Source organism: Taudactylus pleione, unplaced genomic scaffold (genome assembly GCF_031769625.1).
Source record: "Taudactylus pleione unplaced genomic scaffold, aTauple2 ptg001052l, whole genome shotgun sequence".
Classification (NCBI taxonomy): Eukaryota; Metazoa; Chordata; class Amphibia; order Anura; family Myobatrachidae; genus Taudactylus; species Taudactylus pleione.
In genome coordinates, this window is record NW_028285453.1 from 909,663 (window position 1) to 1,198,020 (window position 288,358).

Sequence of the window (288,358 nt, forward strand, 5' to 3'; positions counted from 1 at the left end):
TGACTTCTGCGCATGCGCTAAACTTGGCAGCATTGGTGTAAGCACTTATTCAAGTGTCTAGTTCTCTCTGTAAATATATATATATTATTATTATAATTATTCCTGCCCTTTGCCACAGGCGTATAAAATCAAGCACCTAGCCATGCAGTCTCCATTTGCAAACATTTGTGATAGAAAATGGGTCGTTCTGAAGAGCTCAGTGTCTTCAAGCGTGGTAATGTGATAGGATGCCATCTTTGCAATAAGACGGTTTGTGAAATTACATCTCTTCTGAATAGTTATGAAGCAGACCATGTAAAATCACAGAGTGGTGTCAACGACTGCTAAGGCGCCTAGTAAAAGTTGCGTAAAAGTTGCCAACGCTCTGCTGATTCTATAGCTGAAGAGTTCCAAACCTCCACTGGAATAAATGTAAGCACAAAAACTGTGTGGCGGGAGCTTAATGGAATGGGTTTCCATGGCTGAGAAGCTGCATGCAAGCCTCACATCACCAAGTCCAATGCCCAGCGTTGGATGAAGTGGTGTAAAGCACACAGACACTGGACAGTGGAAATGTATTCTGTGGAGTGAAGAATCATGCTTCTCTGTTTGGCAGTCAGATGGGTAAGTCTGGGTTTGGCAGATGCCGGGAGAACGTTACCTGTCTGAATGCATTGTGCCAACTGTGAAGTTTGATGGAGGAGGGATGATGGTATGGGATTGCTTTTCAGGGTTTGGGCTAGGCCCATTATCTCCAGTGAAGGGCAGTCTTAATGCCTCAGCATACCAAGACATTTTGGACAATGTAATGCTTCCTACATTGTGGCAACAGTTTGGGGAAGGCCCCTTTTTATTCCAACATGACTGTGCCCCAGTGCACAAAGCAAGGACTAAGACATGGTTTGATGAGTTCAGTGTGGAAGAACTTGACTGGCCCGCACAGAGCCCTGACCTCAACCCCATCAAGTACCTTTGGGATGAACTGGAATGGAGATTGTGAGCCAGGCCTTCTCATCCAACAGCAGTGCCTGACCTCATAACTGCTTTACAGAATGAATGGGCACAAATTCCCACAGAAACCCTCCAAAATCTTGTGGAAAGCCTTCCAAGAAGTTGTTATAGCTGCAAAAGGGGGACTACATTAAAGTATATGTATTTGAATACAATGTCATTACAGTCCCTGTTGGTGTAATGGTCAGGCATCCGAATACTTTTGTCCATATAGTGTGTGTGTATATTCCATAGCCAAAAAACCTTACGGTTTCACATGTCCCATTAAGGCTTCTTAGACATGATCTGAAATTTCACAAAACCTACTGCATTTCTGCCACTCAAACTTAAAAATGCTATGAAATTCGGATCATTAAAGCTCACTCCTTAACGGACGTGTTCCTTGCACAATACAGATATACTCAAGAAAAGAAGAAATACCTGCACCAAACAGTCATATAATCAATAATGATTATTTTTTACATAGTATATACCAGTGTTGGCTAACCTTGACCCTCCAGCTGTTATGGACCTACATAATCCAGCATGCACTGCTACAGTTTTGCTATTAGGGCATGCTAAAACTGTGGCAGGGCATGCTGGGATATATAGTTCCACAACAGCTGGAGTGTCAAGGTTAGCCAACACTGGTATATACCAACATTACTAAAGGGTTTAGGGTGGAACAATACCAAGTTGTATATATTTTTGTTGTTGGTGGTGCTCCCCAGGGCTTGTGTTTATAGAGTGTATGGGTAGGTTTTGACAAGTGAGCAAAAGAAACAAAAAAAAAAAAAACTCTTTTTGGGGGCACGCTTAAATAATTTGAATTTAAAATAATTATATTTATTAGTTATGATTTAAAAATTTATACATGAACACATAGAAAACACATGGAAAAAAACCACAGAAAAAACTTTTTGTTGTCCTCCTTAAATGGACAATAGGATAATTACTTCTTATATAATGATAATAGGTAAATGTCCCAGAAGAATAATCCTTTATAATTGGGCAAAAATATTTATTAACACCACTGCTCCGATGCAGGTGTTGACAATTATGGTAGTTAAGGCGCGAATAATTAAATTATTGAGTTTAAAATACAGCATAATACTCACAGGTAACCAAAAAAGAGACGTATACCCAGAAACCTGGGTGAGACACAAATAACCTTAATCTGGTAACGCAGTGTTGTCAGATATTACTTCTCCCCTAGGCATATAATATGGATGGCAAATACAAATATCAATCATATAGGCAATTATATATACATAGTTCCAGGGATATAGGAAACATGCAAATTCGGAACGATAAGAACCTGCCTGTGTGCTTTTTTGATTAGTCTGCCACTATATCCTCAATCTTTTAATCTCCTGGAGAATTCCTCGCCCATTTTTCTGTAGGTGTTGTCATCGGAGCAATTTATCCTCAGTCGGAGGATATAGTGGCAGACTAATCAAAAAAGCAAGATCAGAAGTGGATAAAAAACCACGAGACTCCCTAATCTTTAAAGCAGATAAAGAAGAAAATAAGAATACAATAAATGAGATTTGATTCGTGGGAAATTTCTGCACAGAGTGGAAAGAGATTAGATCAATCATACAGAGACACTGGTCCATATTATTAATGGATCCTGACCTCTCCGAAAAGCTAAAAGAAATAGTCTCAATGAGCTGGAGAAGGTCCCCCAACTTACGAGATGAACTAGTACAGAGCCATTATACTAGAACATTACCAAAGAAACCGTTGAGAACAAGGACATATCCCTGTGGAGAATGCAAAGCCTGCAAACACATTCTTAAGACGAACACTGTCATGGATAAATATGGAAATTCAATTAAAATCAAATAAGTTATCAACTGCAAGGCAATCAATGTAGTGTATTGTATAACATGCTCATGTAATATTAAATATTTCAGTATGCCATCAAGAATGTTGAAACAAAGAACTCTGGAACACATAGGCTCAATTCGCAATGCAGCAAAGGATCTCCAAAAATGTAAGCAATTAACAACAGTCGCTAAACACTTCCATTTTGAACACAAAGACACCTACGAAGATCTACGTATCTTTGGTTTGGAAAATACATCTGGGAACAAGAGGTGGGGACATCATGAAAGAACTCCTGAAAAAAGAGAGTATGTGGACTTTCAAATTATCAGCATTATCCCCAGGAGGACTTAACGAACACATAAATTATAGTGTCCTTTTACCAAACTAATTTTACCTGACCTACTCTTCTATATCTAAGAACTCTTGAAATTTATATTAATTTATTTTCATTAGCTAAGGGCATTCTTCATGGTCTTCTGTTATGATTTATACACTATTAAAGCTTTTTTTTGTATGTGTGTATACGTGCACGTATGTGTGTGCATGTGTGGGCGTACGTGCCTGGATACATATGTGTACACGATAATTACATGTAAATACGCGCGTGTACATATGTGCGTGTTCATATATACATATGTATACTCTATTCCCTTACAAAATTGAGCACTTCACATCCTCCCACACACACATCAACACTTACTAAAGGACACCGGTTATTTTTAACCCCATCATGATACTATTAATCCACATAATTGTTACAGTATCTTTCCACACCTCATTACACATTCACTATCTCTCCACCCAACTTTTGTATACTCACTTCACATTATATTCATATCTACATTATATTCTATATATAATTTTTCTTTTGTAGCTCACATAATCACACTAAACATGCACATATATTAATAAATAATTTTAAGATGTATTTATATTTCTATAATTATAAAATTTTTTTATATATATATATATATATATATATATATCTTTTAATCTATGAATTTAATAATTTATATTATATCACATTATTTTTATCACCTACATGACATATGTGCTCACTGCTGATAATATAATATATTTCTGAACACATATCAGATATGATATACAATCACAAATATTGACATGTGTAGGATGGTTACATAATAATTTTTATTATTTTAATACTTTTTTATATTTTTTTCAGATAAACGAGATGATATTACCTGTTTGAAGACTGTGATAATCATGGCCCATGTGCATATGTGTGCAGGTGTGTATATGTGTATATGCATACATGTATACACATATACATGTCATGTATAAGATGTCTTTTACAAAAAACTTGCAATATGCATGCGCTATCTATGATAGTTTAAAATTAATATCAATTTAATTTAGTAATAGTGCAAAACATACGAATCAGAATTCTCTCTTTACCTACTGGAAGACTATGACACTTCCTGATTGGAGATTGAAACTGACAATCATGAGATCTTTTACATGATAGGCTTAGGACAGCTGGATTATATGATTGGAACTATGAGCTGTCAATCAGGTTTGTGCAGCCTGCGATTGGTTGCACGCTATAATATAACCTAGGATCTAGGCAATGCACAAGAGGCTGTATGTGATCAAGCCCAGCAGAGGGCGAAATGCGCATCATATGTCACTTCCGGGTACTCGTGGTGTGCACACGAGTCCCGGCATCAGGCACATGTTACCGCAGGAACCAGGCTAGAGATCAGCCCACCGCAGCACCACGGTCCTATGCAGGTACATACTCTTTTTTTCAACGCTCTCTCATCGGGTTGCACACCTCCCTTACCTCCCTGCAATGTCTTTGAACACCAGGGTGGTGGGTGGTAGCAGGTCCTGACAGCAGAAGCGTCTTATACTTTACCTCTGTCTGCCCTACCAGCTGCTCTCTCACCTCCCGTTCCCTGGACTAGTATCCACACTGGATAGCAGCAGAAGTAGCTGGATCATAGGTACCAGACACCCCTTCTTACCAACACTCATACTATACCAGATACCTAGGAGACCATTAAGAGTGTTATTAATATGTATAGACCCTGCATTCAAATGTACAGTGATTATTGACACTGCTAAGACCAGAAAACCTGGTACGGCTACAACTGCAGACTTATAAAATCTGAGACACAGCTTGCCATCATAGACAATCTGATTAAAATAAACATACCAGTAAAGCATCACACTGTCAAAATTGTATGAAACACAGATATATGCTGAATAAAGAACTAGCACAGTTAGGAGGCCACACAGCTTTAGGGATTGGGGAAGATAGAGCACAATGGAGGGGCAGATAGTGTACATGCATAGACAGAGTATGATAGTTTTAGAAATTAGGGAGCTGAATGTATATTCTGAATGAGATGGCTGTATGGAGTGAGAAGGATGTTGGAACCCAGTGGGATTGTTGTGGTGAACAAATGTGAAGATTGTGGGCACTGAGTGGGATGTGTGTGCGCCACATAACTGCACAGATCTCAGTTGCATAGACTGCATGTGTGTATTCCAATGAGAACACAATTCTGTGAATTAGCAGCTCCACCATTTTGTGAGTGACAGCAATTTCACTCTGTGAGAGTGCTGAATCTGCATTTAACCACAGGGCGTGATGGCATACCATATCTGTATTGTGGAAGGAACACGTCCAATGAGGCGTCAGCCTTAATGATGATCAGAATTTCATAGCTTTTTTAAGTTTGAGTGGCAGAAATTCAGTAGGTTTTGTGAAATTTCAGATCATGTACAAGAAGCCTTAATCGGACATGTGAAACAATAAGGTTTTTTGTCTATGGAAATTCATTGCTTTTTATAATTTATTAACCATCAGGGATGGAAGCAGCAAACCGGGCAACCCTCAGTGGAGAAGGGCAACAAAATGGTACACTAGCGCTGGTAGTGGAGGGGACAGCACACAGGAGGTGTTTTGGGGGTGCAGAGGGAGAGACAGCTGACGGGGCAGGCTGCAGGAATGCGGGGCAGTGGCAGCAGTGGGGCAGTGCACAGGGGCAGCAGCGGGGGTGCGGAGCAGTGGCAGCACCGGGGCAGTGCACAGGTTCAGCAGCGGGGGACAGAAAGACTCACTGGCGCTCATTGTCCCAACCCCAAACTGCTTCTTAAGGCCCCTACCCACAGAACGATGTGCTCACGATGCGATATCATGAACGATTTCCCTTGAACACTCTCCGGCACCCCGGGACACGATATGGTGCTTAAACAACACATTTTGACATAAGAACTATCGTGCAAGATCTAAAGATAGCTGACTGCATACATGGATCAGTGAGATCTGTAATGCAGGCATCTGTGTAAAATAAATCATTCAGAGATGCATGCACGGATCAGTGTGCTTGCATCTGTGTTAAAAAAAATTAAAAGTATGTATATATATATTTATATATATATTGTGACACAGGTTAGGGGGTCCCTCTCCTGAGTAGAGGACTCATTCCTTACACACACACACAGCAGCAGGGAAGCAGCGCACCAGTCTGGATGCAAGTACAAGCTGGTCGGCGCCAGTCTTTATTGTACAATGTCAGAAATAACATAAAGAAAACATAAACATATATCCTAGCCCTGTCGGGGCACTAACTTCACAGGTAGTTCCCTCACTACCAGAACCTGGCAGGGCCTAATGCCCTCACCAGCAACAAAAGCACAGCACAACACTTACAGATAGGTTTTCAAGTGTCTCTGAGCAAACTCCCTGCCTGCTCTCCCAGGTGAGACAATCAGCCCTAAACACACTAGTCTTATATTGGCCACCCTCAGGTGGGAACCCAATCAAGCCTGTTACCAGGCTGCGAGAACCAAAACCTGGAGTGGCCGTGAGTGGAGCCCTCCCTCTCCTCTCACCCACAACCCCCAGGTCCCAAACCGGCTTTTCAAAAAGCCGAGACTCAAGCCTGCTACACTGCAGACTTTCTCCTGGGGGTTTAAAACACATAAGACAGGAATCTGGGACAAATGTACCTGCCACAGACCACTTTACCAGTGATCCTATGACATATCCCCCCCCTTTGTTTCGACCTATGGGGCGGAACAACTGAAGCCCCCAAACAATGAATGCGTGACAACGCATCTGCATTAAACAACAGGTCCCCTGGCCTGTGTTCCACTGAAAATTTAAAAGTTTGTAACGCCAAGAACCATCTCGTAATTCTCGCATTACTGTCCTTATTTTCGAACATCCACTTCAAAGGGGCATGATCAGTGATCAATTTGAACTTTCTTCCAACCAAGTAGTACCTGAGAGCCTCTAACGCCCACTTTATGGCCAACGCCTCCTTCTCCACTGTGGCATCGGGTAGGCATCGAATTTTGAAACACTGTTCAACTTTCAGAAGTCATTGCAGAAATGCACACTCCCGTCGGGCTTTGGAATCAACACAATGGGACTTAACCATTCACTATGTGATTCTTCAATAACCCCTAACTCTAGCATATTTTTAATTTCTTTCGACACCGATTCTCTTTGTGCTACTGGTAACCTATAGGGCATTAGATTTACTGGAGGGGCTCGGTCGGCCGACAGTACCGTTCTATCTTTCGAGGGCTTTAACAGATTTTTATGGTATATCTGTTCCGGCTTTCTTTCCCCAGCTGGTAAACTTTGTAATTGACGTGTCCCACTCTTTCTAAGATTTCAAAGGGGCCTTGCCATTTAGCCAAAAGTTTATTTTCCACAGTGGGAACCAACACTAACACTCTGTCCCCAGGAGCAAAGCTGCGTAACTGAGCATTGCGGTTGTATACCCTCTGCTGTGCCTGTTGAGCCTGTTCCAGGTGCTCTCTCACTATCGGCACCTCTATAATAGGCAATGGAACTAGTGGACCCTTAAAATGTGGTCTGGGAGCATGATACTGACACTCAGGGCAGGATGCGCAGAAGTCAGATACCTCTTTATGAAGCCTGGGCAAGAAAAACCTCTGCATTATTCGCTCAGTGGTTTTCTCTACCCCTAGATGGCCTGCCGTTATATGACCATGGGCCAGATCCAACACTGTTCTTCTGTAGGCTTTGGGAAGTATTAGTTGTTCCACAACATCTTCCCCCTTCTTAGTCACCTGATATAACAAATCCTGACACATTGCCATGTGGGGATAGGACAAAGTACTATCAGGGTCTATAGGTTTACCATCAACTACTTTTACATTCTCCCTGGCTTTTACCAAAGTAGGGTCATTCAACTGCTCCACGGCAAAGACCTCTCTTCTGACCTCTAAATCAGGCAGACGATTCACTGGCCCAACAACACTTCCCACCTCAATGGGAGGCACATCAGTTGGCGGGCCACCGTCACGCTCCGCATTCTCTAGTTCGCCAACCATAGTAGGAAAAGGGAATAACTCTGACTCAGAAGAAACTCCCTCCTCCACTATATCGACAACCTTCTCAAGTGGACCGGGGTTGTTCACTTCTGGAACAAAACGGCTTTCCCACAATTTCCAGAAGTGAGCAAAGTCTCTCCCCAATATTGCATCGTACATCAGACCAGGCACCAAACCCACAGAAACTATAGCAGAGCCACATGGTGTCTCGATGTTCACCTCGGCAGTAACATAATATCGATTATCCCCATGTATGCAGGTCACACCAACAGTTTTCCCCTTATGCCTCAAGGGGTTCACCAGCTCAGCTTTTATAAGTGTCACCAAGCTACCAGAGTCTAACAGTGCCTCTATTCGGTTGCCATCTACAGTGAGTACACACATGTGCTTATCAGTCTCAGCCTGCCGGTCAGCCGTACAGGCTGTCTGTGCAAAGAAAGACCCCCTGCAGTAGACATGAGCAGTATCACATTGCATAGATTCAGTTGTAAGTGAACAATTAGCGGAAATATGGCCGAAGTCACCACACCGGAAACACTGAATCATATTAATGTCTAGTCGTTTATGGGGCAAGAACCCTCCTGGCCTGGCAGGCCTGTCTCCAGGTTCTACACCCTCAGTCTTAGGTACATCCCACCGCCCAGCACCCTTCTCCCCTGGAACAGTCTTACCAGTGTCGCTGGGAGTTCGCCGGGGCGCCATCGGGGCTTGGTGGGGCATACTCCTCAGCTCCTCAGCTGCCACGTACCTCTCCACTAGCTCGACCAACTGGTCCGCGGTCTTAGGGTCTGCATGGCTCACCCACTTGCGCAGAGTCGCGGGTAATGATTGCAGGTACCGGTCCATCACGACCCTTTCCACGATCTGTGGTCCCGTCAGCGTCTCGGCCTGTAGCCATTTTGAGGACAGATGGACGAGGTCATGCATCTGTGAACGTGGAGGCTTGTCCATATGGAACTCCCAGCGGTGGACCCGTTGGGCACGAACAAAGGTGGTGACTCCCAAGCGAGTTAGGATCTCCTGTTTTAGTTTTTTATAGTCCTTGGCATCAGCCAGGCATAAGTCGAAATATGCTTTTTGTGGCTCCCCAGACAAAAAAGGTGCCACCAGACTTGCCCACTGCTCCTGGGGTCAACTCTCCCTTTCGGCCGTTCTTTCAAATGCGGCGAGATAGGCCTCCACATCATCACCCGAAGTCATCTTTTGGAGGAAGTGACTGGCTCGTACGGAGTGAGTGGTGGTGGGAGGACCAGTATTAACATCTCTGGGCCGGGCGACCAGGTGCTGTACCACCTCTTTTATGGCCTGGCTGTTTTCCGCTAAGGCCTGGCGGTTTTTCGCTAAGGCCTGGCAGGTTTCCTAAATGGCGACCTATTGAAGTCTGTTAGATTCCTGCTGAATTTTGTTTGTCTCCTGCTGAGCTGCTGTAGCTTGAAGCAAGGCCTTAATAATGTCCTCCATTTTGTCCTGGGGTGTAGGTTGGAAGCTGAACCTTGCCTCTCTGAGCATTGGCTGACGCCTCCTCTATGGGACTCCAAGGACACAGTGTTATTTCCACACTCACAAATTGGGTGTCTGTCCCTTTAATTTTTAAACGGAAAGTTTTCCTCTCGCTGCAGCTTCAGTGTGTGTGGATGCCCGCATTCTCCACCATATTGTGACACAGTTAGGTTAGGGGGTCCCTCTCCTGGGTAGAGGACTCCTTCCTTGCACACACACACAGCAGCAGGGAAGCAGCACACCAGTCTGGATGCAAGTACAAGCTGGTCGGCGCCAGTCTTTATTGTACAATGTCAGAAATAACATAAAGAAAACATAAACATAAATCCTAGCCCTGTCGGGGCACTAACTTCACAGGTAGTTCCCTCACTACCCGAACCTGGCAGGGCCTAATGCCCTCACCAGCAACAAAAGCACAGCACAACACTTACAGATAGGTTTTCAAGTGTCTCTGAGCAAACTCCCTGCCTGCTCTCCCAGGTGAGACAATCAGCCCTCAACACACTAGGCTTATATTGGCCACCCTCAGGTGGGAACCCAATCAAGCCTGTTACCAGGCTGCGAGAACCAAAACCTGGAGTGGCCGTGGGTGGAGCCCTCCCTCTCCTCTCACCCATAACCCCCAGGTCCCAAACCGGCTTTTCAAAAAGCCGAGACTCAAGCCTGCTACACTGCAGACTTTCTCCTGGGGATTTAAAACACATAAGACAGGAATCTGGGATAAATGTCCCTGTCACAGACCACTTTACCAGTGATCCTATCACATAATATATATATATATATATATATATATATATATATATATATAAAAAGTGTGCCCCCCCAAAGGAACAACCAGCCCCGGGCGCTCTGGAGACACAGTACTGGTTGTGCTAAATACAGAGGACAAATGACGTAGGGGTCCCTTGTATTAAGTGCAACCAGCACTGGGCTCTGAGCCGGTCCTGGTCCTGTAAATACAGGGAAAAAAATGCGTAGGGTTCCCCTTTAAATTCCAGGACCAGCTCCAAACTTTTTCTAGTGGGGGGGCGCAATGCCACAGCCAGAGGAGCCCATTCACCCGGTCCCCCAGCCGAAGCATCACCCCTGACAACTAGTCAGCCAAGGCCGGGGATCCCTGGGGAGTTGAGGACCCCCCCATAAAGGGGTCCCCCTCTCCAGGGCACCCAAGAACTGGACTGATAGCCCGGAGCTATCCCTGGCACCCCTGGCCGGTGGGTGCCAGGTTGATAGTGTAGTGTGGTGTATATGAAAGTTAAAATATTGTCTTGCAGTAGGACTACAGGTCCCAGCAAGCCTCCCCCGCATTCTGATACTTGGTGAACCACAAGTACCAGCAAGCGGGGGATTAAAGGCCCGCTGGTTCCTGTAGTACTCCTGTAAAAGAAATATTAAAATAAAACAAGAACACAGATTGTTGTAATAGTTTATTTTCCTGCACCTTCACCTGGGGTGTGGCAGCTTTTAAGTTCTTTTACATGGCTGCCACCTCCCCCAGGACTTCCATGGCATCTTCACCTGGAGGGCATCCACCCAGCCCGGCATCTTCTTTCTTTGGCAGCTCTTCTCTGCTGCCTCCCCACTGTCGGACTGTCATGCCGTTGCCTCGCGCTGGCTTATATAAGCCAGCCGAGGGGGTGAGGCAATGTCGTTGCAAGCTGTGATTGATACGCAGCGGCCATCTTTAAATTTAAAAAAATGACACTGAGGTGCCATTTTTGAAATCGGCACTGAAGTAACCTAAAGTTACTTTTGCGGTTCTCACTATTGAAGTCAATGGTGGGAACAGTTCATTGGCTGAGAGGCGATTTCTGTAGTGAAATACCACTGCGGAGCCGTAATTTGGGTAGTTCTGTCCTTAGAGGGCAGTACTAAGGGCCTGATTCAGAGCTGGACGCTATTTGTGAACGGTCGTTCAGAAAAAGGGGCCGGCTATTTAAATTGAGCGCTCGCTCTTTGCGGTCTGTTGACGCCTCTATGTCCGAGCGAGCGAATGAAACATGCGCTCGCTATTTTGTAAAGACGCCCTCTGGCCGTTCGCATCATACGTCATCTCCGCTATTTATTAGATTAATCGAGTACATCGAAAGGCATCTGAACTGCTCGCAGTGCTTGTGGTAGGTTTTACTTCCCGCAATCACTGCGAACAGTTCAGGCTAAAAGACAACCAAGTGACGTGGTAGATGACGCTGCTTTGTTAATTATGCACACCCATTAAATGCCCGTTTTGACCGTTTGGCACGTCTGCGTTCGGATCTCCACTCCCCGTTTTCAAGCACCTTCCCCTGTTACCACCCACAAACACCTCATTCTGTCACTCAAATTAGCAGGCCCTCGCTGTTTTGCGAGCGCACGATTTCCGACCGCAATGACTGGTTGGCACATGCGCATTCCGACCCAAATGCATGCGCAGATGTGCGAACATCGCTCGGAGCGAGCGAGCAGCCGCTCACCAGCGGCTCTGAATCAGGCCCTAAGTTCGTTGGTCATGGTATTTGCATTTTTTTTTGCCAAGCTTGGAGATGCTACATGGAACGAAGAGGACGTGATCCACGCATAGGAGGAGATGAGTATGGATTTTTTATTACAGGTACCCTATGGATTATCTACTTGATTGGCTTCAGGTATACATAGGTGAGTAAGTGAGATAGTGTGTGCATGTGTGTGTGTACATGTGTGTTTTAAGAATATTTTACTTTCAACGGTGTGTGTGTCGTGTTTATTTTAATATTTATTTTGCTGTGGAACTACAGGTACCAGCGGACACGTAATGCGCTGCATGCTAGTACTTGTGGTTTTCAAAGTACCAGCATGCGGGGGATGTTTGCTGGGTCCTGCAGTTCCACAGCAAAAGATAATACAGGGGAACCCTACACATTTTTCCCCTGTATTTCCAGAACCAGTGCTGGTTGCGCTTAATACAGGGAACCCCTACGTCGTTTGTCCACTGTATTTTGGCAACCAGGACTGGTTGTGCTTCATACGGGGGACCCCTTTGTCGTTTGTCCCCTGTATTTAGCACAACCAGTACTGGGGCTCCAAAGCCAGCGGCTGGTTGTTCTTTTGGGACGGGGGGGAGGGGGCTTGCGTTTTTTTTTACACAGGTTTTAATTTTTTTTAAACACAGAAGTACAAACGGATCTCACTGATCCTATCCGTGATTCTGTGTTTTATTTGTAAACAGATGCAGGCATAACAGATCTTCCTTATCCGAGCCTGCATCTGTCTGCTGCTAACTCCCGCTTCCTCCATGGGTCCTGCAGCCCACACCACTGCTAACGCCTGCACCGCTAACGCTCGCTACCTACCCCGAGTCCTGCAGCTTGCACCGCTGCAGCTAACGCCTGCTACTTTCCCCGGGTCTCGGCCGCAGCTAACACCCGCTTCCTTCCCCCGAGTCCCACCACCGCTACCAACTGCAAAGGACAGCCATCTTGGTGCACCCAAGTGAAGCCACTTTGAGTACACCCCCCTGCTGGAGGCACCTACTGAGGCTGTGCAGCAAGTTGAAGCTTCCTATTTGCATAATGGCACAATTGTGAGGTAATAATTAAAAAACTAACTTTCTCTTTCATCCACTAGGGGACACTGGAGGTGCTTACGCTGGGGTATAGAGGTGTGGATAACTGGAGCTGGCACTTTACAATAATCTAGAAGTGTGAAGCTCCTCCCCCTCTATGCCCCATCAGCCCTCAGTTTAGAAAATGTGCCTCATGGAGCTGGTCACATTATGCTGTGCTCCAGCAAAGACATTTATTTTATTTTATTTATTTTTTTTAAAAGCATCTTTTACACTCCTATAGGTACCCTTCGCCACCTATCTAAAAGGTGGGGTCCGGGTACCTGGCGCCCTGGTGTTTTAGCAAACACCAGGAAGGAGTGCACAGGGCTCATTACAAGAGCTTCTGACAGCTCCTTATCACCATAGCTAAGTCTTCACACAAGAAGAGAAGACTGCTGACCTGCCAGAGAGAGACTACAGGGGACACGCAGTGAGTAACAAGCTGCGCATCCCCTGCCCCGCTGCCCAGCGCTAACACAGCATGCTGCGCTGTGTTAGTGTGTGCATAGCACAGTTAAACAGCGCTACACCTGTGCGCTGTGTAAGGGAAGCCTGCTGTCGGCGCTGCCCTGCGCTGTCTAAGGGAAGCTGTGTGTACACAGCGCTACACGCGCGGCTCCCTGCTTCTCCCCTCTCCCCGCTGATACATGTGGGTAGCGCTGAGGGGAGGGGGGGATGGACCACATAGCAGCCATAATGGAGCCCTTAGGGCATGAAGAAGGGGGCAGAGCCTAAGCAGCGCCGGCTGTCTCTCCACTATATGCGGCAAGTGGCTGTAGTAACAGCGTGGCTGCCGTTTGTTAACTGTTTCATGCCTGTATCTCTCCCTTATCCAGGAAGAGTGCAGCAGAACTGAAGGCTGGATTCTTTTGCTCCCCATTCCTGGCTACAAAGCTACAAGTTAAGCACAGAAGGCTCTGGTACAGAGGCTGTGCATAATACACTGGGGGTGCAGAGTATCTGATCTGTGGGAAGGGAGTGGTGTGTATCTCCTCCTGTGTCCCAAGCCAGCCTTCTGTTTTTCTTTACTTCTGTATATACTCTGTCCCTCTGTGTGTGGTGACTGTGTGTATCCATGTCAAACAGAACAAAGGCATCTCAAAGGATGTTTGTTTGTTCTAGGTGTAACAATAAACTAACCAGCCGCATGCTGCTGGGTCCACGTTATGTGATGCTTGTATAGCAATTGATCCACCTATGGCTTTTATTGCCTCACCTGCGCCTCCATGGGCCGCTGACATGGTAGGAGTAATGACGGATTTAACGCCTGAGTTAGCTGAGGCATGTAAGTCTCAGCCTCCCTGGTTTGCTGGGCTAACCAAGTCTCTTGACACCCTGGTACAGGTTATGGGTACAGCTGTGTCCGCACCCTTCACTTCCTTACAAGGACCGACACAAAAGCGTCCTTTATCGACTGTTCTCCCGTCAGAAGAGTCTGACGAGGAATTCCTCGCTACGGAAGAGGAAGGTAATTGGAGGAAGCGTTACAGGACGATACCCCTCTTGAGTTAGAGTCCACCTCTCCCGGGGTGGAATCTCTAATTTTGGCGGTCAGAAAAATCCTTAAATTACCTGAAGATGTTATTCCTGCATCCCAGGAGTGTGAATTATTTCATAAACAACCAAATCGGCATTTTTTCCGTTCTCACTGCATCTTCAACAGCAGCTCTCAGTGGCCTGGAAACAACCGGATAAACGGTTCCAAATTCCGCGCCGGTTTCCTTCTAGCTACCCTTTTCCATCATCCATGATGGAGAAGTGGGAAACGCTCCCTCCAGTTGATGCGTCCGTCTCCCGTCTCTCTAAGGCACTCCCAGTACCGGGAGCCACAGTACTAAAAGATCCTTTGGATCGTAAATTGGAGACAACGCTAAGAACTATTTATACTGCAGTGGGTGCTCAGCTTAGGCCCACCCTTGTTACTGCTTGGGTTAACAAGGCTGTGGTTTGCTGGGCTGACCAGTTGATTACAGGTTTGGACTCTGGTACTTCCAGAGCAGGTTACGCATACTAGCAGAACACATCCGTGAGTCTGCAGTTTTCCTGGGAAAAGCGTCAAAAGATATTAGTCAGATTAGTGCTCGCATATCTGCTTCTGCTATTTCGGGCCGCAGAGCCCTCTGGTTGTAGAGGCCGCCCACACACGGTTGCATGTAGACAGGAGCCTAAGCGAGCTGAGAAACAGGTGGCATAACGGTCTTCCGTCCCACCTGGGACCACCTACAGTGGGAGCCCACCTGCAAAGATTTCAACAAGTTTGGAATCAGACGTCTCCAGAACCGTGGATCCGCAGACTAATTTCCCTGGGGTACCGAATAGACTTCGAGGTCCCCCCTCCACCTCGGTTCTTCACTACAAGTCTGCCAATACCTGCAGACAAGGCCAGGGTTCTACAGGAGGCTATCCAGTCTCTAGTAGTATCATCTGTGCTTGTTCCGGTTCCAGAACATCAACGAGGTATGGGGTTTTACTCTAACCTGTTTGCAGTACCCAAACCGGATGGATCGGTCAGGCCCATCTTGAACCTCAAGTCATTGAACCTGTATCTGAAGATGTATCGGTTCCAAATGGAGTCTCTGCAGTCAGTTATTGCGAGCTTGGAACCAGGAGAGTTCCTATGATCCCTGGATATCACGGATGCCTATCTCCACGTTCCCATCTGGGAACCACATTCCAACACGGTTGGATAATAAACTTCAAGAAATCAAATCTCTATCCGTCCCAGAAGCTCCTGTTTCTGGGCATGATCTTAGATACGGCATCACAGAGGATCTTCCTTCCAATAGACAAAGCCCGGGATATCCGGTGGTTGGTTCAGCTGCTCCTCAGACCAAAGAAGGTGTCCCTCCTTCTTTGTCTGCGTCTCCTGGGGAAGATGGTAGTGGCCTTCGAGGCACTACAGTTCGGGCGATTCCACTCCAGGGTGTTTCAGCTGGACCTACTAACACAGGGGTCAGGGTCTCATCTGCTTCTACATTGACAGATCCATCTGAGCCCAGCTACCAGAGTGACCCTTCTCTGGTGGACACAATCCAACAATCTTTTAGCAGGCCGGAGATTCAGAGTGTGGGACTGGATCATCGTAACAACGGATGCCAGCCTTCGAGGATGGGGAGCAGTAGTCCTCGATTATCACTTTCAGGGTCGATGGTCCCCTCTAGAACAAAAGTGGCCCATAAATGTGTTGGAACTCAGAGCGATTTACAATGCTCTGATAGAAGCAACAGTGTTTCTAAGAACTCGTCCGGTAAGAGTTCAGTCCGACAATGCGACGGCCGTCGCGTACATCAACCGCCAAGGAGGGACTCGGAGTCGCAGGGCCATGTGAGAAGTAACTCAGGTTCTCAGGTGGGCCGAGAGCCAGTCAGTAATCTTGTCGGCGGTATTCATCCCGGGTGTGGACAACTGGGAAGCAGATTACCTAAGCCGCCAGGATATCCATTCCGGGGAATGGAAGTTTCATCCAGATGTGTTCAACGCGCTGATACGTCGATGGGGATGTCCTCAGGTGGACTTCATGGCATCACGATTGAATCGTCAGCTCCCGGTATACGTGTCAAGAACTTGAGATCCGCAGGCAGAGGCAGTAGACGCTCTGACAGTTCCGTGGATCTAAGACTTCGTTGACCTTTTTCCCTCCGATTCCACTTCTTCCTCGACTGCTAAAAAGGATAAAACACGAGTCAGCCTCTGTCATTCTCGTGGCTCCGCACTGGCCTTGGAGAAGTTGGTTCTCGGACCTTCGGTCCCTATTGGCAGACAATCCGTGGCCCCTTCCTCTGCGCCCGGATCTGCTGCAGCAGGGTCCTTTCATACACTCCAACCTAGCGCAACTGCGTTTAACGGGGTGGCTCTTGAAACCGATGACCTAAGATAAAGAGGAATCTCAGACTCTGTTATTCCCACCATGCTACGTGCCAGGAAACCAGTTTAGCTGCGCATTATCATCGCCTCTGGCGTTCTTATATCTCGTGGTGTTCCAGTTGGGATCTTCCCTCTTTTCGGTGTCTCGGTTTCTGTTTTTTTTTTCTTCAGACTGGTCTGGATTCTGGCCTTCGTCTTGGAACTTTAAAGGTGCAGGTTTCTGCCCTTTCCATTTTCTTTCAATGGAAATTGGCCCTCATTCCTGTGGTGCAGACGTTTCTTCAGGGAGTTTTGCGTTTGCAGCCTCCTTTTTTGTACCTCCGATAGCTCCCTGGGTCTTGAACTTGGTGCTTCTGTTTCTTCAGGCGTCCATGTTTGAACCTTTGGAAGAGGTTGATATTCAATACTTGTCTTGGAAGACGGTCCTCCTCCTGGCTCTAGCATCGGCTCGTAGAGTTTCTGAATTGAGTGTTCTGTCGTATAAGCCACCTTACCTTCTGTTTCATGCTGATAGGGTGGAACTCCGGACGGTAGCCACCTTCCTTCCGAAGGTAGTGTCGGCTTTTCATATTAATCAGCCTATTGTGGTACCATCTTGGGTGGAGGACTCTGGTGGTTCTTCTACCTTGGATGTGGTTGAAGCTCTCCGCATCTATGTTGACAGGACTGCTTCCCTCCGTAAGTCTGAGTCATTTTTTGTCCTCTATGATGCGGTTCGGAGGGGTTGGCCAGTGTCTAAGCAGACTTTGGCACGTTGATCCGGCTGACATTCATCAGGCTTAGGTTAATGCCGACCGCCGGCCTCCTTCGTCCATTTCGGCTCATCCCACACGTTCTGTGGGTGCATCATGGGCGGCCGGTAGGGGAGCCTCTACGTCACAATTGTGCCGTTCGGCCACTTGGTCTTCGGTTCACACGTTTGTCAAGTTTTACAAATTTGATACATTCGCTGTTTCGGCATACCGTTTTGGCCGCCTAGTTCTGCAGGTGCCGCAGAGCGCTCCCGCCCGTGGGGAAAACTTTGGGACGTCCCCAGCATAAGCACCTCCAGTGTCCCCTAGTGGATGAAAGAGAAAATGGGATTTTGGTACCTACCGGTAAATCCTTTTCTCTGATTCCACAGGGGACACTGGACGCCCACCTCAGCGCTCTTCGCCTGCCTGTTCGGTTGGTTCCGTATGTTGTATATTTTGATTATTGTGTGTTCTTCTCTCCCTTTTACTCCGCTTGTTCTCCATCTCCTCTCGGTCTTCATTTTCTAAACTGAGGGCTGATGGGGCATAGAGGGGGAGGAGCTTCACACTTCTAGATTATTTTAAAGTGCCAGCTCCAGTTATCCACACCTCTATACCCCAGCGTAAGCACCTCCAGTGTCCCCTGTGGCATCAGAGAAAAGGATTTACCGGTAGGTACCAAAATCCCATTTTCTCAATTACCTGAACCCCAAAAGGCCCTGCCGTGGAACAAGAGCTACCTAATAAAACAAACCCCAAGTCTAAATTTGCCCCCTAACCTGACTTATGCCGTCCCAAAAAGCCCCCTTAGACTACAGCAGAAAAGTTGTCCTAACTGAGGGTGTCAGAAAAAACTGACAGTTGGAACTTTAGATTACTCCCAAATTCTCATTTTTTTATTTGCTTTCCCCTGAAATTTGGCATAGTTTTACCCATCCATGCCTTAATATATATATCTATTAGAGATGTGCGCTGACCCCCGTGTTTTGGTTTTGGATCTGTATCTCCTTAGGTTTTGGATCTGGATTAGTTTTGCCAAAACCGCCCTTCCATGTATTGTTTTTGGTTTTGGATCTGTATTTTTTCTAAAAAAATCATAAAAACAGCTAAAATCACATAATTTGGGCCTGTTTTTGTTCCAACGGTATTATTAACTTCAATAATATTTATTTCCACTAGTTTCCAGTCAATTTTGACCACCTTACAGCTCACAATATTGTTTTCATCCAGTTTAGGCCCAGAATTTGCACCAACATCAGGAAACAAATGTTTTTATTATTCAAGAGGCCTGAGGGAGTAGGAGTATGTATGTAGTTGAAGGCAAGGATAGGATGGGTTGATTGGTAGTAAATTTAATTTCATTTTTTGATTCCGAAGTAAATTTATGAGGGAGAAGGGGAAGGGAGGCATTTACAAAAAAAATATTTTACTCATTCACATCAGTACTTGCCCCAGAAGAAACCTTGAGTACCATGCCTGCTACTGGGAGTGGATTTTCATCCCAAAAGGGGACCAGGAAGACTACTAGTAGTGCTTTCCAAAACAATTGACTGTTAAATAATGCAAAGATTCCACTTGAAAAGCATTTCCCAACCTTTATTTTGCCGGCGTCGGCGGAATCTACTTTCCGCCTACAACGCGTGTTTTGGATGCGGAAACTTATCGGGCGCCCCCCCGCTCTTCACCCTATTCAATTCCAAAGGATGCGAAAACTGGATCTGGCGAAACGCAAACAGACGAAAAGTGCTGTCAGATTTGGGGAAAACAGCCTGACACCCCCTAAAAGATGCACTAACATTGGGGATCAATGTAGTTGCCCCCGAATAGCCCTACTGAAGCTATTTTGGGTACTTAAATGCTCTCAATAGCTGCTGATTAATGTCTTTGCACAAGTAGTGAAGAATAGCATTTAGCAGTTTTTTTGTAGAAAATAACTAGTCCCAGCAAATTTGGGGTACATGAAAATGAGTGCAAGCATGGTTAAAAATTGCAAAAGTGATGTTTTAAAAAATTGGAAAAACGCACCTTCAGCAAGCACGTGCAATCAAAAAAACTCCCCCCAAAAGCTTATTTCACTAATTTTTAAGTTTGTACCCCAACTTTGTACTTTTTCGGCCCCTTTTTCAAAGTCATTCTTTGGGGTGTTCCTTTTTTTTTTTTTATGCAGTTATACTTTGGGGGGCTGTCCCAAGGGTGCAGAGTGGTTTCCCGACATTTGCTCCCCAAAACCGCAATTCTGCATTTTTTTTCACCACCTATTCATAGGCGAATCTTTTTCGCCTATTACATTGCATTGCGTTTTCGCATACGTGAAAACTATTTGGGATTGAATACGGCGCTACTTTTCTGCCTGGCGAAATTACCTCACCCACGATACTGTTCCATGGAAAACGGCTTTTTGCGTCTGATTGAATACGGCCCTTAGAGGGCACCTACGTCATGGAAGGAATATTGTCCCCGATTTTCATGTTTCTAGGTCCAGGGGTTTGGGCTGGGCGTTGATGAGTTAGTCAGTCAGGACATTTGATATATATATATATATATATATATATATATATATATATATTGTGATATATCTGGGGTAATTAGCTCAGTAGAGAGTAGGTGCATAATAAAGGTCCACATGCAGCTTTTCAGGTTTAAATTAAAATAAATGGTGCTTTACTGTCAGCATTCATGAACAAAAAATAACAAACACCTAAACCCCAGTTAGGACACTAGCTCACTTTTTGAACCCTGACTATCATGAGCAGCTAGTCTGCAAATGTAATACATGTGTTTATTTAGTAAGCAGTGTTAGGAGACAGAGTGAAAAGTGATAAGGTGCCAGCCAATCAGCTCCCAACTGTCATTTTTCAAACACAGCCTGTAAGATGGCAGTTAGAAGCTGATTGGCTGGCACCTTATCACTTTTCACTCTGTCTCCTAACACTGCTTAGTAAATAGACACCACAGTCTTGTAGTCCCAGTCCTGTCTCTTACAGGTATAAACATGGCCTCCTGGCCTTCACACGAAGTCTCTCTTGTGGTCCTCCCTGCCTGGCTTGGAGGTCTGGAAACTGGTGTCCTGGCTTGACTTTCACAATGTCACACAAACAGTCCCAGAGATTTGTTGTCCTCCCTGTCTGACTGCAGGTCTGGACACCTGCCAAGCCTGGCCTCCAGGCACATTGGGCTCTGTAGCTGCCACAGCCCCACTCGGACTGTCTCCTCTAGCAGCCTGACTGGTCTGCCTCGTTAGCCCTCATCTAGGGTCTTTCCACAGGTGTGGCCACACTTTGGCCCAGATTCAGACCTGCTCGCTGCTGGAGCCAGCTCGCAGGTCTGAAGGTTTTTTTTTCGATTTGTCCAGCCTTCTGGCCGCTCGCTAAGCTGTGGGTGACCACCCACAGCTTTAGCGAGCGGCCAGATGATGGTCGCGAGCATCGGGCTTGCGATGAGACCCTTGTGGTAGGGTCTCGTCTGCCGCAAGCCCCAGTGAGCTTCCGGCCCTACTAGATGGTGATGTCAGTAGGGCCGTCCACAAACAGCAGGCGTTCCACCTACAAAACTGGGCGAGCTGTCCATCAACGTCAACAGCTGTCCCGTTTGTAGCGAGCCCTGGAGCGAGTGAATTTCTCACTCGCTCTGGGGCTTGCGCAGTGCGCATGCGGCACGTGCAAACTTCCCGGCCATTGACCCGCTTGCGAGCGCCATGCGCTTGTGAGCGGGTCTGAATCAGGCCCTTAGTTTTTCTACCCTGTGTGGGTGGATCCCTCCAGCACCACAGAATCCATGGCTCACTATTGCCACCTAGCGTGATATTGCCACTAAATATATATCTATTCTACAGCTAATTAATTTCAATACAACCAAAGATTTGTCAATATCTCTGTAAAGGATGAATTTTATACTTTTGTTTTTCACAGAAATTAGGCCACCTCCTGTGACTCGCGGGTGTGGCATTCCCTGCAAAGCCACACCTGCTAAATGCGAGGCTATCCCCCCAATTTTGGGTGCAAAGGTCCCTCTTTTTTGATGTAAAGTTAGGGGTATGCTAACAGCCAGATAATGTCTGATCCCTGAAATCCTCGTGAAGTGGGGACCCAAAAAATAAATTGAGGTCCCCCCTCCCGAGGATCTACCTCTTCCCTGCACCCATGGAGGCAGTGGGTGTGGGTAGTAATGTGTAAATAATTTAATATTGTTATTTACAGTCGAACTACACGTCCCAGCAAACCTGCCCTGACATGCTGGCACATGGAGAACCACAAGTTCCAGCATGCCTGGACTTTAAGGCATGTTGGCACCTATAGCCCCACTGTAAAATAAATATTACAAAAAATTACAGAACACACAACAAATGTTAACAATGTCAACATCATAACATTGTATTTGTCGACACTCTGACTACATCCCGTGGGAGCAGGTACAGAGATCCAGATGCATCTAAACATTGTTCCGGAAAACATGGACTGGCAGAGGAACTGCGGTGAGCCAGTCCTACTCTGAGTTTCTACACATGTAAGCTACAATATTGACTTTATCTGAGGTTTCTTGGTTTAACATCTTCTATCAAGGAAATCTGAAGAAGTGTCATGGTATCAGAATGCTCACAAAATTACTTGTGAATTGTACAAGTCTGTCATGGATGAGACCACAATTTATTGCGCTCCTATGCTGCACATACGGTAGCCCCTAAATCGCTTATTTTAATTTGTCCCTCTATTTGGTTGTGAAGAAAAATGCATATTTTAGGGCAAATTTGCAACAGCACAGTGTCTGGAATTCAATCCTAACTGAATTATTCCCTTTATGTTCTAGCAATAGGTTGCTTCCATGTTATGGGCCTGATTCAGAGATGGACAGAACTGCAGAGCCGTACACTAGTGGCTGTTCAATTCTGTCCATCTCAAATGTAAATGTAGCAGAAGGTAACTGTAATGTTCTGGTTTAGTTGTGGACCAAGGTTGGTGACAGGAGCAGATACAGAAGCGGATTTAAATAAAAAGGTAGAATCTTTAATGAGTGACTTAGCAGACATGGGAATGGGAAAAGCAAAAGTCCAGGTTTAGCACTAAAGTGCACTTGAAAACTGTAGTGAGGATAATGGGAGAATGTCCAGATTGTGGCAGATAAGAACAGTCCAGTATGCAGGTTAGTGAGCAGAAAAAACACAGGCAGAGCTGATGAGCACAGCTGGGAGTGAAATGGAGGCAAGGTGCAGGGTGTCAGCAGGCTCAGGCACTCAGGCAAGGGAAAAGATAGTGGAGGATGCAGGATAGTCCAGCGGGTTTTTGGAGCTGACAAGCAGGCTGGCAGGTAGCGTTTTCACAGGTAACAAGAGGTGAGCACAGAGAATTCCCTCTCAGCTAGGCTGAGATACACGTTGCACTGGCAATGAAGGAAGGCTCTGAACCTTCCTAAATACCCCATGCCGCGCTATGACTGGCTGAAGAGAGCACATGACTCACCAAGATTGGGCAGTTGAATCACATGGTCATAAAGCAAAATGGCGGCACCGATGCCAAACGGAACGGAAATACCGCCAGGCCCTACCAGCCCTGAGTGAGAATGTGCCCGCACAGAAAACACGCGCAGCCAATGCCCCTCGCCAAACACCAGCGCCACTGCTAGACACCCCCCGCCATAGTGACCTCACAGGTAATACCCGACGACCACCATGCCGAGAAACCCTGGCCGTGACAGTAACCTCCCCCTTTTTGGGTGGCCTCAGGACACTCACCAGGCTTCTCCGGATGAGCAGAATGGAACTTCCTGATGAGTGCAGGAGCATGGACATCTCGGGCATCGGTCCAACAGCGCTCCTCCGGACCGTAACCCCTCCAATCCAGCAGGTATTGCAAACAACCTTTGCGAAGATGGGAATACAGGACCTGGGAGACCTCAAATTCGACTCCTCTTTCCGTCTGGACTTGCGGAGAAGCAGGCAGAACTCTGTGGAATTTGTTCAGCACTAGGGGTTTGAATAAGGAAATGTGAAAGAAATTGGGAATTTTCAGATATGGGGGCAACTGTAGGCAATAAGCCACGGGATTAATGACTTCAATGATGGTGAAGGGACCGATAAAGCGTGGGGCAAACTTCATAGATGGTACTCGAAGATGAAGGTTCCGGGAGGATGCCTTCACCAAGTCAGCACGCACCTGAGTCCAGATGGCAGCAAAATCCAGCACTGTATCTTCTACGGCTGGGACATCTAAGGCAGGCTTTGAAATTCCCGAACGCGGGGGTGAAGACCGTAAATGATCTGAAATGGAGTTTGATTTGTTGAAGAGTGATAGGAGGCATTATGTGCGAACTCGGCCCATGGCAGCAATGCAGCACAATTATCTTGAGACGATGTCATAAAAATCCTCAGGAAGGTCTCTAGGTCTTGATTAACCCTCTCAGAGGAGCCATTGCTTTGCGAGTGGTAAGCCGTGGAAAAATTTAATTTCACCTGAAGAACAGAACATAAGGCTCTCTAAAACTTTGCAGTAAACTGAACACCACGGTCAGAGACTATCTCAACAGGAAGACCATGGAGACGGAATATGTGTTGAATGAACAGGTGAGCCAAGTCAGGGGCAGTAGGCAGCTTCTTTAGGGGTATGTAATGGACCATCTTTGAGAATCGATCTACTACGACCCAGATATAAGTGAACTCTTGTGAGTTTGGCAGATCTGTGACGAAGTCCATGGAGAGATGCGTCCATGGACGTGATGGAGTGGGTAGTGGCAACAATTCACCAGCCGGGGCCTGTCGAGATGATTTATGCTTGGCACAGGAGGAGCATGAAGAAATGAATTCTAATCCGTCCGTTTTTATGGATGGCCACCAATAGTTTCTCTTTAAAAACTCCAAGGTCTTCTGGGTGCCAGAATACCCTGCGAAGCGAGAGGAATGTGCCCAAGTGAGGAGCTGCTTCCTTAACTCCGGGGCCATGAACAATTTCCCAGTAGGTGGCTGGACCTGTAAGGTGGCGAACACTCTTGACTCCAAAACAGGGGTATTGTGTTGATTCTCTAGTTTGTCGTCACAGAGGAGGGATCTAGATAGAGCATCTGCCTTTTGATTGAGTAACCCAGACCGGAAGGTCAGAGTGAACTGGAACCTGGCAAAAAATGTTGCCCATCGGGCCAGACGAGGACTTACACATTGAAGATTCTTGAGGAAAAGAAGATTTTTATGGTTAGTAAACACAGTGAATGGAAACTTTGCTCCTTCCAGCAGATATCTCCATTCTTTTAATGCCAACTTCACTGCCAGGAGTTCTTGTTCGCCTATGGTGTAATTTCTTTCGGCAGGCGAGAATTTCTTGGAGAAAAACCCACAGGGAAGAACTTGATTGTCCTCATAATGCTGGGATAGGACTGCTCCCACAGCTTCCGATGATGCGTCCACTTCCAATAGGAAAGGCCTATCCAGATCTGGCTGTCGAAGGACTGGAGCAGAAATGAAGGTTTGTTTTAGGAGCTGGAAGGCAGATTCTGCTTCAGGTGACCATAGGGCAGGATTGGCACCTTTATGGGTCAGAGCTGTAATGGGAGCCAGTAATGACGAGAATCCCTTGATGAAGCGCCTGTAGTAGTTGGCGAACCCTAACAATCTCTGGATGGCTTTCAAAGTCAGAGGTCGGGTCCAATCCAAAATCGCCTGTACCTTCTTGGGATCCATTTCCAGACTGGAGCCAGAGATGACATAGCCAAGGAAAGGCACACTGGGTACACTGAAGACACATTTCTCCAACTTGCAGTAAAGGTGATTCTTTCTGAGAGAAGTTAAAACTTCCTTCACATGTTCATGATGTTTCACTACAGAAGACAAAAAAATTAGTTTATCGTCCAGGTAGACATCAACTGAGATGTATAACAGGTCCCAAAAAATCTCATTAACAAAACTCTGAAAAATAGCAGGAGCGTTACATAATCCAAAGGACATCACCAAGTATTCGAAATGTCCATCCCTGGTATTAAAGGCGGTCTTCCATTCATCGCCAGCCCAAATACGGATGAGATTATAAGCCCCACTTAGATCAAGCTTTGAAAATATGATGGAGCCCTTGACCCTGTCAAACAACTCTGTAATCAGGGCAAGTGGGTAACGATTCTTTACTGTTATGTCATTGAGACCCCGGTAATCTATACAAGGTCTCAGGCCACCATCCTTCTTGCCAACGAAAAAAAACCCAGCTCCAGCAGGTGAGGTGGAAGGTCGAATAAAACCCTTTTCCAGGTTGTCCCGGATGTATTCGGACATGCCTTGCGTCTCAGGCAAGGATAACGGATAGGTACGACCACGGGGTGGCATCTTGTCAGGCAGCAGCTCGATAGGACAGTCCCATTCTCTGTGGGGAGGTAAGACATTTTCTTGTTGCTTAGAAAACACATCAGCAAACATCTGGTATTCCTTAGGAATGGCAGGTGATATTAATGGAGCTGTCTTCCTTACAGGTCGTATTTTGGGAAGACAGGATTTCTGACAGTCTGAATCCCAAGAAAGAATCTGCATGGAACACCAGTCTATCCTGGGATTATGCTGGTGTAACCAGGGTAGACCTAGGATGATTTCTTGAGAAGCCTCTGGTATCACTAAGAACCTTAAAAACTCAGAATGAAGTGCTCCAATTCGGACTAGAACTGGTTGAGTCTCATGGTGACTATTCCATTAGTTAGAGGACGTCCATCTACAGAGGTCAGAGAAATAGTTTATTGAGAGGTGTAGATGGAATCTGTAATTTATCGATCAAGCTTTCCGGCTGCTCCAGAGTCAAGAAGAGCAGTAACAAAGACAGGTTTAGGTTTGAGATCTAAAGCTAAAGTAATTTTAAAATCTTTAGTATTTGAGGGCGGGCTCATAACTCCTAACTTGATGTCCCCGGGGTCAGTTAGGATTTGGCATTTCCCGGTTTACAGGGGCAAGAGACTACCAGGTGACCTGACTCTCCACAGTACAGACAGAGGTTTTTTTGTAATCTTCTCAGGCATTCCTTTTTGGAGAGGTGGGTATGATTCACCTGCATTGGCTCTTCATCTGTAGGGGAAGGAATAGGATGGGTAGGAAAGGAAGGGGTGAATGACCTTTGCTGGTCAGTTCAGTGCTTTTCCGCCTGACGTTCTCTGAAGCGCAGGTTAATTTTATTACAAAGTGAAATCATGTTGTTTAAGTTAGTAGGAAGCTCCTGGGTGACCAGGTTCTGATGCCAAAATTTGAAACTGCACGGCATATTGGCTGACGGGACGGATTCCTTGTCTCAGTGTCATGATGCTAGACGATGCTGATACAGTACGTCTAGGTTAATCAAAAATCCTCCTAAATGATGACACAAAACCTGCGTAGTTATCCAGTAACGGATCTGAACGCTACCAGAGTAGTGAAGCCCAATCCAAGGTCGGGCCTGACAGTAGAGAGACGATGTAAGCCACTTTGGTTTTTGCAGTTAAAAAGTTATCAGGCTGTAGAGTGAAGTGTACTCCCCCTCAGTCACCCAGCCCTTACCCTCTTTATATCTGTCCCTTAGTGTCCCAGCTCCCACCCTCCCTATACCCACCTCAGTGTCCCAGCCCCCACCTTTCCTGTATCTCTCCATCAGTGTCCCTGCCCTCTCCCTCACTCCCTTCAGTGTCCCCATCATCACCCTCCCTTTAACCCTCAGTGCCCCAGCCCCCACCCACCCTTTAACCCCCCCTCAGTATCCCAGCCAGCCCTCAGCCCCTCTGTAACCCCCCCTCAGTGTCCCAGCCCCACCCTCCATACACCCCCCCTCAGTGTCCTTGCCCTCACCTTCTCTATAACCTCCCCCCTCAGTGTCCCAGCCCCCACCCTCCCTGTAACCCCAATCAGTGTCCCAGCCCCCACCTTTCCTGTATCTCTCCCTCAGTGTCCCAGCCTCCACCCTCCCTTTAAACCCTAAAATCAGTATCCCAGCCAGCCCTCACCCACTCTGTAACCCCCCCTCAGTGTCCCAGCCCCAACCCTCCCTATACCCCCCTCAGTGTCCTTGCCCCCACCTTCCCTGTAACCCCTCTTCAGTGTCTCAGCCATCACCCTCCCTATAACCCCCAGTGTCCCAACCCCCACCCTTCCTGTAACCCCCAATCTATGTCCCAGCCCCCACCCTCCCTTTAATCCCCCCTCAGTGTTCCAGCCCTCAGCCCCTCTGTAACCCCCCCTCAGTGTCCCAGCCCCACCCTCCATACACCTCCCCTCAGTGTCCTTGCCCTCACCTTCTCTATAACCTCCCCCCTCAGTGTCCCAGCCCCCACCCTCCCTGTAACCCCAATCAGTGTCCCAGCCCCCACCTTTCCTGTATCTCTCCCTCAGTGTCCCAGCCTCCACCCTCCCTTTAAACCCTAAAATCAGTATCCCAGCCAGCCCTCACCCACTCTGTAACCCCCCCTCAGTGTCCCAGCCCCAACCCTCCCTATACCCCCCTCAGTGTCCTTGCCCCCACCTTCCCTGTAACCCCTCTTCAGTGTCTCAGCCATCACCCTCCCTATAACCCCCAGTGTCCCAACCCCCACCCTTCCTGTAACCCCCAATCTATGTCCCAGCCCCCACCCTCCCTTTAATCCCCTTCAGTGTCCCAGTCCTCACCCTCACTGTAACCCCCCTCAGTGTCCCAGCCCCCACCCTCCCTTTAATCCCCCCTCAGTGTTCCATCCCTCACCCTCACTGTAACCCCCCTCAGTGTCCCAGCCCCCACCCTCCCTTTAATCCCCCTCAGTGTCCCAGCCCTCACCTTTCCTGTATCTCCCCCTCAGTGTCCCTGCCCTCACTCCGCCCTGTGTCACAGCCCTCACCCTCCCTGTATCTCTCAATCAGTGTCCCAGCCCCAACCCTCCCTATACCTCCCTCAGTGTCCTTGCCCCCACCTTCCCTGTAACCCCTCCTCAGTGTCTCAGCCATCACCCTCCCTATAACCCTCAGTGTCCCAACCCCCACCCTTCCTGTAGCCCCCAATCAGTGTCCCAGCCCCCACCCTCCCTTTAATCCCCCCTCAGTGTTCCAGCCCTCACCCTCACTGTAACCCCCCTCAGTGTCCCAGCCCCCACCCTCCCTTTAATCCCCTTCAGTGTCCCAGCCCTCACTGTAACCCCCCTCAGTGTCCCAGCCCCCACCCTCCCTTTAATCCCCCCTCAGTGTTCCATCCCTCACCCTCACTGTAACCCCCCTCAGTGTCCCAGCCCCCACCCTCCCTTTAATCCCCCTCAGTGTCCCAGCCCTCACCTTTCCTGTATCTCCCCCTCAGTGTTCCTGCCCTCACTCCCCCCTGTGTCACAGCCCTCACCCTCCCTGTATCTCCCAATCAGTGTCCCAGCCCTCACCCTCCCTGTAAACCCCCCTCAGTGTCTCAGCCGTCACCCTCCTTGTAACCCCCAATCAGTGTCCCAGCCCCCTGTAAATCCCCATAAGTGTCCCTTCCCTCCCCCTCCCTGTAACCCCAAATCACTGACCCAGCCCTCACCCCCCTGTAACGCCCCCTCAGTGTCACAGCCCCCACCCTCCATGTATCTCCCCCTCAGTGTTCCTGCCCTCACCCTCACTGTAACTCCCTTCAGTGTCCCCGTCATCACCCTCCCTTTAACCCCCAGTGTCCCACCCCTCACCCTCCCTGTATCTCCCCCTCAGTGTCCCCGTCCTCCCTGTAACTCACCTCAGTGTCCCCGTCCTCACCCTCCCTTTAACCCCCAATCAGCAGTGATCACAAATACGCGCTATAGCGCGTATTTTACCCTAAATTGAGGACTGGGGACTCACTTTTACAAAGTGTGTACGTCCCCGGGGACGCGCTCTTTTGCAGCCAATCCTGTGGCTTATGTCTTACTGCCGGCGCCTCTGATGTCTCCTGGGTTCTGCTAAGAGAAATATAATATTTTGTGGAGGGGCCAGCCTCCCGTTGGTGCCTTCACTTCTGGAATGAGGCCGCGGTACCCAGTGGAGTGAAGAAGGCGGCTCCATCGGCAAAGAGAGAGCGGCGTATACGGCTACGAGGAGCCATGCCCGGTGACAGGGGGTACAAAGGATACCTCCGTCCCGGGCCCCAAGGTTCAAGGGCACAATACGGGACTACAGTGCCACCGGCCAGGGTAACCCTCCGCGTGACACCTCCCTTGGCTGCCCTTGTCACCTTGTGATCTCCTCTCCATGATCTCAGACTGGGAAATAGGGCAACCCAATGCGGCACAACTTCAGCTGCCGACATCACACAGTTACAAGTAGCGTGTGCTCTGTCCATTGAGCTGCTGCACAGCAAAGAGTAGCTGGGAACCAAGGCTGTCTAACCGCTATCACTGCTGACCAGGGCACCGGGAAACATCCTAACAAGAGACAGGTAACATACTGTACGTGATGAGCAGCACCCCCAACACGTGCAGTTTATTCACCTACTGCCATTTAGTGCTGCTACAAGGTTTGCCTGTGGAACTGCATCACTAACTGCTTGGTTCTCCACCCAACCACCACACCCCAGTAGTGTTCACTCTAGCTCCGGTGGCAGGCAGCGTCTGAAAAAGGGGCGTGGCCATGAAAAGGGGGCGTGTCTATAAGACACGTCCCCTTTTCGTCATACTTGGGGGCATGCCCGGCACTTACGGACACGCCGGGCAGCCCCCAAGCGCTGCAGACAGTGAGAATAGATGCCGGGCGCATGCGCCCGGCGCCTAATCTCCAGCGGTAACCGGGTCACCGCACATTTCTCCACCCGTGGGACACTGCATCCTGCGGGTGAAGACGACACCCGCAGGCTGTGAGGGCAGGGCGCTTTTTGCCCTCCTTCTGGAGGGCAGGGTGCTTTTTGCCCTCCAGAAGGAGGGTAGGGCGCCGTGCCCCACTAAAACAGCCTAGCGGGAACGCTACCCCAGTATTTAACCCAGTATTTCCATACTAGCTATCTTCCATCACTTACTATTAACCCGGCTGGTATTTTGTTGCTTGAAGTAATTGGTGTGTTTATTCCTTGACAGACTTGCTCCAATATTGGTTTATACCTGTAACACTGCTGTCTGAGTCACTTTCTAGACCTTTATCAGGATGTTTATATGCAGCATACCTCACTATTTTCTTTTAAATACTTCAGAATTGTTCTTGATGGATATATAATTTTATAAAAAAAAAAAAAAAAGTTATATTGTGATTTGTATATTTTCTGGCTGCTTATTAAATAACTTAACTTTGTCCAGTGCTCTCTCCCATTTCTACCTTTTTTTCCACTGTGTTGTGTGAGGTACCTGCTGACAATGATTATGCAAATGGGGACACTGGGCCTGATTCATACCTGCTCGCGAGCGCTATGCGCTCACAAGCGGGTCGATGGAGACCCAGTGTGCATGCGTACGATGGAGCTGACTCCGTCGTGCGTATGCGCAAGACCCGGATAGCGACGGGCAAATTGTCACTCCGGGTCTCGAACCAAAGGGGGCGTGTTGTCGATGTTGAGTGACAGCACGCCCCCTTTGGTGGGCGGGCCGGGGGCGTGGCTGCCCAGACGGAGACGTTCCCATGGGAACGACTACCGTCTGGGGCCAGCCCCACTGACATCACAAGTGATGTCAGTGGGAGTGCTTTCAGCTCTGTTAGAGCTGAAAGCACTCTTGGGCTTGCGGCAACGAGACTCTACCATAAGGATCTCGTTGCAAGCCCGATGGTCTTGACCATCGTGACTATCTTCCTGGCCGCTCGCTATAGCTGTGGGTGGTCACCCACAGCTATGCAAGCGGCCAGGAGACCGTTCTGAAAAACCAAAGGGCCGGCCCTGATTCAGAGCGAGCGCTCAGTCAGAGCGTCCGGCTCTGAATCAGGCCCACTGTTCAAATGAGAAAATGGTGTATGTTGTGAGCTGGCAGTGCTGCAAAACAGGCCAATGCAGGTGGAGGAAGCTGCTAAATAAGAAATCTGCTAATCTCCCTTACCCCTTCTTATCTCCAGTACTGCCTGCCCCTTAAACCCCTCTTTCCCCCAGTACTGTCCCAAATGCTATCTACCCCCTCCCTGTCCCAACTGCTGCCTGCCCTTATCCCTCCCCTAAACCTAGTACTGCCCCTGTCACACGCCGGCCTGGAGACCCCAGAATCAGACCCCGTCGCTTACCTGTGCGGGCGCTGACCCGCGCTGTCTTCCGGCTCCCGCGCTGTACGCTGCTGTCCTCTGGAGGGTCCCGCTGCTGTGCTGCTCCCACGCCGGCTCCAGCTCACCGCTGGTCCCCGCTGACTACCTCCAGGAAGCGCTGTCCTCCGGTCCATGGGTGCGGCCATCTTGGATTGCCCATGTGACCCCACTTCCACCAATGAGGAGCCTTCTCCTTCTCTCTCAGCCTGTCAGCTCCCAGTGTCCACTATAAAAGGATCCCCAATGCTCACACAAGTTGCCAGTGCAACTAGTTTCTTAGTTTAGCTAAGTAGCCTTCCCACTGCGCTCCAGCCGCTCCACGTAGCCACTCAGCTACCAATGTCTACCCACGGCTATCCAGCCGCTCCACGTAGCCACTCAGCTACCAACGTCTACCCACGGCTATCCAGCCGCTCCACGTAGCCACTCAGCTACCAACGTCTACCCACGGCTATCCAGCCGCTCCACGTAGCCGCTCAGCTACCAACGTCTACCCACAGCTATCCAGCCGCTCCACGTAGCCGCTCAGCTACCAACGTCTACCCACGGCTATCCAGCCGCTCCACGTAGCCGCTCAGCTACCAACGTCTACCCACGGCTATCCAGCCGCTCCATGTAGCCACTCAGCTGCCAACGTCTACCCACGGCTATCCAGCCGCTCCACGTAGCCACTCAGCTGCCAACGTCTACCCACGGCTATCCAGCCGCTCCACATAGCCTCTCAGCTACCAACGTCTACCCACGGCTATCCAGCCGCTCCACGTAGCCACTCAGCTACCAACGTCTACCCACGGCTATCCAGCCGCTCTACGTAGCCACTCAGCTACCTACGTCTACCCACTGCTATCCAGCCGCTCCACATAGCCACTCAGCTACCAACGTCTACCCTAGGCTATCCAGACGCTCCACGCAGCTTCCTAGCTATCTCGTTACTGCCGCATTCCTCAAACCCGTCAGTCCGCTGCACCCTCTCATGCGGAGAAACTTCATTAAGCCAAGCCTCCTCCAGCGAGCGTCTGCGCCAAATAATACAGATCCAAGGCCCAGTCCGGGAACACAGCTCCTAAATTCCACGCTTGTGACAGTTTGCACTGGCCAGATGGACTCGGCAAGTGGTCAAGGATCTGGGATAGAAGCCTCGCAGGATGTACTATCCCGTCTGGAAAGACAGGAGACCTCTCAGGCTCAGCTGATCCAATTTATCCAAGATATGTCGTCACGCCTGGACAACATCCAGTCCTTACTGGCTCATCCAGCTCCCGCTGGCTCCCAAGCCGCCTCTCCTCCTGTGGTGTCACCTGCTCCTCCGGTTCTACCTCCTGCTCGTCTTCAGCTCTCCCCTCTGAGCAAGTTCGATGGCAACCCCAAATTATGCAGGGGTTTTTTAAATCAATGCGAAATCCAATTCGAGCTACAATCCGCCAACTTTCCGACGGCCAGAACCAGGGTGGCATATATCATCTCTCTACTCTCTGGCCAAGCACTCGATTGGGTCTCGCCCCTTTGGGAGAAGTCGGATCCCCTGCTCTCCAACTACCCCGAATTTGTTGCTAAATTTCTCAAAATCTTTGATGAACCCGGAAGAACCACCTCCGCATCAGCTGATATTCTACGCCTCCGTCAGGGCAGCAGGACCGTCGGCCAATACGTAGTCCAGTTCCAGACTCTGGCTTCAGAAGTCAATTGGAACGAGGATGCCCTCATCGCTGCCTTCTGGAGTGGCCTTTCTGAAAGGCTCAAAGACGACTTAGCTTCCCGTGACCTTCCAACCAGTTTGGATGGGTTAATCTCCCTCTGCAACAAGGTGGATCTCCGTCACAGGGAGCGTGCCTTGGAAAGAGGCGGATTTGATCGTGGAAGGCCACGTCCAGTTTCCCGCTTACCCTCTCCTCCTCTGGGCGAAGAACCCATGCAGGTCAACCGCTCTCATTTATCGGCTGAGGAGCGTCAGAAAAGGCGGAGGCAGAACCTCTGTATGTACTGCGGATCTCCTCAACATTTAGTTAAAACTTGTCCCATTCGTCCGGGAAACGCCTCCTCCTAACTTATGAAAGAGAGGTTAAGTTAGGAGTTGCCATTGAATCACAAAGGAAGTCTGATTCCACCATCCAGGCTCATTTAAAGTGTCCTCGAGGTTCCAAAGCTGTATTAGCTCTCCTGGATTCCGGAGCGGCAGAGAACTTTGTCACTACTGAATTTGTCCAGAAGCATCAAATCCCCATGGAAGCGTTGCCTCGAGTCATCACTTTAACCGCCATCGATGGTAGTCGCATTTCTAGTGGAACCATCACCCATCGTACAACACCACTTAAACTTACCATTGGGGTGCTCCATTCCGAACAACTATCCTTCCTAGTGATTCCCAAAGCCTCTCATTCTTTAGTCCTCGGATTACCCTGGCTACAGAGACATTCACCTCAAATCAATTGGACCACCATGCAAATAATCTCCTGGGGTTCCAATTGTTTCAAAGGTTGCCTTCAGCGGGTAATACCTATCAGATCTTCCGTTGTACGGGATTCTACAGACCTGCACAAAGCCTATGATGGGTTTCAGGACGTCTTTTGCAAACAGAGCGCAGACCTGTTACCTCCCCATCGTGATTGGGACTGTCCCATAGATCTGATTCCCGGGAAGAATCCTCCTAGGGGCCGAACCTATCCTCTATCTCTCCCTGAGACTCAGGCCATGTCGGAGTACATTACGGAAAACTTAAATAAAGGCTTCATTCGACCTTCCACGTCTCCAGCAGGGGCTGGATTTTTCTTCGTAAAAAAAAAAGATGGTGTCTTGCGCCCGTGTATTGACTACCGGGGTCTTAATGAAATAACTATTAAGAATCGCTACCCTCTTCCTCTCATCACAGAGTTATTTGATAGAGTCAAGGGAGCCACAGTTTTTTCCAAACTCGACCTAAGAGGTGCCTATAATTTAATTCGTATCCGTCCAGGCGATGAATGGAAAACGGCCTTCAACACCAGGGATGGGCACTACGAGTATCTCGTTATGCCCTTCGGCCTCTGTAATGCTATCTTCTATACCCCCGGTTGGGAAGACTTTCGTCGCTCCGGAACTCCGCAAGAGATTACTGCATTGGGCTCATGCTTCCCGGTTCTCTGGTCACCTGGGTATGGATAAAACCCTAGAATTTATCCAGCGGTCCTATTGGTGGTCTTCGATGAAAAAGGACGTCAGGTCTTATGTGTCTTCATGCATCAAATGTGCCCAACACAAGATACCTCGGCGGGTTCCACACGGTCAACTCCAACCTCTTGCAATTCCATCTAAGCCATGGACTCACCTATCTATGGATTTCATCTCTGATCTTCCTCCATCTCGGGGCTACAACACAATTTGGGTTATCGTGGATCGTTTTTCTAAAATGGCTCATTTCGTACCACTTACTGGGCTTCCGTCTGCACCTCTACTCGCCCAGAGCTTTATAAAAGAGATCTTCAAGCTCCACTGCCTTCCTCAAGAGATCATCTCCGACAGGGGAGTACAGTTCGTAGCGAAGTTCTGGAGGTCACTCTGCTCAGCCCTTCAGGTAAAACTCAAATTTTCTACCGCTTATCATCCCCAGACCAACGGTCAGACCGAAAGGGTCAATCAAGACCTGGAACAGTTCCTGCGCACTTTTGTCTCCTCCTCCCAAGATGACTGGATTGAACTTCTTCCTTGGGCCGAATTTGCCCACAATAATCATTATCACACATCCACCAGCTCAACTCCTTTTTTTACAGTTTTTGGTCAACATCCTCGAGTGCCAGATTTCCCTCTTCTTCCCACATTAGATGTGCCTGCGGCCAAAATGTCCCTTCAACGATTCTCCAACATCTGGGAAAAGGTTCGTTCCTCTCTGACTAAAACGTCAGCCCGGTACAAGAGATTTGCTGACCGCCAAAGACGAGCGATTCCAAATTTCCGACCTGGGGATATGGTCTGGCTCTCTACCCGAAACCTAAGACTCCGAGTACCCTCGATGAAATTTGCTCCGCGATTCATTGGTCCATTCCCAATCATCAAAGTCCTGAATCCTGTGGCTTACAAGTTAAAGCTTCCTCCATTTCTTCGCATTCCAAGTTCCTTCCATATTTGTCTTTTAAAACCACTAGTCTTAAACCGATTTCAGAAGGTCCTGCCTAAAGCTTCCAGTGTTCAAACACAGCAGGGAGAGGAGTTCGAAGTTGACAGAATCTTAGATTCCCGTTGTCGATACAACCGTCTTCAATACCTTATCGACTGGAAGAATTATGGTCCGGAGGAACTAATCTGGATAAATGCCTCCGATGTCCATGCACCCCGTCTGGTCAAAGCGTTCCATGTGAAATTTCCTCATAAACCAAGGAAGTGTCCGGTGGCCACTCTTGAAGAAGGGGGTACTGTCACACGCCGGCCTGGAGACCCCAGAATCAGACCCCGTTGCTTACCTGTGCGGGCGCTGACCCGCGCTGTCTTCCGGCTCCCGCGCTGTACGCTGCTGTCCTCTGGAGGGTCCCGCTGCTGTGCTGCTCCCATGCCGGCTCCTGCTCACCGCTGGTCCCCGCTGACTACCTCCAGGAAGCGCTGTCCTCCGGTCCATGGGCGCGGCCATCTTGGATTGCCCATGTGACCCCACTTCCACCAATGAGGAGCCTTCTCCTTCTCTCTCAGCCTGTCAGCTCCCAGTGTCCACTATAAAAGGATCCCCAATGCTCACACAAGTTGCCAGTGCAACTAGTTTCTTAGTTTAGCTAAGTAGCCTTCCCACTGCGCTCCAGCCGCTCCACGTAGCCACTCAGCTACCAACGTCTACCCACGGCTATCCAGCCGCTCCACGTAGCCACTCAGCTACCAACGTCTACCCACGGCTATCCAGCCGCTCCACGTAGCCACTCAGCTACCAACGTCTACCCACAGCTATCCAGCCGCTCCACGTAGCCGCTCAGCTACCAACGTCTACCCACGGCTATCCAGCCGCTCCACGTAGCCACTCAGCTACCAACGTCTACCCACGGCTATCCAGCCACTCCACGTAGCCACTCAGCTACCAACGTCTATCCAGCCACTCTACGTAGCCACTCAGCTACCTACGTCTCCCCACTGCTATCCAGCCGCTCCACATAGCCACTCAGCTACCAACGTCTACCCTAGGCTATCCAGCCGCTCCACGCAGCTTCCTAGCTATTTAGTTACTGCCGCATTCCTCAAACCCCTGTCAGTCCGCTGCACCCTCTCATGCGGAGAAACTTCATTAAGCCAAGCCTCCTCCAGCGAGCGTCTGCGCCAAATAATACAGATCCAAGGCCCAGTCCGGGAACACAGCTCCTAAATTCCACGCTTGTGACACATGGCTTAGATGGAATTGCAAGAGGTTGGAGTTGACCGTGTGGAATCCGCCAAGGTATCTTGTGTTGGGCACATTTGATGCATGAAGACACATAAGACCTGACGTCCTTTTTCATCGAAGACCACCAATAGGACCGCTGGATAAATTCTAGGGTTTTATCCATACCCAGGTGACCAGAGAACCGGGAAGCATGAGCCCAATGCAGTAACCTCTTGCGGAGTTCCGGAGCGACGAAAGTCTTCCCAACCGGGGGTATAGAAGATAGTTGAGTAGAGGCGAAGGAAGCGGAATTCAAGATTGGTTGGGGCTGCTCCATGGGTAGATCAGGGTTGCTCGTCATGGAACGGAAGAGTGCGTCGGCTTTGAGGTTTTGTGAACCGGGGCGATAGGAGACTTTGAAATTAAATCTGGAGAAAAACATTGCCCACCGGGCTTGACGAGGGTTCAAGCAATTTGCAGATTTAAGATAAAGGAGGTTCTTATGGTCAGTAAAAATGGTAATGGGGTAATGAGCTCCTTCTAGAAGATATCGCCATTCTTCGAGGGCTAGTTTCATGGCGAGTAACTCTTGATCTCCAATGGTGTAGTTCTTCTCTGCAGGCAAAAACTTCCGGGAAAAGAAACCACAGGGATGAAGTTTTTCATCTTTAAATCGCTGGGAGAGCACTGCACCGACACCTTCAGAGGATGCGTCCACCTCCAGGATAAAGGGCCGGGTGGAGTCTGGTTGCTTTAAGATGGGAGCGGAGATGAAGGCTTGCTTAAGAAGTCGAAATGCAGAGGTAGCTTCGACGGGCCATATAGTTGGATCTGCTCCCTTGCGGGTGAGGGCTGTAATCGGAGCTACCAGAGTCGAGAAACCTTTTACAAACTTGCGATAGTAATTGGCAAATCCTAGGAATCTTTGTATGGATTTTAAGGAAGAAGGAAGAGACCAATCAAGAATGGCTTGTAGTTTTGACGAATCCATTTGAAGGCCTGTTCCGGAGATAATGTATCCCAGGAATGGTACACTTGAGACCTCAAACAGACACTTCTCTAATTTGCAAAACAGTTGATTGGACCGCAACCTCAGAAGGACTTGTTTGACCTGGTCTCGATGAGTTTGGAGGTCTTGAGAAAAAATCAAAATGTCGTCTAAGTAAACGACCACACACTTGTACAAGAGGTCCCGGAAGATTTCATTGACGAAGAACTGGAAGACGGCTGGAGCATTACAGAGGCCAAAGGGCATAACGAGATACTCGTAGTGCCCATCCCTGGTGTTGAAGGCCGTTTTCCATTCATCGCCTGGACGGATACGAATTAAATTATAGGCTCCTCTTAGGTCGAGTTTGGAAAAAACTGTGGCTCCCTTGACTCTATCAAATAACTCTGTGATGAGAGGAAGAGGGTAGCGATTCTTAATAGTTATTTCATTAAGACCCCGGTAGTCAATACACGGGCGCAAGCCACCATCTTTTTTTTTTACGAAGAAAAATCCAGCCCCTGCTGGAGACGTGGAAGGTCGAATGAAGCCTTTATTTAAGTTTTCCGTAATGTACTCCGACATGGCCTGAGTCTCAGGGAGAGATAGAGGATAGGTTCGGCCCCTAGGAGGATTCTTCCCGGGAATCAGATCTATGGGACAGTCCCAATCACGATGGGGAGGTAACAGGTCTGCGCTCTGTTTGCAAAAGACGTCCTGAAACCCATCGTAGGCTTTGGGCAGGTCTGTAGAATCCCGTACAACGGAAGATCTGATAGGTATTCCCCACTGAAGGCAACCTTTGAAGCAATTGGAACCCCAGGAGATTATTTGCATGGTGGTCCAATTGATTTGAGGTGAATGTCTCTGTAGCCAGGGTAATCCGAGGACTAAAGAATGAGAGGCTTTGGGAATCACTAGGAAGGATAGTTGTTCGGAATGGAGCACCCCAATGGTAAGTTTAAGTGGTGTTGTACGATGGGTGATGGTTCTACTAGAAATGCGACTACCATCGATGGCGGTTAAAGTGATGACTCGAGGCAACGCTTCCATGGGGATTTGATGCTTCTGGACAAATTCAGTAGTGACAAAGTTCTCTGCCGCTCCGGAATCCAGGAGAGCTAATACAGCTTTGGCACCTCGAGGACACTTTAAATGAGCCTGGATGGTGGAATCAGACTTCCTTTGTGATTCAATGGCAAATCCTAACTTAACCTCTCTTTCATAAGTTAGGAGGAGGCGTTTCCCGGATGAATGGGACAAGTTTTAACTAAATGTTGAGGAGATCCGCAGTACATACAGAGGTTCTGCCTCCGCCTTTTCTGACGCTCCTCAGCCGATAAATGAGAGCGGTTGACCTGCATGGGTTCTTCGCCCAGAGGAGGAGAGGGTAAGCGGGAAACTGGACATGGCCTTCCACGATCAAATCTGCCTCTTTCCAAGGCACGCTCCCTGTGACGGAGATCCACCTTGTTGCAGAGGGAGATTAACCCATCCAAACTGGTTGGAAGGTCACGGGAAGCTAAGTCGTCTTTGAGCCTTTCAGAAAGGCCACTCCAGAAGGCAGCGATGAGGGCATCCTCGTTCCAATTGACTTCTGAAGCCAGAGTCTGGAACTGGACTACGTATTGGCCGACGGTCCTGCTGCCCTGACGGAGGCGTAGAATATCAGCTGATGCGGAGGTGGTTCTTCCGGGTTCATCAAAGATTTTGCGAAATGTAGCAACAAATTCGGGGTAGTTGGAGAGCAGGGGATCCGACTTCTCCCAAAGGGGCGAGACCCAATCGAGTGCTTGGCCAGAGAGTAGAGATGATATATGCCACCCTGGTTCTGGCCGTCGGAAAGTTGGCGGATTGTAGCTCGAATTGGATTTCGCATTGATTTAAAAAACCCCTGCATAATTTGGGGTTGCCATCGAACTTGCTCGGAGGGGAGAGCTGAAGACGAGCAGGAGGTAGAACCGGAGGAGCAGGTGACACCACAGGAGGAGAGGCGGCTTGGGAGCCAGCGGGAGCGGGATGAGCCAGTAAGGACTGGATGTTGTCCAGGCGTGACGACATATCTTGGATAAATTGGATCAGTTGAGCCTGAGAGGTCTCCTGTCTTTCCAGACGGGATAGTACATCCTGCGAGGCTTCTATCCCAGATCCTTGACCACTTGCCGAGTCCATCTGGCCAGTGCAAACTGTCACAAGCGTGGAATTTAGGAGCTGTGTTCCCGGACTGGGCCTTGGATCTGTATTATTTGGCGCAGACGCTCGCTGGAGGAGGCTTGGCTTAATGAAGTTTCTCCGCATGAGAGGGTGCAGCGGACTGACAGGGGTTTGAGGAATGCGGCAGTAATGAGATAGCTAGGAAGCTGCGTGGAGCGGCTGGATAGCCTAGGGTAGACGTTGGTAGCTGAGTGGCTATGTGGAGCGGCTGGATAGCAGTGGGTAGACGTAGGTAGCTGAGTGGCTATGTAGAGCGGCTGGATAGCCGTGGGTAGACGTTGGTAGCTGAGTGGCTACGTGGAGCGGCTGGATAGCCGTGGGTAGACGTTGGTAGCTGAGAGGCTACGTGGAGCGGCTGGATAGCCGTGGGTAGACGTTGGCAGCTGAGTGGCTACGTGGAGCGGCTGGATAGCTGTGGGTAGACGTTGGCAGCTGAGTGGCTACGTGGAGCGGCTGGATAGCCGTGGGTAGACGTTGGTAGCTGAGCGGCTACGTGGAAAGGCTGGAAAGCCGTGGGTAGACGTTGGTAGCTGAGTGGCTACGTGGAGCGGCTGGATAGCCGTGGGTAGACGTTGGTAGCTGAGCGGCTACGTGGAGCCGCTGGATAGCCGTGGGTAGACGTTGGTAGCTGAGTGGCTACGTGGAGCGGCTGGATAGCCGTGGGTAGACGTTGGTAGCTGAGTGGCTACGTGGAGCGGCTGGATAGCCGTGGGTAGACGTTGGTAGCTGAGTGGCTACGTGGAGCGGCTGGATAGCCGTGGGTAGACGTTGGTAGCTGAGTGGCTACGTGGAGCGGCTGGATAGCCGTGGGTAGATGTTGGTAGCTGAGCGGCTACGTGGAGCGGCTGGATAGCCATGGGTAGACGTTGGTAGCTGAGTGGCTACGTGGAGCGGCTGGATAGCCGTGGGTAGACGTTGGTAGCTGAGCGGCTACGTGGAGCGGCTGGATAGCCGTGGGTAGGCGTTGGTAGCTGAGCGGCTACGTGGAGCGGCTGGATAGCCGTGGGTAGACGTTGGTAGCTGAGTGGCTACGTGGAGCGGCTGGAGCGCAGTGGGAAGGCTACGTAGCTAAACTAAGAAACTAGTTGCACTGGCAACTTGTGTGAGCATTGGGGATCCTTTTATAGTGGACACTGGGAGCTGACAGGCTGAGAGAGATGGAGAAGGCTCCTCATTGGTGGAAGTGGGGTCACATGGGCAATCCAAGATGGCCACGCCCATGGACCGGAGGACAGCGCTTCCTGGAGGTAGTCAGCGGGGACCAGCGGTGAGCAGGAGCCGGCGAGGGTGCAGCACAGCAGCGGGACCCTACAGAGGACAGCAGCGTACAGCGCGGGAGCCGGAAGACAGCGCGGGTCAGCGCCCGCACAGGTAAGCGACGGGGTCTGATTCTGGGGTCTCCAGGCCGGCGTGTGACACCATGGACTCACCTATCTATGGATTTCATCTCTGATCTTCCTCCATCTCGGGGCCACAACACAATTTGGGTTATCGTGGATCGTTTTTCTAAAATGGCTCATTTCGTACCACTTACTGGGCTTCCGTCTGCACCTCTACTCGCCCAGAGCTTTATAAAAGAGATCTTCAAGCTCCACGGCCTTCCTCAAGAGATCATCTCCGACAGGGGAGTACAGTTCGTAGCGAAGTTCTGGAGGTCACTCTGCTCAGCCCTTCAGGTAAAACTCAAATTTTCTACCGCTTATCATCCCCAGACCAATGGTCAGACCGAAAGGGTCAATCAAGACCTGGAACAGTTCCTGCGCACTTTTGTCTCCTCCTCCCAAGATGACTGGATTGAACTTCTTCCTTGGGCCGAATTTGCCCACAATAATCATTATCACACATCCACCAGCTCAACTCCTTTTTTTACAGTTTTTGGTCAACATCCTCGAGTGCCAGATTTCCCTCTTCTTCCCACATTAGATGTGCCTGCGGCCAAAATGTCCCTTCAATGATTCTCCAACATCTGGGAAAAGGTTCGTTCCACTCTGACTAAAACGTCAGCCCGGTACAAGAGATTTGCTGACCGCCAAAGACGAGCGATTCCAAATTTCCGACCTGGGGATATGGTCTGGCTCTCTACCCGAAACCTAAGACTCCGAGTACCCTCGATGAAATTTGCTCCGCGATTCATTGGTCCATTCCCAATCATCAAAGTCCTGAATCCTGTGGCTTACAAGTTAAAGCTTCCTCCATTTCTTCGCATTCCAAGTTCCTTCCATATTTCTCTTTTAAAACCACTAGTCTTAAACCGATTTCAGAAGGTCCTGCCTAAAGCTTTTAGTGTTCAAACACAGCAGGGAGAGGAGTTCGAAGTTGACAGAATCTTAGATTCCCGTTGTCGATACAACCGTCTTCAATACCTTATCGACTGGAAGAATTATGGTCCGGAGGAACGAATCTGGATAAATGCCTCCGATGTCCATGCACCCCGTCTGGTCAAAGCGTTCCATGTGAAATTTCCTCATAAACCAAGGAAGTGTCCGGTGGCCACTCTTGAAGAAGGGGGTACTGTCACACGCCGGCCTGGAGACCCCAGAATCAGACCCCGTCGCTTACCTGTGCGGGCGCTGACCCGCGCTGTCTTCCGGCTCCCGCGCTGTACGCTGCTGTCCTCTGGAGGGTCCCGCTGCTGTGCTGCTCCCACGCTGGCTCCTGCTCACCGCTGGTCCCCGCTGACTACCTCCAGGAAGCGCTGTCCTCCGGTCCATGGGCGCGGCCATCTTGGATTGCCCATGTGACCCCACTTCCACCATTGAGGAGCCTTCTCCTTCTCTCTCAGCCTGTCAGCTCCCAGTGTCCACTATAAAAGGATCCCCAATGCTCACACAAGTTGCCAGTGCAACTAGTTTCTTAGTTTAGCTAAGTAGCCTTCCCACTGCGCTCCAGCCGCTCCACGTAGCCGCTCAGCTACCAACGGCTACCCACGGCTATCCAGCCGCTCCACATAGCCGCTCAGCTACCAACGTCTACCCACGGCTATCCAGCCGCTCCACGTAGCCGCTCAGCTACCAACGTCTACCCACGGCTATCCAGCCGCTCCACGTAGCCGCTCAGCTACCAATGTCTACCCACGGCTATCCAGCCGCTCCACGTAGCCGCTCAGCTACCAACGTCTACCCACGGCTATTCAGCCGCTCCACGTAGCCGCTCAGCTACCAACGTCTACCCACGGCTATCCAGCCGCTCCACGTAGCCACTCAGCTACCAACGTCTACCCACGGCTATCCAGCCGCTCCACGTAGCCACTCAGCTACCAACGTCTACCCACGGCTATCCAGCCGCTCTACGTAGCCACTCAGCTGCCAACGTCTACCCACGGCTATCCAGCCGCTCCACGTAGCCACTCAGCTGCCAACGTCTACCCACGGCTATCCAGCCGCTCCACATAGCCTCTCAGCTACCAACATCTACCCACGGCTATCCAGCCACTCCACGTAGCCACTCAGCTACCAACGTCTACCCACGGCTATTCAGCCGCTCTACGTAGCCACTCAGCTACCTACGTCTACCCACTGCTATCCAGCCGCTCCACATAGCCACTCAGCTACCAACGTCTACCCTAGGCTATCCAGCCACTCCACGCAGCTTCCTAGCTATCTCGTTACTGCCGCATTCTTCAAACCCCTGTCAGTCCGCTGCACCCTCTCATGCGGAGAAACTTCATTAAGCCAAGCCTCCTCCAGCGAGCATCTGCGCCAAATAATACAGATCCAAGGCCCAGTCCGGGAACACAGCTCCTAAATTCCACGCTTGTGACACATGGCTTAGATGGAATTGCAAGAGGTTGGAGTTGACCGTGTGGAACCCGCCGAGGTATCTTGTGTTGGGCTCATTTGATGCATGAAGACACATAAGACCTGACGTCCTTTTTCATCGAAGACCACCAATAGGACCGCTGGATAAATTCTAGGGTTTTATCCATACCCAGGTGACCAGAGAACCGGGAAGCATGAGCCCAATGCAGTAACCTCTTGCGGAGTTCCGGAGCGACGAAAGTCTTCCCAACCGGGGGTATAGAAGATAGTTGAGTAGAGGCGAAGGAAGCGGAATTCAAGATTGGTTGGGGCTGCTCCATGGGTAGATCAGGGTTGCTCGTCATGGAACGAGAGAGTGCGTCGGCTTTGACGTTTTGTGAACCGGAGCAATAGGAGACTTTGAAATTAAATCTGGAGAAAAACATTGCCCACCGGGCTTGACGAGGGTTCAAGCAATTTGCAGATTTAAGGTAAAGGAGGTTCTTATGGTCAGTAAAAATGGTAATGGGGTAATGAGCTCCTTCTAGAAGATATCGCCATTCTTCGAGGGCTAGTTTCATGGCGAGTAACTCTTGATCTCCAATGGTGTAGTTCTTCTCTGCAGGCAAAAACTTCCGGGAAAAGAAACCACAGGGATGAAGTTTTTCATCTTTAAATCGCTGGGAGAGCACTGCACCGACACCTTCAGAGGATGCGTCCACCTCCAGGATAAAGGGCCGGGTGGAGTCTGGTTGCTTTAAGATGGGAGCGGAGATGAAGGCTTACTTAAGAAGTTGAAATGCAGAGGTAGCTTCAATGGGCCATATAGTTGGATCTGCTCCCTTGCGGGTGAGGGCTGTAATCGGAGCTACCAGAGTCGAGAAACCTTTTACAAACTTGCGATAGTAATTGGCAAATCCTAGGAATCTTTGTATGGATTTTAAGGAAGAAGGAAGAGACCAATCAAGAATGGCTTGTAGTTTTGACGAATCCATTTGAAGGCCTGTTCCGGAGATAATGTATCCCAGTAATGGTACACTTGAGACCTCAAACAGACACTTCTCTAATTTGCAAAACAGTTGATTGGACCGCAACCTCAGAAGGACTTGTTTGACCTGGTCTCGATGAGTTTGGAGGTCTTGAGAAAAAATCTAAATGTCGTCTAAGTAAACGACCACACACTTGTACAAGAGGTCCCGGAAGATTTCATTGACGAAGAACTGGAAGACGGCCGGAGCATTACAGAGGCCGAAGGGCATAACGAGATACTCGTAGTGCCCATCCCTGGTGTTGAAGGCCGTTTTCCATTCATCGCCTGGACGGATACGAATTAAATTATAGGCTCCTCTTAGGTCGAGTTTGGAAAAAACTGTGGCTCCCTTGACTCTATCAAATAACTCTGTGATGAGAGGAAGAGGGTAGCGATTCTTAATAGTTATTTCATTAAGACCCCGGTAGTCAATACACGGGCGCAAGCCACCATCTTTTTTTTTTACAAAGAAAAATCCAGCCCCTGCTGGAGACGTGGAAGGTCGAATGAAGCCTTTATTTAAGTTTTCCATAATGTACTCCGACATGGCCTGAGTCTCAGGGAGAGATAGAGGATAGGTTCGGCCCCTAGGAGGATTCTTCCCGGGAATCAGATCTATGGGACAGTCCCAATCACGATGGGGAGGTAACAGGTCTGCGCTCTGTTTGCAAAAGACGTCCTGAAACCCATCGTAGGCTTTGGGCAGGTCTGTAGAATCCCGTACAACGGAAGATCTGATAGGTATTACCCGCTGAAGGCAACCTTTGAAGCAATTGGAACCCCAGGAGATAATTTGCATGGTGGTCCAATTGATTTGAGGTGAATGTCTCTGTAGCCAGGGTAATCCGAGGACTAAAGAATGAGAGGCTTTGGGAATCACTAGGAAGGATAGTTGTTCGGAATGGAGCACCCCAATGGTAAGTTTAAGTGGTGTTGTACGATGGGTGATGGTTCCACTAGAAATGCGACTACCATCGATGGCGGTTAAAGTGATGACTCGAGGCAACGCTTCCATGGGGATTTGATGCTTCTGGACAAATTCAGTAGTGACAAAGTTCTCTGCCGCTCCGGAATCCAGGAGAGCTAATACAGCTTTGGAACCTCGAGGACACTTTAAATGAGCCTGGATGGTGGAATCAGACTTCCTTTGTGATTCAATGGCAACTCCTAACTTAACCTCTCTTTCATAAGTTAGGAGGAGGCGTTTCCCGGACGAATGGGACAAGTTTTAACTAAATGTTGAGGAGATCCGCAGTACATACAGAGGTTCTGCCTCCGCCTTTTCTGACGCTCCTCAGCCGATAAATGAGAGCGGTTGACCTGCATGGGTTCTTCGCCCAGAGGAGGAGAGGGTAAGCGGGAAACTGGACATGGCCTTCCACGATCAAATCTGCCTCTTTCCAAGGCACGCTCCCTGTGACGGAGATCCACCTTGTTGCAGAGGGAGATTAACCCATCCAAACTGGTTGGAAGGTCACGGGAAGCTAAGTCGTCTTTGAGCCTTTCAGAAAGGCCACTCCAGAAGGCAGCGATGAGGGCATCCTCGTTCCAATTGACTTCTGAAGCCAGAGTCTGGAACTGGACTACGTATTGGCCGACGGTCCTGCTGCCCTGACGGAGGCGTAGAATATCAGCTGATGCGAAGGTGGTTCTTCCGGGTTCATCAAAGATTTTGCGAAATGTAGCAACAAATTCGGGGTAGTTGGAGAGCAGGGGATCCGACTTCTCCCAAAGGGGCGAGACCCAATCGAGTGCTTGGCCAGAGAGTAGAGATGATATATGCCACCCTGGTTCTGGCCGTCGGAAAGTTGGCGGATTGTAGCTCGAATTGGATTTCGCATTGATTTAAAAAACCCCTGCATAATTTGGGGTTGCCATCGAACTTGCTCGGAGGGGAGAGCTGAAGACGAGCAGGAGGTAGAACCGGAGGAGCAGGTGACACCACAGGAGGAGAGGCGGCTTGGGAGCCAGCGGGAGCGGGATGAGCCAGTAAGGACTGGATGTTGTCCAGGCGTGACGACATATCTTGGATAAATTGGATCAGCTGAGCCTGAGAGGTCTCCTGTCTTTCCAGACGGGATAGTACATCCTGCGAGGCTTCTATCCCAGATCCTTGACCACTTGCCGAGTCCATCTGGCCAGTGCAAACTGTCACAAGCGTGGAATTTAGGAGCTGTGTTCCCGGACTGGGCCTTGGATCTGTATTATTTGGCGCAGACGCTCGCTGGAGGAGGCTTGGCTTAATGAAGTTTCTCCGCATGAGAGGGTGCAGCGGACTGACAGGGGTTTGAGGAATGCGGCAGTAACGAGATAGCTAGGAAGCTGCGTGGAGCGGCTGGATAGCCTAGGGTAGACGTTGGTAGCTGAGTGGCTATGTGGAGCGGCTGGATAGCAGTGGGTAGACGTAGGTAGCTGAGTGGCTATGTAGAGCGGCTGGATAGCCACGGGTAGACGTTGGTAGCTGAGTGGCTACGTGGAGCGGCTGGATAGCCGTGGGTAGACGTTGGTAGCTGAGAGGCTACGTGGAGCGGCTGGATAGCCGTGGGTAGACGTTGGCAGCTGAGTGGCTACGTGGAGCGGCTGGATAGCTGTGGGTAGACGTTGGCAGCTGAGTGGCTACGTGGAGCGGCTGGATAGCCGTGGGTAGACGTTGGTAGCTGAGCGGCTACGTGGAAAGGCTGGAAAGCCGTGGGTAGACGTTGGTAGCTGAGTGGCTACGTGGAGCGGCTGGATAGCCGTGGGTAGACGTTGGTAGCTGAGCGGCTACGTGGAGCCGCTGGATAGCCGTGGGTAGACGTTGGTAGCTGAGTGGCTACGTGGAGCGGCTGGATAGCCGTGGGTAGACGTTGGTAGCTGAGTGGCTATGTGGAGCGGCTGGATAGCCGTGAGTAGACGTTGGTAGCTGAGTGGCTACGTGGAGCGGCTGGATAGCCGTGGGTAGACGTTGGTAGCTGAGTGGCTACGTGGAGCGGCTGGATAGCCGTGGGTAGACGTTGGTAGCTGAGCGGCTACGTGGAGCGGCTGGATAGCCGTGGGTAGACGTTGGTAGCTGAGCGGCAACGTGGAGCGGCTGGATAGCCGTGGGTAGGCGTTGGTAGCTGAGCGGCTACGTGGAGCGGCTGGAGCGCAGTGGGAAGGCTACGTAGCTAAACTAAGAAACTAGTTGCACTGGCAACTTGTGTGAGCATTGGGGATCCTTTTATAGTGGACACTGGGAGCTGACAGGCTGAGAGAGATGGAGAAGGCTCCTCATTGGTGGAAGTGGGGTCACATGGGCAATCCAAGATGGCCACGCCCATGGACCGGAGGACAGCGCTTCCTGGAGGTAGTCAGCGGGGACCAGCGGTGAGCAGGAGCCGGCGAGGGTGCAGCACAGCAGCGGGACCCTACAGAGGACAGCAGCGTACAGCGCGGGAGCCGGAAGACAGCGCGGGTCAGCGCCCGCACAGGTAAGCGACGGGGTCTGATTCTGGGGTCTCCAGGCCGGCGTGTGACACCATGGACTCACCTATCTATGGATTTCATCTCTGATCTTCCTCCATCTCGGGGCCACAACACAATTTGGGTTATCGTGGATCGTTTTTCTAAAATGGCTCATTTCGTACCACTTACTGGGCTTCCGTCTGCACCTCTACTCGCCCAGAGCTTTATAAAAGAGAGGGTGCAGCACAGCAGCGGGACCCTACAGAGGACAGCAGCGTACAGCGCGGGATCCGGAAGACAGCGCGGGTCAGCGCCCGCACAGGTAAGCGACGGGGTCTGATTCTGGGGTCTACAGAGGCCGAAGGGCATAACGAGATACTCGTAGTGCCCATCCCTGGTGTTGAAGGCCGTTTTCCATTCATCTGTCAGGGATTTTTTATGAATAAATACCTTTACATGTTTGGAACGCTCTGCAGCATATATATTTTTTCTTTTCTTTTGGGTAAAAATCTTGCAGCGATTCATTTGTTGGATTATAGCCCAAAAAAAAGAGAACACTGGTGTGGATACTGCAGATAAATACATCAAAATAAGAAAGAAAAAGTGGACTTATCCATGTGAATGAGACATTTTGAATGATACGATCCCTAAGGGAAGTATTCATTTAATAAATATTTTTTATATTCTGGGTGGGACTACCAGAAGCACCAAAGAACGTTTTCTCCCTTTTATTTTTATCATTGTGTATTTCTGTTGGCAGGGAACCAATGTGAGAATGGATAGGCCACATATCTGGGGGCGCCAGCACAAATTCCACTCCATTTTACTACTGTATATATGTATTCCAAACTGCTAGCTGCCTTTACCTACCACCTCCCTACCGCCAGCACAGTAATACCTGCCCTTACCCCCTCTCTAGAATTGCCTGCACCCTCCTTTACCCCAACTGATCCCTGTCTTAACCACCAGCACTACTACAGAACTGTTTTTATAAGCAGTGTATGTGCAAGCAATGTGGAGTGGTCTGATGTGATGTGGGGAGGCATATGGGTGCTCAAAAGCATAAATTGTAATGGGACCCAGAAACGTTGAAGTAGGACCCCATTTTTTACTACTGAGGGGCCCCTGGGACCCACATTTTTGTTTGCTCAGCGCGATCACTGAATCAGTGTCCCTTCCCTCACCCTCCCTGTAACCCTAAATCAGTGTCTCAGCCCTCACCCCCCCTGTAACCCATCAGTGTCCCAGCCCCCACCCTCCCTGTGTGTCCCAGTCAGTGTCCCAGCCCTCACCCTCCCTGTAACTCCCTTCAGTGTCCCCGTCCTCATCCCCCCTTTAACTTCCAATCAGGGCACCACTGTCGGTTGTAATGAGACAAAGGGGAACTACTGTGTGGCATAATTTGGATTGGGGGTACTATTGTGTGGTGACGCCCCTTCCCAGTGAGCCAACACCTGTTGTTTTTTTTTCAGTGCTCGCCTTTGGTGCGCACCCTCAGTGCTTCTATTATGGGGAGCGGCACCAATGCTCTTTATGTACACAGGTCACCAAAATGAGTAGTAACAGCTCTGCATTGGTGTGCACAGATGTGTCCTTCTCTGTGCTCAGCACCCCCTGCCCTAAAAAAACCTACTGTGATAACTATCTGATCCTCTACAACTGCTAAACTAGTGCTTGGTGAATTGGGAAAATGCCTTCCCTTTTCTTTCTGTGTGATTTACACCAATGTGGTGCCAGCTTTACCTAACCAAACCAACCAAATACCAAGAGCTAAATGTAATGGGTTGAGAGTTTAAAAATGTAAGAGTTTTATCTCACATTTTCTAAACTCAGCCAATGTATTGAAGTCACAGAACATGCAAACTTGCATGGTTTTCAGACTCAAACAACTCTCGAGGTTTAGGGGTCTATTTACTAAGCAGTGTTAGGAGACCAAGTGAAATGAGATAAGGTACCAAGCAATCAGCTCCTCACTGCCATGTCACAGGCTGTGTTTGTAAAATGACAGTTGGAAGCTGATTGTCTGGTACCTTATCTTATTTCACTTTGGGGCATATGTATCAAAGCTTGATGTGAGATAAAATTGTGAGATATATATCACAAACCAATCAGCTTCTAACTTACATTTTGCAGGCTGTGTTTAAGAAATGATAGTTTGGAGCTGATTGGTTGGTGATATATATTTCACAATTTTATCTCACATCAAGCTTTGATACATATGCCCCTAAGGGGCCTATTCATCAACACTAAAATAACGTTTTTAAGGACATTTTCCTTAAATAACGTTATTTTGGTATTCATGAACAGACTTAGCACAGGAGATATCACAGATATCTCCTTGCTAAGTTCCCCTGCGTTCATTTCCACACTCCCCATACATTAGTATGGGGATGTGGAAATTGTGGTATTCATCAAATTCCGAAAATTATGAATTTTCAGAATTTGATGCAGTTACTATTCGCCACTGTGAGGTGGTGAATAGCAGAATCGACTTACCTGTATCCACGTGTGCAGGTCCCCCGACGAGTCCCTCCGGCGCTCTGCTCCGTCCTCAGGCTCCGGAGGCTGGTCGGACATGTGTGCTCCCCAGCAGAGCACAAGAAAGTTTAGAAAAAGAAAAAAAATTTTTTTTTTTCTTTCTAATCTGTCATGTGGTCTGTTGGGAAACCACATGACAGACCAGCAGGACGGAGCCGGAGGCTGCTGCGTGGACAGGTAAGTCGAGGGGGGGGGGGAGAGTGGAGGGGGGTGGGGGGGGTACACTACCTTAACGCATCGGTAGGCAGTGCTGCGCATGCGCTGGTATTACAGATGTAACAGCGCATGCGTAGAACTGTTTCCAGATGCGATAAGGTAGTGTAGGCAGGGAAAAGTATCTATTTCCCGAAAAGCTGTCATCGCAAAAATGACAGCTTTTTGGAATAGATACTTATGGAGAGGTGGAATGATGAATTCCACCTATAATTAACTAGAACTCCATGAGAGTTCTAAACCTAATTATCTCCATCGAATTTTTAGGTTTAATGAATAGGCTCCTAAGTGTGAGAGTTTTACTGCTAAACTCTCACATTTTCTAAACTCTCACCATTTTACATTTGGTCCCAAATGTCTGACCATGGCACATGTTTAAATCCCTTGCAGGATGTGCACTGTTGTGTGTGTTTTAATACAGAGAATATTGTACACTTTTATGTTGTTCTAATATTAATTATATGTGTAAGGGCATAGACTAAGCAGTGGGAAGAGTTAGGAATAGCAAGGGGAGGAGTCTGCGACAAGAACCAGATGCTGACACCAAGGGGTGAATCCCAATAGGTGTGATGTGCCGTTGCAACGGCGTGTAAATGCCGCCAATGACACCGCAGCTTGCACCCTTCGCTACCCTAGCCAGGACTCGCATAATTTTGCTGAGCCCTATGGGGCTGCGAGCAATATTAGGCAAATCTAGGCTGCCGTAATGCGCGGCCACAGCCGTGATGACTCGCGCCGGTGAGATCATCACGGCTAATAGGCTTGACCCCCAAGACGGGCCTGTGTGCTTTAAAATGCCAGGGCCTATTTATAGTCCCGGTACGGCCCTGGCCCCCAGTAGTAATCCCCCCTTCAAGTACCCCCAGTAGTAATCCCCCCTTCAAGTGCCCCCAGTAGTAATCACCCCTTTTAGCCCCCCCCCAGTAGACACACGTGATTAAAAAAAAAAACACTTACCTGAACCCCCTGCTCCCGCCGCCGCTATCAGCTACTCCCGACCATTCTCCAGGACCGCTTTGCATTATGGGAGAGACTTCATGACGTCATGAAGTCTCTCCCATTACCCACTGCCAGTAACCATATAACCGGCCCTGCTTATGAGGGCACCCGGAGCAAGGTAATGGCCCGCTGAGGTCAGCAGAGTGCCGGACACAAATTTGTTTATATATATATATATATATCTATATATATATATATATACACGACAGAATCCGGTGGCACTCGGCGTGAAAAAAGACAGGAGACAGTGGCTTCAACAGACCAACGTTTCAATGGAAATAAGCCATTTTCCTCAGATAATTGATTATTTCCATTGCGACGTTGGTCTGTTGAAGCCACTGTCTCATCTTTTTCCTGCTGAGTGCTGCCAGAGTCTGTCGTGTAGTTGTATCCAGAATTTCAAGCTGGCTCAGAGGAAACTGGTAATTATTCATGTTTGAGGAGAGTGCCGCTGGCCATGGGACTATATGACGTGCAGCTATTCAACACTACAAAATACAATAGCACCTGTGACAATCAGTCGCCATTTGCATGGCAAACTACAAAGCATTGGTCACAGTTATGCAAAAATAAAAGGGGGGAAATGTACTAAACGTTCTACAGAGTGTAAAACAAGTTGAGAAGTTGCCACTAGTAACCAATCATCTTCTAGATTCTATAAAATGATAGGGAGAAGCTGATTGGTAGCTAGGGGCAACTTCAACCTTGAAAAGGCTTAATACATTTCCGTGTATGGCTTTGCAGAGACAATACGACAGAAATACTGTTCACCTACAGGGACTTATACAAGTTCCAGAATGTGATGTAACGTTGATAACAATAAGCAGAGACAGCCATGCTGCGATCTGTAGTTGCAGTCAGCATAGCATTAGGCGCTGTAAGTAGCTATGCCAGACTTATATACAGGGACTGACTGACAGTTACCAGGCACTGGCCGCGGCCAGCCCTATAGAGCAGCAACCCGACTCCTCCCCTCCTCCTGGCCTCAGCCAATCCCGCGCAGCGCTCAGCAGGGCCGGTCCCCAGTCACTGTTCAACGGGAGTCGTGTGCTAGGTCTGACATCTCTTCTTAACCTCATTGGACGAGCGTGCTCAGGTCCTGCTAGCGATTGGTAGCAGCAGCTGTCAGTCAGATGGCGCCCGGACGTCACTAAGGATCCTAGAAGTGGAGGTCAGCAGCAGCAGCACCAGAGAGAGGAGGAAGAAGCATGGCAGCTCTGTTATGGAAGTCCTGCAGTGCCCTGCACAGCTCTGTCAGCAGGCATGCACGCTTTGCAGTGGGTAAGCCTTAGCAGGGGTCATTATGGTTGCAGCCCTTGCATTAGACCTGGACGTGTGATCAGACAGCCACTGTACATATTTAATGGACAAAAAGGCAATGGTGGTTTATGAGCTATTTGCCAGTGTGTGGCATTCCTGTTCTGCATACCTGTCACTACTTCCTTGTCATTTATTACAGGTGTGAGGTGGAAAGTACACTGTCATTAATTCCTGCACATTCGATACACTGAGAGATCATTCACATGTGACTTCTATATGTCCTCTGTGTAAGTGTATAGAAAAAGAGGTTATCCATATGTCCCTTACATCCTCATTACCCATTCACTCTTTACCCAATCATAAGCATCTTTTATTACTTTAACTAGCATTGAGAGCCTTTAAATACATGACCCAACAACAAAATCAGTGTCATATTTATTTACTAACCTTTATGTATATAGCAACTACATATGGTTTACAGATAATTTTTGAATCTTAATTTTTCTTTAAATTAAGCATATTCTTGAAATAGAAAATCTTCATTTTCCCAAAGACAGGGCTTCCGCTGTGTGTGTGAGCAAATGTACCAAGGATGGCCTGCCTAAAGGTGCCCACACAAATACTGACTTTTCATCCAATTTAGCCGATTTCGACTAATCGTGACGACAGATCATGTAAAAAATGGCCAAATCGTGAGTTTCTACTCTTGATCACGATGCCGATGCTCGTCCCCGCTCGTCGTACCTCGCATCTTCAGATTTGCCGTGCTGTAGGGCAGATTAGCCAATCTGGGATACAATGCACTGGCTGCAAGATAGATCTTAAGTCAGATTGGACATTTTTAACTCCAAATTGTGTCCACGACTGCCTGGGGAGAGTTCAGGGGAAATCTTGTACATCGGCTGATTGGGGGCAAGTCGGTATGTGTGTGGGTACCTTAAGCGTTCCGAGTACTCTTACTTCTGCCATCCTGCATCACTCAGCTTCATCGGCTATATTTTCTTAGACAATCGGTTATTCCTGCAATTTACCATTATTGTATAATAATATTTAGGGGCCATAACATCAATATATTTAATTATTACAGGAAAATAATAAGTTTTGTTTACATATAACAGGTGGCCATGAGAGGACCACTGATGTCTGTTCTGGGTATGCAGTCGGGAAGCCGGCGGACGTAATCCCGACATGCCGGCTTCCCAACTGCTTTATCCCGGCGAGGGTTAAATGACAGGCGTCTAAATCTAGACGCCTGTCATTTTACCGATGCCTGGAGACCGGAGGGTTAGGCTAGGGGAAGGGAGGGTTAGGGTTGGGCATCCCCCCCGGGGGACTTAGGCTTAGGCGGCGGGGAAGGGGGGGTTAGGTTTAGGCACTTAGAGGGGGGATTAGGGTTGGGCACCCCTAAGTAGGGTTAGGGGGGGGAGGTTAGGTTAGTAAATACTTAACTTGGGATGACCGGAATTTTCAGCCATGTTGGCCAGCCGCTGTCGGGATTTGAACCGCCGGACTTGCGTCCGTCGGTAATTCATACCGATTCCATGTTCTGTTCCCTCCTCCCATCTAATCAAATACCTGATAACAGGGAACTACTTCTGCCTGCAGTATGGAAATGCAAGGATGCAGACAGTGCACAGACATAGAGGGGAAGCTGCTAGATCCCCTTCTGTAGATTGACCCTAACATCATCAACCAGTGTCCAACGTCATTCCCTACCATCCAAGTGGGCATAGAGGGGGAATATAATCATGTAGCGAGCCACCGAGCCCGAAGCGCGGCGAGCGGCCAACTTTCTTTTTTGGACTGTGTGGGCAGGAAACTGCACTTCCTCCCTCAGTTCATGTCACTTCCAGGTACAGTATCTGAAGGGGATCTATATCTTTCCATCCAGACTTCCTGCTGCATGCATTTCTCTGTATTAAAACAAATATAAATTATGTTTCTTACTTGCATTATCTGCAACATTCCTCCGTGACTGCATTGAATCACTCTGATAGCTAATGGTTTTCAGAACTACATTCAATAAATCCTATGGGAAAGCTTTAGAAAATGCAGTTTGTGTGCCTGCAAAAAAAACCATGATGTTACACTTTTAACAAAAGACATATATCTCAGCATTTCAGATCCAGAAAACTGGACAGGGGTTGTGACTGCATAATGTGGGTGTGACTTGCCTAGTACTCTTGAGGTGCTAGACTGCCACTTCCCCCATACACAACATTGTAGAGCAACAGTGAATGAGTGACACATCCCAACTTTGGGACTGACCTCTTCATGGCAGAGACATAGCCCTTAAATTGGTACTGTTACACCTAAATAAAATAGACAGTATGGAAGTATGCTATAGGCTTTTTATATGCACTCCATGCCATCCAATGTGCAATCTCCACATCCTCTATGCGGTGGTCTGGATGCCGATGCTTACCTTACCGGCACCAGAATACCAACGCTGGTCAGAATCCCGGCGCTGGCATCCCGACCATCGGGATGCCGAAGGTAAGTAGCGGGGTGCGGGGAGGTTAGGTTTAGGCATTAGGGGGGAGGTTAAGTTCAGGCACCATGGAGGGAGGATAAGCATACGACCACCAAGTGTTGGTATATGTTAACCCTGTCGGGATCCAGGCGTCTGGATTCTGACCGCCTGGATCCCGTATGTCGGTATTACATGCTTGTAGAAGGTGTTCTATCAAGGATCTGCTGCAGGTGTGGAAAGATTAGTTCATTTCAATAATACAAATGGTTCCCAGCAAAATGAATACTCCCATATTGCACGCTCTGTAGTTGAGTGCGGGCTCCAGAGCAATAATATTTTAATTGGGTGGCAGGGATTTAGTTCTCAGCAATGTGCCACTGCCTATTCTACATGGTCTGAAAGAAAACTGGTGATGCTGCTGGCTGTGATGTGGTGATGTTCCGACCATCCCTATGGCACTTTGCTGATATTGCCAATAATTAATTTGCCCCCAATATATGTTTTATGTACTGTTTCATATATCCCAACGCTTAGACATGCAGAATCGGGACAAAATAAGCTGGGCTGTGCACAAACCCTGCCCCGAACTGCCCCAAAATGCTCACTTTGGGCCAAAGCCTCACCCGTTCTGCACAAACTCCGCCACTTCTGAAGCACACAATTTGGTGTGAATGCATATGAGTTTTTAAGGTAGTGGTTATTTTGGCATGGTTGTGAGCAATTGCAACTATTTCACTCCCTCTTTTGTGCAAGCAGCAGCATTTAGTATATGTCCAAATTTAACCGCAATAAAAGCAGCGGAGAGTAAATTAGGATCTGTACAATTAAACTATACAGCAGTTTATTTCCTCATCCCACAGTCTACAAGTCATTTTCACACCCATGATTGTTGGTCACACAGAGCCTAGATTTGTAGATGAACCAGATTAAAGAGGTGCTATCCTCCAAATTTGAGTTAAAAAGTAAAAACAAGTGTTAAGGTGCATGCACACGGGACGATTTTTATGAATGATATGGGCGATAATGATATAGTTCAACGATAAATCGTTCAGTGTGTATGCAGTGAACGACCAACAGTACGCACTCCCGCTGGGCGATAACGATATCTTTTGTCGTCTGTACATGCAGGCCAATCTGACGATATCGTTAAGTATTGCCTGTTCAGAGATGTGGGAGGATGACTTCACTGTTCATTGAAAGATATCTTTCAGTGTGTACACCCAATATCGTTTGTCCTGCACTCCAGAAAGTTCAAGGGAAATCTTTCACCAGTATCGTTCATACAGCAAATCGTCCCATGTGTATAGTTTTTGCAGTATAGCTGTTTGAGCAAGTGCAAGTTTTTGTTATTGAAATATCACATAACAAAACAGAACTACAATTGAACCATTGGTTGATGTTCATATCTTAAAGATTTAAGATCTAACCTGGAAGTGTAAAATATTCTGTTAGGACAATAGATCCTAATAACTTTGAGCTTAATTACATGGCATGGCTAAATCTGGTCACACATTGGCTATTCTTGCATTTTGCAATTCATTTACCGACCAATAGCATTCAAGGGACCAATCTCAGTGCAAGAGTTGGCAGATCAAACACAAAACCTTGTCATCCGCCAATAAGGACCATGGGCATACCTGAAAATGACCAATAGGTTTTGATGGGATGTTTTCAGGCATGGTGAACATTTTAAACTTTATCGATACAGGTTGAGTTTTTCATATCCAAAATGCTTGGGACCAGGAGCAATTTGGATATCAGATTTTTTTCTACATTTTGGAGTATTTGCATACCATAATGAGATATCTTAGAGATGGGACACACAGAATGCATTTATCATAAGTACCTTATACACATAGCCTGAAGGTAATTTCATACAATATTTGTAATTATTTTGTGCATTGAACAAAGTTTGTGTACATTGAACCATCAGAAAGCAAAAGTGTCAGTATCTCAGTCACGCTCAGAAAATGTTGTATTCTGGATCATTTAGTATTTCTGAATATTTGGATATGGGAGACTCAACCTGTACAATATTTTGGTTTTGCGATGTTTTGGGCTGGCATCATATTGACTAAAATGTGTATTTGAAATCCTCATTATTTTATTCTTAAATGTATTAACTCTGAGCGTTGTGAATTCAATAATACCACAGAAAGGCCTCCATCTGTCACTGGATCTAAAGTCTAGAATAGAATCACATGCTGCAATCCTGTAACACTGTGTTAAATGATTACTGTAGTTTGTTATTTTGTCTTTTTTTTTTTTTTTTTATTATTTTCTTTCTTTTTCATCTCTTCTTTCAAATAAGGAAGTCGTTCTCAAACTCTGTCCTCAGGACCCCACACAGGCCGCCACCCCTAGTTCCTGGTGAAAGTGAGTGGTCCGGGTGGGGCAGATGACGTGATTTGCACTGAATTGCCACATCTTAGCCCCGCCCCCTGCTTTGCAATGCCACAAATCTCTGCATTTTATAGCAGTGGGTGGGTTATGATGTCGCCACCACACCCCCGCACCGCCCACCATTGCTGTTGCCATGCCCCCTGCAGCGCTGACCTGACTGCTCCCTCCGGGAGGGGGCAGCCTGAAAGTCTGCATTTATGGGATGTGGTTTTGATAAAGAACTCAGACTTCATTCACACCTGGATAAGAATGCAATTTAGGAGCAAATGACAACGCAGGAATATTCTGACTGTTTGGAATGGGGTATTTCAGGAGTAGAGTGATTTACAGGACAGAAATCAGTGTAGCTTCCCCAATTATGGCGGTTTCAGTAATCACTGCAGACCAACATTGGGGACCATGGCATATGAAAATGTGCTTGTAGGAAATTGGTAAGTGTCAGTGCAGGTGCAGTGTGACAGTTGATTCTCCCTCGCTTTTCCTTCGTTGCAGCTCTGCCCCCCCCCCACTGGTACATAACAGCCTGTGCCTTCAGATCACTGCAGGTTTATGCACTTGAAGACATCCTGAGCGAACTTGTTTAAACCAAAATTTCAAATCAGAGACTCCACAACCTACTTGGTGGGCACCATGTAGACCTCTATGGCCCTGACAAGCTTCAAACAAAGCCAAAAACCTAATCCTGGTCAAACTACACCACTATGCTAATTTTGGTGGAGCTAGATACAAAACTCTGACTGTGCATAAAGGACACACACACTCCCCCCTATAAAGTGACATACATATGTGGGAGACGTAATAATTTAAGGTGTATACGCTTGCGTTACCTAAATTGACAAATCTAGGCACTGCCCTGGATTCACCAAGTAATTTCCTATTTCTGCCCATTTTGTAGAAATTAAAATTATACAAATAAAGTAAACATGGGTGTCCGGCAGGATCATTAATACATGGAAGAACTTGCTGATGGAACATGTTTTCTAAATCTGAGTTGTGAGTGATAATTCCCACAGTCACAAATGTACTATTTCAGTGGAGACATAGGGGGAGATGTTTTAAGCCTTTTATCGAGTGTAGACGTTGCCCATAGCAACTTATCAGCTCCTAGCTAGCCTTTATCAAGTACATTCTATAAAATACTGTATAGAAACGGATTGGTTAGGCAACTTCTCCTCTTGTTCACTTTTTCACTCTTTAGAAGGTTTGATACATCTCCCCATAGGATTTAATGGAGGACCAGTAGCACGGAAGTTAGCGTAGCATGTTTTGTGTGAATTTCTATTTGTTTGGCCAGAAAAGGGAGAGCGTGTATATGAGCCTATGCAGATTTAATTGATTCTAGCAATGATACCAGCCTATGCCTGGAGATGGGAAGGACATTTTTATGTAAACCATGTATGATGAGACTGGATGCAGACACCTATATGCCTGAGAAAGCCATGTTATGGTGGTCAAGGGCAGGTGCAAATAGTGGATGATGATCAAGAGCACTAGCGTTCCTTCTGAGATTTGCTTTCTGTCAGTGCACCGCTGACCCTGATTGGGACCTTTATTTTTAGTTTGGGCATATGTAGCTTTTTTTCAGTGAATACATATTGCACCTGCTTTTTGTATTACAATTGAGGCCAACTATGCATCAACCCCTTAATGTCTTATCCCCCTTATCCCCCATGGCAGATGTCACGTGCAACACCCCTGAGGAACAATGGAAATATGTTAAGGCCAAACAAAATAACAGATTACTATAATTGTGTATTAAATGTAAATGTCAGTAATGTTTTCATGTTCTATAGTAATTATACTAAATCTTTTGCTTCTGTCAGTCTGCAGGTCGATGGCCTCTAAAACCCCTGTTGGATTCGTAGGTCTTGGAAACATGGGGAATCCAATGGCAAAAAACCTTTTGAAGCATGGTTACCCTGTTGTTGCGTATGATGTGTTTCCAGAGGCCTGTAAGGAATTCAAAGATTCCGGTGCACAGGTACATTAATGGCATGCATTGATCTCATTTTCAGGAATGTTATTGGGGATACAAATGTAGTGGTGGTCTGTCGTAGTTTGCTTATGTCATTTTGTGCTCGTCTTTGTCAGTCTGTTATAAATAACTAGGCTCTCTGCTCTCATAATATCACTTATTCTTACAGCAAGGTGTAACAAAACAGACACCAATGGTTCTCAACTCCAGTCGTCATGTGCCTGCAACAGGTCATACTTTCAGGATTTCTGTCTTTGGAAACAGGTGAGATAATTACTGACCCAGCAAAATAGATCAACTCATCTGTGCATTCATCTGTGCATGATTAAAGAAATCCAGAATACATGACCTGTTGGGGGTACTTGAGGGCTGGAGGTGAGAACCATGACAAACCTGATTGGTAAGAAAATCATTGTTATAGGAATTAACAAACTGAACAAGGGTGCCCCATTGATCATAGCCATCTGAGTTATTATAAGGCTTTGGTTTTTCTTCTGTTTATAGAGCATCGGCCATTGTACTCTGAGCTGTTATACATGTATGTTATGTAGTACAACCCAAAAGTTATAAAACGCCATCACAATGCATTTTACAGTACAGTGACTCCTTCATGTTGTACGTCAGAAATGTCATGGTTTCTGATCGAATGGGTAGACTGTGTTATCCATATTTGTTTACTTTCTCTGGGTCATGATGAATTTTGGGGTGTCCTCTCCTGAAAGTAGGCCTTTGCATCATTGCACATTGATGGAAGGGGCTGTGACTATGTGAATCATGGCATCACGCTCCCCTTGTACTTGTCTATACATTGACCAGTATTTCTACTTCAGGGTCCATAGGGGGTCCACAGGGTTGACCTTGGGGTATAGGTTGGGAACCAAATCCGGGCACCACGCAGTTAAAGCTTTTAGCTCCCAGGATGCACTTGGGTCCACTCTCCCTATAACCCCACCCCCAGCCAGAGGCACCTCAGTTTAAGTTGGTGCCTGGCCGGAATCGGGTCACCGTTTAGTGCAGTGGGGAGCTGATTAGCAGCCCCTAAGCTTTATTTTTTCTGAAGGACAGAGTTTTTTATTTTTCCTTTGGATTCTTCAGAGCGGCAGCGTCAGACTGTCCATAGGACGTCTAAGCTGCCGCTCCATCACCCCGCTGGCGCTGAGACGCCAGTACAGATCTGGGGATCTCAGCGGGACCCCAGAGTCTGTACTAGCCGGACTCTGCGGGCACCCAGGACTGCTGCCGGATCCACGGGGAGCAGGTAAGGCGCGGGTCACCGCTTGCGGTGATCTGCGCATTAGAAATGCAGTCCTGTGCCTCCGGTCTCTGGGGACAGACCGGAGGTGGCGGCGGGCCCCCCATACCCCGTGTGTCCACTAGACCACCAGGGACTTAGTGTTCGGTGCAGGGAGCCGGCGTCCCGGGGGTTAATAGCCGGCCAGGGGAGACAGCCTTCCCTGTTACAGCGGCTCCTCCCCTCAGCTCAGCGCGCCTTTCAGTATCCATAGTCTGGCGTCGCTGAGCTGCTTCCTCCGCGGGCCACGCTTCTTCTGAGGTCTCCAGCGGCCATTTTCTCTGTGGTGCAGCAGAGATCTCTCAGGATGGCAGTTGGTCCAGTCCCCCTGCGTACCTCACCATCAGGTCAGTGTACACAGCGCTGTAGCCTTCCCAGACACTGAATCTGGGTAAGTTGCATGCAGTGTAATAGTGCAGTATATTATATGACATGTTTATGTATATATGTGTATATCTGCATGGTATGTGACTTATGCTAGTGCTGACTGTACTTTATTCTCTCACCTGTCAGTGTATATCTATCCCTTTCCTTATCTGCCCTAATACAACTGTACTTGGGGTGGTTCTGAGACCTCACATTTATATACTTGTTAATATTTGTGAGGTTTGTCACATACTGTTGCGTGCTGCACGTTGCCATATTTTGAGTGGAACTGTGTGTTGCATACGCTGAAAATGGGTCCCTGCAGCTAATTTTTAGTTTCAGTCAGGACCAGTATAGCGCTGCTAGATCACAAGGCTTGGTCAGATATGTCTGACCAGGAGATAGAGCGTTATACTGCACCCATTTTTACTATCCTGCAAGCCATGTGCTGCAGGTGTTAGTGCGGAGGATTTAACTCTTAAAGGGTTCTGTATGTGGCGTCATCGGGTGCCGGTCCCTTTCACGACCCCCTTGGGCGGTTTGTTTTCTCGGGATCCTCTTAATTGCGGATCGCCGGGCGGTTACTTCACCATACTGCCCTTTTCATCTCAGGGTATCTCGCAGTTTCTTGCACTCTTCCCCTGTGACACAGACTACCGCTCCCTACAAGGGTTTTTTAGAGTATATGAATTCCCCCTGGTGCCACAATAGTCTGTCATGCCCCTTGCAGGGATTACCACAACAGCCACCCTGGGTGGAAGTCGTTTTTCTATGAAACGCAAATTGGCGTGGTGGACGCCCTGTGCTTACTTCCCACTTGGCTCTACCGTGAACTGGATACTGTTTTGGGCTCTTTCCCTCTTACACGGGGGGGAAGCCTATCTCAAGTATTTTTATCCCTGTTTTAGGGCTGGTAGCAGGTCCATTCTGGTTAGAGTGAATGTTGACCTGCACCTGTATCATACACCCTCAGTATTACGTGCCTTCTGGGTCCCTGTTGCTGACTAGCGGGTGGATCGCAGGGCGGGACTCTGGCTGTTGCCAGATATGAGGTATTACAACAGTGTTTGGTCTCCTGTCCCAAATTCCCTGAGGGTCATCATGAGCCCCTCCTGGGGTGGATGGGCGTGTTACTCGTCGGATTACAGACGTTACTACGCATCCCATTCCTGCGTGGTCGGATACTTCTGATCCGTAGGTGGTAACTCTTCCTGAAATCAGTATACTCGCTTTCAGGGGTTGTTACCCATCCTACCATGGCGATAGCATGGTTGGTTAATACTATTGCATACTGAGCTGATGTATTTGTAATGTTTTTCCCCTCCAACACGTCTGGGGTTCAAGTGTATTTGGTCGCTCACGTAATATATGCAGTTGTCATAGGTGGACATGCCTATATTGGATACCAGCTCCAAACTTTCAGAGTTCCGGCTGCGACGGTATCCTCCGTAATACCCTATGGCTGCGCTCTGGGAATGCAGAGGTGCAGATACAATCTATAGGGTATATCTGACCTTGACAGTGGCAGTACAAATTTCCCGCCGTCAGCTATGCTCACTACGGGACCTCAGACTATTAAGTCTTTTTGTCCTCTGGGTCAGCCTAAAGGTCTGTTTCTTCATAGATTGTCGGCCTTTACAAGGGCCGACATATCCAGTTCCGAGCAGGCCTGGACTGCCAGCCGATCCTGCTTCTGAACCAACGGATATATCGTCAGCCTGACGAGACAGGCCTACCACTGGGAGATGGCGATTTCTCAGTTTTCCCGGTACTAGTGTCTAGTTGCCGCGGCTACGTGGGTAGGAGGGTACGCCCTCTCTTTGCTCAGGCGGCTTATTTCCATGTGATGGTACGCAGGCCCTTATTCGGAACAGGTCCTTACAAATCCAGAAAGCTATACAGTTGTTGCGGTAAGCGGAGCTAATTGGGCCATCCCCACTTTCTCAGCGAGGGACTGGTTGTTCTGCTTTCTTTCTGGTGCGGTGGCTGAATGGTCCTCTTTGGCCTATTCTCTGTCTCAATTCCCCGAACCAGTTCCTAAAGCTACCTGGGTTCAGGAAGCAATCCCTATGCTCCATCATACTATGTTTGGAACCCGGGGACTTTATGGTATCACTGGATATACAGGACGCGTGCCTACGGGTACTTACAGAGACCTTACCTCAGCATGGACTGAGGTTTGCTGTATCACAGCACTTACGATTTTTCGGGCTCTGCCTGTTGGGACTGATCTCAGCCCCACAGGGGTTTACCAGTGTTTTGGATTTTCTGACAGTTCTTCTGTTCAGTATATCCCAATGCTCCTGTACCTGGATGGCCTCCTGCTCTTAGCAGGATCACCGGGGTACTTTACAGCCGGGTCTGGTTGACTGTGGGTTCTTCAGGGTGCAGACGTTTAATCAAGGGGAAAAAAGTCCTCCCTGCATCCCTCTCTGGGTATTCTTCACCTAGGAGCCCTGCTGGATTCTCAAAATCTGAGAATTCTTCTGGCTTAAGACGGCATCTCCACTCTTCCATTAGGAGTACATGGATGTCTGCGCAGTCGCAATATGTCTTTACACTCTGGGATGCATGGTCCACTATTCAGTGTCTGCCTTTGGAAGGGTGGAATGGGCTCAGTTCCATTCCAGGCCTTTCCATAATTGGCTTATCTCCAGATGGAACGAGTTTTTTCTGTCGGATCACTGTTCAAACGATGATGCTGTCCCCGGAGGCAAGTCGGTCCCTTTTCGGGTGACTATGGCCATCTCGTCCAGGGTATTCTTTGCTAAGGACAGTGTCTGGTTCGCATCCATTTCAGTGCAATTGGATGTCTGTCGATTCCACCCTGTCAATTAACTTGTTGGAACTTTAGCCTGTCTTGGGCTTCACTCTGGCATAGCCCTTGTTTCCAGGTGAACCTGAAAAAGTTCAGTCCGACAGGGTCAGAACAGTGGCTTCCTTTTTAGCAATACTGTTCGTTGGGTGGCAATGTCAGGTATGTCATACATTCGGGCATTGTCTGAGGGTCTCCTCCCGACCATCTCGACAGTGTTCATTTCGGGTGCTCTCCATTGGGAAGCGGGAGTCCTCAGCCGTTACGACGTGCATCCCGGGGACTAGTCTCTTCCCCAAGAGAGGTTTCATCTCCTGGTGAGCAGGGGGGGGGGGCCCTCCTGAGGTGACACTCATGGCCTTCTGACTCTATCACACTATGGTGTTACAGTCCAACTCTGGGGATTCTGAAGCAACCTTCAGTGACTTTGTCGGTGAAGGGGTTCTTCCAATTTGCGTACCTGTGTTCTCCAGTCTCCATTCTTCCTCGAGGGAAGTGTTTCATAGAGACAGAGATGCTTTCCTGCTGGTGGCTCCTGATTGCCCCAGATGTCAGGGGTACTTGGTTTTTCGGAGTCTCTCCATCGATACTCCATTCCTGATGCTTCGCTACCCAGACCTGTTGTCTCAGGGTCCTGGGGTTTGCCTTGGACCTGGGTCGTTTGTCTTTGACTACGTCCCTATAGTGGTCTTACGGCTTCCATGGCTTTGTCATCGTTGGAATGATTGGAGCACATGGATCAGCTTTTGCTGGGACCTACCACAATCTGTGGCAGCCATAATTCTTATGGTATTATACCTATCAATACGATCCTCTGGTGTCCAGGATTTCCAGATTTTCTGGCATTCCTTCCGGCTGGCTTGGGTTTCTCCCTCGGCCTGGCCTTCCTGACAGTGCAGATCTCTACACTGTCAGTATGATTAGGTTATGGAATTGCTCCGCTCTGATATCCAGTTCATCCTTTGGAGTGTTTTCTGGATTATGCCTCCATTTGTCCTCCCTAGGGTCTCCTTGGGAGTTAGGAGTGGTTCTTCGTTAACTCCGGGGAAAGTTAATGGAACCGCTGGTTGTAATAGCCATTACATGGTCTATTGCTTTGGCTTTCTCTCTTTCTATCAGGGAGTTTATATCAACCAGGTGAGTGTCGGAATTGGGAGCGTTCTCATGTGGCTCCCTCTTCTGGAGGGCATCTTGTTAGGGTGTGAGTTGCTCTCACCCTGTGTTTCTTCTTAGTGATTTTCAGGTTCCATATTATTCTGGAACTTATGGTGCGGCCATTCAGTCCCCAGTCCTCTCGGCTGGTGTGGCCTCATTGACTGTGGTCCGGCCTCTGTGGATTTATGTGATCCATTCAAGTTCCTGACGGAAATCGGACTCCTTATTGGTGGTCTGAGATTTCTGGTTTTAACATTAAAGGATGGCCGGCCTATGGCCATATGTTGGCTGGACGGCCTCGTATGTCTTCTTCAGGGGCCTACCCATGGGTAGGCCTTTCTGTTGTTGCTGCTTGTTTTTTTCTCGGGCCATGTAACCCTCGTGGGTGGCTCGCGGTGGCGCCTTGGCTGGTTTGCCTTGCTAGGTGGCCACCTGGTCTTCTGTCTACACCTTTTTAAGGTTCTAGGCATTGTTTTCCTTTGCCTCTCAGGATGCTTCCTTTTTGGCGGCGGATTCTCCTCTCAGCACAGGAGCGTCCCCTCCCTTGGTTGAACTGCTTTGGGACATCCCCAAGGTCAACCCTGTGGACCCCCTATGGACCCTGAAGTAGAAAACAAGAGATATGGTAAGAACTTACCTTTGTTATCTGTTTCTACGAAGTCCATAGGGTCCACAGGGCGCCCGTCCTGACGCACCTGGCTTCAAATGGGCTGTGTGACTGGTCACCGGTTTTCCGTCTCCCATTTCTGTGAGTATGGTTATCGAGTGTTCCAGTTTTCTCTCTTTTTTTTCTCCTCCTCCGGCCTTTGGCTACTTACAAACTGAGGTGCCTCTGGCTGGGGGTGGGGTTATAGGGAGAGTGGACCCAAGTGCATCCTGGGAGCTAAAAGCTTTAACTGCGTGGTGCCCGGATTTGGTTCCCAACCTATACCCCAAGGTCAACCCTGTGGACCCTATGGACTTCGTAGAAACAGAGATAACAAAGGTAAGTTCTTACCATATCTCTTGTTATTTCCTAGGGCCCCGTGGGGTCTTAATCTGGCTCCGAATACTAGCTCACAGATGAGTTTTTAGGCACAGTGTGATACTAAAGTACAATACATGCTTTCAGGACTGTAGAGAGATGGGTCGGACCCCGGTACTTTTCAGGGGCGTGGCCTTATTGGGGGAGTTGTGGCCATGCCCCCTTAGAATATTTTTTTTCAATAGCATGCTGAACATGGGAGCCCGGGATCCCCTCAGCCAGGGGCAAATCCAGGGTGCTTGCAAGCAGTGTGATCGCTCCCCCCGCACAGGCAGAGGAGCCCCTGTGGGCTAGCCTCTAAGCCTGGACCCGGAAAATTAGTACTCTCCCACCCTTTCAGCGGCCCTGTATGCTTTAAATGAATGGGTTACAGACAGGATAGTTTTGATCTGCCGTTGATGGTTTGAGTGGCTTGGAAGTTCTCTGCTGTGAATGGCGGTTGTTGTAAGGACACATCAGCTCTGTGAGCTTCATTAGAAAATACACTGCAGGCTCCTTATTACTTAACTGTTGACTTATTTTATTAAGGTCCGTATTCAATTAGGCTGCGAAATGTCAGAATCGGCGATACATTTTCGCTGATGATGTCATTTTCGCCTGTTTCAATTATGCCCATATTCAATTACAAAGACTTTTCGCCGATTCGAAAAGTCTTTGTAAAACAACGGGGATAAGTTTTCACCATGTTTTACATGGCAAAAAAAAAGCCAGAATTGGGGTTTAGGGATGCAGGCTTAAAAAATAATAGCCTGCACCCCTGGGAATTGCCCCTAAAAACGAAATGTGTAGTAAAAAAATAAAATAAAAATAGGGACAGCCCAAGAAAATTATTTTACTTTTGGGGTAAAAAAAAAGAAAATATGGGAAACAAGTTTTTATCTAACTAAATAATTTAAGGGGGGGTACCCAAGTATGCGGCAGGTGTATTCTTCATTGCGGGTGGTTGCAGCAAGAATTTTTCAAAGTAACTTTAGGGACTTAAATAAATGCTTGTACCCAATTTCATGTACCCCAAATTTGATGGGACAAGTTATTTTAACGAAAAAAACCCCTAAGTACTATTCTTCACCACTTCTTCATTTCCGCAAAAATGCACCTGCTGCGCCTATTAGAAACCCCGACTCCCTTCAGCAGGCAAAAATGGGAGTACCCATAGTGATCCCCCATGTCTGGACATCTTTAGGGGGGTCCGAGGCACATTTCCCGAAAATTCCCGTTTTTTTTTTGTAGATTCAAATTCGCCGGGTTCCGTTTTCGCTCCTTTGAAATTGAATACGGGGATAAGCGGGCACGCGCCTGATACTTTATCCCCACTCTAACCTCTGATGTGGAGCGTCCAGCATAGACTTTTCGCACCCTAATTGAGTACGGGCCTAAGTGTTTGCACAATTTATATTGGCCTTCTATTCAGTGCAATACTTTTTTTTTTTATTTTTTTTTTTATTCATAGTCCTTTATTTTATTTTGCACTTTTCATAAATATTTATATAGCGCTTTACATTTACAGAAATCAAGAACACAATACAGAGGTGAGGCAGCCATGTTAGGTCATCGGTTCCAAGGATTATCCATCCTACTCACGAAGGTTCTAGGTGAGGCAGATATTTCAAGCTCACATTATAGGGTACAATGGGCAGAATAAGCAGTGCCTGGCAGAGATGATACATAATGGAGGTGATACAAATACTAGGTGAGATTACAGTCCTTACAAAATCATCAGATCCATGCATTGTTCATCCTATACATAAGGTTACCAGGTGAGGCAGCTGTCTTGGGCGCACTACATAAATGACAATGTGGGAGATGTGCAGTACATGGAAATACAAGTATGTTCCATGTGTTGCTCATCCTGCCCATGAAATTAAAGTACTAAGAGCATGGTTCAGAGATGGACACTATTCTTATTCTGTTGGAAATAACTGATGTTTTCAGTTGTGTGCATGCGTCGGAGCCTCACTGCGCATGTGGTGCGATGGTCTTGCAACGGTGGTCATAGTGCGGCTCTGGGTGCAGCTTGATTGACAGGCTGTCGGCGTTTGGGGGCGGTGACGGGGTGTGTTACAGATAAGGAAGGCGCTATGTCCCCGGTGTTGATCTGATGCTGCTCCATCGGACGCAGGCAGGACCTGAGAAGCGGGCAGTGATATCGGGCAAGGGGGATTAATAACAGTTGACATACTACCTAATGAGTGAGAAGTGAATGCAATAATAATAGAAGTAATTATCGACAATTTTGTGCAATATTCATAAGATAATGGCAGTATTTCAGGGTCACAATAGCAATCAAATTTACAGAAGGACATGAGGAACATTACAAGGAATTTGAATTGTTACAAGACTGGCAGCAAGCAGGCATTCTCTAGAACAGGCCATTAGCAAGCAGAGATATCAGGCACAGCCCTGGGAATAGCATGTAACATATAAATGTATAAAGAACAGTGGTGTATCATAGAGTGTGCACTTTGCAAGAGACAAATTCCATTGCGTGTAAAATCATTAGGTGTGTTTATAGCTTTACCCAGAAGTTCCCAAACTCGGTCCTTAAGGCACCCTAACGGTCCAGGTTTTAAGGATATCCATGCTTGACCACAGGTGACTTAATTAGTACCTCAGTCAGTTTGATTTAACCACCTGTGCTGAACCATGGATATGTCTAAAACCTGAACTGTTGGATAACCTTGAGGCTTGCGTTTGGGAACCCTTTGTTTAATTACAGCGTATGAACATTATACATTGTACAGCCTATGAACAGCAATACATAATGCATAATAAAACTATATAGTCCATACCAGTCAAATAATTTCAGATGTGCGATAAGGAACAACACTCCCCAATGAAGTGCTTATGTAGGTATTTAGTTATACAATTTACATAGATCCTACTTCTGTGTGTATTCTACAGTCAGATTAAACTCAAAAAAGATAAAAAAAAAACATTCATAGTATAATAAATGTTACATAAAGTAACAATACAATGATCAATGTGATCATGATCACATATCAATATGTGAGGAATCTCCTATATAAGAAAATTGATTATTATGCATTATACATGCTGAAAATAAATAATAATAAAACTGCACCCTCGTGTACACTGTTATAGTAGCTGTGATAATGTGGGAATGTGAAATCACACTCGCCTTAACACAGAAAAATATTTGCATCACAACTCTCTAATCAAACAAACGGAATAAAATTATCTTTTTATTTTTCTAAAAATATACAATAATAATTAGCCCAACTAGTGAAGTGTATTTGTATGTGTGTATGTGTGTGTGTGGTAGCTGTGATCTGTAACTCCCTGCAGGACTACATTGCTGTCGCTGTAACCTTTTATTTGCTCTTAGCATTATTGATTAAAGCCCTCCCTGATCTACCCATTAGTTTTATTATCTCCAATCCCCATTTTCTAAACTGGCTTCAAAGTGATCTACAACTTATGTTATGCTGCTGGAATACTGTGTGTGAGCTTCAGTGACTTTCCCCTCTGCCTGCTCAGCCGCTCTGTCAGCAGGAACAGCAGAGGAGTGAATAATTCATAGCATAATACACACCTGACAACCTTCTTATTGTGTTAAACTGACACCTGTTTTAAAACGTTTTGTTGGCTGATGATGTAGCCCATCTCAAAAATAGGTCCTAGCAATTTTATTGCAGTTCTCCACCTGCTTATTGGGGCCATCTGCCCCATAAGTCTGGAACATTGTGGATGTATTCCAACAGACCTAATTAGTACGTAAAGATCTCTCCTTTCTTTGAGCGTTTTGGTGGCAGACAGCAATGTTCCTTTTCAGTCAAGGCAGAAAGGAACTCCCTGCTGAGCTTTTGAAGGGTACGAGGCATTCTTGTTACTTTAGGCCGTGACTTCCACACAGTTACTTACTTGGCATAAAAGTGTGAAGGCATTGCCATCCTTTCCCCGCAATAAAATGTTTTCCAGGACTCTCTTTTTACAAGTGCATACCTATTTTATGATGGAGTGCCCAGGAATTAACAAAAGGAAAGTGCGCTATTTTTTTTCTTTGCATGATCTAAGGACTTAACATAACCAGGCGTTTTATTGTTTTATCTACAGCATCATATTCATTAGTGGACACTTTTATATGTAAATTCAAGCACAAAAAGTCTAAAAACACGAACAGTTGGACATTTTGTTGTAAATTGCATGTAATAAAGCTATTTTTCTGTTTGTGATTATTTTGTTTATCTTCATTGTTTGGTATTATTATAGACCATTATACATGTAATTGTTGTTATTCCTGTTTTGTGTATAAAATGAACTATTAAGAAGCCTGCAGGGTGATGGGCAGTAATACAGTATATAAATGTGCTTTTTTGTAGAATGTATACTCTGTATAATTTGTGGCTACATATATAAACTACGCTAGCAGGAGCTGCGCAAGGGTTATATAGCATGAATTCATCTTTTGAAACAAAATGTGCCGATATAAGATATCAATATTTGTAAATCAATTAGATAAGTTGTTCATTCATTTAATAATAAAAAAATGGTGCAACGAAAAATGTTTAACTGATCAGTGTGTTTTTTATTTTTTATTTTGTAACATTGTTATTCAGAAACACAAAGGTAGAAGCAGGACAGGAGAGAGGTTGGGACGGCTAGGAGAGAGGAAGGATCGTAGGAAAGAGCAAGGAGGGAGAGAGCGTTTGTAGAGAATAACAAAAGCACAGACCATGTACAGAGACGAGAGAAGAATTCAGGGACAAATAGTGTATGGCAGAGGTATTCAACATGCGGCCCTCCAGCTGTTGTGGAACTACACATCCCAGCATGCCCTGCAACAGTTTCAGCATTTCCTTATAGCGAAACTGTTACTAGGATGTGTAGTAACACAGCAGCTGGAGGCAGTGGCTAACGCAGGATTTTGAAAGGGGGGTTTCCAAATCCTTGGTTACCGAGCCAATAAAAAAAAAACCAAAAACTAACAAATATATATTTTAGATAGAAACAGCTTGCACAGGATTTAGGACCACTACAGTAAAATATAACACTCAGCTCATGATGGGGTACATGCACGCAGCAGGCAAATAAATACAGCCAGCATGATTTATTAAAGCCCCCCCCCCCCCTCCCCCCACTGGTCCCCCTATGCAGTGCCCCAGTAGTAGTCCCCCCTATGCAGTGCTTCCACCCCTATGCAGTGCCCCCAGTAGTAGTCCCCCCTATGCAGTGCTTCCACCCCTATGCAGTGCCCTCAGTAGTAGTCCCCCCCCCTATGCAGTGCCCCCAGTAGTAGTCCCCCCTATGCTGTGCTTCCACCCCTATGCAGTGGCCCCAGTAATAGTCCCCCCTATGCAGTGCTTCCACCCCTATGCAGTGCCCCCAGTAATAGTCCCCCCTATGCAGTGCTTCCACCCCTATGCAGTGCCCCTTGCATATATAGGACAAAGAAAAAAATAAGAGAAAAACACTTACCTGAAATCAATGCGCCTGCTGCTGTCTGATCCTCCGTCTTCCCGGCCTACTCTGCACTATGGGAGAGACCTCATGACGTCTCTCCCATCACCCACCTACTGTGGGAGCCGGGAGGTGGAACTCATGAGTGAGCTCCAGTGCTGCTTCGGCAGGGAGTGCAGCAGCCAATGAGAGTCTGTCTGACTCTCTCATTGGCTGCTAAAACAAATACACTGCCACCGGGTAGTACGAGTGGACTACCCGTCACCGGCGGCGGTGTGCTTATTACTGTGTAGTGCGCGTATGTTAATACCCCTGTTTGTATAGCAAGTATGTATTGCTGTAGTGTGCAGGGTGCATCTTAGCCATTAGTGTATTTTAAAATATCTTTCACTAATATCTGTCACTTGTGAATTTGCCGCCATGGTTTGCTAGTTATGTATCGGTGAATAGATTAGAGATGTTTGTTAAATGGGCGTAAATTTAACTAAACAGAAAAGCAAAAAACGCACACAAAAAAAAGCTTCCCTCAGTGTCCTCTGCATATGTCAGACCACTCCTTCCATCCCCTTTTCCACCTTTTCAGTCTGAAGGTATTGTAAACATGCGTACATTTGCTTTCAGAGCATTCACAGCGGTCTCATGTAAGTTACACTATGCAAACCGGTGCAGTACTCGCTCGCTGTCAGCCTTACGTTTTATATATAATCATTAATTTATAATGACCTACTAAGATAACATTTGTCACTGAGTGCTCATACAATAAAAGGGTATCTGTTGCAAATTGCTTTTTTGTTGAAATTGTAATAAACCTGATTATCATTTTTTGCCATAAGACAATGTCACTTTATACAATTAAAGAAAAATTATTATAACTAAAGATAAACTATTGCTGAAATGTAATTCTGTACATTTTGTTTCACTCCAAAATATGTGTATCCCGGTACCTTTTGTAGAAAATATTTCTTGCATGTATCTTTTTGAAGTAGTAATTTCATTCAGGTATAAAAAGTTTAATTGTGGCTCCTCCTGTGACCGTTCATTAGCAGTAATGGTGCATACACACGGGACGATCGTCAACGATAACAATATCATTGAACGATCTCCCAGGTGTGCTGGATGATCGATATTGATTATCCAGCACACCACCAACCCACCAATGTTGGCTGATCGCAGGTCCCTATAGTAACCTGGGCAATATCGACTAGGTTGGCCTGCATGCTCAGGCAATGGACGATACCGTTATCGTCCATATGTGCCCGCGCATCGCAGGTCGTTGGTGGGTTGGAGGCACCGAAAAATGCACGATATGAACAATAATGATATGATCGATATCGTGCGTTTTAATCGTACAGTGTGTACGCATCTTAAGAGAACTGATTTACTTTAATGTACAAATGCCCTATTAAGGTATAATGACCCAGGATAAATGGCACCTTTAAGTGTGTACGTGAAATATATATAGTCCCAATAGTCCGCACTCACATACCAACAAAATTCAGCAAAGGGGTGCTCCACTAAGGTAACAGGCAGTCCCTGTACCAATAATAGGTACCTATTGACTGCATGTTGTGCTGATGCTTTTTGTGGACTGTCTTGACAATGACCCTCAGCGGTCGAAACGTTGACTTGTGATACTTACCCTGTTGAATTAATAAAGCCTTCATTTTACTTAGACTGCTGAGTGCCCTCTTTTGGCCCAAGTGAATGTCTGTCTGTCTATTATATTAATAATAATATGTGTTTGTAATGGATTTTATTCTTTCTTACATCTGAAGTCTCTTGAATTTTATGGTTCGTAGTCCAGTAAGGATTTTACCTACGGTATATATTTTTTGAGTATTGTTAACAGGTCATTTAGGTAACTTTTCTATATTTACTATACTAAAATTAGTTTTATTTGTGAAACCAGGCAGAATGAGATGCACTTTCTGATGTAACCCAGTCAATATTTATTATTATTATTATTATTATTATTATTATTATTATTATTATTATAGATCATGGATTCACCATCAGACGTTGCAGACAAGGCTGACAGAATTATTACCATGTTGCCATCAAGCCTGAATGCTATAGATGTCTACACGGGAGCCAATGGAATTTTAAAGTAGGTTTTCATATTGCTAATTTGACTAACCCCTTTTGCATGTGCGTATTAGTGACATTACTCTGCCATTAGCTATGTACCATTCAAATAAGTAAAAAAAATAAACCTTGCTGATGCTTGTTATTAGGTGTCAATGTTTGTTTCCATTATATGTCAAAGTTTACACTCCAAGCAATTAGACTTGTCACAGACCATTACGTGTGCAAATACATTTCCTCTCCGCAGCACAGGTGTGAGTTTGCCAGAAACCCTGGGCACATTAGCTTAGTCATGGATTATCCTCACACATGTTTCTACAATCTTTAATATTAGTTTGATATGCAACACTTGTATATCTGTGTGCACCTGAGTCTGCATATGAAGCACAACGGAACTTGGAATGAAAAAAGCTGCGACCGCTACATTGTAGCACTATACAGATTTAGGGACTCAGTGGCACACAGATATACAAGTGGGTACGTAGCAAATTTAATCAGTCTGCTGGTCTATCCTAGTCGCATCGCATTGCGACTTAAGGTTGGTACACATTAGACGATAGGTTGGCCTGATCCGCCAGATCGGGCGACATATCGGCAGTGTGTACCCACTATGAGCGACAATGCCCGCTCCTGCGGGGTCGTTCTTCGCATCGACGGATCAAGCCTACATGCTGCTCAGTCTGTCAATTTGATGAATGACCCCATGCTTGTGGATGTGGCTGGAGAACGCATGTCGTCCGGTCATTCACAAGATCGTGTAGTGTCAAACGACCGCACATTATGTTTATCATATCGTGCGTCGGCAGGGTACCTACATCGTGTAATGTGTACCCAGCTTTAGACGCATTTACGACACAAAAAGACGCAAAAACGAAGCCCGGCTCTAGCAGAGTCTGACAGGACCTGGTGTGCAGAGAGGGGCTCTTTAGTGCGACTGCAGCAAAAATATGTAAGGGCACATCTGTACAAAGGGAGAGAGTTCAGCACCTTTTGTTACTGTCCAAGATCATGGAGTAAAGTAAAGAGAAATCACGGAGGAGGCCCACACGAACTGTGCACCAGATGTGCTGTCTGGCAGTGTCAGTGTTCATGAATTCACCATAAAAAATGACACTGAACAAGAGGGGTGGGCCTGTCAGGATGCCATTACAGAAACGAAAAAAAGACCACTAGCACCTGTCAATTTCTCTGACTTGATCACACCTTAATTATTATTGTCATTTATTTTTATAGTGCCATCATGTTATGCAGCATTGTACAGAGAACACTCACACACTCTCTCTCTCTTAATTACATGAAGTCCATGCATAGTGGTGGGGGCAGTAAAGGAGTAAAGGCAGTCACCATTGTGGCCGATGATGGCGTTCAGAACAATATCTCTGATGTATTCAGGCTTAAATTTCTTCTTTGCTGGCTGACATTGGGGGATGTCTGTCTCCAAGAGGAGAATCTACCAGCTCCACCTAGTACAATGGGGTTGTCAATATCAATGGGTAAATTAGACCTGGCTAGTGCATGAGGGCGTAGCAGTAGTGGAGACTGCTCCTGGTACATTGGCTGTGGATTATGGTCACCAGTATAAACTGTATGTAAGAAGTGCATAACAAATTGTTAGGCTGTTCAGGCTTATCGCTGTATCCCTAAGCATGAGGTTGGACTGGGCTGTGATTGCTTTGGTCCTTCCACCACATGAAGTTGGGTTAGAGCTCCTAGTACTATAGTGGGGCCATGTTAGAGGCCGCAGGGTTCCATCACTTTGTGCACATAGACACACTTCATGTATTGCTAACATACCTGTAAGTATTACTTTGTCACGCTGTAAAGTTGTGTCTGGAGAGTCACTATTAAATATGTCACTTTGATTTTACAGAAAAATAAAGAAGGGTTCTCTACTGATTGACTCGAGCACGATTGACCCAGCTGTGTCTAAAGAATTGGCAAAAGCAGTTGAAAAAATGGGAGCTGTGTTTATGGATGCGCCTGTCTCCGGTGGTAGGTGTTTAGCAGTTATTTCTCTTTAAAGCTTGTATAAATTAACAGACCGTATCCTGAATCTAGGCTTTCATTGGTTGAAAATTGTCAAAGAAATATTGTCTGTTTGTGACCTAGGGGTAGATGTACTAAGAGAGAAAGTACAAAATAATCAGCTCCTAATTGTCCCTTTACAGGCTGTGTTTGAAAACTGATAGGAGCTGATTGGTTGATACTTTATTTCTCTCCACTGCATATCTCTCCAAGGCTTAGTACATCTACCCATATAAGAGTAGACAGAGGTTAGGAAAAAAAGTAGGTCCCTGTGTTTTTTTTATATTAACTGCTAGATGGAGGAGAAACGGGTTCCGTGATGAAGCCAGTATGTAGGTGAGGTGATTTTTCATATGTATTCATGAATCCCTAGTTTATCAGAATTTCCCTTGTGTGTTTTCTCCATGTACAGGAAAACAAGTTGAATGTATGGTATTTGCTTTCATATAAAGTTGCGTTTGACACCACAATATTACTGCATAAGCTTGGCAGGAGATGAACATCATTACTATGTGCCTTTGGGATCCAGCAAGACTGCCCCCTGTCACATGTAGCAATGTCCCCACTAACATAAACATACAGATGTACAGGTCATTGTCTCCCACAAGATCGGCACACTCTGCTCCTGCTGTCAGCCTGCAGGTGATCTGCTTGGCTAATAAACAGACATGAGCTGGAGGTGAAGTTAAATGTAAATGTATTTTGCAGATTTATTTCCTTGCAAAATGTATGCAGATTGAGAGGTAACTCCCCATTGCACTTGAGTGGTTAGGTTATCAAAGCAGCACACACTTTACAACCGATGTAGAGCGGAATAAGCCACTGATACACTACTTAGTATCTGTTTCGGCTGCCTCTACCCTGGTGGTGTTGCTGCTGCTGAACTTACAGTATATTACCTGTTAAAATAAATGAATATTCTTTTTATCGCATGTCTGATGGTGGGACTTATGTCTATTGATGGTAAAGAGTTCAGAACAGGATGCAGGGAGTGATACCAAATCTCTTCTAGGGCTATTGCTGTTTATTATTCAAGACCGAGCACAACAAGAGTTCCAAGTTATTTCCCCAGGGGCTGCATTTCTGGAATTGTAGCTGAATTCATTCTGTTTCTTAAGGCCCCCATACACGGGGTGATAAAGCGGGCGATCCGACTGATTAGTGCGATTTGCCTGCTATATCGCACCGTCTATGGCCCTGATGTCGGCCCGAGTGCGCTCCCATTGGGTCTTACATCGTACCCCCTGATCTTTCTGCAGGACCAGTTGATCAGGCGATGCAATGTGTGATCCCATGTATTGCTATGTGGGTTAGGGAGGGGGGAGCCGGTATATCGGGCGGTCGGCCACCCGATCGCACCGTGTGTGTGGACCGCCCGATATGTGGGACGACAGACCCCCTGTCGTCTCGCACGACGCCATCGCACCGTGTATGGGGGCCTTAAGAGTAGGATTTATTTTGCTTTCCTGTTATTTAATAATTACATATTGTGGTTATGTATTGTAAATAATCCTGTAACTACAGTATGATTTAGAAAAAGCTATATGTCATTAAAGAATAACTCCACTGAAAATGAAAATCTAGTATTAAGTTGTATCAGCTATAGCAGTGGTTCTCAAACTTGGTCCTCGGGACCCCACACAGGTCACATTTTCCAGGTCACTAAGCAGGTGCACAGGTGTGATCATTACTCACTGACACATTTTAAAAGATCCACAGGTGAATCTAATTGTTTCATTTGTGATTCTCTGAGGAGACCTGGAAAACATGCACTGTTTGGGGTCCAGAGGACCGAGTTTGAGAACCTGTGAGCTATAGCATATATGAACATGCTATAACAGAAGCTTGGATGCTGGCTGGGTTACCACCTTTTGGTTTCAGATTCCCAGACAGAGGGCGTGTCCAAAAGTGCAGTAGGGTTACAACCGTTTTGCCAGGTTAGTATCCAGAAGGGAAGATCTACGGTGTCTAGATAGATAGTTAATAGGCAGACAACAGATGGTCGACGGAGTCAAATGGTCGACAGTTAAAAGGTCAAAAAGGACTTGGGTAGGTATAGTCAAATGGTCGACATTGTCAAAAGATCGACCCACAAATTGTTGACACAGAAAGGTCGACGCAACATTTTTTTTCAAGATTTTTTTTTTTGACCATTTTTAGAATTAGGGTTAGGATGAGGGCTTTGGTTAGGCACTTGGTGGAGGGTTAGGCTGCAGAGGGGGAGGGTTAGAGTTAGGCACTTTGTGGAGGGTTAGGGTTGGGTACTAGGAGGAGGGTTAGGGAGGGGATTAGGGTTAAAATAACTAAAATTGTGACAACCTTTTCACTTTGTCGACAATCTGGTGTCAACCTATTGACTGAACACAGAAACACATTAAAACTTTTTTTCCCCATTTCGTGTGATGCACTGGGGATGGTCCTTGGCTGGAATTTTTTGGGGTACCCTGCTTCTCGGAAGTGAACCCCTTAATGTTAGGGACGCCAGTATAGAGGAACCTTGACGATTGGCCTTGCGCTTATTCATATATTTGCAAACGTATTTAACTAATACCTCTGAATCTCTATTATTATGTAGGATTTAAGTATATTTTGTTGATTTTGCTACAGTGTGCTGGAGGGCAAATCCCCTTTTTTCTGTGTTCAGTGTAAACCCCGCCCTTTACAAGCACCTGTGTTATGTATTTAAGCTGATCTGAGCAACCACCATATTTTTTAATTTTTTTTGTTTGTCAACCTATTGACTGTCTATCTAGACCCTGTCAAACTTTTATACCACATCTTGCCAGATTTCAAATTTTATTAAAATGATACATAAATAATTTATGTGCCTTTTTGATGTGGGAATGAGTGGAAGTGAAACCGCTTCCTGTTTTTGTATCCAGATTTAAAATGAAAGTTTCTATCAACAAAAACATAGAAAAAAAATGCAGGCAGGCTGTGTAGAAGAGATGCAAAACGTGTCTACACTGTTTTTTAATGATGGTGCTAGCTGCGTTACAGCTGTTTTTATGCAGCCCAAATTTTATACAGTACCAAATTAATTACTACTCTTTGCCGTAACGTGTATTCCACTTCTTCAGTTCATTGGGCAATGGGAACAGGACTCTGCCTGGTCCTGGAATTGATGTGTTGCTGTTTTGTTATAAGCAGGTATCCAATGTCACAGAACGCACAGTGCACACACTGCTGCTTCCATATGTTACACTTTTCAGGCCCAGCAGGAGGGGAATGCATGCTGAGTGTTGTAGTTCCACAACACCTAAAGTAGAATAATTATTCAAATCTGTATTTAAATATGCTGCTGAGAGGAAGAGAGTTCTACCAAACCCAAGGGCCGCTACTCTCTGCTCATTCTCCTTGACCTCTCTGCATTCTCCTTGATCTCTCTGCTGCTTATTTATTGACGGCACCACCATCTCCTCTAGTCCCCAAGTGCGCTATCTTGGAGTTGTCATTGATTCCTTATTCTCCTTCAAACCTCACATTCAGTATCTTTTGCAGTCCTGCAATTTCCATTTTAGAAATATCTCCGGGATCAGACTCTTTCCCACACTGGAGGCATCTAAGACCCTCAGACATTCACTGGTCATTTCTTGACTGAACTACTGTAATAAAAAGAGGGGGGTTGTATAGCGCTAAGGATTTCCTTAGCGCTGCAAAACAACCCTCTTTTTTTTTAATGAAATTTTTTATTACATTACTCTTTTGGAGGCTGATCAACCCCATCCCCCCACCCCCCACCCCCCCCCTCATTTTGTATAGCTGCTATAAAGCTCCTCTGTCAGTGCCTATCGTATCAATTTTTTTAACAACCCTCCATGGATTACTGTAACCTCTTCTTATCTGGCCTCCCTGACACCCACCTGTCTCCACTCCAATCTGTCCTCAATGCTGCTGCCAGGCTCATCTTCCTCTCCAAATGTTCTACATTTGCTTCCCCTCTCCTTCAAGCTCTTCACTGGCTCTCTTTCCCCTTCAAAACCCAATTCAAACTCCTCGCATTCGCTTACAAAGCCCTGACCCAATCCTTACATCTTCGACCTCATCTTCCATTACACGCATGCCCACTAATGAATGCCACCTATCCTCCCAACTGATAACTTCCTCCCACTCCCATAAGATTTTGCCTGTGCTGCTCCCTACTATTGGAACTCTCTCCCTATCAGAATAGTCACTTACTCTCATAGAACATTTTAATGTGTTCCAACAGAGTCTGGCAGCTGGGTTCCGGCGGACGGGATCCCGGGCGTCGATATACCGACGCCAGAATCCCGACGCCCGGCATAATGCCCACGACAGTACCCAAAGGGGATCAGGATCCCGACCCCCAACATCCCAAAGGTAAGAAGACTGGTAAGTATGATACTTGGCCCGGGGATGGGGGGGGTAGGTTTAGTCACCCCTGGGGGGGAGATTAGGGTTAGGCAACCCCCGGGAAGGGTTAGAGTTAGGCTACGGGGAGTGGGGGTTAGGGTTAGGCACCACCAGGGGGAGGTTAGGGTTAGGCACCACCAAGGGAGGCTTAGGCTACTTACCGCCCCTGTCGGGATTTCACTCCCTCTGGCTTCCAGTGTCGGGATTTGAACCATCGGCTTTTTAGCCGCCGACATATCCTACCCAACACTTTCTGGACAACTTGTTAATCATGGTCAATTACATGATAAGCTTTACACTCTGAAAGTGCTACATAGAAACAGAATTTGATGGCAGATAAGAACTACTTGGCCCATCTAGTCTGCCCCATTTTTAAACACACATTGTTACTTCAACCCTTATTGATTCTTACCTTATTGATCTTCTGAAGGATATCCTTATGCCTATCCCATGCATGTTTAAATTGCTGTATTGTCTTAGCCTCTACCACCTCTGATGGGAGGCTATTCCACTTGTCCACTACCCTTTCTGTGAAGTCATTTTTCCTCAAATTTCCCCTGAACTACCACCCTCCAGTTTCAGAACATGTCCTCTTGTCTTCTAATACTTCTCTTTCTTTGAGGATTGTCTCCTGCCTTTACCTTGTTAAAACCCTTTATATATTTAAACGTTTCTATAATGTCCTTCCTTTCCCTTCTCTGCTCCAAACTATACATATTAAAAGGATGTATAATTTACACTTGGAGATTTAACTGATACGTACATTGTACGTCTGTGGTGCTCAGAGCCTTAAGGGGGATATATAATAGAAGAATAATAATTTAGTTTTGTTTTTGTTTTTTTTACACTTTCTTTGGTCCTTAACAAAATTGTTTTCTTCTGTGCTTTCTTAAGAAAATACTTTATACCAGTGGTTCTCAAACTTAGGGCCGTATTCAATTAGAAGCGAAAAGCCGAGATCCGCGAAGAAGTATTGCCGATTGCGACTTTTCGCCAGTCAGAAACTGATCTCCGTATTCAATTCCAAATACTTTTCTCGTACGTGGAAAGTCAATGCAGTGTAATAGGTGAAAAAGATTCGCCTCTGAATAGCAGGAGAAAAGAGTGGTTTCAAAGATAAAAAAAAAAACCCACCTCGTTCTTTTACAAAGAACTGTGAATACTGGTTAACACTACCATTTGCAAGTGCTGATGTTTGTTCTATTCAAATGAACTAAAATTACTCCCAGGAATGTGTCATGGAAAATGTACTGCAAACCTAACAAAGTAACTTACTGATTTGCATGATAGTTTGGCCAGTATTAGTGATGGACAATGCAGACAACATCCTTGTAAATGAAATGATACAATACAGAAAGCATCCTACTGACCAATATATGAAACACATGGCATCCTAATGACCACAATATAATAGAGAGCATCCTAATGACTGCCATATATTACACACAGAATTTTTGTGACCTTCCCACAATATTATTTCCTCATTATTAACTAATCCTCCTCAAAATTAACTCATTTTGCCTCTTCATAACAACACTTTATAATCATTAACTCTCTTTAAGAATTTACAGTCAAATTGTCAGTTAATTTCATTTATATTGACAACCCCCTCCCCATTACCTCTTCATATTTGATCAAAAGAACCTGTTTATCTAAATTGGTCCCTTCATCTTTATCAAACCAAGTCATCATTACTAACCTCTTTAAGGTGGGTACACACTATAGCGATATATCTGTAGATCGAGTGATCTGCTGATGATGGTCGTTCATACACACTGAACTACCATCATCTGCATGCTGCAGCGGGTCGGGCCGGCCTGGGGGCAGGTAGGTGGCGTGGCATAATCGCAGACGTGTGGCCGCGCCCCCTTCGAGGAAAAAACAGAAATATTTGCGGCGCTGGAGAGGGGGGCGCTGTGTGCCCCTCGGCCTGGTGCACAGTCAAAGGGGGGCGCGATCAGTGTGATCGCCCCCCCCCCCCTCTTTGGCATAGGAAACTGCTCCGTCTGCTGCTTTAGCCTCGGACAGTCTCCCAGTACAGCCCAGCACACAGCAGTGTGTGCTGGGCTGCTGTGTCCTAAGAGGGATGGGGAACGGTGCCGGATCCGGGTAATTAGTACCTGCTCCACCCCCCTCTCGGTGCCCCTGTGTACGGGCGATTGGCTGATCGCCCATACACACTTGCTGATGGACAGATATGTCTGCAGACATATCTGTTCATCGGCAGTGCAGCACAGCCAATGCGATATGTCTGAACGACGTCGTTCAGACATATCATCTGTACACACTGGCCGACGCGGGCACGATGTATTGGCCGAACAATTGATCAGCCAGTGTGTACCCAGTATCACGCTCACATTAAGATTCCATCAATTATACTCATTCCTCCCTCCACCCCTCTTACACTGCATCCGGAAAGTATTCACAGCCTTCACTTTTTCCACATTTTATGTTACAGCCTTATTCCAAAATGGAATAAAATCCATTTTTGTCCTCAAAATTCTACACACGATACCCCATAATGACAACTTGTAAAAAGTTTTTTGGGAGATTTTTGCAAATTTAATAAAAAAACAAATACTAAAGCTGCATACACACACAACTATTTTGTTACCAACGATTTTCTGAATGATTTTATGAACTATTATCTGTCAGATTTTTTCAAGTGTAGTGAACGATTTTTTTGAACTATAAACGAATTTTGCATATTCCCTTAATGAAAATTGTTGAGATGGTCAGTCTGAACTACAAATGTGAATGAACGATAATCGTTCATCGTTTTAACTTAGAAAATGAACGATTTTTTGAACGATAAATGATATCGTTAACGTTAATTGTTCAAAAAAATCGTTGTGTGTCTGTATGCAGCTTTAGAAGTCACATGTACATAAGTATTCACAGCCTTTGCCATGAAGCTCAAAATTGAGCTCAGGTGCATCCTGTTTCCACTGATCATCCTTGAGATGTTCCTACAGCTTAATTGGAGTCCACCTGTGGTAAATTCAGTTGATTGGACATGATTTTGAAAGGCATACACCTGTCTATATAAGGTCCAACACTTGACATTGCATGTCAGAGCACAAACCAAGCATGAAATCCAAGGAATTGTCTGTAGACCTCCGAGACAGGATTGTCTCGAGGCACAAATCTGGGGAAGGGTACAGAAAAATATATGCTGCTTTGAAGATCCCAATGAGCACTGTGGCCTCCATCATCCATAAATGGAAAACATTCGGAAACACCAGGACTCTTCCTAGAGTTGGCCGGCCGTCTAAACTGAGCGATCGGGGGGAGAAGGGCCCTAGTCAGGGAGGTGACCAAGAACCCGATGGTCACTCTGTCAGAGCTACAGCACTCCTCTGTGGAGAAAGGAGAAATTCCAGAAGGACAACCATCTCTGTAGCAATCCACCAATCAGGCCTGTATGGTAGAGTGGCCAGACGGAAGCCACTCCTTAGTAAAAAGCACATGGCAGACCGCCTGCAGTTTGACAAAATGCACCTGAAGGACTCTCAGACCATGAGAAACAAAATTCTCTGGTCTGATGAGACAAAGATTGAACTCTATGGCGTAAATGCCAGGCATTATGTTTGGAGGAAACCAGGCACCGTTCATCACCAGGCCAAAACCATCCCTACACTGAAGAATGGTGGTGGCAGCATCATGCTGTGGGGATGTTTTTCAGCGGCAGGAACTGGAAGACTAGTCAGGATAGAGGGAAAGATGAATTTAGCAATGTACAGAGACATCCTGGATGAAACCTGCTCCAGAGCGCTCTTGACCTCAGACTGGGGCGATGGTTCATCTTTCAGCAGGACAACGACCCTACGCACACAGCCAATATATCAAAGAAGTGGCTTCAGGACAACTCTGGGAATGTCCTTGAGTGGCCCAGCCAGAGCCCAGACTTCAATCCGATTGAACATCTCTGGAGAGATCTGAAAATGGCTGTGCACCGATGCTTCCCATCCAACCGGATGGAGCTTGAGAGGTGCTGCAAAGAGGAATGGGCGAAACTGCCCAAAGATAGGTGTGCCAAGCTTGTGGCATCATATTCAAAAAGACTTGAGGCTGTAATTACTGCCAAAGGTGCATCCACAAAGTAAAGGCTGTGAATACTTTATGTACATGTGATTTCTTAGTTTTTTGTTTTTTAAATTAAATTTGCAAAAATCTCAAAAACTTTTTACACGTTGTCATCATGGGGTATTGTGTGTAGAAGTTTGAGGACAAAAATGAATTTATTCCATTTTGGAATAAGGCTGTAATATAACAAAATGTGGAAAAAGTGAAGCGCTTTGAATACTTTCCGGATACACTGTACATGTTGCCGATCAGTTAGGTCTCTTAAACATCAATAATCCAGAAGTGCTTGTCCAGGTGCTTTTTTTACGTTTTTCAGTGACCAAAAAAGCATCCTAAAAACTAAATAAGGTATGTCTACAGATGATTATGCTTCACTGAGAGACACTCCAATATGTCGAAAACATCTTGAATCTTTTTCCATGACCACTCTCTTCCGGTGCTTCTATTGTTGGGGCCAAGCATCCCTACACATTCCTTCTCGTTTATCTCTGTCTGGCCAATGAGCGTGTTCTTTATGTAAGCAGCCGCGGCCCAGCCCTGAGGAGTTTGGTCATCCATCTATCGACAGCCCCCAGCCAGTTGAAGGATAGAAAAAAAACAGGCTTCAGGCAGCCCCGAGAGGCCACAACCTACCGGGAATAGTCCTGCAGTAATGTCTATTGGCAATCTACCCCTGTCCACGAGTATATACTTACATTTTTTTAACCCTTTGTACATATTTGGATTATAATTAACTTTTACTCTCTTTCTAGTACAGGTTGAGTCTCCGATATCCAAAATCCTTGGGACCAGGGGTATTTTGGATAACGGAATATTCTGTATTTTGGAATATTTGGATATCATAATGAGATATCTTGGGAATGGGACACCAATATACACACAGAATGCATTTATGTGTTATATACACCTTATACATACAGCCTGCAGGTAATTTTATGCAATATTTTCAATAATTTTGTGGCTTAAACAAAGTTTGTGTACATACATGAAATTCAGTTATGTTTCATATACACCCTATACACAAAGTGTGAAGGTAATTTTGTACAATATTTTTAATAATTTGTGCCTTAGACAAAGTTTGTACATTGAACCATCAAAAATCAAAGGTTTCATTATCTCAGTCAAGCCAAAAAAATTTCCGTATTTCGGAATATGCCATATTTTGGAATGTTTGGATATGGGAGACTCAACCTGTATATTATGTTTTAATATTATTTTTATCACCTATATCTGCTAGACTTTGTCGTTGTTTTAGAGTATGCTATTGAATAGCAACAGGCACTTAACCTGGCAGCTACAAGAGTGCAGTAAGTGCTGTGGGTAATTGAATTTGGCCCTAAGTCTTCTGCTGTAGGGTACCATGTTAAGACACAGAGATTTCTGTAACAAGGCAGGCACGGAATGATTGACAGTTTGCCAGGATGTTTTGTAGAAATACACTGTATGATGATTATTGATTCATGCACAGGGGCGGGACCACAGCCACCAAATGACTCTATTATCTGCATCTGCTCCTATGAGGACACTACTGGTCTAAGGATGTGGGAGGAGCTTCAGTTATCTGTAATGGTATGGGGGTGGGGTGATAATACAGAGCAACAGTTGATTGTCAGGATAATGCTGACAAATATACTTTATCTTTAGGGTTTAAATTCGAACGTCTGAGTTTTGGGAACTTTGGTCCAAGTTTTCAGTCTGGCACACTTTGTAATCCTGCCACCCAAGGCCCAGGCTTGCAGTATGTGGTCTTTCTACAGATAGAGGCCCGTTTGTTGCATACATTGCATATATGGTGGCTAAATTTCATTACACACTTCCTGTGTGCTATCAGATGCTATTTATTATTAAATATATAAATAATTTAGTTTACTTTGTTTATTGAGTTCTGTTGGTTGTGTTTTTTGCTTATTTGTTCATATGATCAACTGAAAGTATTAAGTCCCCCACACACGGAGCGATATAGCGGCCGATCCGACGGATTGGAAGGATATCGCATCTATATCGTTCTGTGTGGGCATGATATAGTCCAATGCGCACTACCGTGGGGTAGTCCGTCACTCCTCCAGATCTTTCTGCATGCACAAGGGATCTGGAGAAGCGATGAACGATCCCATGCAGGTCTATGGGGGATGGGGCGAGGGGGGCCAGCATATCGGGTGGTTGGGCACCGGATCGCTCCGTGTGTGGGGACCGCACGATATGTCGCCGTTGGATCGTGGATCGCATAACTGGGTACACATCGTACAGTGTGTACCCAGCTTTAGGAAATTGTTGTATACAGTAAGAATGTATGAGTAGTGGAGCAGATTGTTTCTGAATCAAGTGGACATTTCTTACCAGCTGCAAATAACTAAAATGCCAGTTTGAAAGAAATTGGAAACACATCTTTTCTAATCAAGCTAATTATCATTATCTGTATGGTGTTTAATGTTAATGTGACTTTTTTTGAATGACCCCTTTAGTCAAATGGAGGTAATCTTTGCCCACATGTTACCCAAAGAGATAATGATGAGTTTACATTTCTTCTTATGCCACTAAGTGAGGGAAAACACAAAAGGCAATAAATACTCATGACCAGAACCATTCAACTGAAAAGCTGGGATTTCTCCCGGACTTGACTTGAAGCTGTTTGTTTATCAGCTGGCGCCTAGTCTGGAGCTGAGAGCTGGAGATCTCTATCTGCTTCAGAACTTTGGAGAATTTCGCAAGGCACTTTCATTTTAACTTTAAGGTAACTTGAGTTTATAGCTCTGGCTTTAAAGATTACTAATGATTTACTCATTTCCTTGCCATTTAACCGAAGTGGACTTTTTTTTTCCCAGGAAGGGATCTGTGTTTATTTAGGGCTTTTGTCTGCGGAGGGATTAAAAGGCGGCCCACCTACATCGTGAACTTGATGGCTATAAAAACTCACCAAAACACACCATAAAAACATTCTTACCATGGCATTAATTATACAGCGTTGAGCTGCTAAGAACCATTTTTTATTCATAGATTGAGAATAATAGCTGTCGTTTTTTTTTCTTTTTTTTTTGTAGCTGTCCCTTTTTATTTTTTTAAATTTGTAGCATTTTCTAGATTTTCTTTTTGTAATTAGGTGAATGACTAGTGCCGTCTAGGAGTCCAATGCAAATTGCTACTACTTATTGGAAGATGGTTTGTTATTGGCTTTTATTGACTTGAACTTTTGTTCTGCAATAAGGTACAGCACAGGTCTGCAAATTGTGGTGCTCCATGTTCAGTAGAACTGCCGGTCTCAGCGTGCCCATCCAGCCTACTCCGCAGCACCTCAGTCTCCTGAAGCATAGTGTGCTTGTGTGAACCTATTGCATGAACTATTGAGCTTTTATATTATGCAGGTAAAAAAAACTGTTGGGCTGATTTTTAGTACATTTATTTTGTATTATTTTTTTTAGTTTAGTACATCTTTTTACAATTGCAGTTTTATTTAGTATATAGTGAACGTTGTAATCCAATTCAGAAGCTGGCATCTTCCTGAGACATTTAACCATTTCATTGCCACTTTCCTTCACGACACAATAATTCCATAAAACATTTGGAGATATATATATATATATATATAATCTCCCTCAAGAGGAATAATAAAAATCTTAAAGCCATTTGCAAAAGAATTTTGGTATTTTTTTCTATCTTTCTTGCCAGTTTTAATTGCCAGGGCTAGGAGGCCTTGCTGCGCCACAGTATCTACATTGTCAGAGGAATGCTTACATAAGCAGCCTTGGAAGCTCAGCGACAACAACACCATAATTATCAGGGATGCATATTATTAGTTATAGTATTGCGTGAGGTATATTTTCCTGCAGAATACAAATGGAACTGCTGTCATTGAGATGTTTTTTTTTAATTCTATAAATGTAAAACCTCTGACGACAGTCCATGTTTTTTTTGAGTCATGCCACAAGGTGGCGATACATTCAAACATCCTTAGGGCTATAATCATTTCCACTGACTGCCCTATCTGGGCACTGCAGGTTTTATTGTTTTTTTTTTTTTTCCCTGTTTTTGGTCAATTTGTTTTTTTAAATCTATTCTGTACTTCACTTGCAGAATGTTAAAATTTGAGGTTAAATGTATAAAATGTGTACAAGTTCTCACATTTTAGCTATGAAGATCATTTATGAAATAAAATAATTTCCAAGTTGAGTTTTTTCTTACATGGCTTTTATTTTATATTTCATAACCTAACCAGCAAGACAGAGCCCTTTTGAATACAGTAAAATAAATTAATTTGATATTGGTAATGCTTGCATGGCAATACATAGTTTATAATAGTTCAAAAGTTTTAATAGTCAATCTGGTTAAAGTTTAGGACCAATAACTACACAACTTCCAAATCCATTTTGGTTATTAATTAATTGATTTCTGAATGTATACCATGTTATTTGATTTGTAATTGTTTTTTTTTTTTAATTTTTTGTCTTTTTTTTTTTTAAAATAAAGATATTAATTTTACAACTCCACTTGAGAGCACAAAACATTAATTTAATTTGTTCAACATGGATTCTTAAAGTCTATGGAATGTGCCTTTTGCTGATTATCAAATTATGTAAATTAATAAACCTACACACACACGCGCTTTCTTACCAGCTTTTTCAAAGTTTTTGCATACAGAAGCATTAATGCTAGGTAAAATACAATGGAGTTCTATGGAAACACTCATTAAGTGCATAATATGCTATACTGCCAGGAGTCTCTGTGTGTACGCATCTAATGCTCTGCTTAAATGCAAGGACAAAGTACAAGGTTTTATCTACACTTATTTTGTTGTTGCAAACACCTGCATATATACGAATCCTAGTCATTCATGCATATTAATTATGTTACATGTTCATAGTTAATATTTTCTTTTTAATAAATACAGTTTGTGTTCAGTAAAAAAAATATTTGCAATATACCCATTATTTCTTATTTTTATACATAAGTTGTTACAAATAATGTACGAAAATTAATTTTAAATTTGTTCACAATTGTATTTAGCATTAACATATATATACACAGTTTTGTGTGTTTCTATGGTAATTAAATATAGCTCAACATGGGGGGCTATAGTGCTACTGACTGCTAAAGAAGTACATTCATTTTATTTTATTTATTAACAGTTTCTTACATAGCGCAGCATATTCCATTGCGCTTTACAATTTGACTTGAATGTCACTTGTTATATTATACGAACACTGTGTTGTTTTGCAACATTATTTTTGGTCTCTTGACATCGTAACTATGTGACCACCAAAAGTATTAAAGTAACAGTGCATGTATGGTGCCAGTAATATACATTTGATTTTTAATCTGTAATTAGTAGGCTGTATTTTTGCTTTACTTTTTTTTATTATATTTGTGCCACTATAAGTGCAAAACATAATTCTGCAACAGAACTAAGGATCAATGTAAAATTAATGCATGTTTTTAAAAAAATATATATATATTTCTTCAGATAAATGTAATAACACATGGATATGTATATTAGAAAGAGAACAGTTTAACAGTACATCTTCAGCAAAAAAAACATGTTCCCAAGAATACAGATGGCTAGTTCATGGTCAGTTTTAAGATTCTTTGCTATACTGGCTACAGTTAGAAATGGAGTACATTTTTACATATTTACATTTCTAAACATTTTACTTTATGAAGCCAAATCAATAAGTATCTCATGGTGCTGTTGTATGGTTTGTCATGAATGTAACATTGAATCAAATATTGTAAGCACTCAGCTGATTAGTAACCTGGTAACTTTTTTTTGTGTCTCTTCGCTCAGAGTTTCACACTGGGGTTTTATGTACAGCAACATTGTCAGCCTAATGTGTTTACACGTAAGAAGAGAGATTTGAGAGAAGTAGCCTATCATTGTTTTTTCATCTAGAAATTGTCAGTCCAGTGTAGTCTTAATCTAACTATTTCCATGATACCAATTACCAAGTGATGGTACTTGCATACAGTAAATACTTTTAATCTTTTTTTTCATAATATTGTTACAAGGATCTGAACATTTCACCTATTGCTATAACAGGTACTCTCTTTTCAATACATAAATAATTACATAATCAACTATTTAGTTTTTTTTTTTTGTTAATGCAAAATTCAAAAACTCCATTTAAGAAATTATTCATTTTATAGAAAATGGAATATCCAGTGAATATGAACATTATTTTTTGGTCTCCCTCTTTTTAATAGTTGAAAACTATTATTACTCTTCAAATGTAATTGATTTAAATCTAGCAAAATCCCTTGCATATCGTTTGATGCTGTGACTAATGTATTTTTTTATTTATCTTCCTTCCTTCCAAATTACCAGTTGAAATGTATTATTTCACTCATTTATTTTACACAACTTTATTTTTATTTTTTATTTTTTATAAGCATCTTTTATGTCAGAATCACTTTGAAGAACCATACAATTTTCAGGTGCCTTACAAGTGGCAGGGGGTACATATTTCCCTTGTGATTAAGTATCCCCTAACATTATGGGGCTGATGCAATGGTTGAACGCATTTGCATGTAAGTTTGCAGATATAAAATGCATTCATTAAAAAAAAAAAAAAAAAAAAAAAAAAAAAGAATATTGAGAGTATTTGCTAATTTGCAAAAATCAAAGCCATTTGTTTTGCTTGCAAATTTTGTATACACTATTAGGTTTCAAAAAATCCTTTTTTTAAAAAATAAATAAGTAAAATAAAATAAAAATCAGACCCCTATAGTATAGCTAATATAACTCTTCAGCTTGTGTGCAAAATAAAACAAGCACACAAAAGCATAATATATATAAGTGCAAAATAGAAAGCACCTGTCCGATTCAGAGATTAATTCACAATCACCAAACTGAAGCTGATCGGTTCTGGTGGTGACTTTTCATAATTGTGTATGTGCACCTGCCCTTGGACACTTGCGAGTGATACCAGCTTCCATGGGTATATATATGCCTTTGTATACTAATCTGTGTATGTTTGCAAACATGCCTCCGACTGTGCTTGGCCTAAATTAGACCGCCCATACCTTCCTCTGGGACTACTCGCCATCCCCAAGTGTCTGAATCCCGCAATAGGCGCATATGTTCAACCTCTTTTCTGGCCAAGTACAGAATGATTTTGCATATTTTACATTATACAAAATAGTGTACAGTAAGTTCATCTCTGCATCAGTGCCTATAAAAGTGTGATATTCACAGAAACCAAGAAATAGATTAAATGGTAAAACACGCTGGTGTGAAGACTTCCTGCTCACCTGTATGTATGTAATGCACAGTCCTCACTCAACATGGAAAGTACAAAACAGGCGAAATGACTATGGTTAAATGGGATGGCGTTATCTGTTTGAGGGAGGCCAGTTGTCTGTTCTTACATCATGCCATGCAGTGTATATGTTTACAAAGTACAGATAAACACTTGCAGCATAACCAAATGAATAACCTATGAATAGAAAGCACAGCATTCTGTAGTGCTGTTCCTTCCACCAAGACTTGTCTATTTTGGTATCTAAACCTTGAATTGTATTATGTCTATAAATGTTACCAGCATTTTATTCTTCAAAAGTGTACACATTTCCAGTAAATGTTTGGTGATTTTTACTATATAACAAGAATTTATATATAGCCAACAAGTTACATACAGGGAACACAGGATGAATATGATAAGAATCTGATGATATGCTTTGAGTCCTGCGGGAGAAAAGCACTATATAAATACAATTATTATTATAAATGACTTCTTCACATACTGTAAAATAGGAATCCACCCTTCTGTCATCCTAACCCTCTGTTCCATGCTCATTGTCTACCCCATCTGTGTCACCCCTGTCTGTCTGCCCCTTCCCTTTTTAGAATGTAAGCTCTCATGAGCAGGGCCCTCTTCCCTCATGTATTTTTCCTTCCTTTACTTAGATCGTTATCTACTCTATACTCCAAATGTTTATTATAATTATATACCATGTACTTGTCTTGCAGTGTCTTGTACTGTATGTCACTGTTTCTTGTTTTGTTCAACTGTTTATGTACTGTTTCTGTACCTTATTTATGTACTTTGTAAGGAGCTGTGGAACACTTGTGGCGCCATATAAATAAAAGATAATAATATGCACAATAATTACATATGAATATGGTAAGAGCATGCCAAACAACTCTAAATGACATCACTGCAGTGGTCAGCAGCACAGACATGGAATATTACGTGATCATTTGCCAATTTAGAATGGGTACAGGACCCACATGAATAACTGAGATGTGACTAAATATCACTTGATGAAAACAAAACAATATTTGGCATACAAGAACAATCCTAAATAAGTCATTTCAACCAAACTTCTAGATTAGATTCAAACAATCTAAATAAGAGAGAAAAATTATGTGAAAGAAAGTAAATAGGGCTTCAAACAACATGGGTTGCAACAGCTTGACAGATTACTGGTTATATACAGCGCCTTGCAAAAGTATTCACACCCCTTTGCATGCCTACAACTGCGAAGTTGTGTTTTTTAATTTTATTTTGTGAATCAACATTTAGGACAACATAACAGAAAACTTCAGCGTGCATAACTATTCACCCCCTTAAAGTCAGTACTTTGTCGAGCCACCTTTTACGGCAATTACAGCTGCAAGTTGCTTTGGAGAAGTCTCTATGAGCTTGCCACATCTTGCCCCTGGGATTTTTGCCCATTCCTCAAGGCAAACTGCTCCAGCTTCTTCATGTTGGATGGCTTCCGTTTGTGAACAGCAATCTTCAAGTCTGACCACAGATTCTCAATTGGATTGAGATCTGGGCTTTGACTAGGCCATTCCAACACATTTAAATGTTTCCCCTTAAACCACTCGAGTGTTGCTTTAGCATTATGCTTCGGGTCGTTGTCCTGCTGGAAGGTGAACCTCCGTCCTAATCTCAAATCACAGGCAGACTGAAACAGGTTTGCTCAAGAATATCCCTGTATTTAGCACTATCCATCTTTCCCTCGACTCGAATCAGTTTCCCAGTCCCTGCTGCTGAAAAACATCCCCACAGCATGATGCTGCTACCTCCATGTTTCACTGTGGGGTTGGTGTTCTTGGGGTGATGGGATGTGTTGGGTTTGCGCCAGACCTAGCGTTTTCCTTGGTGGCCGAAAGTTTTAGTCTCATCTGACCAGAGCACCTTCCTCCATACATTTGGGGAGTAGCCCACATGCCTTTTGGCAAGCTCAAATCATGCCGTCTTATTTTTATCACTAAGTAATGGCTTTTTTCTGGCCACTCTTCCATAAAGCCCAGCTCTATGGAGTGTACCGCTTATTGTGGTCACATGCACAGATACACCAGTCTCCGCTGTGGAACTCAGGGTTACCTTTTGGTCTCTGTGCTGCCTCTCGTATTAATGCCCTCCTTGCCCGGTCTGTGAGTTTTGGTGGGCGGCCCTCTCTTGGCAGGTTTGTTGTGGTACCATGTTCTTTCCATTTGATGATGATGGATTTGATGGTGCTTCGGGGGATCATCAAAGGTTTGGATATTTTTTTAATAACCCAACCCAGAATTTTACTTCTCAAAAACTTTGTCCCTGACTTGTTTGGAGAGCTCCTTGGTCTTCATGCTGTGATGCCTCTTGCTTAGTGGTGTTGTAACCTCTGGGGCCTTTCAGAAAAGGTGTGTTTATACTGACAGATCATGCGACACTTAGATTTCACACAGGTGGACTTCATTTCACTAATTATGTGACTTCTGAAAGTAATTGGTTGCACCAGAACTTTTAAGGGGCTTCATGGCAAAGGGGGTGATTAAATATGCACATGCCAATCTTCTGAATTTTATTTATAAAGATTATTTTTATATATATATTTTTCTCATTTCACTTCACCAAATTAGACAATTTTGTGCAGATACATCATGTAAAATTCAGATTAAAAAAAATAAATAAATTAGAGGTTGTACTGTAAAAAAAGGTAAAAAGCCAAGGGGGGTGAATACTTTTGCAAGGTACTTTACTGCTTCCAGTCATGTAACCAATATACCTCACTTTAAAAAAAAATTACATATAATGAAAATGCTATGTCCTCGAAACGTTGACCACAGGAAATAAATTTGATTACTGTTGAAGCCCCTGAGTGCCGCATTTGTCACTTTTTTTCTAGTTGTAGCGGGTCTGGGGACAGGACACGTTCATGCTGGCAACCGGGTGAAGTATACATTATTTGGTACTGAGTGCTGGATTTTTTGGACTCAAACTACCTTTCACTTTCACTCTTCGGTTAAGGGTTGCATTTCTTTTTCAGCATATATGGATAGGTAAAACCAGTGATGGCGGCTGCCATTCAAATTAACCATAGATAATTTGACTTGGTACTAGACCACTGACCCGTGGCACCCATTTTGGAAACCACTATATTAAGGTAAAATACATTGTGTACTTTTATTGTGACATCCCATTGTTGCTATGTTAAAAAGTAAAATATTATTAATTATAAAATGCTTAAATATTACACACATTGGGGGGATCATAATACAAATAAATTAGGTACAATACCATGAAATTGAAGAGGTGTGGGAATGCATACTGTCAGAGGTAGATTGGGAGCTTTAAGTGTTTTTTTTTTTTCTCTCAATCGGGCAGAACTGGCAGACAATAGAAACTTTTAGTGATCAATACACAATAGGGAGTGCATGCAGAGTCTGACGTACAATACAGAGAGCATTTTAGAAACCACCATAGAATACAGACCATATCCTAGTGATCGGTAAACAAAATAGAGAGCAATCCTGTGACCACCATACAATACAGAGAACATCCAGACAGCGTTATTAAGCCCCACTTCATCAATTCCATTCATGTTTACTAGTTCTTTAATTACCTTCTTCATTCTAATTAAAATAACTAATTAATCTTCTTTTAACTTAATTAAACCGTTAACCCATTCACTCTCATTATAAAACCATATCACATTTAACCCACTTATTAAGTTTACATTTTCTCAACTATACCCATTCTTTCCTCCACCCCCACTTACCTGTTGCTGATCCAATTTTCCTCTTGTTGCTGCTCTACAGTCCAGCGGCTGTGGGGAAGAGGGGCCATCGGAGAGGATGTAGGGGCCATGTGCTGTAGCAGTACACTGTACAGCCCTTTATGGGAGGGTTAGCGTAGTGCACTTTATTTGGGACCGACATATCGGGCGGTCCCCACACACGGAGCGAAGTGGTGGCCGCCCCGCCCGATATGCAGGCACCTCCCTCCCTCAGGCGCATAGCGCAACATTGGGTTGTACATCGCATCCCCTGATCGAGTGAATTTGCCGTAAGATCTGGGGATGCAATGTACGACCCCACGGGAGCGCGAATGGGGCGATATCATGCATATACACTGCAGCTATATCGTGCCAATCTGTCGGAACGGCTTCTATATCGCACTGGATGGCCGTCATTACATTTTTTTTATTTTTTTATTTACGAACAATTAAAAAATAATACAAATATTTTGCATAACATTCATGTTTTCTGAAATCCAAATCCATGAAAATCAGCCCAATGATTTCTACATGTTAATATCACAGTGCCAAAATATAAATATCAAAGTCACCATTAACCTACTGTTCTAGATCTAAAAGCATAACTTAAGTGCAAAAGTTCTCTATCCGCTTTACTGCCTCTGGTTCTAGTGAAGTTACAGGATACAATCTGATCAGTCCACGTTATTCTGTAACTGTGTGAGGTGAAAGTGTACCTAGGCGGCATAGCAGCTACTCCTTTCAGTGGAAGCTAACATTTGCACTGTCCGTACATACCATAAACTTCATGCACTAATAGGTGCGTTTCCTGTGATCAGACACATTCATGCCACACAGCCGGTCACGATGTGGAGGAGGCGACTCCTGCCACAAGTATGGGGAGAATGGGCTATCAGTGAAAAGACTGGGACCATTCGCTGCAGCAATATGCTGTACAGCCCATATGAGTGGCATAGCAATAGAGCACTTCAATTGGGTCGCCGCATCCTGCTCGCTCAGCGAAAAGCCCCGACCCCATGTTGCAAAACTGAGACCTTTTTTTTTTTTCATATATATTTAAAAAAAGTAAATATGTGGTCTTCTGGTGGCTCCATCAGTCTCCTTGGAAAAGTCAAAGTAAATACTATTTGCATTGTGGTGGGTTCTGAATGTAAGTAATAATCTTCATAGATTAAACCTAAATTGGGCACCAAAATGTACTTTAAAGAGCTGTGTAAACACCAAATATTTATGGATTATGTCCTTGCTCCTGATTTTCATATTTTATTTTGTTGTTAGATAGGATCCATCCATCTCTACATTATATCCTGCAATGTTTGGCCTGTTGCTTCATCATACATAGAATGGACTCTTGTCTTTGTTTGCAATATACATTAAAATATTATGTTTGTGAGTGCTCTGTACAAAGCATTCATGTCATTTAAGTGATATCTGATTGTAAGCAAGAGTTGCCGTATAAAGATTCCTCTAAATATAATTTTAATGAATATTGTGTTTTTTTCCATTGACAATAATTGGCCTATTTATAGTTTTGTCCAGGAGTTTGATTCAAGCAGCATTTCATCTGTAGTTAAATATAACAGGACTATATAAAGTTGCACAATGTCCTCCTTTATCTGGAAAGTGTGATGTTCATGGATGACAAGCTCCCAGGAGTGTCAATTAGATTTGATGTTGGAAATCAGTGGCCTAACCCTGCCGTGCTCACACTGAGAAGGGAACATTTCCACAGCAGTACAGATGTGGGTTTATCCTTCTCACAAGTTGCTAGACATTTTTTAACTCGTTAAGTACTTTGAAGCAGTGATCTTTCTCATCAGGTGTGAGGAGTATGTCAGCTGATGAGTTTGACATGAATTCTCTTTATACTTGTATTTGATATGTACAAATCCCATGTAAAAAAAAATAACATATTATCTGGTGTTTTTACAGTTACCTGGTATATTGTGTAATGTGCATATACAACAATTGCCTGTATGTGCAATCACATAATATAATATTCAATCCAAGTCTTGTTGGTTGTATAAAACTATTTTATTTAAATGAATTCTATAGGACAGGGTATATACACATAAGGCTGTAAGGCCTCCTCCCTCATGTTCCTCCCTTGCGCTATCCTTGCTTCCAGTGTTCCTGGTCTCCTCTCTTGGAGACTGGGTGCGATTCAATTGTTTTGCTGTGGACTATTTTTTTTATGGTGCCCGACAGAGCAATTAAATTGCTGGCGCGGACATTTCTGCTTGCACCCTCAGGAGTGAATTGCCCCCTGTTGGTTCTCCCTTTCTTGGGTACAGGCTCATTGAGGGGAAAATGTATCAAATTTCAATAGCGATAAGTGGAGAAGTTGCCCATAGCAACCAATCAGCTTTAAACTGTAATTTTATAAACACTGATGTATAAATGATAGCTAGATGCTGATTGGTTGCTATGGAAAGCTTCTCCTCTCCTCTTTATCTCTCTCGAAGGTGTGATACATCTCCCCCAAGTGCTGAACTGACACTCTCCCTTTGGCTGACCTCCACTTGCCTATCAAGAAACAGTGAGCCCACAACTCCTGTTCTCTAGTGTCTGTGTCCTAACTAGTGTGTTAGATCATTGTACAATACACGACAATAAAATATAATTTTACATTTGGTGCATCACTGATCTATCATATTTTATGGTTACTGTGTATATACACCCTGTACAGCTCTGCAGAAACTTTGATGCCTAAATAATACTAATAGAATACATATGTGCCTGTGCAAGTCTCTCTCTTTACATCGTCTAATATATATAGATTGTTGCTTACCACTTTACACATTCAGTATTGAGTTGCCTTGCAGAACCCCCTCCAAGTGGCATTCCGGTGTGTGTGTGTGTGTGTGTGTATGTATGTATGTGTGTGTGTGTATATATGTATGTATGTATGTGTGTGTATATGTATATATATATATATATATATATATATATATATATATACACATGCCGCCTCACTTGCTTGCTTAATAGTATATATATATATATATTATTAAGCAAGCAAGTGAGGCGGCACTAGAGGACTTCATCCGTTTTAATGGCAATTTCAACCAACGTTTCAGGGCTCCAGCCCTTTTTTCAAGGTCATATACAAAAAATGTAAAACAAGTCTTACCTTAAATAGACACCCAAGTGAAGTGGTGAGATCCACTTGTAACGCACGCTTCCGCACTCTGCAGACGGCGTCCCATACTGATGACGTGGTTACTCTAGAGGCGCGACACAGAGTGCCTGAGTGCCGCCTCACTTGCTTACTATTGTTTCTACTAAGGAGGGCATAGAGGCACGTTGTATGGTGTTATGGGGAATGCCGAGCCGATGCAGATAGATATATACATATATCTCCTATCTATCTATCTATCTATCTATCTATCTATCTATCTATCTATCTATCTATCTATCTATCTATCTATCTATCTATCTATCTATCTATGTGTATGCAGATATATATAGATAGATAGATAGATAGATATTCCTCAATACCAGCAATAGAGGTAAATAGAAGCTACACCCACTGCTCTTCATGCTCTTCAGCCTGACGTCCACTTCAATCACAGGAGTGATTGTCCCTAGTGGATCAAGGAATCGTATATGTGTGTGTGTGTGTATATATGTGTATGTATATATATATATATTTTTTATTTTTTTTATTTCTTGACTATCATTTATTTTTATTTTCATATTTACTAATTTACATTTTGCTTTATATTTTTTTTCAAAATATAATTTTTTTATATATATATTTTTTTAATTTTATTTGCACACATTATTTATATATATTTTTGTATGTATAGAGGTAACATTATATTTTTCTTTTGCTGACTATTGTATTGGATGGGCCTGTGAGGATGTGTTCATGTCACTATTTTACTGTTTGTTTCCATGGCAGGTCGTGTTAGTGCTGGTATGGGTATTTGGTCTCGGGCTTCAACACGTGGCATTGGTACTACTTACTTTTTCTTTTTTCTTTTTCCTTTTTTTCATGTATTGATTTGGTAAGAGAGATATTTATTATTTCATGTGGGCAGCGACTGTTTCAATTGGGTTTGAGCCTGGTAGAGCTGGTTTGAGCTCAGTTTTGAATGTACCTTTCTCGTGGTTCATTTATTGCAGGCAGGCAGGTACATTAGTAGAACCTGCTCTTGACATCTTACGTTTTTTTTTGGATGGCACTCCATGTATATAGGTGGACTGTATTGAGATTATGTTGTATACTAGCGACGGAGGTGGGGCTCACCTGACTTTAATGGCTGGAGTGTATAGAGCCGTTTTGGAATGCAAGCTTGTGGTTTTCCATGGCAAAGGATGATAGTTACATATTAATGCATGCGTGCATGTCACGTGACGTATTTCCGGATCATCCGGTTTAAACAGCGGGATGGTTTGCCGAGCGGCACACTCACTGGCGTCACATGGAAGCAGGCGTTTGGGGAGAGAGAGAATGTTTGTAGGCTGCATCTCTGTCCCGTGTTGGTAAGTTCACTTATGTTGTTCCGTGTATGATAATAGCGGGCACTTAGGTGTCCGGTGACATGTTTAATAAGTGTTTTTTCATTTCAATTTTTTCGTGTTTTTTTTAGTTTTTAGCTGTACTGGACCATTGGAGTTTTTTTTGTGTACACTCGCTGGTCCCTGTGAATTGCAGAGTGTGGCTGCATTGATTGGTTTTTCCCTACCCGATTCAGGTATATTCTATATTTCCTTGGTATATATGTTGCATCAGGAATTGATTATTTAGTGATCAGGGGTGACTTGATGGCTGCACATATATTGTTTGAGTCACTAGTGATCTGTAATATAGTGTTCTGTGTGGCACACTTTTCTAATGGAGATTGGAATTATTTGTGACTCAGTATGGTATATATTATGTATTTTACATTGTATCTGTGTTTTTTGATTTATGTTATTTCTATGTCCATGGGAATTTAATATCGTTGTATATCTGATATCAGTTAGGTCAATTTGTTTATTCTGTATTTTTTATTTTTGCCACGGAGTTTGAAGCCTGAGAGACTAAGCCTGTGTGTTTTTGTTTGTGTTTCTCTTCCACAAATATTATTGTGATAGACGACTTAATTGTTTTTCAATTCACGTATGATATAATGTCCTGAGGAAGGTCCGTCAGGGACCGAAACATTGACGACATTTATCTAGACATATATCTGGATTATTGACAATTTTTGTATTGAAGGACGGCTACATATAGCCTAAATAAAAAGCGTTTTTTTGGCGCGTTTTTACTTGGAGAGTGCCCTTGTCGACGACAACCGTTTTCTACTTTTTGGATCTTAAAAAATCCTTGTGGCACCCCCACGTTGGCTTGCTAAGATAGGTGTGAGTGCAAGTCCTTTGAATATATATATATATATATATATATATATATATATATTGCACACACACTTTTGTTATTGACGTGTGTGCAAGCTCATGTATAGCCTGAGAAAGGATCCCACTAGATCCAAAATAGTGCTTCTGCAACTAAACAAATGAATGTTTGTTGCAAGGATTTATTTTAGCTCTTGATTATTCTATTTTACAGATTTCCTACCAGTACTTGATTCTTATTGGTCTTGTACTAGAAGTTCCACATTTACATTTTTCTACATATTGGTATGTCTTACATGCATTCTAAATCAATTATGATGGCTTCTCTAGGAACAGCTGCCTGGTGCCAAATAGCTATTTAAGAGCACATTCAACCATAGAAATATATTTTGGCTGCCTTTTTTTTTTTGTCTCCTGGAACTGCTAAAATCTCTAGTGCATTTGTGACTATATCCCAGGTTTGTGCTGCTTCAAATATTGTAGAACACAGTGAATCCAAGGGTGTGAAGCTGAAGACATCTACAGATGGAAAGAGTTCTGTCCACTCATCTATTTAATGGGGGAATCTGGAAGTGACTTGGATGAAGGGACAGTTTTGTGTGAAATTCCAATGCTGTAGCAAGATTGAAAACTGCAATTAAAACATAATACCAACTGAAAAAAATATTAGTGGATCTCCTCATCAGGACTGCCCATAAGAGTTATGGGCCCTCTGACAAATTTTGGTCCTGACCTCTCCCCTCCTTGAGAGAGACGTTTAAAACATCTCACAACTTAATTGTATATCGATATTCCTTAAAAAATACTTTATTAAATAATTACTAGGTTTTCTTGCAGCACTCCCTTGCTATATAAATCAGAGCGACTTGTATGATTACCTTCTTGCGGCAACAATTTTCGAAACAAATTCAGCACTTATATGTTATGTCGGGTGAACTGAATTACAGGCAGCACGCACTGACCCTCCATCCACTCCCACGTGTTCTAGGATAAGAGCTTTGTAGCCACTCCTCCCACATATCCGCACAGCATCATTAGAAGAGGTCCGACGTGAAAGGTGCAGGGAGCCATATGCGTGATTGTGTAGTGAGGTACTTTGAACTTCTGTACCTCAACAGGTTACACTGGTTGGCGGTGTAATTTCTCTATGTCTAGAGGCAGTCATACACTGTGCAATTATTGGCCCAATCAGCAGATTATCAGCTGATAAATGCACAGTGCATGGCCGCGACTGAGCATCAATCATTGCTCTGTTGGGCATGAGAAATCTTTCAGCATGCGATAATGTTGATATGTAATTTAATAGTTAAATGTTACGTGCTGTGTGTTTTGCATGACTCATTAGTCTGAGTTACCAGACTTAAAGGTCAGATTGATTTGACTGAAGGTGCAAAACTTGTTTACATGCCTCTATAAAAGGGTCTTCATGAGCACAAGACACTCACTGTATGGCTATACAGTACTTTGCCCAAGAAGGATTGATACCTTATCGCAGTGGATTTCAACCGCTGTGCTGCGAGCGGTCATTAAGTATGCTGCCGGAGAAGTCTGCCAGTGCGCAGCCACTGCCAGTTTAACTTCAAGCCCGGGTAGTGGGTAGCTCATAGACACTGCCTGGGCCATGACTTATGAGATGTGGCGGCATGACCTCATATGTCACGCAGGCCACTTCGCTGTCCTGCCCGCCTGCATTTACTGTTCTGCACTCTGTAAGTGATTGAGAGTGACTGAGGCTACACACCACTGACTGCTGGGTGCCTGTGCCATCCGTGGCTGAGGGACAGGTATGACTGGGAGCTTCTATCTCTGCTACCATCAGGTCAAGCATGTTTTGTGGGAACTGTGGGGGTCAATGTGTTTATAACCCTTTCCTGTGGAGGCCTGTGTGTGTGTGTGTGTGTGGGTGTGGTGTTGTTTTTTTCTTTTCCTCGGGGGACAGTTTGTGTATGTTCTTTTTCCAGTGGGGGACTGATGGTGTGCCGTGAGTTGAAAATCACTGCCTTATTGTATTGAATGCTGTATATCTTCTATCATATCCTGATATCTTCAATAAAGCCTACTTTGTTTTGTTATCAACTTATGAACTGACCTCCTTGCACACATCTGCTACGCACCTACCATCTTTGTAGGCATCTGCAAATAGATAATTGGTGCTCAGATCTGGTAGTGGATATACTCACTAGACAGAAAAAATTACACAGGTCTGTGATGAAAAAGCTTTTTTAACAAATAATTTAACGATACTTATAGATCTTTGGCTTCTGAACACGAAAATTACTCCCGACTCTGCATATCACATCACATTTTTCTGCAAAACGTGTATTTTTATAAATAAGTAATTTTTTTCATATTATTTAAAGTAATAAATGTATTCTGCGTACATTTATTATAAAACCTTGTCTTAAATTAATTCAGTCGATAGTATAGAACGTTGCAATTCAATTCTCGTCATAAAACTTCCCCCCCCCCCCCCCCCCCCCCTGCCCAGTGCCAGATTAAGGTTCACATGGGCCTGGAGCTGAAATTTACAAAGGGCCTAAACCCCATACTGTCTAAAGGAACATTGCACACACACAACAATTACAACTACAAGGTGAGCTGGCAAAGGTGGAACTAAATACAACAGATGCAGCACAGTTTTGCCCTGTACCGGCTCATTTTAACCCGTGCCTACCACCACATACACACACACAGTACATATGCAGTACACACCACAATTTGTAAAAGCACTGCCTAAAGATGGAGAAACTTTCAAATATCTTTGCACCAAATTCCCTAACCTATATGATGCTAAACTCATGTAAGGCATTTTTACAGGCCCTGAAGTTAATAATTGATGAACATTTCGGTTGTGTAATGAATGTTGTGGAACTTTCGACGTGGACTTTTGGTCAAACAAGTGATTTTAAAATATTTTAGGCAATGTCAAAGATCCAAACTACAAAGAAATTGTCAGGGAAATGCTTAATACTTACAGAAACCTTGGCTGCAATATGAGTTTAAAGGTACATTTTTTTGATTCCCATATTGAACATTTCCCGAATAGACTACAGTGAAGAACATGGCAAACGGTTCCACCAAGACGTTAAAGATGTAGAAAGAAGATACCAGGGTTGTTGGGATGTCAGCATGATGGCTGAGTACTGCTGGGTGATACACAGAGATGACACAGAAAAAGCTTATAAGCGAAAAGCGACAAAACAAAATTTGAAGACAAAAAAAAAAAGATTAACGATTTTTTCAATAATTATGGTTTTGTTTCTATTGTTTGGTTTTATTATTTTATTATGTAATTAAGACAAAAACACAGTGATATAATCTACACTTCTTTGTATTTCACAATAAATGTAAAAAACAATTAAACTTCTTGGTTTTTTTTTCTTAAAAATGTATGTAACCCCTTTGTAGATAAGTGTGATGTGGTAACTTTTTTTATATACTATTTCTTGATGTACACAGGAGTATAGTTAAGAATATAAAAGTATTATTAAAAAAAGCTTTCAATATCTTAAATTTCGCAGACCTGTGTTATCTGACCGTGTATGGCAATGTCATATAATTTGGCCCGTCTTTTTCACACCGTTTATCGCCAGCATAAATAATCAAATGAAATTTAGGCCGTAATCCCGAAGTCTTGCTTCTTTTAGGAGTTAGATAAACCCAGTAGCGAGAAGCCTGTGTGCAGCCTACACGTGCACCTCAGTGCAGTGGAAAGTCTGCACTTTACATGGACTAATACAGAAGTATTATATCTCTACCATAGACACCGATGAGCAATGATCACCGTTAAGTCCCAGTCTGTGGCTCACACATGAAGCAACCGCCAATCCAGTTATCATGATCACTACTGAGACTGTGTAGTAAACAAGTTGGACGGGCCCTCTGTGCATAATATAGATGCCGGTAAGAGAAGGTGGCACAGGTACCTTTTTAGGTGAGTGAGATAGGTCTGATGAATACATGCCTGGGGTATATTTAAAGTGTGGGTTTATAGAAGAGGAGGTGTTGACCATACATTAATCTCCCAACCTCCTGCTTGTATTTCTAAAATTTAGCCAACTATGGTAATAAGTCTACTGCAATTTCTTAAACCACATGGACATTTATTAAGCTTTGAAATCTTCTAAGATACAACCTCCACAAGCATCTATTTACAGCAATGCTGTTGAATTTGTTTCTAATGTCCTATATGTGTGGGGTTTGTATGTCCCCTCAGTGTTTGTGTGGGTTTCCTCCAGATACTCTGGTTTTATCCCACACACCAAAAACATACTGGTAGGTTAATTGGTTTCTGTAAAAGAACATAAACCTTCTGTGTATGTGTGCCCATGTGATAGGAGATTTAGGGGTCTATTTACTAAGCAGTGTTAGGAGACAGAGTGGAAAGTGATAAGGTGCCAGCCAATCAGCTTCCAACTGCCATCTCACAGGCTGTGTTTGAAAAATGACTGGAGCTGATTGGCTGGCACCTTATCACTTTTCACTCTGTCTCCTAACACTGCTTCGTAAATAGACCCCATAGGTTGTTAGCTCCACTGGGGTAGGGACTGATGTGAATGACTAACCATTCTCTATAAAGCGCTGTTGAATATGTGTGCGCTATAAAAATAACTGATAAAAAAGAAATCAAATAAGTGTAATTCTGTGTGAAATGGGTCACAGCATTGGTTTCTACAAGCACTATTGTATTACATAATCTCTTTTATGTTTTAAGTATCTTTAATACTAGATGGGAAGCCAGCGGACAAAATCCCGACTGCCGGCTTCCCGACTGTCTAATCCCGGCAAGGTACTAATGACAGGCGTCGAAATCCCGACGCCTGTCAGACCTACGCCGGGAGCCCGACACCCAGCATACCGATCAAAGGGGGGGAGAGTTAGGTTAGTGTCTCCCGGGGGGGACTTAGGGCTAGGCACTTCACCCCCCCCGGGAGGGTTAGGCTAGTGGAAGGGGGGGTTAGGGCTAGGCACCTCCCCGGGAGACTTGGGGATAGGCTGTGGGGAAGGGGGATTAGGGTTAGACACATGGGGGTGAGATTAGGGTTAGGCACCCCTAAATGAGGGTTAGTGTTAGGGTAGGGAATTAGGTTAGCGATACTTACCAGAAAGAACGATCGGGATCTTCACCCCTGCTGGGCTGCCGCTGTTGGGATTAGAACCATACTGATTCCTACTGGGTATATGCATCCAATTTTCTATGATTTTGCTTTCTTGATAAAAGTATGTATGTACAGGATGGTCATAATTAAATTTCCCTTATTCAGTGCTGTCTGTAGCTCGATCTAACTACCAGAATATCACTGAAATTGGTAGGGAGACTAATTAGGACATGAAAAGCAGGATTCCACGGACAAACAGCGGGAAGATGGACAGACAAATGAATACGAAGACTAAACTGTAATGAATTATTACCTTTTTATTGTGTTACATTAATGATATCACAGCATAAAACATTTGTCTGCCTTTTTTCACGCTGTCTTCTTATTGTACAGCGCCATATTCCTCCGAAGACTTTTTGCACAATTTTTTTTTTTTTTTCTATGGAAACTGGCTTCCCATTTTCTAATTAGTCTTACCACCAAATATGGTGACATTCTGGTTGTAAGATATAACTGCAGATGGATCTGAATAGGGGAAGTTTAATTATGTCCACCCTGTGTGTGTGTGTGTGTGTGTGTACAGATGTGTCCACATCTAGACTCCTTGCTTGTTAAACAGACTCTAGCACTGAGCATTTTTTCGTGCAACTTTCCCTTAAAATGAGTCTTATTCACAAAGCGAAGCAAATAGGACACAAGCAGCTTCTGCTAATTAAAATGATATTTGGCATGCCTATATTCTGTGTGCAACTGCGGCTGTATCTGCATGCAAAATGCTACTTTACAGACACTGACACTGTAATGTAGCATTTTGCATGCAAATACAACTGCAGTCGCACACAGAATATAGGCATGGGGATGTGGTCAATATCCCAACCGTGGGGATTCCGGCGCTCGGAATCCCAGTGCCAGCATCCTGACCGCCGGAATCATGAAAGCAAGTAACTGCGTTAGGGGAAAGGTTAGGGTTAGGCACTAAGGGGGGAGGGGGGTTAGGTTCAGGCATCGGGAAGGGTTAGGATACCTACCGACAGATGTCTGTATCCTAACCATGTTGGGACGCCGGCATTGGGATTCTGACTGCTGTGCGCCAACATCCTGTACCCCATCCCATGCATATCATTTTAATCAGCAAAAGGTGCGTGTGCATATAATTTGCATCGCTTTGTGAATAAGACACATTCTAATGGAAAGAGTTGCACGAAAAGATGCTCTTGCCACCGAGTCGCACAACGCTTTCTTGTTGTAGCGCACGGAGGATAGATGTATGTGGACACTTCTGTATACATGCGTGTCTGTGTTTATATGTTTGTATGTGTATATAAACTATTAGCCACCGAGGAGCACGCCACTGGTTGGTTATCTGTAGATGTGAGTGAAGAACTGTTATATTTATTTGTGTGTGTGTGTATATGTGCCTATATGTATGTGTGTTTGTGTATATATGTGTATATATAAAATATGTGTGTGTATGTATGTATATATATATATATATATATCTATAATGTGTGTGTTTGGTGTATATAATATATCAATATAGTGTGTGTATGTGTACGGCAAGCATATGCAGGTTATTTTACAGTATGTTGTTTTTTCAATAAGTCCGTTTTCAAACGTGCTGTGAAAAGCTACAAATAATTTTCTTACTGTGTGAGAGAAACCCAGAAACCCCACAGCCATATTCTAGCTAATTATCGGCTTTATTTCCTGATTATTTTTTCTTGTTAGTTGCAATATCCATGCGCTCAGAGGTTACAGCATGATGTACTTTATCTGCTCTGCTTTAGTTTTACACGTGAATTGTTAAGCAGGAATAAATGAGGTTCTTCTGGCGAGTTAAAATGTGAACTGACTGTCAGTATGAGATGGCTCTCCGAGCAGTTAGCCAGCATTAATAAGGCACACTTGAGTAATTGAATTTGCATAACAAGGGCGCTGAAGAGATCTGACAGGCAGAGGTATTTGTCTTGCTGGAGATCTCCAGATGGACATGACCACACAGCAGCTGGGCGGCACAGGGCTCAGCATGGTCAGCAACGCCCAGGCTGTCAGCTGGCCCTTGTGACTGCAGAGCCCTGGCAGGCCAGCTGGTGGTTTCTGACAGCCTGGGTCCCTCATCAGAGCATCTTTTCATGCTTGCTGTCAGGATATGCTATCTGCAGGGACCAGTGGTGGGATGGAACGTGCTACCAGAGAGAATTGTTAGCAATACTGAGAAACCTTCTTCTGTAAGGTGTATGCTTGGTAGCCACTGGGACCCTTAGTGTGTTGTGATCGTCTACAAGGGCAATGCTTTCCATTTTTGTTGAGAGGGAGTGGATTTCTTTTTATGTTTGTAAGTGATTCACTGTATGTGGCCACCGGAGCACAGTGCATTATACAAGAACACCTTCTCTAAGTGACGCAAGCTGGTGTAATATAAATATATATATATATATATATATATATATATATATATATATATATATAGTGTGTATGTATACATATACCCGTATATATGTGTGTGTGTGTGTGTATGTATATGTGTATATATTAGTCAAAATTGAAGCCTTGCTGTATTTGTGCATTTCTAGCTCCTTTTCAGCTGATTACCCCCTGTTTAGACCTCAGCAGAGATGGTGGAGACAAAATGTGTCACTGGCTTGATGATATGTTACATATTGTTTTCATTTAAAAACATTTTCTTTGTATTTTCCAGCATAAACTATGAACATTGAAAATCTAACATAAAAATGGAATTTTATATACTTTTAAATATTACAGATTTTGTCCAAAATACCTGCAATTTCCTGTGCTGTTAGGAATTACAGCACATTTGTGCTAAGAAATAAATATATATATATATATATATATATATATATATATATAAAATATATTAATCTTTGCTCTCCCTTGTGTTCATAGTAAGCACAGAACATGTGCTGTTGAAAAGGCCATATCTTGCTTTGTAATACAGAGACAAGTAGCCTGATGCACTTCAGACCGTTGGCATCCCGCACGCCGTAATGCTGACTACATTTTGTTAAAACAATACCTTTAATCAAAGAGGGAGACCCCTATCTGTAATATATTACAGGCATTTTACGCAAGTGTTATAAGCTATAAAAAATACAGAAGGTAGCTGGGGGCCTTCGGAGAAGACTTGGAGTGCCGCTGGTTGCCCATCACTAGCTATAATATTCTTTTTATAATGTATTTTTGTACATTGTACAAGGGTTATCCTTAAGTAATACGACTTCAGCCTCTGTATTATTATATACCCCCTCCCAGCCTATCATTATCGTGGTAAAAATCAGACCCAGACATCTGGGGGCAAAATAATATTAATTTGCATGCAGTGCTATTCCAAACATTATATATCTGATGCCATTCTTTCCATGTAACACCGTCCAGTAATTGGGATGATGTCCTAGTTGCCTGATCTTGTTGCTTTTTTATTTTGATGGTTATGTTTTAATGATGTTTATTTACCATTAATGTTATAAAAGTTTTATAACGATAAAAGATCAATCCTTATTATTGTTTGCTGTTGCTCCTTATAAGGGTACTTCCATGATCTTAGGTGCTTTGTTTAAAATTTATGATGCCTTTTAAAAAGGCCAAAGTGCAGCATGATAATAGGGTATATAGTAATTTGACTCAGTAGTTCCAATGCAAATGTGTTCTGCAAAATAAATATTAATCAAGGATTAAATGTTATACAAAATAATTATGTAATCCTAATCTGGTTGTTTTTATGCACTTCAGATATATATGTAGCAGGAATACAGCAGACTTAAAACGATCAAGGCCAATCCATGATTAACTGTTTCAGTACTGATTTTCATATGTATTATTTTATATCCAGCCCTAAGTTTTAGGGGTATATTTACTGAAGTGAAAGTTTTTAGAAGTGTAGATGTTGCCCATAGCAACCAATTCTAGCTATTATTTTCTAGAAGGTGTTAGTTAGATAAGTAGAATCTGATTGGTTGCTATATGCAACATCTCCGCTTCTAAAAACTCAAACTTTAGTAAATCTACCCCTTAGTGTGGTAAAAATCAGACCCCAGATCTCTGGAGGTGGCTCAATTTTATGTCTTACCTCGTCTGCTGTCCTGTTCTATCTTGGCTATGGATGGTCATGGACCATTAATGGTCTGACACCGGAGGTAAATAGGTTTACCATAGATGAATATTCACTGATGGTGAACATCGGCTGCGGAGGTCTGAGGTGGGATAGTAGCATACTTACCTACTTTTAATTCCCTCTCCCGGAGAGGAGATGGAAATGTCCATTTTGGGGGTCGGGGCTGGGCTCTTTACATAATTACACACGATTTATGTCATTTCAACACTGCCACCTCTATAGAGAGCCACAATTCCCGATATTTCTTCCCATCCTGAAACACTTCACTAGGTAGTGGGTGAGATGCTGGAGATCTGCTCACTCTTCTGGGAATGGGTATGATATACCGCCGGCTGATTCCCGTCAGCGGCAGCCCGACAGGAGCAGAGTTCGAAGCAGCGGAAGCCCGACAGCGCTGGAAATCCCGATCGTGGATTGGTAAGTATAGACTAACCTAACCCCTCTAACCCTAACCCTCCTTAGGGGTGCCTAACCCTAATCCCCCCATTCCCTGCTGCCTAAACCGAAGTCCCCCGGGGGGGTGCCTAACCCTAAGTCCCCCCCGGGGTGCCTAACCCTCCCTCCCCCTAGCCTAACCCTAAGTCCCCCCCGGGAGCCCTAAACCTAACCCTCCCCCCCGCGGCTGTCCGCTCGCGGCGTCCGGCATCACTATGATCGTGATGCCGGGCGCCGATCTCCCGGCGTCGGGGAAATGCGGGCGTCTACATCTAGACGCCTGGCATTTCACCCATGCCGGGATAAGACAGTCAGGAAGCCGGCTGCCGGTATTTAGGCAGTCGGCTTCCCGAGTGCTTCCCCTCTTCTGGGGGTGTGAGGGACAACAGAAAAATCAGGAGTCTCCCGCACCTTCCGGTAGAGTAGGTAAGGTTGGATAGTAGCTGCTGTCAGTACATGTGCGATCATTACAATACAATCAAAGTTATCTGTATCTTGGCAGCAAGGCATGACCATGTGCCGCAGGTAGACAATCGGTCGGCAGCCTGAAAAGATAAATATTGTACCATCCTATATTCTTATTATTGCATTGGCTGCAGGTTATTCTATCCTCATCCACTGTCTCAGCACAACTCTGCAGATGCTGTTTACAAACCTTAGTCCTCTGCTAAACATCACACTAACCCCATTGGCATCATCAGAGGGCTGTATTCAGGGTATTATACAGACTAAACTTGCCTGTGTCACTGTGGTACATTTAATAATTGCATTATATGCAGGTCAGATCATTGTTAATGGGGGCCCTGCCAATAATATGGTGAATACGATTTTCTGCTGATATTAGTCTGATATTATTCTGCAGTTCCCCCACACTGGTGTCATGTTGCTATGTGTAGGAGCCTCCCAATGTGTTGGGGCCCCTAAATGACAACCCTGGCCACCCTGTTGTTAATCCTGCTTTGATATTATGCACAGGGAGATGTCCTGCAGTCCATCTCTCACAAATGGCAAGCTTGTCCCTTTTCACTACTATGCTGGCAGAAGGCAACTCATAAGTCCTGAAGGAGATTAAACCCTGAGGCTGTAGATGGGTTGAGCATAGTTGTTGTTAGCTTTACAGTAGCTGTTCCTTTTAAGATCAGCCTCTTTCTTGTTGGATCTTTGCTCTCTCCTTACCTCGCCGTGCTTTATTTTCTCTGGTTTCTACGGCAGACAAGTGCGGTTTACCAGTTAAAGCTGGTTCCTCTGTCTTTCCAGTCAGGGCACTGTTGAAACCTCCCTGCCAGGGGATCTGTAATTTTAACCATCTCGATTGATATACACCCATCAGCCCTAACATTAAAATCACTGACAGGTGAAGTGAATAACATCGATTATCTCATTACATGGGCTCCTGTCAATGGCTGGGATAGATTAGGCAGCAAGTGAACAGTCCGTTCTTGAAGATGATGTGTTGGAAGTAGGAAAATTGGGCAAGTGTAAGGATCTAAGCAACATTGGCAAAGACCACATTGTGATGGCTAGACGACTGGGTCAGAGCTCCTCCTAAACTGCAGGTCTTGTGAGGTGTTCACAGTGAGGTATGCAGTGGTTAGTACCTACTAACAGTGGTCCACGGAAAGGACAACCGGTGAACTGGCGACACAGTCATGGGTGCACAAGGCTCATTGATGAATGTGGGAAGGCTACCACATCTGGTCCGATCCCACAGAAGAGCTACTGTAGCACAAATTGCTGAAAAAAGTTAATGCTGGCTATGATAGAAAAGTGTCAGAACACACAGTGCATCACAGCTTGCTGCATATGGGGCTGCTCGGCCGCCTCTACCGGTTTGCCATAGTGTATCCTGGTGCCATCTCTTCCCCAGGTAAACGACTTTCACGCACCCGGCCGTCCATATGTTGTAAATCAAAACATGATTCATCAGACCAGGCTACCTTCTCCTATTGCTCCATGGTCCAGTTCTGACGCTCACGTGGCTATTGTAGACTCTTTCGGTGGTGGACAGGAGTCAGCATGGGGGCTACGCAGCCCCATATGCAGCAAGCTGTGATGCACTATGAAATCTGACACCTTTCTATCATAGCCAGGATGAACTTTTTCAGCAATTTGTGCTACAGTGGTTCTTCTGTGGGATAGGACCAGACAGACTAGCCATTGCTCCCCACGTGCATCCATGAACCTTGGACACCTAAGACCCTGTTGCTGGTTCCTCCATATTATACTTTCGGTAGGTACTAACCAGTGCAGACCGAGATCCCTCCCAATTCCCTCAAGACCTAAGTTTTGGAGATGCTCTGACCTAGTCATCACAATTTGGCCCTTGTCAAAATCGCTCCTTAGGCTTCCTCATTTTTCCATTTTCCAACACATCACTTTTAAGAACTGACGGTCTTATTACTGCTGAACACAGATTCCTGATGATCTGGAATCTGTGCAAGAGCATGACCTGTTCTGCGCATGTGCAGAACGGGTCTGCAATCCCACACGTGGGACTGGCAGCGATTGACAGTCTGCAGCCATTTTATGTGGGTGAAGAGGGGGCGGCGATGCCCTCTGTTTCCTGTAACGGAGGCATGTTGTTGCCACCGTTGGGTGGGGGGGGGGGGTTAGAAGTCAGGATCACCTTAGCAGGCCGATGTTCCGCAGAGTACTTGCGAGCAGCTTTGCAATTCTGTCTGAGGCTGAATCAGGCCCTGAGTGTTCCACTCCTTGGCAGGTGCTATTACAAGGTAATCAATGCTATTCATTTCACCTGTCAGTGGTTTTAATGTTATGGCTGATCGGGGTCCATGCATGTATATTATCATGTATAATGTTTCAGTCTTCCACGTCTGGTCCACTTAAAGAACTAGAAGAACAATTTATTTTGCTGCCTTATGTTTCACACATTTTTCTTTCAATTTAAACATTATCTGTGCTTTATTAATATTCATTGCAAAGATTATTAGGTGACTTTGTCTTGTATACAAAAAGTTTCCTTGAGAGAATTTGTTTCAAACAAAGTTACCTGTAATGGGATGCTCACTGGGGATGTATTAAAGATTGCATGGCTATTAATGAACAAACTGATCAAAGGACATCTAGTAAGTGTAAAGGTACACTGAGCAGAGCCTGCCTTTGATTCACCATTAAAGTTACTTTCACTTACATTAATGCATGGCATAGTAAATGGAGTCGGATGCCTAGTGACAAGGAACAGAGCTACTGACGGGAATCTAGTGAGATGTGCATGTGCAGATATACAGTGCCACAGATAATGGTGACCGGAATGTGCATATACTGTATGTGTACATGTATAGCCACTAGCATATCTTTTTTACAAGTACATGTTTATCCCTGACCTCTCGCTGTTATTGTATAAAGAGTGTGTAATTAAATCTTTCTGAATTCTGATCACTATAGGGAGGAGACTTAAAAGGAATTTATATATAGGGTACTTTTTTGTTTTATAGAGAGTTTATGATTTAGTAAGACTGTAAAAGAGATATTGTTCACCTAGTAAAGGCAGTTCTGTATTTTTTAATTTTCCATGATTATTTGGTCACAGATGGCGCTGTTCCATTGCAGTCGGTGGCAGGAGTAGGGCACTTTCACATTTACAAAGAAATAAGACTTACTAAGTGGTTAATCCCTCCGATGGTTTACACAGAAAACATAGTAAAGCAAATTGAAAATAGACTCTTCACTAATCAAATGTTTTACATTTTATGGCATAAATGAGCATTTTTATTTTGTTGGATATTAAATGACTCTAAAAACACCCTTTATAGCTAGAACAATGTTGAATGCAAGGGAATTACTTGCAATACTTGTCTCAAAAAATCGCTGGTCATAACTTTGCAAAAGGATAATGGAAAGCAACATTCTGTAAAACTTTATACAGACTTGAAACACAGTAGTAAGCTAGTTCTATATAGTTGTGCATGAATTGTAATTACAGACAGTGCAATATTTCAGGTAAGACAGAGAGGGCATTTACTCTTTTGGTTCCCAAGTTTAGATGACCCTAGATGGGGATTTGCCGTTTTCAGTGCTGTAACTATATCTGGTTATCTGGTTTACTGAAAAAAAAAAAAAATTTGTTGTTGGGACTATATTCCCTATTAACTATATTAATGGCCATCTTAATTTTTTAAAAATGCTTAGATACTTTATTTTGTATTTACTTTTTATTTATTTATTTGTATTTCTAAAGTTTTGATTTTAAAATCTAGTTCTGCTTACGAGAACACTAAGTAGCACAATATCACACCTACCAACTGTCCCAAAATACGCAGGACAGTCCTGATTTTGGAGCTCTGTCTGGATTTCCGGTACAGCTTTTTCCCGATTTGGTCCAGGAAGTTGAGAGGCATGTCTCATTCACCGCTGCTCTGCATATCAGGTCGACGCTGAACACTTCCGTGCATGGAGTGTCATTCAAAAGTTTCTTTTTAGGGAGGAGAAAGGCAAGGGGGGCTGTGCAGCAAGTGGGAAGTGCTGGTAACACCCCAGGGACTCCTGACCATGCACTTTGTCTTGAATTTCCAAGTTAAAAGTTGGGAGGTATGCAGTCTATATGTGGTACTAATATGTGTTAACATGAATGGCCTTATAACATCACATTATTGAACTAAGGACCTCATTCAGAGGCGGTCGCTAGAAGCGATCGCTCTCTCTGAATGAGGGCGAGTGCTTCTGTTTTTTTGGTGCGGCCTCCTGGTCGCAAGCTAAGCTGTGGGTTACCACCCACAGTTTAGCTTGCGACCAGGGTGGTTGGTCACCATCGCGACCAACGGGGCTTGCAACCAGACCCTAAGGTTGGGTCTGGGCACTCGCAAGCCCCAGGGAGCTTCCTGCTCTGATCGAGCAGGAAGCTCCCCACTGACATCACTGATGTCAGTGCGGCCGCCCACAAACCGGTAGGCGTTCCTAAAGGAACGCCTCCGTTTTTGAAAGCACCCCCTCGGCCCGCCTACAAAAAGGCGTGAGCTGTCGATCAACATCGACAGTCGCCCCTTTTGTAGCGAGCTCCGGACCGAGAGAGTTTCTCGCTCCAGAGCTTGCGCACGCGCAGTGCGGCCGCTGCACGTGCGCAGGGCCACCCATCGACCCGGTTGCGAGCACATCGGTGCTTGCGAACGGGTCTGAATGACCCCCTAAGTCTGTGGACAATTAACTTTTGTTCTTTTTTTCTCTCTGTGTGCATTGAATTATTACTACTATTTTGTTTAATCTACATACTGTAGGTAGCATTTTTATACACTTCAAATCATGTACACTGGTGATATTAGCTGTCCTTTGAAATACTACGCAACTTACTATTTGTTACACCTGTAACTGACAGTACTTTCCACAATCAACTGGGCCAACCTCTAAAATGCATGTAAATGGTCTCTCGTTATTCTTGTTTTCCTTATTCACAAAATGCCGGTGTAATTATAGCAATTGTATATTTGTGCAGTAAATACAAAGACACAGCGCTTATTGAATTGAAGTTCTCTGAACATGGGCTATTCAAAGTGTGCAACGTGGTTCCAAATTTGTGTCCCGAGGACTTGCAGGGGTGCCACGGGGTTAGTTATTCATGGTCAATGTGATGGGCAAAACCAGTGCCTGGTAGCTGCCAATCATAAAATATGTGGACAGAGTTCCGTGGAAAATATTATGAGAATCTAGGGCATGATTCAATAAAGTTTGGGAACCACTGAGTTAAGGTGCGTATCCACTAATAGACGGAGAAACGAGAGCACGTTTACGACATTGTAATCGTGCTGTCGTTTCACAGTCTGTGATGTGCCTACACTTGAACGTTCAGTGTTGGCACAACCATCATCCCCGTACATGCTGAACCTCACCTGATTGTCCGGTTGACCAGCATGTACGGGCGATGATAGATATCAGAAACGACCAGCGGGCACGTCCATCGCTGGTCATTTTTGACATTTAAATGCCCGATTTGCTGCCGATTACTGAGCGATTGCATGATTATGATGTCGTAATCGTGCAATCGCTCAGTAAGGTCGCGTAGTGGATTTGCACCTTTAGCCCATTATTTTTGTACAGGTACCTGATTTGGAATGCACCCTGTAGCCACTAACGCTACTGCAGAGCCGCCTAGAGTGTCCAAGAGACACTCCGGGCAGGCACTCTACTTACCGGAGTTGGCGGCGCTGCTGATGGCTCCGCCCCTTAGGTGTGACGTCATGTATTTAGGAGGCGGGGCCGCACATGCCGGTGCCCATACTGATATTGTCTAATGATAATTCATGTATCAAGTAGATCAAATGTTCCCCCGCACACTGCCAGCATTTATCAGTGGCCTGGCCCTTATTTGTACAGTTAACCATTTGGTTTGTACAGTGTCTACATCAGAATTCTTGAACAGTATAAGGCAATTGTGTATAAATACATTGGTTTAGCTCTTATGCCGCATACACACTTATCGATATCGCTCATGGAGCACATCGTTAAGTGTTTCCCCTGCTCTGCCGGGCTCAATGTTGTTAACAATATTGAGCATACACACTGAACGATATCGTTAACGATATATGTGTGTGTGTGTGTATATATATATATATATATATATATATATTATATTTATATATAGTGTGTGTGTGTGTGTATATATATCTATATATATATATATATATATATATCTATATATAATTATATATTAGATATATAATATCGTCGTTGTTCCCCTGCAAGTGCGAGCGATGAAAGACATTAACGAGTGCGCATTGCTAACGATGTCTTGCATACACACTGGACGATATTGAACGCAATTAACGATATGTTATCGTTCATATCATCCAACTTATTGTGTATGCAGCATGAGTCAATTCTGCCATTTTATATTGTGTTGCTTTGCAGTGAGTCATTCATTTTCATTTAGCATAATTAAATTCAAACTTGATGGAGATGATATTAAGATGATTTCTGGGATAAGTCTCCCACATGGAGAATTAAGCAAATGAGGATGTTTTTATTCAGTGGACACTGAGAGGGTTGTGATTTTGTTATGGTAAATTTAGGAGGAAAATTGTGCATTAGCTATGGTAGTCACAATTCAAAAGCTTGGGAATGCATGGTAGAATCTGGACAAGATTGTGGTAATCACATGGGATTCATTGGAAATATTGTTCTTTTTAAATTTTGATGTAAATGTAATTTATTTGAAGAATAATAGAAGTCCTTTTTACATTTTATTTTAGTATTATGATTCATATAATAGCAGAATAAATTATTTTTGAGAGGTTCCGGAGAGTCTGTGTACTGAGGGCTTAATTCAGACCCGCTCGCGAACGCTGAGCGCTCGCAAGCGGGTCGATGTTGCCCAAGTGCGCATGCGCACGATGGAGGCGGCTCTGTCGTGCGCATGCGCGAGACCCAAATAACGACGGCCAAGCCGTCATTATGGGTCTCGCAGCAAAGGGGGCGTGCTGTTGATGGTGATTGACAGCACGCCCCCTTTGGTGGGCGTGCCAGAGGCGTGGCTGCCCAGACGGAGGCGTTCCCATGGGAACGCCTACCGTCTGGTGCCGGCCCCACTGACATCACTAGTGATGTCAGTGGGAGTGCTTTTGGCTCTGATAGAGCCAAAAGCACTCCAGGGCTTGTGGCAGCAAGACCCTACCGCAGGGTCTCGTCGCAAGCCCGATGGTCTTGACCATCGCGACCATCATTTTGGCCGCTCGCTATAGCTGTGGGTGGTCACCCACAGCTATGCGAGCGCTCCAAAAAGGAGCAGGGACGGCCCTGATTCAGAGCGAGCGCTCTGTCAGAGTGTCCGGCTCTGAATCAGGGCCTGAGTGCCATGACCATATTCTTCTATTTTGGACAAACTTTCACAAAGAGGGAATTCAATTACCCGTGGTTAATTTCCTTGGCTAATAACAGCAAGTAACCTTGTACTTTAACGCCCAGGGCTATTCAATTTGCCTCCCGCATTCGTCCAATAGCCTTATTAATGCACGTTAAACACGTGCTTTAATTCGGGTTATTAGACATTAACGCACAGGATAAGTTCAAGGACCTGTGTGGTAAGTGGTAGTTATTGCCCGATAACTGCACAGTTAATGGGGATTTCTTTTTCGGGTCTGAGGAGACCCGAAAGAAATCCCCGTAAGCAGGGCTAATTGAATACGGGCCGGCGATCAATTAGCACCTGTTCAGTTAATGGGGCTAATTAAATCCTGCCCTAAATATTTTGCAAACCCAAAAGCTAAAGAATCGTCGACCTCTATTTTCCTTATTTTTTCATATCCTGCTTAGTTCCTATTGTCATTGAATATACTATGCCACCATACTTATTATATTTTAGTGCCCTGCTTATGATACTTTCAGAAAAAGATTCTAATAGTGGATATCAAACTATATATATATATATATATATATATATATATATATATATATATATATATATATATATATATATATATATATATATATAATATATATATTTTACTTATAACAATAGGTGCCAGACGTGGGAGAGAGAGGCAGCAATGTGGTGAGCTGTATATAGTTTGTCATTGCTCAATCCTAGAAAAAGCTTTAAGTATTGTAAAAATCTGTAGTGAAAGTTTGAAGATTAGATAGCACAAATTATGCGGTATGGTTGGATGGTCATATCTGTAATGCATATCCTACAGATCTTGCAAGTTCAACTTTCACATTTATCCTTTCATTGGTAGCGATGCATGAGAGGTCCGTGTAATACCTGTGGATTTGCATCACAATTGATATTATACATTTGCATCTGCTAAGATAACAGTTTCTTCCTCCTGGCATGTGTGTTGTCAAAATGATTAATTGTGAAACTTTATATTGTTTTTTGGTTCAAAGAAAAGTGATTTGCACATCAGTTTTCTCCGACTACTTACAGGCTTAGATCTGCCGCATGGAAAGAGTGAATTTAGAGGTGTATAGGTAACCTGAAAGCAGGCTATACTTACCAGCTTACATAGAAAGGCCAGTTAAATAAACTATTGTTTTTTATTTTTTTTGCCATGGTGTATTTTTACTATGTTTTCTATGTAGCCCATATATCCGAGATGTGTAGCAATTCAGCGATGTTGCTTATGGCTATATCCACTGGTTGCCTAAGGTGCTCTCTCTGGTTTTTAGAGCTCCTTGAGGGCTGGCAAACAGGGCAGGAGGGCAATTGTGTATATATTGAGGGGACAAATTAAAAGATGAGTCCTCACACATGGCCCGATTCAGACCCGCTCGCTAGATGCATTTGCACGCAGCCGTCACCTGCCAAAGTATGCAAATCCAGCGATCGCACGGCAAAACATTAGCACGCCCACTATGTCTTGGCGTGCTATCGCAGTGTGTATATAGACGCCCACTAGCCTGTCATAAGATGCCCACTTTCCCTTCGTAATACACGTCATCTCCAGGAAGTGTATGAAACAGTCTGTAACATCGGACCCATACGCAGCACTTGTGGTTGACCATACCCTACCGCAAGCACTGAGAGTGCTTTAGTGTGTAATTCAGCAATGTCACGTGTATTATGACGCTGCGTCTTAATTATGCACGCCTCTGAAACGGCGTTAAGATGCACAGACAAGCCTGCGTTCGCACCACCACACTCCCATTTCCATCGATCAACCCGTTACCACCTACAAACTGCTCGTCCTGTCACTCATTCTAGCGAGGCAGCTATGTGCACCATGCGAACGCATCGATAGCATTGACTAGTTCGCGCACTGCGTCTTATACGCATGCGCACATTGCAAATGTAGGCAGGCTACATGCCAACGCAGCCTAGCGAGCGGGTTTGAATCGGACCCGCAGTACAATGCGCAGCCTTGTCAGTGTATGTGGCTAGCTATTTAGTTACTGCGGCTACATTACAGATTTCCCTGTGTATATGTAAACATGGAGGCACTGCTTCTGTTATGCAGATCACTTCCTAGTGCTTGCCTCAGACGTCCCATGTCCTTGGTAGCACAAGCTCAGTGGCATGGTGGGCTTAGCTGGATCAATTCACCTAAACCGGTTTTATAATATAGCAATTAAAGATTTTGGGGTCTATTTACTAAGCAGTGTTAGGAGACAGAGTGAAAAGTGATAAGAAAGTGATAAGGTGCCAGCCAATCAGCTCCCAACTGTCATTTTTAAAACACAGCCTGTGAGATGACAGTTAGGAGCTGATTGGCTGGCACCTTATCACTTTCTTATCACTTTTCACTCTGTCTCCCAGCACTGCTTAGTAAATAGACCCGTTTTGTCTTTTATTTTATACTTCCTGTATATCTGTGGACAAGTGTCAGTTTCTTCACTTATTTGACTTCAATATTGTGGTCGCAGATGGTGAGAAAGAAGGAAAGAATATCTATATTAATATATAACTGTTTTGACGTTCTCTCTTGCTGTACACAGCTGCTGAAGGCTGTATTTTGCAATGCAACATGGCGTAATAACACTCTGTGACTGAATGCATACCCCATTACATTCCAGTAGAGACGCAAATTTTGTGACCCTCTCCCGTAGGTCCCAGATCCCCGACCTTTCCCATGGGAAGTGAGCACTCCATGGCTCTAATGACGTGACTCTGCCTCCTGCGGACTAATGCAAAGATTCTCTGCATTGCACAGGCCGCAATCACACTATCTGCTGCACAATGCCCCCTGCAGCCCCCTCCTGTATCAGTAAAATGGCAAGGATGGCACACTTTTATACTGACAATGCATACTCTTCACAAGTGATTAAATGATTAGACATCATATAATATGTTTTTTACTGACTAGAGGCGGTATTGGATTTTGGCCATATAGGCAACTGTTATCGTTTATGACCACAAGGGGCCAATTGGCATTATGACATGTATATTGCCAGAAACATATTACCCGGCACTGTACAATCTGTTGTATACTTGCAATCTAATTTTCCTCGCCCACTGTAACACCAGGCTCAATTTAGTCAGAAGCCAATCCATTTTCCATTCTGTGTTTGGGCTGTGCTAGGAGAGCAGGAGCACTCGCATTAAACCCCACTGGCACAGTAATAACACTTGTAGTTTGTATTTAGGCTGCACTTTATAGGAATGTCTGTAAATGTAACTGTATTATGTTTTGCATTACCTGTCAGCTAAGGCCCGGAGTCTCGGCTTTCTGTATAACCCTCATGTATGTCATGTCTCAGACAGTGAATGTTGCTCTGGCTCCATCTCCGCACAGTAGTCTGAAGCCTTTTTTTTCCTTCTCTGCCCCCCCTTGTATTGCCTTGGCATAACTTTCCCTACTCTCACGCATTCTATGTTTCTGGTCTGTTAATTATGCGCTGGATTCCCATAAAATGTCTGCTTTCTCAGGCTCTCAGCAAGTAGCCTCCCCAATTGTTTCAGACTTTTTCTCTTGTAAACTCTAAACTCCTAGTTTATGTTCTTTGTTCTTTTTTTTTTTCCCTCTTTTCCTCGTTTCTCTCTTTCCCCTCTAGCCGCCTTTTCTCATGAAGAATAAAACGTGGCGCGGATTTTTTTCTTCTTTAACTGACCTTTTCAATAGGAAAGGACTTTCTTTCTACAGATAAAAGGAGCATTTAAGAATCTTCGTTGTCAGTGTGTGAAACGAGACGCTTTTAAAACAAAAACTACGTTTTACTATAACGGCAACATTGAACCAACGAGATCTCAGTCCAGTGTCCGTTTACTCAGCAAGATGAATCTGCAGCTCTGTGATGTGATCAGCAAAGTTATAACTGGTAAAAGGGCAAGTCCAGTATCTCTCCAGCACTTTGTGTTAGCAAATTGATAAACTCAATGGCTATATTGGGGCTTTCTATAGCGTCCATATGCTGTATACCGCACAGCCTGGCAGGTACATGGCCCCAGCTCAGTATCATTAGTTTTTAATATTAAATGATCATGATAAGTGGGTATTGGTAAATAGTCCATGGAGGTTGGCCTCTAAAATGAATCCTTATGTTGCTTTAATGTAAGCAAGACACTTAATAAACTATGTATCATGCTATCCCATTTATTTGTTTAAAAGCTATTGGAGCCCTGGGCATGACTGCTGGTCTTACTCGGCATTTTCCCTTCTTACTACCACACCTTACCTTTTTCTTACACGCGCTTCGTTTTGCTAGAAAACCTGTTTTAGATCAGAGAGAAAACTTTAACAAATCTGACTTACCGCATATGAGCAGAAGGTGCTCATCATTAGCCCTACTATTCAAGTTCTTTATTGTACAGTATATCGCAATTCCTTTTCTATACAAGGGCTGGATACATACTATATTTTGTTTCCCATTTCATGGGAATCCTTGCTATACCACAGTAATGATTCTTTTTAATATATGTATATTGCTTTACCAAATTTTCTTATGTTTGCAATATAATTTCAAATCCAAAAACCTTCACTTGCCTCTTATTCCTATTACTTGCCTTTACCGATAAGGTTTATACTTCCCATTGTCTCTTAATTCATGCTCCCTACTTGCCTGTGGCACTGTTGCTCCCCCTGGTGCTGTTGCTCCCCCTGGTGCTGTTGCTCCCCCTGGTGCTGTTGCTCCCCCTGGTGCTGTTGCTCCCCCTGGTGCTGTTGCTCCCCCTGGTGCTGTTGCTCCCCCTGGTGCTGTTGCTCCCCCTGGTGCTGTTGCTCCCCCTGGTGCTGTTGCTCCCCCTGGTGCTGTTGCTCCCCCTGGTGCTGTTGCTCCCCCTGGTGCTGTTGCTCCCCCTGGTGCTGTTGCTCCCCCTGGTGCTCTTGCTCCCCCTGGTGCTCTTGCTCCCCCTTGAGCTCTTGCTCCCCCTTGCATACTGTGCTTTTGTTCCTCTTGCACTCTTATTCCCTCTTGCCTCCCCTTTAGCTCTTGCATATTTACTCCTCTTTGCCTCTTGCGCTCTTACACATCCTTGCCTCTATCTTGCTCTCTCCTCCCATCTCAAACATTGGCCTCAATTCAATTCAAAGAGATGATGAATAGCCCCGGGAGAGAGCTCCTGGAGCTATTCAATTCAGCGCGGTTTGGTCCGGCTAAAGGATTCCTTCTCTCACCCCCCTGGGGGTGCTATGAAAAATATGACAAAAGTGCAGGCCGCGCAGCTCTTTGCAGCCTTAGCTCGGTGCTAATAGCTTCGTGGCCGGTACTTTAGTTGGAGAATGCCGGTTCTTGCTACTAAATACCTAGGATAAGTTGTGAGAACCGCCATTCTCCGACTCAACAGGGCGCTGAATTGAATAGCTCCGGGAGCTCCCTCCCGGGGCTATTCAGCATCGCGCTGAATTGAATCGCGGCCGTAGTTTACTTATTGGAACTGTTTTTATATGTATTACTTTGATTTTCCTATGAAAATGTGTTAGCGTAATTAGAAAAATTACAGTTGCTGCCGAAACAACTTATTTACTCATTCTACAAGTTAAAGAGGCATAAAGAATCGTTGCTAGATCTATGTTACAGTTCATCTCTCTTAACCAGTACAATTTTATTTTGGTAACAAAAGGGTTTGGCTTCAAGCAAAAATTTGAAAAGCTATTAAAAAGTCTTATGCAGTGAAACAGATTTTTAAAAGTGCAATGAAATTGTCACTTGATTTAAGGTGTTAATTACTGAGTATCCCGTATACTGCATGTTACATAAGTTGCAATTTTTATGTGGCTTCAGGCCTGCATATAAAATATTAGCTATATACAAACACACACTAATGTATAAATATACAATATATATGTGCTCAGTGTTCATTTGGTTCCCAGACTAAAAAAAAGCAACTGAAACACGAATATTATCAAATTAACTGATGTTTGTTAAAATAGAACAAAGTATTTGTATTGCCGAATTTCATAATCCGTATAGAGGCTTTATTTTATTTGAAGTTTTATATTTGAGGGTTAAGATCTTTGCATAAATAGATATGTTATTAAACTCATCTCCTTAAAAAAAAAAATAACAGTACTAGGGCTTCATCCACGTCCGCTTTTCTTCTGAAATGTTGCTTAACATCTTGAAAGGGTCACAGATTTAAATTGGCATGTGCGTGAGATCCTATTAGACGGGCTGTGTATTAAAGGGCTTTAGATGAGCAGTATGTGTATTATGATATAATGGCTGCAACGACTTCTCCTTAAAGTCCACCGAATCTGTGACTTAATTGTAAAGTTTTACGCATTCCCATAATGCACATGCCATTGAGGGCCTTCAGAAAGTTATATTTTTCTCTGACATATTTCAATTACAAATGCAGTGAATCCGTCATTTTATTTTACATGTTCGTCTATAGCTGGGTACACACTATACAGTTTTTGAGCCAATTTGGCTATATATGGCAAGTTGGCTCGAGAATGGTTTGGTGTGTACGCAGCTCCAGGCATGACGGTCCTAGCTTGTGCTATGTCCCATTGTTATGGCATTGTTCAGAAAGTGCAATGTATACGAAGATGTGCCCAATATTTGCTGACGTGACGATTGAGAGGAACGTTCGGAACTAAACGATTCTTGTACATTGTGTTCACTGTACATCGGTCGTTTATGGGATTGTTTCGGTCAGTCAGGATCGGTCGAGTCGTTAGCATCGCTGGACAAAACCATTTAGTGTTTTCCAATTTTAACTGTAAATTTCTATATGATTTAACAAACAAAATAAATGTACTTTTAAGCATCTTGTGTTTGCAAGGAAACTAAATGCTAAGCTTTAAATAAATGTTACATGTTGGTGCATGTTTGATTTTTATTGAAAACAATTAATGATTTGTGAAATGTCAATATATTTTTGTATGTAATTTAAAAGAAAAAAATCCTTGAGCAAAGGATTGTATTTTTATTTATTTGTTTGAAATATCTAGACTTTTTATTTTGGTAGAGCATGCAAAAAGCAGGAACAATGCAAGTTACTGTACGAGAAGTATATTTTTTGCACAGTACATTTTTGTAAGAAAACTTTATAAACCTACAAACATATTTTATCTTTCATTTGTTCCATTTCAATAGAAAACAAGATGTATATAACTGTTTATGGATCCCACATTGTACTTTCGCTATACAACATGAAAGATGATTGCTGCTTTATGCTTAGTCTTAAATATAATCATATTATTCTTGCTTCTGGTACCTTTTAACAAATGTGCCCATCCATATATTATTGCAGTGCTATTACAAATGTCTTATTGAATCGCTATGTTTTTGTGCAAATGTGCAGCAAGGAATTACTCTGCGTCAATTCGGTAAGCTCCATAAGGAACTATGAATGCAACCGAAAGTATTTAGGTAAACAGTATTCTACCAAAAAATGTGTAAATACAGGTGATATATTATATATATATATATATATATATATATATATATATATTATATTTCTAAAAAAAAAAATACCATCAGTCATTTTAAAACTTCTATGATTATCCTTAATTTGAAAATTCTGTGGAATTAACAGAAAAAAAACAATGAATACAACTTTCTCCCATTTTTCAACACCATGAAAGAGGGCCAATAATGTCCACAGCATGATGTCAGCATATGTCATCTAAGTCCTGTCAGTGCTCATCACTACAGTATGTGTACAGTATTTTGCCAACTGTCTCAGTATTACAGACATTTGATTTTTCCATTCCTAAAGGATAGATGTTTCTGCAGCACATTTCTTCAGTAAAGATTTACCTTTAGTCATTGTGAATGTTACAATGAATAGTTTCCTTATATACAACAATTCAATTTGCATTGTCTCTCCCCTAATGATTTGGAGCAGCACACATTAACTTCTTGTTTCACGTCTGCACGAAACCTGCTCCCAGGATTGAGGCGGCTGCCTGCCAGCTCTCTGCAAGGACCATGTGCCTGATGTTTCCCATTGCAGGGCATTAGGTACTAATAAGAATATCCCCCCAGTAGGGTAAGTTTCTTCTCTAAGGTCAGCAGTGTTTAGATTCATCAGGTTGACATTTCATGCTGGTGGGTCATGAACTGTTGATAATAGCATTAAATAGTGATTCAGTTGCAGCAGGAAGCACAACTCATTAGGCAGCCACTATTAAATCATCACTGCTAACACCTCACCGCTGCTTGAATGTATGTGGGTATCTTTGGAAGTGGGAGATTATGCTTAATGCAAACAAAAATGTTGCAATAAATATTGTCTTTAAAATGATAAATAACCAAAATTCCTGCGCGACCGTACCGTAGAGAGGAAGACTGGGTGCAACTGGAATCTGATTATAAATAATTGGAAATGACTACATTTTCAATGTTTAATAAGTAATTCCACAATATTTATTTATGTTGTATTTTAAAACATTGCCTGTGAGTATAATTTTATGTACATGAATATATATTCATAGGCAGCATACATTATACTATTCATATATATATTCACAGGCGTGTGTATAAATAAGTGTGTGTGTATGTGTATATATATATATATATATATGTGTATATATGTATAGAGTAATTTAGAATTTATATATCTGTTGTTTTTTAGACGTTTATTCACAAAATAAGAGCGAGAACTAAAGTTATTTTGTTTAAGTAATTTCTTCAAATTACATTATATATCCTCATTTTGCTTTCCAAAAAATGTTAAAGATAATCTTTTATGTGCATCACTGCTTTTTGCTTTTCATAAGAAATATGTTTTGGCAGAATTTTTTTTACTTTAGATTCAAGCAGGATAAAAAACAATATATACAAAAAAATCATACTTTTATTTCTACAGCAAGACTTTAAGCCCTATAGGGCAGAAGCATGGTGTATTGTAGTCTGCCGTTTTGTTTGTTTTCTTCTAATGTATGGCATTGCATACGTCTTGTGACCATAAAATACCAAAAATATGTTCCTTTCACGTTTTTCACATCAGAAAATTGCATTTGTTCAATGCTCGGGTCAAGACAATCTACACAGCATACACAAATACTGAGCAACAACAGATTCATATCCTATAATATATTTAATTTTCCTGTTATAAGGTCTTCTGCACTGTGGTGTTATTTTAAAGCATTAAATAGGTGTTCTAAAACTCTTTAATGTGATCTGATGTTGATGGTTCATAATGTAAGTGAATGTACCTCTACACACAATTTCTGACGAGCGTTAGATTTGCCTCAATTTTAAAACATCCACATGTCCGCTTAGGTAACAGTACAATGGCGGGATGCTGACTACATCCCGTCAGATGCTTTAATGAACACTGTTCAAGTGAGGACAAAGCACAAGGTTTTGCCCATTCGCTGACCAGTGTTCTAATTCAATACCCTTGTGTACAAGCCCTAAGTTGCAATAGTTTTCATATATTTAAAAGTGTGTGCATACAGGAAAGTGTTTTTTTTTCTTTAAAATCTTACAACAAGAAGAGCACATCTTGTTCTTTATGTGACAGTAATTGTCCTGAACTTAATGGTAGTTATTTGAGGCTTGAGATATAACCAGCTGCATATGACTCTTGTGTGTTACGCATCCTGCTGTTTGTCTGTAACGAGAGACAAATTGCTGTAAGAGCCATTGGACCACTAGAGGGCACTATTTGGTAATCAACTTGTAATGAACTAGAACTGTCACAGCAACTAATAAATTGCAGTGTGCTTTTTGGTAATTATGAATTCCTAACTAATCATTCAATGACAAGCTTGCAGCAGAAGCAGTATTGTGTAGGTTGCATGCACAGTTATGCTAATTTACCACTGCATTTCTTGGGATGGGGTCCTCCATCATTATAGCCATTTATTATAAGAAACTGTATTCATCTAATCATAATTACTGATGATGAGGAATAATTAACTTCCTTACCCTCACTCCTGTTCCTATATAGAAAAAAAAACAGAAAGAAAAGAATAGTTTTAAGCCATGTCTTTGTATTTTTTAATACAAACAACTGTACAACGTTTGCATACTACAAAATGAATGTCAATTAAAGATATTTGTGTGTTGTGGTTAGAATGCTGGGTCATCCACACCTTCATTTCATAAGTGTAAATGCTGTTTGCACAGGTAGAATCGCAAGCTGTGATGTATTTGTGCGCTTTGTACCGATCAGAGTAGCACATTCATACCTACTGTAAGGCGAAACGCAGATGACCTCAGCTTACTAACACACTTGGGATCACTCATTCTCCAAGCATCATGCTAGTTCCTCTCCCAGCACTATTTGTCTGATAGACCTGTGCTTTAATTGTCATTCTGAAGTGATTATGTAGCACATTACATTGCCTGAAGGAGAATAACTATCTTCACCATTTCCAAGTTTTAATTCAGCACACAGGATAAAGAGATTTAATAGTGTCGCCTCCTCTTCATGTCAAGACATGGGAATTAAGTAAATAAGAACAAAGCATTTATCAATGATCTACCAATTAATTGACGCATGTAAAGTAGACTTTAGAAATGTACTGATTTCTTTAAAATATGGGATAATGATATGTACGCCCTGTTGTAAATATGGATACCACAAGACCACCGACTGTGTGCCTTTTAAGATCCATAATAATTTGAAGTGATCAGAGTACCTTCTCCTGCAGTAATTGTAAGGAGTCATTTTGTATATGAAATATTTGTGTACATGTATTGTGTGTCTGTGTGATTATATACAGTGACAAGAAAAGGTATGTGAACCCTTTGTAATTACCTGGATTTCTGAATAAATTGGTCAAAAAAAGTGATTTGATTTTCATCGAATTTAAAACAATAGACAAACACAGTCTGCTTATACGAATGTCACACAAATTACAGTACTTTTCTTGTCCATATTGAAAGCCTCTTTTTAACATTCAAAGTATAGCTGGGAAAGACATAGGGTAATGACGTATTAAAACTTATTGGTAGCAGGAGTTAGCCTTCGTGGCGTCTAATCCATTATACAAGGCTGGAGGATAATCGGGAGTCTGCGATCAGCAGTGCACTTACATGCACTACTGAATCAGGCCCACTATGCGGAGAAAATACAGCACACCAGCAGCAAACCTCATCCCGACTGTAAAGTGTGGTGGAGGGAACATCATGGCTTGAGACTGCTTTGCTGCCTGGACCTCATGCTATCATTGATGGAAAAATGAATTCCAAAGGTTGTCAAGACATTTTTCAGGAAAGTGGAAGTTGGGTGATGCAACAGGACAACAACCCAAAACATAGAAGTACTTCAACAGAAGAAAAGTCACCTTTTGGAGTGGCCCAGTCAGAGTACTTACCAGAACCTGATTGAGATGCTGTGGCATGAAGAAGTGGTTCACACCAGACATCCTTAATAAAGACACATCATCTGTCGAAACATGTCGAAAGAATCTCACTCCTTTGGCTCACCACCGGATCACTTGGACCGTTGGCTCCAGTTATCCAGATCTGAATACTTTGATACCAATGTCTTTAGATTTCTCTGTACATGTATTTAGTTAATGTCCTCTTAAAATGTACTATACATATAATTTTGTTATCTACATCAATATTCATCTAAAACCACTCTGAGGTGCTCAATCAAATGTTCCTTTTTACTTCGAAGAAATGAAGAAAAGAGATATCCAGTTAAGTTAATGGTATCCTGCCTCGTATGTTTAGTTTTTGTTTATTTATGTTTCTATTGGCATTGAGGATATACAATATAAGTTGTTGCTTTTTTGTTGTTTTCATATATATCACATTGATGGAGGAAAGTAACATTTTCATTCTCCATCATTCTAGGACTTTTATATATTAACCGTTTTCATTGGGAATACATCTTTTTTTGAAGTTCCAATTCCTAGGACTAAAGGAAACTTCCACTGGAATCATATATTCAAGCATGTATTGTTTTTTTTGGTATCATGGCTTTCATTGCACTTCAATGTTGTATGGGTCTTTTGGATTGTTACTGTTTTCTTTCCTTTTGCGCTTTAAGGTGTTTCCCTCTAATTTTTCTTTGTTTTTTACCTCCATTCGTTTTTGGAGATTTTTATTATTTGTCTCTCTGAGGCCGCATTTTGGTTTGGAGTGTTCTAGTTTAGGAGTCATACATATACTTTGGTTATATCCCAAGAATATTGCTGAACTGAAACAGTTTTGTAAGGAGTGGTTTAACATTCCTCCTGACCACTGTGCAGGTCTAATCCACAGATACAGGTAATGTTTGCTTGAGGTTATTGATGCCCAAAGAGGGTCAACCAGATATTACATCCAAGGATTCACATACTTTTTCCGGGAGGCAATCGGGAAGCCGACTGCCTAAAGGCACCCCCGGGGGGTTCTTAGGGTTAGGCACCCCCCCGGGGGACTTAGGTTTAGGCAGCGGGGAAGGGGGTGGTTAGGGTTAGGCACTTGGGGGGGAAGTTAGGGTTAGGCACCCCTAAGGAGGGTTAGGGGGGTTAGGTTAGTGGATACTTACCTATCCACGATCGGGATTTCCAGCGCTGTCGGGCTTCCGCTGCGTCGCACTCTGCTCCTGTCGGGCTGCCGCTGACGGGAATCGAACCGCGGCCGCCGGTATTTCATACCAATTCCCTTTTTCCACCCTGCACTGTGAATGTTTGCACTGTGTGTTCAATAATGACATCAATTGTCTGTTATTAGTTTAGGCAGACTCTTTCTATACTTGTGAATTAAATGAAGATCAGGTCACACTTTATGTTCCATTTATGCAGAAATCCAGGTGATTTCAAAGGGCTCACATACTTTTTTTTTATTTTTTTCTTGCCGCTGCATGTACATAGCAGTTTGTTCATTAGCTACTTGTTTTATGGAGATGATCATTCTAGTGATCTTACATTAAAGATGATCCCTGTAGCTGGTAATAATAACTATGGTTCTTCTTCTTCTAACTGTGCAATTGGCCTTATCTGGATAGAAGTATTTTTTAAGTTTACGCAGATTTATAACACTTAGGGGGGTTTTCAATATTGGAGAGGAAAGTCCGTGCTGGACTTCTCGCTCCATAACAGAGTTTCTACGGGTTAAAGTATCGGGTGCGCGCTCGCTTTATCCCCGTATTCAATTTGAAAGCTGCGAAAACGGGACCCGTCGGAAAGGTAAGTATCGGAAAGTATTTGGGAATTTTCGGGAAAGCATCCAGGGACCCCCCTAATGATGTCCTGACATGGGGGTACCCCCGTTTTGGCCTGCGGAAGGTAAGTATGGTTTCTAAATAGCCGCGGCAGGTGTTTTTTTCCGACAGGGAAGAAGGGGTGAACAAGAGCACTTTTTACAAGAAAAAACTAGGTGCATCAAATTTGGGGTACATGAAAATGGGTGCAAGCATATTTTTAAGTCCCTAAGGTGCATTTTTAAAATTCTTAAAAAATACACCTACCGCTACTACCCTCATTGAAGAAAACGCCTGCGGAATACTTGGGAACCCCCTCTGAATAAATTTCGTTCGTTTCAAACTTGTTCCCCATATTTTTATTTTCACCCCAATTTTAAATGTAATTTTTTGGGGTGTCCCGATTTTTTTTTTTTTTTTGACACAGATCTTTTTTAGGCGACTCACCCAGGGGTGCAGGCTATTTTTATTAAGCCTGTACCCCTAAACCCCAATTCTGCATTTTTTTCGCCACCTATTCAGTGGTGAAAACTTATCCCCGTTTTATTTCAAAGACATTTCGCACCAGCGAAAAGTCTTTGAAATTGAATATGGGGATAATGAAAATAGGTGAAAATGACATCATCGGTGATAAATTATCGCCGATAACTGCCTTTTCGCTTCAAATTGAATATGGCCCTTTAGAGATGTGCTAGATGAGCCTCCGCAGACCATTTAGGGAACACATTTCAAGTATTAACATGAACAGGAAGAAAGGTCTCATTAATATAGGGGATATGTACACTAATGTTTATAAACTATGTCCTGCAGTGTTTTGTACTGTAAGTCTCTGTTTTCTTGTTTGCTCATTTGTTTATGTACTTTGTAAGGCACCCTCGTGGCGTCATATAAAGTATAATATGTGCTCTCATTATATCTGTTCAGTTGTTGGTCATGAACACAGACACTTTGGGCCTGATTTTGAATCGCTGCAGTTCTTGAAAATAGATTTGTATTTCTGCCTTTATTCATAGTTGGCCATTTCTATATGGCATTTATCATTAGTGCAAAAGATTCATCCGAAATCAGCCAGATCTCCACGTACACATCTCTTAACAGCCTGCAATTCCGTCTCTGTGCCCATGGCAATCCTTTGCTATGTGCGAGCGCCCAGCTATACGTATTTAGCCACAAATGGAGATGTGGCTGACTTGTGAGTGCCTGATTAGCCCAACTACATCTGCAGAAATGCGTATGTTTGCCTTGTATGCAGTTAATAGACCGGTGGACTCGATGCCGCCGGTCTATATCCCGACAACGAAAGCCCAACGCGTGACTTAAGATAGGCGTCGAAATACAGACGCCTATCTTAATCCCGACACCGGGATGCAGAGAGATGCTGGACCAATCAAGGTAAGTCCTGGCGTCTTAGCACTTAGCCGCACGGGGGGTTAGGTTTAGGAACTCCTGGGGGAGACTTAGAGTTAGGCACCCCGAGGGGAGTGGGGGTTAGCATTAGGTGCCACTGGGGGGACGTTAGGGTTAGGCACCCACCGGGAGGGTTAGGTTTAGGTTGCAGGAAGGGAGAGTTAGATTTAGATACCCCCGGGGGGGGACTTGGTGTTAGGCACCACCCCGGGAGTCTTAGAGTTAGGCACCGCTAATGGAGGGTAAGGTTTATGGGGGGGAGAGGGGAGGGTTAGGGTACTTACCAGCCTATTCGGGGTCTTGTCCTGTCGGGCTTCTGGAGCCGCCGGTATTTCATGCCCATTCCGAATACACAGTCCGGCCCGTTATGTGTTGGAGTACTGTAACTTTAACAATGTATGTACAATAACAGAACTCCATAATATAGTGTGAGGCTTTCTGTGGCAGGTCTTAGGGGTTATTAATGCTTCATCTGAAAAAGGCCTGAAAACAATGCCCTTTATTTACCCATCCATCTCTCCGTCTCTGTAACCCAAAACATGTTGATTTAAGTAGACTGTTTGCCTTCTGCCTTGTACATGAGTTAAACATGGTGGGCAATAGGTTATGCTACACAGTTGTTGGAGCATCATATTGTTGGTAGATCATATTTGATTCTCTATGTACTGCATATTCTGACTACGCCTGCCTGCCAGTATGCCTGACTATGGCCTTGTTTACCATAATAATAAATCTGTTCTGCCTGTCCCTGATCTTCACATGTTACACTGACTAGCCCTGAGCTGCCAGTCACAACCTCAGCCTGTTTCCTGACCATGCACTAGTAAGTAAGCAGCTGCCTAGTAATGACATTAGCTTGGGGTCAGGATCTGTGGGTTTGCCTCAGGGAAGCCTATAACTCCCTTGCAAGGGTTCCTGTTATACTCTATACCCCAGGGGTTGGTCAGTGTAAATTTCTAGCAACAGCATGTGCACAGGTAGATGAAAACTTACAATAGGAAATATGCTACTGTTTATAAATACAGGTGAAAAAGTGACAATAGAACAGAGAAGCATGTAACTATTCCAATTTTATAATTTGTGAACATTGTAAATATTTTTTCATATCTGTTTTTGTACATTTTATGTAAAATTTGGGGCCAGTGGGGCTAGTAAACTATCATTGCTTATCTTGGCAATCAGATATTATTATTTTATTGCCAATGTATTAACATTCTATTTGACAGGACAGTGGCTTAGATAAGAGCCTGTCCTGGAGAACAGTGAAAAGTAAAGTGATATCTTGCGCTACTAAAATTTAGGAAAAAGGACAAATTAAAAGAACTATAATTGAATACAACAAATACATCCAAAATACATAGACTTATCTATCAATCAATTATACAAGGCAGAGCACTTTCTTATGGCAAGTACACAAAAAATACTTGTTACCAGGATTGTCCATATATAGCAGTATATGAGCTCTGCTCTGTTATGGTGGCATGGTATATAGAAAATGTGATGGAGCCTGGGTGTAGCCCAACATCTCAAAGTGACAAAAATTGAGGCGTGCCACAATGTCATGCTTAATCCTCACAACGCCCCTTTCATGAGGCCACGCCTCCAGCGCATGCAGCGTCCCAAATTCGTTTTTGAGCATTTTTGGAGGTATGCTTTCATGTCTGTACATTGGTTTTCTGAAAGTCTTACAACCCTATCAATTGGTCAGCCGGCTAGAAGAATACATTAAACCTCTGATAATATATATTGTGAGAGGAGTTGTCTCTCACCTGAATTGCCCACATTCTGGTGGGATAAGCTGCCTCCAATGGAGAGGAAAACAAGACCAGCACATTCTACAGTTACAATAGAAGTTTGGAATTCCGAGTTTTCTAGGCTGCACTGCTCAAAGTGGAGATATGGAACTCCTTGTTTTCCAGGTCGCCCAGAGCCAGCAAGAAGTCAGCAGCACAGGAAGGGTTTAAAACTCTCACAGACCTGTTGTTCACTGCTCCTGATGCTGGATAAGCTAGCCAGGTGATAGTCTGGGGGTGGTGGTTAGCATTAGGGTGCCAGGACCTGGAGGGTCCACAGACATTAGCACAAGGAGTGCTGAGACTTTTATGTTTGTTTGCTTTATGTTATGTGCCTGTATGTGTGCAGGCTTAACCTCACGTATGCTAAGGTGCAGTGTCTGCTACCATTAAAAAGACACTGCTTTACCAAGTACCTGCCTGGAGTCCTCATTTCAAATACCCTGTGTTACAATATGCAATCTATTAATTCCACTTTGCACCACCTAACAACTACTTCCTTTGTTTGGTATATTTTCCCAGATATACATGTAAGGAAATGTCTGCAAAGGTCATTTCAATCTCATGCTCAAAGATCCAAATAAAGTAGACCTGACTCGAATATCTGAGGCAGCTCTGATGGCGGGCGGGGGGGCTTCACTTATGATCCGTTCTGCGCATATGCAAAACGGGTCCTGTGCTGTCTGACATGCTGCAGCCGTTTTGGGTCGTGGCAACACTACCTGTGTTTCCAGCTTCCCAAAACTTTTGCATACAGGGTCTGCGTCCAAAGACACAGCTGCTGTGCAAAAGTGTACAACTGACAATCGGGCCTATAGATGTTAGTTAGGCATCCAGCCTTTCCTCATTCATGGATGTTAAACATAGGGTTTCTTATCCAGAAAGGGAATCCTCATGGATAGTAGAAGATTCCTCTAATAATGAATGTGGTTAAATTGAATGAACATCTAGGAAATTGTATTCGGATAATGTTGAATCTTTGCTGAAGAAAGTAAATAAGTCTTGAGGGATAAATGTGACTGTAAAATACACATCAGCATAAAGGTCTCTATTTGAGGAGCACAGCTGCAAGAGCACAGTTTTCCCGGAATATAGGTGGTGAAGGGCTTAATCCAGGGGTGGGCAATAAGCGGCCCTTCTGTTGTTGACTACACATCCCAGCATGCCTTGCAACAGTTTTACCATGGTCAAATAGCAAAACTGGCAAGGCATGCTGGGATGTGTAGTTTTACAACAGCTAAGGGGCCACTTATTGCCCACCCCTAGATTAATCCACAAGGAATGGGAACGTGTGGAAAAACATCAGTTCCTTCAATGTAGGTATCCTTTTGATGATGAAGAAATTCTGAAATTGAGTTGGATTCCTAAAGCATAGCTAGCTTGTCTGCCAAAACTGCAATACCACTAACAGATCAAAATCATGGCCCCATGGAGATAAAGATGAAAAGTACTCTTAATAAGACTTCTGGGGTGACCTAATGTATTCCCTATAAATTTCTGGGACAAGGCAAACAGGCGACACCTGTTAAGAAGTGTGGAAATTATACAAAAAGCAATTGGATTTCTATGTGAGGTTTCTTGGATACCATTGCTTCTTCATCATGGTAGTTACTGCCACAAATACACAAGTAGAATCTACTCTACTTGCGTGGTGGCAAATTCTTGGGCAAAGAGGCCTCAGACCTCGGTGACAGAACTTTGCAAGGCAGCAGGATGGGCATCTATCTTTGGAACTCCCTCCCTCTCCCTATCAGACTCTGCACCTCTCTACAATCATTCAAACAAGCTCTTATGACCCACTACTTTATTAAACCCTTCCAGCTCTCATCCTAACTTGCTGCTACATCTTCCTTCCTCCCCGTCTACCCCATGTGTCACTCCTGTTTGTCTACCCCTCCCTTTTAGAATGTAAGGTCTTTCGAGCAGGGCCCGCTACCCTCTTGTGCTTCTCCTTACTGTATGTTCATTGATCTCTTACTCCCTACTAGGGCAACTAACACTTGGCTGCTATGTGGGTGTAAAGGTCGCTAATATATAGCTATGTTTATTATCCATGTCCGTGTCCTGCATTGTATTGTATTGTAAGTCGCTGGTTACTTATTTGTTTATGTGCTTTGTAAGGCGCTGCGGAACACTTGTGGCGACATCTAAATAATTGATGATAATAATATACCTTCTATAGTCAGTGCTGCTTGGATATTTTATGCTCTGCTCATCCTCAATTTGGGAGTCATGTTCTTCATATGATTACTTCAATAAATGTGTAATTCTATAGCATGTGTACCTTAAAGATGTCTTTGTCGCCCTACATACTGTATTGCTCTGGTACATTACATTGTAAGGGATGTATGGAGTGCTGAAAGGAAAAACAGGGATTTATGGACTGTTTAGAAAGTTGCTCAAAGATACAAGGGAAGGCCAAAAATCACATATTGTATGCACTGTTTGGGGGGGTGTTTTTTCGATACCGATCTCTAACTTGAAAGGCACATAATCCCGTTGCAGGGTCTGCCATGAAGTTCTTAGAAGAAAAGGAATTATCATGTGACCAATTCCATTACCAGATTGGTCGGTACAGCGGGACGTCTCTGTTTAACACTGTAACACTGCCAACCAGTACCATTGGAGAACTGTGCATTAAGCCTGTGAAGTTTCTTAGGAAATGTTTCTCAGGCCTATTTACCAATCACCGCTAAAAACAGCAGGAATACTTTATATTTAGGGCATATTGCTAAATGGACCCGTAAACTCCTCTTCAGCATGTGGCTTGCTGGTTTCCTGGCTGAGATAGCTGACCAAACATCTAAGCTTAACCATCAAAAGCAACAAGAGAAGAAATATTATTACAAAACATTATAGAACTAAATCAATGCATTGTTTTTCACTGAAATATATTTTAAAACATGGGAAGGTTTCTGGACTGCACAACCTGACTATATATGTAATGGGAGGTGCTACCCGTTGAGACTATTTGCAGACACAGAAACAGACAAATCTCAGGTGCACTACTCCAAATTATTAATAATATATATATATATATATATATATATATATATATATATGCAATAAAATTTTGCAATCAATAGAGGTTTTTAGCATAATCATGGCATGGTTATGGGCCTACCCACCATATCCAGGTAACCTCTTTCGGGTAGGTCCCTAACATAATAGGGTTCAAATCCAGAGCGCAGGACCCCCCAAAAACTGGCCCAGCCAAGCTGCCCCAGGGCACCACCATAGTAAGAAAAGTGCAGTGTAAAGAGATCGTTAGGAGCAGATGCTGCTGCATATAAAGAATGAAAATAAAAAAGTGAAGTACATATATTTTAAACACACAGTGAAGTGTTAAAATGTGTTATAATGTGGTGCCCTGAGACAGATCAACCAATACAATCCAGGGGGACCCACGCCCCAAAAATGAACCAAAATTGCACTACAGTATATAACTTGTAGGACTTGCCTAGAATTGTGCCTAATACCAGTGTGCATATACATTACCATACTCCATGCTTTGAAACCAATAAGGAAGGGTGCTAATCCAGAATTGGGGCGTCTCCTTTCCCTCAGAAGTGCAATAAAGCACATTAAATGGAGTATATGGGAAGGTTTCTGGACTGCACAACCTGACAATATATGTAATGGGAGGTGCTACCTGATGAGACTAATTGCAGGCACAGAAAAAGACAAATCTCAGGTGCACAACTCCAAATTATTAATAATAAATATATGCAATAAAATTTTGCAATCAATAGAGGTTTTTAGCATAATCATGGCCAAGGTTATGGGCCTACCCACCATATCCAGGTAACCTCTTTCGGGTAGGTCCCTAACATACTAGGGTTCAAATCCAGAGTGCAGGACCCCCCAAAAACATGTTGCACCTTATCTTAGAACAAAAAATCAAAGTTTGTAGAGAGTTCACAATAGCTAATTTTTAGGTATTATAAATGAGCAAGGGGACTTAATAGTATAGTGCAGTGCGCGACAACTCTGAGCGACCAATCATATATTCCATTTTTTGAGTACGTTACATAAATTGACACATTACTGGTTCATATGAATATTTTCGGATAGCATCCTATTATTAAATAAGCCTCATTGTGCTCTGAGTTTATAGCAGAATGCGCTTGTTGCACTGAGCACGCAACCAGACTAAATGGCCTGTTTAACAGTATGTGGCGATTAGTAAAGATTTTCCATTGCTGCAATATACCAATAAAACTGTGCGATGCTGTTTGGCTGCATGCCAGGGTGTGGAGACTAATGCACATACATGCGCTGTAGACTGGGAGTCCGTCCAGGCTTGGGATTCCAGTACTACTTTCGATTTTGAAACGAAATGTTTAAAAAATAAAAAATCACTTTGTAATTATCATCATTATCTTTTTTTGAATGGTTTATTTAAATAAAATATTTTTTTTCTGCTGCCTGCTCCTGCTATTGCCATTTTGAGATTGCAACAGCGATAAGGGTTTTATATATGTACTGTCACCACTATCCTCCTTACATAGGAAGTATGTGTCGGGGCATTCTCAATATTTAAAATGCCCCTCTATCTCTGGGTGAAACACCCATTTTCGGACATTATAGAGCTGTTCTCCCTATAATAAATATACCCTTAAATTTAAAATGCAGTTGATCACAGAAGCTCTCCTACCAGTTGGAAGTGACTCTCAGTGCCACGGACTGTGTCTGTATTACCACTCACAGACTGGTTAAGTGGCATGTTCATCTATCCTAGCAATCCATCTTTCCTTTGAATGTTTTCACAATGCTTTGTGCTCCAATGGCAGATAAATACGGCCCTTGCTGAATTCTGTTGCTTTTTCAGCAGAAGCTCGGCTATTGTGATATTTATCTGAATTCAAACAAGGCTAATTAAAAGGGTTGCTGACAGTTGTTGTGATCTGACTTTGACTGGAGCTTGATGGTCATTATGGGTAAATAATGAACCAGGTCTGCAAATGCAGCAGCTGCCAACTTGGGACAGAAGAACGACTATTGCTTCCAATTTAAGGATCTATCGACCGTTTCCCTGCTCCCTGCAGATCGTCTGCAGAAAACTAATGTTTTCTGCTGCTGTGTATTGAGGTTTCAGCTGTTTTTTGTATACAGCCCATAATTTCCTCCTTTAAAATTTAACTTAACTCATTATTAGGTTTTCAGTACTAACAGGTGTAATATCTGGTGTCTGATCTTTATGGCCATAAAATGCCCCTTTTTTCTGGATTAATAATAGGTAAAAACCTGAATTTTTAAAAGCGTATGTTTTAACATAATATTTTAATTTGACTTGTTATCTTGTTCTTATACTGGAAAATGTCTCTGCTGTTTTGTGCTCTGTACTGAAATATAAAAATTGTCCTTTGATTAGATTTTTGGATGACTAACAATTTTACGCTTTAGCCTGCTAATTGGAAATGTATCCTTTTGTACATCTGACTGCTTTAATAATTAGAGTCACTTTTTTTCTGATCTGTTGTGAATCTGAAAATTATTTCAGGTCAAAAGACGGAATCCATGCAACAAATGTCGCATTGGATTACGATGTACTTACTCCCTTCAAACCTTAAGTTTTATTCTACTACCTTATGTATCAAGTGTTCTCCACACCTCGCAGATCAGTAGCGCATTTGGGCAGGGCCAACAGTACCTTCTGTATTGTGTCATTGTGGGTCTGGTTCGGAGTATGGCCCCAATGTAGACGATCTGAGTTGGCAACCAGTTATGGGACATGCCCGCAACATACCCATAAGAGAGTGCATCTCCGTGCGTCGAATAGCCATCTCCCAGTGGCTACCAAGGACGGTCCAATACATTTCTGAGACCGTACATCCCAATCTGTCCTGCAACTGTATTCGCTCACACCATGGGACACATGCGCTGTGTAACTTTTTAGCAACTTAGACGCATTTAGTTGAAAAACACCAACCATGTGCATGAATATCGGCATTGCGTGCTACTCCGAATCATCTCCAGTATGTAATTTGTTTGTGGCATGATTCCCTTAATGCGGTGCTTGAAGTGAACTGGTATGAAACGGTATGTCATAACGGCACTTCAGTTCGGCACCCGACGCTGAGCCTATCACTGTCCCAGTGCCGCCTGTTTACATTTGGTGAGGGCCAATAAGGGGCAACCAGCAGCATTCTGAATTTGGCGCCACAGCTCGCGGACCAGCAGCCAATCTGTGGAGGCTGCGTGGCCTCCCCTAATTGGCTGTTAGTCTACATGGCTGTCGCCAAATTCAAAATACTGCCGTGGACCCTGAGGAGAAGGGAATTTGGAGGGGAGAGTGTCGCTTGCAGGTGGCGTGAAGTGAGCGCTGCGGAGGGGAGGCAAGTGCTGGGGATGGGAGAGGTGAGTGCTACAGTGAGGGGGGATGAGGAGAGGCGAGTGCTGCAGTGAGGTGAGTGGTGAGTGCTGCAGAGAGGTGAGGGTTGCGGAGAGGTGAGTGCTGCAGTGAGGGGATGTGTGAGGAGAGGTGAGTGCTGCAGTGAGTTGCGAGGGGAGGTATGTGGTGAGGTGAATGCTGCAGTGAGGTGCGAAGAGAGGTATGTGGTGAGGTGAGTGCTGCAGTGAGGTGTGAGGAGAGTGCTGTAGTGAGGGAGGTTAGTTGTGAGGAGACGTATGCGGCTGTGAGGGGAGAGGAGCAGAGAGGGAGGAAAGAAGACCTCCCGAAGAAAAGAAGAGGGAAGAGCTGACAATGGAAGAAAAGGAGGTGCTGCTGGCCAGGACGGGCCAGCATCAAGAAGCTGAGGACCAAAAAGCTGAGAAGCAAGTAGCTGAGGACCGGAGAGTGCTGCAGTGGTGGAAAGGAAAAGAGCTAAACAAATCTCCGCACTACAGCCTCTTCCAGTGCCATGATAGGTGGCTTCGGCCACCTTCACTTATTTAACCCTCCCTAGACCACAAGGGTTGTTGGGAACTAGGCCCATGGGCCCAGTCAAGCCTCAGGTTTGTGGTGCTTGTTAGGCGGGCAGAGAGCCTGTGAGCCTGGGCAGTATGCCGAGGTTACCGTGTCATTATTTTGAAGTGGGGGTATGAAAATATGGGGGGCTCAGGATTTGGGCTGCCTAAGTAAAGCCCCCCTGATATTTCCATAACCCCATTTCAAAATTTCCACTTCGACCACTGCCATAATATATATGGAAATGCGGCATGGTTACAGTTGAGTGGAGCCATATACATAACATTTTTCACAAAACAACATCTTTTTTCTGAACTACCTCTCTATATGTCTCTCTGTCTGCTCATCCGGATCTATCACTGTGACGTAGTTGTCAGCGTTTGCAAGCTATTTGCATTGGATGCTTTATGCTATGTACGGACATTGGATTTTATACACATTATTTAATAGTGGAAGTAATCAATAAGTTAAATATTTATAATGTTGACATTCATAATGTCAACACAACAGTGTTGACAGTTAAGATGTCAACATTGTTAAAATTTCAACAGGCAACGCTGACATGTGAAATATCAACTTTGTCAGAATGTCGACATTACGGTTAGACTGGGGGGGGGTCTTAAGGTGCCTACACACATGGCGATATTTTACCCGATCTGGCCATTTTCGGCGCATCGGAACGACAGATCGTGTAAAATATGCCCAAATCGTGAGTCCCCACTCACGATCACGATGCTATGCGCGTCCCCGCAGGTCACACATCGCAACTTCAGATCTGCCGTGCTGTAGGGCAGATCTGACAATCTTAAGTCACGATGCACTGGATAGTTTAGGAGGCACGATAGATCGTGTGTCAAATTGGCAGCTTTTTCAGACCAAGTCGTGTCCACGACTGCCGGGGAGAGTTCAGGGGGAAATCGTACACATCATGGGATTGTGAGTACATCGCTATGTGTGTAGGCACCTTTAGCATTAAGCGCTATAGGGAGGGTTACTGGTAGGGAATAGGGATAGTGGAAGATTTTGAGACACTAGGGGATCACAGGTCTGACCTGGAAGTGACGGTCACCGCCGTGACCTGGACACTGGAGCCACTGCAGCTGTCGGGAGCAGGTAAGTGACCGCTGAGCCACCAAGGACAATATGTTGACATTCTAACAGGTCAACATTTCATAAGTGTCTACATGATTAATATCGACATGGCCAAACCTGACTCTATTAATGTCGACCTTTCATACCGCACCCTTTATTAGTATTCATATTTAAATATCCCAGTATATTCTTTAGTGTGTTGTGTTATATGATTATTGTATTATAACATTAAATCTTCATTTAACTGGATGTTAACTTCTACAAGGATAAAAACAAGAAAAAGTACTGCAGATTGCATCCAGTATACTATTCATTTGTCTAATTTGTTTCAAACCGTTTTAGGAAACTTGAGAAAATAATTTTGTCTAGAAATTCAGAAAATTAAAAATGGACCCACTGGTGCTGCCATTGATTTCCTATACGGGACATTAACCAGGGTGTGTTAACAAGGGGTTATGTTATGGTGGTTTATAATAAACCAGATCATCCCATTGCCGAGCATGTGTGCAAGTCGTTCGTCTGTGTCACTAAAACCCAAGAGAGCATCTGACATGGACTGTGCAGCAAAAACTGTGATCACTTACAAATCAAACATGGCACGCTCTAAACCGATTGTGCATGGCAATCGCTGCTAAAAAAAGACAACTAATTGAACATGATAAAGTGTAAAGTTAATTAAGACCCTTACATTTGTTGATTGCTTTCACGGGATTATATTGTTCCTTGAGTAGCAGCTTTCTGTCCCAGCTGTCGCCTGGTTAGCGAATGTCGCTTGTAAACAATAGAGACACCATAATACGTCGTAAATGGTCCTTGTGACAGCAGCCCCTTGTGAGGTTGCATCTGTAGAAAATGATTACAACAATTGCATTTTAAAGACTGTTTAGAAGGCTATCCCGGTGCTATTGGCACTCTTTTTGTGGGAGCCTGGTTAATGCAAATCTGATCCATGCAGGAGGCACAGTGATTTAATGTTTATGGTGGCACAGGGTTAAAGTAGATTTTTCCCGGATGCTTTATTCAATATGTTTTGGAATATCGAGCATAAACTGTTCCCTTTAATGCCCAAGTCTGGTGTCACACCTGCGTTTTGTGACTGTAAAAAGCATGAGGTATCTGTTGGTAGTGTTTATCACTATAGTATATGGGGTCTGACCTGCGCTGGCACATCAGCGACTTCCATTCTAACTATCACAGAGATTAAAAAAAAATGCTGCTGCCATCCAGGTGCATTGAAATTAATGTGATTTTATTTAGCCTGTCACAAACAAGCTGCTTGTCAGAGCATTTATAAATAGCCGAAATATGCTGCTTGTTACATGCAGATATGACACCATCCTAATGCTTGCTTGCATCTAAATGACTTTGAATTTCTTATTTTGGGTTAGGAGACATTTTGCTAAAATGAACCATAGTGACCAATCAGTTGGTTCATTCTCTTAATCTAGCCCCACAAATTACTAAACATTAAATTCTGGAATGATTGGGTCCTGCTAGTGTAGGCAAAGGATGGTAGGTAGAGGTCCTCTTATGTCCAATAAAGAGTCAGTTAATTTAGAACAGATTATCATTGTGTAATGCAGTCCGTTTCTGGCCAGATACCGCCATATTGGACCAAACACTAGTTTGCAGGAATCTATGACCTGCAAACTGGATTTGTTCTAGGGAACAGGATTGGCACCTAGCAACAGCAGTAGGGTTAGGCAGCAAGCCTCCCGAATACGCTGAGGCAGAGGAAAGTGAAAGAATTTTCACTCCCTCTGCCATAATACGGAGCGGTGCATGCGCGCACACACACGTCACGTGCACCTTAGGTCACGTGCACACCCGTGGTCACGTACACGCGCACAGGCACCGCTGGTCAGATTTTTTCAGAAGCTCGCTGGTGGCAAACCAACCCTAGAAGGGATAACGGAAAATAAAGACACAGGTAAATCTTAGGCTTGATTGTCTCTGCATTCTAAGTCTGTGTTAGAAGACTATGACACATGTGATTTCCAAGCAAGAACAAATTTATTGAACAGTAACAGATATATTTTGGAAACTGCTTAATAGATCGAAACTGGACAGAAATAAAGAAAATTAAAATGGCATTGGTTGCGGAGTTCCGGAACAGAGTTAAACGCTGGCTGGTAGTCTATTTCTGATCTTTATTGGTGACTGCTTGAGGCTTCTTTGGGTCTTTTGCTGCGCCTTGAGGGATAATATGAGAAAAAACTATTAATACCTAAACATAGACTCTCCAGAGGAAACAACAGCCTTCGCCAAAGGAGAAAGGGTGGGTAGGGTGGGAGCTGTTGCTAGATGGCAGTCCCCCCGGTCATAGATTCCTGCAAACTAGTGTAGTGTTTTGTTCTTCGGGAGGCTTGCCACCTAGCAACAGCAGGAGGGCAGACTACCACATACCTGGTGGTTGCTCTGAGAAACTCGATCTTCTATAGATCGGTTGGTCTCCAATAGTGCTTAGCGAATTTACGAGCTGAGGACCATCTCGCTGCTAGCATTATTGACTGTAATGGGATGCCTTTAGCTGCCGCTTTTGTGGCTGCCGCTCCCCGTAAGGAGTGACTTTTGAATTGGTTTGTATCTACCCCCACCTCCCTCATGGATGCTACAATCCATCCTCTGATAGTGGAGGATTTTGCTGGGCGAAAGGGTTTCCTACATGTAATGAAGAGTTGTGTAATACTGTATCTCATGGGGGCAGTCAGGGCCAGATAAGAGGACAGGCACGAAGCTGCACAAAGGTTAGGTTCTAAAGGGTCGTAGATAACATCGAATACAACTATGGCATTATTAAACAATGAGGTTTTGGTGTGACCTTTTAGGATAATGTGGTACCCTGCAGGAGTCTGTGCTAACCAGCGGTCTGAGACGTGTATAAGGGTTAGTTCCGCTCCTCTGGCCGCTACGGCTAGAGCTAACAAAGATGCTAATTTACGGGATAAAATGAAAATGTTGGAGTCTGTTTCCCAGGACGCCAGGAAGGAGAGGAAAGGCTCGATGTCCCAAGTATGTGAATATTTTGGAACTATGGGCCTAGAGAGGTATAACCTCTTAATAAATGTAGGTATAGTTTGTTGTTCGTTAAGTTTGGAATCATAATAGCTAAAGCGGAACCATATGATTTAATGGTAGCTGATGCCAAGCCTGACTCATACTTAGATGCTAGAAAATCTAAAGCTAAATGGAGTAGTGAAGACTGGTGAGACGGGTTTGTTTTGGATCGCCAAAGGTTAAATTCTTTTATGATTGTACAATATCTAGCCCTTGTCCGGGGCCTTAAGGAGGCATTTATTAGGGCTTCCATGGGTGATGCTAGAGCTACATCTGTTAACAGCCTAGTAATATTGCCATCCACATACATTAGGGAAGTGTCTCTAATAGGTCTGGGGTCCCCTGAAAGCATTCCTTGGATAACCCTAGAGGAATTTTCGGACCTATTCGTAAACTGGTTGATCAGAGGAAACCAGACTCTGGATGGCCATACAGGGTATACTACCACAATTTGCGGCACTCTGCCCTCCCTGATTTTTTGTAAGACTTTCAGGAGTAGGGCGGGAGGGAGGGAAAGCATAGGGGCGTCAGATCTGTCCAAGGAAAGGACATTGCATCCATCCTCCACACCCCGTTTGTCCATATTCTGGAAACAAAACACTGAATCTGAGCATTCGTGGGACTGGCAAAGAGATCTATCTGTAATCTCCCAAATGTGTGAACTATTTTCTGAAAGAGCTGATTTTTTAGTGCAACCGAATCTAGGGATACCCTTTTCCGGGATAGGGAGTCTGCTAATTCGTTCAACTCCCCTGGGACATAAGCTGCGACCAGAAGAATATCTCTCTGCACTGCCCAATCCCACACTTCTAATGCCTCCTTGCATAGGGATGTTGACTTGGTGCCTCCCATCTTGTTTATATAGGACACTGCGGTATTGTCCAGGTATAGCTGGATACAGGCCCTTGTAAGGTGAATGGGGACTAGAGCCTGTAGGGCTAATATTGCTGCACGTAGTTCCAAAATGTTTATTAACAAGGATTCTTCCTTTGACCAAGTGCCCCTTACTGCTTTTTCTTGTGAGAAACCTCCCCATCCTTTTAGGGATGCATCTGTGGTAATCGTCATGCAGGAGGAGGGATCTAGGAGGGGACGAGGAGGAGGAGTGGGAGTGGGAAGACTGTTCCATTTGGACAGTTCTGTTTTTACATTCCTGGAGAGATATATGGTGTCTGTCAAGGAATATTGGGCGTGAATCAAAGTTCCTAAGACGCGTTGCAATTCTCTGCATAATAGCGGAACGTGTCGAAACCCCGGAGACATCGCTTTCATTTTCCCAATGATTGTTGCTAAGGTACAGAGGGTCATGCTGTGCTTTTGGGCCAATTTTTTAATATCTTTTGTGTCTAGCCATTTCTGTTGCGGAACAGCTAGAGAGAAAGAATGGGTATCTAAGTCGAACCCTAAATACTTGATTTTCTTGGTGGGAGTCAGTACTGACTTTGGAATATTTAGCATGAAACCCAGGTTTGATAACAGAGAAATAGTTAAATGCTTGTGCTTTAAAAGGGTATCGTGGTCTGCGTGTATCAAAAGTATGTCATCTAGGTAAATTATACATTGAACCCCTTGCTGGCACAGGTGAGACACTACCGCTTTCTACTTCAGGGTTCATAGGGTATCCACAGGATACCTTGGGGGTATACGTGTGACGTCAGTCATCGGGCACCATAGAGTTAAGCTTTCAGACTCCCAGGATGCACTAGGGTCCCCCTTCTATACCCCGCCCCCGAGCCAAGGCACCTCAGTTTAGTTTGGTGCCCGGCCGGAGTCGGGTGCACCTGTTGGAGTGGGGGCTAAGAAGAGCCCCTGAAGCTTTCCTGCATGCAGCTGTGGCTGCACATCTGGATGTACAGCATGGACAGTCAGTCCTGATGTCCATGCTGTCTTCCCTACACCCCCGCCGGTACCAGAACACCGGTACCGATCCGGGGATGCTGGTGAGCATCTGGGGTCACAGCGGTGACCCCAGATGTTCCGGACCATGGCCGGAATCAAGGGGGACAGCAAGGTAAGCAGCGGGGACCCGCGGTGGGTCCCCGCTGTTACATGGTCCAGAGTCCCCTGGCAGGGGGCTCCCTGGGGACTGGCTGCAGCGTGGAGCCAGGTAAGAACCTGCGCTTCCACTATCCCCCTGGGACAGTGGACCGCAGCAGAGCAGTAGCGCTGCGGCGTCCCGGGGGTTAAATGCATGCCAGGGGAGCGCGCCTTCCCTGACTCACAGCCGGCGCCTCCCCCGCTGCACACAGCCCTCTCTGCACACTGCCGACTGGCCCTGTGGCAGCGCTCCTCCCCCAGGCCAGCCTCCTCTCTGCTCCTCGGCGGCCATCTTCCTGAACGCATGGTGAACGCTACTGGAAGCCTGGAAGGAAGCATCGTGGTCTGGGTCCCCCCGCATACCTCTCCTCCGCTGTGATCAGGTCTGTGTATGCAGCGCTGTGTCCTACCAGGCTCTGTGTCTGTGTAGTTGAGTGATCAGCGCTGGTTAGTGCAGGAATTGATTTTCTTTGCATTGTATGTGACTGTGCTAGCGCTGCTGCCTGTATCTTCTATTCTGACTGTCAGCTTTATTACTGTCCCTGTTCTTTCTGCTAAGCCCTTGCGGTGCGGTGCTGCAGGGTGGTCTCTCGCCTCTTTAAAATACAATTGGTGAGAGGGGTCACATACTTGGTACCATCATGTCTGAAAGTGATTTTCCTCTCCGGCTACAGTGTACTACTTGCAAAGTACCTTTAGCGGAGGGGAGGGTAGCGCAGAGGGCCTCTGCCAGCAGTGTTTGTCAATGGCGCGGCCTATTACGGTTACAGCACCGGTACAGGAGCCGCCCTGGGCTTGTTTCGCTCAGGCGCTTACAACCTTAGTGGGCCAGTTCGCTCCGCAGCCCGCGTTTACGCAGATGGGTTTGTCCCAGCAGTCAGTGGTGTCATCACCCATGCAGGGTTTCCCAAGACAATTGGTGGTACCCCGCAGTCTCCCTATTTCCCCTCTCCCGCTTTCTCAGGAGCCGGCGTGGGTTAACTCACTCACGAGTTCTATACAGCACTTGTCGGATGTGTTGCAGGGGGAGGCTGTGATGCAGCCACATAAACGGCCGGTTGGCGTCTGTCGGCTCCTTATGAGGATGACGAAGGGACGTCTGATGATGGGGAGATTCTGGATCCTTACGATCAGGAACCTCTCCATACTAAGGACGCTGACGCTAGGTCCAAGGTGTATATTCCTGGACTTATTCGGGCAGTCCGCACAGCCTTGGTGATTGAGGACGAAGTTCCCCCAGCTGCTAAATCCAAGTATGCCTTTTTTAAGGATGTGAAGGTGACGCCACAGTCTTTCCTCTGTCGGGTCAGTTAATGGACCATTTAGAGGAGGCGTGGGAACAGCCTGGCAAGCGATACCACAGAGGCGCCTGGCAGTGGCTTATCCGTTTGCGGATAATTATTTTGCTAAGTGGGAATCCCCTCCACAGGTGGATTCTCATGTGACACGTCTTGTCCGTAGTGCCACATTGCCGATGCCATCCATGTCCTCCCTTAAGGATGCTACGGACCGAAAGGTGTAGATCTGCTTGAAGTCCGCTTATTCCCTTGCGGAAGGGGGGGGCAGCGCGGCCGGCTATGGCCATTTGCTGGTTTGCCAGAGCGATGGAGCGCTGGGCGGATTCATTGGAGGCGTCCTTTGATTCCGACTGTCCGGCCGAACAAGCGGAGTTGATTGGTAATCTCCGTGATTCGCCCACTTATATCAACGAGGCGGCCTTAGACATTAGTACACTGGTGTCTCGAATTTCTTCAGCAGCGGTGGCTGCTCGTCGCACCTTGTGGTTGCGATCCTGGAAGGTGGACGCTGACTCCAAAAAGGGTTTGGAGGCGTTGCCCTTTAACGGAGAAGTTCTCTTCGGTCCAAATCTGGACAAGATTGTGGCCACGCTGGCGGCAGCCATATCGGCATGTCTCCCGTCGGCCGCGGTTCCTTCTGGTTCAGGACCATCGTCCTTTCGGTCTTATAGGGCCCAGGGCAGGCCCAAACCACAGTCTTTTCCCCGACAGGCTGGTCCCAAGAAATCGGCCAAGCCCCGGAAGCAGGCATGGAGTACCAGACGTCCGGCCCCTAAGCCTGATGACAAGCCTGCGGCCTGACGGTCCGGGCCTCCCTTTGGGGGATCCCAAAGTGGGAGGCCGCCTGCTGCAGTTCGCCCGGTGTTGGTTGGTCACCACGACAGACACTTGGGTTCTCGAGGTGGTCTCCCACGGGTACGCCCTCTCTTTCCGGCACAGACCCCCGGCTCGATTTTTCACCACGGGTCTACCATCAGACCGGAACAAGGCCACGGAGCTGCGGAAGGTCTTGCACACTATGCTCCAGGCTGGAGTTATAGTGCCTGTTCCATTCTCCCAGAGGGACCAGGGTTTCTATTCCAATCTTTTTTTGGTGCAGAAACCCAATGGGTCGTATCGTCCGATTCTCAACCTCAAAGCTCTCAACAAGTCTTTGCGGGTGCCGAAGTTTCGGATGGAGACCCTACGGTCCATCATTCTGGCACTGGAACCTGGGGACTACATAGTGTCATTGGACATACAGGACGCTTACCTGCATGTCCCTATTCTTTTGCGCCATCAACAGTTCCTCAGGTTTGCAATCCGCAGCGACCACTTTCAGTTTCGGGCGTTACCTTTTGGCCTGGCGACAGCACCGCGTGTGTTCACCAAGGTGATGGCGGTCATGGCGGCTTCTCTGCGGCTGCAGGGAGTCCGCATGTTGCCGTACTTGGACGACCTTTTATTAGTGGCAGGATCTCCGGAGCTCCTTCTGCGCCACTTGGACCTGACCATTGCGCTACTGCAACGGCACGGCTGGTTAATAAACTGGCAGAAGTCCACTCTAATCCCGTCTCGGCGGATTCTGCACCTCGGAGCCTTATTGGACTCGGGTCAGCAAAGGATCGTTGTGACGGAGGAAAAGATCTCTGCTTTACAGTCGAGGGTGCGCAGTTGTCTGCACAGCCGCCGGGTGTCTCCTACACTCGGCGATGAGGTTACTGGGCTCCATGGTGTCGGTGTTCGACATGGTGGAATATGCCCAGTTTCACTCCAGACCTCTGCAGCACCTGATCCTGTCCAAGTGGAACGGGCTGCCTCAGTCTCTGAAGTCCCAGACGATAGTGCTCACCCCGGAGGTTCGCCTGTCCCTTGCCTGATGGTTGCAGACGACCCATCTCAGCAAGGGACGTCCGTTCTCGGTACCAAATTGGGTCCTGTTGACAACGGACGCCAGTCTTCGGGGCTGGGGAGCAGTTTCGGGTCCACACTTGTTCCAGGGCAGGTGGACGCCGACAGAAGCGGAGCTTCCAATAAATATCTTGGAACTCCGTGCGGTCTTCAATGCTCTCCAGCAGGCACATCGGGTTCTCCAGGGTCGTCCGGTGCAGGTCCAGTGGGACAATGCTACCACCGTGGCCTACATAAACAGGCAAGGAGGAACCCGAAGTCGGGCGGCTCTCGTAGAGGTGTCTCGGATCCTGGTATGGGCGGAGCGCAATCTTCCAGCCATATCAGCGGTCTTCATCCCGGGAGTGCTAAATTGGGAGGCGGACTTTCTAAGTCGCTAGGACGTTCATCCGGGGGAATGGTCCCTGCACCCGGACGTTTTTCAACTGCTGGTGGACAGGTGGGGTCTTCCAGAGATCGACCTCATGGCGTCCCGGCACAACAACAAGTTGCCGGTGTACGGGTCTCGCACAAGAGACGAAGAGGCGTCTCTGATGGATGCTCTGTCCGTCCGGTGGACGTTCCGGTTCGCATACCTGTTTCCTCCGGTTTCCCTTCCACGGGTAATCCGGAAATTCAAACAGGAAGGAGGGACGCTCCTGTTGATAGCTCCCGCGTGGCCCAGACGGCACTGTTGCTCAGACCTTCAGGGTCTGTCCGTGGACAGTCCTCTGCGGTTGCCGCTACGACCGGACCTTCTGTCGCAGGGTCCTTGTCTTCACCCGGACCTGGCTCGGCTGTCTTTGACGGCGTGGCTGTTGAGACAGCCATGTTGAGGTCCAGGGGGTTTTCCAGCTCTGTGGTGCGTACCATGTTGCGAGCTCGGAAACCGTCGTCCGCGAGGATATACCATCGCGTGTGGCATACGTTCTTCCAATGGTGACGACCAAGAGGTGATGCACCGCGGGAGTTTCGTCTGTCTAGGATTCTTGCCTTCCTACAAGCGGGACTAGATCATGGGCTTCGCCTTGCTTCTTTGAAGGTACAGGTTTCGGCCCTGTCTGTCTGGTTTCACCGTAGGATTGCTACAATCCCGGATGTGCGCACCTTTATGCAAGGTTTTCTTCGCATTCAGCCGCCCTTTGTTCCACCTGTGGCGCCTTGGGATTTGGCTGTGGTCTTGAGGGCTCTCCAGGGACCGCCGTTTGAACCACTGGGCTCAGTGGATCTTAAATGGCTAACAGCTAAGACTGTTTTCCTTCTGGCCATAGCTTCGGCCAGACGTGTTTCTGATTTAGGGGCTAATTCTTGTAGACCCCCTTTCTTGATTTTTCATGGGAACAGGGCAGTGCTCCGCACTCGGCCTGAATTTCTTCCCAAAGTTGTTTCTCAGTTTCATGTTAACGAGGAAATAGTTGTTCCGGCCTTTAACTCACCTGGCCTTTCAGTGAGTGAGGCCACTTTGGATGTTGTGCGGTCCTTAAGGACTTATGTTGACCGCACTTCTTCGTTTAGGAAGTCGGACGCCTTGTTTGTCCTCTATGGCTTCCGTAAAAAGGGTTGGCCTGCTTCAAAGCAAACTTTGGCAGCCTGGATCCGTATGGCTATTTCTGAAACTTATCTTCATGAAGGTCTGCCGGCTCCTCCTTCTTTGAAGGCTCATTCCACTAGGTCTGTGGGTCCTTCGTGGGCAGCTCGACGTGGTGCCTCTGCAGTCCAGATCTGCAAGGCTGCTACGTGGTCCTCTGTCCATACCTTCGTGAGGTATTACAGGTTTGACACCTTCGCCTCTCAGGATGCTTCCTTCGGGCGGCGGATTCTCCTTTCAGCACAGGAGCATCCCCACCCTTAAAGGATACTGCTTTGGGACATCCCCAAGGTATCCTGTGGATACCCTATGGACCCTGAAGTAGAAAATATGAGATATGGTAAGAACTTACCTTTGTTATCTCTATTTGTACGAAGTCCATAGGGTTCCACAGGGCTCCCGCCCTGTCGCACCTTTGCTGCAGATGGGCTTTGGTCTGGTCACGGGTTTTCCCGTCTCCCTCTGGTGAGAGTGTGATTCTTGTGTGTATCCAGATCTTCTTTCTCTCTCTTCCTTCTCCTCCCTCGGCCTATGGCTTGGTAACTAACTGAGGTGCCATGGCTCGGGGGCGGGGTATAGGAGGGGGACCCTAGTGCATCCTGGGAGGCTGAAAGCTTAACTCTATGGTGCCCGATGACTGACGTCACACCTATACCCCCAAGGTATCCTGTGGAACCCTATGGACTTCGTAGAAATAGAGATAACAAAGGTAAGTTCTTACCATATCTCATATTTTCATCACCCATGTAAAGGTGTAGGGGGCGGTGGAAAGGCCAAAAACCATCACTGTCCACTGATACAGATTGTCTCTCCAATAAAACCTGAGAAGACGTCTGTGATTTGGGTACATTGATATAGAGTGGAAAGCTTCTTTTAGGTCTATTTTTATGCAGAAGCAGTCCTTGGTGAGAAGGTGAGGGATGTCTGAAATGTCTTCCATGCGAAACCGTTTTGTTTTTAAAAATCGATTCAAAGTTTTGACATTCAGGACTGATTTTAAGGAACCATCCTGCTTTTTATAGGAAACAAATGGCTGACCCAGCCCTTTACTGCTGGGTTTGCAAATTCTATCTTCCCCTATTGTAGGGCCAGAGTCAGTACATTGTCCAACAGAGGACTGCAACTCCTTAAACAATGAGTATGAAATGCCTGGTGAGGGAAGCGGATTAAAGGGAGATTTAATCCTGAGTGGATTATTTTTAGCAACCACTTGTCTGTGGTAATTTGTTGCCACTCCGCATATGAATCTTTTAGAGTTTTGTGGTGAAGTGAGTGTGTGTGTGTGTGTGGACTCGTAACCGCGGCCTCGTCTGGCGTTGTTCCATGCACCTGAGGATGATTCTCGAGGGGTATCATGGGATTTTTGCATGAAGCCTCCTCTCTGGGCTCTCCTTGTGCATTGAAAGCCTCGGGTCGAACCTGTGGCTCTCTGAGTCCGACCCCCTTGAAGAAAGGGCCTCCTGCGAGGTTCATTCACTTTTTTAATAAACTGCGGGCCAAATAGGTTGGCATCTGTATGGTTAGGGAACTCCATGGATTTAGGAGCAAGGTCTGCCAGACCTGCACTAGTTAACCACCTAGACCTGCGGGTATTAGTGATGTGATTAAATGTTTGACCTATGATAAGAGCTGCCCTGCTAATAGCTTTAAGTAGAGCAAGCTTAGATGCCACCAAAGAATCTAGGGTACCTCCGGTCTCTCCCTCTCTCTCTGCTCTATCTATTACGAAAAAAAGGAGGTCGGCTGCGTCCGCTATTTTGTATTGGATCTTTCTTAACTTACGATCTGTGGGGTCATTTTGTCATTAACCTGGTCAATGTTAGGAGTAAAAAGAGCAGGTACGTCTGGCAACCCTGTATAGGAGCGCAGGACTAATTCATGTTCCTTAATAAGGGTTGCTCTAAAGGCGAGCTGAGCAAATTTCTGTACCTCTGAATTGCTCTTTAGGGGCCAGTGTGTGGTATATAATGTTGATGGGGGGGTTCACCCTGCTAAAGCCACTCTGGCCATCTGCACTTCACTAAATTCTCCACGCTGTGATGAGGCAGTGGTTCTCGTTATCTCCTCTGACTCCCAGTCCACCGAGGAGGGTTGGCCGAAATCACTAGAGGAAAGATGTGGCTGTTTGGTAGGTGACCCCTTATACAGACTGCGGGTCCCTTCATGCTACCAGCTACGGAAAGACAAATTATGCCAGCTACGGGCAGAAGTATTGTGCTTGCTCTGAGCACTAGAATGTTGCCTGCTACGGGCAATTCCAGGGAATGGAGGAATATCACCTGAACAGGATGCCCTGGGATTAAACTTCCTTTAATTTTTTAATGATTTTTTCCGGTCCTGCTGACTTCCTGAACAGGAAGGTGACTTGGCACTTCCATGAGGGAAAATATTTTCCTCAGAGCCTGAGGAGTTAGATGTTCCCAGATTTATGACTGGAACAGCCTTTTTCTTTTTATATATAATTTCTTCAGATGAAGAGGATGAGGAAGATAGTGCCCTTTTACGGGCTCTCTTCCCTGAAACACTGCCAGCAGCAGAGGACATTCTAAATGAATCTGTCACAGAGACAGAAACTGTGTCCTCCGTCTTCCACTGACAGAAAAAATCTGACCAGCGGTGCCTGTGCACGTGACCGCGGGTGTGCACGTGACGCGTGCGCACACACCGCTCAGTATTATGGCAGAGGGAGTGAAAATTCTTTCACTTTCCTCTGCCTCAGCATATTCAGGAGGCTTGCTGTCTAACCCTCCTGCTTTTGCTAGGTGGCAAGTCTCCCGAAGAACAAATAAGGCTCCCTGGCATGGTGTGCACTAGGTGGATAAAAGTGATCTGCTGATTGGTTGTACAGTGTAAATGTCGCTGCTAAAGGCCATACTGAGTATTTTACAGATGAATAGAATGTAAACTGTGCTATAAAGGCTCTTTATATTGACATAATTGAAACACAACCACATGTCCAGATGGCATAAGTATGGTAGAGTCTATTTATGGTCACTTTTGGGCTAATCATGACAACAAAATTTGAATAAACCCTTCCTGTGGAACTAGCAGTAGTGTGAACATGTGGTGGGAAATTGATGGTTGCTCTTTAAATTCTCTATAGAGCTGTATAATGCTTTTGTTCTACGAGGTATAAACTATGATACATTAATGCCAGTAAAAAAAATAAAAGTTTTGTTTATTCATGAGAGTACAGTTGTCTCCAACACCAAGAGACATTGACACCTACATCACCATTTCTAGCACGTGAAAATAGCCATCAAAGCATCTAGTCGGAATAGGATGATGTAGGATTAAAGCAATTTATGCAGTGTGCTGGATAGAGGTGCTCCTCAGCTATACAGTAATTAGAGCTTTGGGTACACCCACAGATGTGGACATCAGGGGTTCAGCGTGAATTCTTAGTGCCTGCTAAACTCCCTATAAAGCTGATTTTCCAAAAATATTTCAAGTGAAAGGACCTGTACGCACACATTCATTGGGCCAAATGTAATAGGGTGAGGGTTGAGAAAATGTGAGAGAGAACTCACACTTTTTAAACTTGGCCAATGTAATACAGTCTGAGTACATACAAACTCGCATGTGTTTCAGACAGACTCAAAAAAACTCACGATTTTAACTTTCATGTTTTCCCCAATTTGAAGATAAAACTCGACCAATGTATTAGTGTGAGAGTTTACTGTTAGAATCTCACATTTTCTAAACTCTCACCCTATTACATTTGGCCCATTCTGTCTGTTTTAATTGTTGCCATTAATGCCTGGTACACTATGCAGCTATGGAAACATCATTTGAACACTGTGTAATAAGTGAAGACAAAGTACAAGGTTTTGGAACCTATTTAACTTTGCTGTCAGTGGAGCCCCATAAACTACCTTTATCTATTTTTCTTACCTTTATTGCCAGTTTATAAAAAGCCTCTTGCCAGGACATTTACACTATCACTTCACTGAAGGGTTTGGACTTGGCCTAACTACTGTGCATGCATGGCTATCAGGGAGCACATGTGCAGGTTTAGACTGCCTGGGGCGGATTCCTTTCTGGTCAAAATATTTAGCAAAGATAGCCTATAGGCTACAATGGCTAACGTCATCTAAAGGTAATGTTAGCTATGTGGTGCCAGATCCGAAATCATAAGATTTTACCGTGCTTTGTAGGCCATCTTCTCAGTCCCTAAAGCAAAACCATGAGGACTGCTAATACAACAAAAATATGTTAAACAACTCGAATACTAAATAATGTAGCAATCTTCCAAAAATTTTTTCAGAAGGATTGACTGCAACATTACATTATTAAATAGGCCCCTTTGTCTTTTTTACAAGTAATGTTTTTCAATAACTTCACATACAGGAATTTAGAGTTTACCCCTCAGAACTGTAAAGCTGGGTACACACTATACGACTGTATGATCCAGTGATGCGGCGAGCGATGTAATAATCTATCGCGTGCACTGTAAACACTGCACGAGCTGACGTACCATGGCCTAGATAATCACCTCTACAATTAAACAATTTGTATGGATTAAATTCACTGAAACTTAAGCCTACTTTTTTTCAGGATGCAGTCAAATCTGTCAAATCCCAGCAGGGTACTAATGACAGGCGACAAAATCACAACGCCTGTCATTATACCTACGCTGGGAGCCCGATGCCCGGCATACTGAACAAAGGTAAGGCGGGCGTGGGCAGCCGCGGGGAAATGAGGGTTAGGTTAGGGGCTCCCGGGGGGGAGGGGGGGCTTAGGGTAAGGCACCCCCCTGGGAGGGTTAGGCTAGGGGAAGGGGAGGTTAGGGCTAGGCACCCCCGGAAGGGAGGTTAGGGTTAGGCACCCCCCGGGAGGGAGGTTAGGGTTTGGCAGGCACCCCCCCCAGGAGACTTAAGTTTAGGCTGCGGGGATGGGAGGGTTAGGTTTAGGCACTTAGGGGGGTAGGGTTAGGCAGTATTTCATACCGGTCCTCTTTATTCCTGTAGTCACTAATTTTTCTTCATCTGTAAATAAAATAAATTGTTTAATACTTGAATAAAGTTTGAGTTTGAAACAGGGGCACTGTCTTTTGTTCCTAAGGAGAAAGTAATAACCACTTCTCCTGGCTGCGGTTACTAAGCAGTGTATGGTGTGATGCACATTTCAGCACATACCTGACATAATTGTTGTGTGTGGTGAATGTGGTCCTTACCAGTGCAAACTGTGAAGCGCAGCCCTGGTAGAATGTTCTCTGCAGCATTTCCTCCATAGCGTTGTGGTCTAAATGTCCCACTGCCAGCTGCCAATCTGTCTTGTGGGGGATCAAACTACACTTTTATTCCTCTCTATTTATCAGGACCTAATTTTCTCAATTACCTCACTAGCTATCTCGCTCTCTGCTTATTTCCCTGTTAGGCTTTACCCTTTTTAGCAACTTACCTCAGGACTCTGCTACTCCATTACCCTAATACTCCCATCTATACCCTGATGCTCTGTTCAACTTTTACATCTCACCATTGTGTCATTTTCAACATTTTGTTCCTCTCTGTTTCTTATAGAGAGTAACTTATTATGTTCTCTGTTATTCTGTTTCATGTTCATGTTTGGTAGCACAGACGGTGTAATGGTTAGCACTACTGCCTCACAGCAGTGATGTCATGGGTTCAATTCCCAACATGGCCCTAACTGTGTGGAGTTTGTATATTCTTCCCTGTGCTTGCATGGGTTTTCTCCAGGTACTTCGGTTTCCTCCCACGCTCCAAAAATATACTGGTAGGTGACCCTGCATTACAACTCTGGTAGCGAGCAGGGTTGAAGGCGCGTTCAACCTGGCTCGCGGTGCGACCCGGGTCCCGTTTGGCTGCTGAGCCAGCTCTCCTTATGCAGTAGTCTGCCAGCCTGAAAAGGCTACTTTGATCCTACAATAGCCATTTAGAGACGATATGCTCAGTTACTTCTTGTCTATTCCTGAAATTTAGCACATTAGACATTTCTGCGCTCTCAACTCCGTGCCACAACTGGGGTTTATAATTCCACACCAGATGGAGGAATAAATACTGGGGGCCATGACACTGTCTATCTCATACCATCTCCCAGCCATATTTCCCCCATCTCCCAGGGGGAAATATGGCTCCCAACATTCAGCTGGGGCCAGTCTTGTCCGCCCCCTCCCCATCTCCAACGCCTCCATGGGAATAAGTCGGGCTCTCCCAGCAGTTTAGTCTATAGTTTACTTTAGTACACTGCCTATAAGTAGTGAAGAGGAGCTCTTTTGTTGCTGTAGGTATCTTTTTTTTTTTTTTTTCCTACTATGCCAGAAAATCCCCAAGGTCTCATTTACTGGGTTTCTTTCCATGTTTTAATTGTATACTCGGGGAAACAATCTTATTCATACTTGCCAGTAAGGAATAGTAGCAATACCTAAATGAAATTCACTATGGAAGAAAGTATCAATTTTCTTGTTCGTCCTACTCCTAAAATGATTAATTGCTCTTTATACCACTTTTTTTTTTCTAAGTAATTTTTTTTTTTTTTCTATTTGCAAACCTAAGTGTTTGTACAACTGAGAGAGCGCAGCTATCAAAAAATTAACCAGCTGAGAGCCGTTGTCAGCATTAATTCTGGTCTAATAAATGGCTCTCTGTAACTATTTAGCGGCCTGTAATCTAGATAAAAAGCTGTTGACCTATGATGGATAATACTTGGTTTTGTTTGTAAGATCTGGCTTGAATTGTCATCTTAATTTGTTTCAGGTCATATCACAGGATTACTTGAATTCATTATTATTCACTGTGGGTAAACACAGCTAAAGGATCAGTAAAGTATCATTGCCAGTAATTAATGGGCTGTTTTTCTCAGTCAAGTAGTGTGTACTGAAAGGAAACCGAGAGCCTGGAAAATAGCATATGGCATTTCAAATACCTTCTCAAGTAATAAGAGTATTTAGTAGTATTCTACTTAGTAAATATTTTATTTAAAAACAAAATAGACCTGTCACATGAATTATGTTCTAATCTGTCTGCTTCATCTCCTGTGCTGCTTTCAAGGATATACATGAGAGCGAAGAGAGAGACTGATATATTTTGTTATGGCAATTATGTATATAACTCCTATAAATTACTCAGCAGTGGCAAACGCAGGATTTTGAAAGGGGGGTTTCCAATACTTGGTTACAAAACCAATGGCAAAAAATCTAACCACATACAGGCAGCGCTTCCTCGGGTACTCAATAATCCAAGTTTGCCTTGATGAAATATGTAATAATTGCATCTGAAACGTTGCACAGTAATGGATTAACAAGCTTGGATTATTGAGTACCTGAGGAAGCGCTGCCTGTATGTGATTGTATGTTCAAGACTGAGCGGTCTGCTTAGTTCTTAGGATCTGCACCCCAGGTGTTGAACTGTTTTATTTGGAGTCTACTTGACTATATTTATATGGAGCTTTTCAGCTCCTTGAAGAAATAAAAAGGCAGCACTGCAAACATACACAGTGACATATACATGCACACAGACGCATGCACTGACACAGACACACTAACACACACACACTGCACTGACAAAGCCTATACACACACACACTGACACACATATACACTGACAAAGCCTAGACACACACACTACAAAGAAACAAGCAACAGTGATCTGCAGAAATTAATAATGATTTTGCCTTAAAGCCTATACACACACAGAGAGAGACTGACACACACACACTGACAAAGCCTACACACACACACACACACTGACAAAGCCTATACACACACACACAGACACTGACAAAACCTATACACACACACACACTGACAAAGCCTATACACACACACACACACACTGACACACACTGACAAAGCCTATACACACACACACTGACAAAGCCTATACACACACACACACACACACACACACACACACACACACACACACAGAGACTGACACACACACTGACAAGGCCTGTACACACACACACACATACACACAGAGACTGACACACTGACAAAGCCTATACACACACACACTGACAAAGCCTAGACACACACACTACAAAGAAACAAGCAACAGTGATCTGCAGAAATTAATAATGATTTTGCCTTAAAGCCTATACACACACAGAGTGAGACTGACACACACACACTGACAAAGCCTATACACACACACACTGACAAAGCCTACACACACACACACACACTGACAAAGCCTATACACACACACACAGACACTGACAAAACCTATACACACACACACACACACACACACAGACTGACACACACTGACAAAGCCTATACACACACACACTGACAAAGCCTATACACACACACACACACACACACAGAGACTGACACACACACTGACAAAGCCTGTACACACACACGCATACACACAGAGACTGACACACTGACAAAGCCTATACACACACACTGACAAAGCCTATACACACACAGAGACTGACACACACTGACAAAGCCTATACACACACACACAGAGACTGACACACACACTGACAAAGCCTATACACACACACACTGACAAAGCCTATACACACACACACACACACACACACACACACTGACACACACACACTGACAAAGCCTGTTCACACACACTGACAAAGCCTATACACACACACACACACACACACACACACAGAGACTGACAAAGCCTATACACACACACGCAGAGACTGACACACACACACTGACAAAGCCTATACACACACACACTGACAAAGCCTATACACACACAGACTGGCACACTGACAAAGATCACTCTCCCCCCACATGTAAAACATTACAACCACCTGTGGTGCAGCTCTGGGAGAGAGCGCTGGTCACTGTCACGCAGCAGGCTCCGATGTCTCAGCCTCTAACAATGCTGGTGTGCTGTGCCCTATGGGAACTGCCTGGGAGGAGCTGTGCGCAAGTGCTGCAGCTCCCCCTACAGGCAGCTCAGCCAGGGACAGTTGCCAGCTCACATGTTTTAAACAAAAAAAAATAATTATTGTTAAGCTGGGCTGCGATGGAGTGGGGGACAGGGGGGGTTTCTAGGTACTCGGAAACCCCCCCTGCGTGCGTGGGTGACTCAGCGCTTTACAGAGAACACAGAAAGCACACAAACTGCACACAGGTAGGACACTGCTCAACACATATTATATTGGGCAGCGCTGAGGTTTTGTTTAGGCCGGGTACACACCAGAACGATGTGTTACCAGCCAATGGGACGACATATCGCACCGTGCATACACACCGCATGATGCAGTGGTACGATGGCGCAATGTACAGTACAGTGACATGCTGCATTTAGCAGCATGGCATTGTACACAATATCTTCTGGTTGACCGTGCCGCCCAGAAGATATCGTTAATGACCTGCGCGATTGCCGGTACACACTGAAAGATCTTCAGGATTTGTCGTTCCGATTTGTCTGGAAATTATAAATCGTGAAGATATCGTTCTAGTGTGTACCAGGGATTTGTATGGGATGCCGGTGCTCTAGATCCCAGCAGTCAAAATCCTCTGGCATCCCGTCAGGGTCGGTATCCTAACCCTTCCCCTCTCCTAACCCTCCCCCGCTAGTGCCTAACCCTCACCCTAGTGCCTAAACCCAACCTTCGCCCTAACCCAGCTACTTACCTTCAGGATTCCGGCGGTCAGGATGCCCGCGCCAGGATTCTGACCTCCGGAATCCCATGTACCCGGCCTTAGTCTTTAACCTTGCTAATAATTTTCACAATATATAGAGCTTGATCGATCACATAGCTGCCTTCATCTGAGTACATTTTAACAAAGAACAAAGAAATATGTCACCCACCCATAAATGTTAACCTGTAAGGAAATAAGAATATTAATATGCCTATCATTGCCATCAACTTTTAAATTTAAATTTCCTGATTTAAAGGTGTTGCAAGTAATCTGCTCTTCCCACAGAAGTCCCTGAATCACTGCCATTGCTGGATATCCGCAACAGGACAGATGGTGGCCCCATCCTAGCTAATCAGTAGCTGCATTCACATTAGTAAATATTGTGTGGGACGTTTAATCTCCTGCCTAGTTCCCAAATTAATCATAGTTAAAAATAGGTAGCCAGTGATCATTTTCTTAACAATTTAAACTCTCCAGGATTTAAAACCTCTTATCTGTACTGAGAATGTTTTCTCTCCTTGTCTTCTGCTGTCAGGTGTTGGTGCGGCCAGGTCGGGAAACCTCACGTTTATGGTTGGCGGAGTTGAACAAGAGTTTGATGCTGCTAAAGAACTTTTAACATGTATGGGAGCCAATGTGGTCTACTGTGGAGCAGTTGGGACAGGGCAGGTAGGTTTTATAGCCTGGAAATATAGTAGAGAGTTCAGTTATGTTTTCGGTGGGGCTGCACAGTATTGCTTGGGTTTGATTGGTAACACATTCCCTATAGAAAAGTCTGCCTCAACATCCGAGAACTTGCTGAATCGCAGTCACTCATTAGTATTCTCAGGTGATATATTGCTTATGGAATTCAGGGGGTCATTCAGACCCGATCGTTAGCGGCGATGCGCTCGGACCGGGTCGATGGCCCCCCACAGAGCATGCGCACGACGGCGCCTCAGACAGAGCCAGAAGCTCTCCGGGGCTTACGACAAGGGAGACCCTACCCTAGGGTCACGTCGTAAGCCGCGATGGTCTCTGACCATCGCGACCATCACCGGAGCGGTCGTTAGAGCTGTGGGTGTTAACCCACAGCCTAACAACCGCAACAGAGGCGGGCGGTCAGGATGCAAGTGGCCGCCCAGTTTCTAAGCGACCGCTTGCATCCTCCGACCGCCTCTGAATGAGGCCCTCAGTCTCGGATGTAACTATACTGTAACTCAACAATTGCTGTTCTCCAGAGGAATACTTTGGTGCATGAAATTCAAGTTATCGCTGCCTAACCCCAGACATGAGATACTGTAGACCTTAACTTCAATCATAATAAGCATCAATTACTAGTTATATAAAGTAGCAGAAATTGTATGCGATTGTCCAGAACTCACTTTGCTCTATCCTATTTTTTTTATATATTTATTTTCTATTGGATTTTTCTAGTAAATTATAACCTACAGAACTTGGCTTTTGGTTATTCCTCTTATCATAGACACCTCAAAGTCATCTCAGCTCTGAAGTCAATCAGCATGTGGCCATGCTGACTGTGCTTCAATGTTCGCATTCTCCCAACCAAGTCATTGTCTCATTTTCAGACTAGACAGCTGTGATTGAAGTTGAACAGCAGGAGAGAGAACCCTACTTTGGATGTTGAAGAATGTTTCTGTTTCCCATGTTAACCGCTTTTAAAATTTTATTTTTAGGCAGCAAAAATTTGTAACAACATGCTTTTAGCTATTAGCATGATTGGTACTGCAGAAACGATGAATCTCGGAATCAGGTATGTATTTGATCCATTCATTTTTTGATATGTGATTTTGTAGTAATAGTTATTGTGTCTCCAGATACAGTAGTGATTCAAACTAAAGATTATTTTAAGGCTATTCAAAGATGAACATAAATGAGATTAAGTATATTTATGGTTTATTACTAGCATCCTGCAGATAATTGTCTGTAATGTATGATGTGTGCGTTAAATTCATTTTATGTAAAAAGAACTCTACATGTGTATGTTTTTTGACTATTATGATCACAACGTAGAGCGGAGTCTTTACCTTGGTGTTACCACATAAACCTGGATGACCAGCATGAGAACTGCTCAGCAGCTTATGCCTGCAATGAAACATGGTCATACGGAGGAAACTAGCTTCCTGCCGCTCCACCTGATTGGACCTAGCTTGAGCTGTAGATGGCTCCTTCCACGCCTCCACCTCAGCCTGATTGGTTGAGGAGGAAATGTAGATTGGTTGAGCTGTAAATGGCTCCAGCACAGTACAGTGTGTTCCAGTTGTCTCAGCTGGATGAGGAGCCAGGAGGCTGCGGTCTCAACCAGTGGCTGCTCCAGAGGTGGGTCTGAAACACAGTCCAAAATTCAAATAGGGGAGCCACAACAACTGCCAATGAATCCCGACCGGCGATGTTTGGTAGGGAAGTTGGTGTGTCTCCTGTATTAGAATTTTGGACTGCACTGCAGCCCCACCTTTGGAGCCATCACTGGTCACATCAAAGAAAGAATGATTGCAGTGATGGAAAGCTGACAGCCAAAGGATAGTAAAAGAATGGGAGCAAAGGAAAAGAAAGTCAGTTAAGGCCAATAAAATGAAGGGAATGGAAAGTGAGTGAGAGCAATAGGAGGGGGGATACAGGGAACAGAGCAGCGGAGTGTATAACAGGAACATAAGGGGTATTTAGTGCGATAATAAAAGATGGGAACAAGTAGCAAGGTGAGGAATACAAATTAGTAACATAGGATAAAGGGTTTTGGAGAAAACCGCTTATAAATTAGGAGAGTTAGGCTAAGAAATTCACAATTTATAAAAGGACATACAAAACATGGATCCAGAGGATGGCGATGAGAACAAATATGAGAGAAAGGAGGGCTAAAAGGATTAATAGTCTTTCAAAATGTCATTATTATTAGGACACAATGAGGGAAGACAAAGAGAGAGATGAGTTGTCAAAGAATATAACATTGGTATAGAAGCAAAAACACAGTTCTTATTTATTTTACAGTTATTTATATAGCGCAAACATATATCGCAACGAATAAAACCAAGGAAAAATAAGGCGCTGGTCTCCTAGCTGACAATGTAGTTAATTGTACTGCAGCTCTCTAGAAGGTATTGCCCACCTTAAGAAATATACAATATTAAATCACTTTGAGGGAAACACCTCTAAAGCAAGAAAGAGCTGTTCAGTTAATAGACGTGAAATAATTGCAATTAGTTAAAAAAAATATCGATCCCAAAATATAAAAAAAAAACATATAGGTATCACAATAAAACATGATAATTAGTAGCTGAGGTAGTATGTTAAATACTACCTCCAAGCCTCACTCTGTCTTGTATTTATACATTTCGGTGGCCATCTTTAATTGGTCGCGTAATACAATACATATAATCATAAGACCACCAGTAATGCAACTAATCAGCACAATTAATATTACGCAATGCTTCACAGAAAATACATGAGTTCCTGGCCAGTGGAGCTTCCAATCAATATTCCTATCACATAGACACACAAAAACAATTTTTTTAATCAGAATCCAATTAACGTACCATCATATCCTCACACTGATCAGCTGGTAAGGCATGCTGAGACTTTTAGTTTCACAACAGCTGGAGAGCCACAGGTTGGTTAGGCCTGACCTAGAGGAAACCCAGACACACGTACAAACACCACACATATAGGGCCCAAGTTGGTATTGAATCCATGAGCTTCGTACTAGGGAGCAGCTTTGCTAATCACTGTGCCACCATGTTGTCCCTCTGTCCTTCAATGATAGTGGATAAGTAAGCATAATCAGAGTGTGGTTAGTGACAGTAATAAGTAGGAGCATAGTAGGGAGAGAGCAAATAAAGTCACAAGTACCAATGAAAGGATCCAGAAGCCTGCAGTGACATAACTGGAACAAAAGATCTCCAGATTGCAGAGGATGCTCCAGGACCCATCTACTTCAGCCATGACACAAGGATGTTTAAGGGACACATACCAGGATCCGGCTAACTAGCCTGCCAGTTGAGACACTGACCTTTGTCACAACATACATCCAAAGTCATACTGAAGCTAGAACACTTCCTGGCCAGGTGAGTGCACAGGTGTATGGAGACTCCAGAGGACTCAGATTCTAAATAAATTCTTGTTTGCTGAATACTCACTTTGGTTATACGATTTATATAGTCTATAATAGAGGTTCTCAAACTTTGTCCTCAGGACCCCACACAGTTCACGTTTTCCAGGTCACCCAGCAGGTGCACAGGTGTAGTCATTACTCAGGTGGAGCGAATTATTTCACTTGTGATTCTGTGAGGAGACCTGGAAAACATGCACTGTTTGGAGTCCCGAGGACCGAGTTTGAGAACCTGTTGTCTATAAGATTGGAACATATAACAGGGTCTTTCACTACAATTCTACAGCACGAAAGGACAAATGAGACAAACATTTCAATAATGAGGTATCAGTATCTATTCAGGGACCAAATGGGTTAATAAAGAGACCTAATTACTTGCGTATAAACGGAACATAATCATACTGCATTACTTTTCTGCATTTTTTTTTTTTTAAATTGCCCATTCTGCATATTTAACATCTTTACTTTTAACATGAGCATTTACTGGGATCATGTGGAATTTCATCATTCTGTGTGGTGTATTTACTAAAGTGTGGGTGTATAGAAGTGGAGGTGTTGCCCATAGCAACCAACCAAATTCTAGCTATTATCCCACACTTTAGTAAATATACCCCCGTGTGTCAGGTAGGTGATTCTCTCTCGCCCAGAATAAAGGAGCATTATCCATAGAGTGCCATAATGTACAATTGTTTTCAAAAACCATTTGCTAAAAGAAGGTTTAGGTCCTGACATATTAAATATACAATAATATAGCCCATAATAATAGGAAATATATTATAATCATTTAATTTACATTTCCTTAAAGTACAGTATTCATCCAAAATTTGTATAAAGCCTTTTCCCTTGCTCTACAAACCAAGAACTAGTATCTTACACACATAGAAGTACAAATGGTTTAAGGCAAAATATACCATTTTGGTTTACTAGCCTGGTACAAAAATTAGCATATCTGAGTAGTTTTTGGCATATCTGAATATTCTTTGGATTGATTGCACTGATTCCTGTAGTTTTGTTCCACATATCACCACATCAGAAAGCAAACATCAAGTTTCAACTGAGTTTATGAGGCCTATTTATCAATTATCGCATTTGAAATGCAATCTGAGCGTGATATTATCGCCCGTGATCACATTGCAGGATGCGATCATACCGCCCAGATGTATGAAAAAGCACCTGCAGCGACAGGGGCTCTGAAAGGAGCCTTTTTCTGCGATGTGCTGGGAGTGAAGTGACCGCGTCACCGGTCCCTTCACTCATCTGCCGGGACTCAAGCGCATGCCTGGTGGCCACCTCTCCCGGTAGTTTTGACAGTGTGTAGCCCATATGCTACATCGAGCTACCGACATGTTCAGATAGTGGTAGCTGCATAGGCCAATCTCCGGAATGCATTGCATTCCTGAAGTTGGTAAATATGGTAGCACTGTATCCCCCATAGAAATAGGGAGGGATCGCAGCAGGTAACTGAGATATTTGATGCAGTCCCTCCGTTATACATTCGAGGGATACTAAATATTTGCAGTAACACTCAGAAAATGGCTGTTTACTGGGGATAAGCTGCAAATATTTATTGATACATGGGCCCCTATACCTCAGTAGCATTTTGTTCTACCCTGAAGATAATGCGGTGGTGAGGATCGGCCATATATAGGATTAATAATGCCTGACCTGTAAAATATCTAAAAGTTTTAGTAGAGGTAAGGACATAGTGCACACTACTAGAAAGCGTTTTCAGCAATGAGTAAAGATTCCACCTCCCCCTTGACCCTATCCCCTCCCGCCTCTTCCGCACTCCTACCTGTTCCCATGTTGCCCACCTTCTCAATCTCTCCCTCTCAGCAGGCACTGTCCCTTCTGCATTCAAGCATGCACTTGTCTCCCCATTATTAAAAAATCTACACTCTCTCCAACTAACAACCCATCTCTCTCCTCCCTTTTGCCTCCAAACTCCTTGAGTGTATTGTTTACAACTGCCTTACTGCCTTTCTTTCCTCCCACTTCCTGCTTGACCCATTTAAGTCTGGCTTCCGTCCTCTCCTCTCCACTTGAAACTGCCCTCACGAAAGCCTGCAATGACCTCCTTTCCACTACTCTATTCTCATTCTCCTCAACATATCAGCTGCTTTTGACACTGTGGACCACCCTCTCCTCATGCAAATCCTTCACTCCCTTGTCTGCGTGATACTACCCTCTCCTGGCTGTCCTCCTACTTCTCTTACCAATCCTTCTCGTTCTCTTCTCCTACTCCTCTACCCCCCACTTCCACTAGCGGTAGGTGTCCTCCAAGGTTTTGTTCTTGGACATATCCTATTCTCTTTCTATACATCCTCTTTAGGTGAACTCATCAGCTCTTTTGGCCTCTGACATCATCTCTATCCTGATGATACTCAGATCTACTTTTCCTCCCCTGAACTCTCCTGCTCTATTCTCACTCGGATCTCCAACAGTCTCTCTCCTATCTCTTCCTGGATGTCCCAGCGCTTTCTTAAACTTAACATGTCTAAGACTGAGCTGATCGTATTTCCACCCTCCTGCATAACATTACTTCCCACAATTTCATTATTGACAGCACAACTATCTTTTCTAGCCCCCTGCGCTGTCTTGAAGTTAACCTTGACTCCTCCCTCTCCTTCAAACCACACATTCAGCACCTTTCGCAGTCCTGCCATTTCCATCTTAAAAATATTTCCTGGCTCAGACCCTTTCTCACCCTGGATGCTACTTAAGACCCTCATCCACTCAATGGTCATCTCCAGATTGGGCTACTGTAACCACCTTCTATCCTGGACGCCCTGACTTCCACCTCTCTCCACTCCAATCTGTCCTCAATGCTGCTTGGCTCATCTTCCTCCCCAAACATTCTACATCGGCCTCCCCTCTCCTACAAGCCTTACACTGGATACCCCCCCTTCACTTCACACAACTGCTCACCCACTTCACTCTACAAATGCATGTCGCCTCTCCTGCCAACTGATTACTTCCTCTTACTCTCGTCTCCCAAGATTTTGCCCGTGCTTCTCATACCTCTGGAATTCTCTCACTCTTTATCAGACTCTCCACCTCTCTACAAATCTTCAAACGGGCTCTCAAGATCCACTTCATCAAAGCCTTCCAGCATTCTAACCCAATCTTCCATGCTCCTTCCTCACTGTCTACCCAATCTCTGTCCCCCTTTCTGTCTGCCCCTCCCCTTTAGAATATAAACTCTCACAAGCAGGGCCCTCTTCCCTCATGTGCTTCTCCTTACTTATACTTTCATTTATTCCTCCCCACAATGGCACCGAACACTTGGGTCCTGACACCCTGCTGCTTATTTAGGTGTTATAATCACTAATGCAGCAATGTTTATAAACCATGTCCTGCATTGTTTTGTTCTGTTAACTGTTTTCTTGGTTATATTTGCAAAATAGACCCTTTGTGTCACTTTTATACATCTATTCTCTAAAAGAAGTTCTTATCCTATAACATTGTATCCTTTGTTTATATTACATGATCATTATATCCTCGATGCCCAGCGAAATGTAGACCACATTTCCAATCCTCATTTCTGGACACCACAATCAATTAATAGGCTAAGCAGGCCAGGATAATGGTGGATTTACAAGTATGAGACTTTAAATGTGGAATGCTCCAAGTGGCCGTTTGCGCCTCCCTGAGGGTGAGAGATGTTAGGGAAAATCTTTATATAAGGTTAACATGTCTGGGGCATTATGCAGAACCTTTTACCTCCCCCCCAAATGACTAATTAGACAATTGGAAGTTCCCATTAGCATAATTAGTCCAATAATTACATGTAATTATTTCAGTGTTTAAAAAAAATGGGCTCAAATTACCCCAAAATCAGCTATTTTGTTGCTTTATGCATCCCAAACTTAATTAGAGAATTTTTTCTTAATTGCCTTTTATAGTTTTTAAAACATTTTAAAAAATCATCTGAAAGTACCCCCAAAGCATCTTTTTTCCTACTTTTCTTTTGCTTTTTCGTTTTTATTTCGTATAAAAGTAAATGAAAACAGTTTCTTGTTATCATTTTTCTTACTGTTAATTTTATTTTTTTATTTAAAATGCACAAATCATTTAACACCACGTCCAGTACTTTTATTATGCCCAATAACAGCCTTCTGTATGATTCTGCAAACGAAATTGTCAGTTTTCTGGGGTCCAGGATGGTCTCCTCACTTTTTCATGCACTTCTCTCACATCGCAAATCCCCCGCTGCGAGTACTGCGAATAGGCATTTTTAATTGGATTAGAGAATTCTCGGGTGCGCACATTCATGTGAAGTCTGAGAGTTTCATGAGACAAAGCTGCACCTAATTGTATTGACCCCTTAGAGAGATGATACAACTCTGAATCAGGTCCTTTGACCTAATTCGTAATTCCCTATATCTAGAAATGTTGAATCTTTATTATTGGTGACACATTTTCTTTTGCTGTACAGTCCTGTGACACGAGTGCTCTTTATAAATAAATTAGAAAGACTAAAATCTTTAATTTCTCCCCCCACTTTATCTCTTCCCTTATGTAAATCTTTATTGGCATGTCCGGATATTATTTAGCACTGCATAGTATGCATATGGAAATATTTTGCTTTTAAAGAAGTACTAGCTAGCTCACCCAGCTAAAGCATGAAGAGGGCTCCAGGTTATCTGGGATAAAAATGAAGGTTCCTAATACTTCTCCCAATAATTTTATTATGTATGTGAATCAGCTTCAGTTGCTCATTATAATAATGTACTCACTAGGTCAATGTTTGCTGCTGCCTGGATAGTACGGACTGGACTACTCCTTTTGCTTCCCAGAATGCTGGGTGTGGAGTAGTCACCCTGCGCAACGTCATGCCCAGCATTCTGGGAGGAGAGAGGAGGTTCGGCTTCGGGGATTGTTTAAATTGTTAGACTTGAACAAAATTTAGATGGACGAACACCGCATGAGAATTATAAACGAGGGACAGCCGCATCCTTAAATGGTGCAGACTCTGTAAATGACTACGCTACAGACACTGTGCGGCCATTTATAGATGATACACAGACTGCACAACTTAAATGTCACTGTTCCCTCCTGTACTTAACCTCTAATGTAAAATTACAGGGCAGTAACTGTGGCAAAATGTGAATTACAGGCCACTATTTTGTGGCATAATATGAATTACAGGCACTTCTGTGTATTGGGTACGGTAATGTGTATACTAAGGGAACTTCTTTTTAAAACTCCTGAATTTGCTACTAGGGCCTGTGGGGCTTATAACATAATATAAGGGGTGGTAACGTAACCCAAGGGGGCCCAGAAATCATGAGTGTGCCGGGCCCCAAGATTCCTGTTGCCTGGCCATCTTTTTATAGGCATGAAATTGGAATGTAAGATTATCTGGAAAGAATCTCAACCAGGGGCGGATTGGGATGGAAAACCAGCCCGGGAAACTTCTGGATACAGCCCCATATGAGGCTGGATCTGCCGAGCAGGCGGGGTCTTTTGAGGAGGGTGGAAACCCCCTCATAGGGCCTGATTCTGAGTTGGACGCAGTTGTGACCTTCCTTGCGTCTTTTGCTGCAGTTGCGTCTGTGACTTTATTCTAGTACCGCTACAAAACCCTTCCCTGATGTACATCTGTGCATCCAAAAATGCCAGGACTGAGATGCCCATTTTAAGTGTCTACAGACGCTGCAATCATGCTTTGTGCGTCTTTAGATGTCGCCATCAGTTGCACCATTGAAACTTGCAAAGCCGTATGCTAGGTGCGGATCATGCGAGTATGGCCTCCAATGTGAGCAATTCAGCATCTCTGTACACAACCGCTTTCAGCAACATGCTCGTGTCACTCCAATTACACGCCCATACAGTGTTACATCTACGTTTGCTTAGCTAACCCCCTGTAAATGTCCAGGAATACTCTTCCTTGTGCATGCATCTGAATCTGTGCTGCAACTCTGGGCCTGATTCAGACTCGCTCGCGAGCGCTGAGCGCTCGCAAGCGGGTCGATGTTGACCAAGTGCGCATGCGCACGACGGAGGAGGCTCCGTCGTGCGCATGCGCGAGACCAAAATAACGACGGCCAAGCCGTCGTTATGGGTCTCACACCAAAGGGGGCGTGCTGTCGATGGTGATTGACAGCACGCCTCCTTTGGTGGGCGTGCCGGGGATGTGGCTGCCCAGATGGAGGCGTTCCCATGGGAACACCTACCGTCTGGGGCCGGCTGCACTGACATCACTCTGTTGGAGCCAAAAGCACTCCAGGGCTTGCGGCAGCGAGACCCTACTGCAAGGGTCTCGTCGCAAGCCCGATGGTCGCGATGGTCTTGACCATCGCGACCATCATTTTGGCCGCTCGCTATAGCTGTGGGGGGTCACCCACAGCTATGCGAGCGGCCAGGAGGCCGCTCCAAATAGTAGGAGGGACGGCCCTGATTCAGAGCAAGCGCTCTGTCAGAGCGTCCGCCTCTGAATCAGGGCCTCTGTACGAACACCATTAGGATGTATGCACAGTGTAATTCATGCACAGACAAAAAATATTGCATAAGAAAAACAGTAAAAATTTTGGCCCCCCCACAGGAAAAAAAACACACACATTGTCCCTCACAGGTAAAAAATAAAACACCTTGGCCATTGCTGTGCATTCTGGCCACATATGGACTGTTATGGGAGTTTCTGTAATAACTATGCTCTGTGCATGGTCTGTGTTATACGCATCAGCTCAGGGGAATTGGCTGTGTTGCACCATGCACTGGAAACCACCACTACATTACTAACCTCATTATAAAGAGACAGAGCCGTAACTAGACTTTTTTGTGCCCTGTACCAGAAGGAGCATTGGCGCCCCCCTCATTTTTCAAAGGGACATAATGCATCCAAAAAAGGGCCATGGCTTCATGGGGAAGGGCCAGGGAAGAGATAGGAGAGGCCAGGAGATGCTGGGGATGAAATATGAGGAAGCTACAAGCTAGAATGATAATAAACAGAAATTTGACAGGCCCAAATAGCGCCACCAGACCCGTGGTGCCCTGTGCGATGGCACCGGCCGCAACTACCCTAGCTATGGCCCTGCAAAGAGATAACTTGCAGCTTTTTTTCCTCCCAATTTATTAAGGTACATACAATAATCCACAAATAAGAAACAGTTACTCGTATCTATACTCATCAGCAATATATCCTCACACCTCAGCAACTATCATTAAATGGGCATGATACTGACAGATGACTGTTTACCTATTCTAAAAATAAGTAAGGGTTGTCCAATGTAAGAGGCTGTATGCACTACATTAAGTATCCTCTATAAATGCATGTACCCCCACAGACAGAGTACCCTAAAATCTCCAATACATACATTCAAAAGAAATGCAATACTGTAAATAAATGCATGTACCCCCACAGATAGAGTACCCTAGAAAATCCAATACATACATATATCAACAGAAACACAATACTGGCAGAGACACACATATAGGAGAAAGATTCAGAGGGAAGAGACAGACAGAGGATGTGACAGGACTGTAGGAAGAGAAACAGAGGGAAGCAACAGACAGAGGAAAGAGACAGAAAGAGGGAGGGGAGACAGGGGGAGGACAGGAAAGAGAGAGACAAAGGGAGGATACCAACAGAAGGAGGAGAGGCAGACAGACAAAAGAAAGCTACAGAGCGAGGGAAGAGACAGAGCAATGACCAGCCATATCACTCAGGCAGTGTAGGATATGGGGTAAGACCTTGAAGTCCCCCATCTGGTGCATACAATACAATAATAAAGGTATTGTAGGCATTTTATATAATTCGCACAGTGCCAGGCATGCATGAACATAACTGCTAAGATTATTAACCCCCTCTCCCTCATGATCACACCTGACCCCTTCAACATTAACGTCCCTTAGTTATACTATGTATACATATTACATATCAGCCAAACTCTTCACAGCTCATTACCTTGCTATTTATATCAAATCAGCAAGCACTTCACTGGCAGTCTGGCACACCTCACACACATGGAAGCTGTTGGAACTTGAAGGAACAACAACATCCCGCTCTGCAGATGAATGAGGGGAGGTACTGCACAGAGGAAGGGGAGGAGCCCTGCCGTGCAGAGGAAGGAGAGAGATGATGATGATGAGTCAGTCAGCTCACTGTCTCGCACCGCATGTGGGAAGGGTAGAGCTTATTTCCCCTTCATGCTAGGAACCTGGAAGTGACGTGAGTGAGGGCGGAAGTGCAGTTCCATGCACATTAAGGCCACCTAAAGAAGAAAGTTGTCCCCTTGCCGGCTCGCCGCGATTCGGGCTCGGTGGCTCGCTACGCTTGTCACATGGTTATATTCCCCCTCTATGCCCACTTGGATGGTAGGGAATGACGCTGGACAATAGCTGATGACATCAGGGTCCTCTCCGTGATTGGGATTTAGACATTACCATGGGGGAAGCCGGAAGGTAGAGGCCGTGCAGTAGAGCAATTGCCTCAAAACCAACTCCTACTGTAATAAAAAACCACAATCCTCATCCTCCCCAAATACAGAGGGCAGAGACTCGCTGACCCAAGGCATTTAAAATAGACCAGCCGAGTAAGCATGTGTCCCCCAGTGTCCTCCCGCGCAGCCCAACCCAACTCTGTGTCCCTTACTAGCTCGCCCAAAACCTGCGTGTCCCTGACAACCCACCAGACTACGAATTTACCAGCGGCAGCTCCTATGTTGCTGGCTGTCACACCCTGGAGGTGGGGCCGTGCCCATGACCCACTAGCTGTAGGGCCATGGGTGGAGCTGCAGTGTCTGAGCATGTGCAGCAGCCCTCCCGTCCCGTGGCTATTTTACTGTAACTACAGCTGCCTCTGACTGCTGCCTGATCGGAGTTGGACTCCGATCACTGTAGCGGCTGTCCGGCCCAGCAGAGGGACTCTCCCGGTGGCCCAATCCGCCCCTGATCTCAACTATGTAGTTGTGAGCCAAGGAGGAGGAGATATTATCTTGACTCGGAACTCAGGAGAGAGATGTTGCAATTTGGAAGGGGGCTATGAGACACACAAAGGAGAGTGAGGGGGCTCTTCTCTGGCATGTAAAGGAGGCAAATGGGTGCTCCGGACTAGCATAAAGGAGCATGAGGGGGCTATAGGGAACATTGAAGGAGCTCTGAAGCTGATCTGTTGAAAGTATTGTCCTGAGATATGTTCACTTTTGGTAACAAAGGAGGGACAAAGGAAATGTTCGCTCAGGGTCCTGTTTTATTCGCCCGAAAAAGTATTGGACTAATTTAATTCCCCCCTTTACCTCTCATCTGCAAGTTCTAAAACCCCTCTCCCATCAATACAACACCTTCACATACCTGTCTCACATCATTTACACCCCCACATACCCCCTACATCATTTATACACTAACATACCTGTCCTGCATCATTTACACACTTGCACACCTTTCCCACATCATTTACACCTCCACGTACCTGTCCCACATTATTTACACCTCTACATACCTGTCCCACATCATTTACACCTCTACATACCTGTCCCACATCATTTACACCTCCACATACCTGTCCTACATCATTTATAACTCTACATACCTGTCCCACATCATTTATACCTCCACATACCTGTCCCACATCATTTATACCTCCACATACCTGTCCTACATCATTTACACCTCCACATACCTGTCCCACATCATTTACACACTTGCATACCTTTCCCGCATTATTTACACCTCCACACATCTGTCTCTTTTATTACCCAGTTTTTTTTCTATTAATGTTTCCAATTATAAAGCAAAAAGGAATATGCTGCGCTATATAAGAAACTGTTAATAAATAATTATAAATAAATATCTGTCCCACATAGTTTACACCCCCCGATAGCTGTCCCACATCATTGGCTAAACTATGCTAATTAAACTCCTCGAAGCGCATGATTATTCATTATGAGGGGTGTACCAGAGGTTCTACACTGTGGCCCTGATTCAGAGCCGGACGCTCTGACAGAGCGCTCGCTCTGAATCAGGGCCGGCCTTCTTGTTTTTTAGAGCGGCCTCCTGGCCGCTTGCATAGCTGTGGGTGACCACCCACAGCTATAGCGAGCGGCCAGGAAGATGGTCACGATGGTCAAGACCATCGTGACCATCGGGCTTGCAACGAAATCCTTGTGGTAGGGTCTCGTTGCCGCATGCCCCAGAGAGATTTCGGCTTTCACGGAGCTGAAATCTCTCCCACTGACATCACTCATGATGTCAGTGGGGCCGCCCCCAAACACAGGCGTTCACATGGGAACGCCTCCGTTTGGGCAGCCACTCCCCCAGCCCGCCCACAAAAGGGAGCGTGCTGTCACTCAACATCGACAGCTCGCCCCCATTGGTGCGAGACCTGGAGCGAGGGATTGCCCGTCGCTATCCGGGTCTCGCGCATGCGCACAACGGAGCCGGCTCCGTCGTGCACATGCGCACTGGGCCACAATCGACCCGCTTGCGAGTGCATAGCGCTCATGAGCGGGTCTGAATCAGGCCCTGTGTCCTGACGTGTACCTTTTTAAAATAATTACCTTTTTACCTGCTCAGGGGGCTGCACACCAAAAAAAAAAAAGTGAAAATTTGTTTGGAATTGGATTGCAAATGTAATTCGCAGTCAAAGTTCACCATGAGACCTAATTGGATTCACCCCATAGAGTAACAGTCCCTACAAGATGGATTTTATTATATATATATATATATATATATATTTATGTATATATATATATATATATATATATATATATATATATATATATTTATGTATATATATTGTTTTGGTTTTTAGTCAGTTTTTGTTATTTTTTTTCCAGAAAGACAGATAAATTGTAACAAAAGATAATATATATGGTTGTGGGATCGGGATTTGAGAGGGGGAGGAGTACGTGCAACAATGATCACATAGACCAGAGTTTGGTTAACATTAAGAGAAAAAAATATCAAAACAAACCATAAAAGGAGAAGAAGAGGAAAGGAAATAGGGCAAAAGGACATAGGTGGAGATGTATCAAGCCTTGTGTCATTTATCTATTTGAAATGGCAAACTCTGATTGCTCGCTTCGGGCAACTACTCCACTTTAACTCTATACATCTCCCCTTAACCACTTGCATGGCATGGTCGTAATTTTCTGACCACACCAGGCAGTTCTTTATCTGTATTGGACGTAAAATTTTGTCCAGTCAGATAAACATGAGAGCGGCTGCAGGAAGTCCTTCTGCTTGCCAGCACCCCCTCCCCCTCTGTCTGCTGTGCTGCAGATCACTGCTAATCGGTCAGCGAGGCAGGACCCCCTACCCAGCGCCTGCAGAACTGAGCAGCCACTGGGGAAAAGTAAGATAATCTTCCCCTCTCACGCCCCTGACATACCTGCTTCCTGTGTCCGGTCTCAAATTGAACGTCGCAGTGTTTCCGATGTTCCGATGGTGGTTCCAATGTTCAGTTATTTTAAAAAAAAAATGTAAAAAATTTTTTTTTTACAAATCTTAAAAAAAACAACTTTTTTTTTTAAGAAACCATTTTGGATAAGTTAAAATTGATGTTCCTCACCTAATTCACTCATAAAAAAAACAGACAATTTTGGAGCAGTTTTTAGAAAAAAAAATTGTCAGTTACGTGGTTAAAGTAGCAGTGATTGTGGGGAGGAATTATTGCTACTATGAAACAGACAGGCACAAAATTTTACTTGGTTAGATAGTGTTCCGGTGGGGGTCAGCCTCAAAGTTGGCAGTTCAGGGAGATCATGTTTTCCTGATGCGGTCATGTATATTATGTAATAAGGAAGTAATGCTTTCCATGTGATATGTGGACTAGACACTACTCACTGTGGCGGTGTAGGAGGGCAGAACTGTAGATTTCTAGGAGAGCGCTATCTAATTTTTAGTCGCATTAAGCATATGCTTGGTAGGTTTCTGCAAATGTCTAGGTGTGTTTGGAATAGGTCTGGGTAGGGGCAGAAGAGGGGGGAGTCAGGCATTTGGATATTAGTAACAGACTTGATGAGAGCGTGGGTTTTGGTCCTGTATGGGATCGGCTTAGGGAAGGTCCACCAAATGTGCAGTTGGGTGCCCTATTGAACACACAATCTCAATCACAATTTAAATGACTATCTATAGTGTGGGTATATATGTGTGATATTCCATTAAAGGAATTCCATTTGGTAAGAGTGTAGAGGCCAGTGCAATTTTAATCAAAGTTTATATCAAAAGTAGCAGTGTGAGTAGTGACAGTGGGAGCCGGTGAGTGAGGAGAGCTGAGGACACCATTGAGCTGCCGAGAGAGAGACACAAGAGTGAGTAAAGATATAAGCAGGAGGCAGAAATATAGATGGGTCCACATACATCTAGCCTCCTGGTACGTTTAACAGATCTTCTAGTCGTGCCGTGGCGTGACTCTGTTGTGCCGAGAGTCTTTCTGTCCGTCTTTTTACCTTCAAATGCGTCGTATTCACACAGTGATGTGAATAGATAGCACAAGCAGCTTCTGCTGATTAAAATGATATGCAGCATGGCTATGTTCTCCGAGCGAGTGCGGGTATTTCTGCATGCTAAACACTACGTTACAGTGTCAGCGGCTGTAACACTGTAACGTAGTGTTTAGAATGCAGATACAGCCGGAGTCACACACAGAACATAGGCATGCTGCATATCATTTTAATCAGCAGAAGCTGCTTGTGCTATCTATTCACATCACTGTGCGAATAAGACGCATTTGAAGGTCAAAAGATGCATGGAAAGACGCTCGGCACTTCCTTGGGAAGCACTACCAGTTTGTGCATATAAAGTCTCTCTGTAGTAACCCCGGTTACACCAAAGTTAATTTCCATATGTGTCCTTAAATGCATGTAGTGTATGTGATTGTATTAGACTGTTTAGGAAAAAGAGAGAATGTATTTGCCTGAGTCCATTATTTCCTTTAATAATAAGTATTATAAGTAAGAATAAGCAGTGTTCGTTTTTTATGCAAATCCCTGTCTACCATTCCTTGTGACTGTCTGGGGAACCCTACCTTTTAGCCGGGCCGTGGTATAGTTAAGAGTTGCTGGCAAAGAAAGAATATATATAATTATACATACATTTGAGCTTATTAGTGTTGGACGTATGTATGCACTTTGTGTCTCTCTTGTCACCATTATTATAGCAAATGGCTATACACATGCCAACTGACCAGCATGTAGAATAGAATTTATGACCCCTTGCACAAAGGTGCCCGAAAAGTAGGTGGGAGGGAGGCCAAGGTACAGTAATGGCGTGTTCATACAATATGCTTCTCATGGGGAGTACCATACACGTACACATGCTTCAGTGTGGAGGCTGATTACTTGCTTAATCTTTGGTGCAAGTGGTGATCTACAGCAGGGCCGGATTTCCCGCTAGGCATCCTAGGCGCTCGCCTTGGGCCCGGCGGGACCCAAGGGGCCCGTGGACGGGCCCCTTTGCCCGAAGAAATTACTTGATTACAGCGCTCTCAGAGGAGCACTGCTTGAGTACCACATGACGTCATGACGTCACGTGGTCCCGCCTCCACTCCCAGAGAGCCTCCGGGCAGACTGTATCACTGTGATACAGCTGCCTGCGCAGGCGCACCGCAGCGCTCAGGAGGGTTCCCGGCACCGACGTCTCTGCGAGACCTGTCCCCCGCCGCCAGTCTTCTGCTGTCGCTGTTGGAGCCACCAGGACCAGGTAAGACTAAGTAAATCTAAGTGGGGGGCTGTGATGGAGGGGGCTATGAGGAGAGGCTGTCATGGAGGGGGCTATGAGGAGGGGCTGTGGTGGAGGGGCCTATGGGGAGGGGCTGTGGTGGAGGGGGCTATGGGGAGGGCCGTGATGGAGGCGCTGTGAAGAGGGGATATGAGGAGCTGTGATGGAGGGGGCTATGAGGAGGGGCTGTGATGGAGGGGGCTATGAGGAGAGGCTGTGATGGAGGGGGCTAGGAGGAGAGGCTGTGATGGAGGGGGCTATCAGGAAAGGCTGTGATGGAGGGGGCTATGTGGAAAGGCTGTGATGGAGGGGGCTATGCAGAGAGGCTGTGATTGAAGGGGCTGTGATGGAGGGGGCTATGAGGAGAGGCTGTGGTGGAGGGGGCTATGGGGATGGGCTGTGGTGGAGGGTGCTATGGGGAGGGGCTGTGATGAGAGGGATGTGGGTGCTGTAATAAGGGGAGTAAGGGGGGTTGTGGTGAGGGATGCTGTGAGGGGCTGTGATAAGGGGTGCTGGGCTGTGAGGGGCCCCAAGGTGGGGGGGGGGAATGAGTGAGCTAGGATGAAGGTCAGCTGTGAAGAGGGGATATGAGGAACTGTGATGGAGGTGACTGTAATGAGGGGGATTGAGAGGGGCTGTGATGGAGAGGATATGAGGGTAGTTTGAGGGAGTGGGGCCCCAAACTGGTATCCTGCCTAGGGCCCCATGAGGTCTAAATCCGGCTCTGATCTACAGTATGTATTGTTTGGATGAATGCTTCTAAACCCCTCCCAATTATGTTAATATTCTTTAAATGATGATGCTGCTGCAATATATTCACAGTATCACAGTGCAGTGAGTGATATATTTACAGTAATGATGTTTCCAAGATGACTTGGAAGGGGGAAGTCTGTTTGTTGTGGCGCATAATGTTTTAAAAAAATATATATATTTGTATACTGTATGTGTCTTGCAATATTTTATGTTTACATGTTTCCTGCAATGGTACTAAATATGAATGACACTGTCCAGACATACACTGGATCACTGTGCAGCTACACCTACTGTCATATTCTGGGCACATCTGCTCTTATTGTCTGCTGAGGTAATAAGGCACTTTTTGCTAGGCATTCTGAGCTGATTGCATTTCACGTTGTTAGGAAACTCTGTATGGGTAGCAGAAATGTATATTTTGTGCTTGGTGCATTTTTACGCCTTTTTTTTGCGATTATAAACAACTTGAATCCACCTGGACAGATATTTAAACATCGTGATGAGTGTGTAGCTGTTAAGCCGGTTACACGCTAGATGATGTATGTACCCAGCGACGGCAGATTTGACGGCACAATATTTTGGGCGGTCCGTCCACTCTACACTGCTGCTTTGGTGTACGACCGCCCGATATATCTTTCCTCCGCCGCATCCAGAACCATGGTGTAAGCCGCTGGATCTTCAGATTGAGTGCAGGCAGATCTGAAGATCCGATGAACGACGCACGAGAGCGCGCAATAGTGCATACACAGTGGACAATATGGACTTTCCGATTCACCTCAAAACGACAAATAGGCCAATATATCATCTACTGTGTACCTAGCATTAGACTACAAAGTAATGGAGATAAAATGGTTGTTTTGCATCAGTGATGGATGATTTATCAATAACCTTTAACATTGAAAGATCGAATGATACTAAATTGTGGAAAATTATCTGAAAACAATGTGATTGTAGGGGATAGATGTATCAAGCCTTGGAGAGAGATAAAGTTGACGAGATATGGGGGTAGATGTACAAAGCCGTGGAGAGAGATTCAGGGGTCTATGCAAAGTACTAAGCCTTGGAAAGAGATAAAGTACCAGCCAATCAACTCCTAACTGTCATGTTACCGACTGTGTTGGAAAAATGACAGGAGCTGATTGGTTGGTACTTTATCACGAAACACTTTATCTCCAAGGCTTAGTACATAGACCCAAAAGTACCAACCAATCAGTTCCTGTCATTTTTCAAACACATCAGCTGATTGGTTAGTACTTTTGGGTACTTTACTCCACCACATCACATCCAATGCTTAGTACATCTCTCCCAAAGCAACCAATTAGTGCCTAAAGCTGGTTACACATCAGACAATGTGTACCCAGCCCGTTGTCGCAGGTGACGGGACGCGGCATGCGGCAAGTGCATACACACTTACTGATGCCGGGTCCGACGGGGAAAGCATTCTGCAGCATGGCATCGTTAGCGACATCCCCCATCGCAGTAGGGCCGACGGGGGATGATGCTCATGATACGCGGGAGCGTTCTTATCTCACTAAACCAGAGGTTCCCAAACTGGGTGCCTCAGGGCTCTTGCAGGGGTGCCTCTGGTTGATGGTCCAGTACCAAATAAAATCCTTTTTAGGCAGCGTTTGGCAAAACCAGTGCTGGCTGCTGCCAATCCATAAATATGTGGACAAAAATAAGTGCAGCCGCCCTGTCACCCACCACATAACTGCACCTAAGGGTGACATATAAGCACATTTTACTTCATTCAATTTTTGCTGAATTTCTCAATAAGAAACTTTTGGCCCAGGGATGCCGTAGATAAAATGCAGATACTTGGGGCGCTGTGATTCGAAAAAGTTTGGGAACCACTGCACTAGACAATGTAGCCGATATGTCGCTCTGATCCGTGGGATCAAACAACATATCGTCTAGTTTAGGGGTGGGCAATAAACGTCCCCCAGCTGTTGTAGAACTACACATCCCACCTTGTGCCTTGACAGTTTTGCTATTTGGCCACGCTAAAACTGCAATGCATGCTGGGATTTGTAGTTCAACAACAGCTGGTGGGCCACTTATTGCCCACCCCTGTTTTAGTGTGTACCCAGCTTAACTGTCCTTTCAAAGACTGTGCTAGATAAATGACAGTTAAGCTGGGTACACACTACACAATGTGTGTACCCAGCCACAGCACGATACATCGCACCATCCGTACACACTGCACGATGCAGTGGATGTACACACTGCACGATGCAGTGGATGACAGCGCATTGTGGTGTTCCATGCTGCATATAGCAGCATGTCGTTCATCGCATTGTCCCATCTGCTGTGCTGTACACCAGATAGGACGATGTGATGAACGACCCACTGGCAGGCGCAGTCTGCACGATACAGCTGTGTCCTTAGATCTCTTTGCGGTAGTCACGCCAGAAAGCCCCTTCCTGAGCGCCAGCTCCAGTGAGACTCTACTAGTGTCGGGTGTCTTTTTTTGCCGAAAATGCATGATTCATTTGATATGACACTTGTATATCAGTATGTGACGGAGTCCCTGAATCTGTATATGAAGAGCTACAATGTAGCGGCCGCAGCTTTTTTTTATCTCAAGTTCGGTTGTGGTTCATATACAGACACTGGTGCACACAGTTACACAAGTGTCACATATTAAATTAATCTGCACAGTCTACTGCTGCGTCTTAGTCGCATTGCGTCTTAAAAAGCATTTTTGCCCAAAAAAAAGACGCACGACACAGAGTAGCGCGGGACCAGACGGCTCACTCACGCCAGGCAAGTCTCAATGTGTAGCGTATAGAGGCTAGATGTATGAGGACACATCTGTGTATTGGTCCGATCTGCGTCATTGTGCAATGGATCACATAGTGTGTACCCAGTTTTAGAAGCTGAATGGTGGTTTTGCACAAGTTCTCCACTTCATTTCTCTCCATGGCTTGATACAGCTACCCCAGTGACTGCAGCTGCTTTTAACAAAGTCTGTTCTACCTGCCAGGATTGCCAATCCCTAAATACATTTATTGTTTTACTAATAATTTGAAAGAGTGAACTGGGGCTTAGTATTACCACGTACACAATGTTCATGTACATTGACACTTGAACTTAGCCCACTGTGCTGCAGGATAGCTTTGAGAACATGGCTTTGAACGCTCTGTTAACAGCAAACATACAATACATTGTTTGGTTTTCACTTTTAACAAGCATTATTAAAGACTATCCAGTTTTTCAACACTTGTGTCTATTTGGCCTAAGGGATTTGGAAGTAAGCAATTCACAAGCCTCCACAATCTGAACATTATTGCTGTATTCCATTGTGTTTGTATTATAGTAGGTTCAGGGGCAGTCAACATTTTACTGACTTGTTTTTCTTACGTACCAGTTAAAAGGTTCTTCCATTGGTAAATTTACAGATCATTAACAAGACTGCTAAATATCAGGATGCATTTCTGTAGTCTGTATGTCTTTACATATGCTGTTCGGCTGATCTTTAATGAGAGTATATTCTAAAAAGTACTTCTTTTTTTTAAATTACTAATTTTATAACTGTATAAAAAAAACATTTGGATACAGGTATTCTACATGGAAAGCCTTATTTATCTGTTATACACCTTTCTTCAGCTGGGTACACACTTACCGATGTCTGTACCCAGCGATGCCCGATGGGCCGACATATCGGGCAGCCGGTACACATTACATGATCCAGTGACCGACCGCCCGATATGTCGGGGACTGGCTCCATTCACTTACCTGGCGTTGGCAGCTGGGTTGTTCTGTTGGCCCTATATGCAGGCCGATGGAACAACCCGATTGGCGACCTGCGGGAGCGAACATGGTCATCCATAGTGGATCGGGCGACATATTGTATGAGTACCCACCTTAAGTTGTATTTTTTGTATAGATTTGGAGATTTTACCATTTCTGTGTATTCTTCTCTAGTCAAACTGTTTAAGATGCTTGGCAGCAAATGACCCATTGTTCAATTTCTCGTTATTTAATGTACTGTTGGGTTAGATAATGAAGTCCATCTATTAGGGGTGTGCACCGGCCACTTTTCGTGTTTTGTGTTTTGGTTTTGGATCTGGATCTTTCTTCGTGTTTTAGATCTGGATTGGTTTTGCCAAAACCACCCTTCCGTGTTTTGGGTTCTGGGTTTTGTGTTTTGGATCTGTATTTTTTTGAAAAAAAGCATAAAAACAGCTAAAATCACATAATTTGTAGGTTTTTCTGCTCCTATGCTATTATTAACCTCAATAACCTTAATTTCCACTCATTTCCAGTCTATTCTGAACACCTCACACCTCACAATAGTGTTTTTATGTCCAAAAGGTTGCACCGAGGTAGCTGGATGACTATGCTAAGCGACACGAGTGGGCGGCACAAACACGTGACCCATCTAAGCGTGATACTGCAGTGGCAGACAGGATGGCAGTTTGAAAAACTAGGCCCCAAACTGTACATAATGCAAAGGAAAAAAAAAGGTGCAAGATGGAATTGTCCTTGGGCCCTCCCACCCACCCTTATGTTGTATAAACAGGACAAGCACACTTTAACAAACCAATCATTTCAGCGCCAGGGTCTGACACACAACTGTGGCTGAAATGATTGGTTCGTTTGGGCCCCCACAAAACAAGCTGGCAATTAATCTGTCCCTGCACAAACTGGCTCTACAGAGGCAAGATGTCATCCTCATCCTCCTCATCCACCGATTCCTCACCCTCTTCAGTGTGTACATCCTCATCCTCACAAAGTATTAACTCATCCCCACTTGAATCCACCACCACAGGTCCCTCTGTACGTTCTGGAGGCTGGTCTCCCTGGAAGAGCTGATAATTCATTTTGATGAACATCATCTTCTCCACATTCTGTGGAAGCAACCTCCTACGCCTTTCGCTGACAAGGTTCCCGGCTGCACTAAACACTCTTTCGGAGTACACACTGGAGGGGGGGCAACTCAGGTAAAATAGAGCCAGTTTGTACAGGGGCCTCCAAATTGCCTCTTTTTCCTGCCAGTACAGGTATGGACTGTCTGACATGCCTACTTGGATGCTGTCACCGATGTAATCCTCCACCATTCTGTCAATGGTGACAGTATCATATGCAGTGACAGTAGACATGTCAGAAATTGTTGCCAGGTCCTTCAGTCCGGACCAGATGTCCAAACTTGGTCCTGCCTGCCCTGCATCACCGCCAGCGGGTTGCTTAGGATACCTAAGTTTTTTCCTGGCAGCCCCAGTTGCGGGAGAAAATGAAGAAGGAGCTGTTGACGTGTCACGTTCCGCTTCAGCTGACAGTGTGTTCACCAGCAGGTCTTTGCACCTCTGCAGGCTTGTGTCGGCCGGAAAGAGAGACACCACATAGGCTTTAAACCTAGGATCGAGCACGGTGGCCAAAATGTAGTGATCTGATTTCAACAGATTGACCACCCTGGAATCCTGGCAAAGCGAATGAAGGGCTTCATCCACAAGTCCCACATGCCGAGCGGAATCGCTCCGTCTTAGCTCCTCCTTCACTTTCTCCAGCTGCTTCTGCAAAAGCCTGATGAGGGGAATGACCTGACTCAAGCTGGCAGTGTCTGAACTGACTTCACGTGTGGCAAGTTCGAAGGGCTGGAGAACCTTGCACAACACGGAAATCATTCTCCACTGCGCTTGAGTCAGGTGCATACCCCCTCCTTTGCCTATGTCATAGGTGGATGTATAGGCTTGTATGGCCTTTTGCTGCTCCTCCATCCTCTGAAGCATATAGAGGGTTGAGTTCCACCGCGTCACAACCTCTTGCTTCAGGTGATGGCGGGGCAGGTTCAAGAGTGTTTGCTGGCGCTCCAGTCTTCGGCACGCAGTCGCTGAATGGCGAAAGTGGCCCGAAATTTTTCGGGCCACCCAAAGCGTCTCCTGCACGCCCCTGTCGCTTTTCAGAAAATTCTGCACCACCAAATTTATTGTGTGAGCAAAACATGGGACGTGCTGGAATTTGCCCAGATGTAATGCCCGCACAATATTGGTGGCGTTGTCAGATATCACAAATCCCCAGGAGGGTCTAAGTGGGGTAAGCCACTGGGCGATGATTTCCCTCAGTTTCTCTAAGAGGTTGTCGGCGGTGTGCCTCTTACTGAAACCGGTGATACACAGCGTAGCCTGCCTTGTAACGAGCTGGCGTTTCTGAGATGCTGCTACTGGTGACGCTGCTGCTGTTGCTGCGTAAGGTGATACATCTACCCAGTGGGCTGTCAGTCATGTAGTCCTTAGTCTGCCCTGTTCCACTTGTCCACATGTCCGTGGTTAAGTGGACATTGTGTACAACGGCATTTTTCAGGACACTGAGGACACTTTTTCTGACGTTTCTGTACAGTCTCGGTATCGCCTGCCTAGTGAAGTGGAATCTAGACGGGATTTGGAACCGGGGACACACTACCTCCATCAATTGTCTAAATCCCACTGCACTAATGGCGGATACCGGACGCACGTCTAACACCAACATAGCAGTCAAGGCCTCAGTTATACGTTTTGCTTCAGGATGACTGCTGTCGTACTTCATCCTCCTCGCTAAGGACTGTTGGAGGGTCAATTGTTTAGTAAAAGTAGTGGTGTTCCTACTTCCTCTCTGGGATGATGAACGACTCCCAGCAGCAGCAGCAGCAGCGGCAGCAGTAGGCGTAGCAATGCAGGATCCTCCGGAGGAATCCCGGATAGGAGAGTCAGTCATGCCAGTGACATGGCCTGCAGGACTACTTCCGATCCTGACTAAGGAGGAAATTGACGAGGAGGGAGTTGACGGTGTGGTTTGCAGGCGCTTGGATACAACAGGACAATGGGATTTAGGTGTCCCTGGACTGCTTACGGTCTTAGCCAAAGTTTCTGAACTTGACAGTAACTTTTTATGAACGCGCTGCAGGTGCCGTATAAGGGAGGATGTTCCTAGGTGGTTGACGTCCCTACCCCTACTTATTTCACCTTTACATATGGCAAGACAGTTGTCCGGATTTGGATAGAAATATTGCCAGACCAAAGAGGTGGAATGTTTGGTCTTCTGCCCAGGCATGACCGTGATGGGCTTTTTCATCCCACGGACAACAACTGTCTCCCCCGGAGCCTGATTTAAACAAACCACATCATCATCAGAATCCTCCTCGCCAACTTCCTCCTCAGCGCCAGCTACACCAGTATCCTCATCCTGTTGTACTTCAACAGTGACATCTTCAATTTGCATATCAGCAAGTGGACTGTGGGTGCTCCTTTCAGCACTTGCAGGGGGCGTGCAAATGGTGGAAAGAGCCACCTCTTCCCGTCCAGTGCTGGGAAGGTCAGGCATCGCAACCACCACCACACTTGGACTCTCCATGGGGATTTGTGATATCTTCTTAGAAAGCACAGTTCTTCGCTGTGCTTTTGCCAGCTTAACTCTTTTGATTTTTTTAGTGGGAGGAGGGCTTCCATCGTCATGTGAAGCTGAACCACTAGTCATGAACATACTAGGGATCGACCTTAGCCGTTCCTTGCCACTCCGTGTCGTAAATGGCATATTGGCAAGTTTACGTTTCTCTTCAGCTGATTTAAATGTTTTTTTCAAGGTAATTTTCCTGAACTTTGTCATTTGGGATTGTATGTGCCCTCTACTATGACATTGGGCATCGGCCTTGGCAGACGACGTTGATGGCATGTTATCGTCTATGTCATGACTAGTGGCAGCAGCTTCAGCACTAGGAGGAAGTGGTTCTTGATCTTTCTCTATTTTATTTTTATCGGAGAAAGTTTGGTCCTCCATTTATGTTATATCAATTTGATATATACGTGCGGCTAAACACAGAAAATATTTTTTTATTTTTGCTGGAGAGTAGTGCACTTTGTGGGTTACACCAGCCTTTAAGAAATGAGCCAGCCGGCTCTTTACTTATGGGACACAGGCGCACGCTTGGCGCTGCTCCTTTGTTGATGCACGTGCGGCTACTGCGCACACAATTCACAAACACAGAAAATATTTTTTTTTTTGGTTTGGAGTGTACTTTGGGGGTTACAGCATCCTTTAACGGTCAAGCCAGCCGGCCCTTTACTTATGACACAGGCGCACGCTTGGCACTACTTTGTTGATGCACGTGCGGCTACTGCGTACACAATTCACAAACACAGAAAATATATATTTTTTTGGTTTGGTTTGGAGTGTACTTTGGGGGTTACAGCACCCTTTAACGGTCAAGCCAGCCGGCCCTTTACTTATGACACAGGCGCACGCTTGGCACTACTTTGTTGATGCACGTGCGGCTACTGCGCACACAATTCACAAACACAGAAAATAATTTTTTTTTTGGTTTGGACTGGAGTGTACTTTGGGGGTTACAGCACCCTTTAACGGTCAAGCCAGCCGGCCCTTTACTTATGACACAGGCGCACGCTTGGCACTACTTTGTTGATGCACGTGCGGCTACTGCGCACACAATTCACAAACACAGAAAATAATTTTTTTTTTGGTTTGGACTGGAGTGTACTTTGGGGGTTACAGCACCCTTTAACGGTCAAGCCAGCCGGCCCTTTACTTATGACACAGGCGCACGCTTGGCACTACTTTGTTGATGCACGTGCGGCTACTGCGCACACAATTCACAAACACAGAAAATATATTATTTTTTTAGCACTTGGGGGGAGCACCCCTGATGGACAGAGCACCCCCTGGACAACACTACAGCACCCCTTTAGGACTGGGACACTGCACAGGACTTTGGAGTGGACACAGCCCCTATGGAGAACTGACTGCACAACACAGTCCAGCCAGCCCCTATGGACTTTGAAGTAGTGGACACAGCCCCTATTAACAACAGCAGCACAGCACAACACAGCCAGCCCCTATGGACTTTGAAGTAGTGGACAACAGCAGCACTACACTACACTACACAGCCCAGCCAGCCCTAACTCCCACCCTCCCTCTTCACTGTCCACAGCCGAGTGAGAAAATGGCGCCGACGCGGGTACCTTATATAGGATCCAAAACCCGCGAGACTCGGAAGGCAGGATGATGACGTTTTGCCTCGATTTCAGATCCGAGTCAGGCGGGAAAAGTCGAGCCTGACTCGGATCGGACTCGGATCGGGGGGGCTCGGGGGGGTTTGGATTTCAGAAATCCGAACCCGCTCACCCCTACCATCTATGCAGCCCAGGAAAGACCTTCGATGTTACTATTACAATGACGTTATCTTGCAGTGAGTCTGCAGCACTAAACTTCTCTGGAGTAAATGGTGATTCCCAGATTATAGTGTGGCCAATAATAATAGGGACACAGGTACTTTTAGATTAAGTTCAAAACCTTTCCTTCAGAAAGTTGTTAGCAGAGGATGAAAGGAAAGCTTTCTGCACAAAGTCTGGTTGAGTTCTCAAACTAGATGTTTTAAAGTTGATGCAGCAGCAAGAAAGTTCACATGGTGCCAGATTTAAAGTATTCAACAATTAATATATGCAAATTGCAAAACAAAGAGAGAAAATAGTTCTACACAGCAAATGGTTGCCCCAGCAACAGATTGATGCTTCAGTGTTAAGACTTGTTACGTTTGTAGCTACAATTAAGTAAGAAAGAAAAAAAATAAGTTTCAAGTGTTGTGCATCTTGTAAAACCTATGTTGCATTGCATGTGGGGCAGATTAGGAGGGGTGTGTCCAGACTGAAATCTAAATTGCAGTGTAATAATAAAGCTGTGCAGTATTTGTAGGTTACAGACCGTATTTACCCCACGTGTTTTTTTTTTTTATGTATTTGCATCCCTTGCATTGCAACATGGTTTGTCCAGGTTCACAGTTACTTGCTATATCTTACTCTATTCCCAATCAGGCCCTCTGTAAATATAGTTAACTGCTTAGAGACATGAACTACTGATATGCCTATAATCCACAACTGCACAGAGTCAGGAACTACCCCTGTGTTTACAATCTGCAACTGCCCAGAGCCAGAAACTACCCCTGTGTTTACAATCTGCAACTGCCCAGAGCCAGAAACTACCCCTGCGTTTACAATCTGCAACTGCCCAGAGCCAGAAACTACCCCTGTGTTTACAATCTGCAAGTGCTCATAGCTAATCCCTAGAGGCAGCCTGTGGTCAACAACTGGCCAAAACAATCTCTGTATTTGTTGAAACCAGCTCCCTGGAACTAGGAGCTAGTGTATTGCCTGAATCATTGCACATGTATTCCCACCAACTGCTGCAATGTTTATTCACCTACCCTATGTATCAGGTTGCCCCACACCTTATTATTATTATTATTATTATTATTATTATTATTAACAGTTTCTTATATAGCGCAGCATATTCCGTTGCGCTTTACAATTTTACAATTGTAAACATTAATAGAATAAAACTGGGTCATAACAGACAGATATATAGGTAGGAAGGCCCTGCTCGCAAGCTTACAATCTATAGGTACCTTTTAATAAGCTCATTTCCGCAGTGTCATATCACTGTTTCCTTTTATTGTATGCTATTTGTTGGTATCATAATGCCCACAATGTACAGTGCTGCATAATGTGTTGGTGTCTTCTAAAAGATATTGGGCTAAAAATGATTTACGTTCCATTCACATCCTTTTGTGGAAAACGCTACATATCTGTATATTTATTAATGCACACTTGACTGAACATACAGTGATGTCTTTCTGTTCCAGACGGATGTGCTACTATTCAAATAACTGAAGTAGAATTGACATACACCTATTGTCACAATCCATGACACAGTTCAAGGTTTTGGCAAATGTGTTTTGTGTAGAAAATTTTCTAGACCGAAAATACTACTAATTATAGCTACAGATAGAAGAATGAAAGACATCATTTACTTAGCAAATTTACCATAATTACCTCAATTGTTAAGAATTCCACAGCTTCACCACCCTTATAGCAAAGAAATCTTTCCTACGCCCATGGTGAAATGGCCTGTCTTCCATTTGCATCTGATGAAACCTCGAGCAAAAAACATGTATGTAGGGGAGTGACCCATGTTCTGTTATATTCAGTATAATTGCAAAGCAATGTGACAAGTGTACAATAAAGTTTTACATGTACAGTATACTGTCATTTATCTGGGCCCTATTTGACATGTACAGTATATGCAGGTAAACTTAATTTTATCAGTATAAAATCATGCACCTCTACATGGCTTATATAATGCAGCCTTGTATACAACACCCCCTATCTTGTAGCTAGTCTACAATACAGAGACCTTTTCTTTTGTGGCTAGAATACCTTTTCTCTGGTGGCCAGTGCACAATACAGAAATCTCATCTCTGGTGGCTAATGTACAATTCTATACTATTATTCTGTTGCTAATTTACATTGTTATATAATAGGTTGGTCATTAATATACAATATACACACCATGGTCTGATGTGTAATACAATACTATTTTTCTGTTGCTGATGTACCATAGGATACAATAAGTTGGTGATGAATTTTATAATACAGACACCATACATACATATATGACACAGTGGTCTATTTACTAAGCAGTGTTAGGAGACAGAGTGAAAAGTGATAAGGTGCCAGCCAATCAGCACCCAACTGCCATCTCACAGGCTGTGTTTGAAAAATGACAGTTGGGAGCTGATTGGCTGGCACCTTATCACTTTCTTATCACTTTTCACTCTGTCTCCTAATACTGCTTAGTAAATAGACCCCACAGTCTGGTGCTTTGTATCCAATGCACATCTTAAGACTCATCACTCCTGATGATGTCACTGCTGCTTCTCCTTACTCCTAGATACAAGAACTCTTGCAACCATAATGTATTCTCTTAACTTCTGCCATGTCTCCAAGTAGCCCCCATCATGCATCCTTATAGCCCTAAGTACTCATTAAATGGTCTCAACAATACTATTGGAATATAATAAAGGTGATTTTTAAAGGGTGAATATCAGTGGGTAATGCAGGGTTGACAATCTGTCTGGACATCAGAAAAAATTGGGTTTTGGGGCCAATTATTAAGAGAGCTTGTAGTACTATGTAATCACATTTCTAAAGTCCCTTTTTACTGAGGTGAGGCATCTCTGTGTTATTTTATATGATGATCAGGCACATAGACCCAATGCAGTGACTCGCCAGGTATGCAGCATATTTTGTAACAAAGCAGCATTTGTGTTTCATAGTTGTTGCTTTTTAAAAGTGACCTGGTAGAAGAAATTTGGGGAAGCTCACTGTACTGGCCTCAGGGGTCAGAGAGGAGAATCTGCGGCAAGCTGATCCAGCGGATGTGAATTTGGATTATTTTGATGTTCAACCTGCACCCTAGAGAGGAGCCAGAGAATATGATAATTATTGTATTATGATGATGATTTATGAAACCTATAAGCATACATATTCTTAAACTTAAAATTTACAAACTGCTTTAATCTACTTTCGCTATTCTATTTTTCCCATTGAAGTTTTGACAACCGATTCAATGTGTGTTTGTTTTTTTATTTCAAATTTTGTAACAATAATGGCTTTCTTTTATGTTATTTTTATTACTTCTGGGACAATGTTCCCAATTGTAAACAGTAGCGCTCACACCGCACAGCCATTGGCAGCCTATTATGGGGACTGACAGACTGTCATCATTTTGATAGCTTCAGCAGTATATCTCTTGCACAGCAATGGGGCTCTTATGCAGAAAGTATCATATGTTCCCAGCCAATTTACAGGGAAACAGCAATAACATTTTATCATGGTTGAGAGCCCAGTAGCTGCTTCCTATTAAATTTGCCCTTTCAGATACCTGTCTCGGATTAATTTGTTGATTTCAAATGGAAACTCAGTCTTCTCCAATGAAGCATGACTTTCTAGGAAAGACTCGCACTGAATGACAATTATATTCCAGCCGGCTTTAGACCATTACATGCTTTGGTCTTAGTGGAAGACAGAGGAGTGCAGTAACTGATTTTAATACCATGTCTAATTTTCACTGTCAGTTATATGGAGATCAGTAGAAAGAATACAAAAAAAAGATGAAATGCAAAATGCTTGCTCTTTTAATGGTACACTTGCTTTAAAAAAGGGGGCTTAACAGAGTACAGGTCTTCTGCCGAAAATAAGCGGTGGGGATATGTCACATTGAAAAGTTGAGGTTTTAAATTGACGAGCTTTAGTGCATTTTTTCCAGTTGTATTGAGTAAATTTTTAGCTTGATAATTAATTGGTAAAACACAGTGTAGTAGATTTGTTTTCGTGGCTTTACTTTTTTTTACTTTTACAGCCCCAGACGTCTTATCCCCTCTCCTTTAACAATTTATTTACCTTGTGGTATTTATTTGATGTTTATTAAGCTGTACCAGTATTGCAGTGCCTTCAAATGTAACTTATTTTATGCCTGACAGAAAACAAGATTCAAATAAACGGATCCTTATGATTGTTGAGTTAAAAGTTCACAAAATGTCAATGGATGAGGAAATTTAGAGAAGACGGAAATGGGTTTGTCATTATGTAATACCCTTGTTTCATGCTGTAAACAATGAACCAAGAATTCTACTTGAATTGTGTTTAGTTGGATGTATCTAATTATATGCTTTTTGTAGTACTTGCATTTTATTTATTTGTTTGGTGGTTAGCAGCCCTGCTCACACATTGTGTGTGACCTAACCGGCGCTGTACCCTGCCCCTTTCCTCCTTCCCTGCTATACAGTGATGCAGAGTAGATAAGCTCCTCCCCCATGTGCGCCATTTTGTATGTGATTTAGGAAGAAAATGGGGCACATGGCATACTCTGCCATTTTATTTAATCCTCAACACTTAGAACTTATTTCAGGATAGATTCTTCTGAATAGCTTAGTAGGAAGTGTATTTATGTAATCATGCCAAATGGGCAAAATTGAAGTTTATTTGCACACATCAATTCCTTATACACTGTTCTTACGCTTTTTAACCCAATGATCACTGAGGGAAATTATGTCTGGTTTAAGCTGATGATGCTAAGGGTAGTTTACAAAGTGTCAAAAAAAAATGGAGACAATTTGCATTTTCTGCAAATGCTCCTATTTGAGTATACATTGGATCACACCTACAGTCCACTTGCTGACTTTTATTTACACAAACGCTTTTCCTGACATACTGCAGTCTGCAATAGGAACTTTAGTAAGAATAAGTACATCACCTCAAAGTCCCACTGATATCTCTTTTGGGCCAACTTCTTAATTGTCTTCATTTTATTTTCCTCCTTGAATAAAGATTTTGTGTTATGCTGCCCATCCACTAGGTGATTAAACCTAGCGATGGAGCGATAACGACGGTCGTTATCGCTCCATCGCTTGGTAATCACCCGCAAATTGGGCAGTAAAAGGTTAAAAATGTCCAGTGATGCGCCCGCTGGTCGTTTTTAACATCAATCATCGCCCGAACATGACGGTCAACCTGACGACCGCCGTCAGGTTGCCATGTTCGGGATGATTGATCTGCATACACTGATCGTCTGAACGTTCAGTGTATACGCAGTTCCCCCGCGGGAGACGACCGTGTTGTAATTGTGCCATTGTCTCCCGCATCGCCTAGTGGATGGGCAGCTTTACCCTGTACTGTATTTGTGCCTGACTGTTTGTTTGTGTTGTCTGTGTAATGTTATTGTCTTACTGGTTCAGTTTTTGTTTTATGTGATTGTCTTTATTAAGTAGCATACTACATTTTCTGTAGATGCTCCTGTTCTTCTTTGCATTCCTACAATAAATTATTTAAAAAAAATCATGGATATATATATGTCATCTGTTACACAATTGTACATTTTAGGTTTTTTATTTATATGGTCTTGCTATCTGGGATGCCTGGTGTTTCCCAGGGTTGAAGAATGGAACCAGAAGTTCATCTGCAGCCTACATTTTTTACAATGTCCTCGTCTATAACACCATTCCATTCATCCTGAACAGGACCCACTGTTTAAAGGGGGAGAGCTTAGACATAGAAGTCATTATCACCTGGATAACAATGCAATTTAGTAGTAAATGACAGTGCAAGCAGGCGTATTGTTTGAAATGGGGTATATCCGGAGCAGAGTGACTTACATGACAGAAATCAGTATAGCTTCCCAAAGTACTGAGATTTCAGAAATCAATGCAGAACATAAATCATTTGCGAGCAAAAATCTCTGCAGACCAACTTTGGAGACCATAGCATATGAAAATGTGCTTGGAGGAAATTTAGTAACTGTCAGTGCAGGTGCAGCATGACAGTTGATCCTCCGACTCCCTGCTCTTCCATTGGAGCTCTGCCTGCCCCCCACTGGTACATAACAGCCTGTGTCTATAGATCAGTGCAGTTTTAGGCACTGGAAGACATCCTGACTGAACTTTCTATGAACAAAAATGTCAAATCTGAGAGTCCACAGCTACTTGGTATGCACCATGTAGACCTCCATAACCCTGACTAACTTCAAACCTAATCTTGGTCCGACTACACAACCATGCCAAATTTGGTGTAGCTAGGTACAAAAGATGTGCACTGTAAAAGGTATCCTATTAAAAGCAGTAGTTGGCATGTAGTTCCTCCCAGCACCACTGAGGAAGGGTAAAAGGGTATTTTGTAGGGATCGGTATGAAATCCCGCCGGACGTTAGCATGTTAGGATGTAATACCGACACCGGAAGCTCGACAGGACTAGGTTCCGACACGGTAAATATCTTATCAATCCCTAACCTTCCGCCCCCAACTCTCCTTTAGGTGTACACTTAACCCTTCCGGGGGGTGCCTAAACCTAACATCCCCCCCGGGGGTGCCTAACCCCCCCTTTCCCTAGCCTAACCCTCCCGGGGGGTGCCTAAGTCCCCCCCAGAAGCCCCTAAACTAACCCTCAACTCCCCCCCCCCCCCCCCCCGCAGCTGTCCGCTGCCCCCCGCCCGGCTTACCTTCGTTTGGTATGCCGGGCGCCAGTCTCGCAGCGTGGCGCTAATGATAGGCATCTGGATTTCGATGCCTATCATTAGTACCTTGCTGGGATATGACAGTCGGGAAGCCGGCAGTCGACATTTCCACCGTCCGCTTCCTGACTGCATACCGTTTTGTAGGCTCTGTGCTAAATCATGTACACATTCCTGAATGTACAGTCTCCACCACCTTAAATTCATTACAATATATCATTCCACAACCAGAAACTTTAATTTGCAACATTCAGGAGTAGAATCGGGTATAGTACTTTTGGCTAGCCTGCATGTGTACCATAAAAGACTCCAATCTGACTCTGTCCTCCTACCAAGTTTTTCTTTCCACAATCAATGCTGTCTTGTTATGGCGTAAATCCAGTTGAAAATCCACAGAAATAGGAACATGGCAACACAAAATAAACTGTTCTGTATATATAATTTAGCTATTGCCATCTTCCAGGTTCTGTATAGTATATATAGCATACTTGCCTACTTTTGAAAAAGCAATTCAGGGAGACTGAAAGAAAGACCTATGAGCGAGCATTAAAGTGGACATGTACTCGTACATCTGAGAGGTGTCATAAAATTGATTTACATACAAATGTAAATGAACCCCAAAGCAATTCATAAGATCTACTTTTTGATGAAGAAATACACTGATACTTTACAGAAAATGCATGATGTAACCCTAGGGATCATTGTGCCTTATAACCAATGCAGGGAAATGATACCAATGATCCCATTTGTATGTATGTATGTGTGTATACTGTGTGTGTGTGTGTGTGTGTGTAATATTATATATATATATATATATATATATATATATCATCTTGATAATGGGGGTAAGGTGCAATCAGGGAGAATGCTATTTCAGGGAGTATCCCTGACAATCAGGGAGAGTTGGCAAGTATGGTAAATATACTGTATGTTAATATACTGTAGATCAGTGTTTCCCAACCTCGGTCCTCAAGGCACACTAACAGTCCATGTTTTAGTTATATCCATGCTTCAGCACAGATGGTTAAATCAAAATAACTGAGGCACTATTTAAGACATCTGTGCTCAAGTATGGCTATCCTTAAAACCTGGACTGTTATGTGCCTTGAGGACCGTGGTTGGGAGCCCCTGCTGTAGATTGAAGACCTTTTCTATAGATAAAATAAACCTACATACTACCATCATTTAATGATGGGTTTTGAGAGTATCTTTTGGATTATGAAGCACGCAGTTAGCAGAGACATGATTTATTCTTGGACTCCGCAATGCATCGTTCTTGAATCTATATTTCTGCAGATCCTTTGTAATGCTGCACATACAGTACAACTTATTTAACTGCATTCTACAGCTGTATTCATTAACATGAATGATCACTGCCATACTGTTTGCTTGGTCACACTAGGCTACAACAGAACAGGCGGAATGGAAGAAATTTTGTTTTGACTGTATTATAAAAATATTATTCAAGCTTTATGGCTCCTTAAATCATTTCCTCATGTTTTAGTAACTCAGCAGTTTACTACAATCTGAATGCAGGAGATATCAATAAGTTTCATACACTCAGCTAAGTAATGCCGAATACCGTAGTTGCTGTTTTTTGAATGGAACTGCACTATTTGCCAAGCTCTGTTAAGTAAGCTTTTTGAAACTTGGTCCCCCCGATAAAAAAACCCATCATCTTCACATAGCGTTAGCCTTTATAACCTGTAGGCTACAATATCACATTTTCTCCAGATAGTTTCCAGAGTAAGTAACATGGTGCAGCATGATAACAGAAGTAAAGTGATAGCACTAGCATTATGGAGCCCCTGTCCCAGCAAGAGACATTTGATTAATAGCCCCAAAAATTAACTTCTAGCAGCCAAAAGGAATATTAATTTTCATCTCAGGTGTGCTTAATAAATAGGCTCCACAGTCCAATATAGAGTCAATGAGTGAAAAAAGCTACAAAGATGATGAATGCTGCTCTACAATACAAGTACATAAGTGAGCATTACCCATGTAGGCTATTGTTGTATTGTTGCTAATTTTGTTACTTTTCCATATTTACATAATGTAAAATACGGATGAGTTGTTTGGCATTTTCCTGAATATACAATTCCAAATTGTGTAGCTCAGAATCAATAAAAGAAATTCAGCTTTTTTCTTTGGCTCTAATGTACATTAGCTTATAGTGTTACTGTACCAATATATACTTACTATGAAGGATCATTGGTCTGTTCAGGGGATCACTGCAAATCCAGGGTTAAGCTTGAATGCAGGGAAATCTTGACAAATGGTTATAACGGAACAAGTATGGAACAATGTATATCTCAGGGTATCTGGGTGTATTATCAGTAACCAAGCGTAGGTACTTTTATTAAATAGAGCTACAAAAATATAATTACTGTAGACTCTATAGTTGTAAGCTGGGAAGCAGGGCCCTCCTTTTTGTGTAAAACACGCACTGTAAACTACTTGGTGTGCCAAGACGGAATCTGTATGATTTACCGCCGGACCCATGCCTGGCGGTTGGAATCCCGACAGCGGCATCCCGGTAGAGGAGGAAATCCCGATCGTCAAAGGTAAGTATATACTAACCTATTTCTACCCCCTAACTCTAACCCTCCTTTAGGGGTACCTAAACCTAACCCCCCCTACTTCCCCCTTCTCTGCCGCCTAAACCTAACCTCCCAGGGGGTGCCTAGCCCTAAGTCCCCCTCGGGAACCCTAAACCTAACCCCCCCTCTGCGGCTATCCGCGCCAGGCGTCTCTTCGATCGGGATGCTGGGAGTCGGGCTCCCGGCGTATGTCTAATGACAGGCGTCGGCATATCGACGCCTGTATTTAGACCCTTGCCGGGATATGACGGGAAGCCGGCTGTCGGGATTAGATCCGCCGGCTTCCCGACTGCAAACCGCCAAGACAGCTGCTTCCCTGGGGGTAAATTTACTAAAGCTCGATTTGGTATTCGATTTTATGAATCAATAAAATCGACTGAAATCGAAGAACTGCAAAATCCCTTAACAAATACCTCATTTACTAATATTCGATTTTGCATTTGATTTTCATTTTGGTCAATTTTAAGAAGGAATTTTGTGTTCAGTTTATGAAATCCCTTCCAGAATCTCAAATCCCCATTAAAATTGAATGCAAAATCAAACTCAACTTCCTCATGACTTCCTATTTCTGCCAAATGTATTACATGCACACTAAATAATGGGAAAAATTGGAAACACTTGTGCACACCCTAGAAAAGTGAAAGTGATTTATAATTTCTTCATAAATATAATATACTTATCTTAAACACATATTATATATATATATATACACACAGAACTCCAATAGAAAAACGGCACTCAGAGACTTGACTGGACAAAATGCAGTGTATTCCACATCTATGTTTCGGGGTCACAACCCCTTCCTCAGGACCACATACACTGCATTTTCTCCAGTCAAGTCTCTTAGTGCCGTTTTTCTATTGGAGTTGTATATTATTATTACTTTAAACGGGCACCGGAGCCATTCTTCTGTTGGAGTGCCGGCTGATTGTAGAATTTATATATATATATATATACACACACACACACACATATATACACAGGGCATCCGGAAAGTATTCACAGCGCTTCACTTTTTCCACATTTTGTTATTATTCCAAAATGGAATAAATTCATTTTTGTCCTCAAAATTCTACACACAATACCCCATAATGTGTAAAAAGTTTTTTTTTAGATTTTTGCAAATTTAATAAAAAAATAAGAAATCACATGTACATAAATATTCACAGCCTTTGCTCAATACTTTGTTGATGCACTTGTGGCAACAATTACAGCCTCAAGTCTTTTTGAATCTTATGCCACAAGCTTGGCACACCTATCTTTGGGCAATTTCGCCCATTCCTCTTTGCAACACCCCTCAAGCTCCATCAGGTGGATGGGAAGCGTCAGTGCACAGCCATTTTCAGATCTCTCCAGAGATGTTCAATCAGATTCAAATCTGGGCTCTGGCTGGGCCACTCAAGGACTTTCACAGAGTTGTCCTGAAGTCACTCCTATGAAATCTTGGCTGTGTTCTTAGGGTCGTTGTCCTGATGAAAGATGAACAGTCGCCCCAGTCTGAGGTCAAGAGCGCTCTGGAGCAGGTTTTCATCCAGGATGTCTCTGTACATTGCGGCATTAATCTTTCCCTCTATCCTGACTAGTCTCCCAGTTCCTGCCATTGAAAAACATCCCCACAGCATGATGCTGCCACCACCATGCTTCACTGTAGGGATGGTATTGGCCTGGTGATGGGCGGTGCCTGGTTTCCTCCAAACATAACGCCTGGCATTCACGCAGGAGTATTCAATCTTTGTCTCATCAGACCAGAGAATTTTGTTTCTCATGTTCTGAGAGTCCTTCAGGTGCATTTTGTCAAACTCCAGGCGGTCTGCCATGTGCTTTATACTAAGGAGTGGTTTCCGTCTGGCCACTCTACTATACAGGCCTGATTGGTGGATTGCTGTAGTGATGGTTGTCCTTCTGGAAAGTTCTCTCTGCACAGAGTAATGCTGTAGCTCTGATAGAGTGACCATCAGGTTCTTGGTCACCTCCCTGACTAGGGCCCTTCTCCCCCGATAGCTCAGTTTAGATGGACGGCCAACTCTAGGAAGAGTCCTAGTGGTTCCGAACGTCTTCCATTTACGGATGATGGAGGCCACTGTTCTCATTGGGACCTTCAAAGCAGCAGATATTTTTCTGTACCCTTCCCCAGATTTGTGTCTCGAGTGTCTCAGAGGTCTACGGACAATTCCTTGGACTTCATGCTTGGTTTGTGCTCTGACATGCACTGTCAAGTGTGGGACCTTATATAGACTGGATATGATTTTGAAAGGCATACACCTATCAACTGAATGTACCACAGGTGGACTCCAGTTAAGCTGTAGGAACATCTCAAGGATGATCAGTGGAAACAGGATGCACCTGAGCTCAATTTTGAGCTTCATGGCAACGGCTGTGAATACTTATGTACATGTGATTTCTTAGTTTTTAAATAAAATTTGCAAAAATCTTCTAAAATTTTTTTACACGTCATTATGGGGTATTGTGTGTAGAATTTTAAGGACAAAAATGCATTTATTCCATTTTGGAATAAGGCTGTAACATACCAAAATTTGGAAAAAGTGAAGTGCTGTGAATACTTTTCAAATGCACTGTATGTTCGTGTGTATGTGTATATTGTATACATGTGTATATAAATGTTTTGAAAACTATTATTTTGTTTGCCTGGCTATGTCGGCTGAACTCCAACATAGGGGGTATGCCTGTATGACCTTTGCTATGGGGCTCCCAAAGAGCTAGTTACGCCCCTGATACCACAGGTAGGTGCACAGAATAGCATAGCTTTCAGCAGCCATTATTCATACAGCCAGACTTCCCCACATACTTTTGGGAACTTTTAAGGGCATCACAATCAATTTCCAGTCAACAGAATGGTGTTTAGAAGCTCAAATTGACTGTCTCTCCTTATTATATTCATTTGGGGATTTGAACTTCGATTTTGAGTTCTATTTATGTTTGATTTGCAAATCGCATATTCGTAAATGAAGGAATCCTATATTTGACTATGGGAAAACATCGATGTTTTGCCTATATTCGATTTTGATTAAAATTCAGTTTTTTGTTCGATTTGACATTTTGATTTTGGCTTTAGTAAATCTCCAATATCAAAATCGAATGGAAATTGAACCAAAATCAAATGGCAAATCAAACAGTGAATATACCCCCTGGTAGGCTTGCTGAGGGGAGATTTGTAAGAGTTTTGTGCAAACATAGCCAAAATGCATTTGCTACTAGTATTTGTTCTCACGAAGGCTAAAATATGGAAGAAAATGTCTTGGCCACAGGGAACATGATTTTATGCCATAACTCAGTGATAGAACAAATGATGTTTCCGCTTGGCCAGCCTATATTTTATTAGGATCCATAACCTTTTCAGCAGTTGACCCGCATGCCTGTGACTAGAAAGAGACCATATGTCACCTCTCTATGTAGACCACTTCCTTGGCAGCACTGTTTTAATCATAATGTAGTAATGAGTGGTATACATGTGCTACTACAGCTGAGAGCTTTATCTGGATAGAATCTTGGTGGGTTTGTGCTGTCATTATTGACTCACATCAGCGTCCATGCACGGCAGCTGACATCTAAGCCAGTAGAAATGGAGGGCTTCATTTTTCTGGCGTCTATGGATTTCATTTTTTGTCTGTTTCTAAATAGAATATCCTTCCATTCTAATGTAAGTGCTAATAGCTGCAGTATTAATGTGATTGTCCTTATGTGTATACAGCTCATTTTTGTTTTACATTGCAATTTACATTCCACACATTATACGTGTGTGTGTTTTGCCCTCACTTCTCACCTTCATGATGCAATCCATATCTGTCAGTGATGGTAAAACACCCCTCAGTTTTAAGTTCATTTTATATAAATGAGTTTTTTCTCTCTTTATATATTTTAGTATTAAAGGTTTGTGGGCGTTGATTTTACAATCGTCATTTTATTTTATTTTCCACACAAAGGGCCTAAACCATCTTTAGCATAATAATATATTGATGTATAGCATGTTCTGTATATATAATACTGAATATCCCCCCTTCCCCGCCCCTAATAAAAAAAAAAACCCTGTTCAGGCAGTTGTGTAACATATGCGCTAAATTCGCAGATGGTAGTTGTAAACAAGGCAGCATAATATCACAATGATAGATTTATGTCTTTTAATTTATATTGGTTACTCGATCTTTCATATCAATACTCTGCCATTTTTGGACACATAATAAAGAGTGAAAAATGACATTGCGATTCTTGTGTGTAAAACAAGTCATCCATGTCTCCCTGCATTTGGACATTAATATGCTTTCCTTGACCCTTTATAGATTAGGGCTCGACCCAAAGTTGTTGGCCAAAATCCTCAACATGAGCTCTGGACGATGCTGGTCAAGCGATACCTATAACCCTGTCCCAGGGGTGATGGAAGGCGTGCCCTCTGCCAATAATTACCAGGGTGGATTTGGAACAACTCTTATGGCAAAGGTAAATTATTATGCAAATTGCTGCAATTCATATTGGCTGAGAATACAAATTCATTACATTGACTATACCTGGTTTATTATGTTAAGAAAATAATAAAGTGTTTAATCAATTTCAGTGTTTTTGGGTTATCCTTCTATGGAGCAAGTGTCTCCCTCGAGATAAAGGTTATTTTTTATTGTATGCATCGTGCAATCAATCAAATGTATATTGAGTTGTACTCTTTATTTAGCTTTTCTATTCTCTTAGCATGATTTTAGATATCAGACCAAGAAAATCTGTTCTTAAAGGGTCAGCTATATGTGAATAGAAAATATTTTTTTCCCATATTCTTTGATTTATTTTTTTTGAGGATGTAGCGGTTTAGGGTATATATACTTGTTTGTGTGTGTTTGTATAGATATATATGTATGAATATATAGAATTATAAGGATCGGCACTCACGTGTAATAGTTCAATCTTCAGAATACCGGGGTGCACTAAGGGCCTGATTCAGACCCGGTCGCAAGCGCTGAGCGCTCGCAACCAGGTCGATGGTGGCCCAGAGCGTATGCGCACGACGGAGCCGGCTCCGTCGTGCGCATGCGCGAGATCTGGATAGCGGCGGGCAATCCGTCGCTCCGGGTCACGCACCAAAGGGGGGGGGTGCTGTCGATGTTGAGTGATAGCACGCCCCCTTTGGTGGGTGGGCTGGGGGGTGGCTGTCCAGACGGAGGCGTTCTCATGAGAACGTCTACCATCTGGGGGCGGCCCCACTGACATCACAAGTGATGTCAGTGGGAGAGCTTTCGGCTCTGTTTGAGCCGAAAGCTCTCTGGGGCTTGCGGCCACGAGACCCTACCACAAGGGTCTTGTCACAAGCCCGATGGTCTTGACCATCGCGACCATCATCCTGGCTGCTCGCATTAGCTGTGGGTGGCAACTCACACTTACACAGACTTTCTGTGTACTGCAAGCAAGAGATTTAAACACCAAATGTCCTATACCATAGTAGTACACTTAAACTTGAGCTGTAAGTCATTGTGTGATTTGTAAGCACTTTGTCATTCAGTTACAACTCCTGTATTTAACACATGGAACAATTTGCTCCTGCATAGGAAGCCTGACAATTCTAACTATATTCTAACTATATGGAGCTAGTTGTAATGCATAGGCAAACACAGGGGGGGTTCCCAGTTACCTGGAAACCCCCCTCTCCAGCCCACACCATGATAACTACAATAGACATAGCATATAATTCTTAAGCCGCATGATTTTAAGATCCTCTCGGTGTCACAAATGAAATAATTAGTACCACCTGTTGATCTTTTAAAATGTGTGAATACACTTGTGCATCAATTAGGAGATCTGGAAAACATGCACTGATATAGACCATCTATAGGGTCAATTATTAATACTGTATAATAATACACTGTCCAGTGCATAAGAAGACCAATATGTACATATATGTCGAGGGCAATGCTAGGTTCTTTTGTTTCTCCCCCAGACGTCTGAACTTACTCAAATGATCTGGAATGGAGCTCACATGGCCCTACTTCCACATACAATGGCTTACTGTGATTGCTGGTCCTCTATATGTCAGAATTATTACATACACTATACGTCATATGACATATATTATAGAAGTGCTTATTATGCCCTCTTCATAGACCTTCCACACTTGCTCTAAAATCAAGCACTTGGAAACCCCCCTCTAGAAATCCTGCGTTTGCACCTGTAAAACCATTGCAGCTAAGCAGATCTGTGTTGTGCAGACACACATCCAATCCCCTTAAGCTACACACCACATAAATCTGCTTAGCTGCAATGGTTTCATATGACAATTACAACCAGTATAGTTATAATTACCAGGGTTCATATGCAGGAGCAAATTGCTCCATGTATTCGGTGTATGACTGCACAGTAAGAAGTTGTGAGTGTAAGTACCAGGTATGACAATGCTAAGAAATGTGTGTTTTAAATACATGGGGAGCTAACTGAAGGTACACACAACTCCACCTGTACTATGGGAGACTGCTTGCCCTGCCCCACAGAACATCGCTCATGGTAGGGCCTGCACAAAAAATATATTTAGTGGTCGAGGGGAAGGGGGGTTGCGCCACTATAATGTACAGCCACTGCATTCACCAGACCTCCACATAATAAGAGTGCTGTGACTACTGCATTTGAAATCAGTATGATTTATAGTGAGGTCACTATTATAAGGTCTGTTTATTCTGCATTCCCTTTCTGATGAGCATTTGCAGTACGAACTGTCACAAGTGGATATAAAATCACCTATTTCTATGTAACTTTAGAGTTGTGGGACAGTAAATATTAGTCCTCTAGGATTTACTTGTCTCACCGTACCTGCGCAATAGGTAACATTGTAGTCTTTTAAAAAAAGTTTTTATTTTCCATATGATCTATAAGATGCTGGACAGCTGTGAGAGAGGTCTCCTCTATATGCATTTGAATTACTGGTCTAAACAATTTTGCATGAAACTGCTTCCAAGCTCTTATAATCTCCTAGGTATTTTGCTGCTTTTAACATTGTTTTTAATACAGATTGTTTAATGGAAGCATTTTGTGGTTAAAACCTTTGAGGATATTTGATAGATTTCATTTTTTATTTCTTTCTCTTTTGTTTTCTTTCTTTATTTTTTATTCCCTCTATGTAAAACTTCTTTGGCCAAATCCCTTTGCAACCCCACAATGGTGTTCACTGCTCCCCCTGAACTTAATAAGGAGCGAAGGCTCTCCCCCAAGCATGCCTGTGATAGGCCACTAACTCAGCCCTAAAATCCTGTTATTCACCAACAGGCAGAATAACCTTATCCCTTCTATCTAATCTCTAACCCCCAAAACTAGTGTCTTATATAGCATCAGACATATACTGCCTTCAGCTACCTTAAGTGCTGCTGTCCCCCCTTTTTATTTTTATTATATTTACACATAGTATCCGCAGTGACGTACAGGGATATTCATAGTAACGGTGTAACTTGACATTACAAGTACAGTAAACATAAATTGACATAACGGTGTAACTTGACACTACAAGTACAGTAAACATAAATTGACATAGTAACAGTGTAACTTGTCATTACAAGTACAGTAAACATAAATTGACATAGTAACAGTGTAACTTGTCATTACAAGTACAGTAAACATAAATTAAATTAATTAAACATAAAAAAGTCTCAGCCAAGTAACGTGGGGCTTCATAGCCATATTTCAAACAAAAGACAATGAATTCCATATAACTTATTATAATGTACATAAACTCTGATAACTATATAATGAGGGTTACTACAGTATATAACAATGTATATTTTGAGTATTGCTAATATTAGTACTTCACAAACTACCCACCATTGGATTTTAGTTTGCGTAAGAAAGCAAGAATTGTGTGTAGTCATTACTATCCCAGAGTTTATTATGCATGAAGTGTTATAATTCTAGAACTTTTTATATATTTTCATAAAGATCTTGCACTATAATGACAGGACTTTGGTTAGCAGAAGCCAAACCTAGCTCATAGCGTTTGGTATAATATCAACCCAAATTCTACATTCAATACATTCCTAACAATAACCACCTACTTTACAGATAATTGGCCTGATTCTAAAGGGGGTGTGTCCAAACTTCAGTGTAAATTGCAGTGTATAAATAAAGCTGTCCAGCATTTGTGGCCTACATGCTACAGCAGCCAGTTGTCACTTTTTTTTGGGATCCAGGAATGATCTCCCCACTTTTTCATGCACTTCACCAAGGTCGTAATTTGTAGAAAAATTCTGGCAGTTACCGCGAATAGGCATTTCTCGGGTGTGCGATGTTTGCGAGTTTCATTAAACACACCCGCTTATGCAAACTTGCACTTAATTCGATTGACCCCTTTGTCTTCTGCATGATTTTACACTATACGCTATATATTATGTTTTAACTTTTTTGTTTCTCTCTCAATTTTTAGGATTTGGGTTTAGCCCAGGACTCAGCCACTGACACTAAAACGCCGACCCCGCTGGGATCACTCTCACATCAAATATACAGACTAATGTGTGCCAAGGGCTATGCCCAGAAAGACTTCTCGTCTGTCTTCCAGTTTTTACGTGAGGAGGAAAGTTTGTAAACTTAGTCAGTAAAGGTATTATTTTCAAACACTATTTTTGGAAAATGCCTGTTTAAGTGTCTAAGCAAATGGCAAAATGAAAGGTATAGGTCAGAAAATGTATGGTGACAGCTAAAACTATGGCGACAGCAATCCGTTTGTCCAGTAGTATAAGATTGGCAAAAAGTGGCAATTCTATAAGTTGCTGTGCAGTAAGATAAGGTTCTAAGGTTCATACACATGCCCAATGGCTCTACTCACCAGTAACTCCTCAACTTGAGTATAAGGCCTTTATTAGCCTGGACTTTGGATCACAAAACAATTTGTTTTGTCAATTTTTTTTATATACTTGTCAATGCATCATGCTGTATTTAGAAGGAATGCGTTTCAGCTATATTAGAAAGGGGATTATTTCTGGTGGCTATAGTAAAAGAATAGTTTATCAATAAACAAATATAAAAATCTGTATATGATTTCTTCTGTTACAAGGGTGCTGTGTTCGGTCCTGCCACTATAACACAGGTAGTTATTGTAAACCAAGACTAATGACGTTTGTGTAATCCCTTAATAAAGCCTGGTCTAGCAAACCTTTTCCCAATAACTATGTTATCATGTCATTATTGTGCATTTCTCAGAACAAATGTGCCATGTTCTTTGTAACCAGTCTGAAATGTTTTTTTCTTTCCCTTTGAAGTAAAAGGGTTATTCACCACCCTGATATTGCTGTGATCTCCCCCAATTCTTCATTTCTATTAGACTGACCCCTCTCTTCCTCAAACAAACCACTCCAGAAGCAACACTTTGTAAAGGGACTCCAACATAAAATTGATTTTAAAAGGACAAATATCTATGCCAGTATCACCTCAGTTACTGAACACCAGCATCACTGTAACATAGGCAAATGTACCCCAATGTACCTCTCGCCGTCACGTAGGTCTCTTCTGGAGCCATGGTAGGGAAAGTGTCAATCAAAACTTGTCATAATTCTGGTATTATTCTCTGAGCAGCACACTGTAAGCACACACACATGGTGCAGCCAGTTCACCTAAGGCTTTATTAAAGAAATAAATAAAAAAAAACGGGTTCATTGAAAAAGAACACCAATTTGAACATTCAATGCATTGTTTTCTTGTTGATCACTTCCTAATGGTGGGGACAGGTACCTTACAAAACAAGGCTCATACGGCACCAAATAAGTAACATATACATGCTCTTACAGAGCACCGGATCTTCTCTAGGCCTGAGATCCTTTAGCACAAGCAGGCGCAGACTTTTTATTAAAGTCTTCAAGCTGACGTGGCCCAAATGAGATTGCAGAATTATTGATATTGATTGGTAAGCTGCCACAGTGCCAGACCGTGGAAAAACAGGGATATACAAGATGGACAAAATAAAGGGTCTAGTTACTAAGCAGTGTTAGGAGACAGGAGCTGATTGGCTGGTACCTTATCGCTTTTCACTCTGTCTCCTAACACTGCTTAGTAAATAGACCCCAAAGTGCGGAAGTGAAAACTCCCTGCTCAGGACAGCGATTACATTCTATTAGGAAGAGGGCTCAGCTGAAACAAAACCATTTAAACTGTCAAAACGGTAGTAGCCCTATGATATGTATTATATTCTACCACTGAAGAAGACTTCTGATACATTGACCGAATTGTTGATCTGTCCTATTGGGATGGTGGTCACAATAGGTGCACAGCGGCAAGTGAAAATGAGGCTAGTCTAGACAGTTTGTCCATAACCAGGCTTGCAGGTTTATTGAGGATAACAGCAGTACCAGGTACAACAGTGTTGACAGCGGTAACACAGGGTAGGCGGTTTATGTGAGAAGAGACAGCGGCTGTAACAGTGGTGATGTTAGTAGTACTCACGCCCTGGAGGAACATGTGCTGCATATCTGTGCAGTACTCTCTCAGGAACATATACAAGATAGGGCAGGGTTGTGCATGCTCAGTAACTGTCCTGTTGGCCATCTTGGTAAAGGTAGCTGGTCAGCTTCAATGTAGTACAGGAGGTAGCGCTGGAGCGCAATTGTCTCTAACACCAATAACCCACCACTCATCAACCCACTACTCCTCAACTATGTATAGTGTATATTTAGTACTGTTGGTGCAGCTGTCAGTATTGAATGTAGTCATAGCAGTGCCTCTGTCCCTTTAATGCTGCTGCAAAGTGAGAGCAATGGGTATCACAATGTACCTGTTATGTAGAGTTATGGGTCTATTCTTGTAAGGATGCAAGCATATTTGAACTGTTTGAGAATTGTATTTGAGAAAAATAGTGCGCACAAGTAATACCCTAAAATCCCGGTAATGAGTAAAAGTGCTAAAAAACAAAGAGCAACATGCACAAAACAAAAAGTATCAATACAACTGGAATGATCATTACTTAAACCCAATAATTAACTGAAAATTCAATGTTATACGTAAGAATATGAAAAGGTCACTTCAATCTCTCTCTCTCAACATAGATAACTCATTCAGAATTATTGAATACATTTTTGTAGACAGACTTTTTATGATTTATATTGTTACTTAGCCATATTTATCATAATTGTTTTCAACAAGTATTTCAAAAGAGTAAAAAAAACAAAATGACCTGGTGATTTCTAGTTATAGGGACACATTTAGATGTTTGTAATCAAAACCTTAAGGAGCTTGAAAGACCACTAAACCCCGAAATGAATGTAAATGTAATGTTAAGTGTTACACTGACATTCCACTGCAGATCGGTCTAAAGCTGGGTGTACACTGGGTGATACATCGGCCGTTCAATCGACGCAAAGTCGCCGAATGTGTACTCCTCGATATATCTGTGAATGACGATATACTGCATCTGCAGATATATTGGTGCATCTGCTGGTGTGTACGTGCGACCTGACGATCGCCTGTACACATGCTGCAGGGCACCGGCAGTGAGTGATTGCTCAACTGGGTGGGCAAATTTAAATGCCCGCCCAGTTGTGACGTCAGCCCGACACATCGGGTGGACGTTTGGCAAGTGTGTATGCACTTGCCAACGTCAGATAGGTCGGTGGGTCAACCTAGTGTGTACCCAGCTTAAGAATAAAGTATTACCTCCACACTCCACTAGAGATAGCTTCATGAGCATCTTCCTTTTTCAAAGGCGAATAGCTCCAGCTACAAAAACATATATTTTAATTTATGGATATTTTTCATAATTACATATCTTATAAAAGGAGCACATTCATCGCACTGTTTATATGTTAGCCCATATCTTCAGGTATATTAAAGATGGTATCAAAAAGCTAAGGCAGAGTTGCCTCTGTGTATGACTACAAAGCATCTCTGACAAGCTGTCAGTCACTGCCTGCCTGGTTAGTAAGAGTAGGACCTGCAGAGGAGTACAGGCAGTATGGTGGATGTATTCAGTTAATTAGCAACACTCCAGTTATTTCTTGTATATTATTCAGCTCCATAAAATAGAACCTTTTCTATATATCCATGTTAAATACTGGCTTTACTTGCTCTTTAACCCAAGAACATTTATTTTTAACTAAGGGCCTCATTTTTCAACGAGTTTTATCACTCCCAGCAAATTATAAAACTTGTTGCATATGATAAATGCTGCTCAAGCCTATCAACTCCCAACTGTCATTTTTCAAACAGATGACAGGAGCTGATTGGCTGGAGCACCATTATCATATGCAACAAGTTTTATCAGTCGTAAGTTTTAGGATTAATAAAGTGGTACAAAAAAAATCTGCCGTTTCTGTTTTCCATCACACGCAAAACATAGCGCCTCCTTCAAAACCCCATCTTTTCACTCTTAACTACCCTCAGCCCCCACCCCTCCCAGCACCATTCCTAATTACGGCGATTACTCTCTCTGCATTGATCACTGCCATGTCCACCTGTGTTCCATTGCTCTTACTGTCTCCACGTTTCACATCGCTCTAGATTGTAAGCGCCTATGAGCAAGGTCATCGCTACCTTATAACTCATGTCTGCCCTCTCTCTGTCTACCCTGCTTGTAACTACAGGTTGAGTCTCCCATATCCAAATATTCTGAAATACGGAATATTCCGAAATACGGAATAATTTTGACATGACTGAGATAATGAAACCTTTGATTTTTGATGGTACACAAACTTTGTCTAAGGCACAAATTATTAAAAATATTGTATAGAGTTACCTTCAGGCTGTGTGTATAAGGTGTACATGAAACCTAAATAAATTTCATGTATGTACACAAACTTTGCTTGAGCCACAAAATTATTGAAAATATTCTATAATATTACCTGCAGGCCGTGTCTATAAGGTGTGTATAAGGTGTATATAACACATAAATGCATTCTGTGTGTATATTTGGGTCCTATTCCCAAGATCTATCATTATGGTATGCAAATATTCCAAAATACGGAATATTCCGATATCCAAAATACCCTTTGTTCCCAAGCATTTTGAATATGGGAGTCTCAACCTGTACTATGAACTACACTGCAGTAACATGAGTGCTAAACAGTTACGTTGAACTTATTTATGCTGAGTTTGTACTTTATTTTAGCTCCTCATCATTATACCTATGCAACTACTTATTGTATTTGTACCACGTCTTGTTATTATGCTAAATTTATACAGTACTGTCCTATGCTGCACAATTTGTGGTGCCATACAAATCAACAATGAAGAGTATAAATCAACGGAACCAGAAAAGCATACGGGTGGGGGGGGGGGGGGACACATACCTTTGATAGCTCTGGTCTTCCACTAATATTGCACAGCCCAGGTTTGCTCTGTGTTGGAGGCAGAACACAAACACAGGTAAATATATGCTTACCTCAAACATAAAAAAAAAAATAGGGCATATTATGTTTGGAAGTTTTGGAATTCTGACAAATTCACCAAATTTTCAGCTTTTTGAGAGGTATGTTTATGATTTAGACTATATATAGGTATGTCCTACCTATAGCAGAGTTAAGTTGTTTATTATGTAAGCATAGAATCAGCAATAGTAATTTAATTTACAAGAAAGCGAACAAACCAAGTTTATAAACTTGTATCAAGTATTTTAATTGTTTATTTGAACCTTCCTGATCTTCAATTTGCCTCCTACTACTAAACTAGTTTCCAGCACTGGGAAACAAATGCCAGGACTATCGGAATGTCAAACGGGGGAGCTTTGCAATATGGTACCATCAATGGAAGTTAAGGGGTTGTTTAGTGGATTTGGCTGCAATAGTGTTGTTTAACACTATTAACTGGCAGTCATTTAAATAATAATAAATGTTTTATTTTTAGAGATGTAACCCTGGGTACTTGAAGGGGAGGGGGCCCTTTACCCGAATCATGTTATCTGTTCGAGGTTTTAGCTCTTGGCAAAGTCCATCAGGGGTTAAACCCAACCCAACCTTTACAGTAAATCGCTGGTGATAACTTGCACAAGATAAGAGAGGGACAAGCCGCGCAGCATGTCTAATGTCCGCACCGCTGGAAGAGGAGTAAAACAGTGGGTAACAAATAGATCCATAGATTGCCACTTTGCTCCCGATTTAAGTTGTTACTCTTAAGCTGGATACACACGAATAGATATATCTATAGTGTATCGCCGGGTATATACTGCTGTGCAGCACAACAGATGGCCGATATATCTGAAAGATCTATCTGTCATCTGCTGATGTGTACAGGCGATTGGTGGGTCGTCTGTATACATGCTGCAGGGACCCTGCAACGTTTGACAGCTCAACTTCATTTCAGCTGTCAAGCCTGGCACATTGGACAAACAAATTGGTAAGTATGTATACACTTACCAATCATCCGGTTTGGCCGACCCGTCAACCTAGTGTGTACCGAGCTTTGGGCGCAGGCTGCTTGTAGACATGCTTGATGGACTGCTCCATAAATGCCAAAGCTACTTGGAAGTACTAAAAGCTAGAACTAAAATAGGTAAATTTTCTAATTCTTTTTACAAAGATATACTTTCGATAGCCAATGTATCAGTCTCTTTTACCAAGACATGTTTCTTCTATATCATTTACTTTTTTATATTAATCACAATTTTATTAAATAAAGTTATCTTTAATTATCTCAGCTTGTTGAAATTTTCGCTTAGTAAATAAACCCCTCTGTCACCAACTGTCAAAGGCGGAAGTGCGATGGTCTGGGGGCTCTCTTGCTGGATCCTGAGTTGGCAATTTGTACAGAAAGATTGGTACCCTGAACCAAAAGGGCTACACCAGCATTTTGCAGCACCATGCAATACCTCTTGGTCTGCGACTAGTTGATCAAAGGTTCATCCTACACCAAGTTAATGATCCAAACCATACCCCCAGGCTATGACAGAACTACCTTTGAGGATAACAACAAGACAGTTTCCAGACTTAAATCTTATCAAGTCTACAGGAAAATATATATGTCTGCGCTAATAACCACTAAATAAAATTGGTACTTACACTCTGGAGCTAACAATAATAATTTAATATGAAACCATGTAATTATCACATTGGAAAGATGAACTGCAGTTCCTTAAATTGAATACAAACTAACAAATACTCATAGATACATATCATTCAACCATAAACAAAAAATGTGTACTAATGAGTCCAGTGGATCCTTAGGACCCCACTAAGGACCTATATTGGTCGAAGCAGCAATGGCATATATGGATCAAAGCAGCAATGGTATATATGGATTAAAATCCCACTTGTAGGAAAAGTTAGTAAGATGTACCTGTTGGTTAACAGGCTAAGCATTGAACAGTTTGTATAAACTCAATTCTAAATGTCTCTCTATTCCAACGGGCAGACACCCAATGAGTATAGTGACTTGGGATATTAGTCACTCACAGCTTACCCTCTCACAGTAGTTGCAATCTCGAGAAGCAGTTGGCATACGTAGTGAATGTGGCCGCAATGTGTCCTATATCAGCAGTGAGTCACTTGACACAGAGCACGGGGTGTGCCTCGCCTCCAGTGGCAGTTTGGAGAGCCGTTAAGGCAGAGAGCTCACACACTATAGTACAGTTGGCCGTATGGTAATCACATGTATGGTCTGGATAGTTAGTGAGATCTTTTAGGCTGTGCGGGTACAGCATGGATGGTTGTTAACCCTCTTCTCTTTAAGCTGCAATAAGTTGGATAAATCACGGCAGCATGTAGGAGATCCACAATCCAATACTGAGAATATCAGGCACAAAGCAATTCTAGATATTAGGTCCCTTGATGCATTTCTCCCCTCTCACAGGGTTTTTTTTTTCAAAAGGCTGTAATAATCACTGTGAAAGCCAGTGAACATTTATACCAGGAACCACCAATCAAAATGGTAGTATTTCAGCAGGTACTAGTTAGTTATTGCTTGCAATCATGATACTGCACACTTACTTTTAAAAAGCAACTCACAGAGTGTATATGTTATTACTCCATATATAATATAGTTATAAACAAACCAATAAAGTAAAGAATATATAATAAAACTCATCGATTCACTGTATCATAACCTAATAGTTTAGACATAGCTAATATATATATAAAATATATGAAATAGAGGTATAGTTTGTTGAATGAAAGAGTGTGTGTATAGAAAGATCTATAACAAAATAAATATATATTATGTAGAGAATGTAGACAAAGTATGCACATTTTATAATGAACACATAATAAAATGATGAAATGAAAAATAGATTAAAAAAACAATAATGAGAAACGAAAATAAAAAAAACAGAACATAAATAAATATTTGTCCCCATAGTTCTTATTATAGCTTAAATACAATAATGATCCACTGGGTCATTTATCATATAGCTATCTGCTCTTTAATATAGTGGAAAAATTAAAAAAATTATGAAAATAATGTAAAAATGAAAATAATACAGGCCAATATATTTGCTTGTGGCTGAAAGTTAGAAATCCAATTCCACTCTCTCATTTAACTATTCTGGGGACAGAGGCCCTGATTCAGAGCCGGACGCTCTGACAGAGTGCTCGCTCTGAATCAGGGCCGTCCTTAATTTTTAGAGCAGCCTCCTGGCCGCTCGTATAGCTGTGGGTGACCACCCACAGCTATAGCGAGCGGCCAGGAAGATGGTCAAGACCATCGCGACCATCGGGCTTGCAACGAGATCTTTGTGGTAGGGTCTCGTTGCCGCAAGCCCTGGAGTGCTTTCGGCTCTATCAGAGCTGAGAGCACTCCCACTTGTGATGTCAGTGGGGCCGGCCCCAGACGGTAGGCGTTCCATGTTTATCGTGACCATTGATAATATTCCTACGATGTTCTAGGAATCTGATTTTTAAGGGTCTCGTGGTCCGTCCGATATACTGTAAGTTACAGGGGCATTGTAATAAGTAAGTCACATGACAGCTATTACAATTAATTAAATATTTGATAGGGAACTTGATTTCAGAATCTTTAGAGGAAAAAGACAAGGTCCTATGGTCAATGAAACTGCATGTTGAACAACGTGATTGGGCACATCTATAGCAATCTATGGTCTTAGGAGGCCAGTCTACAATCTTGAAGGGCGCTTCTATTTTTTTCCTTTGGAGAAGCTAGGAGCCAACAAATTTCCAAGGTTGTTGGCTTTTCTAAATACTACTGAAGGTTTACTGTCCAATTCACCTTTTAAAAGAGGGTCCAAATGTAAAGTACTATAATTTCTATTAAAGATCCTTCGACTCTGTTATACTTAGAAATAAAAATACTTGATTTGTCAATTTTAAATTCAGATCTCTGTTTACTGGAGGGATTTAGAAGAACTGTGCGATCCATCTCTTCAGTGGATCGAAGAGATGATTGTAATAAGGGCTCCGGGTAATTTTTTTCTTTAAAAATGTCAAAAAGGTGTGCAGCCTGTTGTGAGAACATATCTTTAGAGGAACAATTGTGGCGTAAACGTCTAAATTGACCAAGAGGAATATTATTTAACCATCTTTTATTTTGGTTACTTTAGTAGTCAATAGTTATTTGTATCTACTTTTTTATGATAAGTACTAGTTTGGATGATGTTATCCACTATGGTTAGTCTAATATCCAAAAATGTGATAGTGGAAAAGCGAAAGGTGCTCGTAAAAGTGAGATTATAATTATTTTGTTTCAAATATTCCACAAATTACAATATGGAATCATCATCCCCATCTCAAACAAAAATAAACTATAAAACATTTATAGAGGACCAGGTTCATGCTGAACCAACCCCCCCCCCCCAAATCAGCTACTCCTCCAAGCTGCCCATATAGAGGTTAGCGAAACTCGACGCGAACCTGGTCCCCATCGCCGTGCCAGTGCTCTGTAAATAGTGGGTGTGGTCAAAAATAAAATTGTTGAGAGTCAAAATAAAGTATATAGATGACAAAATAAATTCCCGCTGTCCCCTTTCCATCGCATCATCGGTCATTAGGAATGATTCTACCGCCCTAATCCCTCCTGTGTGGGGGATTTTCGTATACAGTGCACTGACATTGCATGTCAGAAATTTATTATGAGATGACCATATAACTGTAGAAATATAATTTAAAAAATGGGTAGTATCCATCAGTTGTGATTTGAGAGAGGAAGCATGAGGTTGCAAAATGTGATCAACATAAAAGGATAAGTTAGCAGTGAGGGCACCAACACCAGAAATTATAGGATGCCCAGGTGGATTGTGTAAAGTTTTGTGGATTTTAGGCAGGTGATAATAAGTGGATTTGAAGGAAACAAAAAATCGAATTTTTCTTGGATATTACCCCACTCCGGAGTGTATGTACCAAATTTTTTAGTGGTTATTAGCGCAGACATATATATTTTCCTATAGTCTTGTGTTTTGAAGGGATTTCTTGGGCAGTATCCCATATATGTCAGCTGCTGTTTAATCACTTGCAATACCTGTGTGTAGAAAGCGCACCAATGTATTGTTCAATTTGAATTTAAATCTTATAAAGCTGGTTTGAAATGGCCAGAAGGGTGAAAACAAAGCAACATCCATGTGCTATATATTTATGGTTACTTCTGCAACAGGGTTGAGAAGAACGTCCCAAACAATATTTAATTTCCATTGTAGAAAGAATGCCACGAGGTGTTAGGTGGTTATATCTGCAAAAGGTGGCTACTTTGTCAAAAATTTAGATAAACTTTTATTGTGCAAAATGATTATGATTTTTTTATCTTTAATTGTTTATTTGTTCTAGATTTTAATTGCAGACTGCATTGAGATATTAGTAAACTGCCTAAATTTCAACAAAAACCTGGAAAAAGTATGTGCGTTCTACAACTTGTGACCGGTAGTGTACATACTACTTGGCATTCAGGCCAAAAAGTTCCACTGACGTCTCATCAGTGTCACGGCAAGGGTTTCTCGGCATGGTACCCGCCAGGTATTACCTGTGAGGTCGTTGTGGCGGGGGGTCTCTGGCAGCGGTGCTGGTGTTTGGCGAGGGGCATTGGCTGTGCGTGGTCCTGTGCAGGCACATTGTCACTAGGCCTGGTGAGGTCTGGCGGTGTTTCCGTTCCGTTGGCATGGGCGCCGCCATCTTGCCTGCGGCCATGTGAACCCAGCTGTACAATTCTGGTAGGTCATGTGCTCATTCCAGCCAGTCACAGCACAGCACTGAGTATTTAGGAAGGTCCAGAGCCTTCCTTCCTATGCCAGTGCAACGTGTTTCTCAGCTGCGGCTGAGAGAGAGTACCTGTGCCTTATCTGCCTGCTTGTACACGCTCCTAGCCTGAACCTTGCCTGCTCCAACCTGCTGGACTTACCCTGCACCCTCCATATACCTTCTTACCTGCCTGAGTACCTGAACCTGCTGTTTCCCTGCACCTTGCTTCATTTCACTCCCAGCTGGACTTCACTACCTCTGTCTGAATCAGTTACAGCTCACCAAACCTGCATTCAGTTACAGCTCATAAAGCCTGCATTCTGTTACCACTCATCATACCTGCATTCTGTTTTAGCTCACCTTACTTATACTGGACTGTTCCTGCCTGTCACTATCTGGACATTTCCCCATTAACCTTCACTACAGTTATCAAGTGCACTTTAGTGCTATACCTGGACTTTTTGTTTGCCATTCCCAATTCTTCTCAGTCACTTATTAAAAACCCCACTTTTCCATTTAAGTTTGCTCCTGTGTCTGCTTCTATCACCATCCCGGGTCCACAACAAATTCAGGGCCTCACAATCAGGGTTCACGACTTTCTGAAGCCTCTCTGCGTTCTCTTCATTATGCAAACTGTATACAGGCAAGAATATGGTTGTTCTTTTTTTGAAAAACTCCCAAAATACCCTTCTTTGTGTAATGCCTTGAAGATTGATGACAGACTGTAATCATATATCATATTAGTTGGGAATACTTTTTTTTTTTTTCTTTCATTGGAACCATTGTTGGCCATTGGCATTAGTGCATGTATAATGAGAGACATGGAATAGTGGCAACAATTAATAACACACCTACTGTTACTTTTGTTAGTTTCCTCAGTAGAGTATGTATATCAGCCTCCATTTCTTCTTTTTTACATTGGAAGTATTTCTTCTTCTACTTTTATGGTGGCTTTCAAAATAGAATCCAGTCAGTAAGCTGATACAAAGTCTGATCTTCAGAGATCGGAGCACTGTACAAAATGTCACCTGAATATGGACATTTTTAAGGTTTAGGCACGGCTATTTTACAGGTGTGGAGCATTAACCTTTAATATTTCAGGTAATGGCTGCATCTGGTAAATGTGTAGTCTTGTGTCTAGGCATCTCTGCTTTCTTTGGCTGGAAGTTTCTATTTTAATTCAATAGTCTTAAAGTTGTTGAAGGGTCTGAGAGCCACATTGTACTCTCGTATTTGTAAAACAATTAAAACATGATCATCTGTAGAAAATCATAATTGAAGATTGTGTTGGAATCCAGTTTTCCCAGAGGGCTGAATTCTATTATAAATACAAACAGATTGTTATTAGGCGAGAGACGTTCATGTGAAGCAGCTAATTAAAAGCTATTTCCAAGTTACAGTTTTCAACAAACACAACCTGATATAGCAATGTTGTGAAATTAGAAGATACGAGTAATACTAAGTATTTTCTTTTCTATGTTGATAGCTTTTGACCTTTTTATGGATAATGTGTATGAATTATATACAGATTAGATTACTGCATCAGCACTTAGCATGCAACAAGTATGAAAGCAGCCATTCACAATGATGGCCAATAAGGTATTCTTAGTCTTACATGACACAAAGTTAAAGTGTGCTGGGCAAAAAAGGCTGCCAATCCAAATCAACTTCAAATGTGGTCACATAAAATAACATATAGATAGTGTTTCTGGAGCACTTTCTACTGTTTACAATACGACATATACAGGTTGAGTCTCCCATATGCAAATATTCTGAAATACTGAATTATTTTAGCATGACTGAGATAATGAAACCTTTGATTTTTGATGGTTCAATGTACACAAACTTTGTCTAAGGCACAAATTATTAAAAATATTGTATAAAATTACCTTCTAGCTGTGTGTATAAGGTGTTTATGAAACATAAATGAATTTCATGTATGTGCACAAACTTAGCTTGAGCCACAAAATTATTGAAAATATTGTATAAAATGACCTGCAGGCTGTGTATATAAGGTGTATATAACACATACGGTAAATGCATTCTGTGTGTATATTGTGATCCCATTCCCAAGATATTTCATTATGTTATGCAATTGTTCCAAAATACGGAATATTCCGTTATCCAAAATACCCCTGGTCCCAAGCATTTTGGATATGGGAGACTCAACCTGTACTTATTTGACAGTCCTTATGTAGCTTGTCACTTATTTCAAAGATTCCTCTTCAAATAGTCGATGTATAAAACGAGAAAAAGACAAAGAGCCACATATGTGTAGAATTGTTCCAATGGTTGTTCAAGTATACATTTTTATAGAAGCAAATCTGGGTGGGATTAACTCTTTCTTCCCAGTTTATAAGGTGCAATGACGTTCCATACTCAATTATAGTTTGTATAGTTGAAAACATAACGGTTTCTTTCAAAATCAAATTCTCACAGATAATTCATAAAACACAGCACAAGATGGGTCAAATAAAAACGTACCCTACTTACATAAAGCAGAGTGGGGTAAATCACATAATGGTATTTTTCCAGAATAATCACGTACCAAACTCACATGAAACGGATGTAACTTAAGCACATCAAGGTTTCTTTATCCAGTTCTTCCCAACAACATCAAATATCAGTCAGTAGGTAGTTTTCAGTATTTATTAAATAAATACACAAAATAACACAAAAATAAAATTACAGTATCTAAAAATAATGTGTAAGAGGCATCCAAATATTCTCCTCCTGGTGCACAATAACTCTTCTAACCTTAGGAGAGTTATTGTGCACCAGTAGGAGAATATTTGGATTGTGGATATCGCACCTCCATTAAGGTATTGGGTATGTTTTTTTAGAGACTGATCCGGACTGTCTTTGGATCTTATACCTTTAACAACGATACCTGGATGTTTGTGATTTTCATCCCTATTCTTTTAGCGTTTTAGAGCTGCTATTGTTAAAATTTGCGCCGTGATTATTCCAGCAATTTTATTTATTATTCAAATGTGGTCAGACAATGACAGCTGCCTTCTCTGGAAGTTGACTAAAAAACTGGTTGTGCCACATGGTATTTAGTTTAGCCTGGGTGCAGAATAGGGCTATATTTACTAAAGTGCGGGTTTATAGTAGTGGAGTTGTTTCCCATAGCAACCAATCAAATTCTACTTATCATTTCTCTAGCACCTTCTAGAATATTATAGCTAGAATCTGGTTGCTATGGGCAACAACTCCAGTGTTCTCCCCAGAAATTTTTTCCAGCCAGGTGGCATCCAAAAGTAGCCGGGTGGGGGCCTTTGTGTACGCCGGGAAAAGGGGTATCTCCCAGACCACTCCAGCCCGACATGTCTCAGGCTGCTCCCCCACTGGCTCTCAGTCAAAAGTGCCCATTATGCAGTGCCCCCTGTATTTGTGCCCTTTATACAGTGCCCCCTGTAGTTTAGCTTTGCCCTTATGCAGTGCCCCCTGGCTGAAGTAGTGCCCGCACACTGGTCCCTTATGTATTGCCCCAGGCTTAAATAGTGCCCCCAGGATGGCCCCTTATGCAGTGCCCCAGGTTTAAAGTGTCCTTTATGCAGTGCCCCAGGCTTAAATAGTGCCCCCAAGCTGGCCCCTTTATGCAGTGCCCCCAGGCTGGCCCCTTTATGCAGTGTCCCAGACTTAAATAGTGCCCCCAGACTGTTCCTGGCCACGGCCCCAGCCCTAGCACTTACCTTTACTTGCTGGACGCTCGCCACTACCTTGCGCTGACTGGATTTAACTAGATGCAGCAGGCGCGAGGGGCAGGCTCCTCACGTCGCGGGTGATGTCATGAAGTGGTCATGAGGGATCTCTAGGATAAGTCTCAAGATATGCTATTCAGCTCGATCTGCTCATTGAGACCATCCGGATAGAGGCTGTTCATATTAACAATCCAGAAAACTTCTCACTTACATAATGTCTGAAAGTGGTCTCCCCCTCTAAGAGTAGGTGGAATCGTTTCTATTCCCACAACCTACAAAGAACTGATGTCACCATTATGCTGGTCCAAAAAGTGTCTGGACACACTATGGAGGGCATTCTTTTTTAGGATATTCCTCCTGTGTTCCAGAAAACGTTCCGTAAGCTCCTGATTGTTCTACCCACATATCTCAAACATTGCACGAATGTGAACTCCCGTAACATTCGAGATCCAATTACAAATAAGGAGAGACAGGTGGTGCTGCTATTTGTGCAATAAAAAGCAAGAATTTTTTTTTTCAATTCCTAACAATAAATTTAATTAAAACAATAGACAAATAGTGATTGCTCCTGGGAGAATTATAATACACCTTTAAAATTTCAGAAAAAATAATATAGTTGTAAACACTAAATCTATAGATAGAAGTACAAACTCATAATCCGTTTCACTGTGCAAACAGGTAACTTTATTGTTTCTTTTTAGGAACAGTGTTGCCACATAGTAGTATCAAGTCTCTTTTGAGAAACACTGTTGCCACATAATTGTATCACTGTCAGAGTTCAGATAGGTATAAACTGCAGCGGTAGCTATCAAAGCAAATCTCAGTCTATTCAATAGCAGCACTTGGGTATATTTACCGTGGAGACTCTCAATGTAATCCTCGTCAGTCTCCACACGGTTACCAATAAGTTCCAGTCAGTGCATGCTAGATAGCGGCCACAATATGTGAAATTACCATTAGAAGGCTTGGATAGATCATCAGCGGAGGGTGTTCTGAAGCGAATGCCCACTGGGACCAGTGATGCAGGGTGCCTAATGGCGAACTCCGCCAGTATTACTATGCAGCACTAACACCTCCTGGTGTATATGGAGTGTTGTAGCCAAGCTGCAGTGAGTTATAAATGCTGGTAAAGCTTCAGAGAGTGGCTGGTGGCTTGTATATGAGCCGCTTAATAAGGTATCCGGTGTGTACAGGGAATCCGTAGACTTCAACACGTTTCTCTGCACAGGGCAGCTTTTCCAATAAGGGGGAGAGGCCGACTAACCGGTGGCCCTGCTTTTACCTTGCGCTACGCAATAACTTAGACCAATCATTTGTTTTGGGCAAACGGTCACAGTTTTTATTAAATCAGAGCACACTTAAAAACACAACAGAGATCACTGGACATGAAGATTTGATGAGCAAGGCCTACAATGCACGGGGGGCGTGACCGGCCCAACCTTGTAGGCCGTGACAAACCGCACCCCCTTTCCACTCCATGGGGGGTGTGTTGGGCCCAACCTTTTACGCCGCAACAAACCGCACCCCCTTCTCACGGGGGGCGTGCTCGGCCCCACCTTGGAGGCCGCAGCAACCCGCACCCCCTTTCTCAACCTGGGGACCAGCTACCAAGCGCATACCCCCTTTTGGTTGGCACGCCTCCCGTATGGCCCAGCCATCTCCAGCTGGCGCCAGGTGTGCGGCCTATTTACTGTGGAGTATGGCTGGCCCTCTGAAGTCCCCCTACATACCTTGCTCACCATCTCCTCCCGCCACACGACCTTACAATGACATTGGCTGAACTGGCAACCGCCTCAGCCTTACAGCTATTTCTTTCTTTTGCCAGACCTTTAACTTTTCTTATTTCTATATATATATTTTTTTAATTATTATTTTATTTATTTATTTTTTACTTTTTTTTTTTTTTTTTGTATTTCACTCCACCAATCCTGCACTTTCACTTATGAAAAGGCAACGGTCCCCAAAAATCCCTACAATTACCCTGTTGCCTCCCCGCAACTCACCTTCGGGCTGGGTGGGTGGGTAACTTCTTCCTGCAATTACCCTGCCCCTTCCCCTCCTCCCTTCTTTTATACCCCCCTGTTGTCTCCCCCCTCTTAACCTGTCTGCCCTGCCCTCACTGGCCGGCAATTCTCCCCAGGTGTTAAAATAGGGACGGGCCTCCTAGCCCGTCCCCCCTGCTTTCGCGCTGCTGGCCCGCGGGCCACCTCACGCCCCTCCCCCTTACAGAGATTTCCTTCTGTGTTCCAGGACTTAAATACCTCATCCACACCTGCTATTAATTAATCACCTTTCAAATACAGTATAAAACAACTTCAAGCATATATTGTTGCAAATATCAAATTGCTAACAAATTTAACATTTAATAATAGGTCATATCCAGAATACTTTATGTATATAACATAAATATATAAAATTCCAGGTATATACAAACATAAATCTTTTGCTATACGGTTAAGTTTATGCTGTCTCGTGTACACTTTGGGCATTATTTTGAGTTAGGAGCAAATCCAGTTAAAGGGAGTAAATTTGCACCAGGGCAAAGCAGGATACATTTTCTTCCCACCCTCCTTGCACCACAGCTATGTTTTGTGAAAGTGCAAAATTGCACCTTCTACCTGCATTATTTACACATAGCTCATGATACTCCATGTGAGGGGATCAATGTGAGGGGATCAATGTGTATATATTAATTTATAATAGAATGATATATACAGATGGATGATCTCATACAGTGTACAGCAGTGGCGTAACTAAGGGGGGTTGAGTGGTGTGGGGGCGCCGCCTGCGGTCCAGGACATGTGTGGTCAGTGTAGTGTGGACCGCACTACACAGTAACAAACACAGCCGCCGGCTACTACACTCGTACTACCCGGCAGCAGTTTGTTTGTTTTGGCAGCCAGTCAATGAGAGTTAGATAGACTCTTATTGACTTTTGCGCCCAGGAGCTCACTCATGTGCTCCATATCCGGCTCCTGCAGTGGGTGATGGGAGAGATGTCATGACGTTTCTCCCATAATGCGGAGCAGGCCAGCCCGGGAGAATGGAGGAGCGGATGACGGTGGCAGGCGCAGGAGTGGGGATTCAGGTAGGGACCACTACTGGGGGCACTGCATAGGGGGGGACTGCTACTGGGGGCATTATATAAGAGGCACTGCATAGAGGGGACTACTACTGGGGGAACTGCATAGGGGGGACCACTACCGGGGGCACTGCATAGGGGGAACTACTACTAGGGGCACTGCATAGGGGGGACAACTACAGGGAGCACTGTATAAGGGCAACCACTACTGGGAGCACTGCTTAGAGGGAGGCACTACTGGGGGCACTGCGTAGTGGGGGGACCACTACTGGGGGCACTGCATAGGGAAGCTACTACTGGGGCACTGTATAAGGATGACCACTACTGGGGGCACTGTATAAGGGTGACTACTACTGGGGACAGTACTGGGAGCACTGCATAGAGGGACCACTACTGGGGGCACTGTATATGGGGGGACCACTACTGGGGGCACTGTATAAGGGGGGACCACTACTGAGGGCACTGTATAAGGGGCACTACTGGGGCACTGTATAAGTTGAACCACTACTGGGATCACTGCAAAGGGGGACCACTACTAGCGGAACTGTATAAGGGGCTTTACTGGGGGCACTGTATAAGTGGTACTACTGGGGGCAATGCATAAGGGTGCACTACTGGAGGCACTGTATAGGGGCACTGCATAAGGGGCACTATTACAGTGGTCATTGCAAGAGGGGCACTACTACTTGGGGCATTAAGGTGCTTATGGAAAGGAATGTTCCCAGAGTGACGAGAAGCAGTGGTGTGTAATGTTACCACGCCCCCATTTTCCAGTGACCACGCCCCTTGTGGCATGTGGCCACGGACACTTTTTCGGCACGCGCACCTACTTGTGGGGTGGGGGGGGCTCCGTTTTTTTACTTGCTCTGGGCTCCACTTACCCTAGTTACACCACTGGTGTACAGTGTATACAATGCACAATAAATACTACTGGTGCTTACAGTATTACATAGTAATACAAGGTAGAATGTAGAGTGCTACAGTGGGGACCAGCTGTTGTTATGTGATTGGCATGTTCTTTTTATTGGACGCCATGCTCTCCCCACCACCAAGCAATTGGAAATGCCCCTCTAGGATGCTGCATTTGCCCCTGAAGTGTATACAATAATAAAACAGAATGGTATATGGAATATAAGAAGCACTGTTGTCTAGCAAAACCAACTGAACATTAATTACCGAGTCAGTTCCTTAGGGATGTGTTCTTAATAGCTTATGAACAGTGCTAGCCAATGTAACTAATTTACATGTCTTCTTTGATATTCACATAGCACAGTCACCAACACTGTCACCTGGTTATTATATTTCACCTTTGGGCTAATGCTTTTAGTAATAGGTGTTTTTAACATGAACTCAGTATTAAAGAGCTGCTGGCACGTACAGTAGCATACAATATACCATGTATAAGCACACACCTTGCAATGCAGTGATGCACAACAGCGCTTCCAGCTGCTCCTCGCAGTTGTTTTCTCAGACCTCCAGGGTTTGTCTCATAGCCTTGCTGAAGACCTGAGCTTGTGACGCTGCAGGGGTGGGGTGATGAGAATAAGGGGTCTGTGCGCTAAACCTTGGATAGAGATAAAGTGGATGGAGATAACGTACCAGCCAATCAGGCCGTTTGAAAAATGACAGGAGCTGATTCGTTGGTACTTTATCGCCATCCACTTTATCTTTCTCCAAAGCCTAGTACATACAGTAGACCCCTCAGTAGTATTACCGGGATTGCAGCTCCTGACCTGTTTTCCACGTAACTCTGCAGCCATTTAATAGAACTGGCTATGTGGGAAGGCTTTTCTAAGGTCATATTTATAAACTTCTCACCCCGACCTTGAAAGCACCATAGCTTCTCAGTGGCAAATGCAGGATTTCTAGAGGGGGGTTTCTGAATTCTTCATTTTCGAGCAAGTGTGGCCAGTTCATGAAGAGAGCATAATTAGCACTTATCCAGTCATAATATACATCATATGACGTATAGTGTATGTAATAATTCTGACATGAAGAAGGACCAGCGATCACAGTGTGCCATTATAACCAGAAGTAGGGCCTGAATATTATTATTTCAGATGTAGGCTCTATTGCAGATAATTTCAGCAAGTTCGGGAGTCTGGGGGAGCACCAAAAGAACCTAGCACTGCCATGGACATACTGTATATGTACACATTGGTCTCCTTATGCACTGGATAGTGTATTGTTAATCAGTATTAATAATTGGCCCTATAGATGGTCTATATCAGTGCATCCCTAACTGTGCATGATTTCCATATCTCCTAGTTGGTGCACAAGTGTATTCATTATTGGCTCACACATTTTAAAAGATCAACAGGTGCTGCTAATTATTTTATTTGTGATACTGAGGGGATCTTAAAAACATGCAGCTTTAGTATTATTTGCTATTGTGGTCATCATGGTGTGGGCTGGGGAGGGAAGTTTCCAGGCAACCAGAAACCCCCCTGAGTTTGCCTATGCTTCTCTCCTTCTTACTCTCTGACACTCCCCCTCGCTCTTATATTTCAAAGATTATACTTTGTCACTCCTGCATCCAAGATTACTTCTGTGCTTCTTCTCTCCACTGGAACTCACTTCCTGCCCTATCAGGTTGTCTACCAGCCTGCCCTGCTTCAAATACTCCATTAGAATGCACCTGTCCCGCAAAGTCTATCAGCTTTCCTCACCCACTTAGCTCTCATCTCTCTGCCCTTACGCCCCATTTTTCCCAGTTCACCTTCCAATTATACCCCAACACAAACAGTCAGTAAGCTCTCACGAGCAGGGCCCCATAGGCAAACGCAGGGGGGGTTTCTGGTTGTCTGGAAACCCCCTTCCCCAACCACACCATGACCACTATAAGAGTATATAATTAAATTTTACTATGAAATAATTAACACAACCAGTAATGATTACACCTTTGCACCAACTAGGAGATCTGGAAAATGTGCACTGTTAGGGGTGCACTACTATAGACCATCTATAGGGAAAATAATTAATACTGTATAACATACACTGTCCAGTGGACAAGGAAACAAATGTGTACATATATGTCCAGGGCAGTGCTAGGATCTTCTGCCGCTCCCCCAAACACCCAGATTTTCTTCAATGCTCTGGAATGATGCCCCCATTTGAAATAAAAACATTCAGCTCAGGCTAGATTGCCCAACTGGCACATCTAATGGGTTAACTATGTTTGCTGGCCCTGTATATGTCAGAATTATGACATACACTGCACTTTGTATGACACATATTATAGCTGTTAATGATGCCCTCTTCATGGACTGGCCAAATTCGCTCTAAAATCAAGCATTTGCAAACCCCCCTCTAGAAATCCTGCGTTTGCCACTGGGGCCCTCATCAATCTTTTCTCTCCCTGCACTATTCATCACCCCAGTGCGCTTTCACTAATGTTCGTTGTCAATGATTCTTTCTGCCCGCCCATCCCAGAGCATAGAGCCATCAAGTGACAGTGTTTTAATGTCACTAAGTCATCTTATAGTACTGTTTAGTTTACCCCTATACAGTTTTGTACTTTTCATATTGAATTTGTTGTGTTTGCAATGTTATAGTTATCCCATTCCCTCTACAGCACTATGGATACTTGGTGGTGCCATATAAATAAATTATATAGCATTATGTCAATGCAATCAATGGGGTCAATCCTATTCCGTGCGATGTGCCATTGCAATGGCTTTAAAACGCAGGCACCGGACCAACACATCGCACTCTTAGCAGTCCGACTCGACCCTGAATTCTCCAAATTTTGCTCGCAGCCCTATGGCTGCCGCAAAGTGCGGCCACTACCGTAATGATTCGCACTGGCAAGATCATCGCACGGAATAGGATTGACCCAAATGTATCAATTATTTTTATTTATCTGTTATTATAGTCCATATAAGTTGCACAAAACCAATATAAAGGCCCGCTGTGTATGATGAAAATTTTATTATATGTGAAATACTCACTATTAATAGCAACACTGTCATTGCCATTAAAAAGAAAAAAAAATATTTTGTCTTGGTACATATCTAATGTAAAACATTTAGAGATACATGTATACCAATATTCTTTTATAGTTGTTTGACCGATGGCTATGCTTTACTACTACCCCAAAATAAAAGAAAACAACATAGAATCCACTTTGACAATAATGGCTCAGATAGGTGGAGGAAGATCTGTCTGTCAAGCCCCTCTCTCATACAGCTTCTACCTCCGCAACACCTTCTCCAGGATCCAGCTCTTTCCCCCATTGTTAGCAAATCTCATTCACTCCTTCATTCATTTCTGGCTTTGATTAGTGTAACCTCATTCTCCCCTTTTCAATCTATTCTACCCGCTGCTGTCCCCCCTATTTTCCTCCCTCGCTGTTCTATCACAGCTGACCCTATATCCCATTCACTAAAGTGGCTCATTGTCTCCTACAGAATCAAGTTCAAACTTCTCAGTGTGAGCTACAAAGCCTTCAGTCTGCCCTAAGTGCCAAACTACCAGAAGTACCTTCCAGTATCTCCTTTGGGAATCTCCAGTAGTTAATACAGCTTTTAGTTATCCCCAAAAAGTACTATCCAATACTGAGTGGGAGAAAACAAAAAACTTGGAGCACTGACAGAATTGATATATAATGTAATGGGTAAAAAAAGGCAGTGCACATAGTCAAATAAGAATGACCTGATAATCCAAAAACACAATATAATATAAAAGATAAAATAGAATCATAGGCTCCTGTAGGAAATATTTAGGAGTATATAGCAATCAATGTTGGATCATATGATATCTAATACTGGTGTTTTCCCTTCAGTTCTTACACCCGTCATGCTGTTTGGGGGCTATAGGTGACGGTATTGTAGGTAATTATAGCAGACAGTACGTTATCAATATTTGCTCTTTAGCCAAGGTATGTGTTGCTCGTGCTTGGATAGCTCCCCCGGGACCTGATTTTAACTCTTGGTTCTCCTTGGTTAATACCATTGTTAAGCATGAGCATGAATTATATACTACTCAAAAAGCTGAAACCAAACTTGAGCGTATTTGGAATAGATGGCTGAGTTCTAGGTATGCCCTTCCTAGGGTCCCGAGCTAACAGATTCACCGGTCAATGGGTTATCAGTATGTGTAACAGTATGAACTCCAGGGGCTTCGCTGTTACAAGGCATATAATAAACACAATATATATATGTGTGTAGGGCTGGTTTACTTCCTGGGTAGTGACTGTAGTACTGAACCCTAATTCTTTCATTCTCAGACTTTTATGATCTTTATATGCAGTTGTGTAGTGTCGCTCTTCTGAATTACTTTGTTTTGTTATAATTCCTTTTTTTCTTTTCTTTGTATGTCTAATGTTGTCCTCATTCACTAGTCTACATGCTAGTTCATATGTAAACGTGTTAGTTTCTTATAATTTTTTAATGACTTATCCTAACTCTGATTATCTGTGTTAGTTGCATGATGTCAAATCCATCTTACTGTTTGTTTTGGGTTGTTTTCGTGTATTTACATGTTCTTTTCAAAAGCTCAACAAAAAACGTACTCAATTTAAAAAGCTAAAAAACAAACAAAGCCTTCAGTCACTCCTCTCCCCCTACATATCCAACCTAAATTTTCCCAACATCCCTTCCGCTGTGCGACTACCATCTCACTACCATGCTGATTACCTATTAAAGCACATGCCTCCATTATTTTGTCCATGCTGATTCTGACCTTTGAAAAGGGTGTAGTCATCATCCCGGCGCAGACAATGCGAGCAGACAGAATCCCGGCGTCGGAATCCCAACAGCAGTCAGAATCCCGGCTCCAGAATCAAGACGGCTGCAATCCTGATGGTGAGTGTTAGGGTTAGGCCCTAGGGGGAGGTTAGGCACTAGCGGGAGGGTTAGACTATGGGAGGGAAGAGTTAGGGTCAGGCTGCAGGGTGGGGGAGGGGGCGGTTAGGGTAGGCTGCGTGATGGTAGGGTTAGAATACTTACCTGCATGCATGCATGCAGGATTGCCACCGTCAGGATTACACTGGCGGTATTCTGACAACTGGCATTATCAGCGTCAGGATCACGTCCCCAGCCCCTGTGAAAACATAACGAAATTATTTCTTGTATTCTGGGTAGTAATTATAAACGTATATCAGTACATATATACAGTATAACATATACAAATGCCTCGGGGTCGGGGTAAGAACTATACGTTGGTGGGAGACTCTATAGGACCTGAACTGTTGGTGCTATAGGGGCTGAACATTCTATAAATGAACTCATTAGGAGCAGTCTTAATTGTATTACAAGGGACAGGTAAAGCAGACAGAGTATATAAAACACAAAGTGAAGAATTAATTACTGAGTGTGATTAGAGCCACTGTGTTATGACCAGTTCAGAATGGGGGTAGCTGCTCACTAGTGTATTATACACATAGGGCCTGCTTGAGTCCCACATGCTGCTGACGTTATTCCAGACACTTGTAGAGATCAGACATTCTCTGCCTGTATTCTGAGTCGGTTGTATTTATGTGATGCAGCAGCCACCAGTCCTCTGGCTGCGAGAACATTCGTTATCACTAGTAACGGTGATACACCTAATCCATGCTTGGTATAGATGATGCTACTGCAATAGGCATGAACTCTGCATACACTCAAATCAGAATAGGTCACAACTCTGGTATCTCTCCCCCTGATCTCAGCAGAAACAAGCTAAAAACTTACTGGACGCAGGAGTACATATTTATTTATACAATTTTCCTACACACTACATGACTATGGATGGTGAAAGCCTTTAACTCCTACAAGCTCCAGAGTGACCCCAATAATTGGGAGGTCCTCAGCCGATGCCTGGAAGGCAGCACATGTAACTTGCATAGTATCTGACGGTTCCTTTCTGTTTCCATTGTTCCGTCAGGTAGGATGTTAGAGTGAAGTGTGGTTTTATTGGCCACTGCTCCCATTTGTTTGCCTGTAAAGTTTCACTTTGTACCAGACATCAAACGTGCAGGTTTTAATTAGGCCAGTGCATGAATCAGCTCTGCCTTTTATTTTCTGTGGCTATGTACTAGTTAATTTTACCTAAGACTACAAATAGTAAATGTTACCAATTAAAAACAAAATATACTTGTGAAATTATTTAGAGCCATACCTTAAATAATGCCAGACTATGTTAAACAATATACAACTGTTACCATCACACAACTGCTGAACGTACAAAATAAAGAACTATTACTTATCCCATTGCATTCATTTATAGCTAATTATTTCAATACTTCTGATATATGAAAACACCATGGGCGTAACTACCATAGGTGCAAAGGGTGCAGCTACTATGGGGCCCAGAGGTGAATGGGGCCCCATCTTCCATGTCAATGTTACATGTGTTATATGCATTTTTCACCATTGGGTGGTACATAGATGCCTTTACAAACTTTTGCTATGGGGCTTTCAAATGGGATCGGAATAAAATACCGCCGGCCCTGTGGCCGGCAGTTCGCATCCCGGCAGCGGCAGGACGACAGAAGCAGAGTTCCCGGCAGCGGAAGCCCGACAGCGCTGGAAATCCTGATCGTCCTAAAGGTAAGTAAAACCTAACCTAACCCCCTAACCCTAACCCTCCTTAGGGGTGCCTAACCCTAAGCTCCCCCCAAGTGGCTAAACCTAATCCCCCCTCTAAGTGCCTAACCCTAACCCCCCCTTCCCTGCTGCCTAAACCTAAGTCCCTGGGGGGGTGCCTAACTCTAAGTCCCCCCCGCCGGTGCCTAACCCTAACCCCCCCTTCCCCTAGCCGAACACTCCCGGGTGGGGTGCCTAACCCTAAGTCCCCCCGGGTGCCCTAAACCTAACCCTCCCCGCGGCGCCCGGCATCCCTTCGATCGGGATGCCGGGCACCGATCTCCCAGCGTCGGGAAAATGACAGGCGTCTAGATATAGACGCCAGTCATTTAACCCACATCGGGATAAAGCAATTGGGAATCCGGCTGTCGGGTTTAAGACAGCCGGTTTCCCGATTGCATCCCCTTTCAAATACCTAGTTACGCCCTTGGAAAATACATTATCTGTTGTGAGACCATTTGGTGAAACTAATATCTCCCAGCATTATTATGGCTTCTGTCTATCTTCAACATATATTAAATTACGTTTAACTGTGTAAAAATGTTTGGTTTATCTAAACAAGAAATATTGAATCAAAATCTCAAATTGCCATCAGACCCTGATTTGTGGAAATAGATAACAATGGTTCAAACCGTCTGCGCCCTGTGAATGCAGCCCGGTTCACGCTTAGGAGCACCACTCCTTCAGAAATACACAAAAACACAAATTAAACGTTCCACAGCCACTGTCACATTCCACCTACAGGGACTCACCTATATAAGGTGCCCTATATTCCCATAACAGTTTCTTTCCAATTTCATCTGCCACACATAATCGCATCTCCGCTGGGTATTGTACCAAACAAACCTCCCCGCAGGGAATGGACTCACCTGGGATCAGGTATTGACGTTCCCCAAAAGGTTTCTTTATAGGTTTCTCTGGTCCCTCAGCATATATGCACAGATGTATTTAAACAGGATTCTTCATACAGGGACCATAATCCAAAAGCATTTATTAAAATGAAAAAAACAAGAAATTACATACATTCCTCAGCCAATAACAGGGTTCACCTATAAAATTAGTGAATACTTCATCCGGATTGAAGTGTAACACCAAAAAGTTCTTAGTTCTAAGGTGAATCCAGTGCAGCCAAAAAGACAAATAAATTAAAATTAAAATACACCAACGCGTTTCCGACCATATAGGTCCTTCCTCAGGGTGAATAATGAGGTCTGCAACCTCTTACATATTTATACCCCTTCTCCTCATTACAGGGGAGGGGTGATTGTCAGCTTATTCTAAAACACAAAACAAATATATCTTCATTACGGAATGTACATCCACCAACAGATGCAAAGCTCGCCCATACATATGAAATAAATACATCATATACATAAAAAAGTAAAAATGACATCTAAAACAATAATGAGCTGCATAAATATTATTGCACATTCCCTATAGACCAGTCCAGTTTTTTTCAGTTTTTTCCCCCTCCGGTTTCTAGATATCTCAGCACCAAAGACCTTCACAGCATCAAAGACCTCCAGGGCCAGTGTCTCGGCACCCAGCGCCGTCCTTCCCTCACTGCACCCTACCCCAGGGCATAAAATAATAACAGAAGCAGGTGGGTGGAGGGTGGGGATCTTATGCAGCAGGACCCCGGCGCACCTGTGTGACCGCACGCATTGAGTGTGCCTGGAGCCGACCCTGTGTGTGGGAACCCTGGAGCTGGATTTTTTGCTATTTTTCTTTGCTCTTCAAATTGGGAACTCCCTTTGGCACACAGGTAACATTCACTATCTGTGTGACGTGGTCATACTTCAGTTCCCCTGTCTCTTTCTCACCTAAATTATCACCTTCTCTTCCATCCCTTACATTGTTCTTACCCTTATTTCCCTTTATTTTCTTATCACATGATTAATTTTTCTGTGTACCTATGGTGGACTATGATGAAACATGTACTGGGCCAGGCGTAACAATGATATCAGAATCCACGCAAGGGTTGAGCTTGCACACCTTATTTATCTTTTACTAATTTGATTTAAAATTGTGTAGCTGAATTTCAGAACCTATGTGTGGTAAAACATATTTAATAAGAAAAGAACTATAACTGCAAAGGTTTGCACTGAGATGGTTAGAGACAAAAAGCGGGAAACCCTTGATGAGTCAGAAGAATGCCGTAGTGGGGGTAGGTTGTGGCCTGGATCCGTGCTGCACCGCTGGACTAATTTGCAGGGCGCAGGAATAGAGGGACCAGGATCACTCGGCACAATAAAGTTATTGTCTCCCCTATCTGTGCTGCGTGACGTCATACGTGCTGAAGAACAGTGTGTGAGGAGCCTGCCGCCGACACTGCCTTAAGGAGGAGCAAGGAGAAGATCCAGGAAAATGGTGATGGGGAAGTGTAACACAAGCACAGGCTGCTGCTGCACAGATATAGGGGGTTGACAAAAATCCTAGGCTTGGCACACACCTGAGCGATATCGCCCCGATTTGGCTAAATCAGAACGACAAATCGAGCATATCATGCAGTGTGTATGCCCGATTTGCGTGCTCCCACGGCCGCATTAAAATATCGTGTGATTGGCCGTGCTGCACCGTCACTCACACGATATTGCATGTGAGGCTGTGCATATTAATGAAGGACGGAACAGTGATTGTTCCTAATTTCATTAAATCTTTTAAGTGTGTACTGGCAACCAATCATGCGATGTCCAGGGTGAAGGCAAATCGTCATGAACTTTGGCACGATTGCTGGTCGTTTAGGTGTGTACCCAGCCTTAGTTTTGACCCTGACATCAGGGCAATCTAATACACCATGATTTATATTAAAAGATGAAGATGAACTCTAATGCATTTTATTGATCCTTTGGGAACAAGGATCTGTATATTAATGAACCAATAAAGTATTATTTGTAATTCTTATAAAGGTTGTCAAAGCTTCACAGGGCATGTAAAGAGAAATTCTGTGGAGCCGTTTTACAAATTTTACCCAAGTAGTATTCTCATGTTGGCTCATTAAAAGCTATCAAATTAACAGCAAGGCCAGTGAAACAACAGAAATACCACTTAGCAACAGACCAACGATTATTCTGGTGAGGCAGAGATGCAGCTCTAGGAGAGGAAGGAAGGATTAAATAATACTGTTCAACATATCATTCTACTTGTATTGCCAGGTGAATATTGCGCAGGGATATGAACAATTGCCTGAGGTACTCTACATCATAAACTCCAGTTTGGTCAGATTTGTGCTGAGAAGCAGGATTTACTGTGTATGGCTGGCTGTACCTGTCATGGCTTCCAGCGCTTAGTTCCAGTAAAACTCAGGCAACATCAAATACCCTAAGGCTGGGTACACACTGGAGCGATGTCGGCACGATATTTAGTTTTCGGCCGCATCGCTCAGTGTGTACGGACAATATGCTTGCTCCTGCGAACGCTTGCGACATCGCAAGCAGCCCCGTTGCAGGTAATGAAGGACGGAACGAGGCATTAGAAGATATTTTTATTGTTATTGTGGCCATTTCCAATATTGGGCCAGTTGGCTGATGCCAGAGGCAATATACGAGCATGTAAGGCCAGAGTAAGCAGTCACACCATAGCACTTATGGAAAATACTGTATTTGTACTGGTCTATTTATCATAAAGCTGTATAAGAAGAGGCCAGAGTAAGCAGTCACACCATAGCACTTATGTAAGATATGTATACTGGTCTGTTATTGTGGCCATTTCCAATATTGGGCCAGTTGGCTGATGCCAGAGGCAATATACGAGCATGTAAGGCCAGAGTAAGCAGTCACACCATAGCACTTATGGAAAATACTGTATTTGTACTGGTCTATTTATCATAAAGCTGTATAAGAAGAGGCCAGAGTAAGCAGTCACACCATAGCACTTATGTAAGATATGTATACTGGTCTATTTATCATAAGGATGTATAAGAAGAGGCCAGAGTAAGCAGTCACACCATTGCACTTATGTAAGATATGTATACTGGTCTATTTATCATAAGGATGTATAAGAAGAGGCCAGAGTAAGCAGTCACACCATAGCACTTATGTAAAATATGTATACTGGTCTATTTATCATAAAGCTGCATAAGAGGCCAGAGTAAGCAGTCACACCATAGCACTTATGTAAATATACAGTCAGGTGCATAAATATTGGGACGCTGACAGAATTTTCATATTTTGGCCTCTATTCACCACCACAATTCCTATGAAATGAAACAAACAAGATGTGCTTTGACTACAGACTTTCAGATTTGATTTGAGGGTAATTACATCCAAATTAGGTGAACGGTGTAGGAATTACAACGGTTTCTATATGTGCCTCCCACTTTTTAAGGGGCCAAAAGTAATGGGACAAACTAAACAATCCTAAATCTAACTTTCACTTTTTAATACTTTGTTGCAAATCCTTTGCAGGCTATTACAGCCTGAAGTCTGGAACGCATAGACATCACCAGACGCTGGGTTTCATCCCTGGTGATGCTCTGCCAGGCCTCTACTGCAAATGTCTTCAGTTCCTGCTTGTTCTTGGGGCATTTTTCCTTCAGTTTTGTCTTCATCAAGTGAAATGCATGCTCAATTGGATTCAGGTCAGGGGATTGACTTGGCCATTGCATAACATTCCACTTTTTAGCCTTAAAAAACTCTTTGGTTGCTTTTGCAGTATGCTTCGGGTCATTGTACATCTGCACTGTGAAGCGCCGTCCAATGACTTCTGAAGCATTTGACTGAATACGAGCATATAATATTGCCCAAAACACTTCAGAATTCATTCTGCTGCTTTTGTCAGCAGTCACATCATCAATAAATACAAGGGAACCAGTTCCATTGGCAGCCATACATGCCCACGTCATGACACTACCACCACCATGCTTCACTGATGAGGTGGTATGTTTTGGATCATGAGCAGTTCCTTTCCTTCTCCATACTCTTCTCTTCCCATCACTCTGGTACAAGTTGATCTTTGTCTCATCTGTCCATAGGATGTTGTTCAAGAACTGTAATGGCTTTTTTAGATTTTGTTTGGCAAACTCTAATCTGGTCTTCCTGTTTTTGAGGCTCACCAATGGTTTACATCTTGTGGTGAACCCTCTATATTCACTCTTGTGAAGTCTTCTCTTGATTGTTGATTTTGACACATATACACCTACCTCCTGGAGAGTGTTCTTGATTTGGCCAACTGTTGTGAAGGGGTTTTTCTTCACCAGGGAAATAATTCTTCTGTCATCCACCACAGTTGTTTTCCGTGGTCTTCTGGGTCTTTTGGTGTTGCTCAGCTCTCCGGTGCATTCTTTCTCTTTAAGAATGTTCCAAACAGTTGATTTGGCCACACCTAATGTTTTTGCTATCTCTCTGATGGGTTTGTTTTGATTTTTCAGCCTAATGATGACTTGCTTCACTGATAGTGACAGCTCTTTGGATCTCATATTGAGAGTCGACGGCAACTGATTCCAAATGCAAATGTCACACCTAGAATCAACTACAGACCTTTTACCTGCTTAATTGATAATGAAATAATGAGGGAATAGCCCACACCTGTCCATGAAATAGCTTTTGAGTTGATAGTCCCATTACTTTTGGCCCCTTAAAAAGTGGGAGGCACATATAGAAATCATTGTAATTCCTACACTGTTCACCTGATTTGGATGTAATTACCCTCAAATTAAATCTGAAAGTCTGCAGTTAAAGCACATCTTGTTTGTTTCACTTCAGAGCCATTGTGGTGGTGAATAGAGGCCAAAATATGAAAATTCTGTCAATGTCCCAATATTTATGCACCTGACTGTATATACTGGTCTATTTATCATAAAGCTGTATAAGAAGAGGCCAGAGTAAGCAGTCACACCATAGCACTTATGGAAAATATGTATACTGGTCTATTTATTGTCATAAAGCTGTATAAAAAGAGGCCAGATTTTACAGTGACACCATAGCACTTATGGAAAATATGTATACTGGTCTATTTATCATAAAGCTGTATAAGAAAAGGCCAGAGTAAGCAGTCACACCATAGCACTTATGTAAATATATATACTGGTCTATTTATCATAAAGCTGTATAAGAAGAGGTCAGAGTAAGCAGTCACACCATAGCACTTATGGAAAATATGTATACTGGTCTATTTATTATCATAAAGCTGTATACGAAGAGGCCAGAGTAAGCAGTCACACCATAGCACTTATGGAAAATATGTATACTGGTCTATTTATCATAAAGCTGTATAAGAAGAGGCCAGAGTAAGCAGTGACACCATAACACTTATGGAAAATATGTATACTGGTCTATTTATTATCATAAAGCTGTATAAGAAGAGGCCAGAGTAAGCAGTGACACCATAGCACTTATGGAAAATATGTATACTGGTCTATTTATCATAAAGCTGTATAAGAAGAGGCCAGAGTAAGCAGTGACACCATAGCACTTATGGAAAATATGTATACTGGTCTATTTATCATAAAGCTGTATAAGAAGAGGCCAGAGTAAGCAGTGACACCATAACATTTATGGAAAATATGTATACTGGTCTATTTATTATCATAAAGCTGTATAAGAAGAGGCCAGAGTAAGCAGTCACACCATAGCACTTATGGAAAATATGTATACTGGTCTATTTATCATAAAGCTGTATAAGAAGAGGCCAGAGTAAGCAGTGACACCATAACACTTATGGAAAATATGTATACTGGTCTATTTTTTATCATAAAGCTGTATAAGAAGAGGCCAGAGTAAGCAGTGACACCATAGCACTTATGGAAAATATGTATACTGGTCTATTTATCATAAAGCTGTATAAGAAGAGGCCAGAGTAAGCAGTGACACCATAGCACTTATGGAAAATATGTATACTGGTCTATTTATCATAAAGCTGTATAAAAAGAGGCCAGAGTAAGCAGTGACACCATAGCACTTATGGAAAATATGTATACTAGTCTATTTATTATCATAAAGCTGTATAAGAAGAGGCCAGAGTAAGCAGTGACACCATAACACTTATGGAAAATATGTATACTAGTCTATTTATCATAAAGCTGTATAAGAAGAGGCCAGAGTAAGCAGTCACACCATAGCACTTATGGAAAATATGTATACTGGTCTATTTATCATAAAGCTGTGTAAGAAAAGGTCAGAGTAAGCAGTGACACCATAGCACTTATGGAAAATATGTATACTAGTCTATTTATCATAAAACTGTATAAGAAGAGGCCAGAGTAAGCAGTGACACCATAGCACTTATGGAAAATAAGTATACTAGTCTATTTATCATAAAGCTGTATAAGAAGAGGCCAGAGTAAGCAGTGACACCATAGCACTTATGGAAAATAAGTATACTAGTCTATTTATCATAAAGCTGTATAAGAAGAGGCCAGAGTAAGCAGTGACACCATAGCACTTATGTAAATATATATACTGGTCTATTTATCATAAAGCTGTATAAGAAAAGGCCAGAGTAAGCAGTCACACCATAGCACTTATGTAAAATATGTATACTGGTCTATTTATTATCATAAAGCTGTATAAGAAGAGGCCAGAGTAAGCAGTGACACCATAGCACTTATGGAAAATAAGTATACTAGTCTATTTATCATAAAGCTGTATAAGAAGAGGCCAGAGTAAGCAGTGACACCATAGCACTTATGTAAATATATATACTGGTCTATTTATCATAAAGCTGTATAAGAAAAGGCCAGAGTAAGCAGTCACACCATAGCACTTATGTAAAATATGTATACTGGTCTATTTATTATCATAAAGCTGTATAAGAAGAGGCCAGAGTAAGCAGTGACACCATAGCACTTATGTAAATATATATACTGGTCTATTTATCATAAAGCTGTATAAGAAAAGGCCAGAGTAAGCAGTCACACCATAGCACTTATGTAAAATATGTGTACTGGTCTATTTATCATAAAGCTGTATAAGAAGAGGCTAGAGTAAGCAGTGACACCATAACACTTATGGAAAATATGTATACTAGTCTATTTATCATAAAGCTGTATAAGAAGAGTCCAGAGTTAGCAGTCACACCATAGCACTTATGGAAAATATGTATACTTGTCTATTTATCATGAAGCTGTATAAGAAGAGGCCAGAGTAAGCAGTCACACCATAGCACTTATGTAGAATAAGTATACTGGTCTATTTATCGTAAAGCTGAATAAGAAGAGATTTCTTATTGCAGCATATCACAGTGATATAAGATATTCTATCAATGCTATTTGTCATTAAAATGTTGTCTGGGAAGTTGAGTGATAGCATCACAATCCTGGCATGATGGTAGCGTTTAGTGGATTGCGGCGGCACATGCGATTCCCCCATTCCAAATGCTATCACCGGTAATACGTGGTGATAGTTTTTTTCAACTTTTGGGCTAAGCAAATAGTGAAAAGCCACATTTCTATGGATTTAAGGATCTTCTCCCTATAATAAATAGACCATGTAATGTGGTAGTCATACACATAAATGTAATTTCTTTAATTTTATTTAAAGGTAATTTAACGTATCTCATTAAAACAAACAATCCTGTAAGTTCTATATTATTCCAGTTTTCAGAAAATAAGATTTTAATGCCTGTTTGTGTTACTGATCCTGTGTGGGAAAAATAAAACTACAATAAGGGTATTTTATTCCTAGTCTCCAGCCATATATTTATCAAGCCGTAATTCTACTCACTATTGTACTTCATGTGTTCTCTAAGATGTGACATTGCCTTCAGATATATGAAATGTAAAGAACATGAAATCAGAGCACAACCCACTTGTCCCAATGGGGCATCAATCAGGAAATATTTGTAAAGATTTCAGAATAACTAGGGACAAGGTTAGCTCTTGATTAAATCAGATAGGGACCTAATTATAGACTTCGCAAAGAAACCAGCACACTTTCTACCAGGCAGTTTCCCTGCTGGTATAGAGAAAAAAACTCACTGAAGCATAAAGAAGATACAGACAGGAATAGGACAAGATACACATTTCCTGTGGTAATATTGTACTCTCCTAAGTCGCTTGTAGCTAATACCATAGCTGGAAGGCAGAATGCTTTCTATGAAGTAAAAACAAGCCTTTGTGAGGGAACCGCAGACACATCCCCAACCCTGGAGGCGTTAAATAGTCTGTTCTTAAGCCTAAAGCAATAAGTAGTGTAACAGACATCACACCTACAAGTAAAGAGATAATTAGCCTTAGTTATGAAAATACATAGCAACAAATCTTCTTAAAGACTTCCTCAGTTGGAAAATCACCTTTGAATAGCAAAGGAAAGATATCACGGAAAGTCTACGGTCATGTCAGAATAATAAAGGAAAGGGGTCATTTGTGCAATTAGTGCATGCTGCCTGGTTAAGTCGTGGCTTGGGTTAAATATAATGAATGTTTACAAACTGTTGGACCGCATATATTAGAAATACCAAAGTATAAAGGAAAGAATATATAAAATGGTAATATAATGTCTAGTAAACTATGAAAACTGTTTAAAAAATACTGTGCTGAAAAGGATGATATAACCCATAGCAACCGAACAGACTTTAAGTGGAGTATTCTATAAAATAGGCACAATGGAAATTTTGCCATGACGTATCTGTAGGACTGTCCTACGTACTCCATTTTTCTATTGTAATAATTATTCCCCTGACATGTCTGGCTCTTCTTGTGTTAATGAGTAAGATTAGATACCTTACTCATTAACACAAAATTTTACGCAAATTTAGCAAAAAGCCATGAGATGAGAGCCCGTCCCAGCTTCCCGCTCTTTGCCGGGACGTGCTATCACTTTGGTTCCGGGTTCAGGTCCACCACGGTACTGCGCATGTGTGGGCGTCCCCCTCTGGTAAAATTGGCAAATAAGTGGCCCATAGGCTACTATGGGCTAACATCATCTTCAGCTGGCATTAGCGGGCGGGCCAAGTTCTAGAATGTTTCACGTTCCGGAGCTTGGGAAATCCGACAGTTTAGCAGAAAGCTATGGCAGCTGCTTAGCGATTGGATATCGTAGATATCTGCTGTGGTCCCTTCTTAAATACCGGGGTTTCCTAATATTTTTGGGTGCTTGCAGGTGTTTTTAGAAGAAATCCTAAACATATTGTTCAATATATATTAGAGATGAGCGGTTCTGTTTGTCTCTCTAATATATATATAGCCTTAAATGAGACAGAACATGTATGAATTTTACTTGTATTTCATTGTAGTCCAATTTTTCAATGCAACTTATTTAATTTCAATGCGTCTGACACACGTCAATGTACTTGAAGACTATTACATTCATCTCAATGGAAGCATTGTAAAAGCAATGAGATGCAATTAAGAAGCATTTACGATCCTGTTTCACTTGAATAAGAAACAATTCCTGTTGTGTCACAGATGCATGTTTAGAAACAACCACATTAAACGCATTTGTAAATAGTATACTTATGAAATGCATATGATACACGTTTAAAATTCATATAAAACACATATTTAAATGCAATGTTTTAATATGTTAAGAGACGAATTGCAAAACCTGTACAGTACATAGCCTTATTAAGAGTGGACCATTCCATGACTCATTTACATTACCTTATTACATCCTCCAGTTAAGATTACGATAACATCACATTTGGTCTAATATTAATTCTTCAAGGATTAGTCAATTGCAAATGAAATGTGTATAGAGCACATTTTCCTACAATGCACAGATTCAGTTTTCCTTTTTCCATGTAAAAGACAGCCTAATTATGTGCTAATAGTTCCTATTCATAGACAGGAACATTTCCTTATGGCACTTGTATTAGAATGAGAAATTTTTTTTCCCTATTATCTAACAGAATAATCTTGGATTCATTTTATTGCAAGCAATAATCCCTTTATAATGAACAATCAATAAGACTGAGAGCATAATTCCTGCACTTTATATAAACAGTGCTGTAAAAACAATAATGTCAGGTTATTGTATTTTTGTTATGTAAAAGGTGCTTATTCACTGTATCAGCTCTTCAGTCTATGAGGCACAATAAGCAGCTCAGTACTTCTAGTGCCTGATTCATTATGGATTGCTATTGCGATCGCAGATGCGATTACGCACACAGTTCTGCTGCGAAAATATGCTAATGTGTGCAACTGCTCACCCCCACTACCGCTTTCTCACATCCGTAAAACCTCGCACTTCTGTGTATACATTGGTAACATCAAATAACATTGGAATCTCGCGCAGAATTACAACAGGTCTGACCTGTCCCAGAAATTGAAAGTCTCGTCGCATGCAGTGACTAATTTATGCATGCAAAGGAAACAGCGTTCAAACAGACAGACACGCCAGCGTTTCTCCACCGTCACCACCCCCAAACGCTGACGTCCCGTCACTCACTCTGCGATGTCTTTGTATCTGTGTACGTGATCGTAGTGCGGTCGCAATACTGGCCGGCGCACTGCGGTGCATACCGTATGTGTGTGTAGTACGCACCATTGGCTGACCTACATGCGCTGTTGCAATTGCGATCCGGGATGAAACAGGCCCTTAATCGTCTAAAGCTGGGTACACATTATACGATGTATCAAACGATGCAATTGTCGTCCCAATTAAACACAAAATAAGCATACACACTATGTAACCTTCTGAACAACGGCACAATATGTCATGCCGGAGCATTGTAACGAATTAATCATTTCTCCTTTACACACAATGCAATTATCGTGTAGATCACTGGCAGCTCAGGTGACGCCTTCAGAGGAAAGGTTGGACCAATATATCTTGCAGTTGTTTGTACACACACTATGCCATGTGCACCAAATCGTTCATTGCATTGTCCCATCTGACATGCAGCACAGCAGATGGGACAATGCGATGAAGGATGGCAGTGAGCGACGAATTGAGCACACACTATACAATGTGTACAATATATCACTCTGATCCACATTGGAACTGTGTATAAGACGATAGATTGTATAGTATGTACCCAGCTTTAGACAAAATATGTAAAAAACAAATGTCCTTTACATAATGGGGATGAGGCGGATCTTACACACATTACATTTGCATCTATACCTATGACTGGAGAAGCGTAACTGGGCTGTAATGGGGCATATATACAAGGTTCAGGTGTGTGTCGGTGCTGATGCCGGCTATGAGGGGTTGGATGTAATTGAAAATACGACTGTTTCCAGGCATATAAATTGTGCTTAGTAGAGGGTATGTGCAAATGCGCACTGATGAGATGACAAGTAGCAAATCAGATGTACACTTATGGGCCCGCAACTCGCAGGATGCATACAGCTATACATACGGGAGAATAGACACATTTCTTACATGCACAATTCAGGAGCAACATATGACCAATTTACTTCCAACTGTGCATCAGGCCCAAAGTGTGCGATTATGTGTAGATCTGGCATCCTGGTGGGCCACTAATGCAAGATACACACTATGCTACGGGTGCCACCGATCCAACAGAACCATTATCGTGCACACCTGTACTCACTGAGCAATTTCTTTCTCAGTGTATTCTATCCTTTGATCTCTTGAACGGGATCAGTCAGATCAGGCGTACAGCTCATAAGATGCGACCTCCATGTCTGACCGTTTGCATTAGCGTTTTTGAAGCTGTTTATCGCTCCTGCATTCACATTATACATTTATCAGCTGATTGGCCCAATAATTGTTTAGTATGTACCCAGCTTAAGCTTCATCGTTTGCACCTGAGCACAATCATCAGAGTAGGGTAATGGGCAGACATCGATTGCGAAAAGGGAGCCAAACCCAGGTCATGGATGGCATAATTGTGAGAGCGGCAGGCTGTCTCTTGTTTCATCATCTTATCATATTTATATTTCTTATGTGTGCCTAACAACATAAACACAACAATGCTCATATTATTTAATGGTAGAATACATTTTGTAAGAATTTTAGTATTTTAGTTTGGCTTTGTGATAGCATGAAATACCACACTTTCAGCCAGCAATTGTTTTATTTTATTAAAAAAAAACCTCCAAAAGCCTTTGAAGGATTGACCACTTCTTACTAACAATGAAACGTATAGGGGATTGGGGGGGAGAGAGCTGGACTGCACACCCTAATTTTAATCATAAGTAGAGGTGCTACCATGTTGAGACTAGTTGTGCCATGCAGAAAAAAATTAAATGCAGTGCACACTCTAAGGGGTAAATTTACTAAGAATCGTGTTGGTCGCGATTTGTCCCGTTTTTCAACTCGGATAGGATCAATAAAAAACGTCCATTTTTTTCACTTGAAAAATCGGGAATTTACCAAGCTCCCGGTTTTGACAGGATCATTTTGATTTATGGTGTATTTGGTCGGTCCGTTTTGAAGTCCCGATTTCACCACCCGAATTTCTCTCCCGAACAAGCAGGCTGCACATATCAGTGAAATATGTGCAGACTGCTTGTTTATTTTTTATAATTTTTTTTAAGAAAAAAATTGATGTGGGGTCCCCCGCAAAAGCATAACCAGCCCCTGACTTGTCAGCCAGGCCTGGTTCCAAAAATTACGGGGATCAAAACGAGTAGGGTTCCACCGTAATTTAGGAACCAGAACCAGGCTGCAGGGCCAGTCCTGGTTTTAAATATAGGGGAAAAAAATGTGTATGGTTCCCCCTTGCGCATGCGCAGTCCGGATTCCCTACGGGACAGTGGGGAATCCGGGGAATCCGGGGTTTTGTTAAACATTCCGGGGTAGCGGGAGACTGCAGTGAAGCGGGAGTCTCTCACAGGAATCGGGAGGGTAGGCAACTCTGAATAAACCATGTCCTTGTCCTACATTGTTTTGTATTACTATTAACTGTTTTTCTCATGTGCTCATTTATGTACTGTGTAAGGTGCTACGGAACCGTTGTGGCGCCATATAAAGAAAGGATAATAATAATATTAACACATTATATAAATGTATACATGACTTACCTATAATAATGCCCATTCCAATATGAACACTGCAATGCAAGGACCTATACTAATTAAAATTAAAAGGGCAGGTGTTAGAGGTGCTAATTCAGACAGAAGGAGTCTCAGCTTCCAGTGTACATTACATACACACATACAGAGGAAAAGGGAGGCCCATTTATCCATAAATTTCCTCTCCAGAGTCTGTGCAAGGCAGTATCTATTCCTACAGACCAGTGGCGTAACTAGGGTATTTGGAGCCCAGGGCAAATTTGAAAAGGGAGCCCCCCCCCATGTGCGCGTACCAAAGGCGCACGCGGCAAAAAATGGGCGTGGTCACTTAAAAATGGGGCGTGTCAACATGACACACCCCTTTATTTTCAAACTGAACATTCCTATCCATATGCACCTTAACCCCAGTAGTACCCCCAGTATGCAGTTGTGGTCCCTCTCATGCAGGCCCATAGTAGTGCCCCTTATACAGTATCCCCAGTAGTGGTCCCTCTTATACAGCCCCCAATTAGTTCCCCTTACTCAGTACCCCCAGTAGTGGCCCCCCCAAATGCAGTGCCCCACATAGTGTTCCCCCTTATGCAGTGCCCCCAGTAGCAGTCCCCACAATACAGTGCGCCCAGTAGCGGTATCCCCTTATGCAGTGCCCTTTTATATAGTGCCCCCAACAGTAGTCCCCCCCATGCAGTTTTCCCAGTAGTGGTCCCCTTATGCAGGCACCCTGTAGTGATCCCCCCTATCTAGTGCCCCCTGTAGTGGTCCCCGCAGTGCCCCTAGCAGTAAGCCCCTTATATAGTGCCCCCAGCAGTAGTGTCCCCCCCTCCCATGCAGTGCCCCCAGTAGTGGTCCCCCTGATGCAGGCTCCCAGTAGTGACCCCCCCATCCAGTGGTCCCTGTAGTGGCCCTTCCTATTATTGCCCCCATTAGTGGCCCCCCGAGTGCAGTGCCTCTAGTAATACTAGGCCCCTTTTAGAATGACCCCAGTGGTAGTCCCCCCCCCCAAGTAGTAGTCCCCAGTAGAGTAGCCCCCCCCCAGTAGAGGTCCTCCCAATGGCACCCCCAGTAGATGTCCCCCCCAGTAGTAGCCAACCTCTCCCCCGTTGTGCATATAGGTTTAAAAATAAATAAATATATATAAAAATATACTTACCTGATTCCACGCTGCTCCTGTCCTCGATGCCGATGCCGCTCCCGCCCTCCAGTCCGCCCGGGCTGGCGCACTCAGCATTATGGGACTGACGTCATGACGTCATGACGTCAGTCCCATTACCCACTGCAGGAGCCGGACGGAAGTCCGGCTCTTGCAGTGGGTGCTGCAGCAGTCAATGAGAGTCTATCTGACTCTCATTGACTGCTGTTTAACACACGCATTGCCGCCAGCGCTGGCGGTGATGCGTGTGTTATGCACAGCCTGAGCCCGCCTCCTGGCGCTATTGGGCAAGCGCTCAGGGGGAGGGAATGGGCTCAGGCGTGCAGCACAGGACCGGCGCTGGAAACCTAGCGCCGGTCCTGTGCAAATGTGTAGCGCTGACTGCACTCATTGCTAACTAGGGCGGGCGGGCCGGTACCGTGGCCGGCGGCGCCCCCCCCGCGCCGCCGGTCCAACGGCGCCCAGGGCATGAACCCCGCTCGCCCTGCCCTAGTTACGCCACTGCTACAGACTAGCTGGAAGAAAGTCAGTGAAATGCTGCAGTAAATTATGACACTTAGCAAAAATTACAATTTTCTTCAGCTGGGGATTCAGTATGTGATGGTTTATAAAGATCACCAAAGGTGTGCACTAGAACCCAGATAGGGAACCCTAAATAAGATACTTTAAGTAAACAAAATACAAAGAGTCTGCAATAAAGACACTGGAATACATAATAACATTTAAGTTGGGGAATTAAGATAATGTGTGCTCATGCATGAGAGTAGCAATAGGGAGGTATGCACTGGGGGCAATAGGGACTGTTGGGATGTACATATTGAGGCAATAGGGGCAGTTGGGAAGTTTGCATTGGAGATCATTTATGAATTAAAAAAATGAATGCGGCACAGCTATTTGTTTTGTGCAGATGTACTTAGTTTTTCACAAATATTGGAATGTGCCCTATTTTGCTTTTTGGTGGGATGAGCAGATGCTATTATACAATATTCTATCTGTATCTGTATACAGTGTAGCCTGAGATTAAAATGTATATGTTATTAAAAGTAAAAATTAATCTTGATTCTCTACCAACTATCACATTACATTACAGCAAATCATTTGTTTACGAGTAATTAATTATGTCTTCCCTTTTCTTCTAAACTTCCATTGGCCCCTATTTAAGGAATAAATGGTATTTTGGCAGCACAGTTGGCCTAGGTGTTAGCATTGCTGCTTCACTGTCTTGTGTTCAATTCCCACCAAGGTCCTAACTGTGTGAAATTTGTATGTTCTCCCCATGTTTGCATCCAAAAATACACTGGTAGGCTAACTGGTTTCGACAAAAGTTAATCCTAGTTTGTGTGTGTATATGTGGTAGGGATTGTATGCTACACTGGGGCAGGGACCGATGTGAATGGTCAAATATACTCTTCGAAGCACTGTGGAATGTGTGTGTGCTATATTAATAACTGGTAGTAATAAATAATATTATCAGGAGAAAATCAGGTCCTTCAATATTTCAAGTGTCAGTTTTACATTTTGGTTCTTCTATTACATTAGTTGACCTGCACATATTCACATGCTTCTATTATAGATTGTACCAAAAGTAATGAAAGGGGTCCTCTTTTTATATGATTTGTTTTCTCAATTCTACATAGACAAATATTAACAAAAAATCAACACATTAAGGGCCTGATGCAAAGTTTGAAGCAAATAAAAAAGGAGCAATTTGCATCTGAACAAACCACGTTGCAATGCAAAGGGTGCATATGGTTTTTGGTGTTTATTGCATACAGGTTTTTTTGGCTGCTTTTGTACGGTGCTTTTTTTTTTTTTACCAGAGACTTACAGATTCGGTTTCCTGGAAATTGAACATATCCGAACTTAGAGATTATGAGTGATTCCGAGTCCTGGTTCGGGTCTTCCTGCCAAGTTTGGATTCCAAATCAAGGCAAAACGTCATCCTCCGGACATCGGATCTCGCATGTAAAGCCCCTTCCTCATGATTGAGCGCAATTTCACACAAGAGAGTGGCGGGAGAGGGTGTGGGACTGTGGGCTGGAGCAGAGAGGCACTGCATTAAAAAATATTATTTAGCAAGCCATAAGGGCACCATGAGGCCCGCCAAGAGCCGCGCCGGGCCCAGGTACAAGGAGGCGTGGCCTAATCACGGGATGCGTGACCACGCCCCCTTAGGTAAAAAAAATTAAAATAAAACTTTTTTTGCAGCGCTGCACGGTGGCAAGGGGGGCTCAGTGAGCCCCCTCAGCCTGGTGCATAACCAGTGGGGGGCGCAATCAGCTTGATCAGCTGTGGCTGTTTCTTAGCAGCCGCGAGCAGTCTCCCAGTGCAGCCCAGCACACAGCAGCGTGGCTGGGCTGCTGTGATGTAAGAGAGAGAGAGGGGGGGGCGGTGCCAGACCTGGGCCCCCCGCCGGGCTCCTCCAGCAAGCCCGGGCCTGGGTAATTAGTACCCACTCCCCCTCTTGGCGCCCCTGGGCACCATTAGGGTGCCTTTAGCATGAGATTAGGAACAGTTAGGTTTAATGGGTAGATCTGGAGACAGCAGTAGGTGTCTGGGAAGTGTGACTGCAGGAATCATTGTCACTTGTCAGTGTATGTATCTGTCACACACACCGCACACTCACACACTGCAGTGCAAACAAATAGGCTAGCTACTGTATGTGCTGCTGGTTTTTTTTAAGTGAACCTGCACCTTTTTTTTTGCATTATACTTGTTTATCTGTCCAAAAAATACTCTACTTTGTTTGAGACTGCTGTACCCCAAGAAGACCTCTTTGTTTTGAGGGTTACTTTCCATTTATATATATTATATATATAAAAAAATTCAATATATATATACAATGTCAGACTGGGGCATGAAGGACCCACCAGGGGATTGCAATAGTAGAGGCCCATGAAGGGGCATAACTATCTTTCAAAGTGGGTGTACTCAGTGAATAAAGACGTGGCAATAATATGTGCAAATAGATGATGGAGGAGTTAACTAGTGATAGATCTCCAAAGCGCCAGAGAATGGATTGTCCTGATCAGTGCCAGATTAAGGTCCACATGGGCCTGGAGCTGAAAAGTATTAAGGGCCTATTGTGTGACACTACAGGGGCTGCAACTAGTGATGTGAGAGTGTGACCAGTGCTGTGTGGGTGTGGTCAGCAAAGGGTATGTGGTTTATGCCATGGGGTGTGGCTAGTTCCATGGGGGGCATAGCTAGCGCCTACCTTCAACTACTTTTATTTATAAGGGCAGATTCAATTAGCCTTGGTGTTTACAGTGCGGGTAAAGCTCTGGATTTAATGGGCAGAATTATTCAATTGTTATGCATTTTCCCTGCGCTGTAAACCTGCAGCTAACTTGTGTTGTTAACCCATAGATTCCGTGTTAAGTGTCTGGAATCTATGGGTGAACCCACGCTTTAAGCCCCAGAGGGTACATTTAATGCAGATTTCTCTGCATTAAGTGCACCCATTGAGGCTTAAAGCGCAGGGGAGCGACCCTTAATTGAATAGCTCAGGACAGAGCATTAGCCGAAGGCTAAACCCCGCAACTAATGGAATCTGCCCCATACTTAAGCTATTACAAGAAAAAAGTTGTTTTTTTTTGTGAATGGGTATGTGATGTATAGTCTGCCTTTCCTTGAGTGCTAGAATAGTTTAGAAAAAAAATAAAATAAATAAATTTGTTCACTGTTTATTCCATATTTCTATAAGTGTACATCTCACATCCCTAGCCAACGCTGTAGATCAGTGATTCCCAACCTCGGCCCTCAAGGCACACTAATACCCCTTTTACACCAGAGCAAAAACCTGGGTTTTTGCTGGGTCTACCCGGGTCACAGCTCAGTGTAAAAGGGTCCCTGAAAAATAACCTGGGTCAAGTGACCCTGCAATCCAACCCAGGTAGCTACCAGGGTTGGACCCAGGATGGACCCAGGTAATGGTGCAGTGTAAACAGTTATCTGACCTGGATCATGCCTAAAATGAGCGGATTGGTGGTTGTGGAGCATTCACCTCCCACTTTTTATGACCTCACAGGTTTAGCAGGGCAGACCTGAGTTCAGTGTGAACAGGGCTGACCTGGGAGTAACCCAGATCAAAGGTGCAGTGTAAATGGGTCTGACCTGGGTCTGACCAGGGTTGGAACCATGTCCAAAAACCCAGGTCGGACCTGGGTTTTTGGTGGAAAAGAGGTATAAGTCCTGGTTTTAGTGATATCCATGGTTAAGCATGGATAGTTAAGTCAAAATAACTGAGGTACTAATTAAGTCAGCTGTGCTCAAGTATGGTTATCCTTAAAACCTGGACTGTTAGTGTGCCTTGAGGACCGTGGTTGGGAACCCCTGCTGTAGATTAATTCATGAACTTCCTTCTTTTCTGTAGCCTTTTTTTAAAAATATGTAGCTGCAATTGGCAGTAACAATTTACTTACTGTTTGCTTGGGCTATCAGTTTTATTTGTTAATTAAAAAAAATACAAATAGAGTTTTGTGCTCACGCATGCACATCTGCAAAGCAGTAAATCACAGGTTCTCAAACTCGGTCCTCAGGACCCCAAACAGTGCATGTTTTCCAGGTCTCATCACAGAATCACAAGTGAAATAATTAGCTCCACCTGTGAATCTTTTAAAATGTGTCAGTGAGTAATGAACACACCTGTGCACCTGCTGGGTGACCTGGAAAACATGACCTGTGTGGGGTCCTGAGGACCGAGTTTGAGAACCACTGCAGTAAGTTAACATTTACGAACCTGGTTCGGTATTTTCATTGCAGCTATTTTTAAAAAAAGGCTGAAGATGTATGCTCAGCCTGATGGGCGCGCATGCGCATTAAGGGCCTGATTCAGATTTGGGAATAAAGTAAGGAAGAGCCAGTAACTGTGCATCTTGGAAACACCAAGCTGCACTGCAGGTGGGGCAGACGTAAAATATGCAGAGAGAGTAAAGCGGCCCATACACAGTGCAATTAAGCAGCCGATCCGACTGATTGGTGCGATTTGGCTGCTACATCGCACCGTGTATGGGCCTGATGTCGGCCCAAGCGCGCTCCCGTGGGGTCATACATCGCATCTCCTGATCGTACTGCAAAACCAGTCAATCAGGGGATGCAATGTGTGATCCCATACAGTTCTATGCGGTTGAGGCAGGAGGGGCGCATATCGGGCATGGCCGGCATTAGGTTTGGGAGGGGTGTGACCAGACTGCTATCTAAATTGCAGTGTAACAATAAAGCTGTCCAGTATATGTGGGCTACATGCAGAGGCAGCCAGTATTTACCCTGCATGCAAAAAAAAAATTATATATTTGCCCCCTTGTATTGTAACATGGTTTGTCCAGGTTCACAGTTACTTGCTACTACTTACTATGGCCCTGATTCAGAGCCGGAGCTCTGACAGAGCGCTCGCTCTGAATCAGGGCCGGCCTTCTGGTTTTTTCGAACGGCCTCCTGGCCGCTCGCATAGCTGTGGGTGACCACCCGCAGCTATACTGAGCGGCCATGATGATGGTCGCGATGGTCAAGACCATCGCGACCATCGGGCTTGTGACGAGACCCTTGTGGTAGGGTCTTGTTGCCGCAAGCCCCAGAGAGCTTCCAGCTCTAACGGAGCCGAAAGCTCTCCCACTGACATCACAAGTGATGTCAGTGGGGCCGGCCCCAGACGGTGGGTGTTCCGATGGGAACGCCTCCTTCTGGGCAGTCACGCCCCCGGCCCGCCCACCAAAGGGGGCGTGCTGTCACTCAACATCGACAGCACGCCCCCTTTGATATGAGACCCGGAGCGACGGATTGCCCGTCGATATCCGGGTCTCGCGCATTCGCACGATGCAGCCGGCTCCATCGTGTGGCACTGGGCCACCATCGACCCACTTGCGAGCGCATAGCGCTCGCGAGCGGGTCTGAATCAGACCCTATGTTCCCAACTCTGAAGCAGGCCCTAAGTGCACAGATGGAACTGGTGTCCCGGCAAGAGATTCTTCCTAAATTTGCGGGAAAAGTGGGGGGACAAAAATGAAGACAAACAAAAAATAATAGGAAAACCCAAACAGAAGAAAAGCACTGTCAAAGAAACACAGGGTCCATTCACTACTCCCTGCATTCTCATAGTCACTCCTACAATACCTTTAGGTCATCAACATTTGATAATATAAAAAACGGGAAAACAGATATAACTGATAATTTTTTAGTTCTGTTCCTCAGGTAAAAATTATACTTTTATAAAATTATACTTTTATAATGAATATAAAAATGAAAAATTGAAAAATAGGTAATCCAAAAAGAAGCCATTGGTAGACATTATTTAACATGAGAATGTAGATAAGGTCATAATGTCGACACTCTCAGCATGTCGACATGCTCAGCATGTCGACATGCTCAGCTTGTCGACATGCTCAGCATGTCAGCATTCACCATATTGATACTGATGAAATATCGACATGATTAAAATGTCGACAAAACAGTGTGTCTCCCAATGCAGTGGACACTTACCTGGTAGCGGAGGTCTGATGGCTGCGGAGGTGTCTTCAGGGTTCGGCAGTCAACTGATCATGACTTCCAGCTGTGATGGAGCAGTTCCGATGACAAGTACCTGTAACCCCTTCACCCTAATCCTAACCCTACACCCCTAGTGCCTAAACCTAATCCTCTTGTCCCATAGCCTATCCCTAACATCTGTTCCTGCAGCCTAACCCTAATCCTCTGCTCTGTGCAGAATGTATACATTGTATCTGTCGATATTGTGCACATGTTATTTATTTCACGTCGACATTTCACATTGTGAACATGTCAACATTCTGCAGATGTCGACATGTTCTGCGTCTATATTTCTACAATCTCGGCGTTGTAACTGTCGATATTGTGGTGTTAACATAATTATCGACATTTTGAATGAATGCATGCCTATTTCATCAATATAAACTAGCTTATTATTATGAATAAAAGTTTTCTTTGCTGATACTTGTGTTGTAATTCCAAGTGCAGAAGGGGCTCATGATATTCGTTAAACAGGTATATATAAATTCCAGATTCTGGGAAGGACCTGGGTGAGCTGCCAGCGCAATACTGTATGGCCTAGAGTTCCTTGGGACATGGAGGGAGATAACACCAATGAGGCCCAGGAGATTGTACTTCTGAAAGAAGCATTAGCGAGAATTCTGTACTTGGATATTGTACTGAGTGTGTGGGCAAGATATCAGATACACCGCTGGCACATGAGAGTGGCACTGTAGTTGTACTCGGTTGTTGTACTGAGTATGCGGGCAAGGTATTAGACGCACCGCTGGCACAGGAGTGACAGTGTAGTTGTACTCAGATGTTGTACTGAGTACGCGGGCAAGGTATCCAGATGCACCGCTGGCACAGGAGGGTGACACTGTGGTTGTACTCGGAGGATGTACAGAGTACATGGGCCACGTATCCAGAAGCACCGCTAGCACAGGAGTGTAACTAGAAATGACTTGAGAGCAGAATAGCAAGGGAACCTGGAACGAAGTGATGGCAAGCAAACACTAGTATAAACGACGTTGTACAGGCAACTTCCTGTTGTCCAGAGCCCAGTAATATACCCCAAGGTAGCAGCACATTGGAGGGCAGTGTCAGCTGACAACAACCATGTTATCATTGGACGATTGGTCAGTCAGGTGATGAAGACTGTCCATGACGGAAACCTTGGTAATCAAGTCACGAAGCAGCACAAGGATATCCAAGTGCACCTTAGGCATAATCCTCAGCGCGTCACTCGTTGCCGCACCTGACGTCTGACCGCATGAGAAATCAGGGGAAGTCGGACCTGTGGTGAGTAATGGTGAGTAACGGGCGATTCTAGGTCGAAACCTGACAGTATGCTGAGTGAGTCCTGATGGTGAGAAAGTCCCAACAATGCTGCCGATACACTACAAAGGCCCATGCTCTGCACTTCTGAGCATGCTTTAGAGAGGATAGACAATTATCACCACTCCCTCAAAATGTTTGCTATGGGACCCAGCTATTGCATTTTGCACCCATAATAGTAATATTGCCAATGTCACGAATGAGTATGAGTGGTGTCACAGACAGATCACATTTTTTAAGAATCTCCTCTCTGCTTCTCAAAAATAGTAAGTAGCACTCTTTACCACATAAGCCAAGGTACACCCATCATAGTAATGGGTAATGAGAGAACATTTAGCATTTATGGATTTGGTGCAGTATGGGGGAGAACCTCACCTAGAGTACACCGAGCTTCATGGCAGGGATGGGGACAAGTTCCCGGGGGCCCTATTTCTTCCCAGCATGAGCAGTAAAGCACTCTTTGGGCTTTTAGTTCTGGACCAGGAACTTACAATATACTGTTATATATCTTGATGCAGAAATAGGACAAACAGAGGAAAGTTGTCCATAAACATTAACGTAATCTAATGTAATGGTGTAAATATCAGATCACGTGACTTGAATGAAAATATATTTATCCATTTGAGATCTACAATTCAGGATGCTCAGGCCAGTAGCTGATCTGCTTGTGCATTGGACAATGATAGCACATGTACTGCAAAAGGCTGTAGGCCAAAGTATGTCCTGTTCTATGCTTCTATCTATCAGAGCTCTGTCTTCCATATAGTGACATCCTGCACCCAGAAACGAATAAGCACACAGGGCCATGGTAACATTAGGCAACTTTAGGCAGCTTCCTAAGGGCGCCAACAACTGGAGGGTGCTGCTGAGTCAACAGAAAAAAATGAAGGCCATCTTTTTCACTCCAAGTCGGGACTACTGATGACCAGGGCTTGACAGCAGCGAAACGTGTCAGTTGATAGGACCCAGACATCCCAACTATGCTCAGGAGAAGCTTCTCTATATGACTAACACTAAATGTCCACAATCGGGATTACCAGCATATGACCTTTGGACTGTGAACTAGGATTCTGTATACTTGCGCTGGACTTTGCCTTATATTGGACCACCGCTAATTTAAAGGATTCCATCCAACTGTCTCACAGAGCCAGTAAAAAAGCAATTGTAGCTGAACTATTGTTTCCCAAAGGACATGTCAATTTGCATATGACTTTTTGGAGCTTATATTCAATGTATATGGAGTGATGTCGTGGGTCCATTTGAATTTTATGGATTTATGTTGTCTATTATGAACTATATGGTTTTTATATGCTGAATGGAGCCTGGTAAGGTATGTTATGACTTTTTGATGAGGAGAAAGCTTTAATGGGTGGGTGAGTGTGTGTAGGTGGTGGGGTACTTATGTGTGTGTGTTAATGAGTACTGACAGGGTTAGTCTGTGTGTGTGGGAGGGGGTGTGTGGTTTTATTGAGTGCTGGCAGGGTGTGTGGGTTAATGAGTGCAGACAGGGTTAATGTGTGTGTGTGTGGATCGTATTTATTGAGTGTTGGCAGGGTGATTGTGTGTGTGTGTGTGGGGGGTTAATGAGTGCTGGCAGGGTGAGTGTGTGGGTTAATGAGAACTGGCAATATGTGTGGGGATTAATGCATGCAGACAGAGTTAGTGTGTGTATGGGGGGGTTGGTTTTATTGAGTGCTCACAGAGTGAGTGTGTTTGGGGGAGGTTAATGAGTACTGGTAGGGTGAAAGTGTGTCTGTGTTAATGAGTCCTGGCAGGGTGAGTGTGTGTGTGTTAATGAGTGTTGACAGGGTGAGTGTTGTTAATAAGTACTGGCAATGTGTGTGTTAATAAGTGCTGGCAAGGTGTGTGTGTGTTTGTGGGTCTTTGAGTCCTGGCAGGTGTGTGTGTGTGGGGGGGATTACTGCATGCAGACTGGGTTAGTGTGTGTGTGTGGGGGGTTGGTTTTATTAAGTGCTGGCAGAGTGAGTGTGTGTCCGGGTTAATGAGTCCTGGCAGGCTGAATGTGTTTGTGTGTGGTAAGGAATGCCGGCAGACTGAGTGTGTTTGTGTGTGTGTGGTAAGGAATGCTGGCAGGCTGAGTGTGTTTGTGTGTGTGTGTAGTAAGGAATGCTGGCAGGCTGAGTGTGTTTGTGTGTGTGTGTGGTAAGGCAGGGCTCGACAAATTTTTGTAAAATCTAGGAGCCATCTTAAAAGTTTAGGAGCAAGACCATCGTCCATTACCAAAATATATGAAAGCTTGTATAGACCACCACAAATGCCCTTTCACTGCCCCTCAACCTCCCCACATGCCATCAAATCACCACACATGCCTCTTTAATGGTCATCAGATTCTGCAACATGCCCATACCAGCCCCTGTAATAGTGCCCCCAGTAGTAAGTCCCCTGTAATAGTGCCCCCAGTAGTAAGCCCCCTGTAATCGTGCCCCCAGTAGTAATCCCACTGTAATCGTGCCCCCAGTAGTAATCCCCCTGTAATAGTGTCCCCAGTAGTAAGCCCCTTGTAATAGTGCCCCCAGTAGTAAGCCCCTTGTAATAGTGCCCCAGTAGTAAGCCCCTTGTAAAAGTGCCACCAGTAGTAAGCCCCCTGTAATAGAGCCCCCAGTAGTAAGCCCCCTGTAATAGAGCCCCCAGTAGTAAGCCCCCTGTAATAGAGCCGCTCGAACACACACACACACACAAACAAAAAGAATACAAACCTAAGCTCCGATCCTGCGTCCGCTGCCGTCCGCCTCTCTTCGGAACTGTGATGTCTTTCACATAGTGCCCGTGGGGGAGCCGGACGCCGGAGCTCAGGAGTGAGCTCCGGCTGCTGCTGCTCGCAGCTAGGCGCCCTCTGGTAAAATGTCAGGGGGTGCCCGGCAAATGGAGCCTCCCTTCGGCGGTGGGCTTGGAAAACTCGGTCGCCAGGACTAAAATCTTAGTCGCCATGGCGACCAGGATTTGTCGAGCCCTGTGGTAAGGAATGCTTGCAGGGTGACTGTGTGTGTGGAAGGGGGTTAATGGGTGCTGACATATATTGGGGCACATGTGTGGCATATCTATTGTGGGAACTGTTGGCATAATTCATGGCTATGTGGCGTACAATAAATGTGGGGCACAGCTGTATGCCATATTATGTATTGGGGGCATAAATGTGAGGCATATTATGTATTGGGGCACAAATGTGTGGTATGTCTTATGTATTTGAGACATTGATGTGTGACATGTTTTATGTATTGGAGACAATGAAGAGTATTATAATTATGAAGTGGGGATACAGCTGTGTGGCATATAATTAATGTGTGGCACAGATGTGTGGCATATTATTAATTGGGTGCAGTGTTATGAGGTACATTATGATTTTGGGGCTCTGCTGTGTGGCATATTAGTTGGGGCATTTCTATATAGTATGTTATCAATTTTGGACACTGCTGTGGCATATTATATATTGTGGACACTAATGCCTGGCATATTATGAATTGGAGGAAGCAAGGGCGGTGAGTGAAATGTTGCCTAGGGCGCCCAGACACCTTGCACTGGCTCTGTAAGCAAATAATCTGGAGTACTGGACTTCACAGCAGTACTGAAGTGACATGGTGCCACTAAAATGAAGCCCTGGAAAGGGGAACAACATCCTCCAAATTGCATAATGCAATGAAATCATTACTGAAATGTGTATCTGGAAGCAAGGATCAAAGCCGCAATCCATTTCCTAATAGTGATGTTTGTATAGCTTTAGGAGACTTGTTGTATTTGGTCCCACCAGCTTCTTGCTCTGTCAGTTAGTTGCCTGTCAGCCATCATTCCAGTCGCTATTTAATAATTCAAGAACAAACTCAACTTAGAAATAGTGTGACATACAAACACTTCTTAAAAGGTATTGAGCACCTAATTTATACCAATCTAAATGACTATTTCTCTATGAACGCTGTTAGATGCTGTCAATGCAGTCATAGTATTCCCCTGAAACCACCTCTACTAAAGCATCTAACAGACTACTGTCTGACAACTCTAATGGTCATAACTCTACTACTTATGACCTGGATGAATATAATATAGCTCACTGTGTGCAGTACAGAATGGGGATTAATTTATGCAAATAAATGTACATCCAACGATACATAAGATCCATTATCTCAACTCCTGTATTATCAGGATTTTTAAGGCTTTTTATCTTTAGATAAATTTCATTTATTGGCTCGTATGCGCCCTCGTATGCGCCCTCTAATGTTTACTAAGGGGCCCATTCATGATCACTAATGGACCCGTTACACATGCAGAGATGCTAGCTTCCGCATCCTTTTAATTAACGGGCCTATTCATTATTAGGGGCCCCATTGGGCCACATAATATTCAGCAAACTCAGAAAACCAAAAGTTTTCGGAGTTTGCTTGCAGGAACCAACGCCATCTTCAGATGTTGTTGGTTCCCGGAGCCCTGCTCCTTCCTATGTGAAGAAGGTCCGGGGTTGCAAGAAGGCGTTACCTCCACACAGTGACCCTGCGGCTGTGTGAAAGTGTGATCTTTGGTAACAGTGTTAGGGGATCACGGGACAGCTGTTTTTCTGAGTAGCTGTCCTCACACCAGAGCAATAGTGAATTGCTCCTGTAATTAAATGTCCACCACCACAACTCACAACGAGTTGGATACCTAATTTTCAGGAGACCAACGGATGATGAATAGGACAAAAAATACACTTTTCTTTCTAGTTGCAATTAGTGATTTTCACCCATAATCATAAGGAACTGCTTATTTCCAATGCCCATTATGACACAAACCTGCCCTCTAGATGGGTGTGGTAGATATACCTATTTTCAGAATGTTGACATTCAGAATGCCGACACCAGAATGTATTCTGAATGTCGATGTTCAGAAAGTCGACATGCATGGGAGAACAACGTGTCAAATGCTGATGTTCACAATGTCGACATTGTCATAATGTTGACATTGCCAGGAAGTCAACATTGTGAATGTCGACAGGTAGCATGTTGACCATGCAGATTTCCATTCCGGAGGTGAGTATGCCTAATGCTAACCTTAAGCATACTACTAACCCTAACCATAAAAACATCCAAAAATTGTCTGTCAACATTCTGTTGCTGCCATTCACAATGGCAACCAGTGGCGGCTCCAGAGGATAGTGGAGCCACACCAACTGCCACCCCAAACATCGCCGGCCTGGACTCACTGGTAGTTGGTGTGGATCCCCTATTTGAATTTTGGACTGCACTGCAGCCCCACCACTGGAGCCGCCACTGATAGTAACATTCTGTTATTGTTGTCATATTGAATGTTAACTACTGTATAAATTGCAGAGAGCAGATCTTTCTCTGGGGGTAATGAAAAAATGAATGACACTGATCATATAAATATATTGGTAAAAAGTAAAGTGATGTATATATTACTAAATTCATCTGAAGGTGGAAAACTGCTTTGAAATTTGGAGAATCTTTATCTTGAGAACAAGCGGAAACTGCAACTAGTTTGGATAGTTGAGATCCAGCAGAATTCTAAAATAATTTCCAAGGATGATTGATTGATATAGTAAGTTGTGCTCTTGTCGATAAACTTGGAAAAGAACAATATATTTAACATCAATGCTTCTTTGTGCTTAGTGTGAATCTGTATCCAATTTTTCAGAGTGGCTATAAAATTAAAAAACTTGCAACCTGGCAGAGGGAGTTTTCCAGCCATGTAAGAAATCATATCCATTTCACATATGTGACAGTGCACTGCTGATTACTACATCTGGTCTGCTCCCAGTATATTAAGCTTTAGTGTAGTCTGGTTTGAGTATATTAAAGTGGAAAAGTGCTGGTGGATTTCTCATTATATATATACAGTTTTGAGTTTCTTTTGAGTTCTTTCTTTATTCACAAACTGTATGTTTCATGAGTATTACTTTAGTTTTATTCCGAGATGGTAAAATGCTCAGAGTGTAATGAAAAAGAATTGAGCCACTGTCACAAAATGAACCTTCACCTTACAGCATAAATCATATAAAATATAATTATTCTTTTTCTCTCTCAATTCCTTTCCAGATTTAAATGATTAAAGTAATTCTATAATTTGGTACAAAATTAATTAAATATCCTTGTATTTTGTGACACTACAGAGCACAACATGTGTCTTATGCCATGTAATAACAAGTCTATTATTTCACTTCAGAAAATCAGCACAAATATAGAAATGTGATTTGCTAGTGCAAAGCTAAGCTGGGTCTCCATGTTCTATAATAGCAATGTACAGTACATGGGCTTCACCTTAATGCCTGCTCTTAGTGGACTCCCATCATATTAGAATAACTTGGCTGGCTTTGCTGGCTGGGTATCCTAAATGCGAAGGGCGTCTAAAAATAGCTGAATGTAAGTTTCAGAAGTAGATTTACTAAAGTTTCTAAAATAGACAAGTAGAGGTATAGCAACCAATCAGATTCTAGCTATCATTTCAATATTGCATTCTACAAAATGATAGGCAGAATCTGATATGTTCATTTCTGAAAAGGTGCAACCAATTTCATAAAGAGTTATATTTATGGAGGAATGTATTTTCCTACACACAGATTTTCTGTCACAAATCCCACTGGCAGACACTGCAGTCACCCTCTCCACGGCCTGACCAGGGCCGGCCCTAGCCCAAATTTTTTGGTAATCGAATATATTTTTTGGCGCCCCCTATGCAGTGCCCCTTTTACAGTGCCACCGGTAGTGGTCCCCCCCTGTGCAGTGCCCCTTGTGCCCCCAGTAGTATTCCCCTTATATAGTGCCCCCAGTAGTAGTCCCCCTATGCAGTGCCCCCAGTAGTGGTACCCCCTATGCAGTGCCACTGGTAGTGGTCCCCCCTGTGCAGTGCCCCTTGTGCCCCCAGTAGTATTCCCCTTATATAGTGCCCCCAGTAGTAGTCCCCCTATGCAGTGCCCCCAGTAGTGGTACCCCCTATGCAGTGCCACTGATAGTGGTCCCCCCTGTGCCGTGCCCCTTGTGCCCCCAGTAGTATTCCCCTTATATAGTGCACCCAGTAGTAGTCCCCTTATGAAGTGCCCCCAGTAGCGGTACCCCCTATGCAGTGCCCCCGGTAGTGGTCCCCTCTGTGTAGTGCCCCTTGTGCCCCCAGTAATAAGCCCCTTATATAGTGCCCCAGTAGTACTTCCCCTCCCCCCTATGCAGTGCCCCCAGTAGTGGTACCCCCTATGCAGTGCCCTTTATATAGTGCCCCCAGTAGTATTTACCCCCCCCTTGTAGTGCCCGCAGTAGTAATCCCCCCCTTGTAGTGCCCCCAATAGTAATCCCCCCTTGTAGTGCTTGTAGTGCCCCCCTTGTAGTGCCCCCAGTAGTAATCCTCACCTTGCAGTGCCCCCAGTAGTATTCCCCCCCTTGTAGTGCCCCCCAGTAGTAATCCCCCCTTGTAGTGCCCCCAGTAGTATTTCCCCCTCTTGTAGTGCCCCCAGTAGTATTCCCCCCCCCCTTGTAGTGCCCCCAGTAGTAATCCCCCCTTGTAGTGCCCCCAGTAGTATTTCCTCCCTTGTAGTACCCCAGTAATATTCCCCCCCCTCTTGTAGTGCCCCCAGTAGTATTTCCCTCCCCCTTGTAGTGCCCTCAGTAGTATTTCCTCCCCCTTTAGTGCCCCCAGTAGTATTCCCTCCCCCTTGTAGTGGCCCCAGTAGTAGCCCCCCCTGTAGTGCTCCCAGTAGTAGCCCCCCTTGTAATGCCCCCAGTAGTAGTCCCCCCCTTGTAGTGCACCCAGTAGTAGCCCCCCTTGTGATGCCCCCAGTAGTAATCCTCCCTTGTGGTGCCCCCAGTAGTTATCCACCTCCCCCCGTCCACAGTAGAGATGTAATAAAAAAATACAAAAAAACCCCACTTACCTGAAACCCGCTCCTGCTCCTGGTCCTGCCGCCGATATCAGCTCCTCCGTCCGCCGCTTTGCATTATGGGAGTGACGTCATGACTTCACTCCCATTACCCACTGCGGGAGCCGGAAGATGTCCGGCTCTGGCAGTGGGAGCAGCAGCCGATGAGAGTCTGTCTGACTCTCATCAGCTGCTAAAGCAAACACACAGCTGCTTGCGCCGGCGGCTGTGTGTCTATGCTGTGTAGCGCTGACCGAACTCCGTCCGGTCAGCGCTACACACGCGGGGCAGCTGTGTCACAGAGCCACAGTCTTCCCGTGGCCCGCATGGTATGCAGCTGAGGTGCTCTTCACTATGTGGCGCCTTATGCAGCTGCGTACCATGCGTAACGGGAGAACCGGCCCTGGGCCTGACACAAATGATAAAAAAGAATAGTAGGTTTTTATTCTAGTAAATATACAATTAAATATTTCAAGTCCTGATAATGTGTAGGGGAACTCTTTCATCATTATTGCCCTATTTATTTTAGTAAAAAAAAAACATCAATGGTAAAAAGGTAAATACAGGAGCAGACAAAATAGACAAAAACAAAATGGTTGATGTTCAAGCTAATGATGAAGAGACTTTTTTGTTATAACCATTGAACTGTAATGTGTAGGATATATACATTACTGTAGTTGTGTAATTTACTTCCTCTTTGCTACTGCTGGAACATTCCAACTCCTTGGGGTCTATTTGTGAATCCGAGGTGATAAGGGCAATTTCCTAATGACGCTTATTAAAAATCAGCTATAGCCAAAGTATTTGAAGGAAATGGGAGATGCACCTGTGCAGGGGCATTTTAAGAGAGGAGGGGGCCCGTGTGCAGACTCAGTGTGGGCCCCCTCCTCTCCCGTGCGGAGCTACGGTGGCCAGCGGCAGCGGGTGCAGTAGATTCTGGCTTAGTGCCAGAATCCACTGCGGATGCTCGGGTCTCCGAGAAAATGGCGCCTGCGTCGTTTTCCCAGGGACAGCAGTACTGCGCATGCGCGAGACAATGGGAAAATGGCCGTCGCCATTTTCCCAGTGATTTCTGCTGCTCTGCGGCACCGACCCGGCGCTGCAAAGCAGCAGTCTTGAGACAACGGACAGGTAAGTATAAAGACTAAATGGGTGCAGGGTGTGCGGTGTGGGCCCCCCTGGACCCAGGGGCCCATATGCACTGCACACCCATTATAGATACGCTCCTGCACCTGTGATACTTGCTGAACTAACCTCTTATACCCCTTATACACCGCAAAGCTGGGTCGCACCAGAGATTTTGTACACGCATCCATCCCTGGTGCGATCCGGCTGAGACCCCTTTCAGACTGATAGCCTTACCCGGTGTATTGCCAGGTCGATGACGTCACCAATGGCATGTGCTGAGCCAACTGGCTCTTCCTATGCTGTGAACGGGTCCCAGGTAGCATAAACCCAGGTTAATAATAATAATAATAATAATAATAATGTTATTTATATAGCGCTTTTCTCCTAAAGGACTCAAAGTGCTTTACATTTGCCTTTACAGTGAGGAAATAGAAATAGAAAAGATTGTGTACAGGATGAAAAAGTGTGAATAAATGACTCACTGTTGGTGAGGTCCACTATTGCCACTACTACAGGGAGTTTGGAATGTCCTTCCACAGTGACTGTGTTCTAAGTGGCGGCTCCAGAGGTGGGACTGCAGCACAGTCCAAAATTCAAATAGGGGAGCCACACCAACTGCCACCCCAAACGCTGCCAAACATCGCTGGCTGGGACTCACTGGCAGTTGGTGTGGCTCCCCTTTTTGAATTGTTTGTGGTCACACACTTAGCACACAGTCACTGTGGAGGGACTTTCCAAACTCACCCTACAATCAATATACTATACACTATGCGTAACCTATTATAAATATCTAATGTCTAGGTCCAAAAAAAATATATATAACGTTATGAGATTTCACAAGACTGATCCCTCAAGAGAAAGTAGATGTACAATAAATAGTATTATGACCTCCAACATCCTAGACATATATAAATGAGATAGAATTGACAACTTATCTACATCTTTAATGCAAAATTATTAATATTATTAAACACTTGGAATAAACGTTGTGGGAGATGTATCAAAGCTTGGAAAGATATAAAGTGGTGAGAGATAATGTACCAACCAATCAGCTTCTAACTGTAATTTTTCAGCCTGTAACTGACAGTTAGGAGCTGATTGGTTAGTACTTTATCCCTCTCTACTTTATCTCTCTCCATGCTTTGATGCATCTCATCCATTGTCTGTTAGTCCCGCATAAATGACTTTATAAACTGTTCATACTATTTATTCCCTGGTAATCCAAGGTGATGTTATTCCAACTAACTGTAATTCAGAAATGTGGTACAATGTGGTTCACAGTTATATACCAAAACAATGTAATTGATGGCTGATATTAACTTGTTAACAATGATCTCGCTGCCGAGAAGTGAGGATAAAGGGGTGCTTACTGTGTTCTACTTACCACTGCTCCTGACCGCTTTTAGATGGCTATCTTTTACATTCACTGCAACAACAATCAAAATGATGTAATACACCCACACTACCTAACCAGCACCAAAACCAAGCGGAAACACTGCACTAACTCTACAGTAACCACAAAAGTTTAACTCCCCACCACATCCACTTATTAATTCCCCACATATTTCCCCTAAAGCTATACAGATGCTGTATATTACCCACTGACACCACTGTGTGAAAGCTATCCTGCATTCAATATTGACTAACACTTTGAAGCACCATCTACATAACTAAACTGAATTCAAACACTGTTCAATAACAAAAGACTGTTGAAAGAGTCCTTAACTATTAAGATATCATTATGTGATGCCTTTATATTTAGGCTCTGAAAAGTTCTCAAGAATATTAATTGACAGGAAGTTTAATAGGTTGCTGGACATTAGTGGCAAACGCAATTCAAATCTTGGGATAAATGTACATGATGCAAGCACAATATTACCTTTGTATGCTGGTGATGCAGTTAGGTGACTTAGGGCCCTATTTACTACAATCCGCATTTAAAATGCAGATTGTAGTGTGATATTTCCGACTGAATTCGCATTGCGAATTCAGGCAATATCACAGGGATTTATTAAAAATCCCCTGCAGGGACAGAGCTCTGTCACTGCGAATCCCCTCCACAGCCTTATCACTGTATTTTTCAGAAAAAATACAGTGACAAGGTGCAGCGCGTGCGCCAGCCGGCTGCCGCTACACCCCCAGCGATTGCACCCCACCACCCTCATGAGCCCCCGCACCCTCCCCCCCTGCCCCCACCTTAATTTCACTTACTGCCGGTCATCGCTGCTCTGGTGATGTTCTTCCTCCGGGGCTCCGGTCAGCTGGTCTCCCATCCTGCACTGTGACCCGGTCAGCTGTTCTATGCAGCATCTGACCAGCGTCACAGTGCTGAAGCTGGGAGACCAGCTGACCGGAGCCCCGGAGGACATCACCAGAGCACTGATCACCGGCCCTGGACTCAAGTGTAATGGTTTGGTTATGGTTTGGTTTTCTCTTAAAAATTGATAGAACCTGTTTTTGTTCCTATAGTAGTATTAACATCAATAACATTCATTTCCAGTCAATTTTGACCATCTCATAGCACCTGAAATCACAAGGGAGGGACTCAAAAGCAATCCAAAATATGCGAGATCTGGTTTTTGCATCCGAGTTCCAAACTTGGCAAGAAGACCCGAATCGGGACGGACTCATTGTACTCGGAATCCCAAAGTGATCGGAGCAGGGACTCGGTTCAGCTCGGAACCTCAAACTTCGAGTGTGCTCGGTTTTCAGCAGAACCGAACCGTTCATCTATCTATTTATTTGAGATTAGTACAAAGATTTGTCTAATGTACATTTTGTACCAGGACCACACAAATGACATAGGAAGGCTTCTTTATTGTAAGTGCAGATAAAGTATGGAATTCCTTACCATGAGGGGTGTTGATGGTAAATTCAATAACTGTAAAAACAGTAGTAGTGGACTGAATGCATTTCTTATAACAAATAGTCTATAATTAGCAATGTTTTTGGAGCCAGGAAATGTAAACTGTTAGCAGGAAGTACTGTTCCCCCCGTTGTTAATGTAAATGGGTAACTGGCTTACATGGGATTGTGTTCTGCCCTTTTCTGGATCAACAGTTAGGAAACCAGAAAGTTTGATGGATCCATGTTTTTTTTTTTTTTTAAACCCATGTGGAAAAAAGTATTACAGGTTGAGTCTCCCATATCCAAATATTCCAAAATACGGAATATTTTGAGCATGACTGAGAAAGTGAAACCTTTGCTTTCTGATAGTTCAATGCACCCAAACTTTTTTAAAGCACAAAATTATTACAATATGATATAAAATAACCTTCAGCTGTGTGTATAAAGTGTATATGAAACATATATGAATTTCATGTATGTAAACAAACTTTTTTTGATGCACAAAATTATTAAAAATATTGTATAAAATTACCTACAGGATGTGTGTATAAGGTGTATATAACACATATATGCATTCTGTGTTTAGATTTAGGTCCCATTCTCAAGATATTTCTTTATGGTATGCACATATTCCAAAATAAATACGGAATATTCCAATATCCAAAATACCTCTGGTCCCAAGCATTTTGGTTATGGGAGACTCAACCAGTATGATTCTGTGTAACACCACCCCCCCTCCCAAAAGAAAAAAGCAGATAGAAGAGATAAATTAAATATAAATAATACAAATATAGTATATGTATAAATAATGAAAACAAAAGCAAAGTAATATTATTAAACTTTATTTTTACAAAGGAAAATAGCAATGTAGATACATTTAATAACAATCTACCAGCTAAAATCAAACAACTTATAGCTAAAGTGCATATTGTATGTCTTAATTATTTAATTAATCAAAGCATTGTCATAATGTCATAAATGTGACTATATAGTGTAACTATATATCTCTCTGCACATGTTAATATATACAGGGCTATTTTTCTGGAAAAATAGGTTTGGGAACTGTGGTTGAAGCTACTGGGAGTGGAACTATAGAAAAATAATTATATATACTCAAAACGGCCTTTAATATAGAACTTATCTTATGGAAAATACATTATGGCCCAGGACTTTACGTCATAGTTAATGAGAGGTTCAGGAACTGAAAAATAGCATATATATATATATATATATATATATATATATATATATATATATATATATATATATATAGTACAATGTCTTATTACTGTGCTAGTATGAAATGCCTCACTGCATGACCGAGTGTGAGGAAAAATGGGACAGATATTACACTAAAGGATGAATTTACACAAGAGACAGACCTGAGAACCCCTGTACTAATGAGGATTTCAGAACACAGAAAGAGAGGAAAGAAATTATGGTAATGTTCAAACCCCTGCACTGGGCAGTAAACAGAGACAGAAGTTTTATGGGCCATTAGGAATTTAATTAGAAGGTAACGTCATGTTTACTTGGCTTGGAGATCTGCTCTCTACTAGACTTTAGACTAATGACTGTTTAACATTTGAAAAGACTCTAGCATCATGCAATGGTTCTCACCTTGCACCTAGGTGTGAACTAAACTAGGAATTTGCATTCCCAAGTTACACATTAGTAGCTTCTATGCATGTATAAAGAGCATTTAATGCAATAAGAAAAATATGTGATTATTTTGGTAAACATAAGGCCAGACCCCAGGGCCAGTGCTAGGAGAACTTCCCTAGGGCGCCAGTGTGACAAGGAGGGTCAGCAGCTGTGAACTTTTCCATGTTTGTAATGGGTGCTTGTCTATTATGTCACAGCCCAGTACAACACTCCCAAGAACAGAAGGTATCATCCTCGGCGCTGGTATTGTGACTATATCATACAGCCCACCAAGATCCTCCGCTATATGGCTGGACCAATATGCAATAAGTAGCACCTATCCTTGTGTGTCAATGCCTATTTCCCTATAGATTGTAAGCTTGCGAGCAGGGCCCTCTTACCTCTACATGTGTCTGTTATTACCCAGCCTTGTTCTGTTACTCTTTGTTCCCAACTGTAATGTGCAACGGAATATGCTGGTGCTCTTTAAGTAACTAATAATAACTAATAATAATAAGTAAATAATTGTATCGCCACCTAGGGCGCCCACAACACAACACTCACATAGGCCCTGCAAGGCTCCATATATTACACAATTTAAATCTGCAATTAAGTTAATTTAGTCCGTAGTGTGGATGGAAATAATGTGCGATGGAGGAGAAAGAAACTGTTCATATACTGATATTTTTAGGCATGTGGTTAGCCAATGGCAAGAAGCAATATTTACGCTTATCAGCTTGTCTGTAGCCCTATCCCAATTCTAACTGAGACTGTGTTACTTTAAAACTACATTACACTGTGGGAATGGGAAGAGCACTTGAGGGGGATGGGGGGCTGCTGCTGCTGTTGCTTTAATCTATCATACTGATTCCAGGCTAAATAAGTGCAAATTCGCAAAATCTGTGATGTTAGTGAAGAAGATACACAGCAGATATAGGGAGCTTATCAGCAGTTGTCTATTGAAGGGGTTAATTCATCAAGTAATCTAGTTACAACTATAAGTATGGTTTATATTTATTATGGAGATCAAAGTTTGGATTTTTCAAATATATGTACCATTACCAGGTAGATATGAAGTACACAGGGCTATTACAGATCCTGCACTGCTCGGTGATAAGCTTCACTGCCCACTCTCCCTTCCCTCTCTTGGACAGTGCTGGGTCCGTGTGTTCAGTGAAGCATTCATCAAGCACTGGTGTATGCTAACTTTGGCAATCCCTCAGCAATCTTACTCATGAATATTTTAATGATGTATGTTAGGAGGAATGTAGAGAGGATCAAGAGGTCCTCTCAGGACCAAACAGAATTCCTGTTTCAAGCTTCAGAATTATCTGTGACTTCAAGTTGCCTCTGCCAAATAATGAGTTACATGGAGACACAGGGGCTCATTTACATCATATATCACGGGCTTGGGTATCATCTGGAGGATGGCAAGAAACACAAGCAGTCTCTAGGCTGCCTCCGCTGTGCCATTCCAGGCAAGGAAAAACATGTTACTTACTGTCTTCAGCTGAGTCCACATGTTTTAAACGTTAAATACCAATGACCGTAATATTTATTTAACAGTTATTTATATAGCACACATATATTACGCAGCGCTTTATGGAGAATATTTCAGTCATTCACATCAGTCCCTGCTCCAGTGGAGCTTACAATCTATATTGCCTATCACGTGAACACACATACAAACTACGGTGAATTTTTTGTCAAAAGACAATTAACCTACCAGTATGTGTTTGGATTGTGGGAGAAAACCTGAGCACCTGGAGGAAACCCATGCAAACACAGGGAGAACATACAAACTCCATTCAGATACACAAATAGTGCCTGGATCAGGAATTTAATGCATGACCTCAAGGCTGTGAGACAGTATAGCTAACCACTATGCCAACTGTTCCACAAGGCAGATGTATTATGTAAACTATTTACAATACATTACAGTACACTGAAGTCACAAATGTTGTGCCGAGTATACCAGAAAAAAGCAATTTTGCAAATATAATTCAGCTTCCATAATTTTGCAGCTGATGACCAACAGTTAGGGGCCTATTTATCAAGCTTATGTTATGGACAGCTAGTCAATCTGGAGTGGTCTCTCATCTCTGATGGATTAAATGACAATCTGAATGGATTGGAGGAACCAGTTAACAAAGAGGTAGGAAAAAAAAGGGCAAAATAAAAAAGAGTAGTCTTGAAAGTGATAAATGGTGTCCACTCACTCTCCTCTGCAAGAATACCTTCACCCTCAATGACCAGTCACCAATGGCACCGCCTATGCAACCATAGTTCTATAGGAGTGTTAGTAAGAAAAGGCAAAGAAGTTTGGCATACACAACTGTTTTACTTTTTGTAGCATTTTAAATTCTTATAACTAGTTCTGGAAACATTATTTAATCTAGATTCTGTATTTAAAAACACCATAGAATTTCATGGCGGAAAAAAACTACAGGTCAATTGTGTCTGCCCTTTTTGTGTATTTGATTTTTTATTTTTTTAATAAAAAAAAAAATTAGTTCTTCCTCCAATTATTTTGGAAAAAAAACACCACAAGAATATGTTAGAATATTTCTACTGTGAAAAAAAATGATTATAATTGTGTAATTAACCGATGCTTATATGTCTGTATTTTACCCAGTTCCTGCCAGTCTGATAAAAACAAAACACTCCTTTCCCAATCATCACTCATTGTCAGCCAAGAATGGGAAATATGGCTGATAATAGCTTATAGTGTAACAAACATTTGCATAACTGTTAGCTTAGAGGCCATAACTCTGAGCTAATTGGATGATAGTGATTAAAATGATTAAGTGACTGTAATTTATATGATTAAGCAATTAAAGCATTCTCTAGTGATAACTTTAATATAGGCCCCAAGATGTGAATATACCTCCAAGCGTGTATTTAAGGACAGAGATAATGTAGCAATTTTTTAAATATCAAATTTTATTACTGGTATTAATTTTATATTTAGTTGTTTCTTGTATGTTTTTCAGCTCTTTTAAATTCACAGGTCATGGTTTGAGTTTAGAGATTAGTAAGGCGTGTTTCATTGGTGTCTCTTGGCACCTGTAAATGTATCTACCTTATATTGTCCTTAGTTATTAGCTTCCATAATTTTGGGGCTAAAAGGGTTCCTGGACTTATATAAGGCTGGATGTGGAGAAGAGAGAGAATGTGCACAACACATTGTCTGTTCTAGAATTCCTACAGTAAATGAATGATACAGTTATATTATTCTAAACCAGAAGTGACAAAGTCTATTGCTGTTATCTTTCTGAAAACCCGTTTTAGGTGTGTGAGCGTGTAGTCATCAGATTTTGTACATCCAGGACCAATTTGGAGGCTGAGATAGAGGATACATTTGTAAACCAGTGCCCAAAACAACCTATGTTCTCTCTGTTGGCAGAACAGATACTGGCAGGCAGTGGCATTATAACAAATGAGGGGACCATGTGGAATTTTTCACATGGTCCTCTTCCGCCCTGAAAAAATAGCAGAGGCACATACACACAAGATTGCTGTGACTGTGGCACATTCATTGCTATCTTCTGTGACTGCACCATATTTCCATAAATTCTGCATAAATATGGCAGTGGTCCCATATTTTTAAATAAATGCTGGTAATTCTTTTAAAGGACATGACATAGTGTAAATTGGTGAACATGTTTCTAAGCCATCTATGTCTAATGTGATAGAAATGGGTAAGTAAAAAATATATTGTGAGGAAAAATCAAGCAAAGGTGCGTGCTTTCTCTTTTCCTCTATCATCCATCTGGGGAACACTGTGGTTAGCCATTACATGTGGGTTAGAGGTTTAGGTATAGGAGCTTGGCACTGAACTAATTAATAAAAGAACAAACAGAAACTCTGCCCCGTCTAACCCCTCCCAACTGCACATAACCTCAGTTTCAGTCTAGTGCCACAGGAGTAAGGCACCTTTTTATTTCTGTCTAACTATTTAGTTAGGTTTGTTTATATATATATATATATATATATATATATATATATATATATTGTATTGTGTATCAGGTAATCTAAAATCCATCATTGCTGCAGAATATCTCACTCTGAACTATTTGCACAATGTATTGTATATTAGGTAATCTAAAATCCATCATTGCTGTAGAATACGTCACTCTGAACTATTTTGCACAGTGTATTGTATATTAGGTAATCTAAAATCCATCATTGCTGCAGAATATCTCACTCTAAACTATTTGCACATTGTATAGATAACTAGACCATACCTCCCACCATGATCCTCTCCAGGAGGGACACAATGCTCTGGTCCTGGACTTCCCTGGTAAGAGGTGGGGCTGCAGCACAGTTCAAAATTCAAATAGGGGAGCCACACCAACTGTCATTTCAAAGGCTGCCAAACATCACTGGCTGGGACTCACTGGCAGTTGGTGTGACTCACCTATTTGAATTTTGGACTGTGCTGCAGCCCCACCCCTGGAGCCGCCTGGAGCCGCCACCAATCATAAATTGCCAGAGATGTCCAGGACCAGAGCATTGAGTCCCTCCTGGAGAGGGTCATGTTGGGAGGTATGCTAGACCTAGTTCTTATTAGCTTTGTGGTATTCCTTGTTTGTTTGTGTCAGGAAATGTATTTTAGTGGGAGGGTATTGGGGGTTGATTATATTCATTGCATATACATGCCACCAGTCACTATTTAAGTTATACTTTAGGCTGCAGGCCTTTTGCTGCTGGTGCATAACATTTATAAGAGCATAATTTTAAAAGTGCACTTTACATTTCTAACCAAAATCAGCGTTATACCGGCGTTAAACAGAAGGAGAATACTCTAACTTCAAAACAATCTAAAACCAGAACATTTGGATAAAGTATAAGCAAGAAATGTAAGTTCACAATCTCTTCACTACAAGCAACTACTGTCTGCATAACCTAGACATTCATCACTGGACTCAGTTTACTCACTATAAGAACTTAACACTTTACTTGCTAATATCTGGCCTGGCTCTCTGGTCACAAACACCTCAAAACATACTGTATTCTGTGCCAATTTCAGTTTATCTCTTAGAAATAATGTCTTCCTGTCTTAGTTTTTTGCCTAACCTGTCATCTTAATATTCCATTTCTTCCCAATTAAATCTCCACTTTTCCTCCACTCAATAATAAACTTTTGTAATTGTGCAGACACCTTTTCCTACACTGTACTTTTACTTGCCACTCTGCAAATCTCCTGTACTTTCTCTCTCATTCATACTTTATTCCTACATCTAGTTTTCCTCCCCCTATTCAACTCATCCACTCCATAAACATGTGTTCTTCCACTTCCCCCTCCACTCAGTGTCTACCTAATCTGCTCTTCCCCCTTCATCCACCATTATCAATTCCCCCTGGTCTCCTCCACCTCCTCTTTCCTTTATCTCCCCTCCTCTGTCTGCCTTCCTCCCTCTCCTCTCCCATTACTCCACTTTCATTCTCTTCTACCCCTCCTGGGTCCTACTACCCTACTGCTAATCCCTCCTCCAAACCTCCTCTCCATGTCACCCCACCTCACCTCCAGCCACATCTCATTCAACTCCCTAACTGCACACCACCTACAGGTTTCCTTCCCAGCACTGGTGCCCGTACAATCTCTCCACTACATTCATCTCGGTCACCCAAATGAATCTCACCTTCTCATTACAGCAACCTTGTTAATTTCATTCACATCTCTCCCACAAACACTGTCCCTCTATCCTGTGCCCTCTGGAATACCAGACTGATACACTAATAAACTCGTTCAAACCTGCATCTCCTAGCCATTAATGAAACCTGGTTTTCAATCTGACACCACTTCCCCTGAAGCTCTCTCCTCTGGACGCCTCACCTTCTCTCACACCCCTCGGCTCGGGGGTCGCCATGTTGGTGGTGTGGGGTCCTTCTATCCCCAGGTTACTCCTACCAACTACTACCCTCTGAACCATCCCTTACTTTCTCTACATTTGAGATTCATGCCATATGCCTCTTCTAACCTGTACACCTGAGAGTAGCTGTCATTTACCGTCCCCCTGGCCCTCCTTCCAAATTCCTTAACAACTTTGCTTCCTGGCTCCCTCAGTTTCTCTCCTCTGAACTTCCCTCCATTATCCTAGGTGACTTCAGTATTCCAATTGATATCCCCACAGAATCCTCTGCCTCCAAACTTCTTACCTTCACATCTTCATTTGGTCTCTCCCAATGGACCTCCTCATCCTCCCATGTGAGTGGGCATTTGCTTAACCTGGTCTTCACTCACCGTTCCCCCTCTCTGACCATCATCTTCTCTGTTTTATCCTATCCCTCTCGCATTCCCCTCCCCTGCCTCCTAAGGCCACCATCTCTGTGCGTAACATTGAGGCTATTAACACAGTTTCTTTTTCTTCCCTGCTTGACTCACTTCTCTCCCCTATGCTCTCTTTCTCCTGCCCTGAACAAGCCACTTCCCTATTCAATGCCTCCCTTACTTCTGCTCTGGACTCTGTTGCTCCGGTGATTACTACTCACTCTCACAGATCTACACCTCAACCCTGGCATTCCAAATGCACCAGTTACCTACAAAAGTGTTCACGAACCGCCGAGCTACAGTAGAGAAGATCATGCTATAAGGCAGATTTTCTCCATTTCAAATTTATGCTCTCATCCTACGGTGCTGCCCTCTCCCTCTCTAAACAGTCATATTTCATGAACCTCATCTCCTCAAATCCCCAGCGTCTCTTCACCGCCTTCAACTCTCTCCTCCGTCCACCCCCTCCTTGCCTCCCCTCCTCGCTCTCTGCCCTTGACTTTTTTACATCTAAAATTAATTCCATACATCAGGACATCATATCCCACCAGTCCCCCAGCTCTTCACCTCCTCCTTTTACAGATCACCCCTCCCCATTCATTTTACCGACACTGACTTCCTTCTCCCAAGAAGTCATGTCCCTGTTAAAGTCAAATAATTGGTTATGATCGCTGTACAATTATTCTCTGATGATCTAGTCATCTATGGGCTGATAAAGAGTAATTCGGATGCTACCCTGCGTCGGCGCAATCCGATGTGCACAAATGCGTATAAATATATATATTTATATATTTATATATTTAGTCAGTGTATGGGAAACAGGTGTTTTGTGTATGTCTGTAACAAATAATTAAAATGCACACAGATACTGGTATGTGCAGAGAAGTGTTTTAAATGCAGATTTAAAGACCATTGTCAGAAGCCTGAATATCTTTAGCAATTGTATGCCTTTTGTTCAATGCTACTGTAGTTAAGAGAACTGACATTTACACTCCAAATAAGCAGAGGAAAACCTTTGATGAGCTATCAGACTTTATGACTCCAGCAAACATCTGCTGGTCACCTCTGAGCAGAACAACCTGATTGTCTATGACACCTTAGAATTTGGTACAGGCAAACATAATATTAAATATGTCAGTTAATGGATAAAGTTAGGGGTATATATATATATATTAATCCATTACACATACACTGATGCATATAACACACACACATAAACATATATGCATACACATAGATGCTCATATGTGTATCCACATACGTACACATAGACGCTCACATGCGTACTCACATACCTACATACGGACATCACACGGACGCTCATATGCGAATGCATATGTGTAACATGGTTAATGTAATATGTACTTAAACAAGATCTAAGGTTTAGAATATAAGGGACATGTCATGTTTGGTATCATACTAAATCCCTGTTCATTTGCAGACCTCCATTCCTGTCGGCAAAGAAGTCACATTTTGCGTCCGCTAGTTATGGATGATAGGGATTTATTGCATAGATTGTTATTTTTAGTATGCAGTGTTGTAGCTAGTTGTTCGTCGGGAAACTACACAATGTGACCGTTTGAGGACTGAGCCATCCCCCTGAACTAACCAATGACCAGAGTGACCAGATGCAAGAACCAATGGAAACCTGCCAACTGCCAACTTGTCCCTTTGTTCTCTCTGTAACCTATACCGAATATATACTGTGAATTGGTCTCAGTGCTCAGTCATTTCTCCATTTCTTTGGGTGACGGTGACCGCAGGGTTCAGGATTGAAATACTGCATACTGGGACCAGTCGCGCATGCGTATGTATTGGCTGTACTTATATATCTTATTGCTTTTTATTCTAATTGTTAAATCTTTCCCTGTTTACATAAATAACTTTTTGTGCTTTGGAACCACACAATTGGACTGGAAAGCAATTCTTTCTTAAGCAACTTGCAGTGCTAAATAGCGACTATTAGGAATCAATACCCTCATCCGGTCCCCCCCCTTCCACTTCCCCCCTTCACATCTCCTCTACTACCTTTCTCCTTTTGCCTGCTCCCATCTTGCCCACCTCCTTAATCTCTCCCACTCAGGCACTGTTTTTTCTGCATTCAAACATGGCCTTATCTCCTCCATTCTTACAAAGAACCTTCCCTTGATCCTAACACTCTCTCCAACTACCGTCCCATCTCTCTCCTCCATTTTGCCTCCAAGCTCCTTGTGCGTGTTGTTTACAACCGCCTTACCACCTTACCACCTCCCACTCCCTCCTTGACCCTTATCAATCTGGATTCCGTTCTCTCCACTCCACTGAAACTGCCCTCACAAAAGTCAGCAATGTCCTCCTTGCTGCTAAATCCAAGGATCTCTACTCTCTGCTCATTCTCCTTGACCTCTCTGCTGCTTTCGACACTGTGGACCACCCTCTCCTGCTGCAAATAGTTCTCTCCCTTGGTCTACATGACACTGCCCTCTCCTAGCTATCCTCCTACCTCTCTGACTGATCCTTCTCTGTCTCCTCTCATGACTCCTCTTCCCCTGTGCAGCCTCTAACATTAGGTGTTCCCCAAGGACCTCTCCTATTCTCACTCTATACGTCCTCACTATGTGAACTCATCATCTCTTTTGACCTCCGCTATCATCTCTATGCTGATGACACTCAGATCTACGTTTCCTCCCATGACCTCTCCCTTTCTCTCCTCACTCATATCTCCAACTGCCTCTCTGCTATCTCTTCCTGGATTTCCCAATGATTTCTTAAACTTAATATGTCTAAGACTGAGCTGATCATTTTCCCACCCTCCAACATTACCGCACTTCCCATCATGTCTTTATCAATTGATGGCACAACTATCTCCTCTAGCCCCAAAGTGCGCTGTCTTGGAGTTATCCTGGACTCCAACCTCTCCTTCAAACCACACATCCTGAATCTCTCGCAGTCTTGTCATTTCCATCTTAAAAATATTTCCAAGATTAGACCCTTTCTCACACAAAATTCCACTAAAACCCTCATACACTCACTGGTCATCTCCAGATTGGACTACTGTAACCTCCTCCTATCTGGCCTCCCCAACTCCCTTGTCTCTCCTCTCCAGTCTGTCCTCAATGCTGCTGCTTGGCTCATCTTCCTCTGCAAACGCTCTGCATCTGCCTCCCCTCTCCTACAAGCCATCCACTGGCTCCCCTTCCCTTTCAGAACCAAATTCAGGGTTCTCACACCCACTTACAAAGCTCTCACTCATTCCTCTCCCATTTACATCTCTGACCTCATCTCCCTTCACTCTCCTGTCCGTCCTCTTCTCATCGGACTCTCCACCTCTCTACAATCCTTCAAACGGGCTTTCAAGACCCACTACTTCATCAAAGCCTTCCAGCTCTCATCTTAACTTGCTGCTACATGCTCTTCCTCCCTGTCTACCCCATCTGTGTCACACCTGTTCGTCTGCCCCTCCCCTTTAGAATGTAAGCTCTTACAAGCAGGGCTCTCCACCCTCTTCTGCTTCTCCTTACTTTACTTTTATCTACTTCTTACTCCCCACTAGGGCACCTAACACTTGGTTGCTTTGCTCTGTTGCTTATCTGGGTGTTATGGTCGCTAATGTAGCTATGTATATTATCCTTGTCCTCATCCTGTATTGTATTGTACTGTAAGTCACTAGTCAACCTATTTGTTTATGTACTTTGTAAGGCGCTGCGGAACACTTGTGGCGCCATATAAATAAATGATAATTATAATAATAAAAAACAGTGCTGATCTCAGCCTAATCGGATCTTGCTCTGGTGTGGGCCTCCTTTGACCCAGGGGCCCATTTGCATCGCACACCCTACACCCAGTATACACCCATCAGCTATAACATTAAAACCACCTGCCTAATATTGTGTAGATGCCACCACAACAACTGTGACCCATCAAGACATGGACTCCACAAGACCTCTGAAGGTGTCCTGTGGTATCTGGCACCAAGACATTAGCAGTAGATCCTTTAAGTCCTGTGAGTTGTGAGGTGGGGCCTCCATTGCTTGGACTTGTTTTTCCAGCACATCCCACAGATGTTCGATCGGATTGAGATCTGGGGAATTTGGAGGCCATTCTCCCCAAATACTTGTTCCCTTTCTAAAGATAGTCATACTTTTCTAATTTGAGGTGAAGAAAATACAAATATGACTTCAGAATGTTTTTATTAGTTCTAGTTTTTGAGCTACACTACTAGCGCCATATGTACTTCAGTAATATAGTCATAGTGAAAATGTACTTTAGTAATATAGTCACAGTGAAAAGCAATTCTAAAATAATCTGAAAGATTATTGATACAACTAAAATAACAGAGGTTTCAGCCTGGGATCACCATCGGTCACGATGTTGGACAGCGCCGGCCAGCTTAGTAAGCCTCAGTTTACACAGGCTGGCCAGCATGCGAGGCCAAGCATCTACATCCATGGACGCAGATCCTGGCCTTGCCAAAAATGGGGCGACATGCCTCCATATCCAGGAACACATGCTGTTCCCCACTCGCAATGTCCCTAAACACCTCTGTCTGTAAATCAGGCAGAGGCATATGGGGGACTCTGCGATCATGCAGGAACCGTTCTGCACATGTGCAGAATGGGCCCTGTGCACGTGCAGATACCCAATAATCTACTGAGAACGCAGATGCAGCAGGGGGTGTCAGACACCTCCTGTGTACCACTGCATTTGCATTTTAGCAAGGACGGAATTGCAAAGCTGCTTGTGTCCGGCTTTGCAATTCCGTCCTCTGCTGAATCAGGCCCTAAGTACCAACCAATCAGCTTCTAACTGTCTTTTTTCAAACTTACGGCCGTATTCATTTAGAATCGAAAAGCAGAGATCCGTGAAAAAGTATCACCAACTGCGAATTTTCGCCTGTCAGAAACTTATTTCCGTATTCAATTCCACCCGCTTTTCACGTACGCGGAAAGTCAATGCAATGTAATAGGTTAAAAATATTCACCTATAGCAGGAGAAAAGAAGTGCAACATTTTATTTTGGGGTGCAAAAAGGGAAAGCACTCAGAACCCTTGGGACAGTCCTACAAAACACAGCTGCGTTTAAAAATTCCAGAAAAAAAATGAAGAACACCCCAAAGAAGTACTTTGATTTAGGGGGCGAAAAAGCACAAAGTGGGGGCACAGCTCCGCAAACTAGTGAAATAAGGTTCTTGGGGTGCTCTAAGAAGGGGTCAAGTGTTTTGGGGTTTGCAGGTGCTTTTATGAGGGAGAAATTTCACTTTTATTAAAACTTCACTTTAGAGACATTAAACATGCTTGCACCCATTTTCAGGTACACCAAATTTGACAGGAGTACTTATATAATACAAAAAATACTGCCTTATGCCATTCTTCACCACTTGTGCAAAGACGCTAATTAGAGGCAATTGTACCAGCTTAAGTACCCCAAACAGTATTATTAGGACTAATAGGGGACTACTACAATGATCCCCAATGTTTCTGCATCTTTTTGAGGGGGTTCGGGCTGATTTCCCCGATTCTGTCACCACTTTCTGCCTGATCTGACTTCACCTGTCGCCATTTCCGCGTCTTTTGGAATTGAATACGGCGAATAGCGTGTACGCGCACGATGAGTTTCCGCTGCCAAAAAACGAAAGGTGAAAAGTCTGGCATGCAAAACTTTATCGCGGGTGCAAAACTAATTGAATACCGCCCATGGCCTGTAAAGTGACAGTTAGAAGCTGATTGGTTGGTACATTATCTCTCTTCATTTTATCTCTCTCCAAGCTTTGATATATCTCCCACAGAATCTAGAAATGTATTTACGTAATTTCAGTAAACATTCATTTTCGGAGCAGGCCTAGAATTCCAAATTTTGTTGAATAATTGTATTATTCTGATGTATACAGTACAGTCCTTAGTTCTATATGAAAATGACCATGATTCTTAAATGAACTAGTGTTCTAGATATTACTAAGTCTATTTTTGACCAAACAGAAAAAATCTGGATGATTGTTCTGCAAATATGTACATAAATTTGGGAGGTGCATTGTTTTTTATCTGGAAAGTTGTTGCTAAGTAGAAACAAAATGCATTGCGTAGTGTATGTATAAAATAAAATCCACCCAAAGGGAATTTACCCAGAATATGAAAACAAATCTTCAATCATTAAGGAATAGAAATTTAAATGAATGGATATAATATTGATTTCCCTGTTTTCTTAAATCATTTTGCCCTTGTCTACTGGAAAAAAAGGCCAAACATTTTGAGATGAGAATCACAATACCTTAGGTATGTTTAAGTAATTTTTTTTAGTTTCCTATGGAACTAAAAACCATGAGATCTGTCATGAGATGGCTTATGGGCCTATTCATTATCACTTAATTTTTACAAAAGCAGGTGAAAATATACAGAGATATCTCCTACTTACCTTCCTTTTGCAGAATTGCCCGCTGCAGCCATACACTAGTATAGGGACAGAATTCATCAAGCTCCGAAAATACAATATTTTCGGAGCTTGAGTGTGGTAGCATTCGCCATCTTCAGATCCCTATGGGAAGGAGGTCCGGTTTGCGAAGAGGGATCTTTTAGGATGCCTCCGCCCCTGTTCGGCTTCTTCTGCCAGACGTCGAGGCTCTTGTGCGCATGCATTACCTGTATGTCCCCCCACACTCCACTCTCTCTCAGTGATCCATCCACATTCCCCCCGTCTCAGTGACACCCCCATACATTCCCCTCTCCCTCTCTCTCTATTTCTCTCTCTCTCTCTCTCTCTCAACGATCCCCTCCAGATTCTCCTCTCTCAGTGATCCCTGCCACATTCTCCTTTCCTCAGCGATCCCTCCACATTCCCCTCTCTCTCAGCGATCCCTCCACATTCCGCGCTCTGTCTCAGCGATCCCTTCCATAATCCCCTCTCTCAGTGATCCCCTCCATAATCCCTCTCTCTCTGTCAACAATCCTCTCCACATTCCCCTCTCTTTCTCAGTGATACCCGCCACATTCTCCTCTCCCTCAGCGATCCCTCCACATTACCCTCTCTCTCAGCAATCCCTCCACATTCCTCTCTCCCTCTCTCTCTCAACGATCCCCTCCAGATTCTCCTCTCTCTCAGCGATCCCCCCCAAATTCCCCTCTCTCTTTAGCGATCTCATCCACATTCTTCTTTCACTGTGATCTCCTCCATATGCTCCTCTCTCTCAGTGATCTCCTCCATATTCCCCTCTCTCTTAGTGATACCCGCCACATCCTCCTCTCCCACAGCGATCCCTCCACATTCCGCGCTCTGTCTCAGCGATCCCTTCCATAATCCCCTCTCTCAGTGATCCCCTCCATAATCCCTCTCTCTCTGTCAACAATCCTCTCCACATTCCCCTCTCTTTCTCAGTGATACCCGCCACATTCTCCTCTCCCTCAGCGATCCCTCCACATTACCCTCTCTCTCAGCAATCCCTCCACATTCCTCTCTCCCTCTCTCTCTCAACGATCCCCTCCAGATTCTCCTCTCTCTCAGCGATCCCCCCCAAATTCCCCTCTCTCTTTAGCGATCTCATCCACATTCTTCTTTCACTGTGATCTCCTCCATATGCTCCTCTCTCTCAGTGATCTCCTCCATATTCCCCTCTCTCTTAGTGATACCCGCCACATCCTCCTCTCCCACAGCGATCCCTCCACATTCCCCTCTCTCAGCGATCCCTCCACATTCTGCGCTCTCTCTGCGATCCCCTCCACATTCCCCTCTCCCTCTATTTTTCAACGATCCCCTCCAGATTCTCCTCTCTCTCAGCGATCCCCCACACATTCCCCTTTCCCTCTAGCAATCCCATCCACATTCTCCTCTCTCTCAGTGATCTCCTCCACATGCCCCTCTCTCTAAGTGATCTCCTCCATATTCCACTCTCTCAGTGATCCTCTCCATATCTCCCTCTCTCTCAGAGCTTACCTCCACATTCCCATCTCTCTCTCTCAGCGATCCTCTCCATATTCCCCTCTCTCTCTGTGATCCCTGCCACATTCTCCTCTCCCTCAGCGATCCTCCACATTCCCCTCTCTCTCAGTGATCCCCTCCACATTCCGCGCTCTCTCAGCGATCCCCTCCATAATCCCCTCTCTTCCAGCGATCCCCTCCATAATCCCCTCTTTCTCTGTCAATGATCCTCTCCACATTCCCCTCTATCAGTGATCTTCACCACTTTCCCCTCTCCCTCAGCAATCCCTCCACATTCCCCTCTCTCTCAGCGATCTCTCCACATTCCGCGCTCTCTCAGCGATCCCCTCTACATTCCACGCTCTCTCAGCGATCCCCTCCATAATCCCCACTCTCTCAATGATCCCTCCACATTCCACCCTGTCTGTAAGTGATCCTCCTCAAATTCCCCTCTGTATGTCAGTGATCCCCCCACACACATTCACGTCTGTCTCTCTGTGATCCTCACACATATTCCCGTCTGCCTGTCAGTGACCCCCACCCACACACACTCCCCTCTGCCTATCAGATTTATGACACACACACACACTCCCATCTGCCTGTCAGTGACACCCCCCTCACACCCACACATACACACGCACTACCTTCTGCCTGTCAGATTTATGCCACTGTCAGTACTATAGTTCCCCCTTACTCACCTATTCATCTTTTTCTTTCCCCTGATAAGCCCCGCCCCCTGTGCCCTCTCCAACCCCTTGGGTTCTTGGGAAAGAAAACCTGGCTCCCCATCAGTCGATGGCAGCCATCTTTTATTGTAGCCTCCTATGGGGGCAGCCATTTTCTGAAAGCCCCTGCTGCAGCCTCAGCCTGCCAGATCTCGAGCAGGTGGCCCTGAATCATTAATGGGCCCCCTGCCACCCAGAACTGGCAGTCCCCCACTGATGGTGGCCCTGGGCAGTGGTAGGAACAGAATGGGGGGCATGGGGCAGCAGGTAGCCCAGAGGAGACCCGGCATATACATTTGCTGGGTCACCTTACTATAGTGCCGGCCATAGGTGGGAAGGGAGTGTGTAATGTGGGGAAGGGCTGTGGGGGCAGCGGGCAGTCAGGATTCAGGAGACCTGGTATATGCCCTGGGCTCCTCTGTTTGACTCATGTCTGTGAAGGGGTCAAAGAGAACGAGAGAATAGGGAGAAGGCAGGGAGACAGCTGTCTTCTCTGCTCTTCTCCCCTAACAAGCCTTTAACACCGTTCTTAGATGGTGAATGGATTTGCTTCTATGAATTGCTCTCCCCATACTAGTGAATAGGGAAGCGATAGCTGCACTAATCAGGAGAACTGCTGGAGAAATCTGAGATTTCTCCATGGTTACCCCTTCTATGAATAGGAGGACCAAGCAGTGAAAAGCCCTGTTATCACTGATAAAGGACTTTTCACTGCTACATGATTAGACCCCACTGTGACCAAACTAGAGGTATTCCTATAGTAACAGTTATAGTTTAGATTTCACTGCATATCTTTTGGAAAGGAAATTGTAAACCATCATGAATATCTGTATTCCTTTTTGAATAGATTAAATGTTTACTGCAGACCTCGCAACTATCTTAATTTTGGTGGGGCTGTTCCACCGTTCCACATGCAGCCTGTGTCTGATAGCACACAGGCTGCATACAGAAAGAAGATAAATGTTTATAATAGAAAATATATATATAAAAAAAGCCTTATCTGCACACAGGGCTCTTGGGCTGCTACTGTGAACTGGCCGATCGTACGTTCGGCGTACGTGTCGAAATATGTAAATTTAAACGCTCGCACGTAATTTCGAACGCACCTAAAATTCCACACCAAAGACTACTGACCCCTCCTCTACCTAACGAGCGAGCCAAATAGCGAGCGTACATCCCCAATGTGGCTTGCAGGGAACGCACGCACAAGTACAAACCTGAAGTGGGCCTGTCAGATTCCGATTACCTGCTCGTTTATTCCTACCTCCCTCAATCGTATCATGCCAATCAATATATCAATTAGCTTAATTGCTCTTCACATGTTTTTTTTTTTTTAACTGCAATAAACTTTACTCTTGTCCGTGTTTGTGTTTACCCGCAGAATACGTACGGTTTAAACATTAGCTTTCATTTGTCAAAATACATGTTTGAGCCAATTATCCATTTGTTTTCTGTGTTTTTACCCACGCATATTTTACTGGGTTCATTTCTTTATTTAAATTAGCTTACGCATGTCACTGCATCAAGCCTATCATAACTCTCAATATATTTTTGGCCCTGTCGAACACATGACTCATACACTAACCAATAGAATGGTTCCTGTTAATTTCCCAAATACATTAGCCAATCAAAATTATTTTCTGGTCTTTATTAAAACAGTTTTATTAAAAATACACCATTGCCATCATGAGAGCCTCTGCATTCACCAAACGCGAGCTCCTGGTTTTAACAGAGGTGATGGACAGGCGGATCACCAGCCAGCCTCCCCCCATCACCAATCGTGAAAAGCGTTCCGCATATGCGGAGGTTCGTGGACGCCTGCGTTCCTTCGGCTCACGCCGCCAGATCGGCCAGCTGGAGCGCAGGTGGTCCGACCTTCAACGGCGGACGCCCCGCTTGCTGGCATGCTTTCGCATGCGGATAGCGGAAAGTAAGTTTTTTTTACTTTGGTTTTCATGTTTATCTTTGTGGCCCTAACTGCGTGTGCATGTTTTCTTGTATGGCCTGTTTATTCTTTGTACTCATATCTGCATGTGCATGTTTTATTGTATGGCCTGTTTATTCTTTGTACTCATATCTGCATGTGCATGTTTTCTTGTATGGCCTATTTATTCTTTGTACTCATATCTGCATGTGCATGTTTTCTTGTATGGCCTGTTTATTCTTTGTACTCATATCTGCATGTGCATGTTTTCTTGTATGGCCTGTTTATTCTTTGTACTTATATCTGCATGTGCATGTTTTCTTGTACGGCCTTTTTATTCTTTGTACTCATATCTGCATGTGCATGTTTTCTTGTATGGCCTGTTTATTCTTTGTACTCATATCTGCATGTGCATGTTTTCTTGTATGGCCTGTTTATTCTTTGTACTCATATCTGCATGTGCATGTTTTCTTGTATGGCCTGTTTATTCTTTGTACTCATATCTGCGTGTGCATGTTTTCATTCTTTTGGGTTAAACAATTAGCGTTTAACAAGGTGATGTTCTAAACTAACCTCAATTTGTTTTCCATCATTTAGGGGCAGAGCGATGCCTCCACCGCTCTGGTGGCGAACTCATGTATTTGCCGGATATGGTTTCGAAAATTGTTGTCCTGTGTGGGATATTTCACAACATCGCCATAAGGAGTGGTGTCCCAATGCAGCCAGAGGATGCCTTGCCTGAGGATGGCCCCCCCGAGGTTGGTCGGAGGTCAGTATGTGGGGGGGCCATACGCGATGATGTGGTGGCCAGATATTTTAGGTAATTATTGGCACAAAAGAAGTTCTTTGACACAATGTCGGAAGGATTTTTTGAGACCATCAGATTAATTGGTTTATTATTTCCCATCTTGTGTTTTATTTCATAATATTTTGGACTGAAACGATGACTACTTCCTGCTACCAAAAAATGACTTCATGGGGACACATTGGATATATATTCTGGACCCAATTTTGAAACGCAACATTTGTTGAATCAATATAACTACAGAAAATAAGCAGACAAAAATGCGCTAATTAGTTCGCAATTTAACTACAGAAAATAAGCAGACAAAAATGCGCTAATTAGTTCAGACATTTAGGAAACACAAAACCAAAGGAAAAAACTGTAAGGTGCACAAAAGTTGCGTAAAAAATTACATGAACATTTAACAAACAAGTGAAAATCCAAACTTACCAATACAGGATATATAAGTCACCGGACAAAAAGGTCGTTGGGGCAGAGCCAAAAGAAACCTACAAAAGGAGAATTTTGAAAAATTTAGAGAGCAAAAAAAAAATAAAAGAAGGATAGCCAAATTGAACAAAAGGAAGACGTCAAAAAACTTACCAAAAAAATACACCACAACTAAAAGAACCACACCAAAAAAAGCGAACGGCAAGATAAACTAAAAAAAAACGCACAGAAAAAATCACCAAACACCGCCAAATACAATTCCCGCCAACAATCCACTCCGACCAACGTAACCTCCAACAACCAACACCCGCCACCTAGACTGGAGACGGCCAAAGCCATAAATAGTGTTTCTTTTCCCGCTCAAATTAAGGAGGGATCATAGGAACGCATAATCAATGATGCGGCCGAATAATAAGGACGCATGTATAAATACGTCACGACCAAAAAAAAACGGTCTGGTGTATTTCTTGTTTTGGTGTGGCTACAGACCAGCCAAACAATGGCCAAGAGGTGGCCGGTAAGTTTTTTAGGCATTTCCAAACAAGGATTATTTTGAGACAGAATATAGTGAAAGTTTGCAAGCTAAAATTTCACAATTTTATTGAAAATAGGTGTGGAGGATGACATGGAAGAGGCTGCTGGGCCCAGTATTCCGAGCAAAGCAGGGAAAAAGAAAAGGCAGCCACAATTCACAAGAAAGGAGATGGAGGTTTTGGTTCAGAAGTGTGTGGACATCCTGCCATAGGCAGACAGGAATATGGGTGTAAGCCAGAAGTGGAGAATATGGGAGGAGATAGCCAGTGCTGTGAATAGGGTGGGTGATTATGTCCGTCTAGCCCGGGATGTCAAACGGCGGTAAGTAAAAACTTGACCCCCCAAAAAAAACAGATTGAAATAATGCAGGAATAATGCCTACTTTTTCACCCACAGATGGCAAGACTTCAAATATCGCCTGAAAGAAAAAATGGCTGACAGGGCTAGGCATGCAAGGGGGACAGGTGGGGGTCCCACCCCTGT

The 288,358-nt window shown here is 43.8% G+C and overlaps 1 protein-coding gene and 1 pseudogene across 1 annotated transcript; one reads left to right on the top strand and one right to left on the bottom strand.

Moving 5' to 3' along the window:
• Positions 1-53,433: 53,433 nt before the first annotated feature.
• HIBADH (3-hydroxyisobutyrate dehydrogenase) lies at positions 53,434-208,722 on the top strand. Its single transcript, XM_088461443.1, has 8 exons — positions 53,434-53,622; positions 60,301-60,458; positions 74,519-74,628; positions 76,477-76,598; positions 163,176-163,309; positions 164,317-164,393; positions 203,881-204,037; positions 207,984-208,722. The coding sequence occupies exons 1-8, from the start codon at positions 53,550-53,552 to the stop codon at positions 208,140-208,142; spliced, it is 990 nt and encodes a 329-aa protein (XP_088317569.1). The 5' UTR covers positions 53,434-53,549; the 3' UTR covers positions 208,143-208,722.
• LOC148453957 (uncharacterized) lies at positions 153,770-155,586 on the bottom strand (annotated as a pseudogene).
• Positions 208,723-288,358: the final 79,636 nt, after the last annotated feature.

Bases quoted from the DNA above. Each gene is read 5' to 3' on its own strand.
- HIBADH (XM_088461443.1), top strand. From the start codon at position 53,550: ATGGCAGCTCTGTTATGGAAGTCCTGCAGTGCCCTGCACAGCTCTGTC. The intron at 74,629-76,476 runs GTAGGTTTTCAT...TTGATTTTACAG, and splicing joins GGAGCCAATGGAATTTTAAA to AAAAATAAAGAAGGGTTCTC. The intron at 163,310-164,316 runs GTAGGTTTTATA...TTTTATTTTTAG, and splicing joins GAGCAGTTGGGACAGGGCAG to GCAGCAAAAATTTGTAACAA.